The 288358-nt window shown below is 45.8% G+C and overlaps 1 protein-coding gene across 3 annotated transcripts; it reads right to left on the bottom strand.

The window, feature by feature from the left end:
• Positions 1 to 63806: 63806 nt before the first annotated feature.
• LOC144673486 (androgen-dependent TFPI-regulating protein-like) lies at positions 63807 to 202353 on the bottom strand. Of its 3 annotated transcripts, none has more exons than XM_078535305.1 (6): positions 202177 to 202353; positions 158889 to 159005; positions 145164 to 145265; positions 82288 to 82403; positions 81231 to 81382; positions 63807 to 64676 (listed from the first exon to the last, which is right to left on the bottom strand). In XM_078535305.1, the coding sequence occupies exons 1-6, from the start codon at positions 202330 to 202332 to the stop codon at positions 64648 to 64650; spliced, it is 672 nt and encodes a 223-aa protein (XP_078391431.1). In that variant the 5' UTR covers positions 202333 to 202353; the 3' UTR covers positions 63807 to 64647. The 3 variants fall into 3 exon arrangements, with proteins under 3 accessions (XP_078391431.1, XP_078391434.1, XP_078391433.1); XM_078535308.1 differs by having other exon boundaries at positions 81231 to 81293; XM_078535307.1 differs by lacking the exon at positions 145164 to 145265.
• Positions 202354 to 288358: the final 86005 nt, after the last annotated feature.

The following is a 288358-nucleotide window of genomic DNA, read 5'->3' as shown; positions in this document are numbered from 1 at the left end:
CAGCCACAGTCCAGTTCAGTTTCTGGTCAATGGTAACCCCCAGGATGTTGATAGTAGGGGATTCAGTGATGGTAATGCTATTAAATGTCAAGGGGTGATGGTTGGATTCTCTCTCGTTGGAGAAGGTCATTTCCTGACACTTGTGTGGTGCGAATGTCACTTGCCACTTGTCAGCCCAAGCCTGTATTTTGTCCAGGTCTTGCTACATTTGGACATGGACTGCTTCAGTATCTGAGGAGTCATGAACGGTGCTGAACATTGTGCAATCACCAGCGAACATCCCCACTTCTGACCTTATGATGGAAGGAAGGTCATTAATAAAGCAGCTGAAGATGGTTGGGCCTCCTGCAGTGATGTCCTGAAACTGAGATGAATGACCTCCAACAATTGCAATCATCTTCCTTTGTGCTAGGTATGACTCCAACCAGCAGAGCTTTCCCCCTGATTCCCATTGACTCCAGTTTTGCTAGGGCTCCTTGATGCCACACTCGGTCAAATGCTGCCTTGATGTCGAGGGCAGTCACTCTCACCTCACCTTTGGGGTTCAGCTCTTTTGTCGATGTTTGTATGAAGGCCGTGATAAGGTCAGGGGCTGAGTGACCCTGGTAGAATCCAAGTTGAGCATCAGTGAGCCAGCTACTGCTACACAACTGCCGCTTGATAGCCCTTCCATTTCTTTGCTGATGATCAAGAGTAGACTGCTGGGACAGTAATTGGCCAGATTGGATTTGTCCTGCATTTTGTGTACAGGACATACCTGGGCATTTTTCCACATAGCCGGGTAGAGGCCAGTGTTGTAGCTGTACTGGAACAGCTTGGTTAGGGGCACAGATAGTTATGGAGAATCAGTCTTCAGTACTATTGCCAGAATGTTATCAGGGCCCATAGCCTTTGCAGTATCCAGTGCCTCCAGCCATTTCTTGATATCACGTGGAGTGAATTGAATTTGCTGAAGACTGGCATCTGTGATGCTGGGGATGCCACAAACAATGAGGATTTTTGACGTTGGCTGTGGAATAAATATTAAACAAAGCACTGGGATAATTCCTCTGCTCTTCTTCAAAATAATGGGTGTAATTTTCCGAGCCCGCTGGCGGCGGGTGTGATAGGTGGCGTGCGTGGAAAATATGGCGGGACCCACTTCACAACGGCATGAGGGCAGGTCACGATCTTCCACTCAACCCACCAACAGCAACCGCCATCGGTCGGCGGGGAGCTAATTGTAATGCATTAGCATATAATTAAAAGGCTATCCCGCCAGGCTCCTGGAACCCCACTACATCGTCCATCCACACCAGAGGGAAAGCACATCGATGTGTTTCACAACAGCATGCAGACAACTTGCACTTGGTGGCCTTCACTTTGGGGGAACTGAGGTGAGTGAGCGGCGGTGTTCCCCACAGCTCACCCATTGTTTACAGGTTGCAGGGGCGCCAGGGGTGTGGGGGGTGGGAACTGATGTCTGGCCCCGCAGGTGACTGTTGAGGGGTGGGGGCATCTGGGGACAAGTGCTGGCCAGCCTCGGAGGCAACTGCTGGTGGAGGCAGGAGTTGGGGGGTGTTTAAGCGCTGCCCTGGCACTGCATCTTGCGCACAGGCAAAGTGAGGGGAGTGGCCACGCATTAGGAACACCCATATAAACTAACTGTGCCTCTTCAACTGAGACAGATCAGGCGCAGCTACAGGGATATGATTGGGGTCAGGCTCCTAGCCTGCCCACCCATACAAGCATCGTGGAGGCACCAAAGGCTCCATACCTTAACCCCCAGCACAGACTTTGAGTCCTCCACCACTTTATTGGACCGTGGAGCAGTTGGACTGCACACATTGTACAATCTTCTCGCCAACGCTGGCCATGTAGCAGTCACTGCTGGGGGCGCTCACAGCCCCTTGCAATCTCAGCATCCCGGTTTGGACCAGTGTCCCCCACGTCGCAGGCTGTCAGGGCAGCCATGCAGCGTGCTCATCTCTGGCCATCCGAGGGGTGACCAACACTCTCCGGGAAGCATTAAGGGGCAATCACACAGGGCCAGGAAAGGTGCTAAGTACAGCCATGATAGCCTCTTTCATGCTGCAGGAGGACCATGTCAGGATCATGGATCCTGGTGAGCTAGCTCTATGCCTGATGGCCTACAGAGACCGTAGAAGATGGAGGAGAGAGTAACTGAGGCTCTTGGCTGCGCAAAGGCAGGAGCAGCAGCCTCATGAAGAAGGGGCAGCAGGAGCTCCCGCACATGCTGCCCAGGAGTGACAGAGCTGTGGCTGGTCGGTGCCTAGCGACACCCAGGGTCTATAGACACCGCTTGCCATTCCTGCAGATGACTGAGAACCAGTGTCGCTGATGACTGCGCATGTTTAGGGACCTGGTGGCTCACATCTGCCATTTAGTGCAGGACCTGGCACCAAGGGGACATGGAGGGCATCCACTGCCGGTGGCTGTGAAAGTGACCATGGTGCTCAATTTCTATGCCAGTGGCTCCTGTCAGGGCTCCACAGGTGACCTCTGTGGGATTTCACAATCCACCACTCACAAATACATCCGTGAGGTCGCGGATGCCATCTTCTCTATGGCACACAACTTTGTGCATTTTGCCCAGGACCAGGACAGCCAGGATGCAAGAGCCATTGGATTCACCCTGATCTCGGGATCCCCACAGATGCAGGGTGCGATTGACTGCGTTCATGTGGCACTCAGGTCTCTGTCGCTATACTCAATAGACTTCATCAACCGCAAGGGCTTCCATCACTGAATGTGCAGCTGGTATGTGACCACCAGAGACATATCCTGCAGGTGTGTGTGCACGACGCATACATCCTGAGTCCCACCCAGATCCCTGCAGTCTTCCAGGGTCCACAGAAGCTGCAGGGTTGGATCCTTGGGGGCAAGGGCTACCCACAAATGCCGTGGCTGATGCGGCGGCCTCAGACTGTAGCAGAGCGACGCTATAATGAGACTCATGCAGCAGCTCGCAACTTGGTGGAGCAGACCATCGGGATGTTGAAAATGAGGTTCCGGTACCTGGACCGGTCTGGTGGAACCCTGCAATGCAGTCCACAGAGGGCATCATGCATCATCGTCGTCTGCTGTGCCCTTTATAACCTGGTGCTGCAATGGGGAGACGAGCTGGCTGAGGAGGGGATGGAGGAGCTGCATGTCTCCTCCGATAAGGAGGACACCAACAGGGATGAGGGTGAGGGGGTCCTCAGTGATGATGATGGGGATGTGGCTCTCGCACTGGCTAGACGAAGCAGGTGCGCTCGGGAGGCCCTCATAGCTGCTAGATTTGTGGAGGATGATGACGACATGCAGTGAGGTGGCCCCATAAATCCTCACATCGCAGTTGTGAACGTTTGACTCCAGTCTGGCTTATGGCAGCGCCAATACCCTTTGAGAGAATGCTGCTGTCATGGAGATGCAATGGAGGCCCTAATAGTCGCTCAATCGCAGGAGGATGATGGCGACATGCAGTGAGGTCACTCCATAAATCTTCACACAGCCTCTGAGAATGTCTGACTCCTGTCTGGCCGAGGGCAGCTCACTTGCGCTCCATGATCAGGTCCGTCTCAGAGACGCAGCCATGAAACTTTAGACACATCTGATGCTGTGTCTGCCTTCAGCACCTCAGCCCTTCAGGAGCTGGTGCACAGCGTCACTGGCTGCCCACTATACTCTGGCAGCAATGACCAGCACTGCCAAGGTGCAGGCATCAGTAATGTTTCCGGGGAGTGAGAGGCTGGACCATCACTGTGGTCTGAAGGCTGCACAGGGAAGAAGCCCTGGACTGAGACATCTGCCCTTTATCTTGTACAGAAAGGTTTCACATCTGAATGATAAGAACACTGCTCATCAGAACAAGGAGCCATAGGCAGGGAGACATTATTGGGAGTTTATTGACAACAGTGAACATTATGTACAAGTGATTAACACCCATGCCCAGGCTGGGCTTCCTGATTGATCTCAGCTGCAGCTTGTGTGCTGTTGCTGTGGTTGTGTTTGGTTCTGGCTCTGGCTGTTCCTGCTGCTGTGGGGTTTCCTGTGGCTGTTCCTGCTGCTGTGGGATTTCCTGTGGCTGTTCCTGCTGCTGTGGGATTTCCTGTGGCTGTTCCTGCTGCTGTGGGATTTCCTGTGGCTGTTCCTGCTGCTGTGGGATTTCCTGTGGCTGTTCCTGCTGCTGTGGGATTTCCTGTGGCTGTTCCTGCTGCTGTGGGATTTCCTGTGGCTGTTCCTGCTGCTGTGGGATTTCCTGTGGCTGTTCCTGCTGCTGTGGGATTTCCTGTGGCTGTTCCTGCTGCTGTGGGATTTCCTGTGGCTGTTCCTGCTGCTGTGGGATTTCCTGTGGCTGTTCCTGCTGCTGTGGGATTTCCTGTGGCTGTTCCTGCTGCTGTGGGATTTCCTGTGGCTGTTCCTGCTGCTGTGGGATTTCCTGTGGCTGTTCCTGCTGCTGTGGGATTTCCTGTGGCTGTTCCTGCTGCTGTGGGATTTCCTGTGGCTGTTCCTGCTGCTGTGGGATTTCCTGTGGCTGTTCCTGCTGCTGTGGGATTTCCTGTGGCTGTTCCTGCTGCTGTGGGATTTCCTGCGGCTGTTCCTGCTGCTGTGGGATTTCCTGCGGCTGTTCCTGCTGCGACCTGGAGCCTGCAAGGCCTGAGGCCTGAAGAATTGGAAGAGAGAAAGAGAGAGAGAGGAAGTGCTGCAAGGACTTTTTTATTTTCATTACATCTGTGGTGTAAACGTGTGTGAAGGTTTTAGCTGTTGTTGCAGTCTCGCGCATGTACGGGAAGGCGATGTTCTCCCTGAGGTCTGAGCGGGCGGTGCACCCGGGCCTGGCCATGGGGCTCACCATAGATGGGGCCTTTCTGGCGTTGGATCCTCTTGAGGCCACCGCGGAGAGGCTTGTCTTATCCAACGTCCCACCCTTCGTTCCCGGTGAGCTCCTCCTCCCCAACCTTCACCAACTTGGGGCAGGTCAGGTCTGGAGTGGTGCCGATCCCGCTGGGCCTCAGGGAGCCTGGTCTCCGCCACGTGTACTCCTTCCGACACCAGGTCTTTGTTTGCCTGGCCCAGGAGGAGTGCATGGAGGGGCGGTTTGATGTCACCTTTGAGGGGGCTGCCAACCGTGTCTTCTGGTTGGCGGATGGTGTGCGGTGCCAGGCCTGCAAGGAGGTGGGGCACGTCTGAAAGAACGGCCAATGTTACTCAGGTGGCTGTGGCTGGGACCGCCACTCTCCCCCCACCACCACTCCATCTCGCTCCCCTCAAGGGGAGGTGCCGCCGGCAGCCACCACCATCTCGGCTGTCGGTGAGGTGGGGGGAGAGGGTGCAATGGAAGACTCACCATGTGGAGGTGGCCCCCTGAACCCCTCAAACCCACCCTGATCTCCAAACCCTTGAAGGCACTGGATTTGGGGGGGAAAAAAATCATCTGGCCCCAGCGCGTGCCCGTGTGTGCTCCCAGGCCTGTGTGTGCCTCCGCGCCATGTGCTGGGTCCAGCGGCGTCCCCGTGTGGGTTCCTGGGTCCGGTGGCAGTGGGGTGTGGGACCCTGAGCCGGTGGTCCTATTAAAGAGGGTGGACCTGCCCAAACCCCCAGAGGGCTGGAGGGGCTGGACAAGGTGGCGGGGGTCTCACAGAAGGAGGTCTCCACAGCCCCCGGCCTACCCTGGAAGAGATGCCACCCCTCGGAGGGGGAGGACCTTGCAACTCACAAGGTCGGGTGTGTCCCCTCCCCCAATGAAAAGGTGGTGGTGTCTCCGCCCTGTAAGTCCTCGGTCTGCCCTCTGGGGGGAGCACAAATCCCCGACTCCTTGCTGCAGTCCCCTGAGCAGGGTCCCTTGGGGATCGGTGAGGGTACCGCCCTTCTGGTGGTGCCCCACCCCCACCACCCTTGTACCCCCGAGATGCCATCTGGCCCGCCAGGGGACTGCGGCAGTCCCTTTATGGCCCCGACAACTGGGTCATTGGGCTGCGGTGACAAGGAAGGGCCTCCCGGCTCCCTCCCAACCTTCAGTGCCGGGCGTCACTGTTTTAGGTCCAGAGCTTTATCCGGACTCGCCGGACGACCCGGTGCCTGGGAGGGAGCGAGGGAGGGTGCCTGAGCCTTTGCCGCCCTTTGGCCCATATCCCCAAGAGGAGACCAGAGAGGACCCCTGTACCCTTGATCCTGGGGGTGGGATCGAGGTGGAGGTGGAGCCCACTGGCAGTTCCGAACCAGCCCCCGTACTCAATAGGGGGGAGGGGCTGGAAGCTGGAGGCGACGACCTGGAGGAGGATAGAGTTTCGGTGGTGAACACCGGGGACAACTTAGAGTCATTGTCGGGTGAGGTGGTGGATCCCCTTGTGCCCCCCAGTGACTCTCCCCTCATCCCTTTACGAGGGCTCCAGGATTATTTAGCGAATAATCGCGGTCACTGAGACAGGGTCCAGTCGGCCCTGGACCGGTGACATTCTTTTCCTCTTGTGTTCTGGTTCATGCACGAGATCCTCAAGACCCCTGGGCTGGACAGGAACGCCAAGAGGAGGGTCCACACGTTTCTCGCTGGGCCCCTGAAGGAGAGGAAGGATTAAAATCGTCCTCTCCTTCTTACACTAGGCATGGTGATGGTAGCATGTATTTCTGACAATGAAGACTACCATAGCCGGCCTCAACATCCACGACAGCAGGGACGCACAGCGCAGGTTCCAGAACTCCTCGGTCCTCGGGGACGGGAAGTATGCAGTGTGCTTCCTGCAGGAAACCCATACCACCCCGGGAGACAAAGCTACGTGGCTCCTGGAGTGGTGAGGAGGGTCTACATGAGTCACCCAGCCTCCAATTCTGGCGGGGTGGCTATCTTGTTGGCCCCACATTTTCAGCCGGGGATCTCGGGGGTCAAGGAGCCGGTGTCAGGCCGGTTGCTGCACCTTACTGTGCGCCTGGGGGGCACGGTGCTTCACTTTGTGAATGTGTACGCTCCCCTGGGCGCGCAGCAGCAAGCGAGCTTCTTTCAGGAAGTGTCCACTCATCTGGGCTCCATTCTCACGGGCAAGTGCATCGTCCTCAGGGGGGGGGATTTCAACTGTAGCCTCGAGGCCCAGGACCGTCACGGTGCCCAGCACCGCACGCTCGGTGTGTGTAAGTTGCGGGACCTGGTCAGGTCCTTCGACTTGGTGGATGTCTGGCGAAATCTCCATCCTGATTCCAGCGTTTTCACCTTTGTGTTACCTGGAGTCAAAGCGTTCAGACTCAACCAACTTTATGTTTCGAAGGCGTACGTGTCCTGCGTTCCATCAGCTTCTGTGCAGCAGGTGCCGTGCACAGACCACCGTCTGGTGTGGGCGGAGCTCTCTTCGTTCTGCGCTCGGACGGGGTCCGCGTACTGGCCCTTTAACAACCTGTTGCTGGAGGACGATTGGTTCCTGGACTCGTTCCGTCGTCTGAGTCGGCTGGAGAAGGAAGCGGGGAGGCTTCCCCTCCTTGAGGCTATGGTGGGACGTGGTCAAGGTTCATGTCCGAGTTTTCTGTCAGGAGTACACGAGGGAGTTGACAAAGAGGCGGAAATCCAGGGTGGAGGAGTTGGAGAAGGAGGTGTTCGACCTGGAGACACGTCTCCATCAGCCCGATGCAGACCTGGCCCTGCGGCTGGTGTACGAAGAGGAGAAGTGTATGTCCCAGAATGCCCTGAAGAACTCCACGGTCAGTCCGTCCAGCCCCGGGGATTTGCCCCTGGAGAGGCTGTCGAGGGTGCCGGTCAGCTCCCCCAGACTTATCGGGGAGTCGAGCTTTCCGGCACCTTCCAGGCCGACCTGCAGCAGCGAGTATCCTCTCTGGACGGATCCAGAGAGAACAGGGCAGAGTAGTCGGATTTGGCAATGGCCCTGATGCCCTCCGGATCCGAGACGAGGGATCCGTCGTCGGCCAGCAGCGTAAGGAGCTGCTGACGGACCCCGTGCCTTTTTGTCCCAGTGGGACCTGCAACTTGTCGGGTCACATGATTGTCGTTCCTCAAGGACCTGGACCTGGCCCTGCCTTCTACTCGCTGGGAAATAATATTCCTGATGAATATTTATCCGGGACTCTGCAAGCATTCGGGTTCGGGCCGTGTTTTGTCACCTGGATCCGACTTCGGCACGCTGCCACAGAGTGTCTAGTGATGGTTAACGGGTCCCTGACGGCGCCCCTTCGCTTTGGGAGGGGAGTGCGTCAGGGCTGCCCCCCGTCTGGCCAGTTGTATTCTATTTGCGTGGAGCCTTTCCTGCACCTCTTGCGGAGGAGGTTGTCAGGATTGGTTCTGCGCGGGCCGGGCATCGGGGTGGTCCTTTCGGTTTACGTCGATGATGTGCTCCTCATGTTCACCGACCCGGCTGACCTGCGGAGGATGCGCGAGTGCCAGGAGGTCTACTCTGCCGTGTCCTCTGCCAGGATCAACTGGGGTAAATGTTCTGGACTCCTGTTCGGTCAGTGGCAGCTGGATCCCCTACCCGAGGAGCTCAGGCCTTTCACCTGGAGCAGGACCAGCCTCCTCTACCTGGGGGCCCACCTCTGCCCTGCTGAGAAATCCTGGCTGGCGAGATGGCAGGAGCTGGAGGCCAAAGTCACCACTTGCCTGCGGCCCTGGACAGGACTGCTCCAAGTGCCGTCTTACAGGGGTCGAGTTCTGGTCATAAACCAGCTGATTGCCGCCATGTTGTGGTCACTTTGATCCCTCCCCCAGATTTTGTCACAAAAATCCAGGGAATGCTCATTGACTTCTTCTGGGACAAAGGCTGCACTGGGTCACTGCTGAGGTTCTGAGTCTCCCACTTAGGGAGGGTGGTCAGGTGCTGGTGTGCCTGCACACCCAGGTGGCGACTTTCCGCCTTCGGGCCCTGCAGCGATACCTTTACGTTGAGACCCCTCCGAGATGGTTTGCCCTGGCAACGTATTTCTTCCGCCAGGTGCATGGCCTGAATTATGATGTGCAGCTCCTGTTTGTAGACCTGAGGGGCCTTCGTGGCTCCTTGCAGGCGTTGCCCGTCTTTTACCAGGACCTGACCAAAGTCTGGAACATGGTCGCCTCGCGACGCAGCTCTCCCCTGTCAGGAATAGCGGCTATCGTCAGAGAGCCGCTGCTCAGGAATCCGCCCCTCTGTCCTTTTCAGTGGCTGGAGGAGAGGAGGGCTGTGGCTGCCGGGGTGACCAGGATCGGGGACGTGTTGGGTGGTGGAGGAGTGGTCTGGATGCTTCCGCAGGAGTTGGCGTATTGCGCGTCCGTGGGCGTCCGGCTCGTGGTTAATGCCATTCAAGAGCTTAGGACGGTCGTGTTCGGCCCCGATGTCATATTGGGTCTCGAGGTGGCGCAGTGCGCGGTGGTCTTCCGTCTGAGCGTACCCCTGTTTAGCTGGAATTCCACATTGGCCCCAAGCCCTGAACCCTCCCTCGGGAGCTGGTGCCCCGCAACCTGAGTTGCCTCGTGGAAACGCCCTCTGTGTCCTTTAACAAAGTGTGGAGGAGTTTCCTGTACGGGCTGCTGCTGCACACCCTTCACTTCCTTGCCCTTGCCCTCGCCCACCGCCCGGACATGCCCTGGTGTGCCTTGTTGCCGTCCAGTGGCGGAGGTCCCCATTGGGGGGGCCTTTATGGAGGTGTCCTCCTACTTTCCATCAGAGATCTGGGGTGGAGGGCATTGCATGCAGTAGTCCCAAACAGCCGTAGGATGTGTCAGTTCACGGACTCCCAAAATACTTGTCTTTTGCGGCCTTGTGGAGTCCATGGACCATGTCTATATAGGGTGCTGTAGGCTACACTCTCTTTCCAGTTATTTAAAAAATCTTTTATTGTTGCTTTGTTTGCACTTCAGCCCAACGCTCCTGATTTATGGGCACCCTGTGCAGAGGGGGCGCTGGGAGGGAGGAGGACCTCCTTGTGAACCTGCTCTTGGGAGTGGCCAAGTTGGCCATTAACAGGTCCAGGCAGCGGGTGATCGAGGGGTTCGTCCAACCTGACCCTGTGCCCCTCTTCCGCAGCTACGTTCACGGCCGGGTGTCCCTGGAGAGGGAGCATGTGGTGTCTGCCGGCACCGTCGAGGCCTTTTGTACTCGGTGGGCACTGCGGGGACTGGGGCGCTTTATTGAATCTGTTAATCACATTTTGGTTTAATGTTTGCAAGTTTCCTTTAAATTTTGCCTTTGTTTTTGCAGTTTCCCTTTAAGGGGCTACCTTTTACTTTGTCCCTGATTTTGTTAATTTAGTTTACTTGGCTGATTCAAAAAAATTTAATTCTGCTTAACTTTCCTAACCCTGCCACTACATCTTGGTGCTCCCTGGATAACCACAGCGGAGGTGGAGGCAGCCTGCTGACTGTAATACCCTGTCTGTGATGACTTTGGCAGGCGTCCTCTGTAGGGCCGAGATCTGGAGGGCCCTGGCCTGCTTTCAGGGTCCTGCTGTATGGCAATGGCACCCTCCTCGGCCTGTGAAGCTGGATATGCGGAGGTCGCAGGAAGAGGGGAGTCAGATGGGCCGGTCACACCTGGGTGGATGGCCCCTGAGCATACACCTGCTGATCCTCCTCCGTATGGATGCCTGGAGCCTCCTGGCTGACTCCATGAGTGGACGGGGTAGCTAGAGTGAGATCGAGCAGCCCCGCACCCCCCTTGCGTACACACTGTTCGAGGCCAACTATGGCATCAGCGATGGAGCTATGCCTGCTCAGTAGTGCAGGAGCAACATCCTGGCCCAAGGTCTCCATGGCGGGCGCCATCCTGCCAGTGTTGACCTCAGTGCGTTGCAATGCCGGCGCTATCACTTCAGACTGAAGGTCTGCTCCATCGTGCTTTGCAAACTGAGGAGTGCAGTGGACATCTCTTCCTGATGTTACCGAGTTTGCCTTTGCAGCTCCAGTAACTGTGACATGATCGAGTCCAGAGGCTCATCATCTGACTCGGACCCAGCAACATTCAGGCCTCCAGCAGTCCACTGATGCCGGGGCGTTCATACTGACCACCGCTGCCACCGCCTCCCAAGCCGGGTTGGTGACATTGCTGCCCATCCTACGGCCAGAGCGGGGGTAGAGCACACCCTGGCGGGCCTCCACGGCATCCAGCAGTCACTCGTGGGACCCATCCTTGAAGCGGGAGGCTGCAGTCTTTTTTCCTTTGCTGGCCATGTCTCCTGGGCAGCGGTGGTGATCTGATGGTGATGAGCTCTTTGCTGGCAGCTGCCTTTTAAAGATGGTGGCTGGCATGCTGTAACAGCGGGGTGATGGAGAGCGGGCGAATGAGAGCCTGCCTGCCATGGAGTGTATATATATATAACAAGGCGGGGTCAGGAAGATATAGCGTGAAAGCCTGCCATTTTCATTGGCGGGTAGGATTCCATTTTACCCACCCGCTACCTACCGCATTTAGTGCAATTCTGGGAAAATTCCACCCAATGCCATTGGATCTTCTATGTTCTCCCGAGGGGACAAACTGGCCTCAGTTCAACAACTCATCTGAACAAAGACAGCTCTGACAGTGTAGCATTCCCAAGGCTGTGTAAAGAAATGTCAGTCTAGATTTTGTGCTCAAGTTTCTGGAATGAAGATGAATCCTTCAACCTTCTGCCTTAAAGATGAGAATGTCACCCACTGACATACAGTAATAGATCATTTGTGCTGATTTAAGATGGTTCTTTTCAAAATCTTCAGGTCTAGAGTTCAAACAGAACAAACCTGTGAGTAAGAAATATAAGTGCTAATAGGACTGACTTGCGCCAAGGGCCAGATTGCCATAAGGAGCCCATTGCACTATTGGCTCACTGATGGATGAATCCTGAAGCAGAGCATTAAGAGCTTTTGGTATCAACAATGTAAGAAATGTACATATAATGGGGATGTGAAGTAAGCTTTCTGTGTGAACCTGATACTTTTTAATGCACACCTCTACTTTAACAGAGAGCTGCCTCCATGAACCACGATGTACAATTTGGAACCTGCCCCGATTCCCCACCCCCCTGAGAAAATGGTAGGTGCCATATTTGGGGGTGGGACTACAGGTGTCATTTTCATAAAAACACTGAAAATTCAGGCTTTTGATTTGAATTTCACCAAAAGGCCAAATAATTCAAGATTTCATAGTACATTGTGATGTGATCGATCTTTAGGTTGAGAAGCAGTGCAAAATGGCCTGTGATGACTTGCTGGCAGATTTAAAGGCAATACATGCTATTAAAAACCATTATCTTGAGGTGCTTCAGTTGCCAAGTTGTGAGATTAAATTTTTCCCTCCAAGATAAAGTGGCAATATTTTCTTTCAGTTTTACCAGCAACCTTCTAATTCCATCAAATTCCATTTTCTAAAACTCTCCTAGTATCAGCAAGGACCCCTTGAGGCACTGAATTTGTGATCCTGATGGGGATCTGTCCATGCAGAGGAAATTGTGAATAGCACATGTGCGAATTTTCAAGTTGTGCTGCCAGTGAGCAATCTCCCACCTGGAGTGTGAACCTTGAGAATTATATTTGTTACTTTACTCTTGCCAAACAATAAATGTTAAAGAATTAATTTGCATTGTGCTTTTCACAATGGCAATTTTGATAAGGTACTGGTACTAAGAGTTTAAAAACCCACTCAGTTTAACTAATGAAGAACTGAACAGTGACTGTAAGAGAACCAACCCACTGATGGGAACAGGGTAATTAAAAGAAAACACTAAATACATTTGTGGCTTAATTTACTTGAAGTTACACTATTGAAGTGTTTTGATCCATGCACTTTATTTGTTTGTTCATAACAAAGGAGGATGATAAAAGTTCTTCAAGAGTTTGTGATTGAGAGTTGTGAGGGTCTGTGAAGAGTAAAACATCTAAGGCTTTCAAATGCCAATACTTTTTATGTATAGGTTTTAGACAAACGCTGCCATATATTCTTTGTTCGTAATTGCAAAGAAAGCCAGATTCCCATGCCATGGAGATGTCCTTCCTGGAGTGCAACTATTAACCGAAGAATGACAGATGTCCAAATGAAAGCTGCTACCCCAGGCTGCTCTCAGCTACCTCAATAGCAGACTGTGACAATCCAGTGACCTCACTGAGTATAGCATACTTTCACTCACCAGAGAGCTCTGACATCAGTTCACATCAGCTTACTCATTCAACAAATGACACAGTGCTTCACAACTGTGATTGCACTTTCACAAGAATAGAGTAAGCATACATCAGGATTTGAGCATGAAAGGAAGCGCACCACACGACCATTTCTTTCCACTAAAATGAATCGACAGATTCCTGTGGGCCTGCTAACTGCAGCATCCAAATGTGTAACCTGTTGGGCAAAATTCCACATTAGATGTGACAATTTAGAATATTCATCCTAAAATGTTTAGAACATGCAGCACAGAAGGAAGCCCTTCAGCCCATCATACCTGTGCTGACTCTTTAAAAGAGCTGCCATTAAGTCCCCTTTCTTCCCTCATAGCTCTGCAAAATTTTCCTTTTCAGGTTGATATTTAATTCCCTTTTGAAAGTTATTATTGAATCTTCTGCCACCATTTCAAAAATTCATTCCAGATCATAACGACTTGCTGAATAAAAACATTTCTCCTCTTCCCATATGGCTTTTTTGCCAATTATCTTCGCTCTGTCCTCTGTTTGTTGACCCTCCTACCATTCAAAACAGTTTTTCCCTACTTAATAATTTTGAAAACCTCCTTTAAATCCTCACTTAACCTGCTTTGTTCTAAGGAAAACAACCCAGCTTCTCTAATCTCTCCACGTAACTGAAGTGCCTCATCCCTGTAACCGTTCTAGTATATAGCTCTTCCGTACTCTCTCCAAGGTCTTAACATCCTCCCTGAAGTGTAATGCTCAGAATTGGGGACCAGGCTGAGGTCTAATCAGAAGGTTATAAATGTTTAAAATAACTTTTTCTTGTTTTACTTACCATAATTTATTTATTTGTCATAATTTCTTTCACTGTAAATTAAGTGCCAATCAGTATTAAAAGTATTGGCATAATCATACTGAGCTGGACAATGGAGGAAGAGGCACTGGAGGAGGATACTTTAGTCAACTGTGGCTGTGGACAGGTTGAGGAGGATGAAAGCAGTGCACCATATAGGATGTCACTTCTGACTTTAAGAGCTGCTTCAGTGCTGTGGCAGAGGTGGAAATCTGATTGGAGGGGTTCAGTCATGGAGTTGCAGGAAAGATAGGCACCAATTTGGGAATCAACAACACATTCAAGGACTTGGGGGAAAAAGGGAGGTTGGAAATGGACCAAAGGGGTCAAGGGAAGGTTTTTGAGGGGGATGATAATGGCATACAGCTATACCTAATTCGACAGTCCTCATGTGATCCTGAAAACCAACGTGCTAAAGGAAAATGTGCTAACTGAAAATCACTTTCCTATAAAGAAAGCATGCAATAGGGGTGGGTTATGTTCTTCACCCATAATGATTAAAAACCTATTTTTGTATATTAATGTAATGTATTTTATAAAGAGCACTTACACTACAGTACAGCTAATACACAATTTCCAATGATAAATAAGTGAAAATAACACAAGGATGCACAATCTTCCACAAATGATGTTTCTAACTAGTAGTGCCTTCACTGAAAACAGTATTGGCATGCTTCTTCACAATCTTCAACAGAGAAATTTTTTAGTAGCGTCATCGTTGAATATAGTTCTGGTGGTATTGGTGTGCTTCTTGACACATGCACTGTGCTGGTACTTGCTAATGCCATTTCTGGCACATGCGCAGTGAAGACTCAACTGTGCTAAAGTGAAATGGCTAGCAGCGCTATTCAGGAAAGTTCCCTCCTTTCCACTCAATGCTAAAATGAAAATGCATTCTCAGAACATGCTTTAAATGAGGAATATGTGTATTTGAAATGAACAGGGAATTACCAAAGGAGAGGAACTATTTACAATGCCAGTTTGCATGGCGTTGAGGAAGGGAAATTAACTGGTCAGCAGTTTAGTGGAACCAATAGGGTTTACAGGGCTAGAGGTGGACAAGATGAGCACTGAGAGACAGTACCAAAGAAAGTAAAGGAAGATGCAAGTTGAAGGCTAGCACAGGAAAACCTTGGCAGAAACATGGTTTCTTGGAGAAGGGGAAGGTAGAGTTATGGAAGAGGCAGTTGAATGGATTGTTTCAATCTTAGTGAAAGAAGTCAGCGAGCTTTTTACTTCTGTTTTGGAAATAAAGGGGGAAGAATCAAGGGAGAGGGGCTTAAGGAGACTGTTGGTATTGGAGATAACAAACTGGGAGCTATCTTTGTACTCCAGGATGATGCTGGAGTAGTGAACCATTTGGATAGAGGAGATTAGGTCCTGTTAGTGCTTGATATGATTATTATTCTATTATCTTTACATTTACCCAAAGCAGATTAACTGTATTTTTTATCTAATTTGCTTTTTGTGGAAACTTGCTGTGTACAATTTAACTGCCATGTTTGCTTACAAACAGTACACTACCAAAATAGCTATCATTGACTATGCAACCCTATAGGATATCCTGAGGACATAGAATGTACTGTATATGAATGCCTCTTCCTGGCACTCAAAAATATTTTGCCTGAATTCCCCATTTATCTTCTAACCTCCAGTTATAAGTACAACTTCTTGAATTTTGAACAAGGGGATAAAATGTACCAAAGTCCGCATTCCACAAGCCCCTCGTCACCTTAAACACTTCAATCATCAGATTTCTCCTTTTCAGTAGAGAAAAATTGCTGGGTGGCTGACTCTTCCTCAGAGCTCTGCTCCCACAGATCTGGAATAAATACCTTCCCAATATCTGCATTCCTTCCAAGAATTTATATCCTTTTTAAAATAGAGAGACCTAAAACATATTCCAGACATCGGCCAGAATTTTCCAGCCCCATTGGCATCGGGCGTCATTGAGGGTGGTGGGGGGTGGAACAATGTGGCAAGATGGCCAAAAATCAGGAAAGCACAGCAGGATCATCCGATTGTATCCGACATGACAGAGTGCGAATCCCGCTGGAGGCTTGCGTGAACCCACTGGGATGCAAACTAAGTCTCAACCGGAACTGTAACCCAATGCCAGGCTTACCGTTACGCTGACAGGAAAACACGCTGGCCCAGAATGCATCTGGACAAGCGAGACGCAGAAGTCAGGACTCATCTTAAGGGCCTTGCTCATATCACGGACATCCGAGGAGAAGATGATGCTGGAGCCCTACAGCTACCGGACCCTGGAGGAACACATGCATCACATGCTGTGCAGATTCTCATGGACATGGCTCTGCCATGAAGCAGCTCACAGAAGGTGAGAGGTCTCCGTTGATATCTCGGGCCTGCTTTGGAACATCACGGTCTTGGCCATGGGCTGCTACAGGTGATTGGCGAGGCAGGGAGTGAGGAAGGTCCAGCTGTGAGCGGGACAGGAAATGGAGGGGTGTGTGAGGCTGGGAGTGGGGGGATGAAGGTGTCAGGCAGTGTGAGGTTGGGGGTGGAGGAAACGAAGGTGTCGGAGTGGTGAGGTTGGGAGGAGAGAATACGGGGGGAGGAGGGTGTAATGGAGGAGAATGCGGCAAGCAGGGAGGTAGGTGTAAGGGGTAGGGAGGTGTTCGGAGGGGGGAAGGAGTTCAGAGGGGAAAGGATTTTGGAGTGGGGAATGATTTCAAAGAGGGAAGATATTTCAGAGGGGGGACGGGGTTTGCAGGGGGAAAGGTGTCAGGGGGAGGAGAGAGTTCTGAGGGGGAGGGGGATGCAGTGAGAGGGCTTGCGAAGCCTGTCACTGAAGCTGAAAGACAACATTACACATTATTCAGTGTAAGTAAATATATTTTCAGGTTATAAAGTGACAAAATATGTTCACCTGTGCAACCACTTGTGATCAGAATTTCTTAATTTTTCTAGGCTTACCATTCCCTCTAGGTGCTGCCCTGACATCCGCAGCAGTGGAGGAGACAGCCTGTGCAATGGTTGGCCCTGTTGCCTCTTCAGTATGCATTCTCTGGACAACTTGAAGGCCCTGGCTTGAGTGGAGACAACCTTTGGAATGTTGGCCCTATTGCCCCTGATAACTTTGACGTGCATCCTCTGGAAAGCCGAGGCCTTGAAGGCCCCAACTTGCTTTGGCTGACTTCCTGTAGACCAGCTGCTCCCTCTGTGATGACAGAGCACAAGGTTGAGGGGGGGTCACAGGGAAAGGGGACTCGGAGAGAGCGGACAGCCTCTGAGTTTCCTGAGTGGATGACCCATGGGTGTCCAGTTGCTGCTCCTCCTCCCTTCAGGTCCCTGAGGGTCCTGGCCTGACTCCTTGAGGGGAAGGAGCATCTGGAGGGACATTGCCACTGCAGAAACTCACCCATGGCTACCATGATGGAGTGCAGGTCTGCGTGCTGCATTCTACTCCATTGGGGTCTCCATGGCGTCCACTATCCTTATCATGAAGACCTCCATGCGCACATACATGGGCACCACTTCATCAGAGAGCAGGCGGACACACTCCTCTGGCTTGCATGCCACTCTGCTGAGGGTGTCCATCAGCTCTGTGTAATGTTCCCCTGCCTTCTGCTGACTCTTCAGGATGAGTTGGAAGGCCGAATCCAGAGGCTTGTCATCTGACTCGGACCTCAGAGATGCCTCTTCCCCAGCAGTCCTCCGAGTGCTGGGGAGCTTGGCTGAACCTTCCACCTCCTACTGTGGACACTTGTCCGTGCAGTGACCACCAGATTGTAAACCCGAGCCTGCTCTAGCTCTAGGCCCCACCGAGGTGTGTGTCTCTGCGCTGGTGCAGGGTTGGGTAAGCGCTGTGACAGGTCTTCCAGGCTGCTTATTTCCAGCTCTTTATTGGAGGAGGTGTCCTCTTTCCTGGAGGTGAGGACCTGGATGGAGCTGAGGGACTGGCTGGCTGAGGGTGTCGGTCACTTGGCAGAGCTCCCTGTGAACCAAAGTAGAGATCATCAGTGCATGGCAGCAGAGTCAAAAACAGGAGAGAGAGCACTCACAGTTGTGTTGAGAGAGGGATGATGTGGTGCAGGATCCTCACTTGGGTGTTCACTGCCAACCTCACTGTCACCGCACGCACAGTCCACATCCTCACCAATCAGCGCGATGGCACACTCCTCAAAGTGAGTGAGGAGCCTAATTTGGACCACTCCATTCCTGGTCTGGAACCTCTCCCTGCTGATGTGAGCCTGCTTCTCCTGCATGAAAACAGATGTAGAGAGTGTGAGCAGGACACATGACACTGCGTGGAATGTTTGTGTGGTCAGCGGAATCATGGATGGGATGAGGGCACGAGCTCAAGAGGATATGAGCCTGATGGAGATGTGAGGGTGTGTGTGAGAGTTAGTGGTGTTGTCCCTTGAGGTGTAAGATCCCTGTGGATGTGTAATGGGTTTGTGAGTGTGTGAGTTGAGAGTGATGAGAAGAGTGACTTACCCTGGCATCTATGCAGTGACTGGCACCATACAATCATCTTGATTATAATTCCTTCAACCCAGCCTCCTTTAAGGTTTCTCTGAAGGCGATTTCCAAATATCAACAAAAATGAGCATGAAGTTGAAGCTGCCTGTTGGTGGTGGCATAAGGTCAGCGTGATTTAGAGGCAGGGCCTCAGAAACTTGCCACTGACAAGCAGTGGGTGGCTTGCTGCAGCTCACCTGTTCTGCAAGAGCAGGGGATGTGCCAACATGCTGGGTCTGAGGGATGGCAATCCCAGGGTGGATGGGGTGGGGTCGGAGGCATTAATAGGGTCGGCATTAAATTTAAAATTAAAATTAGCACCAGCTCCACTCTTTCTACCTAAAAACTGCAATCATGATACTACTAGCAGTGCACAGCCCTGAGGTGCATCTTTAAGCAGTCCATTTCAGGTTGTTTGCCCATTTACAGATCTGCTGGAAAATTGCTTCAGGCAGGCCTTGGACAGCCAAGGGGTGACAGTGAGGTGACTCCTGGTTTTCAATTTCTTGCTGTCTGTTTTTCAGACCAGAAACAGACAGCCAACAGTTGAAAATTGCCCTCTTCATCTCCACTGCATTTGCTCTCATGATTCTACTTTCTACATCAGAGATTTTGAAATATCGTTTCTCCTAATTCAACATTTCATCTCTGCAGTTGTTAATGGAACCAACAAATTTCCCCCTCACTCACCACCACCATGATCCTCCTCCTTGACAGATCACCACCACCACAATCCTCCTCATTGGACAGATTACCACTACAATCCTCCTCATTGGACAGATCACCACCATCACAATCCTCCTCATTGGACAGATCACCACCATCACGATCTTCCTCCTTGGACAGATCACAACCACAATCCTCCTCCTTGGACAGATCATCACCACCACAATCCTCCTCCTTATATTTTCCCATGCAAGCTCTGGAGGTACAATAATTGTCTTTCTCAAATACCAGTGCACAATGCCCAAACATTCCTTTCAGGTGAGGCAGCAATTTATTGAACTTCCTTTAACTGCATCCACTGCTAGTGACACATCCTCCTCTAAACATAGCAAACATAGATTCAGAAGCTCCTCACTGGATATCTGTTCTGCCCGTGTGTGGCCATGGCCAAGTTGAAGGCAGCCTGTCTTGCTGCTGAGATGCATACGGTGGCCACCCTCATCATGGAGGTGCCCATGGGGAAATCTCAAGAGGCTGCTGCACCAGCATCATTGCAGGGACAGCTTCTGGGGAGCAACTGGCATTCACTTCAAACATCTCTATGCCACTAGCACCAATGACTAGTCCAGGCTTCACAGTGTGCCATGCAATAGACCTCATTGCACATTTTCTGCATGTACTCAGAATGCTACCCTGTTTGGCTCTCCATGCAGTTGGCCATTCTCTTAATGGAGGAGCTCACACACTCATATCCCTGAGCCATTGTGGCATACAAGAGCTGGATGGACTCCTCCATTCTCTGCCCAAGACTGCACACTGTCTCAGTGAACTCTGACATGTGGGAGCACATCGCCAGCAGTTGGTCTAAGTATAGCCTTCTTTCCTGAGGCCATTTATCTGTGCTCAGGTGATTAGGGCTATATTTGCCCTCCCTCCTCCGAGGGGGATTTCCCACAGTTGACTCTACCCCTGGCACCTCCCCTTGCATACTAGTGCTGCCCTCCTTCCCAGTGTCACCCTATCTAAATTTATGCAGGGACTCACTGAGGTGAGAGTATCTACGTTGGTGGATGGTGCACTTGTAAGGTGTGACAGTTCTTCAGTTCTTTGTAGGCATCTGAGGCTGTGCAGGGAGAGGGAAAGGTTTCATGGGGTGGATTTCTGCAGCAGTGGGAGACACAAGAAGAGATCATGAGAGCTAACCTTGGAGAGCTAAAGCCTCCGCAGTGCTGAGGTTTCCCATGCGACACAGTATTTGGAATGCTGTCGGATAGGGTGGAGTCCAATGCACCCCCTTAATGAGCATTGTACGCTCTAAAATCACCATCTTCACCCTTACTACCCATTTACGACGGCAAACTTCCTCCTGGACCACAATCCTGGTTACTTCCATTGAGTGATCTTCCATTGCCATGATCACTTTAAAGTATGTTACCCCTACACCTGTCTGGGCCCTCTTGCAGGCATTATGGGCTGGATTTTCATGGAGTTGGGGAGATCCTGTGGAGGTGAGAAAATGGTGGCCAGGGCCTAATCCCGGGATTCCTGACCCCATTCCCGGGTTTTCTGATTTTCACCAGTGCAGGTTAAGGGCTGCTGAGGGCTGCATGCCTGCGCCCTGCATTCCTGACCTGGCTGGCTCCATTGCAGGAATATGCATGTCCTTATCCTCCACAATTTTCATAGAGTCATGCCAGGCCCCTCAGAGATGTCATATATCATAAACTGGATGAGAGAACCTTTTGAAAGGTAAGTTCAAAAGGTCTTCCCATGCCAACCTATGTCTCCCATCCAACCCCACCCCCCATAGCCCCTTATATCCTCCATACCTTGCTATGGCAATTCCATGCCCAATCACCCACTAAGCATTCTGTATAGAACCAATGAACCTTATAATGAAATTGAATGTGTTAAAAAACCAGTCATTCATTCGTAACTGTCCACTTTCTGAAAACAAAACTCCTTTCACTACAGCCCAATAAAATGTCAATCATCTAGACCCTTTAAAGTATCAATGTCTGAAACTGCATGCACGTGAAAACTCTTTACCTTGTGCAAATAAATATTGTGTAGTTGAGAATTACCAAGAATGCAAAATAAAGTTTGGTTGAGAGCCAAGAGAGATGAGACTGTTGAAATAGCTGCGCCCCAGGGAAAACATTGTTTAATTAATTTTCTGATCTATTCACAATGTTTGTGGGTCAGGAAGTGCTTAGGAGCAAACTGCTCCCATGTTCAGGAGCAGCATGCACCCTGAGCTGGTGTCTCTGCTTGAGGATGAATACCAAGCATCAATCAGGTCATTGAAACTTTTCCTACACTGGATTCAATGTTGTCCAACAACAATTCTGTTGCTCACAGTGACTGCAATTTTGACCCAGTGCTATTTGGTCTTAATGGGTGACCTTCTCCTACCACCCTCCAGGACAGGTATCTCCCTCCTCTCCCTCACGGCCTGCAACATCACTTCTAGGTCATTGTCAGTAAAATGAGGACCTGCCCTGGTTCTGAGAAATCCTGGAATACAAAGATACAGCCCAAAGGGTATCTTTTCTATTCTTTCCCACAGTGAAGCAGCATCCATAGTGTATTTAAATTGGAGCCGCACGTTAGTTATCCCACCACCAAATCCATCTGCATATGAGTTAAGGTTTCACTTCTGTGATAATTATATTCTGTATCCCCCCACCCCCGGGGCTGGCCCAAGGAACAACCTGGATATCCATTTCCCTCCCCAAAACTGAAAATCCAGCCTTCAGGAGTTCACAAATTGCTTCACAATCCCACTGACTTTTAGAGTGGAACTCCTGATGTTATGTGAAAGAGCAGTGTCTTGTCCCAGCCAGCCTGCCTCATTCAACCAACATCACCAAAAACGCATTAGCTGATAATTCAAGTAATTTGCCATGCATGAATTGCTTGCTGACTAGTATGAAGACAAGGAACTAAAGATTGTGCAGTCTCAAGTTCACTCACTGTCAATTCCAAAATTTAATCTGTTTATTTGCGGATTTTCTTCTTTAGTTCAGGAACCGCATATTGGACCATTTCCCAACGTTGTGGCCCTTATTTCTAAAATCAGCGCACTCACCTGGCATTTTGGTCTCTGGGTGCCTGGTGCAGGCTGGAGTCTGTCTTCTGAGGTGGGCCTGAGGCAATAACGGAGGTGGGCGGATGGCAAGGCCAGCTGGTTAGAAGATCTGCCTTTGTTTACTTGAATATTAGCCCAGTCCAATTCTAGCCCTCATCTTCCCCCTCACCACCTCCATCCACCCCCCATGCCCCATCATATATCTCATGCCCCCTCCAAGCCACCCTCATGCATCCTCCATACCTATTCACCCAGTATCCACTAGGTACAGAACCAGTGAATCTGGAAGAGTGTTTCAAAGGCACAGCAGATGTTAGGAGATCAAATCATTGCATTGAAAACATACTCTGTAGCAGCAGTGTGTACGATCTACAAGATGTACCGCAGGAATTCACCAAGGCTCCTTAGAAAGCACTTCCAAACCCATGACCACTAACATCTAGATGGACAAGGGCAGCAGATAGATGGGAATATCACCACCTGGAAGTTTCCCTCCAAGCCACTCACCATCCTGACTTGGAAATATATCACCGTTCCTTCACTGTCGCTGGGTCAAAATCCTGGAACTCCCTTCCTAACAGCACAGTGGGTGTACCTACACCTCATGGTCTGTAGCGTTTCAAGAAGGCAGCTCACCACCACCTTCTCAAGGGCAACTAGGGATGGGCAATAAATGCTGGCCCAGCCAGCGAAGCCCAAATCCCGTGAATGAATAACAAAAAAATCAGCAAACGCCATTACATTATGACAGTTGAAGTTGGCAAGAGCTTTTGAACTTACCTGTCAAAAGGTTTCAAATCTACAGAAGACTTCTTCCAAGTTTCACAAATTGACTTACCTGGCGGGGTTCCGCAGCCTTTAGGAACTCACCCACCTATACACAAAAATACCAAAAGCAGCAAAATTTTATTTTGGGGCAAGCATTTAAATCATGAAACCAATGTCACTTTAAGAGAGTGTCGGGTCGCCACCTGCCACGATTTCTAATCTGTTGAAAAGGGTGGGCAGCGGGAATTGAGGGGAAGTTTGAAAAATATGACCTCCTGGATCATCCTCCAGATGCAAGTTTTCTCAGTGTCTCAAGATAGAAATTCAGCCCTTCCAGTATCACTCCATGAACAAATTAAAAGTTTTGAAGTGGTTTGCAAATAATACACAATAAAATGCAAATTATTTCTTAGTGACATAAGTTCCAGTTGGTGAATTGAACTGTCTTTGACTTTTATTAGGACACTGAAATGAATGATTAGCACTCATCGCCCAGTCTAAATCTGGACTTTCCGTCTGACCAGGGACCAAACACTGTCTGTGCATTCAGTGACTTAAACTCTGACTCAACTTCATTATCAGCACTTCAGAATAGCAAATAATAATCCCAAGTCACTTCCAGTCCAGACGGCCTAGCATTGTTCTTCGAAAATTATGGGCTGGAAAACACAGCAGTGTTATCAGCTGCAAAATGAGTATTGTTTCATTAAACACAGGAGTTATCAGGAAAATGTGAAAGACTTTTACTGGAAAGGTCAAAATCATTTGGATGGATCTTTTCCCTCTGTTCAATAACAATAGAAACTAATACTGCACTGCCTCCATTTATTCAAGTTGGAACTACTTATTCATTGTCTCTGAAATAACTGTGCATATTAGACTAAAGGTTAATTATAATTGTAAGACATATCTCACTTTCTGTGGCAGTACATTTCCAGTTACCGATTATCTGGCTATTTAATTGATAGGAATGTATTCCGCTGGGTTACTTATACAAAAACATTATATTTATCATGGAATTGTGAAACTGTGCCAAAACAATTTCAGCCTATAAACATTGTGAAGCAGGAGCTACTACCCTCAATTAGCTATTCCCAAACAGGCATAAATTAGGCCATTAGTTTGGTTTATTTTATTTTACAAGTTCTTACATTTAACCCAACTTCAGATGCATCAGGCTTGTAAGGCCTGTGTTGTTGGTTGGCAGGGTGGGCAATAAGGGTAGCCTGTGTAGAGAGGTGTTGCATTGTTCTTTGTGCTAATATAAATCTACCAACTGATGGGAAATGGCTGCTGTCCTTGAGGAGAAATGTGGGGCAAACATAAATTAGTATCAAATATTAATTTAAAATTAACCTCCATGTAGCTGCCAATGTTGTGTGCAGGGCTAATTCTGTACGTGTTCACAACTTCGAGTACTCATCAGCTAAACAAAGTTTTCCTGTATAGACCAAATTTGGGAGAAAATTTCCACAGAGTTGAGTATGATAAAATTGGAAAGAGTATATTTACGATGAAACAAAATGCAATGCCGGAGCATATTTGTACACTTGGTGATCACTTCAAACAGGCAGTGTATGAAATAAGCTAAAGAAATGGGGCAAAATTTATAGTGGCTAGTTTTTTTTAATGCATCTTTAAAAACAAGGATTCAACTGAAGGGGAAGGTCTCCCTTGCAGTGCCTGTTTTATAGAGATATTAACCCTTAAGGTACGGCTCACACCTCAATGTTGCATTATGAAGAGAACCCACATTTAAATAAAATTTTGCACTTTAATGAATCCTGTAAACAGTCTGTAAGCAGAATCCTATAGTACAAGATATGTCTCCGTGACATATATGTGTACAGAGTAGGCCTGAGGCTTACTGTCTTCATAAATAATGCACAAATAAAATTATCCTCCATAGAGGTTATTCCTACCCATGCTCCTCAACAGGTATAAAAATTCTCTATACTTCATAAAGTGAATATTTCTGCTACCAACCCTTCTCTTTATAACATTCCTCATTTACCATTGTGAATGTATGGTTTATGTGCGTATTTGTGCTTGTGCAAAAAATAAATTGTGCACTGGAGCTATCTAGCTGGAAAAATGTAGAAAGAATCTCCGTAACTCGACCTGCCTGGATTCACAATCAAATATACAAAAATAACAGCAGGAAAAGCCCAGCTGGTCAATCAACCCAATATCACACGCATGACTAGACTCTTACCCCACTGTACTCCACAGCCATGCAACGTCATGGGAGAAAAAAAAACACAGAAAAAAAATCCAGGGCTAGTGAAGGAAGAAAAGCTCTGAAAAAATCCTCACCGGCCACCCCGTCAGATGTTCAAAAGTAGTCTATGAGATCGCGTTGACCATAGTTAACTGTTAATCCAATTAACTTTTATATGGTATTATCTCAACCACCAGAGCAGCCAGCAACTCTTTGCAGAGGCTCACTACACTCTAGTATTGATCGCACAGCATCTAGCCCATTCCTACTGGCGTTCAGTTTAAGTGCACAAAGAACACATTTTTGGGTTAATAAGTAACCCTTACAGTGAAAGCTGTTCTAAACACAAACATGAAATTCACAATAGCTAACACACAGGCTGACACAGGCCCAAAGAAGCTGATGTGAGGGGAGGTGGTGACATAGTGGTACTTTCACTGGACTAGCATTCCAGAGACCCAGGGTAATCCTCTGGGGACCCAGGTTTGAATCTCACCGTGGGAGATGGTGAAATTTGAATTCAATTAAAAAAATCCGGAATTAAAAGTCTGATGTCATAAAAACCCACGTGGGTCACTAGGAAATCTGCCAACCTTACCTGGTCTGGCCTACATGTGACTCCGGAACCCACAGCAATGTGGTTGACTCTTAACTGCCTTTGTTCAGAGGGCTTTTAGGAATGGGCAATAAATGCTGGCCTAGCCAGTAACACTCAATCCCATGAACAAATTGAAAATCAATGAATTAACTATGACCAAGACCTCTTGAAATTGCTTTAAGGAAAAAGTTACATTATTTTTATTAGCTTGTATTTCAGGATTGTTTGTTATTAATGCTTTAGGATCGCATCCTGCTATTAAGTTTTGCTTCTCTGTGAAAGTTGAAATTAAACAGCCTTACCTAGAACATACAGAAATCAGCAGCCAGAGAATAAGCTTCTGCTTCTACCTCCCCTACCCTCCCCCACCCCCTGCAATTTCAGTGTAAGACCCAACCAGGTGGACAGTCTTGTACCAGTCACCCACATCCCCAATCTGCCCAATCCCTGCTAACATGACAAACCTGCACAGCTCCCCAAAAATCTGCCCCCCCCACCCACCCCGCAATTCCTATCGTCTGATTACAGTGCAGACAGGACTGCAACATATTGGTATGAATCTGAGGCTGCTTCACATCAACAACAAAATTGTAACTGTAAGCACACTTTAAAATTAGTCTTGTTGTACACAGTAAAAAAGCAGTGACATTTGCAAACAAAATGTGCAATAGTAACCAGCATAGGGGCAATAAAACCACAAAAGAATGTTCATATTAGCATAGTGAATGTGAGGGTGTGGTGTTATAAAAAGGAAAACCGTGAAGCCTAGATGGTTTGTGTTTATTATATCAAATAGCATTTAAAATAATGCTTTGTAGGACAGTATTAAAACAGTGAATCAGAGTAATTTTAGTTTTGCTGTTTCTTTGCTAAGAGGCACTGGGTGGAGTAGTATGTCACAGTTATCACAGAGGCCTTAGATCTCTGATATCTCAGTCAACACCCATTGCAGATGAATGAAATGAAGATTGGAACTCGGCACATTCTGAGACAAAGGGAGATATGTCATCAGCACAATTAAAGATTATATTCTCAGTTAACTTCCAAGATTCTGGAGTTCCACGATCAGGTGAGGAGGAGTCGATTGGCTCCCCTCTCTTCCCTCTTCTTGTTTGACCGCAACAGGTTTTTTGAAAAGAATATACTTGCCAATTTAGTGAGTTGTTAACTGTTATGCACTGTGATCATAAGACACAATTGTGCTTAACCCAGCCTAAGTAAAATAATAAAACACTTTTGCATGCACACATGCCGAAGTTCTCACAAATTGATTACAGAGCGGGGCAGGATAAATTAAGCAAGTTGGAGTTCAATAAAATTAAAGAGGTATACAGTTTGTGGAGCTTGGTGACTTGGTTGGCTTCAAGCTGAATTCGGTAGTCCTGCTGCTTTCACTCAGTGGCCCTGATGCTTCAGATGTCAAGGCAATTTAATGATGTAGATGGGTAATTTATCTGTTCTTCTGAAGACAGTAGCGCTGGCTTGACTTTTTTCCAAAAATTCTGTCTGTGACACCTGGATTAATCATAATCAGCAGACAGGGCTCAAAAAACTTACAATTTGGGTGGAGGGAGAGAGGAAGGAACCCACTCAGGTTTTTGTTCCTTCAGTGCCTTGCTTGCTTGTCCCGTTCTGCAGAGAAAGCAAGTGTTGGGTTATTACATGACCTTCCCTCTCCAACTGCCTAGGGATCCACATAAGGCCATCGTCAGTGTATCCCAATTGTAGCTTGATTAGTTCATGTTTGGCATTCCCTCTCTCAGCCAGGGTCCCATTGTCCAAATGCCAATGTCTAATGGCTTGTCTCCACCCAGTTGAATACCCAGATGAGTGTCTAGAAACTATGCTAATGGGATAGAGGATGTGATTCATTCACATTTCCCTGAGGTCATTGCCTTTGATGGGTTTTTGCAAACAAGTAGACCCCATCTCAATGGTGTTAGAATATGGAAGGTAGTGATGAAAATCGTGTAGTCATCTTTGGCTGTGAGCTCAAGTCACTGGAATTCAGCTTTAGTCTCTTTTTAAAAAACATATCAATTTGGGGTTTCATTTTTGCATAGAAGGCAGGATTTCATGGCATGGAGATGACCTCACTTTATAGGAATGCAAGTCAGAGATTTAACATATTTAAAATTAAACTTAGAGGACAGCTTTGCTCTTCCAAGTAATTCTGTTCTATCCACAAATGTGGCACTTCCCTTCCTGCAACTCACCACCTGCGCCTCCCATTCCCACTCTGAAAGCTCTGCCTTTGGCCTCCCCCGTACTCCAAGCAAACTCAACACAAACCAGGGGAACATTTTTCTTGTGGGAGCTCAGCAGCCCTCTGGTCAGACCTTCTATGATATCACCAAATTCCTTTACAGTTGGACATACAGAAGGAATCCTGTGTCCTCATCATTACTTCTTACTATTTGTAATTATTTATTACATTTACTTGGCTATGGGAAAAGAGCAGATGAATGGGGCAAATTGGATGGATCTAACGACATACTTAACGTTTTAACCTGCAGATCCTTCTAGGGCTCTACCATAGACATACCAGGATTTCCCAGGAAATAGCCCGCAAATGCACAAGACAGGTGTCTCTGACTTGTTTGCCAGGGCTGGCAATTGTGAAATTTTTGTGCAATGTTGCTAGTCACCACTTGAATTTCTGGATTAGATTTATCCTGCTTTTCGTTGACAGGGCAACTGGATAATGTTACACAACAGCATACTTATCTGGTTGATGCCAGCAGTTTACAGTCATTCATGCACAAAAGTTAGATTGAGACTTCAATGCTGCATTGTAGCAGAGGGGGGGAGGGCTGTTTTTTTTTAGATGTGATGTAAAAGATCCCATGGCACTATTTGTAAAGAAACAGGGAATTTTTCCAATGCCTGGTCCAACATTCTTCCTGTAACCAATATCACTAAAATCAAACACTTTCATCATTCGTCTCATTGCTATTTCTGGGACTTGGCCCTGTGCAAGTTGACTGCTGGATTTGCCCAATGGCAAAACTGACAACACTTCCAGAAAGTAATGTATTGCCAATGAAACAGGATGTCCTGAGGAAGTGAAAGATTCTATATAAATGCAACTTCTTTCCTTCTGCTTTTTTGAGGACATGGTGTATTTGCTTTAATATTGTGCTGAGTTTTCCACTGCTACATTCACTGAATTACAATTCAAAATTAGTGAAGCATCTAAAAAGAGTATGAAAGATCAGACAAGAAATTTAAAACAAAAAAACCTCAACTACTGTTCCTTTCAACAAGCTTTAGCAGAGGCTTGGTTAGCGCATGGACTGCGCTAGACTACTTAAATAAAGGCACCATTGACTAATTTTAAAAATATGCATGTAAGAAATTTGCATTTGTATTGAAACTACTAACATCCGGCTGATTGATACAGCAAGCATAAAGTTGAGCTAGGATCACATGGCTGATGAAGGTGATGTAAACGATATCTTACATTATGGAATGGATTTTTCTAAAAGCGCATGCCATTCATTGTACCTGCATTAATCCAGACTTTAAACCACTGCATATTCTGTGCAAAATCCCACATAAAGAGCAGCACCATTTACAGGTAATTAGGTCCCTTAACCAGTCAGATTGAAGAATTGTAAATGAGCAGCACAGGGTTTGAATCAGGGAGTGTCAGTGCAACTGTTGAATTCAATGTCAAATCAGGAACAAATAGCAAAATAAAGAGGGAATGGAAGATGGGACTAAGAGAGAAATAAAAGGGACAATGTAAACACATAATTTTATTCACTTTTTATCTAAATAAATTTTAAACAATAATTAAACCCTGAGGGAAAGTTAATTATCAATGCCAGAAGGATCGTTTGGCAGTCATTAAGATTTACTAAAAACTAGAAAGTAGTGATAATGTGAGACAAGTGGAGCATGTTCCTGCAGGAAAGCATTTGTGGAACTGTGATCATAATATTATCAGATTTAGAATACTTATGGAAAAGGACAAGGTACAATCAAGCATAAAAAATACCCAACTAGAAGAGTGCTAACTTCAGTGAATTGAAAAGGGATCTGGCCTAGGTAGATTGGAATCAAAAAGTTGGTAAGCAAAACAATAATTAACAATTAAGAAGGGATGGTTAGAGTACAGAGTGGAAAGGAAGGACATTTAAAACTGAAGTTTCCTGAATGGCAAAAAATATAGTAATTAAATATGAGACAGTAAAAAGGAGGCTTCTGACAAATGTAAGGTACATGGTGGAGAACCAAGCTGAATATAATAAGTTAGAGAGGAACTCTAAAACAAGGAGTAAAAGGGGAAAATTAGAATTGACTAATGGCCAACATAAAATGTAACTCCAAAATCCTTTGTAAACTGATTCCAGTGGTAGAAAGATTAATAATTAAAGGCCACATATTTAAGGTGATTGGCAAAATAACCAGGGGAAACATAGGGAAAAATTGCTATGATCTGGAATGCAATGCCTGAAAGAGTGCTGGAAGCAGATTCAATAGTAACTTTGAGAAGGGAATTAGATAAATACTTGAAGAAAGAAGAAAAGTGCAGGCTATGAGGAAAGAATAGGGGAATGGGACTAATTGGATACATCTACCAAAGAGCCAGCACAGGCATGGTGTGCTGTATGTCCCTTTCTATGTTGTATGATTCTACCACACTATTAAAATTTACTTACACTGGAATAGACGACTGCTAACTTCTTCTTGCAGGTTTAGTGGGAATCTGTCACACAAGTATAGCAACATCATTCTGATCCATGTACTTCAATGCTGAGTCTCTCGGTGAGATGCCAACCTCCTTCTGGAGGAGCAGGACAATTCGGACAGAAACTTCTGGATTTTCATGTTTATCAATGCATGTGCAGTCATTGGAAGCATTGTCCAATCTACACTTTAATAATGGTGAGCGAAACCAACAGCAACATCTGGCCCAATCTATTTAAGCCTTTTGAAATAGGAGTGTCCTGGGGCTGGGATTTTCCATCCCCACTCATGGCAGGCCATGGCAGGTGGGAGTGGAAAATATCGCAAGAGGGTCAAAAATCGGTTTTAAGTTGGCGTGAAACCCGTTTGCAATTGTCCGCTCCACCTGTCAATAGCGGGCCACGTTTCCCACCATGGCATGTTGGGAATGTCATTTTAATACATTTCCATCTCATTATTAGCCCTGCTCGCTGGAATCATTCCCCCATGCTGAATCATTAGACTATGTTTGTCTATTTGCGTGCAATTAGAATGACATGTTTCACAATGGTACATAAGCAACGTGCACCTGGTGACCTGCACTTCACTCTCACTTCGAGGTTAGTTCACCTACCTTGTATCACTCAGCGCTTGCAGGAATCAGTGCCAGGCATCATAGGCAGCACCGTATCGCTTTCAGGGGGTTCTCACAAGCAAGTCTCTACCTACCAGACCAGCAGCAAGGCTTTTCATGGGCTACAGGGCTAGGGCTGCACTGGGGAAGGGGGTCAGCTGGTCTCAGGCAGGAGAAGGGGCTGTAGGGCTAGGCCTGTACTGGGGTTACAAGTGGGGAAGGCTGCATTTAGACACGGCTGAGGGGCAGGGGTGGGTGGGTGTTATATGTTGAACGGTGTAAGTGGCCTCAAGATGGGGATGGGTGAGGTCCACACAGGTTATAGGCACATCCACTTCAAAATGTTCAAGCACTAACAAACACACATGCACTAGAAGCACAACAGGGTTAAGAAATACAGTGGGTAGATGGAGAGGTCTTTGAGGCCAAAGGGTGTTTGGCTGAAGTTGGGTTTATAAATATTTGTTGGGGCAGAAGGGAATGAGAACTCCTTGGTAGTTTCAACACAATCTTGACGTGGGAGTAATTGCCACTTGGTGTGAGAAGTAGGACAGTAATCCAGTCTTCAATACTGACATTCTTCACAGTGATGAGCACATACCAGAAATAGACAATAAGATACAAGTACAGGTAACAGAGAAGAGTTAGTATACAGCACATGTCGGTTGATATGAAAGACATGGTTAGTCATGCAACCAGCTTTGTCATGTCCATTTGAATGGCCTATTACATCATTACATGTAATTTATGTAATTACACATTCACTGCTGCTAATCTGGTGATTTTAGATCTCTGTGCCGTAACCTAGAATATAAGTTAATGGTAGGCCTCTCAAAGTTTTATTTTGGGTCGAACAGAAGTCAGTGATTATAAATCAACTTTTATCTTCCTATGGATCTAACGCTTGATTGAATTTCACCTGCACTCTGGAGTTGAGATGTTGCAGCTGTTATCAATCTTAACTATGGTCTGCTGGAAACTGAGTTAAAACATGTTTCACTTGCACTCAATCACTATGCAAGGAGACAAGATTTGCATTTCGATTAGCCTGGACTGTTTATAAACTACCAGAGGTGAAGGGAACAGTGATAACCACATCCTATTTTGCCAACTCATTATTTCCAACAGATCGTTGAAAATTTTAGGAACATTATCTAAATTTGGATGCTATCGGCAACCAATTCCAGTTCCATTCGCAACTCCTCAGATAATGAAGCCAGCATGCAGCAAGACCTGGACAACATTCAGATTTGGGTTTATTTGGGCAAGTAACATACATTCCACACAAACTACAGGCAATGACCATCTCCAACAAGGGAAAACCTAACCATCTCCCTTTCACAATTACCAGCCTGCCAGCAATCCTGCATGTTTCCCGTGCGTGCATAATTAATGAGGTGGGAAGCAGACGATACGGCACAAAAACTCACTACTGCAGCCAGTGGGAAAAACACCAGTTATCACGCCTGCTCCCGCACTTAGTACAATGCGGGGAATATCCCACCCTGGGTCTTCTTCATTATAACCTATGATTAGGCACTTGATGACTTTCGGTTCTCAGTCAGACTAACATAGGCAGTTTTATATGATAGCGAGCTCTGCATCAATGAATTGAGAAGGTTCATTATCCTGGGCTGCCCTCCTGTTCTCTGGTGCTTTTCCAGCATCTGAATGTAGAGTGATGCTGACAGAGGTTTGTCACTTTCCTCTTGCTTTCTCACTACACTCTTAGCTGAAAAGAGATAAATTGGTAAAGATTAACAATTTAAAAATAAAATTAATGGATTTTGTGAAGATTTCTTTGTTTTTCAATGGTTCATAATGCTGCTGTCTTGGTTTATGGCAGAAGAAAAGGCCAACATCCACCTGCAGTCTGACCCAAAAAAAATCAAACCTTTCCAATTTATCTATTTAATAAAATTCTTCATAAATAATCCTTAATCCCAAAAAATAATCAAACAATGCTCCACATTATTCATCTAACTCCATCCTCACATCTCCATTCTTCAGGCTGCCTCCCAGGTAATGCTTCCCCTTCTCCATCCAAGCTGATACAGAAACCATTGTGCTCCATGGAATATTTGAGTAAGCTCATGGCTGTCTCTATATTCACTCTTTTTATTCATATCCAAACACTTAAACATTATCTATCTGATGGAGTTACTTGTCTCAGGTCAGCTACTGTTGCCCGGGGAACTATTCCATATGTCCCCATCTCTGTGGGAGAGCAGGGGTAGGTGTGGAGAGAAAATTTCGTGTATGCTATACTCTTACTTGAGCCTTAATTTGTTCTATGTAAAAAAAAATTAACATGTTTCTGAGTGACAGAGGGCTCTTAATAAAGGACATAATTGTTCCTTTGTTAATGTGAAATCTATGGGTGGAATTTTCCATTAATGAGACTATGTGCGGTGGCGGGCAGATAGCCCACTCCGCTGTCCATAATGGTGGGAACTTGTGCCCGATTCTGCGCTTGGAGCCTCATTAATTATGCAGAGACACGTATCGGTCTGAATCACCTGGCAGGTCGGGAGTTGATTCAAGAGGCTGCCATCAGCTGGCGGGCACCATTTTTAAAGGCTAATCCAACACACAATCCATTCTCTCCAGCCCACCGGAGACGTCTGGCAGCCAGAAGTGGAAGGCCGAGAGCCTGAAAAACAAGGCAGCATCCTACTACATGCACCAAGCCCTCCAGGCCTTGATCAGAGGGGTGCAGGCACACAGGGATGCACTCTATCCCAGCGATGGCTACAGGAAGCACAGCAGCCTCACCTTTCCAGAGCAATGGAGGAGTCTGTCCGCGTTCTGTCTGACGTCGTGTCTCCGACATGCGAGCACCTCGAGGTCACCATGGGAAGGCTGGCAACCACCATGGAGAGCTTGGTCCAGCAGCTCTTGTCGGATTTGCGCTCGGCCCTGCACTTCATGGCCACACACCCTGGTGGGCACCATCATGGTCTAGGCAACATGGGGATGAGGCACCTTCACCTCCCTCCAGGTGCACCATCGCCTGGAGTCAGAGCGGGGCCCTCAGGCACCCACAGGGAGGATGAGCGTCAGACGGACACCCCAGGGGCCTCCTCTTGGGGTGTGCAGCCGCTCACAGCCCCCTCTGCCTGTGACCCCATCCACATCAGCTGCTCAGGCTGCTGAGGGCACTTCTGTCCCTGAGCAGGTGACCCTTATTAGGCTGGCCTCCAGGCCTCAGGCCACCAGAGGACGTTCACCAAGGTCATCGCAGACATCAGGATGTAGCAGTCAGCAGGCTGCCTCCACCTCTGCTGCCGACATCGGGGCTGCACCCAGCCACAGCCGTAGAGGTAGGAAAGTTAAGAAAAATTGATGTCACTTTTGGGTCATGGATGTGCTAGACGTAAATAAATTGCACTTTTGTGAATACATTTGATGGTTATGTGAATGCCCCTGTAAACTGAAGATTTTGTACTTTGGAACCCTCTTATTTTGAGGTTTAGCCTTCCTTCCACTCAGTAATAGTGTCCCACTGAGAGATTCACATTCCTGTGATGTCAGCCTCAGGTGAACTAGTATCCGCACCCCTTGTGTGATGTCAGAGAGATGTGTTTAAATCTTTATTTGAAATGTGTAATGTTAGTGTTTCTAACCCTTCTTCCTCAAGGAACACCATTAAGTGAGGGCAGCTCATCAGCATCTAACTGCATTTGAGTCTCCTCAGTGGTCGTGGCCGAAGACAGGACATGCACGGGAGGAGGAGATCCCTAGGCATGTCCACATCTCAGTCGCAGCAGTGTTTGCATCATTAGATGGCGGCAAAGGCCTCATGTCTTCTCTTGCATCGCTCTTGTTCCTCAGTGTACTCTCAGTTCCCAGAGTGAGCTCACTCTCAGAGCCCCATGGACCAAAGCAAAGGTCATGGCCTAGCAATTCATGAAGTCAGAATGTGCAAATGTGAATGCGGGACTCCTTTTTACTGCAAGTGGGTAGACATCCCGTGAGTTGAAAGAAAACGGCATTGAGGGCTAAGAGACATGTGGCCATATTCCCTCACTTAACTTTACTCTTCCTGGAACTTAGCAGCAATTTATGTATCACGGGTATGTCTCCCATGTCTTCCTTCCTCCATGGCGAGATCATGCTCATACTGACCCTCAGCAGCCTCATGAGGTTCTGGCCTCCGGATCTTCACCCTCCAATGAGCTCTTATCCTCCTCCAGCTCATCCTCTGGCAGGGGTTCACCTCTTTGCATTGCCAGATTGTGAAGGGCGCATCACACGGCGATGATGCGGGAAATCCTTTCGGGAGTGTATTATAGTGATTTACTCGAGCGGTTCAGGCATCTGAAACACATCTTCAGAAGCTCTATGTTCTACTCTATAAGGGAGCATGTGGGGCTGTGAGTACCTCTCCTCTCCTTGGAACAACTCCGAGGGCGACGCAGCCAGCGCTTCAGTGGGTACCCCTTATCCCAAGCAGCCAGCTGTACAGAGGTAATGGCCCCTCGAAAATCTCAGGCACCTGGGAGTGACTCAGGATGTAGGAGTCATGGCAACTCCCAGGTTACCATGCACAAACATGCAGAATGTGTTTCTGGTGATCATACACCAGCTGTACATTGATGGAATGATCGCCCTTGCAGTTTATAACATCAGAGCCTGCTGCCATGGAGTCCGTATAGCCACATGGGTGCAGTCTATTGCACCCTGCCTCTTGGAAAGTCTGAGATGGCGGTGAAGCCAGTGAATTTTGCAGCCTGGCTATCTCCGTCCAGAGCAAACCAGACATAATGATGGGCCTTTCTGTAAAAGTAATCTGTGACGTAATTTATGCACCGATGTGTTATGGATTGAGAGATGCCACACAGGTCACCTGTTGATCCTTGGAAAGAACCAGAGGCCAAGAAATTGAGTGCAGCAGTCACCTTCAAAGCCACTGGCAGGGAATACCCTCCAACTCCACGTGGCATTAGGTCTTCATGAAGAATGTGGCATATGGGATGTACCAGAGCTCAGGACAAGTATGTCCGTGTGGTGACCACCAGATTGTGAATCTGAGCCTGCTCTAGATCTAGATCCCACCAAGGTTTGTCTCTGCACTGGTGCAGGGTGTGGGTAAGCGCTGTGATGGGTCTTCCAGGCTGCTTATTTCTAGCTCTTCAATGGAGGAGGTGTCCTCTTGGCTGGAGTTGAGGACCTGAATAGGGCTGAGGGATTGGCTGGCTGAGGGTGTCGGTCACTTGGCAGAGCTCCCTGGGAGCCAAAATAGAGATTAGCAGTGCATGTCCAAATGCAGCAAGACCTGGATAATATCCAGGCTGACAAGTGGCAAGTAGCGTTCATGCCACAAAAGTGCCACGCAATGACCATCTTCAACAAGAGAGCATTTAACATTGTTCCTTGACATTCAATGGCATTACCATTGCTGAATCCCCCACTATCAACATCTTGGGGGTTACCATTGAACAGAAACTGAATTGGACTAGCCATATAAATGCTGTGGCTACAAGAGCAGGTCAGAGGCTAGGAATCCTGCGGTGAGTAACTCACCTCCTGACTCCCCAAAGCCCGTTCACCATCTACAAGGCACAAGTCAGGAGTATGATCCAGTACTCTCCCCTTGCCTGTATGAGTGCAACTCCAACAACACTGAAGAAGCTGGTCACCATCCATGAGAAAGCAGCCCGCTTGATTGGCACCACATCCGCAAACATTCACTCCCTCCACCACTGACCACAGTAGCAGCAGTGTGTACCGCCTACAAGATGCACTGCAGGAATTCACCAAGTCTCCTTAGACAGCACCTTCCAAACTCACAACCACCACCATCTAGTAAACAAGGACAGCAGATAGATGGGAACACCACCACCTGGAGGTTCCCCTCCAAGCCACTCGCCATCCTGACTTAGAAATTGTCACTGTTCCTTCTCTGTCGCTGGGTCAAAATACTGGAACTCCCTTCCTAACAGCACTGTGGGTGTACCTACACCACATGTACTGCAGTGGTTCAAGAAGGCAGCTTGCCTCCACCTTCTCAAGGGCAATTAGGGATGGGTAATATATACTGGCCTAGCCAGCGACGCCCACATCTTGTAAAAATAAATTGAAGCATGGCAGCTTAGTCAAAAGCAGGAGAGAGAGCATTAACAGTTGTGTTGAGAGAGGGATGATGTGGTGCAGGATCCTCACATGGGTGTTCACCGCTGACCTCACCCTCACCACAGGCATGGTCCACATTCTCACCAGTCAGCACGTTGGCACAATCCTCAAAGTGAGTGAGGAGCCTTACATGGGCCACTCCACCCGCTGGTCTAGGACCTCTCCCTGCTGTTGTGAGCTAGCTTCTCCTGCATGAAAACAGATGGAGAGAGTGTGAGCAGGACACATGGCACTGCATGGAATGTTTGTTTGGTGAGCGGAGCCATGGATGGGATAAGGATGTGAGCTTGAGAGGATATGGCCCTGATGGAGATATGAGAGTGTGTGTGAGAGTTAGTGGTGTTGTCCCTTGAGGTGTGAGATCCCTGTGGATGTGTGATGGGTTTGTGAGTGTGTGAGTTGAGAATGATGAGAAGAGTGAATTACCCTGGTGGAATGGATGAGAAAATTCATCCTTTCCCTGCACTGGATGGCTGACCTCCTCTGTGCTCCGGTGGCGCTGACGTCGCTGTCACTGCCTCCCAGGCCGGATTGGTGACTCTGTTGGACCTCCTGCAGCCAAAGCGGGGGTAGGTGACATCTCTACCAGGTGGTAGAGGGGGTGGTGGCCTTCCACTGCGTCCAGCAGGTGCCCCAGAGGCGTCACTAAATTTGGAGGCTGCCATCTCCCTGGCTTTTGGGGCCACCTGTCACCTGAAGCAGTCCTGGTCTATAGACGCAAAGTAGACTGTGCTCTGGTGCGCTTTAAATATGGCAACCTAAGTGAGGAAGCACTGAGGTCACGGCGTGGTGGGAAAATCAAAGTCATTTATTAATGATTCATTAATGTGTTGCATCTATCAATCCACAGGGTGAAGGAGGATTGAATAATGAAGCCTGCGCTCAATGCTGCTTTCAGTAACGATCCGAATGAGGAGGAGAAGGGCCCATGCTGCCTAGCACAGCTTTGAGAGGAGGCCCAACCTGAAGTCCATGATCCGGGGAGCCCCAGCAACACCCAGAGAATGAGGTTAGACCCATCCCGCAGAGGTGACTTGCACGGCCAAGGGTCTACTAAAGAAGACTTTCCTATCTGGAGATGAGCAAAAGACAATGCGCCGCATGTCGGCGTTTGACAAGAAATTTGGTGGATCATGTCTGCCACATTCTGCGGGACAATCTAATGCTGCATGGATTGGGAGGGCATCCCCTGCCAGTGCCCCTGAAGGTCACTGCCACACTCAATTTTCTTTGCCTGTGGATCATTCCAGGGAACCACAGGGGTCCTATGCAGCATCTCTCAGTCATCAGCACATAAATGTATCAAGGAGATGACAGATGCCCTCTACAGCAAGGCTCATCATTACATGAAGTTCACACTCGATGAAGCTAGCCAGTCTGCTAGATTTCTGAGGTTTGCTGCTATCTCAGGCTTCCCTAGAGTACAGGGTGCAATCGATTGCACACATGCAGCATTGAGATCTCCAGGGCAGTAGCCCCCGATGTTCATTAACAGGAAAGGGTTCCACTCCCTGCATGTGTGACATGGTCATTTCCAGAGGCTCATCATCTGACTCGGACTCGGCGGATAGCTCATCTCCAGCAGTCCTCCGAGTGCCAGAGACCAGGGCTGTCACTGCCTCCGACTGCTGTGGAGATGTGTCAGTGAAGTGTTCTCCAGAAAGTGACCCGGAGCCTAATCTAGAACTATGACCCATCGGGGTGTGTGTCTCTGTGCTAGTGGAGGGTGCAGGTGAATGCAGTGATAGATGTTCTTCAAATGGATCCTCGTCATGAGATGGGCTAGGGGTTGGGGCTAATGTTGGCTGTGCTGGTCTGTCTGGACCTACTGCTGCCTGTAGGAGAGAGCCAATAGATTTAGTTCATGAACAGGCTGAATACAACATTGCATGTCACTCACTGTGAATGTCAGGATGTGATTAACTCCTGGAGGGCTCATTCATACTGGCTTGCTGGGAGAGGCCGATCTTGCCTTCCCCACAGGAGCAATATCTATTCTCCCCTGCCAACTTGATGGCATCCTCCTCGAATTTGGAGAGCTCCTGTATGTCGGCCGACCCTCTTCCAGTCTGGGATCTGTCCCTCTTGTTGTGGGCAAGCTTGGCATGCATGAAGATAAATGGATGGAACGTGATGAGAGAGATGGAGGAGAGGTTGGGAAGCGCGCATGCCTGCTGTGTGTGCTGAGCTCTCCCCAGTAAGGGCTGAGGATGGATTTTGTGCAGCATGATAGATGAGATGCTGATGATGTTAAAGTGTCCGTGAGACAATCAGTGCTGATGTGTCCACCGCTATTATTGTGTGAGATTCCTGAGCAGTGTAACCCTTTGAGTGCATGATGCCATTAAAAGAGTGTGAGATTGGAGTGAGCTGCATGTTGAATTATCGTGGAGAAAAGATGAGACCACTCATCCCCTGCCTACACTGCATGGCATTTCTCAGATGGGTGCCCTTGCAACCACCTTCTAGGCTGGCAAGGTGAAGCTGGTGGGCCTCTTAGACCCATTCCTCGGGTAGAGGAACTCCCGTTGCTGACGGACTCCATGGATGAGGGCCTCAAGGGAACCATTGTTGAACCTTGCTGCAGCTTTTTTCTTGGATGCAGCCATATCGAGACGTTTCCTCCTGACAGCTAGGCTGGAGAGAGTGAATGTGTGTGTTTGGGTGGTGTTTAAATATGGCGCCTGGACCTTTGACCCCATCAGTGCCCATCCTGTCATGTGATTCGGAGAGCTACTCGCCGAGCGGCACAATTAATTAGCTTCTGAGCATGAAACCTGGCGTGAGTTCCCACCACGCCACCCAGGGGGAAATACGCCACAAACCAGCCCACTTAATCTCCAAAATGGAAAATTCCACCCACTGTTTCTGGGAGTAGCTCTCATTTTGTAAGGGTCATTACAACCCTGTGAACCACAGAATATTGTTAGTATTCAGGGGATTAAGCAGGCAAAAACATCTGAGCTGACAATTCATGATAGTCTTGTCATGATACATTTTCAACAATAGATGGTGCTGCGGTGCAGAAGTCCTTCTTTCATATCTGAAAGCGCTTTGTGGACAAGCTTATGGTTTGTGGACATTTAAACATTTTAAATGTTCATAGATAAATTGACATTTTCAATATAGAGCTCAGCTTTATTTGGGTAAAAACAATCACTGAAGACAATCGCTGACTATTTTAATCTTTGTCTTAAACAAAACCTAGGGCTAGATTTTCCTGAAGTGGGATCAATCCCATGTCATGATCCCGCGTAGAATTTTCCCATAGCAGAGGCTTGAATTAGCCTGGTCTGCCACACTCATCGACAGACCCGTGCCAGGAGTGGGGGGAGGCTGACTTTGGAGCGGGCAAGTAAAAAAGCCAACTTCGATTCACATCCGTTCCCAAATACATCAACCCAGATCTCCAATAGAATTAACGGCAAATGTTGAATCGTATCGAGAAAGTCTGAAACTGTATTTAAATCATTTAAAAGCAATTTGAAAGTATTTCAAAAGTATTTTAAAATTTAAATGTATTTGCCCACCCTTCACCCACCCAACCCCTCACCCACCCTCCAACCCCACCCCCTCCCATCCTATTATAAAAGCTGGAATGCATTCAAGAGCCCATAAACAATTTGATCCCAGAGCTGCTCATCTCAGCAGCTGTCTAAACAGAAAACATACAAACAATCAAAAGTGCTTAAAAAATTAGAAATCATTACTTATTTAACTAAAATGTACTTTACCAGTCATTCCATTTTTTAAAATTAATTTCAAAACTTCTTCACATTTACAATGTTGACCTTTCACTTGACAGTTGGCAGAATTCAGAATAATTAACAGCAAGAATCTGATTTAATGTTCACTTCTTTTATGTGGAAAAATCTTCCATTTTGTAAGTTAGGCTGCTGCTGTTCATATTTCCCTATCAAAGGATGGGTAAACAACTGCCCAGGTATCCCCCAGTAACTGTCCAAAAAAGGAGCACAAGTCAGCAACCAGGTTGTTGTTCATTGTTAACAGTTCATTGCTCACCTCATCACACACAAAGCTAGCTGAAACTTGGGATATGTCCAAGGGTGTCAAGTAAGAATTTGGAAAATATGTTGTTTAATGGGTAGTTACATTTTTCATTCACAGCACTGTTAAGACTTACCTTAATGAATACAATCATGCTATAGGACTCATAATTTTCTGATCAACTGTAAAGAAGGAAAAACATTTTCCTCATCTTTTAAAACTCCCACCACCTCCACCTCATGATTCTCACCGTCGTTGAGCTGCTGTAAAATTCGACAGCTGCTGAACCCTGGCCTTCTCACTGAAACTTTCTGTGGGCAAGCTGTTAATGAGCCTGTCACAATGCAAATGAGCTTATTAATAGGATGGGGACTATTCGGGGTTCATTCCCTCTCCTGCCCTCAGGAATATGGCGCAGTACTGAAATTGATGCGGGGCCTCCAGGTGCTCCACTCAGCGGTCATATTGTTCACAATCCCACCTCCGTCTTGTCCAATCGGAGACAGGAAAACATTTACTTTGTCAATGATAATTAGTGGGGCTTAGTGTCAACCCAACTTCTGGAGCCAAAGTATAAGAATTGGGATAGCTCAAATTAGATCAACCAATGCCTGAGTCGATCGCAGTTTGAACACTTTGGGATAAATTTGTGAGGGTCCACTTGCAGGTTCCCCAGTGAAGCATTATTCCAGCATGCACAAATGGTGTAGTGTGAAGAGCCCCGGATATGAGGCCTCAGGTCTCACCATTCATGAATGGTGAGGAGGTAGGCCCTCGAAGTTTGTGATGATACACAGGGAGGTGCTTAAGCTCAAGACTGGGAGATAGGCAGGTTCAGGGGGCAAATGTGTCAAATTCAGGGGTTTCAATTTGAGATCATAGGTCAAGTTGGAATCAGGGACCAGAGGAGTATCCAGTACCATGGTTTGAACAAAGAATTGGATGCCTTATTGAACAATTGTAGCTGAAGATTGACATTGCTAGGACAGTACAATCTTGTCAGTGCAACATCCTTCCGCCTTGGAAGGAAGGGTAAAAATTGTTGCAAAAGAATGATTCAGTGCTTAGCCAAGCAGCCTGGTTATCTGCTAGAGGTATGATTGGTAGAGACGTTGACCACTCGTTGGGTAATCGTACATGTTTTTTTAAATTCATTCGTGGGATGTGGGCTTCGCTGACTGGGCCAACATTTTTATTGCCCATCCCTATTGCCCTTGAGAAGGTGGCGGTGAGCTGCCTTCTTGAACTGCTGCAGTCCATGTGGTGTAGGTACACCCACAGAGCTGTTAGGAAGGGAGTTCCAGGATTTTGACCCAGCGACAGTGAAGGAACGGCGATATATTTCCAAGTCAGGACGGTGAGTGACTTGGAGGGAACTTCCAGGTGGTGGTGTTCCCATCTATTTGCTGCCCTTGTCCTTCTAGATGGTAGTAGTCGTGGGTTTGGAAGGTGCTGTCTAAGGAGCCTTGGTGAATTCCTGCAGTGCATCTTGTAGATGGTACACACTGCTGCTACTGTGCGTCGTTGGTGTGGGGAGTGAATGTTTGTGGATGTGGTGCCAGTCAAGCTGGCTGCTTTGTCCTGGCCCGTGTCCAGCTTCTTCAGTGTTGTTAGAGCTGCACTCATCCAGGCAAGTGGGGAGTATTCCATCACCCTCTTGACTTGTGCCTTGTACTGGTGGACAGGCTTTGGGGAGTCAGGAAGTGAGTTACTCGTTGCTTCATTTCTAGCCTCTGACCTGTTCTTCTAGCCACAGTATTTATATGGCTAGTCCAGTTCAGTTTCTGGTCAATGGTAACCCTCAGGATGTTAATAGTGGGGGATTCAGTGATGGTAACACCACTGAACATCAAGGGGCGAAGATTGGATTCTCTCTTGTTGGAGATGGTGATTGCCTGATACTTGTGTGGTATAAATGTTACTTTCCACTTGTCAGCCCAAGCCTGGATATTGTCCAGATCTTGCTGCATTTGGACATGGAGTGCTTCAGTATCTGAGGAGTCACGGATGGTGCTGAACGTTGTGCAATCATCCGCGAACATCCCCACTTCTAACCTTATGATGGAAGGAAGGTCATTGATGAAGCAGCTGAAGATGGTTAGACTGAGGACACTACCCTGAGGAACTCCTGCAGTGATGTCCTGGAGCTGAGATGACTGACCTCCAACAATCACAACCATCTTCCTAGGTTTGACTCCAACCAGCGGGGGGTTTTCCCCCTGATTTCCATTGACCCCAGTTTTGCTCGGGTTCCTTGATGCCACATGCTGCCTTGATGTCAAGGGCAGTCACTCTCACCTCACCTGTGGAGTTCAGCTCTTTTGTCCATGTTTGAACCAAGGCTGTAATAAGGTCAGGAGCTGAGTGAAAACAAGAAATGCTGGAAAAGCTCAGCAGGTCTGACAGCATCTGTGGAGAAAAAGACAGAGTTAACATTTTGAGTCCATATGACTCTTCTTCAGAGCTAAAGGGAAGTTGGAATGTGGTGAAAAAAATACTGTTTAAGGGGGAGCGGAACAGGTGAAGCTGGATAGAAGGTCAGAGATAGGTGGAGGCAAAGGAGAGAGTGTAAAAGATGTCAGAAACTAAAGGTCAAAGGGTTGTTAATAGTGGTGATTCTGGCTAAATGAGATGCTAATGGTGACATTAAGAGTGGAAAGCAGAATGTGATAATGGCAGGACCAGGGTAAGCACTCTGGAAAGTGACAGATGGCCCTAATGGGGGTGGGGTGGGGAGAGGGGACAGTGGTGAGAAAAAAGATCAAAAAAGCTAAAAGCTGGGGATAAAACAATGAATAAAATGGAAATAAATTTTTAAAATAATAATGAAAATAAGTGGGGAATAAAATAAATGAAAATTAAAAAATAAAAATGAATAAGGAAAAAGGGGGGGATCAAAAAGGGGGTGAGAATGGAGGGGAGAGTTCATGATCTGAAGTTATTGAACTCAATGTTAAGTCTGGAAGGCTGTAAAGTGCCTAGTCGGAAGATGAGGTGCTGTTCCTCCAGTTTGCGTTGAGCTTCACTGGAACAATGCAGCAGGCCAAGGACGGACATGTGGGCATGAGAGCAGGATGGGGTGTTCAAATGGCAAGCGACAGGGAGGTCTGGGTCATGCTTGCGGATAGACTGAAGGTGTTCCGCAAAGCAGTCACCTCGTCTGCTTCACTTAAAAGGGGTGTTTGGGCCCTTGGACGGTGAGGAGGGGGGTAGTAAAGGGGCAGGTGTTGCACCTTCTGCGGTTGCATGGGAAGGTGTCATGGGAGGGGGTTGAGGTGTTGGGGGTGATGGAGGAGTGGACCAGGGTGTCCTGGAGGGAACGGTTCCTACGGAAAGCCGAAAGTGGGGGTGAAGGGAAGCTGTGTTTGGTGGTGGCATGATGCTGGAGTTGGTGGAAATGGCAGAGGATGATCCTTTGAATGCGGAGGCTGGTGGGGTGATAAGTGAGGACAAGGGGGACCCTATCATGGTTCTGGGAGGGAGAGGAAGATGTGAGGGCAGAGGTGCGGGAGATGGGCCAGACATGGTTGAGGGCCCTCTCAACCACCGTGGGTGGGAAACCTCAGTTAAGGAAGAAAGAAGACATGTCAGAAGCACTGTTTTGGAAAGTGGCATCATCGGAACAGATGAGACGGAGGCAAAGGAACTGAGAGAATGGGATGGAGTCCTTACACGAAGCAGGGTGTGAGGAGCTGTAGTCGAGGTAGCTGCGGGAGTTGGTGGGCTTGTAATGAATATTGGTGGACAGTCTATCACCAGAAATTGAGACAGAGAGGTCAAGGAAGGGAAGGGAAGTGTCAGAGATGGACCATGTGAAAATGATGGAGGGGTGGAAATTGGAAGCAAAATTGATGCATTTTTCCAGGTCCAGACGAGAGCATGAAGTGGCACCAAAGCAGTCATCGATGTACCGGAGAAAGAGTTGTGGGAGGGGGCCTGAGTAGGCCTGGAACAAGGAATGTTCCACATGCCCCATAAAGAGACAGGCATAACTGGGGCCCATGCGGGTACCCATAGCCACACCTTTTATTCGGAGGAAGTGAGACAAATTTAAGGAAAAATTGTTCAGTGAAAGAACAAGTTCAGCCAGACGGAGGAGAGTGGTGCTGGATGGGGATTGTTCAGGCCTCTGTTCAAGGAAGAAGCGGAGAGCCCTCAGACCATCCCGGTGGGGGATGGAGGTGTAGAGGGATTGAACGTCCATGGTGAAGAGGAGGCAGTTAGGGCCAGGGAACTGGAAATTGCTGATATGATGTGGGGCATCAGAGGAATCGCGGATGTAGGTGGGAAGAGAATGGACAAGGGGAGAGAGAACGGAGTTAAGATAGGAAGAAATGAGTTTCGTAGGGCAGGTACAGGCTGACATGATCGGTCTACCGGGACAGTCCTGTTTGTGGATTTTGGGTAGGAGGTAGAAGCGGGCTGTCCGAGATTGGGAGACTATGAGGTTGGAAGCTGTGGAGGGAAGATCTCCAGAGGAGATGAGGTCAGTGACAGTCCTGGAAAGAATGGCTTGATGTTCCATGGTCGGGTACCAGGGGGAGGTAGGAGGAAGTGTCTGCGAGTTGCCACTCAGCCTCTGAGAGGTAGGGGTCAGTATGCCAGACAACAACAGCACCACCCTTGTCAGCAGATTTATAACAAAGTCAGTGTTGGACCCGAGAGAACGGAATGCGGCAAGTTCATAAGGAGACTGGTTAGAGTGGGCGAGAGGAGCAGAGAAATTGAGACGACTGATGTCATGCCGACAGTTCTCAATGAAAAGATCAAGGGCGGTAAGAGGCCAGAGGCAGAGGTCGAGGTAGAGGGAGAATACTGGAGGCGGGTGAAGGAATCCGTTGAATGGGGGGAGGACTCATGCCCAAAGAAGTGAACACGGAGACGAAGGCAGCAGAAGAAGAGTTCAGCATCGTGCCGAGCCCAGAATTCATTGAGGTGAGGTTGTAAGGGTGTGAAACTGAGTCCTTTGCTGAGTACAGAACATTCAGCATCAGAGAGGGGTAGGTCGGGGGTAAGGTGAATACAATACAAGGGCTGGGATTAGATGACGGGATGAGGTCAGAGGGTTGGGAAGGGGTGGAGGGTCCTGGATGGGCGTTGGTGTCGATGAGTTGTTGGAGCTTGCGTTCCTTAGCACCTGAAAGAAAGAGACAAAGTTTCTTGTTAAGGCGTCGGATAAGACGAAGAATAAAATGAAACTGGGGCAAGGACAGCTTAGAGATAGGGTGAGTCAGTGTTGCTGGAGGGAGAGGTCGAGTGTGTTCATATGGCGGCGCATGGCACTGAGTGTGGATCTCAAGATGCGACGAGAACAGCAGTCCGAGGAGCGTTGTATGTCCCGGAGATACCTATAATCCTGGGTGGATTCGAAACATGAGGGATGGAACTTCAGTTGAAATTCATGTGGGGTAAGTCGGAGATGGAGACAGTCACTGAAGAAGGAGATATGGCTGTGAAAGCGAGTTTTAGTAAACACCTTGTCAAACACCAGGAGGGAAATGGAAAGCAATGAAGGTGAACAGGGCAGAAGTATTGCTCTTCTCTCTGTCCTTCTCCCCAGTTTCATTTTATTCTTGGTCTCATCCGATGCCTTAACAAGAAACTTTGTCTCTTTCAGGTGCTAAGGAACACAAGCTCCAACAACTCATCGACACCAATGCCCATCCAGGACCCTCCACCCATTCCCGTCCCTCTGACCCCATCCCATCTTCTAATCCCAGCCCTTGCTGTGTACTCACCATACCCCCTGACCTCTCTGATGCTGAATGTTCTGTGCTCAGCAAAGGACGCCGTTTCATTACGCCCTTATGCCCTCACCTCAATGAATTCCTGGCTTGACACGATGCTGAACTCTTCTTCCGCCACCTTCGTCTCCGTGTTCACTTCTTTGGGCAGGAATCCTCCCCCCATTCAACGGATCCTTTCACCCACCTCCAGAATTCTCCCTCCACCTGGATGACTCCCTCTGGCCTCTAACCGGCCATTGATCATTTCATTGAGAACTGTCGGCGTGACATCAGTCATCTCAATTTCTCTGCTCCTCTCACCCACTCCAATCTGTCTCCTTCTGAACTTGGCACACTCCATTCACTCAGGTCCAACCCTGACTTTGTCATCAAACCTACCGACAAGGGTGGTGCTGTTGTTGTCTGGCGTACTGACCTCTACCTCGCAGAGGCTGAGTGCCAACTCTCAGGCACTTCCTCCTACCTCCCCCTGGACCATGACCCCGCCACTGAACATCTCCTCTGGAGATCCTCCCTCTGCAGCTTCTAACCTCATAGTCTCCCAACCTTGGACAGCCTGCTTCTATCTCCTCCCCAAAATCCACAAACAGGACTGTCCCAGCAGACCGATTATGTCAGCCTGTTCCTGCCCTACGAAACTCATTTCTTCCTATCTTGACTCCGTTCTCTCTCCCCTTGTCCAGTCTCTTCCCACCTATATCCGCGATTCCTCTGATGCCTCACATCATATCGACAATTTGCAATTCCCTGGCCCTAACCGCCTCCTCTTCACCATGGAATTCCAATCCCTCTACACCTCCATCCCCCACTCGGATGGTATGAGAGCTCTCCACTTCTTCCTTAAACAGAGGCCCAAACAATCACCATCCACCACCACTCTCCTCCATCTGGCTGAACTTGTTCTCTCACTGAACAATTTCTCCTTTAACTCCTCTCACTTCCTCCAAATAAAAGGTGTGGCTATGGGTACTCACATGGGCCCCAGTTATGCCTGTCTCTTTATGGGGTTTGTGGAACATTCCTTGTTCCAGGCCTACTCAGGTCCCCTCCCACGACTCTTTCTCCGGTACATCGATGACTGTTTTGGTGCTGCTTCATGCTCCCGTCTGGACCTGGAAAAATTTATCAACTTTGCTTCCAATTTCCACTCCTCCAGCACTTTCACATGGCCCATCACTGACATTTCCCTTCCCTTCCTTGACCTCTCTGACTCAATTTCTGCTGATAGACTGTCTACCAATATTCATTACAAGCCTACCGACTCCCGCAGCTACCTCGACTACAGCTCCTCACACCCTGCTTCCTGTAAGGACTCCATCCCATTCTCTCAGTTCCTTCGCCTCCGTTGCATCTGTTCCGATGATGCCACTTTCCAAAACAGTTCCTCTGACATGTCTTCCTTCTTCCTTAAGCAAGGATTCCCAACCACAGTGGTTGACAGGGCTCCCAACCGTGTCTGACCCATCTCCTGTGCCTCTGCCCTCACACCTTCCTCTCCCTCCCTGAACCATGATAGGATCCCCCTTGTCCTCACTTCTCACCCCACCAACTTCCGCATTCAAAGGATCATCCTGTGCCATTTCCGCCAACTCCAGCATGATGCCACCACCAAACACATCTTCCCCTCAAACCCCCTCTGTCAGCATTCCGTAGGGACCGTTCCCTCTGGGACACCCTGGTCCACTCCTCCATCACCCCGAACACCTCAACCCCCTCCCACGGCACCTTCCCATGCAACCACAGAAGGTGCAACACCTGCCCCTTTACTTCCACCCTCCTCACCACCCAAGGGCCCAAATGCTCCTTTCAAGTGAAGCAGCACCTCACATTTGCACCTGCTTCAATTTGGTCTACTGCATTCGCTGCTCCCAATACAGTCTCCTCTACATTGGAGAGACCAAACGCAGACTGGATGACAACTTTGCAGAACACCTTCGGTCTGTCTGCAAGCATGACCTAGACCTTCCTGTCGCTTGCCATTTCAACACACCACCCTGTTCTCATGCCCACATGTCCGTCCTTGGCCTGCTGCAATGTTCCAGTGAAGCTCAACACAAACTGGAGGAACAGCACCTCATCTTCCGATTAGGCACTTTACAGCCTTCTGGACTTAACATTGAGTTCAACAACTTCAGACCATGAACTGTCTCCTCCATCCTCACCCCTTTTTGATCCCCCCTTTTTTCTTATTCATTTTCATGTTTTAATTTTATTTATTTATTTATTTATTTATTCCACTCTTATTTTCATTATTATTATTTTTAAATTTAGTTCCATTTTATTTATTGTTTTATCCCCAGCTTTTAGCCTTTTCAATGTTTTTTCCCACCACCATCCCCTCCCCCCCACTCCACCCCCACTTGGGCCATCTGTCACTTTCCAGAGTGCTTACCCTGGTCCTGCCATTATCACATTCTGCTTTCCACGCTTTATGTCACCGTTAGCACCTCCTTTAGCCAGAACCATCACTATTAACAACCCTTTGACCTTTTGTTTATGGTATCTTTCGCAATCTCTCCTTTGCCTCCACCTATCGCTGGCCTCCTATCCAGCTTCACCTGTTCTGCCAGCCTTAATCAGTATCTATTTCACCACATTCCTACTTCCCTTCAGCTCTGAAGAAGAGTCATACAGACTCGAAATGTTAACTCTCTCTTTGTCTCCACAGATGCTATCAGACCTGCTGTGTTTTTCCAGCATTTTTTGTTTTTGTTTCAGATTTGCAGCATCCGCAGTATTTTACCTTTATCAGGAGCTGAGTGGCCCTAGCGGAACCCAAACTGGGCATCAGTAAGCAGCTTATTGCTAAGATGTGATGCTTGATAACATTGTTGATGACCCCTTTCATTACTTTACTGATGATCGAGAGTAGACTGATGGGGTGGTAATTGGCCGGGTTGGATTTGTATTTGCGATTGACTGTAACAGGTGCATTGTAACAAGTGTATTATAATGGATGTCTTGTATTATTCAAATCTAGAAAAGACATCAATATTTAATTTTAGCTTTGAGTATTGCCTCATTATGTCTCATAATTCTCATGTCCAAATCCTAGAGTAACCTATCACAGGTAGAAAGTTCTGTCTTATAGTTGGGGACTTCAACTTGGGATTGAGTGCCAAGTTGAAGAGATTGGAGTCTCAGAGCAGGGTATGAGTTGGAGAGTTCGGAATTTGGAATCTGGGTGGAGAGAGTGGATCTCAGGGCCAGGAATGATGGTGACTGGAGTGCTGATTACGGTGACTATTTTCCTTTCTTTTAGTTTAGGGAGTGTTTAGGATTGCTTTTCTGTCAGGCAAACAGTGTTAGAAACCAATTTGGCAGCAGGGGCCTGAAGTAGGTGGTTAAGTCCATTATTTGCATATGCAAAGAGCCTAATATCTGCTTTAAGGCTCGACAAAGTACACTTATTGTTTGCCCTTACCCAAAATGGAAGATGTGCATTTAGGGGCCTTAGGAAGCTGAGTAGAAGTTGAGTTCAGTTGATAAAATTATCATTTTATCATACCAGTCCCTGCTTTCATAGCAGCCAAGAAAACAGCATCTGATTATAAGTTACAGAACCAAACAGAATTGCCACTTTTTAAGTAATACATTTAGAATGCTACCTACTACCAAAATGGACCTGCTGATATGACCCAATATATAAAATCCCATGGTGAACGTGTTTTTCTCTAATGATAGAAGGGGCAAGTCAGTGCATGTTGCCTTATGCTGTGTCTATCTTTACATAGTCCCAGTTGGATCAGTACACATGGCAGTACGTTAAAAGTGGATGCATTAATTTTGTCTCTGGTGCTGTAATTGAGAAGGATGGTTGTGTATAATACAATACCTGGTAAACTGGGGAAATCAGGATGGTGCCCAATCCCTATTTGAGTTGTAGTATTGTAGTCATTCCACTAGTCCAGTTTCACCTGTAATAAGGAATGCAGGGCATCAAAAAGCAAGTCATTAATTGTTCTCATCCACAGTATGGAACTCCATCTGGTCACTTCTTAGGCCATCTCTCTTCCCCGTAGTTTAAGTTTTGAGGACCCAAATTTCAAACTGTTCAGGGTTGAATTTTAACAAAAAATGGACTTGAATGTTCATCCTTAATAAATGCCAACAGTATTGTATTATTCTTAGAAGGTACATTGTACATTATTATATGTAGAACATGGATTCCAGGGATTGGAGTTTGTAAATAAATCACAGAGTGACATTAGACCATGTCATTCACAAAGTGGTGATTTATTTTCAAGCAAATGATTATTATTGATGCTATATATGTTATAAAATTCGCTGTTAGATAATGATATTTAATTTATTCAAACACTATTATATGCCTGTTTCTGCGACTGTGAATTGAGTTAAGACTGATGGTGGGTGAATCAGTCCCACAGTATGTTGTACACTAAATTAAAATACAATTGTGTTCAAGCAGCTGTTTGTACTAGGGCCTGTAGCTTAGGCTAGCAATATGTGGGAGAGATAGAGAGAAAAACAACAAAAGGAAACAATAGATATAGAGAGATTGGTGAAGTTCAGAAGTGACACAAATGGTATTTAAGAAGATACTTGCCACTGACCTCAAAGAAAGCTGCCCTGATTTTCAGATCATGTTTTCTCTGACTATCTGAAGTCATGTAAAATATAATATCTTTGCTTGTGACATATGAATTACTGGGTAATCCAATCTGGTTTAAAAAAAGGGCAGTTATATTTCATTAGCTGCTAGTCTATCATCTCTTGGCTGCTTGAGATGTCATTGATATACTCTCTACCATACTGCTTTCTCCCAGAAACAAATCCTGGGGTGCCATCTGGTAAATAATTTATTAATCCCACTGGTGAAATAATCAGACCAGATTTTCATGGAGGAGGCGGAAGGTCAAGTTGGGAAACTTGCTGACTTTACAGATTGGTCTCCTTTAAAAAAGGCCTGCCCATCATATTTTCATACGAACACGATTTAGGAGCAGGAGTAGGTTACTTGGCCCCTCTAGCCTGCTCCAACATTCAATAAGGTCATGGCTGATCTGATTTTAACCTCACATTCCTGCCTGGCGCCACTAACCTTCCAGTCCCTTGCTTATCAAGAATCTATCTGCTTCTGCCTTAAAGATATTCAAGGACTCTATCTAAACCACCTTTTGATGAAGAGAACTTCAAAGTCTCATAACCCTCTGAGAGAAATATTTTCTCCTCATCTCTGTCTGAAATAGGCAACCCCTTATTTTGAAACAGTGACTCTGTCAAGACCCTTCAGGATCTTATATGTTTCAATCAAGTTGCCTCTTACACTTCTAAACTCCAGCAGATACAAGCCTAACCTGCCCAACCTTTCCTCATAAGACAACCCACCAGGTATTAGTCTGGACAACCTTCTCTGAACTGCTTCTAATGCATTTACATTCTTCCTTAAATAAGAAGACTAATACTGTACACAGTACTCCAGGTGTGGTCTCATCAATGCCCTGTACAACTGAAGCATAACCTCCCTACTCTTGTATTCAATTCCCCTCACAATAAACAATAACGTTCTATTAGCTTTTCTTAATACTTGCTGCACTGCATATTAGCCTTTTGCAATTCATGCACAAGGGCACCCGGATCCCTCTGCATTTCAGAGCTCTGTAATCTCTCACCATTTAAATAATATGCCTCTTTTTTATTCGTCCTGCCAAAATGAACAACCTCACATTTTCCTACATTATACTCCATTTGCCATTTGCCCACTCACCTAACCTATCTATGTCCTTTTGTAGCCTCCTTATATCCTATTACTTTCCTACCTATCTTTGTGCCATCAGCAAATTTAGAACCATACCATTGGTCCCTTCATCCAAATCATTGATATAATTTGTAAAGAGTTGGGGCAACAGCACTGATCCCTGTGGCACACTACTCATCACATCCTGCCAACCAGAAAATGAGCCATTTATGCCTACCCTCTGTTTCCTGTTATCCAGCCAATCTTCTATCCATGCCAATATGTTACCCATGAGCTTTTATTTTACACAATAACCTTTGATGTGGCACCTTATCAAATGTCTGCTGAAAATCTAAGTACAGTACATCCACCGGTTCCCCTTTATTGACAGCACCTGTTACTTCTTCAAAGAACTCCAATAATTTGGTTAAACATGATTTCCCTTTCACAAAGCCAAGTTGACTCTGCCTGATTACCTTGAATTTTTCTAAGTGCGCTGTTATAACATCTTTAATAATAGCTTCTAACATCTTCCCTATGACAGATGTTAGGCTAACTGGTCTGTAGTTTCCTCCTTTCTGTCTCCCTCCCTTTTTGAATAGGGGATTTACACTTGCTATTTTCGAATCTAATGGAATCTTCCCAAATATAGTCATTTTGGAAAATTAAAAGCAACACAATAACTATCTCACTAGCTACTTCTTTTAAGATCCAAGGATGAAATACAACAGGACTTGGCAACTTGTCAACCTACAATTCCAACAATTTGCTAAGTACCACTTCACTGGTGATTGTAATTTTCCTGAGTTTCTCCCTCCCTTCCAATTCCTGATTTACAGCTATTTCTGAGATGTTACTTGTATTCTCTATAATGAAGACTGATGCAAAATACCTGTTTAATTCATCTGCTATCTCCTTATTTTCCATTATTAATTCCCCAGACTCACTTTCGATAGGACCAATGTTAACTTTGTTAACTCTGTTTCAAATATCTATAGAAACTCTTACTGTCTGTCTTTATATTTCGAGCTAGCTTTCTTTTCTACTCTAATTTTTCCCTCCTTTTTAATCATTCTTTGCTGTTTTTTATGTTCAGTCCAATCTTAGGACCTGCCATCCATCTTTGAACAATTATATGCTTTTTCTCGAGGTTTGATACTATCTTTAACTTTTTAGTTAACCACGGATGGTGGATCCGCCCTTTGGATTTTTTTTTCTTGTTGGAATGTATCTATTCTGTGTATTCTGAAATATCTCCTTAAACCTCTGCCACTGGATCTCTATTGACCTATCCTTTAATCTAAATTGCCTGTTTGCTTTTGCTAGCTCTGTTTTTATATCTTCACAATTGTCCTTACTTAAATTTAAAATACTAGTGTTAGACACAATCTTCTCTCCCTCAAATTGAATGTAAATTCAATCATATTCTGATCACTACTACCTAGGGGCACCTTAACTATGAGGTCATCAATTAATCCTATCTCATTGCACAATACCAGGTCCAGTGTAGCCTGTTCCCTGGTTGGCTCCAGAACATCTGATCTAAGAAATTATTCCTAAAACATTCTATGAATTCGTCATGTTTTCTGCTTTTGCCCATCTGGTTGTTCCAGTCTATATGCAGATTAAAACCCCCCATGATAATCAGAGTACCTTTCTGACAAGCTCCTACTATTTCTTCTTTGATAGCCCGTCCTACCATATGATTACTGTTAGTGGGTCTGTACACCCACAACTGGCTCCTTGCCTTTATCATTCCTCATCCCTACCCAAACTGCTTCTATATCCTGGTTTCCTGCACTTAGGCCATCCCTCTCTTTTGTGTTAATGTCATCTTTAATTAACAGAGGCACCCTGCCACTGTTTCCTAGCTTCCTATCCTTCCTAAAAGTCGCATACCCTTCAATGTTCAGGTCCCAATCTATCCCAAGCCTCTGTAATGGCTATTAGATCGTAGTTATTTATCTCTATATCTGCACTATTAGTTCATCTGTTTTGTTTTGAATGCTAAATGCATTCAGATATAGAGCCTTACCTTTGGCCTTTTATTATTTTTGTAACCTCTAGCCTTATCTATTGGTTTCTTCTTAGACTTATGTCCTCTGTCCCTTCCTGTCATGGTCTGTTTATCATTACCCAAATTAAAGCCTTCCTCTCTTACCTTGTCTCTACTCTTTAATTTACCACTTCTTCCCACATTTGATCCCTTGCCCCCACGATTTAGTTTAAAACACTTTCTACTTCCCCAATTATGCTCGTCCCCACATCGTTCAAGTGTGGACCATCCCAACGGTACAGCCCCCACTTCCCCCAGTACTGATCCCAGTGCCCCACGAACCAGAACCCACTTCTCCCACACCAGTCTTTGAGCCACACATTCATCTCTCTAATCTTATTTGTCCTATGCCATTTTGCACGTGGCCGAGGTAATAATCCAGGTAATAATCCTTTGAGATAAAAACAAAAATACCTGGAAAACTCAGCAGGTCTGACAGCATCTGCAGAGAGGAACACAGTTAACGTTTCAAGTCCATATGACTCTTCAACAGAACTAAGGAAAAATAGAAAAGAGGTGAAATATAAGCTGGTTTAAGGTGGGGGGGGGGGGGGGGGGACAAGTAGAGCTGGATAGAGGGCCAGGGATAGGTGGAGATAACCAAAAGATGTCATAGACAAAGGGACAAAGAGGTGTTGAAGGTGGTGATATTATCTAAGGAATGTGCTAATGATGACATTAAGGGTAGAAAGCAGAACGAGCAAGGTACAGATAGCCCTAGTGGGGGTGGAGTGGGGGGAAGGGATCGAAATAGGCTAAAAGGTAGAGATAAAACAATGGATGGAAATACATTTAAAAATAATGGAAATAGGTGGGAAAAGAAAAATCTATATAAATTATTGGAAAAATATTGGAAAGGGGGTGGGGATGGAGGAGAGAGTTCATGATCTAAAATTGTTGAACTCAATATTCAGTCCGGAAGGCTGTAAAGTGCCTAGTCGGAAGATGAGGTGCTGTTCCTCCAGTTTGCACTGAGTTTCACTGGAACAATGCAGCAGGCCAAGGACGGACATGTGGGCATGAGAGCAGGGTGGAGTGTTGAAATGGCAAGCGACAGGGAGGTCTGGGTCATGCTTGCAGACAGACCGAAGGTGTTCCGCAAAGCAGTCACCCAGTCTGCGTTTGATCTCTCCAATGTAGAGGAAACCGCATTGGGAGCAGTGAATGCAATAGACTAAATTGAGGGAAGTGCAAGTGAAATGCTGCTTCACATGAAAGGAGTGTTTGGATCCTTGGACAGTGAGGAGAGGGGAAGTAAAGGGGCAGGTGTTGCACCTTCTGCAGTTGCATGGGAAGGTGCCGTGGGAGGGGGTTGAGGTGTAGGGAGTGATGGAGGAGTGGACCAGGGTGTCCCGGAGGGAACGATCCCTGCGGAATGCCGCCGGGGGGGTGAAGGGAAGATGTGTTTGGTGGTGACATCATGCTGGAGTTGGCGGAAATGGCGGAGGATGATCCTTTGAATGCGGAGGCTGGTGGGGTGATAAATGAGGACAAGGGGGACCCTATCATGGTTCTGGGAGGGAGAGGAAGATGTGAGGGCAGATGCGCGCGAGATAGGCCGGACACGGTTGAGGGCCCTGTCAACCACCATGGGTGGAAAACCTTGGCTAAGGAAGAAGGAAGACATGTCAGAGGAACTGTTTTTGAAAGTAGCATCATCAGAACAGAAGCGACAGAGGCAAAGGAACTGAGAGAATGGGATGGAGTCCTTACAGGAAGTGGGGTGTGAGGAGCTGTAGTCGAGGTAGCTGTGGGAGTCAGTAGGCTTGTAATGAATATTGGTGGACAGTCTATCACCAGAAATTGAGACAGAGAGATCAAGGAAGGGAAGGGAAGTGTCAGAGATGGACCATGTGAAAATAATGGAGGGGTGGAAATTGGAGGCAAAATTAATAAATTTTTCCAGGTCCAGACGAGAGCATGAAGCAGAACCCTTTGAGGTTCTGCTTGTTAATTTTGTACCTAACTCCTCATACTGACTCTGCTTGTCCTACCTATGTCATTGGTACTGACATGGACCATGAGAACTGGATCTACCTCCTTCCACTGTAAGTTCCTCTCTAGTCCTGAGCAGATGCCCCGAACCCTGGCACCGGGTAGGCAACAAATCCGTCTGGACTCTCGCTCTTTGCTGCAGAGAATGGCGTCAATCCCCCTCACTATACTGTCCCCTACTACCATTACATTCCTGCTTGCTCTCCCCTCCCCCACCTACCCCCCCGCAGAGCAGCTTCTTATACCATGGTGCCGTGGCCAGCCTGCTCCATCCACCTTGTAGACTCTGCTGTCGTCCACACAGGTTGTGAGCACTTCAAACCTTTTTGACAATTGCAAAGTCTGAGGCTCCTCTATTACTGTCTACTCAGTCCCTTTACCTACTTAATTCACAGTCACATCCTCCTGTCCCTCGCTGCTTACCAAAACAGATGACCCTATTCTAAGAGGTGTGACCGTCTTCCTCACTTATGTCGTGCAGTGTCTGCAGTTTGGCTTCCAGATCAATAATCCTGATCTGAAATTCCTCTAGTTGCTTACATTTTCTCAGATGTGTTTGCCCTGGATTGCCTTGGCAGCCAAAAGTCCCACATTCCACAGCTGCAACATAGCACCTGTCCTGCCATTGATACTTATGCAATTTAGTTAATTTAATTACTTTCTTAATTGACTAAGAGTAATTCCTATGTATACTGCAAATTAATGTCCTTATTAAATGCTAGTATTTACACAATTACTGTGCCTACACTATTTTAAACGGTAGGAGCAGAATAAAGCTTAACCACTTACTAGATACTCAGCAGATACTTACCTTCATCTCCAACCAAACAAATTGCTTCTTTGCCAGGATGAGATTATTTGTTTTCTTGCACTATTTTCAATTCCCCGTCTGCCTCTCCTCTCGCTCTGTTTTCAATCTCCTGAATGTCTCTCCTCTCGCACTGTTTTCAATCTCCTGACTGCCTCTCCTCTTGCGCTGTTTTCAATCTCCTGAATGTCTCTCCTCTCGCGCTGTTTTTAATCTCCTGACTGCCTCTCCTTTCGCCGTTTTCAATTTATCAACTGCCTCTCCTCTCGCGCTGTTTTCAATCTCCTGACTGCCTCTCCTTTTGCTGTTTTCAATTTATCAACTGCCACTCCTCTCGCTCTGTTTACAATCTGCTGATTGCCTCTCCTCTCGCTTTGATTTCAATCTCCTGACTGCCTCTCCTCTCGCACTGTTCTAAATCTCCTGACTGTCTCTCCTCTCGCGCCGTTTTCAATCTCCTGACTGCCTCTCCTCTCGCTCTGTTTTCAATCTATCAACTTCCTCTCCTCTCGCTTTCATTTCAATCTCCTGACTGCCTCTCCTCTCGCTCTGTTTTTAATCTCCTGACTGTCTCTCCTCTCGCTCTGTTTTCAATCTCCTGACTGCCTCTCCTCTCGCGCTGTTTTCAATCTCCTGACTGCCTCTCCTCTTGCTCTGTTTTCAATCTATCAACTTCCTCTCCTCTCGCTTTCATTTCAATCTCCTGACTGCCTCTGCTCTCGCTCTGTTTTTAATCTCCTGACTGTCTCTCCTCTCGCTCTGTTTTTAATCTCCTGACTGCCTCTCCTCTCGCGCTGTTTTCAATCTCCTGACTGCCTCTCCTCTCGCTCTGTTTTCAATCTCCTGACTTACTCTCCTCTCGCTCTGTTTTCAATCTCCTGACTGTCTCTCCTCTCGCGCTGTTTTCAATCTCCTGACTGTCTCTCCTCTCGCGTTGTTTTCAATTTCCTGACTGCCTCTCCTCTCGCTCTGTTTTCAATCTCCTGACTGTCTCTCCTCTCGTTCTGTTTTCAATCTGCTGACTGTCTCTCCTCTCGCGCTGTTTTCAATCTGCTCACTGTCTCTCCTCTCACTCTGTTTTCAATCTCCCGCCTGCCTCTCCTCTCGCGCTGTTTTCAATCTCCTGACTGCCTCTCCTCTCGCTCTGTTTTCAATCTCCTGACTGTCTCTCCTCTCGTTCTGTTTTCAATCTGCTGACTGTCTCTCCTCTCGCGCTGTTTTCAATCTCCTGACTGCCTCTCCTCTCGCTCTGTTTTCAATCTCCTGACTGCCTCTCCTCTCGCACTGTTTTCAATCTGCTGACTGCCTCAACCCTCGCTCTGTTTTCAATCTCCTGACTGCCTCTCCTCTTGCGCTGTTTTTAATCTCCTGCCTCAACCCTCGCTCTGTTTTCAATCTCCTGACTGTCTCTCCTCTCGCACTGTTTTCAATCTCCTGACTGTCTCTCCTCTCGCTGTTTTCAATCTCCTGACTGCCTCTCCTCTCGCGCTGTTTTCAATCTCCTGACTGCCTCTCCTCTCGCACTGTTTTCAATCTGCTGACTGCCTCTCCTCTCGCTCTGTTTTCAATCTCCTGACTGCCTCTCCTCTCGCGCTGTTTTCAATTTCCTGACTGCCTCTCCTCTCGCGCTGTTTTCAATCTCCTGACTGCCTCTCCTCTCGCTCTGTTTTCAATCTATCAACTTCCTCTCCTCTCGCGCTGTTTTCAATCTATCAACTTCCTCTCCTCTCGCTCTGTTTTCAATCTATCAACTTCCTCTCCTCTCGCGCTGTTTTCAATTGATCAACTGCCTCTCCTCTTGTGCTGTTTTCAATCTCCTGACTGTCTCTCCTCTCGCGCTGTTTTCAATCTCCTGACTGCTTCTCCTCTCGCTCTGTTTTCAATTTCCTGACTGCCTCTCCTCTCGCGCTGTTTTCAATCTCCTGACTGCCTCTCCTCTCGCGCTGTTTTCAATTTCCTGACTGCCTCTCCTCTTGCTCTGTTTTCAATCTATCAACTTCCTCTCCTCTCGTTCTGTTTTCAATCTATCAACTTCCTCTCCTCTCGCTCTGTTTTCAATTTCCTGACTGCCTCTCCTCTTGTGCTGTTTTCAATCTCCTGACTGCCTCTCCTCTCGCGCTGTTTTCAATCTCCTGACTGCCTCTCCTCTCGCGCTGTTTTCAATCTCCTGACTGCCTCTCCTCTCGCTCTGTTTTCAATCTATCAACTTCCTCTCCTCTCGCGCTGTTTTCAATTGATCAACTTCCTCTCCTCTCGCGCTGTTTTCAATTGATCAACTGCCTCTCCTCTCACGCTGTTTTCAATTTCCTGACTGCCTCTCCTCTCGCGCTGTTTTCAATCTGCTGACTGCCTCTCCTCTCGCGCTGTTTTCAATCTCCAGACTGCCTCTCCTCTCGCTCTGTTTTCAATCTCCTGACTGTCTCTCCTCTTGCACTGTTTTCAATTTCCTGACTGTCTCTCCTCTTGCGCTGTTTTCAATCTCCAGACTGCCTCTGCTCTCGTGCTGTTTTCAATCTCCTGACTGCCTCTCCTCTCGCTCTGTTTTCAATCTCCTGACTTTCTCTCCCCTCACACTGTTTTCAATCTCCAGACTGCCTCTCCTCTCGCTCTGTTTTCAATCTACTGACTGCCTCTCCTCTCGCATTGTTTTCAATCTCCTGACTGCCTCTCCTCTCCCACTGTTTTCAGACTCCTGGATAATCTGGTGCTAAATAGTTATGCTGCACCAATCTATAACAAGAGAAGCTGTCTATGGATGTCCTACTGGCCACTGGATGTCCCAAAGCGCTTTTCAGCCAATGAAATACTTTTTGAAGTGTTATCACCTTTGTAATGTAGGAAATCATAAAACCAAAAAAGAAGAATGAAATTGAAGAGAATTGTAAAATTGTGTTAATAGAAATGTATGGTAGTGCTGTCAGTTACAAAACCGTAACAGATTCAGCAACTCAGAAAAACCACAAGTAGCTTAGAAATAGGCTTTTCTTTTTATTTATTCACAGGATGTGGGTTTTGCTGCATGCCCCATTCCTGTCTGGAGTGGAGTGGGGGTAAAATTGACCCTTTAATATTTAACTTTTTTGTTGGAGTTAAAATTCAACATTTGCAGTGGCATAGAACTGGAAGTTAGTGAATGAGCCTCCCATTATGTACACCAATGAATCTCTCCAATCATTTGCTCTTTACACAACAGGAACATTGTACTTACAGGTCAGCTAAGTTGCTAAGTTCCAAACTGAGAGAAACTTTAACCAATTTAGCAGTTGATATAAGAAAAAAACATTGAAACTTACCCTACTGAAAGCCAGCACATTTCTAGCACTTTGAATGTGGCGGTGCAGGAAGCACATTGGTGGTGCAGGTAGAAGATTGTGGATGAGATTTTTCTTTTTGTGGCACCAACCTTTATATTATTGCATATTACCTATGTTTTCCAGGACACTTAGCAATGCTTAGAAACCCTGAATGCCTTTTTCAAGAGGGTATTTTTTACATTTGACATTTTCTCAAAGATGGGGAGAGGAGATAAGATTGTATTCCTTACTCCCTTAGCTTCCTCCCAATGGATGCTCCCCTTCATTGCTTCACCTCTGGATTCTTTGCCCATTGCAGGGCATGGGAGGGGCAGCAATGGAGCAGATTGAGGGAGGGAGGGAGGGAGAGGTGTGTGAACTTGCATTGGCTGCTTCAGCTTTTCTTTTCTCAGCAATACATTCTGAGTGTCAAGACAGAAGAAGGGAACTGGGCGGATGATGAAGGAAACAGGACTTAGAAGGGGAGGAAAGAAAGATTTATTTAGAGAGTGCCTTTCATGACCACTGGATGTCCCAAAGCATTTTTCAGCCAATGAAATACTTTTTGAAGTGTTATCACCTTTGTAATGTAGGAAATCAAAATAACAAAAGAGAAGAACAAGTTGAAGAGAATTGTAAAAATCTGTTAATAGAAATGTATGGTGGTGTTGTCAGTTAAGAATAGCGCTTACAGTACCGAAACAGATTCAACAACTCAGAAAAACCACAAGTAGCTTAGAAATAGGGTTTTCTTTTCATTCAGTCACTGGATGTGGGCATTGCTGGCAAGGCCAATATTAATTGCCCATCCTAATTGACCTTGGAGAAGGTGGTGGTGAGCCATCTTCTTGAACCGCTGCAGTCCATGTGGTGTAGGCATCCAAAGCTAGAGTTATCTGGATGATTAAAGCTGCAGAGATTAAAATGAAACAGAAAAAAGAGGCTTCTGGCAAATGTAAGATACATAATAGAGAATCAAGCTGCATGTGCAAAGTACAGACGAGAACTGAAATAGGGAGAGAGGGCACAAAGAGAGAATAGGAAAAGAGATTAGCGGTTATGTTTTATGTTAGCCATGAATCTCTTTTTACTTTCTCTTTTTGTGCCCTCACTCCCCTTTTTTAGATCTCTTTTGTACTATGGCCAATGAAGGGTCAAGAAGGAGCTCTTCTTGAGGGGGTATAGGGTCTGGCTAAGGTATTAAATGAGTACATTACATCTGTCATTGGTAAAGAAAAGAATACTGTCAAAGTAGCAGTAAAGGATGTGTAGTGTAAATATTGATTAGGCCAAAAATAATGAAGAGAATGTGCTTTAAATATTGGCAGCTCTCAAACTAGAAGGATCATCTGGTCCAGCTGGGATGCATATTGATGCATGAGTACTGAGGGAAGATACTGGTGGAAATAGTGGATCTCTGGCCACAATCCTCCTTGGATTTAGGGATGGATGATTGCAAATTTTATGCCCATGTTCAAAAAAGGGGAGAGGGATAAACCATATTACAGATCAGTCAGCCTAATGTCAGTGATGGAGAAACTTTTAGAGGTAACAATCCAATACAAAATTGGCACTTGGAAAAGTGTGAGCTTATTGATGAAAGTAAGCACAGATTTAAAAAATATTTATAAAACCAACTTGATTGAGTTTTGTTGATAAAGTAATGGAGAAGGTTGATGAGGGTATTGCAGTTGATATTATGTATATGGACTTTCAATTTGATAAAGTACCACATAATAGTCTTGTTAGCAAAGTAAAGCCCATGGGATTAAAGGGATAGTGGCAGTGTGGCAGAACTGGGCTAATGACCTATTTATTCCATATTAAAAATGGCTGAAAAAGTCTGTTGCTTCCAGAAGTATGTTTTTTGTAGCATAATAAGTGACAACATCTCTGATCCCAAAAAATTAATTTTACAAGTGTGGAGCATCAATCCTTTAGAAGAAAATTAATGTTGCAGATTTTTAACAATTGTTTTTTCTATAGTTTTGTTTTTTATTTCTCTCCCTTTGTCCATCTGTATGTCTTAATCTTTATTTCATTTCTTGTATGATGGTTTCAATGAAATTTATATTTCCTTTTATTTACTTCCTGGATTGCAATCTGCACGTCTCAGTGAACATATTTAAATTTGACTGTTTGAAGCACCTTGCTGCTGGTTGCCCTGCTCACAGATGCTACAGATACTCTGCAGAGTGCAGAGGTAGGAAGAACGAGGACAGGCAATATGGACTAAGTTATACAATGTTAAAGGAGATGCAGGAACAAAGAGTATTGGGTGTATATACTCAAATCTTTGAAGTTAGCAGGACACATTGAGAAGACTGTTCAAATAGCAAATGAGATGTATGACTTTATTAATAGAAGTTATGCTAAACCTTTATAAAACACTGGTTAGGCCTCAGCTGCTTTATTGTATTCAATTCTGGGCACCACACTTTAGAAAGGATGTCAATGCCTTTGAGGGATGCAGAAGAGATTCCATAGAAGGTACCTGGACATCAGCTATGTGAAGAGACTGAAGAAGTTAAGATTGTTCTCCTGAGAACAGAGATGGGTAGAGACGTTTTAGAAGAAACTTGATAGATGTTCAAAATCATGGTTTTGATTGAGTGAATAAGGAGAAACTGCTTAAAATGGCAGAAGAGTCAGTAACCTGGGGACACAGATTTGCCAAAAGAACTAGAAGTGACATAGGAAGAAAGAAATATGTAGTGAATTGTTGTAACCTGCCTGAAAGGGTGGTGGAAGCAAATTCAATAATAACTTTCAAAAGGGAATTTTATAAATAGTTGAAGGGAAAGCATTTACAGGCCTATGGGGAAAAAACAGTATTGTTCTACCAAAGAGCCAACACAGAGGCTGGGACTTTCCAGATCCGCCATGGCGGGATCTGCCGTGGGGATGCAGTGGGCCAGCCAGTAGGACCGGAAGATCCCGGCAGCAGGCAGGGCCAGAAAATCTGGACCAGGCATGATTGGCCTCCTGATGTGCTGTATTATTCTATGATAATGTATTCTGTAAATTAATGCACTTTTACATTGACCCACTGCACAGCATTCACTTCTACCCATTTTATTTGATTACAGCATAATTTACAAAGAATGACAAAATATTCTTTTAACAGGTTAGTTAGCGTGTGTGCAATTTCAGTATTTCACTAAAAATAATTGTTCACACTGCTCTGATATTCTCTTGTGCGAATTTCTCTTTAACGACTGTCAATTGTAAATGTTTGATTCAGTGAGCGAATTGAGTAATGTAATACATCATTCAACCTGATGCTTTATACACAATGGAGGACCACGCTTTTCTCTATTCCATGTAAAAATTACCTTACCATACCATTTCCATCATAGCACAGACTGTATTTGCTCATCTACCCTGTTACACACTACACCATATATTACATGACTAAACACATCAGCCTTGAAATTCCAAAGGGGGCTTCTGAGTCTCCCATTTTGACTCTAGCAGGAGACCAGCTGTACCTGCTAAAAAATGGTAACAGACCTAGCTGAATTATTTTCATCAGGTTTTGTCTTAAATTCCAGCTCCCTGATTTCCACCCTTCCCGAACATTGGAATTTTTGACTCAAGTATATTTTTTGGATGGCGACGTTGCCAGTTGACTCTGAGTGCTTGCTTCAAAGCTTATCCATCTCTGGATCTTAGGTTCTGAGAGAGTTTAGAGTATGTTGAGTGAAGAATCAACCTGAATGAATGCAAACAGTGACACAACTGTCAAGATAGAAAAGACTTGTTTTGTATACGAAGGCTGGTATGGGATACAGCTGCAGACAGGGTGTAGCAGGGTACTCCAAGGTGTATAAGGTGACCAAATTCCTCAACAGGTTGACAAGCTTGCATCTCATTTATGTGCTCTTTGCTTTTTCAGTTAAACCTGAAAATAAACAAATATAAATGTGTAGCATTCTTTTGGAACATAAAAACAGGAGTAGGCCATTCAACCATTGAAGTTGTTGCATCATTCAGTTTGATCACAGCTGTACCTTAAATCCATTTATCCAGCTTGGTTCCAGAAACCTCAATACCCTTTATGTAACAAACAAAAATATTTTAATCCCAATTTTTAAATTTTCAATTGACCTAGCCTCACCAGCTGTTTGGAGGGAGAGTGTTTCAGATTTTCACGACTCTAAACATGAAGAAGTGCTTCCTAGTATCACTCTGAATGGTCTAGCCCCAAACTTAAGGTTATAACCTTTGGTTCTGGGCTCCCTGCCAGAGAAATTATTTCTATCTACCCTATCAGATCATTCAGGGCCTGATTTTCACCTCAGAGGTGGGTAGCTCAAGTCAGGGAAAATTCCCACTTCAGCTTTGTGCCCTGAACAGTGTGATTTCCATTCTGGGGGTGGTGCAGGATAGACTCAAGCCCACTGCCTCAGAACACAGTTCTCAGGCGGCCACAGCTGCTGCCTAGTGCAGAGGTAGGCTGGTTAAAAGACATACTTTGGTTCTCTAGGACTTCATCCCAGTTGTGTTGTTAAAAATTAGGCCTCTAGTCCTCACTTCTCACATCCATGCGCCCTCCACCCATTCCCCATGTCCCATCAGTGCCAACTCCTGCCTCCACTCATCCCCATGGCCCTTATAGCACCTATGCCAAATTAGTGCCAGCTCATGAGGCCTCCCATTCATCCCATGGTCCCTTATCCCTCTATGTAAACTCATGCAACCCATGACTCCCACTCATTACCCTTTGCCTTACACGTCAAGAATGTGATGGAATATTCTCCACTTGCCTGGATGAGTACAGCTCCAGCAGCACTCGCGAAACCATTCAGGACAAAGCACCCCGCTCATAAACATTCACTCTTTCCACTAACGACGCACAGTAGCAGCAATGTGTACCATTTATAAGATGCACTGCAGGGACTCACCAAGCCTCCTAAGACAGCACCTTCCAAACCCACGGCCACTAGCACCCAGAAGGACAAGTGCAGCAGACACATCGGAACACCACCGCCTGAAATTTCCCCTCCAAGCCACTCACCACCCTGGCTTGGAAATATATCGCTGTTCCTTCACTGTCACTGGGTCAAAATCCTGGAACTTCCTCCCTAACAGCATTGTGGGTGTACCTACATCACATGGACTGCAGCAGTTCAAGAAGGCAGCTCACCACCACCTTCTCAAGGGCAACTAGGGATGTGCAATAAATGCTGGCTCAGCCAGTGACACCCACATCCCATGAACGAATAAAAAGAAAAACCTGTCAATCAAACTTACAGCCCCCTTGTGACAATGACTGAATGTGCAAGCATTCAAGCAGTAATACTGCTATAATTATAGCCCTGAGAGTTATGTCAATAAGCATCTATTGAAACTGATGGAACAGATTTTTTCCACTTTTGCAGGCATGGACAGGCAGTATTTTTTTTCAAAATTTAAAGGGTAGGGGATTTAAATAACTAGACTGTTCTGCGTACTTTAACTGCCCTTCATGGGCAGTTATGTCTCCACCTCAAAGTCATGGAAAACACATCGGGTTGAGGCCGTTCCTGGAGTGAAAATTGGATCTGCTTGCCCTGTGCACTGAGTTTATATAGCATAGCCGATTTGTTATTCGCGCCTATATGCTTTACACCTCACCAATTTCCCCTACCAGCGAAAATAGGATCTGCCGCAAAGGGGAGCAGGACTTCTGGATTCAGGTCCCATCTGACATTTTTAAAGATCCTCAGAATCTCCATAACTCTGTGAAAACACAGCCCTTAATCTCCTTAAACACCTCAGTTAATTTGCCCTCTAAATCTTTTACACTCAAGGAAATACAAGTCAATGCAACAGATCTTCAAAACTTAACCCTTTTAGGCCGGAAAGTATTCTGGTGAGTCATGCTGCATCCCCTCCAAGGCCGTTATATCCTTTCTGTGCTGTGGTGCCCAGAAAGAAATGCAGAATACCAGAAGATGCTGAACCAGAGTTTAATATAACTTCTTACCCTGTTGTATCTCAGTACTCTAGGGAAAAGGCCAACATTTGATCAGCCTTTTAAATTATTTTTGTAATTGTCCACTAGTATTGGTTGATCTCTGTATATTGACCAGAAAATCTCTCTCTGCTCCTTCGTAGTTCCCAACATTTTACATAAAATTGAGATGATATTCTGGCCATCTTCTTCAAGATCAAAGAACAATGGCAATGAAAATACTTGATCAGGAACAGTAGCAATGTGGTAATCTTACAAACTAGGGGGGATTCAGAGACCCAGACCAATGCTCTGTAAGCATGAGTTCAAATCCCACCACAACATTTGGGTGAATTTAAATTATTAAATTAGTTAACCAATATGAATTAAAAAGCTAATCTCAGTAAAGATGACCGTGAAATTACCAGATAGTCATAAAACCTATCTGATTCACAATGCCCCTCAGGGGAGGGTGAAATCTTCTTTCCTTACCTGGTCTGGCCAACATGTGACAAAAAGACCAACATCAATATGGTTGACTCCTCACTGCCCTCTGAAATGACCTAACAAGACAATCAGTTATATCAAACTGCTAAAGAAAAGTCGAATAAAAATAAAACTAGATGGACCACCCAGCATCAACCTAGACGGGAAACGACCAACCCTGCAAATTCCTCCTCATTGACATCTGGGCAAGCAACAGGCTGACATTGGGCAGAATCATCCCAGATTTGCACAGAGTGCAGTAGCAGGCGGGTAAAATGACATTTTACTAGCCGGCCACGATGGCAGGTTTGCATACTGTATCATCCCAAGCCCGCCGCATTACTTATGCATTCCCGGGAAACATGCCATTTCTCATTCGTTCGCCTGGCATCACCTCACTGCTTCATCATGCCAGGTGCCATGTTTAAAGTCCAGCTGTGTGCACACATCTCAGTACTTCCAGCCCACAGCTGCCGCAAGGAAGATTTCTACGAAAGGCAAAAAGACTTGCAGCCCCCGGATTTAGCGACACGTTTCGCAAATGCCTTTGGGATGCCATGGAGGCCCACCACAATGTTCTCTACCCCCGCACTGGCCACAGGATGGGCAGCGGCATGGCGGTGGCAGCAGTGGTCAGCGCCAACACCCTTCAAAAGAGGGCAGCCACCCAGTGCCGCAAAAGGATTAATGTTCTCCTCTATTCCATCAGGGTGAGTCATCTTCTCACATTCTCACCTCACACACTCACAAGCCCATCGCACATCCACTGGGCGCTCACTCACTGCCAGTTCAAGGGATATCACCATTCACTCTCTCATACTCACCATCATTGTCCTCATCCTGTCCATGGGACCACTCAACACACACACATGCCAGGCATACTTATCATCTGGCTTGGCAGGTGTCCTGCTTAGATGCCCCCCATCTCTATTCATACAGAACAAGCTGACACACAACAACAGGGAGAGGTCGCTTACCGGTGGAGGATTGCCTGAAATCAAGGTCCTCACGGACTTTCGGACTTTGCCATCCAGTTGGCCAGCGGTGATCTAAGCCAGTGAGGTTGGCAGTGCTCTACCGAGTGAGGGTCTAGCAGTGCAACATCCATCAGACAAACATTCTGTGAGTGATGTGTCCTGTTTCACAGGCCACGGTCATGCACTAATTATCTCTCCTTGCTTCCGCAGGCAAACCTGGGAAACAGTCAACGGAGTCCACAACCTGGGCCTGACTAATCAAGCCCTGAAGAAACCTCTGAAGAGGAATCTGAAGGCACCCTCCCTGAAGACCCATCACAGCGCTCACCCACACCCTCCACCAGTGCAGAGACACACACCTCAGTGGGACCTATTTTTAGAGTAGCCTCGGGATCACAATCTGGTGAACACATTGCACTGTTTGATCCACAGTAGACGGTGACAGGGACTTCCCAGGTGTCCGGCACTCAGAAGACTGCTGGAGGCCAGAAATTTGCTGAGTCTGAGTCAGATGACGAGCCTCTGGACTCAGTCATGTCACAGCTGCTGGAACTGCAAAAACAAGCTCAGGAACATCAGGAAAGAGCTATCTGCTGCACTCCTCAGATTGCAAGGCACGATGGAGGAGTCCGTCCATCTTCAGGCTGAGGTGATAGCACTAGCATGCCAACACACTGAGGTCAACACTGGTAGGATGGCGGCTGCCATGGAGACCTTGGTCCAGGACGTCGCTCCTACGCTGCTGCATGGGCTAACCTCCATCACTGATGCCATAGTTGGCCTCCAACAGTGTCTACACGAGATGGGTGCGGGGCTGCTCGATCTCACTCCAGCTTCCCCTTCCCCTCAAGGAGTCAGCCAGGGGCCCGTGGGCACCCATAGGGAGAAGGGTCAGCAGGTGCACACCCCGGGGCCATCCACCCAGATCATCCCATCCGAAACCCCTCTTCCTGTGACCTCAGCGGCTCCAGCTTCACAGGCTGAGGAGAGTGCCACTGCCACACAGCAGGACCCCGAAAGCAGGCCAGGACCCTCCAGATCTCTGCCCTCCAGAGGATGCCCATCAAGTCATCAGGCTGCCTCCACCTCCACTGTGGATGGCTGGGGAGCACCAAGACATAGTGATAGGGTTAGGAAAGTTAAGAAGATGTAGTTGCATAGCCTGGACACAGGTGTTAATCACTTGTGCATACTGTTCACTATTGTCAATAAACTCCCAAGAATGTCTCCCTGCCTATGGCTCCTTGTTCTGATGAGCAGTGTTCATATCACTCAGATGTGAAACCTTTCTGTACAACATAAAGGCAGGTGTCTCAGTCCAGGGCCTCTTCCCTGTGTTTAATGCAGCCTTCAGGGAAAGTGATGGTCCGGCCTCATACTCTTTGGACACATCAGCAATGCCTGCACCTCGGTGGTGCTTGTCATTGCTACCAGAATGTTGTGGGCAGGCGTCACAGAGTTCCATCATTCTCTCTGTTTCATGGCTGTGTCTCTATGACATGACCCTGATCACAGAGCGCAAGCGAGCTGCCCTCGGCCAGATAGGCGTCAAACATTCTCAGGGGCTATGTGAAGGTCGATGAAGTGTCCTCACTGCATGTCATCATCCTCCTGTGATCGAGTGACTATTTGGGCCTCCACTGCGTCTCCATGACAGGAGCCTTATCACCGAAGGTATTAGTGCTGCCATAAGCTAGACTGGAGTCAAATATTCACAGATGCGATGTGAGGATCTATGGGGACACCTCACGGCTTGTTGTCATCATCCTCCACAAATCTAGCTGTTATGAAGGCCTCCTGAGCATGCCTGCCTCATCTGGCCAGTGCGAGGGCCTCATCCCCATCATCTCTGCCTTCGATGACCTCCTCACACTCACCCAGTCGGTGTCATCCTTATCCAAGGAAGCCTCTAGTTCCTCCATCTCCTCCTCAGCCAGCTCATTTCCCCGTTGCAGCTTCAGGTTATAAAGGGCGCAGCAGGCGACAATGTTGTGTGACACCTTCTGCGGACTGTATTGCAGGGCTCCACCAAACTGGTCTAGGCACCAGAACCTCATTTTCAGCATCCCAATGGTCTGCTCCACCAAGTTGCGAGTTGCAGCATGAGCCTCGTTATAGCGTCACTCTGCTGCAGTCTGAGGCTGCCGCACGGGTGTCATCAACCACGGCCTCTGCGGGTAGCCCTTGTGCCCGAAGAGCCAACCCTGCAGCTTCTGTGGACACTGGAATACATCAGGGATCTGTGACCAGCTGAGAATGTAGGCGTCGTGGACACTTCCTGGAAACTGTGTGCAGACTTGCACACCAGTTGCATATTCAGTGAATGTAATCCCTTGCAGTTGATGTAGCTGACTGCGTGTTGTGACGGAGTGCAGTCACTGGCACCCTGCATCTAAGGGAAATCCGAGATCTGGACAAATCCAATCGCTCTTCCATCCTGGCTGTCCTGGCCCCGGGCAAAACGTACAAAGTTGTGTGCCCACGCGAAGATGGCATCCGTGACCTCATGGATGCATTTGTGGGTGGTGGCTTGTGATTTCCCACAAAGGTCACCCGTGAAGCCCTGACAGGAGCCACAGGTGTAGAAATTCAGCACCACTGTCCCTTTCACACCCAAGTCACCTCAGCCACAGGGCTGCCCCTGCGCCCCACACCCCCTCCCTTCAACACGCTTCAAGCTTGAAGTCCAACCAGTGACCCTGGCGAGCGCTGCATAACGTTACTGTGTACCCGCCTCCAAGTTCCCCTCAATGTGCAGCCTGCTGTTGTGAAACATGTTGGTGTGCTTTCCCACTGACGTGGGCGGACTATCCAGCAGGGGGATAATTCCGGTGGGCAGGCCTAATAATAATATGCAGATGTATTACAATGAGGTTCCCGATGTCTGATGGCGGCAATCACAGCTCGCCATCAGTGGGCTGAGCTGAAGATGGCAAACTGGTTTCATGCCGTCATGAAACCAATTACGCCACATTGTCCGCTAATGCAACCAAACATGCCCAACGCCAGCAGGCATGGAAAATCCCAGCCAGTCATACTCACCCAATCGTACTTTACAGCCAATGTCCTATAATCCACCATCACCATTTCTGAGATGGGTAGCACAGTCAGTAGAAATGGTCCTGGGATTCCTCAACATTGACTGTGAACCCATGAAGATGGGTTAAGAAATGTGCTACGGATTACCACCTACTGATGAATCAATGCTCCTTCATGTTGAACACCTCTTGGAAGAAGTACTGAGGGAAGAAAAGGAACAGAACATACTCTGGGTGGGGGACTTCAATGCCCATCACCAAGAGTGGTTCAGTAGCACCACAGCTGGCCGAGTCCTGAAGGACACATATCTGCCAGAATGGATCTATGGCAGTTGGTCAGAGAACCAACAGGAGAGGAAAACTTACTGACCTGGTTCTCAATAATTTACCTGCCATGGATGCATCTGTCCTTGACAGTATTGGCAGGAGTGATCAGCACATAGTCTTTGTGGAGACAAAGCCCTGTCTTCACACTGAGGAAACGCTCCACCATGCTAAATGGAATTGGGTTCAAAACAGATCTAGCAGCTTAAAACTAGGTATACATACTGTCGGCCACCAGCAGCAGTATAATGGTATTCAACCACAATCTGTAACCTCATGGTGAGGCATATCCATCACTCTACCATTATCATCAAGCCAAGGGACCAAGCCTGGTTCAGTGATGAGCGTAGAAGAGCATAACAGAAGCTGCACTAAACCAGGACAAAGCAACCCACTTGATTGGCACCACAACCATCACTGTAAACAATCACTCCCTCCACCACCACCAGCACACAGTGATAGCATAGTGTACCATTTACAATGCGCACTGCTGCATCTAACCAATCCTCCGCTGACAGCACCTTTCAAACTCACATCCTTTACCACCCTGAAGAAAAGGGACAGCAGATGCATGGAAACACAGCCACTTGAAACTAGTATGGCAGGGGGGTGGGAATGGGTCAGCAGGTGAAATAAGTGACTGGGAACCAGTGAATATGGCGAGTAGGACTAAGAGGAAGGGCAGGCAGGGAGAAATTACTGAACACAGAGGGACTGGGGGTCTGAAATGCATTTGTTTCAATGCGAGAAGTATAACAGGCAAGGCAGATGAGTTTAGAGCTTGGATTAGTACTTGAGACTATGATGTTATTGCTATTACAGAGACTTGGTTGAAGGATGGACAGGATTGGCAAATAAACGTTCCAGGATTTAGATGGTTCAGGCAGGATAGAGAGGGATGTAGAAGAGGTGGGGGAGTTGCACTGCTGGTTAAGGGGAATATCACAGCTGTACGACAGGAAGACACTTCGGTGGGCTCATGCAGCGAGGCAATATGGGTAGAGCTCCGGAATAGGAAGGGTGCAGTCACAATGTTGGGGGTTTACTATAGGCCTCCCAATTGCCGGTGGGAGATTGAGGAACAGTTATGTAGGCAGATTTTGGAAAGATCTTGGAAAGAAATTGAAAAGCAATAGGGTTGTTGTGGTGGGTGATTTTAACTTTCCCTATATTGACTGGGAATCACTTAGTGCTAGAGGTTTGGATGGTGCAAAATTTGTAAGGTACATCCAGGAGGGCATCCTGAGACAATATGTAGATAGTCCAACTAGGGAAGAGGCAATAGTGGACCTGGTATTAGGGAATGACCCCGGCCAGGTGGTCGAAGTTTCAGTAGGAGAGCATTTCGGGAAAAGTGACCATAATTCAGTAAGTTTCAAGGTACTGGTGGGTAAGGATAACAGGAGTCCGCAGGTTAAGGTGCTTAATTTGGGGAAGGCTAATGATAACAATATTAGGCAGGAACTGAGGAATCTAGACTGGAGGCGGATGTTTGAGGGCAAATCAACAACTGACACGTGGGGGGCTTTCAAACGTCAGTTGATAAGAATTCAGGACCGGCATGTTCCTGCTAGGATGAAGGATAAGCATGGCAAGTTTCGGGAACCTTGGACAACGAAGGATATTGTGAGATTAGTCAAAAAGAAAAGGGAAGCATTCGTAAGGGCTAGAAGGCTGGGAACAGATGAAGCCCGTGGAGAAAATAAAGAAAGTAGGAAGACACTTAAGCAAGGAGTCAGGAGGGCAAAAAGGGGTCATGAAAAGTCACTGGCAACCAGGATTAAGGAAAATCCCAAGGCCTTTTATACATATGTAAAAAGCAAGAGGGTAGCCAGGGAAAGATAGGCCCACTCAGGGACAGAGGTGGGAATCTGTGTGTGGAGCCAGAAGAAATGGGAGAGATACCAAATGAATACTTCTCATCAGTATTCACCAAAGTGAAGGACTTAGTGGTCGATTTGTCTAGGGAAGAGTGTGTAGATAGCCTGGATCATGCTGAGATCAAAAAAGAGGTGTTAGGCATCTTGAAGAATATTAAGGTGGATAAGTCCCCAGGGCCAGATGGGATCTACCCCAGAGTACTGAGGGAGGCAAGGGAGGAGATTGCTGGGGCCTTGACAGAAATCTTTGTATCCTCACTGGCTACGGGTGAGGTCCCAGAGGACTGGAGAATGGCCAATGTTGTTCCATTGTTTAAGAAGGGTAGCAGGGATAATCCAGGAAATTACAGGCTGGTGAGCCTTACATCAGTGGTAGGGAAATTATTGGAGAAGATTCTTCGTGACAGGATTTACTACCATTTGGAAGCAAATGGGTGTATAGGCAGCATGGTTTTGTGAAGGGGAGGTTGTGTCTCACTAACTTAATCGAGTTTTTCGAGGAAGTGTTCAAAGATGATCGACGATGGAAGGGCAGTGGATGTTATATACATGGATTTCAGTAAGGCCTTTGACAAGATCCCTCATGGCAGACTGGTACAGAAGGTAAAGTCGCACGGGATCAGAGGTGAGCTGGCAAGATGGATACAGAATTAGCTTGGTCATAGAAGACAGAGGGTAGCAGTGGAAGGGTGCTTTTCTGAATGGAGCGCTGTGACTAGTGGAGTTCTGCAGGGATCAGTGCTGGGACCTTTGCTGTTTGTAGTATACATAAATGATTTGGAGGAAAATGTAACTGGGCTAATTAGTAAGTTTGCAGATCACACTAAGGTTGGAGGAGTTGCAGATAGTGTAGAGGATTGTCGAAGGATACAACGGGATATAGATCGGTTGGAGACTTGGGCGGAGAAATGGCAGATGGAGTTTAATCTGGACAAATGCGAGGTAATGCATTTTGGAAGGTCTAATACAGGCAGGAATTATACAGTAAATGGCAGAACCCTTAAGTGCATCGACGGGCAGAGGGATCTGGATGTACAGGTCCACAGGTCATTGAAAGTGGCAACGCAGGTGGATAAGGTAGTCAGGAAGGCATACGGCATGCTTGCCTTCTTTGGCAAGGATATTGAGTATAAAAGCTGGGAAGTCATGCTGCAGCTGTATAGAACCTTGGTTAGGCCACACTTGAAATATTGCGTGCAATTCTGGTCACCACATTACCAGAAGGATATGGAGGCATTGGAGAGGGTGCAGAGGAGGTTTACCAGGATGCTGCCTGGTCTGGAGGTTATTAGCTATGAGGAGAGGTTGGAGAAACTCAGATTGTTCTCACTAGAGTGACGGAGATTGAGGGTCGATTTGATAGAAGTTTACAAAATTATGAGTGGCATGGACAGAGTAGATAGTCAGAAGCTTTTTCCCAGGGTGGAAGAGTTAATTACTAGGGGACATAGATTTAAGGTGAGAGGAGAAAACTATAGAGGAGATGTGTGGGGCAAGTTTTTTACGCAGAGGGCCAGTGAGTGTCTGGAATTCGCTGCCAGAGGAGGTGGTGGAAGCAGGTACGATAGTGGTGTTTAAGAGGCAGCTTGACGAATACATGAATAGAATGGGAATAGAGGGATACGGACCCCGGAAGTGCAAAATGTTTTAGTTGACGGGCAATATGATTGGCGCAGGCTGGAGGGCCGAAGGGCCTGTTCCTGTGCTGTACTTTTCTTTGTTCTTTGTTCTTTGTTCTTTGAAAATTCCCCTAAGCCACACACCATCCTGACTTGGAACTATATCCCACTCCTTCAGTCGTTGGATCAAAATCCTGGAACTCCCTCCCTAACAGCACTGTGGGTGTACCTACATACATAAACTGCAGCGGTTCAGGAAGGTAGCTCACCACCATCTTCTCAAGGACAATTGGGAATGTTGAACTTGCTAGTGATGTTTATATTCTATGAACAAATAAAAAAAATCACAATATATTGGTCAACCAAATAATATATGTTGTTACATTGGATTCATGCTTATTCCAAAGGGTGGAATGAAAATTTTACTATCTGCCATGATGCACTGAACACAATACTCCAATAATTAATTGCTTCATACAATTGGTTAAGTCTGTCAGTTTATTAGATTGTGGGTCCAATAATGTGGTCTGCAGTGCCTGATCTGCTTCAGGCACCAGGGCCGCATATCACTGGATCCTGAGACCTGAGGCCAACTTAATGTTTGAGAGCACAGAGCTGCTGCATGGTACTAAATGTAAGGGTTTTGAGTACAAAAAGCCTGCATCTAATGAAGCCCCCAGTTTTCATTGAAATCGGCCAAAGCCAAATGGCGGAGCATCCAACTGTTTAGCTTCCATTTGAATTGAATACATGATGACAGGCTTAAAAATAAGATGCTTTTCCTCATTTCCATATTGTGTGTACCTTGCTTCCCTATCAGGAAATTTTGGCATCATTCTACGTTTGACAGTGTTCATTTGCACACATTTGTGATGATCTGTGTTCCAAAGTGATCTTTTAGTCATCGTTTAACTCCCATTGGCAAACAAATTGGTGATTAACTGACATGCAATGAAATCACACAATGCCCAAACATCATTTGCGAGCATCTAGCATCATTTAAGTGCTCAGAAGGCATTCAACTGACATCGCAGAGATCAAAGACCTTGTTCATGAGGAAAAACTCTTAAGGTCAGAGTTTTTAGGAAGAGTCAAAGAAGAGACGTCGGGGATGTCTGAGCATTGATTGCCATAGGCAGGACTTCCGCACCTCACATTGGAGCATGTCCCATCTTGGAGAGTTGCTGGCCAATCAGATTGAGGCCAATCGAAGAACAGTGCTGCAGTGGCCAGAAGAGGCACTGCAAGAAGTTTCCTGAACCTAAGTCCAGGCAACTGGAGAAAAAGGTAAGTATCAGGGGTCCAGGCAGGGAGGGGAGGGAACACCTGGGGGGGGTCAGGAGGAGGCTGATCGGGGTCTTCGGGGATAGGCCAGTTGGGGAGGGGGGAGGGAGGTCCGCAGGTCACTGAGCTTTAAGGGGAGGGCTCCCCCCCGTTTGAGGGGGGCTTCTGGTGGAGGCACCCACCGCTTCCTGCCTGAGATCTAACTCCCTTCATTTCCTCCCTTCCCCTCCTTTGCTGTCATCCGCTCACCAGCAAATGGGGATATACAACCAGCCCGACAACTTGTGAATGTGGAACTGAGCCACAGACTATGCAACATCTCCTGCAATGCCTATCACTGGAGGAACCCTGCACTGTTTCAGATCTTGCCAAATTCAACAACAAGGCGCAAAAATGTGTCCAGTTCTGGCTGGGCCATGTATAGACTGTCCGTGGACACGATAAGAAGACCAGCCTAAAAATTGGGGCTGGGTGGGAAACAGCCCTTACATGGCCATCAAGAGGCCCTGCTCACCCCAGCATGAAATCACTCAGAGGTCGGGGCGGGCAGGAACCCAGACGGAATCCAGTTCATGTAATTTCATGCTCCCTCACCCCTGCCTCAGAACCCACCCCTGTTTTAGTGATTATGTCTGAAGTGAGAAGATTTTTCTAAGTCCCAGCTGCTGCAGCAGCAAATGAATGCAATTTTCTCCTGCTAAGTATCTGACCCAGCTGAAGGGGTTAAAAATTTAATTCCACTTAACTCAGCTAAAAACCTTTGCCAAGAGCAGAGAGAGAGAGGGAAAAAATATATACACAGAACACAAAGGCCTTGAGAAGGCTTTCCCAGACTTTTACCAGATAGGGAGAGAAGGGCTTAGACAGTAAGAGCTTCTTTAAAAATATAAAAAGGAAGAGAGAGGCCAAGGTCCATATTGATCCCTTAGAGAATGAGGCTGGGGTAATAATAATGGGAAACCAGGAAATGGCAGCGGAGTTGAATAAATACTCTACATCAGTCTTCACGGTAGAAGAGACTAATAGCGTTCCAAATATGCTAAATAATCAGGGGGGAAAAGGAGGCGGCGGGGGTAGAAAATAAATACAATAACAATCCCCATTAGAGAAAAAGTACTAGGGAAACCAATTGAAGCTAAAGGCCGATAAGTCACCTGGACCTGATGGGTTGCATCCTAGGGTATTAAAGGAAATAGTTGCAGAGATAGTGGATGCTCTGGTAGTAATCTTCCAAGAATCCTTAGATTCTGGAAAAGTCCCAGAGGATTGGAAAACTGCGAATGTAACACCTTAATTCAAAAAGGAAGGGAGACAAAAAATAGAGTCAGCATGGCTTCATGAAGGGGAAATCATGCCTGACAAATGTATTCAAATTCTTTGAGGAGGTAACAAGCAGGTAGGTAAAGGGGAACCAGTAGATGTAATATATTTGGATTTCCAAAAGGCATTCAATAAGGTACCACACATAAGGTTACTTAATGGTGTTGGGGTAGTATATTAGCATGGACAGAGGACTGGCTAACTAATAGAAGACAGAGTTGGGATACAGGGGGCATTTTCAGGATGGCAACCTGTAACTAGTGGAGTGCCACAGGGGTCAGTGCTGGGGCCACAATTATTTACAATATATATTAATGACTTGGATGAGGGAAATGAATGTACTATCGCCAAGTTTGCAGATGACACAAAAGTAGGTGGGAAGGCAAGTGGTGAGGATGACACAAAGAGTCTACAGAGGGATATAGACAGGTTAAGTGAGTGGGCAACAACATGGCAGATGGAATATAATGTGGAATAATGTGAGGTTATGCACTTTGGCAGGAAGAATAGAGGAGCTGAATAATACTTAAATGGAGAAAGACTGAAGAAAGCTGCAACACACAGGGATTTGGGGGTCCTCGTGCATGAATCACAAAAAGCTAGCATACAAGTTCAGCAGGTAATAGGGAAGGCAAATAGAATGTTGACCTTTATTTCAAAGTGAATGGAGTATAAAAATAGGGAAGTCTTGCTAAAACTATAAAAGGCACTAGTTAGACCACATCTAGAATACTGTGAACAGTTTTGGTCCCCTTATCTAAGGAAAGATATACTGGCATTGGAGGCAGTCCAAAGAAGGTTCACTAGGTTGATCCCGGGTATGGAGGGATTTTCTTATGAGGAGAGGTTGAGTAGGTTGGGGCTGTACTCATTGGAGTTAAAAGAATGACAGGCAACCTTATTGAAACATATAAGATTCTTAGGGGGCTTGACAGGGTAGATGCTGAGAGGTTGTTTCCCTTGTGAAAGAGTCTAGGACCAGAGGGCATAATCTCAGAGTAAGGGGTTGCCCACTTAAGACAGAGATGGGGAGGAATTTCTTCTCTCAGAGGGTAATCAACCTGTGGAATTCTTTACCGCAGAGGGCTGTAGAGGTTGGGTCCTTCAGTATATTCAAGGCTGAGATAGACAAATTTTTAATCAGTAAGGGAATCAAGAGGTATGGGGAAAAGGCAGGAAAATGGAGTTGAGGATTATCAGATCAGCCATGATCTCATTGAATGGCGGAGCAGGCTCGATGGACCGAATGGCCTACTTCTGCTCCTATGTCTTATGGCCTTGAAACTATTTACAACCAAAAAGCTGCACCTGCATTTTATAACAATAGATTGTTTAATCCTTCAAGAATTCTCCCAAACAAAGAGCCTCAGAATATATTAGACGATGAAAATGTTATTCTAAAAGCAACGAATTTTTTTCAAATTAGACTGTTAGATTTATAAAGGATTCTGATCTGAAAGGAGGTCAGATCTGCAAGGCTGAAGAAGGGTTGAGGTCTTTATTAGATCTTTAGCTGAGGCAAGGCAGAAACTATGCTTTATACTTTGATTATAAGTGTAAGCCTAGTTTGTTATTTGTTTGAATATCCTACATCTACTTTTTGGTGGATTTGCATTTTGTATTTACTTTTAGGTATACTTATATTTTGCATTTGCACTTTGTAATATTGCAACCATTACTACAATGTAATCTAAGATTTAAGCTTATAATAAAATATTAAGTGATCATTATAAAAAGTTGATGACTCAGTTTGTAAGCCTCAAGACCCTAATTTCTCCAGAATTCTTCATTGAGGGATTCTTTGTTCTGAGAGTGGTTAACTCAGAAGAGTCAATTTCTGCTATGACATACCCAGTAAGTATGTTTCATTCTGAGATACCTTTAATCAAAATACTTCTGGGAGGGAGGACTTTTATTTTAAGACTAAGTGTATAGCTAGCATGGCTGATGAATCTCTTATAATGATTTAGGATCTTTCCTAGTTGAGGATTAAGACTGACAATAATTCAACTGAATAAATTAACCTTGCCAGGGTACTTTGCCATAACCCTAATACTCCCCTCAGAGCGATTTTCTTGCCACCCCCACCCCGAGTGATTTTCTTCCCCCCCGCCCCCCCCTCCACGAGTGATTTTCTTCAAACTGTTCAGGGGCAGGGCCGACCAGAACCAGAAATTACAGTGGAAAGCAAGGTACAGCTTTCCAAATATCCAGGAGCCAGAGTGGAACCAACAATGGTGGCAGAAATAGATAGGTTGGGGTTGGGAAAGTCGAAGGAGTGTGGAAAGAGTACGACTTCGTTGAGGTGGGAGGAACAGTCTGACTCTGTTTCGGCGAAGGCTGGGCCAGTGGCACAACTGGAGCCTGCTCTAAAGCTTGGCGGCAAGTTGGCCCGAGAGGGGGTTTGGGGGGGCGGTGGGTGAGGGGGAGGATGGGGGTGGGGGGTTCGGATGTAGACCTGTCATGTGGGAGGGTGATGGGGGGCGGGAATCAGTTTAGGCCGAAGAGTGATGTATGCATGGGGGATGCAGAGTTTTAGGGCCGAGACTGGGTGGGCTGGGGTGGTCAGTTGTAGGCCTGAGGCTGGGAGTTTGGGTCAGGCACATAAGCCCATGCAGGTAGATTCTGGCAGGCCTGAAGGGGAGATGAGGGGTCTGGGCCAGACTGAGTGTTGTGTGGTCTTGAATCCTAGCACGGGAAGGGGAGTTAGGGGAGATTTGGAAGAGGGGGTAGTGAACTACAGGATTGTGATTTTGAGCCACGCATTGGGCGATAGATTTCTTCCTTAAATTCTTTTTAATCACAGTACGTTTTTGCCTTTTTCAATCTGCATTCACAGAGAGATGTTATTCGTAGGCATCTCACTAGACCCAGGGTGTATAGATGTCGCATGTGTTATCTACAGATGAGTGAGAACCAGTGTCGCTGATGCCTCTACATGTCAAAGGATCTAGTGACTCACATTTGCCACATTCTGCAGGATTTGGCGCCACAGGGACCTGGAGGGCATCCATTGCTATCCATCTGATGAAGAGGACCTGGAAGGGGATGATGGTGATGAGGTCTTGGAAGCTGAGGATGCAGGTGAAGAGGCCATTGCATGGGCCAGACGAGAAAGGTGGGCTTGTGAGTCCCTCATTGCCAACAGATTTCTGGAGGAGGATGACAAGATACACTGAGGATCATCCTGATAAACTCTCCTCCACCATCTATTCAGAGCTGTTTTGAGTTGCTTTTTGAAGCTATTAGTCAGTTTATTTTTCTTATTCTTTCATTGGACTTGAACGTTGCTGACTAGGCCAACATTTGTTGCCCATCCCTATAAATGCATTTGAGAAGGTGGTGACGAGCTGCCTTCTTGAAACGCTTCAGTCCGAGGGGTGTAGGCATATCACAGTGCTGTTAGGAAGGGATGATAGCTTTCTATGTCAGCCTTCATGCATTCACATTAGTTAACTGAAACTCTTGCTTGGAGGCAATAAATCTCAATGATACCACTGACTAAAAAAATCTGAAAAAGATTTTAGTATATTAAAATCTATACCCCTGTAACTTGTCATCATGTGCATGTTAAAAATGAATAATAACTTACCCCAGGCCAACAAGGTGAGCTTCTCCCCTAGAAGGTACAAGGACATCACCAACAGAAGACTCACTGCGAAAAATAACACCAGGCCTAGTCGATTAAATAGGCCCAATAGGGGATAGACCCAGGCTCCAGCTGCATAGTAAATCCAGAGAACCCTATATTAAAAAAAATACATTCCATTTTACTGAATTGAATCATCAGAAATTCGGAATTGTTTGAAAATTCTGTATAATAGAGGGTAATTGAAATAGAACATGCATTGCAGAATTGTGCTTGGGTGGAAATTTGTCTATGTAGATTCTGATACTTTATTTAATGAAAACATGAGTAAATTTACAGAATAACAACCTTAGTTTGAGTTTGATAGAAAGATGTATACATCTAGTTAGAGCTATACGAGATACTAGATGTATCAGAAAAGGTTCATCTGAAAATTATTTCAAGTTAAACATGACTGCAGGGCCAGGCCAACATAGGTATAAACTGATAAAAACAAATTAATGCCATGCTTCATATCTGGTCTCCTAGTTAGGGTAGTGAAGGCAAAAAAAGCCTGGAGTCATTTGAAAGGGAGTTTGATGCTATGATGGATGGGGGTGTTTATGGGCTTGTTTGAAAGATGAATTAGTTAAGTCAAAAAGCCTCCTTCATCTATATTTACAACATATGTGCTTTCTTTTCATACACATATGACACACTTTATATCAATTTTCTGCACTTGTGCTCTCAATGCCATGCCCCAGCCACCGGCAGCATATGTCAGTAAGTTAAACGCATAAAGCTCCTGATTTCTCATTCATTGTAACATAAAAATTAGGACATTCCAAGTATGACTTCCTGATATGCAATTCCAGAGGGAATGGCTTTAAGCAGAAAATTTACCATAATTCGTAACCTTATTAAACTTAGCTGAAAGTCTTACTGAGGACGTTGCTCATGTTAAAGAAAAAAGTCAAATATGCCCAAAGACTTTAGTGATGAGACTTAAAAACACATTTGGAATTGAAAATGGATCATTTCTCCATTCATTCATGTTCATGTATCTGTGTACAATCCTTACCATAGTAGATAGGAAATGGAGACAATTCCTAGGAGGAGAAGCCCGGTTCTTCGTTTTGGGTATTGGTGTGGCGTATTGAACAGCTCCAACAAGATCAATGGCAATACCACAGTGTGCTGCAATAAGGAAGAAAGACTTGCATTTATACATTCCGTTTCATGACCTCAGGATGCCCCAAAATGCTTTACAACCAGTGGAGTTTATTTGAAATGAAGTTGCTGTTGAAATGTAGGAATCATGGCAGCTAATTTGCACTCAGCAAGAATTCACAAACAATGTGATAATGAACAAGATAACCTGTTTTAATGGTGTTCGTTCAGGGATAAATATTAAGCAGACCATCAGGCAGAATTCCCATGCTCTTCTTCAAATAGTGACATGAGATTATTCATATTGTATGTTGTATGTTCAGTAGGTCTCACAAAGGGGTTCCGAGTCTTGTATGGTTGAACATTAACTGTTTGTTGATAACACATTACTATGTACATATATGCAGGGTATAACCCAAGCTATGAACTAACTAACTAGCTTCTACACAGGTCTCTGTCCAGTCCACAACTCTCTCTAGTCTCAGGTGATGTGTCTGTTTACATCACATTGTGGGCAGTACTGCTTCCCAGTCCCACATTAACCCTTGCTATGCCAGATACCTTTATATTACAATTCACATCAACCTGAGACGGCGGATAGCATCTTGGTGTAATATTTCACCAGAAAACAGCACCTTTAGCAGTATAGCACTCCCTCAATACTGCACTGGAGCACCAGCCGAGATTTTGTGCTCAAGTCTGTCATATTACTCAAGTTGTTTTTGAAAATAAGCACAATATATGGTTGAGAACCTGAATTGAATCAAAATGTAGAAACCATGAATGTCTTGCACAATTGTTGCAATTCATCAAAACCCTTGTGAATCTGCACTATTTCAAACTAGTCACTGTTCCAAACCAATCAGATGCCCCATGTATCCAATGGTACAAGGTCTAAGATGGCAGGCCTGCAACAATGCAGAAAAAAAATCTTTCCTCGCATCTTTGGAAAACTTACTTTCCCTATTGTTGGATCTTACACCATTCATAACCAGCAGGGATGAAAAAAATCTGAAATTAAAGCATTGATGCTACAAAACAGGACAGTAAGCATCTGTAGAAAGAAAAGATGGGCAAAAGTTTTGAGTGGAGACCTTGGGCAGAATTTTACCAGCCCCATGAAGTCGGGGGGAGGAGGTGGGGGTGGTGGGGGGGCGGAGGGCTGTAAAATAGCAGGAGCCCATTTTGAGCAGGATCCCCAACTGCTCTCTGCCATCGGCCTATCTTTCCGAAGGCGGATATGGTGGATCGATGACGAGCTAAACAGAGGCAAGAAGGCACTTTATGTTATTAAGGAGCCAATAGAGCCAGATTTTGCTAGATGTTTTCTATTTTATCAGGGAGCACTCAGGAAGACCAGAATCGCCAAGTGAAATGAGGTGAGAAATCAGCCAGCAGTGTCAAGAGGCTAAAAGGTAAATCAGTGAACCTAGCTGCAGCGTGTGGTTCGAGCAAGCCAGGTTATCAGGTTTGGTGGCTTTGCTGAGGGAGGGGCCAAAGATAGTTGTTACGACATACGAACATACAAAATAGGAGCAAGAGTAGGCCATTCGGTCCCTTGAGCCTGCTCCGCCATTCAATAAGATCATGGCTGATCTGTTTGCGTTTTGAGTTCTACATTCCCATCTACCCCTGAGAACTTTTGATCCCCTTGCCTAACAGGAATCTATTTATCTCTGCCTTAAAAATATTCAGTGACCCTACTTCCACTGCCTTCTGAGGCAGAGTTCCAAAGTTGCACAACCCTCTGAGAGAAAAAATGCTCCTTTCTCTGTCTTAAAAGGGTGACCCCTAATTTTAAAGCAATGCCCCCTAGTTCTGGACTCAACCACAAGAGGAACCATCCTTTCCATGTCCACCTTGTCAAGGCCATTCAGGATCTTATAAATTTCAATCAAGACACCCCTCACTCTTCTAAACTCCAGTAGAAACAAACCCAGCCTGTCCAGCCTATCCTCATAAGACAACCCACTCATTCCAGGTAGTAATCTAGTAAACCTCCTCTGAACCACCTCCAACACATTTATATCCATCTTTAAATAAGGCGACAAAACTGCACACACTATTTGAGATGTGTTCCTACCAATGCCCTGTATAACTGAAGCATAACATCCTTACTTTTATGTTCAATCCATTTCGTAATAAAGGATAGCATTCCATTAGCCTTCCTGATTACATGCTGTACCTGCATACTAACTTTTTGTGACTCATGCACTAGAACACCCAGATCCCTCTGCATCTCCGAACTCTGCAGTCATTTCCATCTAAGTGATACTCTGCTTTTTTATTCTTCCTGCCAAAGTGAACAACTTCACATTTTCCCAAATTATACTCCACTTGTTGTTGCTAGAAAGGTGTCTCCAAGGTCCTAAGAATCCATTGGAGGCAGGGCAAAGGTCACTAGGAGTATTAAGGCAGCGGAGGCGTCAATGGGCAATGGCTGGAGTGTTTTCAGACACTGACTCTTCCTCTAGTGAGGAGGTGAGCGGCCTAGACACGCGGGTGAATTTTACACTTTTTGGCAGTAGGTGAGAGTCTCACCTGGAGTTGGGTGGTTTGCCAACTCCCCCTCCACCTTATGAAGAGGCTGAATGAAGCATTATGCAGCCAACTAGCGGCTGTCCAGCGGTAAGCCGGACAACTAGGGAAGGGAAGGGTAAGAAGCTCGCCTAATTGCGACTCCAAGGTCTGGGGAGAGGAGGGCAGGCTGTGAACTGAAAGTTGATCATAGCCAACCATTTAAAGGCACCCTGGCAGCATGGTTTCTGGCAGTTGTACCATAAATAGTGGTTTTCAGGCAGAAGTTTTGACCCAGAAGAGTGTGAAATCCTTGGAACTACTGGAATGGCAGCAAATAAGGGTTTGTTTTTAAATTTAGGTGACTATTGTGCCAGCACTGTCTCATTCAGGACCCTTGCTAGGGAGGAAAGAATGTTTGAGCACATCAGTCCCATTCCCCTTCTGAATAACAAGTATTTAGAAAAAGACTCCCCTACCACAAAATTTTGCCATCATTCTGCGTTTAAAAACATTTATTTGCAATGATCTGCATTCAGAAGCAATATTTTAGCCATCATTTGACATCAAATAGCTATCAAATGACATAATTGATGATTAACTGATGATTGAATGAAATGAAATCACACAAAGCCCAAACAACTTCATTTGTGATCATCTAGCATAATTTAAGCGTTCAGAAAGCATTCAACTGACATCACAGTGATCAAGGAACTTCTTCATGAGAAAATACTCTAAGGGTGAAATTTTTGGTGCCTGTGGATGTCGGGGGCATCATGACGGGCGTGAGCGGACAATATGGCAGGAAGGCCAAAATTCGGTTTCAAGCGTTGTGAGACCTGTTTGCGATTGTCCATTCCACCCGTCACTGCCGCATGTCGAGCACTTCATTTTAATACATCTGCATCTCATTGTAAACCCTGCTCGCCGGAATCATCCCACCACACTGGATCATCTGGGCACATCAGCGTGATTGCATGACGACGCGTTTCACAACAGCATTTAGGAGGTGAGCTGCACTCTGAGGGGAACTCGGAGGTGAGTGCACAGTAGCGTCGTGAGGGTCGCCTGTTAGACCTCTAGGTTGAGGCACTGCGCATTCAGGTGAGGGTATAGGAAAGTCGCATTTTCCTGGCTGGCTGACAGTTCAGTGCCAGGGCAAGGGCTGCACTGCGATTGAGGCGAGTTGGGGAGGTGGGGGGGCCAAGGGCTGCGCTGAAACTGATGGTAGAGCATAAGCACGTGAGGGGGTGTGGGGGGAGTGAAGCGGCCAAGCATTAGGGAAACCTTGGAGAGAATTTTCCCCATGTCGGGTGGGCCATCCGGGTGCGGGAGCGGGCACCGACCCGATTGCCCCCCACAATGGGGTCCATGCCACCATTTTACATGGGCGGGCCAATTAAGGCCCGTCCAGTGTATTTCTCAACTCCCGAGGACAGCGGGAGCGGGTGGCCGGCGGCGGGCATGCACAGACCATCGGGTCCAATGGCGACTCGGCGGCCTGTTTAAATGATGGTTTGGCAACCTTTGCAAAGTTACTCACAATGGCCGGGAGAAGAGCAAAGCAGAGGAACAATGTGCACCACGCAAGTCTGGAGGATACGCCAGCAGGGCCGGCCAGACTGGAGGGTAGGCCAATGGGGCAGTGTGCCCCTCGTTTCTCCGACAAGTGCCTAGCTGCCCTCCTGGAGGAGGTGGCAGTACCACGGGAGGTCCTGATTCTGATGGACAGGAGGCGGAGGCTTCCCCACCTGACCAAACGTGCGTGGGAGGAGGTGGCCAAGAGTGTGAGCACCCATGATGTGATGCGACGCACTTGGGTCCAGTGCCACAAGAGATTCAATGACCTCCTGTGCTCGGGAAGGGTGAGTACCATGTTGCCTGAGGTCGTTTAAAGCAGCCGTCACCCCTTTCCCCCCAACCCACCTCTCCCCTCCTCAGCAATTCTGAGAACAGTAACGGCATTGAATCCCTCACCGGGTGTGCCAGCAGATATTTCCCATGCCCAGTTCACCCTGAGAGGGTTGAGCTAGGATGTGTTCTGCACCCGCAGCATGTGTGACACTGACACCCAGAATATAGAATGGGGGTGAAAGTCAAGGATCTGCACCTAGGCAGAGTCCTGGAAATGGGAAGCATGTCAAAGTCAGGGTGCTAACATGGTGGGAGGGGAGCTTCCAGTTGGCCGGGCACCAATCCATCTGCTGGTGTTTGCGCTCCACATGCTTGTGCTTCCTTGCTTAGCAAAGTGACCCCTTGTGGTGCCACAGGTGAAGGAGGCAGCATTTGAGCAAAGTTGGGGGGGGGTCAGCCCTGGCTTGTTTGGGTGAGTGTGTGGCAGCTGTGGGGTGATGAAGAACTTGGGTCCTGCAATGTCTCACTTTGGCTGGGTTGGCAGGGATGCGATGGGAATCCAGGCTGAACTAATCAATGCTCTTCTCTCCTTTTCAGGAGAAGACTGCGCACATTCCACAGAACGGATGCGGACTGGCAGAGGCCAGGCCCAGTTGGTGATCCTGACATCTTTTGAACAGCAGGCCATGGAGCTGGAGAGGCGCCATGCACCCAGGTCCACCGGTGGTGGTGAGGTTGGGGTGCCACAGGGAGGTATGTTTGGTGAGCACTCAGGTCACCATATGGGTCACAGAAGCCATGACACGGCTGAATGCTCAGTGATTGAAGTTAGCAACATGGGTTGACCATTTATTATGGAAGGATGAGAGCATAATGATCCGGGGGACAGGGATGCAAATTGACATTGTCTGCCCTGTAACTAATCAAATGTCCTTGTTCTTCCTTTCGGCATCACCGGAGCAGGGCCGGGAGGAGGAGGCAGAAGGGCCACCTCTCATCCCGAGGGCCCAGAGGAAATCCACTCACCAGCGTCACACCATCTCTGTCAGGCAGGCACCAGCTCAGACACTAGCATCTCAGTGGGAATTAGATCTGGCTAGTGTCCCGGGGCACAGTGGTGAGGGCAGTTCACGCTCACTTGGGGTGCAGGCAGAAACAGAGAGTTCCCAGGGCGCCAGCAGTCGGAGGACTGCTGGGGACCAGGCACATGCTCGGTTGGTGGCTGATGATGTGCCTCTGGAGTCGTCTGTGAGGCAGCAAATGCTGGAAATAAAGCAGGGTATGCGGGAGGATCTGGCGGAGATACATGAGGCTATGCGTGGCATGATGCCCATGCTGGAGGAGTCCACGCAGAACATCACCGATGCAATGAGCCTCATGGCCGAGCACCATGATTCCTCCATGGAGAGAGTGGTGACTCTAGTGGAGAGGCTCCTGGGGTTGCGATGGGACCTGCAATCCCTCACGTCGGCATTGACCTCAGCTGGTCAGTGCCCACGTGGGAGATGGTTTGGGCACCAAGTTTCCCAGCTCAGTGCCCATCCATCAATGGTGAGCAGAGAAGTCCGAAGCGATCTCACGTCGGTGCAGCAACTGCCTGTCGTCTCTGCAGGCTCCTCTCAGGGCACTCCAGATGAGGGCAGCAGCTCCTCCACCTCTCTGCCAGTGACCGTGGCATCCAATGAGGCTGCGAAGACTGGGGAGATGCCAGCCGTGGCACTGTCCGCTCCCTCCCAGGCAGGGCCAGCACAGGCTCCATGGGCCAGAGGACATCAAGGCCAACAGGACAGCACAGTGAGCAGGCTGTCTCAGATGCCAGTACCAGCGAGGGGGGAGCACCTAGACATAGTACCCGTAAGCATAAATTTAAGGCACTTTAGGAACACCACAGGTTTCTTACTGGTGCTTTTATGTTGACCCATAGTGGTTTATTGAAAACTTGGTTTGATGTCCAACACCATTTTTTTTTGCTTTATGAAGTTACATTTGTTTTCTCAATAAATTTTGATATGTTGCCATGGCTCAGGGTGATTCCTTACTTCTGCAATTGGAAGGGAAGCCGTGATGTTATGAGTGAGTTGTTTGACATTGAGCTTTATTGACAAGGGCCTTAGTTAATGTTAGTATCCAGGCAGATTTAGCACTCAGGTATTGAGTGTGGAGCCTGCAGCCCTGGCGTGTGTTGAAGGTCCATCTGTGGTGGACTAGCTGAAGGTTCTTTGGATTAAAGCCTCCCGGGTGTCTCTGCCCCACTAGAGTATGCCCAGGTCAGCGTCTACCCCCTCAGCATTCCCCTGTGCATGCTCATCCTCGGACTCACTGCTGGACTCATCGTGTGCAGCTGCAGCAACTGCGTCTACATCTTCATCGTCCACTGCATCCCCCCTTTCCAGCACCAGATTGTGGAGAGTGCAGCATGCAACCACTATCAGATCACACGATCTGGGGGGTACTGGAGTGCGCCCCCTGAGCGGTCCAGGCATCGGAAGCGCATCTTGAGAAGACCGATGGCTCTCCCCACCACAGCCCTTGTGGAGGTGTGGCTCCTATTGTACCGCTGCTCAGCTTCTATTCTTGGATGGCGGTGAGATGTCATGAGCCACCTTTTGAGGGGATAGCACTTGTCACCCAGCAGCCTTTCGTCCAGCCATGCTGGAGCACTGAAGAGCCTTGGCACCTGGGAGTGTCTGAGGGTGTAGACGTTGTGGGAGCTGCCTGGGTACCTTACACAGACTTGCAGAATCACCATCCTGTGATCACACACTATCTGCACGTTCATGGAGTGGAAGCCCTTCCTGTTGATGAAGGCACCGGGCTCACCTGCTGGTGCCTTGATGGCCACATGTGTGCAGTCTATAGCACCCTGGATACGGGGGAAGCCACCAATTGCCGCGAAGCCTATGGCTTGCTCTGTCTGACTGGCCTCATCCCAGCAGTAGTGGATGAAGGTCAATGCACACCTGAACAGAGCGACTGTCACCTGCTTGACACAAGTGTGGACAGCTGATTGGGAGACTTTGTAGAGATCACCCACCGAGCCCTGGAAAGAGCAGGAGGCAAAGAAGTTGAGGGCAGCAAGTGGACGGGAACCCATGATGTTATGAGTGAGTTGTTTGACATTACTGACCTTTAGAGCCACTGGCATGGAGTGCCCACCCACACAGTTTGCAGAGATCTCAAGGCCTATCATCTGACAGATGGAGGTGATTGTCTCCTTTGAGAGACAGAGTCTCCTTTGGCACTGCACCTCAGACATATTGAGGTAGCTGCTTCACTGCCTGCATACCCTGGCAGCAGGATAGTGGCATCTTCTGCAGTCCCTTCCGTCTTGGACTACCTCTTGGCCCTGTGCCCCTTGTGCCTGTGCCTCTCCTCCCAAAGGTGGCTCCCCTGGAGGCTGAATGTGGAATCCTGGCCTCCTCCCCCTTCTGACCCTCTCTTCCTCCTCAGAGGAGGTGCCTCCAGTGGAGAGCACAATTCCCATTCCCAGGCAAAGGGAAGGCTTCCTGAAAGCTGTAGGCCCCAAAAATGATCTTTACTGTCGAGTCCTGACCTGAAGGCTTTCACACCTGTCCAAGCAGCTGGTATGAGTTTTGAATTATTCCTGCTCACACAGGCAAGTAGCAGTAGCTTTCACACTTAAATACCTGAAAGGTCACATTCGTGACCCCACTCACCCCTCTTCTCCCACCCGTGGATGAGGTTTATACAAATGTGTCCTACCCGCCTGCCCGTTGTACCCGTGCAACGTCCTGAAGAAAGCTCTGGAGCATTTGGCAACGTCCTGAAGGGCCCACCCTTGCACGCCAATGGGAAAATTCTGGCCCTTGTATAAAGAGACCATTCCTCTGCAGCTGAGACAGTTCAGGCACAGCCACATTGACACGCGTGGAGTCGGGCCCCTAGCTTACCTGCCCACTCAAACAATGCAGAGACCTGGAAGTGCCACCAAATGCTCCAGAGCTTTGAAACCGTCAGGCACAGACTGCAAACTAATAAGCGTTTTAGTGGACTGCAGAAAAATTGGATGACTCAGCAAGCTGTACAATCTCCTTCCTAAAGCAGGCCATGGAGCAGACACTGGTGGAAGCGCTCACAGTCCTTGCAATGTCATCATCCCGGTTTGGACCAGTATCCCCCATGGTTTAGCCCAACAGTGCAGCCTTGCAGTGTGAGTTAGGAGAATGCCTGAGCCTGAGCTGAGAGCACAGCATGCAGTCCAGTGGGTGAAGCTGCCACCAATCTGTAAGGTGGAGAGGGGCGGAGGTGTGTGGGTCTTGGGCAGCTATGCAGCGCACTAAACTCTGGCCATCCAAGCGGCGGCCAGCACTCTCTGGGATGCGCTAAAGGGCCTTCAGAGAGGTTCTTAGTATACCCAAGCTAACCCACACATCTCCCCCTTTCATCCTGCAGGAGGAGTACATTAGGAGCATGGAGCCTGGTGACCTAGCTGTATGCCTCATGGCTTACAGAAAGTGGAGACGAAGGAGAAGAGTATTACTGAGGTGCCTGGCTAAGCAGAGGGAGCAGCAGCACCCTCAGGAAGAAGGGGCAATAGGGCTTCCACACACGTTGGGGAAGAGCCACAGCGAGTCATCACTGATCGGTACATAGCTAGACCCAAGCTTTATAGATGGTGTTTGTCATTCCTGCACTTGACCAACGACCAATGTCACTGAAAGCTGTGCATGTACAGGGAACTGCTCGGTCGTGTCTGCCACCTGCTGCAGGATTTAGCGCCACGGGGACATGGAGGGCACCCACTGCAAGTAGCAAAGAAAGTGACGTCAGCGATGGAGTTGAGCCCGCCCAGCGGCACAGGACTGATGTCGTGGCCCAAGGTCTCCATGGTGGCCGCCATCCCACCAGTGTTGACCTCAGTGCATTAGCATGCCGGCGCTACCACCTCATCCTGAAGGCAGTCAGACTCCTCCATCGTGCCTTGCAATCTGAGGGGTGCAGTGGACATCCCTTCCTGATGTTCCCGAGCTTGTCTTTGGAGCTCCAGCAACTCAGATAGGACCGAGTCCAGTGGCTCGTCCTGTGACTCAGACTCAGGAGATTTCTGGTCTCCAACAGCCCTCCTGAGGTGCGTGTCTCTGCGCTGGTGGAGGGTGTGGATGAGCATTATGACAGGTCTTCAATGAGGGTTTCAGCAGATTCCTCTTTGGGGCTTGAGTCGAGGCCCTGAGTCGTGGATTCCCTTGGCTGTTTCCCAGATGTAGCTGCGAAAGCAAGGAGACATAATTAGTGCATGGCAGTGGCCTGTCAAACAGGACACATCACTCAGCATGGTTGTCTGATGGATGTTGCACTGCTGGGTCCTCACTTGGTTGAGCACTGCCGACCTCACTGTCAGCACAGGAATGATCCAGTTCATTGCTGGCCAGGTGGATGGCTCTATTTTCAAAGTCTCTCAGGACCACGATTTCAGACATTCCTCCACTGGTCTGCAGCCTCTCCCCTTTGTTGTGTGCCAGCTTGTCCTGCATGAATACAGATGGAGAGCTTGTAAGCAGGGCGCCTGCCCGACCAGATAATAAGTATGCCTGGCATGTGTGGGTGGTGAGTGGTCCAATGGATGGGATGAGGGCAGTGAAGGTGTGTGTGAGAGAGTGAATGGTGATGTCCTTTGAACTGGCAGTGAGTAAGGGCCCTGTAGATGTGTGATGGGTTTCTGAGTGTGTGAGTTGAGAGTGATGAGAAGAGTGAATTACCCTGGAAAAACAGAGGAGATCATTCACCCTCTTTCAGCACTGGGTGGCTATCCTCTTTTGCAGGGTGTTGGCACTGACCACCGCTGCCACCACTTCTCAAGCCAGATTGGTGATGTTGCTGCTCCTCCTGCAGCCAGAGCGGGTTAGAGGGCATCACAACAGGCCTCCACTGTGTCCAAAAGGCATTCCAGGGATGTGTCACTGAATTGGAGGGCTACGGTCTTCTTGCCTTTCAGGGCCCTTGTCTTCTGTGCAGCCATCTTGGGCTGGAAGCCCTGAGAGGTGTGCGCGCGGCTGCACTCTAACTATGGTGCCCGGCATGAAGTGGCGAGGTGAGGGCGTGGTGGGTGATTCAGAGACTGCCCACCAGCGAAACGGTGTGTTTCCTAGGAATGCATGATTAATGAGGTGGGATTGGGACGATACAGTGTGAAAAGCTGCCATTGTAGCCGTCAGGTAAAACGTTCTTTTTCCCACCCGATACCGCCCTTAGTGCAAATCTGGGATGATTCCACCCTAAGTTTTAGCGATCACGGCAAAATTGAGAGGATTTTTCTAAGTCACAGCTGATGCAGTATATGTATGCAGTGAGCAGATTGTTTAACATAGGACAGAGCACAAATTACTACAGCGATTAATATGGTGGTGCGAGGACCTCAGTGAGCAGTGCATTGCGCAAATTTGGGCAAATGTTCCAGACACAATTTCAGGTGGTCCCTTAACGTACGCGTAGAGGCATTCATGATCCATTATACATCTGCGCATTATCAGCCGACTTTCATCCCTAGTCTCTACCCTCCATGCTCCTGCATTTATTTTATACTCTCTCTTCTCATTGTCTCATTGAAAAAAAAATTCTTTGTGCAGCAAATTGCAAGAATTACATATGTGCCAATTTCAATGGAGATTCACGTGTTGAAATATGTATCAGATCTTAATTTGCTCTTAAGAATAAACTTGGTATTTATGTAAACTAATACATTTTCAATATACAAAAACAATAAAAAGATTATTTCATGATCTCAATCACAGACTTTGTTTTTTTAATGTCATTATTATCATTCCTTATGATTTTGTTTCCCCTATACTGGGAGTTTTGCAAATTCTTCTGGGCCAACCAGATACTGCTCCTCCCACTGTCCCCCCTCTCCCCACCACCCCGGAACGATTTTCTCCCCTGCACCCTCACTGAAATGATTTTCTTACCTCACCCCCCGGAGTGACTTTCTTACCCCCAAACCCCCAGAGTGATTTTCTTCCCCACCCATCCCCCGCAGTGATTGTCTTCAAGCTGTTCGGGGTGGGGAAGGCCGGCCAGAGCCAGAAGTGCAGTTTTCCAACCATCGAGGAGCCAGCATGGGGCCAGCAATGGTGGCAGAAATAGACAAGTGCTGGGACTGGGGAAGTTGGCGATGTGAGGAAAGAGTCCGACTACTTCAGTGGTGGGGGGGTGCTGGGTCAGCGGTGACAGCTAGGGCATGCTCTAGAATTCAGTGGTGAGGAGGACAGGGGGAGTGGTCAGTTGTAGATGGGAGGCTTCAGGTGGGGTGGGGGGGTGTGGCGGGGTGGTCAGTTGGTTGTAGGCCCCAGACTGATGGGCGGGCTGTTGGCCAGTTGTAGGCCGAAACTGGGTCGGGTGAGGGGGTTGTTGTTTGTAGGCCCGAATCTTGGTGACAGGGGAGGGGTGGTGGTCAGCTGTGGGCCAAGACTCATTCAGGGGAGGGGGGACCTGGTAGTACGTCCGAGACTGGGGGCACTCTGCATGCCACCAGCAGATTCTGGGGTGGAACTGCAACACCTGTTAATTAGCAAGGAGCAGTGAGAAATGTTGACTGCTGACACATATTTGAAAGCATGATTTTAGCACAGCATATTCATTGCAATGTTCCTTTTTATTTTCAGAAGAAGAGGGCACATAAGGACTGGAGGTTGAGAAGCTAACATGGTCATTTGCATCTCTCTAGAGAAGGAAATGCTACAGCTGGCAATGAATCAGTGGAGTCGCACCATTGTGTCAGAGAATTCACAATCCTGGCTGTCATGAAGATATTAGTGTATATAATCTTGGTGGGACAATATTTGTAATTCCTTGATTGATTTGGAATTGGTGAATCTTAAGGTTATATGTACGAGAAGCACTTTGAATTCAGGAGTTGGTGAGGTTTTTTAGAAGTGGTGAGGCTGCAAGATGGCTTTGCCAATTGCTAAGACTTGTCTGGGAGTAGAAGATATAACTCAGATTGGGTAGCACAAAATAACCAAGAGTAAGAGTTGGCAGATAAGTTAAAATTGGGGTTACCTGCAGGGGCTAGGAAATCAGATATAATTAAAAGTTTAGCACAGCACCTACAGTTGGAAGTGATACCTGACACTATTGAGTCACAGCTGGAAGTAGTAAGACTTCAGTTGCAAATGAAGTAGCTTGAATTTGAACCAACAAAGGAACTGGAAACACTTTAATTAGAAGCAAAGGAAAGAGAAATGGAATTTAAAAGGGAGCAAGCAAAAAGGCAGGAGAAAGAAAGGAAGCTGGAACTGGAATTTCAGGCAAGAGAGAAAGAGAATACCTGCTTAAAAGGTTGGAAGTTAAAAAAGAGAGTTCGGATTCTGAGGAGAGTTCTGATGTTGAAAAACCTTTAGCCTAAAACCCAGTGGGGAGATGTTTAAATTTGCACAAGCTCTTCCAAAGTTTGAGGGGAAAGATATTGAAGCATTCTTTATCTCATTTGAGAAAATAGTTAAACGGGTGAAATGGCCACAGGAGTACTGGATGTTATTATTACAAACTAAGTTGCTGGGTAGAGCAAACGAGGTATATGCTTAACTGTCTGAAGAAGTATCGGTGAATTATGATGTGGTGAAAAAGGCTATTTTGAGTGCATATGAGTTGGTTCCTGAAGCATACAGGCAGAAATTTAGGAATACAAGAAAACAGCCTGGGCAAACTTATATTAAGTTTGAGAGAGTAAAACAAAGTAATTTTGACCAGTGGGTATGGGTGTTGAAAACAAAGACAACATATGCAGCTCTTAGGGAAGTATTTGTTTTGGAAGAGATTAAAGACTCAATCCCTTTGGTAGTGAGAACTTATGTGGAGGAACAGAGCATTGATTGTGTAAAACAAGCAGCAAAGATAGTTAGTTCATACAGCTAAACCTTTTTTTGGCACCCTTTCAAATCAGGAAAGGATAGAAAGTGGGAAGGTGAAAGGAAGGTAGGTTGTCAGGGAAAAGAAGAAGGAGTGGCTGGGAATTCCCAGGAAGTTTTTTCTCAGAATAAAAAGGAAGGTGCTAAGGGTGGGAGTGAAATTTGAAAATGGAAGTGTTTTTATTGTAATAAAGTGGGGCACACAAAGTCAGCATGTTGGAAATTACAGGAAAAATCTGTTGGAATTATTGAGGTATAGAAAAGTTCTGGAAGTAAGAGTACTTGGATTCTGAGGTTCAGGTACAGGAAAAACCAGTGGTTTGTGTACAGGTAAAACAGGGAAAATCAATGATAGGTAAAGAAGTGGGAATATGCTCACAATTTACCCAAGAGAATTCTGAGGAGCAGGTCGCAGAAATGTTTAAAGACTTTATGTGTGAAGGGAAAGCCTTTCCATGTGTACAGGGTAGAGTAGGTAAAGATGTTAAAATTTTAAGAGACACGGCTAGTCAATCTTTAATGTTGTGGGATAGTGATATCATGGAGAGGTTAAATCTACTCCATTGTGGAAGGTAAATTTAAAGAGCAAATGGAAGAAGGTGAAGTTATTGTTGGAGTAGTGGAAAAAATGCCCATTACAGGGGTTCAATTTATTCTGGGTAATGAAATAGCTGGATCAAAAATGAGGGTGATGCCTAGAGAAGTTGAGCAGCCTGTAGAAGTGTTTTTAACAGAGGTTTTATAGAAGGAGCATTCTGGATTGTTTCCTGATTGTGTGATAACAAGATCAAAACCTCATCAGGGAGAACAAGATAAACAAGAAGGGAAGGCAGTTCAAAGGCAAGAAAAAGGTGTTGAAATCCAATTAGCTGGCACTGTGTTTGATAACATTGTTCAGGAAGAAAGACTACAGGATAATTTAGCTGAAGTGTTTAAGTCAAGGAGGTTAGTGGAGTTCCAGAAAAATGATTTGCAATTAAAGCAACTGTATCAGAAAGCTGATTCAGAAAGAGAAGCAAAATGTATTCCAGTATGTTATCACCTTAAGTGAAATATTTTAATGAGAAAATGGAGGCCAGATCATGTTTCAGCAAATGAAAGCTGATTGTTATCCCATTAGCATATAGAAATGAGATTCTGAGGGTTGCTCATGAAATTACAATGGGGGGACATTTAGGAAATAGGAAAACACAAGAACAGATACAGAGGATTTTTTTGGCCAGGATGGCATAGGGATTTAGTCAAATTCTGTGGAACCTGTCAGACATGTCAAGTAACAGGGAAACCATAAGCAGCAATTAAGCTGGCACCTTTAAGTCCAACACCAGCATTTGAAGAACCTTTCACTAGGGTCTTGGTTGATTTTATAGGACCACTCCATAAGACTAAAAGTGGAAATCAGTACTCACTAAGAATAACGGCTGTGTCTACCAGGTTTTCCTGAAGTTATACCTTTAAGAAATATTACAACTAAAAACATTGTGGAAGAGTTAATTAAATTTTTTTACAAGATATGGTTTACCTGAGGAAATACAATCAAATCAGGGGTCAGATTTCATGTCACAGCTGTTTAAGGAAGTATTGAACAGTTTGGGGATAAAACAGTTCAAGCCAACAGCTTATCATCTGGAGTCACAAAGAGCTTTGGAAAGATGGCATCAAATGTTAACAACTATGACGAGAACGTACTATCAGGATTATCCACAGGATTGACATAGAGGAATTTCATTCTTGTTATTTGCTATTAGCAACACTCATAATGCATTGGCTAGTTTTAGCCCTTTTGAACTAGATTGTGGTCATGAGGTAAGGGGACCACTGAAATTAATTCATGAGAAATTGGTGGGTCAAAATTCAGAAACCATTCTCTTGGATTATGTATCAAGTTCCAGGGAAAGATTGAACAGAGCATGTGAGTTGGCTAGGAAACATTTAAAGATATCACAGCAAATGATGGAAGTGAAGGCAGATAAGAAAGCTAAAGCTCGCAGTTTTGTTTCTGGAGAGAAAGTATTAGTTTTGTTACCAGTACTAGGTGATTCGTTAAATGCAACATTTAGTGGGTCTAGCAGGATTGAAAAGAAATTGAGTGAAGTAAATTATTTAATAAATACTCCAGATAGAAGAAAGAAGCAGAGTGTCATGTAAATATGCTTAAAAAGTACATTGACAGCAAGAGGAACAAAAAGAGGTATTAGTGATGGTGGATGATGAGAAAGAGGTAGAACTGCAGGACTCTGAAGCTGAGTTTTCCTTAATCAAATTGGATAATGAGGGGGTGCTTGAAAATTTTAATGAAATATTGAGTTACCTTCAAGCAAGTGTCAAAGTGATTTAGAAAAGCTATTGCAGTGACGCAAATCTATTTGTGGTAATAAATTGGGAAAGACACATTTAGCTATACATGGTGTCTCTGTACAGGATTCATCTTCAGTAAGGCAACATCCTTATAGATTAAATCCAGCAAGCTTATCACAAGTACAAAAATAAATTGATTTCATGCTTCAAAATGATATCATTGAGTCTATTTGCAGTAACTGGAGTTCACCGATTGTGCTGGTACTGAAACCAGATGGAACACAAAGACTTGCATATGGACTAATGAAAGGTGAATGCAGTGACAAAAGTAGATTCATATCCTATCAATATGCCATGATTGAAAGGTTGCATTGAGAAAGTGGAACAATCGAAATTTATCACAAAGATTGAATTGCTAAAAGGATATTGGCAGGTACTGTTGTTGGAGAGAGCAAGGAGATATTGGCCTTTGTATCATCAAGTGGGCTATATCAGTTTAAATTCATGCTATTTGGTACAAAGAATGTACCTGCAATATTTGAAAGACTGACAAAGTGATTGCAGGTCTAAGAAATTGTGCTGTTTAAATTGATGATCTAATAGTTTTTGGCCCAAGTGAGAGGAGCATCTGGAAGGATTATTTTCTCAATTACAAGAAGCTAATTTGATGACGAACTTGGCTAAATGTGAATTTGCAAAAACGTAAATTATGTATCTAGGCCATGCCATTGGACATGGTAAGGTGGCTCCAAGAGATGCGAAAGTCAAGACTCTTGAGGATTTTCCAGTGCCTACAACAAAATGAGACGTTTTGAGATTTCTGGGCATGAGTGGGTTTTATTGGAAATTTGTACCAAATTTTAGCCAAGTGGTTGCTCCACTGACTGAACTATTAAAAAAGAACAAGAAGTTTCAATGGACACTGAAGTGTCAGAAGTCATTTGATATTTTGGAAACTGCATTAACTACGACACCAGTTTTGGCAGGGCCCAATTATGTCAAGCAATTCACTGTCACCGATATAGGCATTAGGGCTTATACTGTTGCAAGAAGATGACACTGGAACTGAAAAACCGATGGGTTTTTCATGGAAGCTGAATGTATGGAAGCAGAGAAGATATTCAACGATCAAAAAAGAGACCTTGGGTTTGGTGTTAGCATTGCAGCATTTTTAAATTTATGGTGCCGGAAACAATTGTCTATATAGACCACAATCCTTAGAAGTTTTGGACAAATTTTGAGACAAAAGTACAAGACCTTTTAGGTGGAGTCTATTATTACAACAATTTAAACTACGGATTATACATGTTACTGGTAGAGAGAATCTGTTCGCAGATGCATTATCAAGAGTTTGAAGCTTAAATGAAAATTGGACATTTTTTAAAAACCTATACACTGAACTGGAGTGATATATGTTGATACCAAGGACTTGTGTATATATATTAGTATGTTAATGCATGCATCTGATAGTGTGAGATGAGTTATTAAAAAATGAAGACGTCTTTTAGAATTATGATGGTTCATTTTTTGATAGGGAGGGCATGTCATGAAGATATTAATGTATATAATGTTATTGGAAATTATTTGAATCTGGACTTGTAGTAGGGTCTGCGACTTTGGGTGTGAGTGTGTGTGTGTGTCTTAATTGCATTAAAGTCAGCTGGTCTGGGTGCATTGACGTATAGTAGTTTTGAGATGCTAAACAGCAAGGAAGTTAAGGTAAAGAGTACAATTGCATTTTGTTCAAAAACCATTCAAAAACTGGGGTGAAATCTTGTTCCTAGCTAGGAGACACCAAACAATATGGTTATATTACTAATAAAATTGGTACTATGAAAGAGGATTTATTGTTAGAAGAGGTGGAGTTCAAAGGGCCTGGTGATAGAAACATAGAAACTAGGAGCAGGAGTAGGCCATTCGGCCCTTCAAGCCTGCTCCACCATTCATTATGATCATGGCTGATCATTCAACTCAATAGCCTGCTCCCACTTTCTCTCCATACCCTTTGATCCCTTTTGCCCCAAGAGCTTTTTCTATCTCATTCTTGAAAACATACAATGTTTTGGCCTCAACTACTTTCTGTGGTAGCGAATTCCATAGGCTCACCACTCTCTGGGTGAAGAAATTTCTCCTTATCTCAGTCCTAAATGGTCTACCCCATATCCTCAGACTGTGACCCCTGGTTCTGGACTCCCCCACCATCAGGAACATCCTTCCTGCATCTACCCTGTCTAGTCCTGTTAGAATATTATAGGTTTCTATGAGATCTCCCCTGAACTCCAGCGAATATAATCCTAATCGACTCAATCTCTCCTCAAATGTCAGTCCTGCCATCCCAGGAATCAATTGGGTAAACTTTCGCTGCACTCCCTCGATAGCAAGTACATCCTTCTTCAGATAAGGAGACCAAAAATGCACAAAATATTCCAGGTGTGGTCTCACCAAGGACCTGTACAATTGCAGCAAGACATCCCTGTTCCTGCACTCGAATCCTCTGGCTATGAAGGCCAACATACCATTTGCCTTCTTTACTGCCTGCTGCACCTGCATGCTTACCTTCAGCGACTGGTGTACAAGGACACCAAGGTCTCGTTGCACATTCCCCTCTCTCAATTTATAGCCATTCAGATAATAACCTGCCTTCCTGTTTTTGCTACCAAAATAAATAACCTTACATTTATCCACATTATATTGCATCTGCCATGCACTTGCCCAGTCACTCAGCTTGTCCAAATCACACTGAATCATCTCTGCATCCTCCTCACAGCTCACTCTCCCACTCAGCTTTGTGTCATCTGCAAATTTGGAGATATTACATTTAATTCCCTCATCTAAAACATTAATATATATTGTGAATAACTGGGGTCCCAGCACCGATCCCTGCGGTACCCCACTAATCACTGCCTGCCATTTGGAAAAACACCTGTTTATTCCTACTCTTTGTCTCCTGTCTGCCAACCAATTTTCTATCCATGTCAATACACTACCCCCAATCCCATGCGCTTTAATTTTACACGCTAATCTCTTATGTGGGACTTTGTCGAAAGCCTTCTGAAAGTCCAAATAAACCACATCCACTGGCTCCCCCTCATCAACTCTACTAGTTACATCCTCGAAAAATTCCAATAGATTTCTCAAGCATGATTTCCCTTTCATAAATCCATGCTGACTCTGTCTAAATCTGCCACTGTTTTCAACGTGCTCACCTATTAAATCTTTTATAATGGACTCTAGAATTTTCCCCACTACCGATGTCAGGCTGACTGGTCTATAATTCCCTGATTTCTCTCTGCCTCCCTTTTTAAATAGTGGGGTTACATTAGCTACCCTCCAATCTGTAGGAACTGTTCCAAGGTCTATAGAATCTCGGAAGACGACCACCAATGCATCCACTATTTCGAGGGCCACTTCCTTAAGTACTCGGGATGTAGATTATCAGGCCCTGGGGATTGATCGGCCTTCAATCCCATCAATTTCTTCAACACCATTTCCCTACTAATACTGATTTTTTTCAGTTCCTCCCTCTCATTAAAGCCTGTGTTCCCCAACATTTTTGGAATGTTATTTGTGTCCTCCTTTGTGAAGACAGAACCAAAGTATGTATTTAGTTGATCAGACATTTCTTTGTTCCCCACTATAAATTCCCTTGTTTCTGACTGTGAGGGACCTACATTTGTCTTCACCAATCTTTTTCTCTTCACATACCTATAGAAACTTTTACAGTCAGTTTTTATGTTCCCTGCAAGCTTACTCTTGTACTCTATTTTCCTATTCTCAATCAATCCCTGGGTCCTCCTTTGCTGAATTCTAAAGTGCTCCCAATCCTCAAGTCTGTTGTTTTTTCTGGCCAATTTGTATGGCTCTTCCTTGCATCTAATACTATCTCTAATTTCTCTTGTAAGCCATGGTTTGGCCACCTTTCCTGTTTCACTTCTGTGCCAGACAGGAATAAACAACTGTTGCAGGTCACCCATGCGTTCTTTGAATGTTTGCCATTGCCTGTCCACCCTCATCCCTTTAAGTAATGTTTCCCAATCCATCATAGCCAACTCGCGCCTCATACCATCGTAGTTTCCTTTATTAAGATTCAGGACCCCAGTCCCAGAATCAACTACGTCACTCTCCAGCTTGATGAAGAATTCTATCATATTATGGTCGTTCATACCCAAGGGGTCTCACACAACTAGATTGCCAATTATTCCTTTCCCATTGCACAGTCGAGGATGGCCTGTTCTCTCATTGGTTCCTCAATACATTGGTCCAGAAAATTATCACATAATCACAGAATCACACAGAATCACAGTGCAGAAGAGGCCCTTCGGCCCATCGAGTCTGCACCGACACGTAAGAAATACCTGACCTACCTACCTAATCCCATTTACCAGCATTTGGCCCATAGCCTTGAATGTTATGACCTGCCAAGTGCTCATCCACGTACTTTTTAAAGGATGTGAGGCAAACCCCCTGCGCCACCCTCCCAGGCAGTGAATTCCAGACCGTCACCACCCTCTGGGTAAAAACGTTTTTCCTCATATCCCCCCTAAACCTCCTGCCCCTCACCTTGAACTTATGCCCCCTTGTGACTGACCCTTCTAATAAGGGGAACAGCTGCTCCCTATCCACCCTGTCCATGCCCCTCATAATCTTCTACACCTCGACCAGGTCGCCCCTCAGTCTTCTCTGCTCCAACGAAAACAACCCAAGTCTATCCATAACAAAAACAAAAATAAAAATATCTGGAAAACCTCAGCAGGTCTGACAACATCTGCGGAGAGGAATACAGTCATCGTTTCGAGACCATATGACTCTTCAACAGAACCTCTCTTCATAACTTAAATGTTTCATCCCAGGCAACATCCTGGTGAATCTCCTCTGCACCCCCTCCAGTGCAATCACATCCTTCATATAATGTGGTGACCAGAACTGCACGCAGTACTCCAGCTGTGGCCTCACTAAGGTTCTATACAACTCCAACATGACCTCCTTACTTTTGTAATCTATGCCTCCATTGATAAAGGCAAGTGTCCCATATGCCCTTTTCACCACCCCACTAACATGCCCCTCACCTTCAGAGATATATGGACACACACGTCAAGGTCCCATTGTTCCTCAGAACTTCCTATTCCTTCCAATGCCATTCATTGAATACTTCCTTGTCAAATTACTCCTTCCAAAGTGTATCACCTCACACTTTTCAGGGTTAAATTCCATCTGCCACTTATCTGCCCATTTGACCATCCTGTCTATATCTTCCTATAGCCCAAGACACTCAACCTTACTGTTAACCAGCCGGCCAATCTTTGTGTCATCCGCAAACTTACTAATCCTACCCTCCACGTAGTCATCCATGTTGTTTATATAAATGACAAATAATAGGGGACCCAGCACAGATCCCTGTGTTACACCTCTGGACATGGGCTTTCAGTCACTAAAGCATCCTTCTGTATCACCCTCTGCCTCCTACAACTAAGCCAATTTTGAATACACCTTATCAAATTACTCTGTATCCCATGTGCATTTGCCCTCTTTATAAGTCTCCCACGTGGGACCTTGTCAAATGCTTTGCTGAAATCCATATAAACTACATCAACTGCATTACCCTCATCTAAACACCTGGTCACCTCCTCAAAAAATGCAATCAAATTTGTTAGGCATGACCTCCCTCTGACAAAGCCATACTGACTATCCCTGATCAAACCTTGCCTCTCAAGTGGAGATAGATACTCTCCTTCAGAACTTTCTCCAATAGTTTCCCTACCACTGACGTGAGACTCACTGGCCTGTAGTTCCCTGGCTTATCTGTACAACCCTTCTTAAATAGCAGAACCACATTAGCTGTTCTCCAGTCCTCTGGCACCTCCCCTGTGGTCAGAGAGGAATTACAAATTTGGGTCAGAGTCCCTGCGATCTCCTCCCTTGCCTCCCTCAGCAGTCTGGGACACAAATCATCCGGACCTGGAGATTTGTCCACTTTTAAGCCTGCCAACACCTCCAATACCTTGTCACTCCCGATAACAATTTGCTCAAGAACCTCGCAGTCTCTCTCCCTGAGTTCAATACCTTCATCTTCATTCTCTTGGGTGAAGACGGATGTGAAGTATTCATTCAATACTCTAGCGATGTCCTCTGGCTCCACCCATAGATTGCCCCCTTGGTCCCTTATGGGCCTTACTCTTTCCCTGGTTATCCTCTTCCTTTTGATATACTTATAGAATATCTTGGGATTTTCCCTATTTTTACCTGCCAGAGCTTTCCCATATCCCATCTTTGCTCTCCTAATTGCTTTCTTAAGCTCCGCCCTGCACTTTCTGTACTCCACTAATGCCTCTGCTGATTTGCTTCCCTTGTACCCGCTAAAAGCCTCTCTTTTCCTTCTCATCGTAACCTGAATATCTCTGGTCATCCATGGTTCTCTGGGCTTGTTGCTCCTTCCTATCACCCTAGAGGGAACATGTTGAGCCTGTACCCTCCCCATTTCATTTTTGAACACCCCCTACTGTTCCTCTGTAGATGTCCCTACAGGTAATTGTTCCCATTCTACCTTAGCCAGATCCTGCCTTATTTTACTAAAATCCTCTCTCCCCCAATCCAAAACATTTTTTTGCAACTTGTCGATTTCTTTGTCCATAACAAACTTAAACTGTACCATGTTGTGGTCGCTATCGCTAAAATGCTCGCTTACCACCACCTCAGCCACCTGTCTGGCTTCATTCCCCAGAATTAGGTCCAGCACTGCGCTGTCCTTTGTTGGACCCTCTACATATTGACCTAAAAAGTTCTCCTGTACAGATTTCAAGAAACCCACTCCATCCAAGCCCTTAACACTATGTCTATCCCAATTAATGTTGGGAAAGTTGAAATCACCAAATATAATTACCCTGTTGTTATTGTTTTTACACACCTCCACAAATTGTGTACATATTTGCTCCTCAATTTCCCGGTGACTATCTGGGGGTCTATAATAAACACCTAACAATGTGGCTGCCACTTTTTTATTCCTAAGCTCTACCCACAAAGCTTCATTCGATGACCCCTCCAAGATATCATCTCTCCTCACTGCAGTAACTGACGCCTTAACTAATAATACAATGCCTCCTCCTCTTTTACCCCCTCCTCTGTCTCCCGTATACACTCCAGGAATTCCTCCTCTACGGCATTGTTACTAATTTGATTTGCCCAATCTATACGCATATTTAAGTCACCTATAATTACAGATGTTCCTTTATTACATGCGAATCTAATTTCCTGTTTAATGCCATTCCTAACATCACCACTACAGTTTGGGGGTCTATATACAATCCCCACTAATGTTTTTTGCCCCTTAGTGTTTCTCAGCTCTACCCATATAGATTCCACATCATTGGAGCTAATATCTTTCCTAACTATTGCGTTAATTTCCTCTTTAACCAGCAATGCAACTCCACCACCTTTTTCCTTCTTGTTTGTCCTTCCCAAATACTGAATATCCCTGGATGTTCAGTTCCCATCCCTGGTCACCCTGCAGCCATGTCTCTGTAATCCCGACTATATCATACCTTTTTACATCTATTTGCGCGGTTAATTCATCCACTTTATTACGAATGCTCCTCGCGTTAAGGCACAAAGCCTTAAGAAGGCTTGTCTTTTTAACATTACTTGTCCCGTTCTCACTATTTTTCACTGAGGCCCTGTTTGATTCTTTCCCTTGATTTCTCTATCACTTATCTTATTCCGCTTTCTGTCTTTTGTTCTAGTCTTTGATTCCCCTTCCTCTGACTCCTTGCATAGGTTCCCATCCCCCTGCCATTTTAGTTTAAACCCTCCCCAACCACACTAGCAAATGTTGCCCCTAGGACATCAGTCCCAGTCCTGACCAGTAACCCATACAGTTTGTACTGGTCCCACCTCCCCCAAAACTGGTCCCAATGTCCCAGGAATTCGAAACCCTCCCCTTCACACCATCTCTTCAGCCACGTATTCATCCGATATATCCTGCTATTTCTACTCTGACTGGCATGTGGCACTGGTAGTAATCCTGAGATCACTACCTTTGAGGTCTTACTTTTCAATTTACTTCCTAACTCCCTATATTCTGCTTTTAGGACCTCATCCCTTTTTTTTTACCTATGTCATTTGTACCAATGTGTATCACGACCACTGGCTGTTCACCCTCCCCCCTCAGAATGTCCTGTAGCCGCTCTGAGACATCCTTGACCCTAGCACCAGGGAGACAACATACCATCCTGGAGTCTCGTTTGCGGCCACAGAAACGCCTATCTATTCCCATTACAATTGAATCCCCTATAACTATTGCATTCCCGCACTTTTTACTCCTCCCCTGTGCAGCAGAGCCAACCATGGTGCAATGAATACAATGAAAAATTACATTCAAAGGGAAAGTTAGGTATATACAGAAAAGAGTTTTGTGTGTGAGTCAGAGGCATGCCTACAACTGTGCAAAGGAACCAAATTGAAAGGAAAAAATAAAAGCAAAATACTGTGGATGCTGGAAATCTGAAACAAAAACAAAAATTGCTGGAAAGACTCAGCAGTTCTGACAGCATCTGTGGAGAGGAAGAGAGAGTTAATGTTTCGACTCTGTATGACTCTTTAAGTTCTGATGAAGAGTCGTACGGACTCGAAACATTAACTCTGTCTTCCTCTCCACAGATGCTGTCAGACCTGCCAAATTGAAAGGAACCTCATTTTGAATTTTTAAGATCAAATGTGCTTTGCCTGGTGTCTGTTTAAAGTCTATGGGTTATTGTTGCCTTGGTGAAGATTACCTGGGAGTGATTAATTTGGGGATTTGTTTAAAGTTATTATGGTAGTAATTTGTTGACATGTATACGTGTTTAAATTTGTTCTTCAATTAATAAATGTTTAATTTAATTTACATAAAAAACCTCTAGAGGCTTGGTGGTTTCATTCCTGAATTCAGAGCTGCATCTCAAACATACCAATTGAAAATGTAGGTTATGCTAGTTGTTTAAAGTTTCCTCAGTTTTTACCAACTGCTGTGTCATAACACTGGCTGTGAATAAGACATTGAGACTAGGATGCTTTGGTAGAGACTGTTTATTGCTTTCCACAGAGCTTACTTCTCCACTCTAACATCACCTACCCCAGTGCTTGTGAACTCTTCTTTCTACACACATCTGAGTATAATTAACCAATCAATACCCAACACCTGTTAACCTTATTACCTTAAACTACAGGCCCCCTAACAGTAGCCACAGTGTAGGACAAAGTATTCAAGAGAAAATATTATGTGCTTTGATTAAGGGACGGCAATAATCATGGGTGATTTTAATCTACGCAAACTGGAAAAATCAGATTGGCAGTAATAACCTGGATGAGGAGTTCTTAGAATGCTTTTGAGATAGTTTCTTAGAGCAGCATGTTCTGGAACCAACCAGGGAGCAGGTTATATTAGATTTGGTATTGTGTAACGTGACAGGATTAATTAATGACCTCAGAGTAAAGGCACCCCTAGGTAGCAGTGACCACAATATGATTGAATTTTACATCTAGTTTGAAAGGGAGAAGAGCAGGTCTATGGCTAGTATCTTAAACTTAAATAAGGGCAACCGTGTGGGGATGAAAGCTGAGTTAGCTGAAGTGAACTGGGAAACTAGGCTCAGTAGAATCGCAGTGGCAGACATTTAAGGGGATAGTTCAGAGTATTCAGAATAAGTACATTTCTACTATAAAGAAAAATTCTAAGGTGAGGACCCACCATCCGTGGTTAACTAAAGATGTTTAGGAAAGCATCAAACTTAAGGAAAAAGCATACAACTCCACAAAGATGAGTGGCAGGACAGATGATTGGAAAGAATACAAAGAACAACAGAAAATGACTAAAAAGTTAATCAGGAGAAAGAAATTAGAGTATCAGAGGAAGCTAGGTAGAACTGTAAAAATGGATAGCAAGTGTTTCTACAGGTATTTAAAAAGGAAAAGAATAAATAAAGTGAGTGTTGGTCCTCTAGGGAGTGACAGTTTGGAGTTAATAGATAATAAGGAAATGGCAGAAGAAATGAACAAATATTTTGCTTCTGTGTTCACTGTAGAGAATAAAAAAAATTCCAGTAATTGCTGCAAATCAGGAGGTGAATAAGAGAAAGGACCTTGGTGAAATTGAAATCACTAGGGAAAAGTAATGGAGCTGCAGGCTGGCAAGTCTCCGGGTCCCGATGGACTACATCCTAGGGTCTTAAAAGAGGTGGCTAATGAGGTAGTCGATGCACTGGTGTTAATTTTCCAAAATTCGCTAGATTCTGGAAAGGTTCCATCAGATTGGAAAGTAGCAAATATAACCGCTCTATTCAAGAAGTGAGGGAGGGAGAAAACAGGAAACTATAGGCCAGTTAACTTGATGTCTGTCATGGGGAAGTTATTAGAATCGAACATTAAAGAGGTTATAACTGGGCACTTAGAAGAGCTTAAGGCAATCAGGAAGAGTCAGTGTGGTTTTGTGAAAGGAAAATCATGTTCAACCAATTTATTTTAGTATTTTGAAGGAATAACATGCGCAGTTAATCATGGGGAGCCTGTAGGCGTATTGTACTTGCGCATGGTGTAGTGGGTAACATATTAGCATGGACAAAAGATTGGCTGGCTGGCAGAAAGCAGAGAGTATACATAAATGGGTCTTTCTCTGATTGGCAGGATGTGATGAGTGGAGTCCCACAGGGGTCTGTACTGGTGCCTCACCTTTTTACGATTTGCATCAATGACTTAGATGAGGGGAGTGAAGACATGGTAGCTAAATTTTCAAAGATGGATAGGAAAGTATGTTGTGCAGAGGACATGAGGAGGTTGCAGATGGATATAGATAGGTTGAGTGAGTGGGCAAAGATCTGGCAAATGGAGTTTAATGTGGAAAAACCTGAAGTTCACTTTGGCAGGAAGAACAAAAAAGCAGAGTATTACTTAAATGGAGAACAGCTGCATAATTCTGAGGTGCAGAGGGATTTAGATGTTCTAGTATGAGTCACAAAAAGTTAGTATGCAGGTACAGCAAGTAATTAAGAAGGCTAATGGATTGCTATCCTTTATTACGAGAGGAATTGAACATAAGATTAAGGATATTATGCTTCAGTTACAGAGGGCATTGGTGAGACCACGTCTCACTCCTGAGGGCCCTGAAGTCTCGGACTCACCAGCGTCACACCATCTTTGCCAGCGCAGATACTAGCACCTCAGTGGGAATTAGGACATCAGCTAGTGTCCCGGGGCACAACGGTGAGGGCACTTCACAGTCGCTGGAGGAGCTGGCAGAGACAGAGAGTGCCCATGGCGCCAGCAGTCGGAGGACTGCAGGGGACCAGGCACATGCTCAGTCGGTGCCTGATGATGTGCCTCTGGAGTCGTCAGCGATACAGCAAACACAGGAAATGTGGCAGGGTGTGCGGGAGCATCTGGTGGACATACATAAGGCTATGCTTGGCTTGGTGTCCATGGTGGAGGAGTCTACGTGGACCATCACCAATGCAATGAGCCTCATGGCCGAGCGCCATGCGTCCTCCATGGAGAGAGTGGCGACTCTCATGGAAAGACTCCTCCAGGAGACCAATCAGGGCTTCCTGGGGATGCGCTCAGACCAGCAAGCCCTCATATTGGCATTGACCTCAGCTGGTCAGTGCTAGTGTGGGAGATGGTCTGGGCACCAAGTTTCGAGCCCATCCATCCAAAGTGAGCAGGGAGATCCGAACCGACCTCATGTCAGCGCAGCAGCTGCCTGGCGTCTCTGCGGGCACCTCTCAGGGTACTCCAGATGAGGGCAGCCACTCTTCCGCCCCTCTGCCAGTAACCGTTGCATCTGGTGAGGCTGCGACGACTGGGGAGATGCCAGCTCTGGAACTGGCCGCTCCCTCCCAGGCGGGGCCAGCACAGGCTCCACTGGCCAGAGGACGCCTGCCAAGGTCATCAAGGCCAACAGGACAGCAGTGTGAGCAGGCTGTCTCAGATGCCACTCCCAGCGATGGGGCAGCATCAAGACGTAGCACCCGAAAACATAAATATAAGACACCTCAGGCACACCACGGGGTTTTCACTGGTGCTTTTGTGTTGGCCCACAATGGGGTCTTCATGAGTTGGTGTGATGTTTAACAGCTTTGTCATTTTGTTTTCTTAAGATCCTTTTGTTATAATATTAAATTCAGACATGTCACCATGGCTGAGGGTGTCTCTTTTCTTCTGCAGGTGGATGGTTAGAATTAAAGTTATGAGTGATTTGTGGGACAGTCAGCTTTATTAACAAGGCCCTTAGTTAATGTTCCTATCTGGACAGATTTTGCACTCTGGTATCGACTATTGAGCCTGCAGCCCAGGCTTGTCCTGGTGGTGCATCTGTGGAGTGCTAGCTGAATGTTCATTGGATTAAAGCCTCCTGGGTGTCCCTGCCTCCCTGGAGTATGCCCAGGTCAGCATCTACCCCCTCAGCATTTCCCTGTGCATACTCATCCTTGGACTCACTGCTGGACTCATCGTGTGCAGCACAGCCACTGCGTCTACATCTTCATCGTCCACAGCATTCCCCCTTTCCAGCGCAAGATTGTGTAGAGCGCAGCATGCAACCACTATCAGTGACACACGATCTGGGGGGTACTGGAGTGCGCCGCCTGAGCGGTCCACGCATTGGAAGCGCATTTTAAGAAGACCAATGGCTCTCTCCACTACAGCCCTTGTGGAGGCATTGCTCCGATTGTGTACTGCTGCTCAGTTTCTGTTCTTGGATGGCGGAGAGGCGTCACGAGCCACCTTCTGAGGGGATAGCCCTTGTCACCCAGCAGCCATCCATCAAGCCGGGCTGGAGCACTGAAGAGCCCCGGCACCCGGGAGTGTCTGAGGATGTAGGCATCATGGGAGCTGCCTGGATACCTTGCACAGACTTGCAGAATCACCATCCTGTGATCACACACTATCTGCATGTTCATGGAGTGGAATCCCTTCCTGTTGACCAAGGCACCAGGCTCACCTGCTGGCGCCTTGATGGCCACATGTGTGCAGTCTATAGCACCTTGGACATAGGGGAAGCCAGCAGTCGCCGCGAAGCCTCTGGCTCGCTGTGTCTGGCTTGCCTGGTCCCAACAGTAGTGGATGAAGGTCAATGCACACCTGAATAGAGCATCTGTAACCTGCTTGACTCAAGTGTGGACAGCTGATTGGGAGACACCGCAAAGATCACCCACCGACTCCTGGAAGGAGCCAGGGGCATAGAAGTTGAGGGCAGCTGTGACCTTTAGAGCCACTGGCATGGGGTGTCCACCCATATAGTTAGCAGAGATCTTAGGCCCAATCATCTGACAGACATAGTTGACTGTCTACCTTGAGTGATGGACCTTCCTTCGGCACTGCACCTCAGACATATTGAGGGAGCTGCTTCACCACCAGTATACCCTGGCAGCAAGATAGTGGCATCTTCTGTGGCCCCTTCCGCCTTGGACTACCTCTTCGCCCTGCACCCCTTGTGCCTGCGCCTGTACTCCCAAAGGTGGCTCCCCTGGAGGCTGAATGTGCATTGCTGACCTCCTCCCCCTTCTAGCCCTCCCTTCTTCCTCAGAGGAGGTGCCTCCAGTGGAGAGTTCAACTCCTATTCCCAGGCTAAGGGAAGGCTTCCTGAAACCTGCAGGCCCAAAACAGATTCTTCACTGCAGAGTGCTGACCTGAAGGTTGCGAGTCCAGACCAAGCAGCTGGTATGCGTTTTGAAGTATTGCTGATCACACAGGCAAATATCAGTAACTTCGAAAAATCAATATTTGACAAAGCACACTCACGACTCCACTGAGCCCTCTTCTCCCGACCGTGGATGAGGTTCATACAAATGTGTCCTACCCACCTGCCCAATGCGCCCATGCGACGACCCGAAGATTGCACGAGTGTCGACAAATCACTGTCAGTTGACACCTCAAGGGCCTTAAGTGGCCCGTTAATTAATGGCGGGCGCGCATCAGAAATCATCGCATGCCCGCCCAATGAAATATTGCAATGGCGCATGGTAACGTTGGGACACTCGCCCGATGTCACCGCGCGTCATTTCACGCAAAGAGAAAATTCTCCCCTAGGTATTTAACATGCATCAACAGAACCTATTAGATATGAACACATTGGACAAGGTGAGTTTGGAGTCTGACCCCAGGGTGGTGAGACTCCAAGGGCCTATAGCTCTCTTCTGCGAACTGTGCTGAAGGTGGTGGGTGGGGTGTTGCTGCTGGAAACTGGGGAAGGTGGTGGGGAAGTAGGTTTGATGGCTTTTGACTTTGGGGGCTTGCAGACTTTGGGGAGGAATGTGTCGAAGGCACCTAAGGTTGAAACCCTGCTGACCATCTCCCAGTGTCATGAGTGTGTGTTTTTAGGAAGCATGTCATCTCAAATGATGATGGCCCTTCATTCTCCTTGTTTGTTATCCGTGAGTTGATTCTAACTGATCCACACACTGGGCACATCGCAGCCGCAAGACCAGCTGTCGGAAATGAGAGAGACCAGTCTGCTGGAGGAGTTCTGGAGGTGCCCTAAATGCTGATCTCTAAGGTGATGACAAGCCTCTGGTGTTGTCCGTCAGGTAGCAGATATTGGACATACAGTGCAAGGTACTGGGAGATGTGGCAGAGATTCCAGAGGGGTTGTGTGCACAGGCACAGACAGTGGAGGAATCTATGCAGGCCATGAGTGCTGCAATGATGCACTCTTCAGAACGCAAAACTTTCTCCATTGAGAGACTGGTGACTGTCATAGAGGGCTAAAACCAGCAGCTCACTGATAGGATACTGGCTATGCGTTCTGACCTGTACTCCATCGCCTTGTTTCTCAGCTCCGGTGCCCAGAGCCAGGGAGAGAGAGGGACGAGAAGCCTGGATTCACATGCAGGTCCTGGTTCCTCTCAGGAAAGCAGGGAGGCCCAAATGGGCCTCAAACCAGCAGATGAACAGCTGCTGTCAACATCGGGGGCAGCTCTCAGGGCACTTCTCATGGGGGCAGTCTCTCTTTCGCCCCTCTGCTACTGACACAAATGTCTCTGTATGCTGTGGTAACAGGTAAGTCTTTTGTCACTGTGCCAGGAGACTCCCACCATGCTGGGGCCGTCAGAGCCTCAGGTGAAAAGAGGACAGCCGCCAAAGTCATCGCAGACAAAGAGGGATAAGAGCCTGTCTCCAGCACAGCTGGCGGGGAGGTGGGAGCACCATGCTGTAGCACCCATAAACAATTCTAGAAAACACCACATTAGTCACTTCTGGATTCACAAGGCTGATTGTTCAGCTTTGAGAGTTATGAAGATTGTTGATTCATTTTGTTATTACATAACTGTTATTTCCATTAGATGCGCTGGCTGCATTAGTGTTTCATGTGTGTGACATGGTGGTTTAGATTTGGATTATCTATGTGCTGTTTTTTGTAGGGTGTTTGTGCTCATGTTGATGCCTCAGATTGGCCTCATTTGGTACCTCATGCACAGACAGTCCTGCTTTTGGTGTATGGGAGATTTCTGGAAAAAGTGAGTGCAGCAAAGATATTCTCGTTGATCAAATGACACATTGGTCAGAAAATCTTCACAGTATTAAAGAATCCCACGTCTCTTGGGCAGCCAATGCCTCCTGCACTTAAGGCCAGCTGCCTGGGATGGCTCATCCTCCTCACCATCAGACTCATCATCACAGGATGTGACTCTCTCCATCAGATCCTCCTCTGCCAGTCCTTCCCCTCTCTGGAGGGTCAGGTTGTGCAAGGCACAACAGGCCACGATCACGAGTGAGACTCTAGCAGGAGCATATTGCAGAGCACCAACTGATCAGTCCAAACATCTAAAGTGCATTTTTAAATTCATTTGTTCATGGGATTCAGTGGGCATTGCTGGCAAGGCCAGCATTTATTGCCCAACCCTAATTGCTCTTGAGAAGATGGTGGTGAGTCGTGTTCTTGAACCGCTGTAGTCCATGTGGTGTAGGTACACCCATAGTGCTGTTAGAGCATATGAACATACGAATTAGGAGGAGGCTGCCACTCTGCCCCTCAAGGCGGCACCACCATTCAATAAGATCATTGCTGCTCTGATAGTAACCTCAACTCCACATACCCGATAACCTTTCGCCCTCTTACTAATCAAAAATCTGTCTAGCTCTGCCTTAAAAAATATTCAAAGACTCTGTTTCCACCATCTTTTGAGGAAGACAATTCCAAAGACTCATTGCTCTCTGAGACAAAAATTTCTCCTCAGCTCTGTCTTAAATGAGTGACCCCTTATTTTTAAACAGTGACCCTCTAGTTCCAGATTGTCCCCTTTCCACATCCATCCTACCCCTTCAGGATTTTATGTTTCAATCAAGTCGCCTCTAACTCTTCTAAACTCCAGCAGATACAAGCTAGTCTGTCAATCTTTCCTCATAAGACAACCCACCTATTCCAAGTATTAGTCTGGTAAACCTTCTCTGAACTGCTTCCAACACATTTACATCCCTCCTTAAATAAGGAGACCAATACTATACACAATACTCCAGATGTGGTCTCCAATTCCCTGTATAACTGAAGCATAACCTCCCTACTTTTGTATTCAATTCCCCACGCTATAAACTATAACATTCTATTAGCTTTCCTAATTACTGCTGTACCTGCATACTAACCTTTTGTGATTCATGTACTTTGATACCCAGGTTCCTCTGCATCTCTGGGCTCTGCAATCTCTCACCATTTAGGTATCATGCTTCTTTTCTATTCTTTCTGAAAAAATGGACAATGTCACATTTTACCACATTATATTCCATTTGCCAGATCTTGGCCCACTCACTTAACCTATCTACATCCCTTTGTAGCCTCCTTAGGTCCTCTTCACAACTTACCTACCTACCTTTGTATCATCAGCAAATTTAGCAACACATTTGATCCCTTCATCCAAGTCATTTATATAAATTGTAAAAAGTTGAGGCCCCAGCACTGATCCCTGTGGCACACCATTCATTACATCTTACTGGAGATCCCCTTGCTCTCACCAAGGCACAACATGTGAACGCATGACCATCGGGTGAATTTCATTTTTAGGAATTGGGACTGCTGCCCCTGCCCCCACTGCGACACCGCCACCGCACCCCCCCGCACCCCCCCCCACCCCCCCCGCCCCGTGCATCCATACAATCTGGAATGATGACATTGGGTCACTAACCTAGCATCATCATGCCAGTCTGCAATAGTACAGAGTCAGTTGGGCACCAAAATCTGCAGCCTGCCCAAATTTTTGAAATAAAATGAATTAACAGGATAATAAACAAAAAGCAAAATACTGATGCTGGAAGTCTGAAATAAAAACAAAGTGCTGGAAAAACTCAACTGGTCTGGCAGCATATGTGGAGAGAGAAACAGATTTAACATTTTGGGTCCAGTATGATGGTGTCCAATATTCAGCAGCATTCACTACTCCTCAAATACTGAAGCTGTCCATGCCAATATGCAGCAGGACCTGGACAACTTTAAGGCTTGGGCTGACAAGTGGCAAGTAACATTCGTCCCACATAAGTGCCGGGCAAGGACCATCTCCAACAAAAGAGAATCTAACCATCTCCCCTTGACATTCAATGGCATTACCATCACTGAATCCTTCACTATCAACATCCTGGGGGTTACCACTGAACAGAAACTGAACTGGACCAGCCATATAAATATTGTGATTACATATCAGAGGCTAAGAATTCTGCGGCGAGTATCTCACGGTTTGACTCCCTAAAGCCTGTCCACCATCTCCATGGCACAAGACAGGAGTGTGATGGAATAATCTCCACTTGTCTGGATGAGTACAGCTCCAACAACACTCAAGAAGCTTGACACCATCCAGGACAAAGCAGCCCCCTTGATTGGCACCCCATCCACCAACTTAAACATTCACCTTCATCACCTTCACCACCGACGCACAGTAGCAGCAATCGAAGCAAGGTGGAGCCTTGGTGGAAGCAAGGGGAGCTCCAGGAGCCAGAGGAAGCCATTTGAGGTGAACAAAGATGGTGCATGTGGCAATGAGAGCAGCCTGGTCACAGGAGGCATTACATGGCTCAATGGTGGAGAGGCTCAGCTTCATCAAAATGTCTAAATACTAATGCCTACGCAAACATGGAGGTGGTGGTGGAGCTATGTGGAATAATGGAACATAAGTTGAGCCCACTTGGAAATATCGATCACCCAAAGCCTTACAGGTGACATTGGTACACAATTTCTATGCAAGTGGGTCATTCCAGGGATCTTCCGGAGGTCTATGTGACATTTCTCAGTCAGAAGCCCATCGCTGCATAAAGGAGGTCATGGATGCCATGTACCACCAAGCTGGCCATTACATCAGGTTCACAACAGATCAGGCCTGTCAGGCCGTGAAGGCTGTCAGCTTTAGGGTCGTGGCTGGATTTCCCCAGGTGCAGGGGGTTATTGACTGTACTCATGTGACCATCAAGGCTCCCTCAGAACGCCAGGTGTCTTTGTGAACAGAAAAGAGCTTTCACTGGCTAATGTTCAGGTTGTGTGTGACCACAGTAAGCACTTCATGCAGATGTGTGTGAGGTTTCCAGGGAGCTGACTTCATCCTTAGGCAGTCCTAACTGCCTCAGCTCTTCAAGTCACACAAGCACCTTTGTGGTTGGATCCTGGGGCATAAGGAGCATCCACTTAAGTTATGGCTTCTGACTCCTGTACAAAACTCCAACACAAAGCAGATGACAAATAAAAACGCTGCCATGTGAGTACAAGTGTCCAGTGCTTGTGTGACAGTGGAAGGGGCTGAGGATGTGTCTTCAGTGGTGGAAGGGCCCTGAAAGGAGCCTCCATTGCCCGAAGCTTGCCTTCCCTCTGCCCTTTGAAACCTTACATTACTCCTGTGGTTGCCTGGAGTGGTTGATCTCCTGGCAATGGGGATATACCTGCCTGGCCCATTTGCTCACCCATCACTCCACTGACATGATGGATGAGACCATGGTCTGGATGTCCGCTCACAATCCCTGCATCCAATCAGTGCTATGCCCCATGTGTCTCTCCATGAGGCTGGCCACTGTCTCAATGGAGGATGCCATGCACTCACATGCCAGAGATATGGAGCCACTCATCTCATGGATGGACCCCTCCATCATTTGAGCATGGGACTGCACTGCCTCTGGGAATTCTGACATCTCCTCACACATTTGCTGCATCAGCTGGAGCCTTTGCTGCGTGGCTGGTGACACACGGGGCTCACCATCTGCATGGAGCTGAGCATCTCTGAGTCTCCCCTTGCTCCTCTGAGGGGATGTGGCCACAGCTGTCAGTGCCTTCGGTACCTCCTCATGCATGTCTGTGAAGTAGTCACCAGAGAGTGCCACCAATTGTATACCTGCAATAAAGTCACCGATGTGAGTGTATCTGCATTGGTGGAGGGTGCACAGGAATGCCTTTTGATGACGTAACATCCTATGAGCTATGGGTATCATCTGTCCCTTATCTGATGCTAGACCTTGTGAGCTAAAATATTAAAGTGTAACGGTTGGTTCTACTGTTGATGCCTCCATCTTCCTCTTGGTGAGGAACTTCTTGTGGCATTGAAGGCCTTCACATGACTCTAATGCCATAGAAGGTCTAGACAATGTTGGATGCAACCGGATCTTTAGGAACTCTCCATATCATCTTTACTGGCCTCGACCTAAATGACTGGCTGTCCTGCAATGACCCTTTCCGATTTCCATAGCCTCATCTTCCATTGCTGACAAGTCAGCAATAGTGGCTACTCCACCTTGGGTCCATTGGCACTCACTGGCATTCTGAGTGAGCTCCTCCTGTAAGCATGAACATGGGCAATGTCAGTGCTGTCTCATGGCACCTATATGCTGCTTCATTGGAGACAATGTCCAGTGCCACACTTATGGTATTGCAGGGTGAGGCAGCAATTCAGCCATCTCAATGAGGCTTTCACACGCTTGAACACTGGTCTTTGGTGAATGGTGACAGGACACCTCAATGCCAATATTGGTGATGGATATTGCCTCATGCCTGGGTCCACCACCTGGCCTCCAATTTCATGGGTGCCTTTCACTTCAGGCTGAGCTTCCAGATGCCAACTGTTAATGCTACTCACCTTTCTAGACCAGAGCAGGTCATTAAAGGGCTTCCTGCACTGGACCCAGGTTCTAGGCATGACTACTCAGCTGCTCACCACTTCAGCCACTTCCATCCATGCTTTCCTGGTTATGACTGATGGAGTCCTCCTTCCATCTTGTAGAAAAAAGACCTACCTCTTTTCATGGACTGCTTGTACAAGAGCCTCCAGGGAGATGTCACGGGGGCATGGGGCAACCCTTGCTTTTCTTGGTGCCATCTCAGCACTGCCTTCTAAGCTGTCCACCTCGTTCCTCTGTCTTCTGGGTTGCAGCTGCCTGAATGCTCCACAGATGCATTGTAAAATTGCAGCTGTGTGCAGGCTGCCGGCACCAGGACCCACCGGCCACCATTAATTGGATGACTTCCTCGTTGGCAGTCCATTAATCAGCAGCTCTCAGGAAAATACAGGGGAAAATCCTGCCTGTGCATGTTGCCAATGTGCAATACGTCAGGACCTCAATGGGATCAGTGAAAACCTGCCCCTTCTGTCAGTACTGAGCAGGAGGCCACACCATGCCAGATTCCTGTCAATGTCATGGGCACCTGAACTTTGCTCAACATCTCATGTTTGAATTTGATAAATAAATCTGCTCACTAAGACTGCACCTACACCATTCGATGAGAAAAGAAAAATTCCTTTAGGTATCAGTTGTTAATAAATCAATGGCCATTGATTTCCCCTTCGTTTTATTCTTATCCATTTAACTGTAGTTTGGGTGATGATCTCAAAATTTGCACTGTGCTTAAAAAGGTCATTTTTAACTAAACCACTCAGGAGGTTTCTGTAACTATTTATCTAGAAGTAAATGATCTTATGAATACTTATTCCCCGAAGCAAACCCATCAACGCCTACTCTGTGTTGACACATTAAATATAAAATTCAGCACTTAAGTTTATTCAGGTTATGAGTTGCATCAATTAACTGATATATGGCTGGGCTGTGGATGAGGTGTTGATTCATAACTTTTACCATTAACAGTAGCTTACCACAAAACATATTGCTCATAGCTAGACAGTTTCAGAAACATTTGTTGAAACTTCTGTACTAAATTGTATGCTCTTTTCAGACTGAAGTATTTGTTTGCATTTCCCACACCAGCCATAGCTTTTAGTAAGATGAACTATTAAGAGGTGAATTTGATGTATTTTCACTTCATGCACAGAACTTTACTCACCGGGAGTGCTTACTGCATGCATAATGCATGTTCCCCATATTTTACCATCTATTCAAGCAGCAAATCGAGGACAGGGTAGGTGGGCATGCAGACGGGGGCAATTTCAATTTTGCATGCTCCCAGCGAGATCTTATTTCCGACCTGTAATTTCTTGAAATGCAGTTTCTCCACTGGGCAGGATTGATATACTCTCAGTAGACAGGGCTCCACAACTGGTATGCAAATTTGTAAATGATCACGTTAGTGCTAGGTAGTTTTGGATCATGGAAAGTTCTATGGTGTTGACTCACTTTAAGTAGAAACTGTGATAGGATCTCAGATGCAACTCGCTTCACCCACTTGACACTTACTGTTATGATGGTGGCGACACAAAGATACATAAAATGGCAGTCCTCATATAGGACATTTCTCTTTATTAGCCTCTTATATTGAAGAAGAGGCTATCCTAATGCTGAATCATATGAACATACAAACATACATACAAATATATGAAATAATAGTAAAAGTGGGCCATTCGGCCCCTCAAGCCTGCCCCACCATTCAATAAGATCATGGTTGATCTGTTTGTGTTTTGAGTTTCACATTCCCATCTACCACCAATAACCTTTGACACCCTAGCCTAACAAGAATCTATCTATCTCTGCCTTAAAAATATTCAGTGACCCCACCTTCACCGCCTTCGGAGGCAGAGAGCTCCAAAGTCTCACAACCCTCAGAGAAAATAATTTCTCCTCATCTCTGTCCTTAAAGGGCAACCCCTAATTTTAAAACAGTGCCCCCTAGTTCTGGCTCACCCACCAGTCCACCTTGTCAATATCATTCAGGATGTTACATACTTCAATCAAGTCACCCTCCACTCTTCGAAACTCCAGAGGGAACAAGCCCAGTCTGTCTAACCTTTCCCCATAAGACAGCCCACTCATTCCAGGTATCAATCGAGTAAACCTCCTATGAACCGTCTCTAACGCATTTGCATCCTTCTTTAAAAAAGGAGACCAAAACCGCACACAATATTCGAGATGTGGTCTCACCAATGCCCTCTATAACTGAAGCATAACGTCCTTACTTTTGTCTGCACTGGAGTGCTGCTTTGGGCTGCAGTAGAGTGTTCAAGTTGGAGTTTGGTGACTGAGGGAATTTAAGGGTTAATTTCTACCTAAGTCTAGTCTTTCTTTAATTTAGTAATTAACTAAAAATTGCTGTTTGGGTTGGAAGAAGGTGAGTTTTAGGCCAGCTTTAAAACAGGGTTTATACAGGCTCTGTTTGCAGCCACGACTAGTTAATTAGATAACTGGCTTAAACAGGTTTTCAGAGGCTAGATTTACAGAGTATAAAAACAGGCCATCTTACAATGCTGACTTCATATGCAGTGGAGTGCTGCTTTGGGCTGCAGTAGAGTGCTTAAGTTGGAGTTTTGTGACCGAGCGAGTTCAGTGAGAAGGGAACAAGGTGACCCTTTGAGTACCGTGAGTACGGTCGGGTAAGTATTTACTACTTTTATCGCTTATAGTTTTTAAGGTCTTATTTTGTTGTTCATCATTTGTAAGCGCTATATCCTGTAACAATGAGTAGCAGGGAAGAAGGGCCCCAGAGTAATTGATATTATTTGGTATTAAGTATCTTGCAAAAGGTTTAATTTAATTTAAAGGGGTAAGTCATGGCAGGAGAGCTCAAAGCCATGGTGTGCACCTCCTGCTCTGTGTGGGAAGCCGGGAACATTTCCAGTGTCCAGGGCCAGCATGTATGTGGGAAGTGTCTCCAGCTGCAACTCCTGGAAGCCAAGGTTTTGGAGCTGGAGCGGCGGCTGGGGACACTGTGGAGCATCCGCGAGGCAGAGATTATCGTGGATAGCATGTATAGAGAGGTGGTCACACCGCAGGCTAAGAGTCCACAGGCAGGAAGGGAATGGGTGAGCACCAGGCAGTGCAAGAGGACTAATCAGGCAGTGCAGGAATCTCCTGTGGTTATTTCCCTGCAAAACAGATATGTCACTTTGGATACTGTTAAGGGGAATGGCCTCTCAGGGGAAAGCAGCAACAGTAAAATTCGTTGCACCATGGTTGGCTCTGCTGCACAGGGGAGGAGTAAAAAGTGTGGGAATGCAATAGTTATAGGGGATTCAATTGTAAGGGAAATAGATAGGTGTTTCTGTGGCCGCAAACGAGACTCCAGGTTGGTATGTTGCCTCCCTGGTGCTCGGGTCAAGGATGTCTCAGAGCGGCTACAGGACATTCTGAAGGGGGAGGGTGAACAGCCAGTGGTCGTGGTACATATTGGTACAAACGACATAGGTAAAAAAAAAGGGATGAGGTCCTAAAAGCAGAATATAGGGAGTTGACAAATAAGTTGAAAAGTAGGATCTCAAAGGTAGTGATCTCAGGATTACTACCAGTGCCACATGCTAGTCAGAGTAGAAATAGCAAGATATATTGGATGTATACGTGGCTGAAGAGATGGTGTGAGGGGGAGGGTTTGAGATTCTCGGGACATTGGGACCTGTTCTGGGGGAGGTGGGACCAGTGCAAACTGGATGGGTTACACCTGGGCAGGACCGGGACTGACGTCCTAGGGGGAATATTTGCTAGAGTGGTTGGGGAGGGTTTAAACTAAAATGGCAGGAGGATGGGAACCTATGCAAGGAGTCAGAGGAGGGGGAATCAAGGACAAGAACAAAAGACAGAAAGGGGAATAAGAAAAGTGACAGTCAGAGAAATCAAGGGAAAGAATCAAACAGGGCTTCAGTGAATAATAGTGGGAACGGGACAAGTAATGTTAAAAAGACAAGCCTTAAGGCTTTGTGCCTTAATGCGAGGAGCATTCGCAATAAAGTGGATGAATTAACCGCACAAATAGATGTAAACAGGTATGATATAGTCAGGATTATGGAGACATGGCTGCAGGGTGACCAGGGATGGGAACTGAACATCCAGGGGTATTCAGTATTTGGGAAGGACAGACAAAAAGGAAAAGGTGGTGGCATTGCTGGTTAAAGAGGAAATTAACGCACAGTGAGGAAAGATATTAGCTCCGATGATGTGGAATCTGTATGGGTAGAGCTGAGAAACACTAAGGGGCAAAAAACGTTAGTGGGGATTGTATATAGACCCCCAAATTGGAGTGGTGATGTTGGGAATGACATTAAACAAGAAATTAGAGACACATGTAATAAAGGAACATCTGTAATTATGGGTGACTTTAATCTGCACATAGATTAGGCAAATCAAATTAGTAACGATACCAAAGAGGAGGAATTCCTGGAGTGTATACAGGATAGTTTTCTGGGCCAATACGTTGAGGAACCAACTTGAGAACAGGCCATCCTTGACTGGGTATTGTGCAATGAGAAAGGAATAATTGGCAATCTAGTTGTGCGAGGCCCCTTGGGGATGAGTGACCATAATATGATAGAATTCTTCATCAAGCTGGAGAGTGACGTCGTTGATTCTGAGACAAGGGTCCTGAATCTTAATAAAAGAAACTACGATGGTATGAGGTGCGAGTTGGCTATGATGGATTGGGAAACGTTACTTAAAGGGATGACAGTGGATAGGCAATGGCAAACATTCAGAGTGCGCATGGGTGAACTGCAACAATTGTTTATTCCTGTCTGGCGCAAAAGTAAAACAGGAAAGGTGGCCAAACCATGGCTTACAAGGGAAATTAAAGATAGTATTAGATGCAAGGAAGAGGCATACAAATTAACCAGTAAAAAAAACAGATTTGAGGATTGGGAGCACTTTAGAATTCAGCAAAGGAGGACCATGGGGTTGATTAAGAAGGGGAAAATAGAGTATGAGGTTAAGCTTGCGGGGAACATAAAAACTGATTGTAAAAGCTTCTATAGGTATGTGAAGAGAAAAAGATTGGTGAAGACAAATGTAGGTCCCTTACAGTCAGAAACAGGGGAATTTATAATGGGGAACAAAGAAATGGCTCACCAACTAAATACATATTTTGGTTCTGCCTTCACAATGGAGGACACTAATAACATATCAGAAATGTTGGAGAATACAAGGTTTAGTGAGAGGGAGGAACTGAAAGAAATCTGTATTAGTAGGGAAATGGTGTTGGGGAAATTGATAGGATTGAAGGCCAATAAATCCCCAGGGCCTGATAATCTACATTCCAGGGTACTTACGGAAGTGGCCCTAGAAATAGTGGATGCATTGGTGTGGTCATCTTCCGAGATTCTATAGACTCTGGAACAGTTCCTACAGATTGGAGGGTAGCTAATGTAACCCCACTATTTAAAAAGGTAGGTAGAGAGAAAACAGGGAATTATAGACCAGTCAGCCTGACGTCGGTAGCGGGAAAAATTCTAGAGTCCATTATAAAAGATTTAATAGCTGAGCACTTGGAAAACAGTGGCAGAATCGCACAGTCAGCATGGATTTACGAAAGGGAAATCATGCTTGACAAATCTATTGGAATTTTTTGAGGATGTAACTAGTAGAGTTGGTGAGGGGAAGCCAATGGATGTGGTTTATTTGGACTTTCAGATGACTTTCGACAAAGTCCCACATAAGAGATTAGCGTGTAAAATTAAAGCGCATGGGATTGAGGGTAGTGTACTGAGATGGATAGAAAACTAGTTGGCAGACAGGAAACAAAGAGTAGGAATAAATGGGCCTTTTTCCGAATGGCAGGCAGTGACTAGTGGGGTACCGCAGGGATCGGTGCTGGGAAACCAGCTATTCACAATATATATTAGTGATTTAGATGAGGGAACTAAATGTAATATCTCCAAACTTACAGATGACACAAAGCTGGGTGGGAGGGTGAGTGGTGAGGAGGATGCAGAGATGCTTCAGTGTGATTTGGACAAGCTGAGTGAGTGGGTAAATGCATGGCAGATGCAGTATAATGTGGATAAATATGAGGTTATCCACTTTGGTAGAAAAAACAGGAAGGCAGATTATTATCTGAATGGCTATAAATTGAGAGAGGGGAATGTGCAACAAGACCTGGGTGCCCTCGTACGCCAGTCGCTGAAGGTAAGCATGCAGGTGCAGCAGGTGGTAAAGAAGGCAAATGGTAGGTTGGCCTTCATAGCCAGAGGATTCGAGTACAGGAGCAGAGATGTCTTGCTGCAATTATACAGGGCCTTGGTGAGACCACACCTGGAATAGTGTGTGCAGTTTTGGGCTCCATATCTAAGGAACGATGTTCTTGCTATAGAGGGGGTGCAGCGAAGGTTTTCCCTTTGATTCCTGGGATGGCAGGACTGACATATGAAGAGAGATTGAGTGGGTTAGGATTATATTCGCTGGAGTTCAGAAGAATGAGGTGGGATCTCATAGAAACCTATAAAATTCTAACAGGACTAGACAGGGTAGATGCAGGAAGGATGTTCCCAATGGTGGAGGAGTCCAGAACCAGGGGTCACAGTCTGAGGACATGGGGTAGACCATTTAGGACTGAGATGAGGAGAAATTTCTTCACCCAGAGAGTGGTGAGCCTGTGGAATTTGCTACCACAGAAAGTAGTTGAGGCCAAAACATTGTATGTTTTCAAGAAGGAGTTAGATATAGCTCTTGGGGTGAAAGGGATTAAAGGATATGGGGAGAAAGCGGGTGCAGGCTATTGAGTTGGATGATCAGCCATGATCATAATAAATGACGCAGCAGGCTTGAAGGGCCGAATGGCCTACTCCTGCTCCTAGTTTCTATGTTTCTATGTTTAATTCCTCTTGTAATAAAGGATAACATTCCATTAGCCTTCTGAATTACTTGCTGTACCTGCATACTAACTTCTTTTGACTCATGGACTAGAAGACCTAAATCCTTCTGCACCTCGGAATTCTGCAGCCATTCTCCATTTAAGTAACCCTCTGCTTTTTTATTCTTCTTGCCAAAGTGAACAAGTTCACATTTTCCGACATTATATTCCATCTGCCAGATTTTTGCCTTATCACTCAACCTATCTATATCCGTCTGCAACCTCCTTATGTCCTCTTCACAGCATACTTTCCTACCTATATTTGTGTCATCTGCAAATTTAGCTACCATGCCTTCACTCCCCTCATCTAAGTCATTGATATAAATTGTAAAAAGTTGAGGCCCCCAGCACAGACCCCTGCGGGACTCCACTCATCACATCCTGCCAATCAGAAAAAAGACCCATTTATGCATACTCTCTGCTTTCTGCCAGCCAGCCAATCTTCTACCTATGCTAATTTGTTGCCCCCCCTACACCATGAGCTTCTATTTTCCACAATAACCTTTGATGTGGCACTTTATCAAATGCTTTCTGGAAATCCAAGTCCAGGCTTCCCTTTTTTCACAGCGCATGTTACTCCGTGAAAGAACTCCAATAAATTGGTTAAACATGATTTCCCCTTCACAAAAGCATGCTGACTCCTCCCGATTACCTTGACTTCTCTAAGTGCCCACCAAAACCTCCTTAATGATCCGACTCTAACACCTTCTCCAGAACAGACATCAAGCTAACTGGCCTATAGTTTCCTGTTGTCTGTCTCTCTCCCTTATTGAATAGAGGGGTTATATTCACTACTTTCCAATCTGATGGAACCTTTCCAGAATCTATGGAATTTTGGAAAATTAACATTAACGCATCTAGTACCTCATCAGCCACCTTTTTTAAGACCCTAGGATGAAGTCTATTAGGACCTGGAGACTTGTCAGACCGCAGCTCCTTCAGTTTGCTCAGTACTGCTTCTCCCGTGATTATAATTTCACAAAGTTCCCCCTTCCACTTCCTGATTTGCAGCTATTACTGGAATGTTTTTTGTATCCTCTATAGTGAACACAGAAGCAAAATAATGGTTCATTTCATCTGCCGTTCATTATTATCTAACTCCCCACTGTCACTCTCTGGAGGAGCAACACTCACTTTACTTACTCTTTTCCTTTTTAAATACCTGTAGAAACTCTTGCTGTTTGTTTTTACATTTCTAGCTAGCTTCCTCTCGTACTCTAATGCCTTTCTCCTGATTAGCCTTTTAGGCATTCTCTGCCTTTTTAAAAAATATTCTGACCAATCATCTGACCTGCCACTCATCTTTGCACAGTTATATGCTTTTTCCTTAAGCCTGATGTTTTCCTTAACCTCTTTAGTTAACCACGGATGGTGGGTCCTCCTCTTAGAATTTTTATTTATAGTAGGAATATACTTATTCTGAGTATTCTGAAATGTCTGCCATTGCTTCTCTATTGATCTATCCCCTAGTCTAGTATCCCAGTTCGCTTCAGCTAGCTCAGCTTTCATCCCCACATGATTGCTCTTATTTAAGTTTAAAATACTAGCCTTAGACCCACTCATCCCCCTTTCAAACTGGATGTAAAATTCAATCATATTGTGGTCGCTGTTACCTAGGGATGCCTTTACTCTGAGGTCATTGATTAATTCTGTCACATTACACAATAACCTGCTCTCTGATTGGTTCCAGAACATGCTGCTCTAAAGAACTATCTCGAAAGCATTCTATAAACTCCTCATCCAGTCTACTTTTAAAAAATTTATTCACTCATGGGATGTGGGTGTCGCTAGCTAGGCCAACATTTGTTGCCCATCCCTAATTGCCCTTGAGAAGGTGGTGATGAACTTGGTGGTTCTTGAACCACTGCAGTCCATGTGGTGTAGGTACACCAATGATGCATTAGGAGGGAGTTCCAGGATTTTGACCAAGCAACAGTGAAATAACAGCGATATAGTTCCACGTCAGGATGGTGAGTGGCTTGGAGGGGAATTTCCAGGTGGTGGTGTTCCCATCTGTCTGCTGCCCTTGTCCTCCACGGTAGAGGTCGTGGGTTTGAAAGGTGCTGTCAAAGGAGCCTTGGTGATTTCCTGCAGTGCATCTTGTAGATGGTACACACTGCTGCCACAGTGCATCGGTGATGGAGAGAGTGAATGTTTGTGGATGTGGTACCAATTGAGTGTTGTGGGAGCTGCACTCATCTAGGCAAGTGGGGAGTATTCCATCACACTCCTGACTTGTGTCTTGTAGATGGTGGACAGGCTTTGGCAAGTCAGGAGGTGAGTTACTCACCACAGGATTCCCAGCCTCTGACTTGCTCTTGTAGCCACAGTATTTATATTACTAGCCCAGTTCAGTTTCTGGTCAATGGTAACCCCAGGATGTTGATAGTGGGGGATTCAGCGATGGTAATGCTATTGAATGTTGAAGGGCAATGGTTAGATTCTCTCTTGTTGGAGATGGTCATTGCCTGGCATTTGTGTGCGCGAACATTACTTGCCACTTGTCAGCCCAAGTCTAGATGTTGTTCAGGTCTTGCTGCATTTGGATGTGAACTGCTTCAGTATCTGAGGAGCCGTGAATGGTGCAGAACATTGTGCAATCATCAGCGAATATCCCCACTTCTGATCTTATGATGGAAGGAAGGTCATTGATGAAGCAGCTGAAAATGGTTGGGCCGAGGACACTACCCTGAGGAATCCTGCAGTGATGTCCTGGAGCTGAGATGACAGACCTCCAACAACCACAACCATCTTCCTTTGTGCTAGACATGACTCTAACCAGCAGAGAGTTTTCCCCTTGATTCCCATTGACACCAGTTTTGCTTGGGCTCCTTGATGCCATACTCGGTCAAATGTCTCGGTCAGCTAGAGTATTGCGTGCAGTTCTGGAATCCACATTATAGGAAGGATGTGATTGCACTAGAGAGAATGCAGAAGAGATTTACCAGGATGTTGCCTGGGCTGGAGAGTTTTAGTTATGAGGAGAAATTAGATAGACTGGGGTTATTTTCCCTAGAGCTGAGGAGATTGAGGGGGGACATTATTGAGGTGTATAAAATTATGAGGGGCTTAAATACTGTAGACAGGAAGGAACTTTTCCCCTTGGTGGAGGGACCAATAACCAGGGGGCATAGATTTAAGATAAGGGGCAGGAGGTTTAGAGGGGATGTGAGGAAGAATTTTTTCACCCAGGGGGTGGTGGAAATCTGGAACTCACTGCCTGAAAGGGTGGTAGAGGCAGAAACCCTCATAACATTTTAAGAAGTACTTGGATGTGCACTTGCAATGCCATGGCATACAACACTATGAGCCTATTACTGGAAAATGGGATTAGAATAGTTAGGTACTTGTTTGACCGGCACAGACTCAATGGGCCGAAGGGCCTTTTTCTGTGCTGTAGACCTCTATGACTCTATGATTCAATGACTCTATAATTGTTGCCTTGATGTCATGGGTAGTCACTCTCATCTCACCTCTGGAGTTCAGCTCTTTTGGCCATGTTTGAACCAAGGCTGTAATGAGGTCAGGAGCTGAGTGGCCCTGGCAGAACCCAAACGCTTGATAGCACTGTTGATGACCCCTTCTATCACTTTACTGATGATCGAGAGAAGACTGATGGGGTGGCAATTGGCCGGATTGGATCTGTCCTGCTTTTTGTGTACAGGACATATCTGGGTAATTTTCCACATTGCCAGGTAGATGCCAGTGTTGTAGCTGTACTGGGAGAGCTTGGCTAGGGGCGCGGCAAGTTCTGGAGCACAAGTCTTCAATACTATTGCCGGAATATTGTGAGGGCCCTTAGCCTTTGCAGTGCCTAGTGCCTTCAGCTGTTTCTTGATGTCATGTGGAATGAATTGAATTGGCTGAAGATTGGCATCTGTGATGCTGGAGACCTGGAGACCGGAGAAGGCCGAGGTGGATTATCCACTCAGCACTTCTGGCTGAAGATTGTTGTGAACGCTTCAACCTTATCTTTTGCTATTGCCAGTCTGATTTTTCCAGTTTAAATGTAGATTAGTATCACCCATGATTATTGCTGTCCCTTTATCACAAGCACCCAATATTTCTTCTTGTATACATTGTGGTTACTGTTCGGGGGCCTGTTGACCACTCCCACTAGTGACTTCTTTCCCCTACTATTCCTCATCTCCACCCAAACCGATTCTACATCCTGATCTCCTGAACCAAGGCCATCTTTAACTATTGCACCAATGCCATCCTTGATCAACAGTGCTACCCTATCCACCTTTCCCTAGCTTCCTATTCTTCATGAATATCATGTACCCCTCAATATTCAGGACCCAATTCTTGTCATCTTGCAGCCAGGTCTCTGTAATGGCTATCAGATCATATTTATTTACTTCAATGTATGCCAGCAATTCATTTACTTTGTCATGAATGCAATGCACATTCAGATACCAGAGCCTTTCGTTTTGTCTTTCTGTAATCTTTGTAACACCTAGTCTTGGCCATTGGTGTATTCTTACGTTTTATCTCTCTGGCCCTTCCTCCTATTCTATGACCCTCATTTCCCATATTACTACTATGCTTTCCTGCTTTAAATCTATCCCTTGATTTGCCACATCTACCCAAATGTGTTCCCTCACTCCCCTTGTTTAGTTTAAAGCCGTCTCCATTTCACTACACGTGTGCCAGCAAGGTGCAGGTGTAGACCGACACAACAGTACAGCCCCCACTTTCCCTACTACCAGCGCCAGTGTCCCAATGAACCGGAACCCACTTCTCCCACACCAGTCTTTGAGCCACGCATTCATCTCTCTAATCTTATTTGCCCTATGCCAATTTGCTCAGGTAATAATGCAAACAATTATTACCTTTGAGGTTCTGCTTCTTAATTTTGTACCTAGCTTCTCATACTGACTATGCAGAACCTCTTTCCTTGTCCTGCCTATGACATTTGTACCTACATGGACCACAATGACTGGATCTTCCCCCTCCCACTGTAAGTTCCTCTCCAGTCCTGAGCAAATGTCCTGAACTTTGGCAGTGGGTAGGCAACACAACCTTCTGGACTCTCACTCTTTGCTGCAGAGGACAGTGTCAATCACCCTCACTACCACTACATTCCTGTTTGCTCCCCCCACTTGAACAGCTTCTTGTACCATGGTGCCATGGCCAGCCTGCTCCATCCACCTTGCAGACTTCACTTTTGTCCACACAGGTTGTGAGCACTTCAAACCTGGTTGACAATTGCAAAGTCTGAGGCTCCTCCATCACTGTCTGCTCGGTCCCATTACCTGCCACACTGATGGTCACATCCTCCTGTCCCTCAGTGCTGACCAAAACAGATAATCCCATTCTAAGAGGCATGACCATTTTCTGGAACAAAATGTCCAGGTGTTTTTCCCTCTCCCTTTTGTTGTGCAGTATTTGAAGTTTGGCTTCCAGATCAATAATCCTGATCCAGAATTCCTCTAGCTGCTTACACATTCCACAGCTGCAACATAACACCTGCCCTGCCATTGTTACTTATGTTATGTAGTTAGCTTAATTTAATTACTCACTTAATTAACTTAATTAACACACCTCTTTGCCCCATGCACCAAATTTTGACATGAACCTAATTCACTACTGAGTCAATCTCCGTCTCACTCCAGCGTAATTGTCTATCTCCTTGTGCACCCCTTACGTGGGGTTTGAAAAGCCTGCCTCTTTTATAAACCCTCTAATGAGTCACTAGCCAGTTTAGTTTCCTGCTACAGTAATTAACATCATTTGAACCAACTGCTTTCAGGTGATTGACAGATAACTGCCACTTAGTTCTCTGTTTAACAAGTTAACCTAACTTGCTTGAAGGTTAGTACTATGTCAGATCTTGATTCTTAATCGAGAGTTAAAACCTGAAAAGGACTTACCAGAACTTACCACGTGAACCTAATTCACTACTCAGTGTTCGTCTCAGTCTGGTGTAGTCGCCTGTCTCCTCACATGCCCCTTACTGGCCAATCTAAATTAGCAAGGTTTTGGTATTTGAGAGGAGACCCAAACTTCTATTTTATTTATTTACTCGCTCTCAGGTTGTAGGCAATGCTGATGAGGTTGTATTTTCTGCCCATTCCTCATTACCTTGAATAAGTGACAGACCTTCAATTAAGGAAGACAAAATAGCCATAAAATTAGCCAGGAAATTTCTGGTAAAGAAAATGGGGCTGTAGTTTTCAGAAGGCAGCGTTTCCTATCCCACTACCAGAAGACTCGGTAGGGAATGCATCCACAATGAAGCTTGGTTGAGAGCCCAGATTCACATAAAAGGGTTAACTTTGTTGACACAGGTGCAGAGGAGTGAAAACTTTGCTGGTTGACAGGTTTATGATATTATAATAAGCTATTTTTTTCTGTTATCTCTTTTATCAATGGTTCAATGTTTATTTGCACAAGATCAAGTGCTATTTATTGCTATTTAAAGATCTGGTTGGTTGATGCTTTTATAGGGTTGTAGCAATAGCAGGTTTTTTCTAGAAAATTATGAAGGATTTTTAAACAGTTCTACCCATGCCATTGTTACAATTGGTTCTATAAAGGTGTATACTGGGTAAGTTGACATGTAACTACCATGAGTTGGTATGGAGGGAGGCCATGGGGGATAGGTGGGGGCATGAGTGGCATGAAGGGTATGAGGGGACATTGGGGTGGTTGGGGGACAAGGGTTGGCATGGAGAGTATAAGGGGTTATCAGAATGGGTGGGATGGCATGAGTTGGCATGGAGTTAGTATGGGTAAGCTCTTTTGACCTTACCTTTCAAAAGGTTCCTGAATTTAATTAATAGCCCGCAACTCCTCTGATGGACCATGAACCATGAGTCATGGGGAAGTTAGTCCAACTCCTCGAAACTTGTGGGAAGCTAGGAGATCACTAGGCACAGAATGGAGCCAGCTAGGTCAGGAGTGCAGGTGCGGACTCACTACTCCCACCATTATCCTATGCCAACAAAAATTGCGGGTGTTGGGAATGTGGGAGGGACTCCTGGAATTGGGGCTCACCCAGCATTATTAAATGGCTCTCAAGTCCTCATGGCTCATTGAAAATCCGGCCCTTAGAATTTGAGGATAGCTTGTACTTCCAGTCCCAGACACTGCCGCCACTGGTGCTGCTGGTACTACAGAGCTATCGGCCAGTCAGATTGACAGGCAGTTCTCTGAGGCAGAATTTCTGCCCAAATGAGGTGAAAGTCCCATCTCCAGCCAATAATACTCCTTGGAGTGTGTGATGACTGTGTAACTGCTGTGATTGGTGGGGATGCATTCCCCACTGACTCTTCAGGTGGCAGGGTGGGAAACCTTGCCATCCAGACAATCCTGACCACTGATTCTATCTCAATACTGTACCTTTGATACTGATACCTGACATTTTCCAGCCGTTTTAACATTCAGCTTCATGAAAGTCAGCTGTGGAAGATACAACCGTTAATGAAAGCTATAGAAAAACACAATTGCCATCATAAAGGAGGATTCCATGATCTGGCACTTCCACCAGGAAGCAAACCTTATAGGGGGCACATTTGCACAAATTACGTGCCCCTGATTTCTTAAAATGTACTCCCTCTGAGGGCCATTCCCCACTGGGAGATCCAGATTGTGGGATTGCCTTTAGGTTTGTGGGATTGCCGTTATAGGTTTTAATAAGCTTTTCAATATTTAGCAAGCTACATTAAAGCTTCCATGAAAGTGAAAGCTTTTGTTCCAAGATGCTTCATACAGAAACTGAAGTGCCTATTTCAAAGCCTAGAAATAGTTTCTACCAATATTTGTGGATGAGAGCTCAAAAAGCTGACTTTCCAGCATTGGTATTGCCAGTGGAGAGCCTCCACTACCAATAGCACATATCAGAAACTCAGGTGAAGCTGTATTTAATTCTTCTACCATTGATTCACTCTGCCCTGCACTTAGCTTTGCTGTCCTTTTCAATTTCCATAATAACTTTTATAACACAAATTAATAAAAAAAGTCATCTGTAGTGTTAACCAAGGTCAGTTAACATATATAATAATTTTTAATACAAGGTCAGTTAGAGTTAGAGGAAGAGGCTTCAGAAACTCACTCCACAAGATTATGCACCAACAATATAATGGTTGACATAGAGAAACAGAATGAGAAATGTGGATATAGCAATTTATAATGAAAAATGTTGGCAGAAACTCATGGTCAGAGCTCCAGGCAAAAGGAATAATGAACATGATTTCTAATTTCAATACAATTTGATATACAGCCAGAGCTGCATTTGCCAGAGGTAAAAGTGGTCCTGGCCTTTATAATTTCCTTTCACTGACACCAAGATACAGGTTACTGCACTCTCAGCATTAACCCCAGCCCCACGTCACCTCAGCCACCACTGGTCTGAACCTTACTGATAGCTCATTTGCCCTTTTGAGCAAGAGGCTAATTCAAATTGCTTGTGCTGATCCATCAATCACAACAGCTGTACTAGTAGAGCATGAGGAATCAGAATTGATAAATTTATCCTGCAGCTGGTATCAAGCTATCCCATAAGTCTGTCCTAAATATGGCAGATGATATTTAGCCAGAGTCATTGCAATTCTCATATGTCCTAACATCAAGTAGCTCAGGAGAAGGTGGCAGAAGCTGTGGTGTTGTCGTGGTCAGTTAATAAAACTGGGAAATGGGAGGAACAAATGCAACCAGAGCATCAAGAGTAGGGTGGGGGTGGTTGGTTGTCAAGCAGTGTACTCTAATGTTTCATCCAACTAATGAAGCACAATTTGAAACCCTAATAATGGGAATTAATAGCTGAGGGCAACTGAAAGCATTGCTACCAAAAGGTTAACTCATTTGTTGTGTGATTTTCACACTAATTTGCCTAAAGAAACTGCCAGACATTGGGCAATTCTGATTATTTTAAAAGCTCCTAATTTATACTCCAATAAAATGACAGCTGAGAGCACCATTGGGAAATTAAGAGACTGTACTAATAATTTTCCAACACACATTCTCAGCAGGCGATGCTCTGTGCTGGAGGCTGTGCATTCTAAATATCAGTTTGAGAGTTTTTTAAAGACTAACTCCATTTAAGGTAAATTGCCAAGATTTCTTATGCTCTGAGATAAACATACTAATAAATATTTCAAATAATTGGTACAACATTATTCCGCTTGCCCATCAGGAAATCATATCAGGTTATCACAAACAACTGACCAGTGAAAATGTTTCTGGGCGCTGAATCATCTGAATGCAGTGAACACTGAAAACAATGGTGAGCCGGGACTTCATACATATAAAACAGTTTGCCAGATTTTCTTTCCATTAATCTGAATGAAAGGAAAATGCAGTGGGTTACTTTACAGGTGTGGGCTCTCATCCAATTTTCTGTGTCCAGGCGATTCAGTGCCCCTGCATGCCAACCCAGGAAAATCTCTCCTATTGTTTTCCATCCACATCTGGAGCATGAAAGTGGAAAATTTACCTTAAATATAAATAATTCCAACCGAGTGCTAAACAAAGCAGTTTGTCGAACAACATCAACCCTCAAATTGCTGTACCCTGACACGTGCAGCCAACTGAACTCACTCATCCAATCTCTGTATCTCCTCCACCTTTTAAAAAGACATCTTTTAATCTTATAGACAACCAAATCTCCTAAACCCTCCACTGTTCAGACTATTATTCTCCTCTGCGGGCTTCAGGGCCCCACTATCAGCCTCAATTCAGGGTCAGAAGCCGGCACTGTATTGGGAACAGTCTGTCATGTTCCTTGAATTGATCAATTAATGGCCCGCGGGAGGAGCTGCCATCCTGCTGGGCTCTCGAAGCTGGAGGGTCAACAGGAGGCATTCCAGCTTGGAATCAGCAGCAAGATGTCATTCCAGATAAGTGAGGGACAGACGCCACAAGATGGAAATGCTCTCTCTCCAACTTGTTTCCAGGCCACCACAGTGAGGAGAATCCCAAAAGCTGCTGGTGAAGCAGGCAGGCAGGGAGGATCCTATATAATTTTACTCGGAAAGCTGGCTCTCCATTCTGTCACTGGGAAGCCACCTCCAGGCTGCTAAACTGTTTACACTGCCTGTGGGGACCTGGAGACCAACTGGAAAATCCCAGTCAGCCTCTGACAATGGGACTTAAGTGGCCATTAACTATCTGAATTGGCTACCACCCATCCCGCCTTCAGGAAAATGGTCCAGTCCTGGGATGGAGCTGGGGTACCAGCATGCTGACTGGCAATGCAAAATTCCATGCCTCCCACCTCCCTGCCCTGCCCCATTGTGGCCTATCACTCTCCTGAATTTTCCACTGCTAGGGCTATGGCTGGGACTTTTCAAAAACGGAAAAGGTCCCACCACCAGAGCTTAAAAGTGTCGGTGGCGTGGGGGGAGGGGGGTGGGGGGTGGTGGTCAGGCTTTGGCAGGTTGCAGGACCCAGGGCCACATTGCAGCAGAGGTAGCTAATTAAGTGGCTGCTGTGGGGCTGCAGTTCCTATTAAGGACGGCAGCCAGCCCCCAAGAGCTGTTGGCCCAATCAGAGGGCCAGCACCTAAACAGCCTCAGCAGTGCCACCACTAGCGTGGTCACTTCTGGCATTGTATCAGGTGGAAGAGGACGCTTGAATGGCTGGTGCTCTCAGTCCTAGGTAACTCAAGTCTGGGGGCACCAGAGCCAGTCAGGCAGACCCCATGAGGGGTGAGAGCATCACTGAGAGAATGCAGTGCCAATGCTGCAGGAGCAGCCACTGCCTCCAGGGGGCACATTCATGGACCAAAGAGTGCTCAGAAAGGATCCCCTCCCTGGAGCTCACTCAGAGGTTGCCAGGGTTCACTAGATGGTCTACCCACAGGGCAGAGACCACCACCCCAACCCTCTGCTGCTAGTAAAATGCCAGTGGAGGCGTAGAAGCCCTTTGGTCCAGGTCGAGTGGGTTGCCTGAGGTGGCAGTGCGGCGAAGGGCGGTGCGTCCGCAAGGCATCAAAACAGTCGCTGACTAAACTCACCAAAAAGCCGGCTAAGAAGCGGAGAAAATCTCGCAAGCAAAGCTTACATGTACAGGGTGCTGACTCAGGTCCACCCTTCCACCAGGATCTCACCCAAGGCTATGACTGTTATCAATTCCTTTGTTGTTGACATTTTCGAGCGCATCGCCTCTGAGGCTTCACACTTCATTCACTACAACAAGCACCACACCATTTCAGCCAGGGAGATCCAGAGCGCCATCCGCCTCATGCTGCCAGGGGAACTGGCTAAATACGCTGTCTCCGAAGGCACCAAAGCAGTCACCAAATACACCAACTCTGTTTAGGCCGATCATTCTAAAGATTATAAATATAGCTGGGACACTGGGTGTGTGAGAAGAGTGTTGCGAATGAACAAAGTCAATAAAAACTCTCAGTAAAGAAAAGCTCTGTGCCTTGGTTTTGACATCACCAACTCGCTTGGGTTCCACTAACACATAGATTACATGTTGTCAGGTTGAGTTCATTAAACTCTCAATCATTTACATGCTATTTATGAGTTTTATAAAGTAGGGGACTGGGCTGTCTCATAGCCTATTCGTTTTATGTCTTATTTATCAGGAGGGGTGCGCACATTTCCTGCACATGACAGTCCTGCCGACTGAGCCATCGCTGATATATAGGTAGTCGGGCAAAAAATTAAAAAATTATATTCACATTTATACCTATATATGGCTGGAATATAAAAGGGAGAAAGCTTTTCTACAGGTTATAGAAAGCCCTATTCAGACTACACCTGGAGTACTGCATACAATTCTGGGCACTGCACCTTGGAAAGGATATTTTGGCCTTGGAAAGAGTGCAGCAGAGATTTGCCAGAATGTTACCAGGGCTCCAAAGGTCACATATGAGGAGATATTACATAAACAAGGCTTTTATTCCCTGGAATATAGAAGGCCATGGGTGGTTTAATTGAGTTTTTAGGATTCTCAAAGGAATTGATAGGGTAGATATGGAGTAAATTTGTCCACAGGTGAGGGAGTCATAAGGGGACATAGTCTTAAAATTAGAGCCAGGCCATTCAGGGGAGAAGTTATGGAACATTACCCCACACGGAGGATGAAAGAAGTATGAAGCTTCATCGTGCAAAAAGTAGCAGATTAATAATTTTAGATCCAAGATCAATAGATTTTTGTGAGCCAAACATTTAAAAGGATATGGAGCCAAGGCAGGTGAATGCAAGTAAGATACAGACTGGCCCATAATCTAACTTATTGGCAGAATAGGCTCGACAGGCTGAATGGCCTACCCTGTCCTATTTTCACTTATGCCAGGAGTAGATTTGGCAATGTCCTCTTGCTGAATACTATGTTCCAGCATGAAACAATTAAAATGTTGGCTGGACTGGCTTTCTTCCATATCTAATTTTCACAGGGTGAGGTGTCATCATGCATAATATGAATTTTGGTTTACTGTAACTTATTTCTTTGAGGGATCTTCTTTGTGATCATTCCAGATTATTTGGGTTTGGGAAACAGCACTCACTCCTTTCCTCCAGCTCTTCCATGAGAATTTAATATTAAAAACACATGTAAAATACCTGGAGGAAAGAGTGTATATCTATAGACCATCACTATAACTGTACAGTAAATTTCATGGATTAGAATTACTGTACTCCCATTTTGCCTTAAGTTCTACATCATGAAGATTCTAATAACATCAGATGGCAATAATTACTTACATTGAGACAGCACTTCAATGTTGTAAGACATTCCAAGGTGCTTCACATCCAGGAAAACAGATGGCAAGCACTATTTGGAGAAGAGCTAATGAAGATGACTGACAATGTAGACAAATATGCAGGTTTTGGGGAAGTTTTTGGATATTCGGAAAGAAGTGGCAAGACAAAAGGATTTAAGGATGTAGGTCCAGGGCAGAGGGCCAAGGCAGCAAAGGAAGCTCGAGTCAGAAAAGCGGAGGGCTGTTGGGAGAGTGTATCCATGAGGTGATTTGTTAAAATTTGATGAGGACAAGGTTATTAGGGGAGAGGGAGTCAGCACAGGCCAAAACATGGGCAGCAGAATTTTGAGTGATTTAGTACTTTATATAGAATGGAACTCAGGAAGTGGGTGACCAGGTGACTGGAGAGGTCAAACCTAGATGTGACAATGGCATAATTGTGGGTTTTAGCAAGCTGAAAAGTAGTCAAGGTGGGGATGGGAAATGTTGCAGATCTGGAAATCAGCAGATTAGGTGACAAGATATGGGGCTTGAAAATCAGTTCAACGTCAAAGGATGGAATCTTCTACACATAAAACGTTCAGGCATCAGGACCCTTCTGAGTCCCTGCCCTGCTTGGGTCACCAGTGTTTCCCAAGTGGGAAGATCTGGCAGGAGGCCTGCCTCTACATTAGTCATCCAGTTGAGGATGGTGGGCCTTCAGGTTAAACCTGAGAAGATGTGACATTACTTCTCTCTTTCACTGGAATCTTCCTGGCCCCTTGGAAGCAGTTGTGGGCAAACTGATTATATGCCAACATATCATGCAATAGCCATTATTAAATTACATTGACTAGCCAAACACACTGAATTGGCACCATTTTTTTATTCTTTAATGGGATGTGGGCATCACTGGCAGAATTTGTTACCCATCCCTAATTACCCTTGAACTGAGTGATTTGCTGGACCATTTCAGAAGGCAGTTAAGAGTCAACCACATTGCTGTGGGTCTGGAGTCACATGTAGGCCAGACCGGGTAAGGATGGTAGATTTCCTTTCCTGAAGGGCATTAGTGAACCAGATGTGTTTTTACAACAATAGATGAGGGCTTAGATGGAGTGGATTTCTTGAAATGTGTACAGGAGAACTTCTTAGGTCGATATGTAGAGGGTCCAACAAGGGATGGCGCAGTGCTGGACCTAATTCTGGGGAATGAAGATGGACAGGTGGCTGAGGTGGTGGTGGGCGAGCATTTTAGTGATGGCGACCATAACATGATACAATTTAAGCTTATCATGGACAAAGAAATAGACAAGTTGCAAAAAAATATTTTGGATTGGGGGAAGAGCAGATTTTAGTAAAATAAGGCAGGATCTGGCTAAGATAGACTGGGAACAGCTACTTGTGGGGAAATCTACAGAAGAGCAGTGGGGGACGTTCAAAAAGGAAATGGGGAGGGTACAGGCTCAACATGTTCCCTCTAGGGTGATAGGAAGGAGTAACAAGCCCAGAGAACCATGGGTGACCAGAGATATTCAGGTTACGATGAGAAGGAAAAGAGAGGCTTTTAGCAGGTGCAAGGGAAGCAAATCAGCGGAGGCATTAGTGGAGTACAGAAAGTGCAGGGTGGAGCTTAAGAAAGCAATTATGAAAGCAAAGAGGGGATATGAGAAAGCTCTGGCTGGTAAAAGTAGGGAAAATCCCAAGATATTTTATAAGTATATCAATGGGAAGAGGATAACCAGGGAAAGAATAGGGCTCATTAGGGACCAAGGAGGCAATCTATGGGTGGAGCCAAAGGACATCGGCAGAGTGTTGAATGAATACTTCACATCCGTCTTCACCCACGAGAATGGGGATGAAGGTATGGAACTCGAGGAGAGAGACTGCGAGGTTCTTGAGCAAATTGATATAGGGAGTGACAAGGTATTGGAGGTGTTGGCAGGCTTAAAAGTGGACAAATCTCCAGGTCTGGATGATTTGTGTCCCAATCTGCTGAGGGAGGCAAGGGAGGAGATCGCAGGTGCTCTGACCCAAAATTTAATTTCTTTCTGGCCATGGGGGAGGTGCCAGAGGACTGGAGAACAGCTAATGTGGTTCTGATATTTAAGAAGGGTTGTAGAAATAAGCCGGACAACTAAAGACCAATGAGTCTCACGTCAGTGGTAGGAAAACTATTGGAGAAAATTCTGAAGGAGAGAATCTATCTATACTTGGAGAGGCAAGGTTTGATCAGGGATAGTCAGCATGGCTTTGTCAGAGGGAGGTCATACCTAACAAATTTGATTGAATTTTTTGAGGAGGTGACCAGGTCTGTAGATGAGAGTAGTGCAATTGATGTAGTTTATATGGATTTCAGCAAAGCCTTTGACAAGGTCCCATGTGGGAGACTTATAAAGAAGACAAATGCACATGGGATACAGGGTAATTTGATAAGGTGGATTCAAATTTGGCTTAGTTGTAGGAGGCATAGGGTGATGACAGAAGGCTGCTTTAGTGACTGGAAGCCAGTATCCAGTGGCATACCACAGGGATCTGTGCTGGGTCCCCTATTATTCGTCATTTATATAAACAACATAGATGACTATGTGGGGGGTGGGATTAGTAAGTTTGTGGATGACACAAAGATTGGCCGGGTGGTTAATAGTAAGGTTGAATGTCTTGGACTACAGGAAGATATTGATGGGGTGGTCAAATGGGCAGATAAGTGGCAGATGGAATTTAACCCTGAAAAGTGTGAGGTGATACACTTTGGAAGGAGTAATTTGACAAGGAAGCATTCAATGAACGGCATGACTCTAGGAAGTTCTGAGGAACAAAGGGACCTTGGCGTGTGTGTCCATAGATCTCTGAAGGCCGAGGGGCATGTTAGTGTGGCGATGGAAAAGGCATATGGGACACTTGCCTTTATCAATTGAGGCATCGATTACAAAAGCAGGGAAGTCATGTTGGAGTTGTATAGAACCTTGGTGAGTCCACAGCTAGAGTACTGTGTGCAGTTCTGGTTGCCACATTATAGGAAGGATGTGATTGCACTGGAAGGGGTGCAAAGACGATTCACCAGGAAGTTGCCTGGGATGAAACATTTAAGTTATGAAGAGAGGTTGGATAGACTTGGGTTGTTTTCATTGGAGCAGAGAAGACTGAGGGGCGACCTGATCGAGGTGTACAAGATTATGAGGGGTATCGACAGGGTGGATAGGGAGCAGCTGTTCCCGTTAGTTGAAGGGTCAGTCACGAGGGGACACAATTTCAAGGTGAGGGGCAGGAGGTTTAGGGGGGATATGAGGAAAGTTTTTTTTACCCAGAGGGTGGTGACGGTCTGGAATGTGCTGCCTGGGAGGGTGGTGGAGGTGGGTTGCCTCACATCCTTTAAAAAGTACCTGGATGAGCACTTGGCACGTCATAACATTCAAGGCTATGGGCCAAGTGCTGGTAAATGGGATTAGATAGGTAGGTCAGGTGTTTCTCACATGCCAACATTGCCACATTGAGAGATTATTAAGAAATCCAGTGAAATGGACTCATCTAATTTCCTGACCCCTGCACACCAATTCTGCACCAGCACAACCTGATCCAGTGGCTGGAACATTATATACTTCATAATATATTTCAGTCACCTAGGCTGGTCTTTGAAAATTGTTTACCATTTTTTTCCTGGTCCAACTGCTGCTCTTATTGATCTGATTCTGATTCCTGTCAGTGAAGTAACCAACGTTGTTCTTGCTGGTATGGCAAATGTTGTGGTTTCAACAATTGGCCCGCGATCGGCTCTGCACCGCAATTTCACGCAGGCGGGCCAATTAAGGGCCTGTCCTGCATGGATTGCAAGTGGTCGCGCTGAGCGCTACGTGTGCGGGCGGGGGGAGGAGGGAAAGCCAGGTGCAGCATATGCACGCGAAAGAGCGCTTCAATCTCTCTGAGGCACGGCGCTGCCTCAGGAAGATTGAAGTGCTTTTTTAAAAAATAAAAAAATACATTAAAAATTTAATGAAACATGTCCCTTCAAGTGACTGTGTCACATGAGATGGGATATGCTTTTACTTTTCAAAGAAAGTTTTTATTTAAGTTGTAATAGCTTTAGGAAATCTCTTCCCACTCAGGTTGGACGGGCAGCGTAAAATTCAGCTTTATTACCTCATTAATGGCCTTACTAGGCCTTTCAATTATTGGCGGGCGCGCAGCCGACTCCGGGGCACACCCGCTATGAAATATCGCGCGAGTTTGCGATGACGTCGGGACGCATGCTGAATGTAAAATTCTGCCCCAAAAGAATGTAGGAAATAAGTTAACGGTTAAAGGTTAAATTGAGACAGAAAAAGGAGATACCTGACTTTTCGGGGGTCATTTCATGTGTGCTGTGCTATTGCACTTGTTTTCTCTCCTAGTGCTCCTGTGGTTGGGCAGGTGGCAGTGCTTGGGTGGCTGAAAACAGAAAATCAGAAGAGGAAATTGAGGGAAGGAGGATGGGGTTGGAAGTAGGAGGCTCGTGATCACACCATCAGCAGCTTGCACATCATGCAAGAAAGCAGAATGAGAGAGAACTGGGAGTTAAGAAGGAACATAAAGCAGGAAAGTGCCAATACCCTCAATGTTCTCAGCGATGTTGAATGGTATGAGTTCTGTTGCAGCTGGCGCCAGAAGCATCTCCTCTGTAGGTTTCAGGAGGTGCAGGCCTCTGTCAACTCGGTGCTGGTTCCTTTTATTGTGTATTAGCTAGGTGGCACAATGCCAATAATTGTACAGCACTGTGTTAGTGCTGTGCTGCTAGAGTGTGCTGCTAGGCGAGTGATGGGGGTGTGGTACACAGAGCAGAATGAGGGACTGGTGATGTGGTGGGTAGGAGTTTCATGTGGAAGTGTATTTACCGAAGTTGACCATCTGTTTGAAATCATCAGGCCTCTTGTGATACCACTGCAGATTCTGGGATTTGATGGACTCTCTTCTGAGGATGGTCTTTGAGGGTCTCCTGGCCCCGATGGACCCATTGTGTCTCTCCTCCTGGCCATCTGCACCCTATTCATCAGTCTGGGTCCTTCTGCTTGCCCTGATGTTCAGTTTCCAAGAACTTGCATTGCAGCAACCTTTTTTTGCAATTTCCCTTTAAGTCAGAACCTGCTTTCCAGAAACAGCTGGTACCTGTACCACATGGCCTGCAACAACACTCCAGGGCCTCCTGCTGTGTGCAGAGCTCACAGCACCATTAAGAAGCAGAGAACAACATTGGATACCTACTGGTGCCATAAGTATTCACATGAGGTGGATAGATGAATTATGTGCCGTATACTTGTTGATTTGAATCGGAGCAAGCTGGTCATGAATCATAGTTTCCGCACACAAAGTCAAGGTTACATTTTTCTAGCCTTAAACAGTATAGCACTTCTTCAGTATTTCACATCAGTATAAGTCTAGGTTATATGCTGAAGTCTTTGGAGTAGAGCTTGAACACAATCTTCTGATTCAGAAGCTAGTGTGCTACCACTGAGCCAAAACTGACATTTGAGTTGAAGCCATTAAATGTATTTATAAACAGATTATCTAAAACTAAACACCATCAAACAATTTATCCAATAACAGTACAAACTCAGTTGATAATTCAAAAAAAAAAATTAGAAGTATCATTCCAGAGAATTGGTTCCCCGGCCATGTCTGCTCCCTTTCTCGCATTTGTGCTCTCATCCCTTCCCCTCCCTCTTGACCTGAAATGTTGGCCTGGATTTTCGTGGTGTCAGGCTGAGTCAGGAGGCATTTAAAAATGACAGGCTGGACCCAATTCTGGAATGCCCTCCTCATTCCTGTTTCCAACTAATTTTGCTGGCGTGGGATAAGGATGCGGGTAGCAAGCTTGCACGCAGCACTCCCACTCTTGCCAACTCCAATGTGGGTGTGGGCATTTCAAACACCACCCCTTCCACCGCCTCCTCCCCCCACCCTCCTTAGCCCTGGCAATCTTGATGGAATCAGGCCCCTTCTGTTAGTAGAACATGGTTTACAGCACCTCAAAGGAGTTTTCGATCATGGGCAAGCCCTAAAACTGAGTCAGCAGCCAAAAAAAAACAGCCATTCAACATCCCCTCTCTTTGAAATACATTGCCCTTACCTTCTCACAAAGTTGTCAATCAATCACAGCCATTCATAGTATCAATGACAAAGCTTTAATCCACTTCACATCTCCTAATCTTGGGTAAATAAACCACTATCAGAGCAAGGAGGATGCTTGCCATGGAGTCCTAGAGTAAAGAGAGGGAGAGAGAGAGAAATATAAAGGGGTGGAGAAAGAGGGAGAGGCTGTAAGAGACAGTGGTGAAGCCAGTGCAAGGTAACGGAGGTGGAAAAGCAAAAGTAAAAGGCTAAAGGAGAAACAGCATTAAGAGGGAAAAAAAATTCCAAAATCCACATTCCACATCAGCAGTTAGTCATTAGTCAGTCAGTTGGTCAATCCGTGGTGTAATGAAGGGTAAATGAACACAAGGTAATAAAGATTTCAATCAAATAAAGATTGCACTGCCCTGTAAGATATGTCAACATTACCTGCTGAGCTAAGTGCTCTAGTCTTGGAGCTCAGCCAATCATTCATGATGAGGTCATCAGGCAACTCTGTCCACAGAAGCAGTTAGAACAGATGGCCAAACAGGTGGCCACGTACCTTTTTTTCTCAGGTGACCTTATTATGAATCCTTGGCTCAGATCCAGGAACGGCAAATGCACTTAGCTCAGCAGGCGTTAGTTGACACAGCTTACATGGGAGTGCAAGATTTGTTTGGTTGACATATTTATTAACTTATATTTCTTTGATGTGAGTTTTCAACATCTGATTTGCTTGTTTACACAAGATTAAGTGGTGTAAAGCGGATAAAGGCTTTTTGTCTTTGATACGATGAATTGCTGTGGTTGATTGACACTTATGAAGTTCTAAGCTGAACACTATTTTCATGGTACATTTTCAAAACCTCTTTGCTTGTTGTTTCAAAGACTTGCCAGACCTCCCAATGGCTCATTGATTCTGTACATAGTGGATACTGGGAGAGTAGGTGTGGAGGATGTATGGGGACATGAAGTGGAATGGGTGATATAAGGGAGTATGGAAGAGGCATGGGAGATATGGGGGAATGGGGGTGGGTGGAGGGTAGGGGAGATTGAGGGGAATGAGGGCCTGACAGTCATGATTACAGCTGGGCCAACATCCCAGTGAATGGAGGTAGACTTCTAGGCTGGCCATCCACCTACATCCTACCACCTACCGAGGTTGCTATCCCGGCCCTGCCGGGATCCAGTTCACACCCACCTCCCCGGAACAAAACTAAGGCAGGCTGCGGGCCCTATAACGGAGATGGGTTTGCAGTGTCAGAAACTTTCCCGACTCATGCTTCCCATCTCTTAAACAAAAATTCAGCCCGTTAACTGTTTCTCCACAGATGCTGCCTGATCTGCTGAGTATTTCCAGCATTTTCTGTTTTTATTATGTAAGATTTAAACACATGGATTAATAAAACCCATTGCTTGTTTACAGTAAAAAGGAAATAAATGTTTAATATTCCACTGACAGTCTTCGATAATTCTTAAATACTTATAGATACTTAACTAAAGCTGCCAGTTATTTTAATGTTGCAACTCAGTTTCTCCAGGTGTTAGTTATGCACACTTACCACAGCATGGTTCAGCCATAAAGGAATGAATTCATCAAGGTCTTCGGGGTATACCAATGCTCTGTCATACGTGAACAAAAGCCAAAAGGATGTGACAACGAACTGAAAAAGGTCACATGAAAATTAAGAAATCAGGATGGGAGTTATAATACTTATTAATATAAATTCAAATAAGCCAGAGGCCATTGATTTGAAATGTATTTAAATATTCAATTGGACTTTTAGAAATGAAAATTAAGAAGTAGTAGAAAAGAAATAAGAGGTAAAAATTCTAAGCTGAAAAAATGCGTACATTACATTGAATTGTGTGTTAGCCTGTTGTTTCTGACAGATGTGGGAAATACTAATGGCAAAGCGTTCTTCCACGATCCTGGCCAACATTCCTCTTCCAACAAATACCAACCAAAAGCAAACCACCTGGCTATTCAATGATTTATTGTTTGTCCCATAATAAGCAACAACAGTCACTGCACTTCAAAAATAATTCATTAGCAGAGAAATATTTTGAGATGTTAAGAAATTGTAATAATCTGTCACATAAAGACAATTTCCTTCTGTTGCCTGTGATCCTGTTGTGTGTGTTTCTTAAGTTGAACCCACAATGTTGGATTTTGGTGTCAAGAATTGGATATCAGGATTTGGGAAAAATAATTTCTGGCAGAACCTATAAGTGACTCTGAAAATGCAATTTCTGTCAGGGCTAAAGGTGAGTTGCTACTGGTGAGTGAAAACAATGGTAAATCTGAGTGGCAGAATTTAGGGTACAGAGAAAGCCACGTATGGCCTACTCCTGACCATACTTCTTATGTTTTTCTCATGCCCTTAAACCAGTTCAGCATTAAAATCAATCCCACTATCTCCGTGGGCAAACTGATTTTGTAGGTTTCCAGTTTCTGCAATGTGATGCAGACATAAGCTGACATCAGGAAGAAGGTCTGAAAATCACTGGCCAAGCACTTAGCATGGAATTAACAAAAAGCTGTGAAACACAGCAATTGCAGCACAAACATCAATTGTAAATTTAGTCTCTGGTAGATAATCAACAGTAAATAAAATTAATTCAAGAAACAAATCAAAATCCACCAAACAAAACAAGAACAAAAAAATTAAAAATTGACTGTGCCAAAATTTATCATCAGTAAAATAGGACATTGTTTCTTCTCACTTAGACACCTCACCTAGTATATGACAACATTGTGATAGAAACTAATATAAAAATGCTGATGATTTCTAACAGGGGTCATGTCATGCAGAGTGGAAATTAACAGGGGTCATGTCATGCTGAATGGAAAGTTACAAAGAAGCTTAAAAAATGCAACAATATAAAGAGACACTATAAGGGATACTGATCCTGTTAAAGTTACAGCAATTAATCTTCCACATGTTACACATATAAATCTCTTCACACAATTAGTTGTTGGGAAGGTTGTTCATGCAAGAGCACAGGAGTCTCTAATTAGTTGCCAAATACCTATCAGCTGGCATGAGGCTAAGCCAACCAATAAACCACAATTATCACAGATTAGTACCTTAAGAAATGAATCTCTTAACCCCATAAGATCTCAAGTTATGGTCATGTAGAAATGCTAATCAGAAAATTCATGGGCTTTAACATTTATTAATAAATAAACCTGGAATAAAAAGCTAGTCTCAGTAATGACAGACATGAAACTACTGGAATGTCGTAAAAACCCATCTAGCTCACTAATGTCCTAGAGGGAAGGAAATCTGACAACCCTACCTGGTTTGGCCTACAAGTGCCTCCAGATCCCTAGCAATGAGTTGACCCTTAACTGCCCTTTGAAATGGCATAGGAAACCATTCAGTTCTACCAAACCACTATAAAAAAACAGAAAACTCAGCAGGTCTGGCAGCATCTTGGAGCGAGAAACAGAGTTAACGTTTCGAGTCCATAAGACTCTTCTTCAGAGTTAAAGGAAGTAGAAATATGATGGATTTTATACTGTTTAAGAGGGGGTGGAGCAGGCGGAATGAAATAGAAGGTCAGGGATAGGTGACAGCTAAAGACAATTTGACAAGGATGTCATGGACACCAAGACAAAGCGAGTGTTAATGGTAGTGGTAAAGATGCTGAGAGTGGCATAAATGTAAGATAGCAGAAGGTGTTCATAGCAGAACAAGGGTCAGCACTCATGAAAGCAAAACATAAAACCAAGTGACAGATGACCCTGTGGGGGGAGGGTGGTATTGGGGAAAAGAATAAAAAATTGAACAAATCATGAAATATTATATATTATATATATAAAGCAATAAATATATATTTTTAAAATTGGATTAGGAAAGGAGTAAAAAGGGAGGAGAGAGTTTATGGTCGGAAGTTGTTGAACTCAATGTTAAGTCTGGAAGGCTGTAAAGTGCCTAATCGGAAGATGAGGTGCTGTTCCTCCAGTTTGCGTTGGGCTTCACTGGAACATTGCAGCAGGACAAGGGCAGACACATGGGCATGAGAGCAGGGTGGTGTGTTGAAATGGCAAGTGACAGGGAGGTCTGGGTCATGCTTGCGGACAGACCGAAGGTGTTCCGCAAAGCAGTCACCCAGACTACGTTTGGTCTCTCCAATATGGGAATGACAAGGTATTAGAGGTATTGGCAGGCTTAAAAGTGGACAAATCTCCAGGTCCAGATGATTTGTGTCCCAGACTGCTGAGGGAGACAAGGGAGGAGATCGCAGGTGCTCTGACCCAAATTTTTAATTCCTCTCTGGCCACGGGGGAGGTGCCAGAGGACTGGAGAAAGACTAATGTGGTTCCGCTATTTAAGAAGGGTTGTAGAGATAAGCCAGGGAACTACAGACCAGTGAGTCTCACATCAGTGGTAGGGAAACTATTGGAGAAAATTCTGAAGGAGAGAATCTATCTTCACTTGGAGAGGCAAGGTTTGATTAGGGATAGTCAGCATGGCTTTGTCAGAGGGAGGTCATGCCTAACAAATTTGACTGAATTTTTTGAGGAGGTAACAAAGTGTGTAGATGAGGGTAGTGTAGTTCATGCAGTTTATATGGGTTTCAGCAAAGCCTTTGGTAAGGTCCCACATGGGAGACTTATAAAAAAGGCAAATGCACATGGGATACAGAGTAATTTGATAAGGTGGATTCAAAATTGGCTTAGTTTTAGGAGACAGAAGGTGATGACAGAAGGATGCTTTAGTGACTGGAAGCTCGTGTCCAGTGGCGTACCACAAGGATCTGTGCTGGGCCCCCAATTATTCGTCATTTATGTAAACAACATGGATGACTATGTGGGGGTAGGATTAGTCAGTTTGCGGATGACACAAAGATTGGCCGGGTGGTTAACAGTGAGGTTCAGTGTCTTGGGCTACAGGAAGATATAGATGGGATGGTCAAATGGGTAGATAAGTGGCAGATGGAATTTAACCCTGAAAAGTGTGAGGTGATACACTTTGGAAGGAGTAATTTGACAAGGAAGTATTTAATGAACGGCATGACACTAGGAAGTTCTGAGGAACAAAGGATCTTTGACGTGTGTGTCCATAGATCTCTGAAGGCAGAGGGGCATGTTAGTGGGGTGGTGAAAAAGGGACACTTGCATTTATCAATCGAGGTATAGATTACAAAAGTAGGGAGGTCATGTTGGAGTTGTACAGAACCTTGGTGAGGCCACAGCTAGAGTACTGTGTGCAGTTCTGGTCACCACATTATAGGAAGGATTTGATTGCACTGGAGGGGGTGCAGAGGCGATTCACCAGGATGTTACCTGGGATGAAACATTTAAGTTATGAAGAGAGGTTGGATAGACTTGGGTTGTTTTCGTTGGAGCAGACAAGACTGAGGGGTGACCTGATCGAGGTGTACAAGATTATGAGGGGCATGGACAGGATGGATAGGGAGTAGCTGTTCCTCTTAGTTGAAGGGTCAGTCATAAGGGGACACAAGTTTAAGGTGAGGGGCAGGAGGTTTAGGGGGGATGTGAGGGAAAACCTTTTTACCCAGAGGGTGGTGACAGTCTGGAATGCACTGCCTGGGAGAGTGGTGAAGGTGGGTTGCCTCACATCCTTTAAAAAGTACCTGGATGAGCACTGGGCACGTGATAACATTCAAGGCTATGGGCCAAGTGCTGGTAAATGGGATTAGGTAGGTAGGTCAGGTGTTTCTCACGTGTCAGTGCAGACTCAATGGGCCGAAGGGCCTCTTCTGCACTGTGTGATTCTGTGATTCTGATTCTGTGATTCTGTGCATCCAGGAAAACCTTTTCAGCCAGTACATAGAAAGCCCAGCAAAGGAGGGGGCAATTCTGGACCTAATATTCGGAAATGTGCCCAGTCAGTTGGAAGGCATATCAGTAGGGGAACATTTTGGAGATAGTGACCATAACTCAGTTAGATTTAGGGTTGTTATGGAAAGGGATAAGGTTGGGCCAGGAGTAAAAGTTCTAAATTGGAGAAAGGCTAATTTTTCTAAGATGTGATACGATTTAGCCCAAGTGGACTGGGAGCAGCTACTTGCAGATCAAACTGTCAGAGCAGTGGGAGGCAGTCAAGGAGGAAATAGCAAGAGTACAGGGCAAACATGTTCCCGTAAAGACAAAGGGTGGACCAAGTCCGGAGAACCCTGGATGACAAGGTACATTAGAAAAAAAATAAAGCTTCTGGCAAATACCGAGGGCTCAATACGGCAGAGTCCTTAGAGGAGTATAAATAGTGCAAAGGGGAACTTAAAAAGGAAATTAGGAAAACTAAGGGAGTGCATGAGAAAGCATTAGTGGGTAGACCAAAGGAAAACCCAAAGGGGTTTTTTAAATATATAAAGAGCAAGAGAATAACTAGGCAAAGAGTAGGGCTAGTTAGGGACTATAGAGGTAACCTGTGTGTGGACCTGGAAGACGTGGGTTTAGTCCTCAATGAATACTTTGCATCGGTCTTCACAATGGAAAAGGACGACGCAGGTATAGACATCAGGTTGGGAGACTGTGAAATATTAGAGGGAATTAACATAGAGAGAAAGGAGGCACTAGTGGGCTTAACAGCCTTAAAAGTGGATAAATCCGCAGGCCCAGATGAGATGTATCCCAGGTTGTTGAGGGAGGCAAGGGAAGAGATATCAGGGGCCCTGGCAGTAATTTTCAAATCCTTTCTGGCCACAGGTGAGGTGCCAGAGGACTGGAGGACTGCTAACGTTGTCCCATTATTAAAAAAGGGAGGAAGGGATAGACCAGGAAATTACAGGACAGTCAGTCTAACCTTGGTGGTGTGGTAGTTACTAGAAAGAATTCTGAGGGACAGAATATATCTGCACTTGGAGAGACATGGATTAATCAGGTATAGTCAGCATGAATTTGTTAAGGGAAGGTCATGTTTGACAAATCTGATCGAACCTTTTGAAGAGGTAACCAGGAGTGTTGACGAGGGTAATGCATTTGATGTGGTTTACATGGTCTTTAGCAAGGCTTTTGATAAGGTCCCTCATGGCAGACTGGTCAAGAAAGTAAGAGCCCATGAGATCCAAGACAAAGTGGTATGTTGGATCCAAAATTGGGTGAGAGGCAGGAAGCAGAGGGTGATGGTGGAGCGATGTTTCTGTGGCTGGAATTTTGTTTCCAGTGGGGTTCTGCAGGTCTCGGTGCTGGGGCCCTTGCTGTTTGTGGTGTACATAAATGATTTGGATTTAAAAGTAAGGGGTATGATCAAGAAGTTCGCAGATGGCACGAAAATTCGTAGGGTGGTAAATAGTGAGGAGGATAGCCATAAACTGCAGGAGGATATCAATGGACTGGTCAGATGGGCAGAGCAGTGGCAAATGGAATTCAACCCGAAAAAGTATGAGGTAATGCACCTGGGGAGGGCTAACAAGGCAAGGGATTACACTATGAATGGTAGGACCCTGGAAAGTACTGAAGATCAGAGGGACTTTGGTGTGCATATCCATAGATCCCTGAAGGTAGCAGGGCAGGTAGATAAGGTGTTTTTTTAAGAAGGCATATGGGATACTTGCCTTTATTAGCTGAGGCGTAGAATGCAAGAGCAGGGAGGATATGCTGGAATTGTATAAAATGCTGGTTAGGCCACAACTGGAATACTGCGTGCAGTTCTGGTCACCACATTATAGGAAGGATGTGATTACACTGGAGAGGGTGCAGAGGAGATTTACCAGGATGCTGCCTGGGCTGGAAGGTCTGAGCTATGAGGAAAGATCGGATAGGCTGGGGTTCTTTCCCTTGGAGCAACAAAGGTTGAGAGGGCACCTGATCGTGGTGTATAAGATTATGAGGGGCATAGATAAGGTGGATAGGAAGGCATTTTTTCCATTAGTAGAGGGGTCAATAACCAGGGGGCGCAGATTTAAGGTAAGAGGTAAAAGGCTAAGAGGGGAGTTGAGGAGAAATTTTTTCACCCAGAGGGTGGTAGGAGCCAGGCACTCACTACCTGGAAGGATGGCTGAGTCAGAAACTCTCGTAACATTTAAGAAGTATTTAGATATTCGCTTGCATTGCCATAGCCTACAGGGTTATGGGCCAGGCACTGGAAAATGGGATTAGTGTAGTCAGATCTTTGTTGACCAGCGCAGACACGTTGGGCTAAATGCCTCCTTCTGTGCTGTAGATGTCTATGAGTCTATGAATGGCCTAGTGCTGCTCCTAATTCGTATACTCAGATGTATGTTTGTATGTTCGCATATTTGTATGTAGGAAATTAGCAGGCAGTACCTCAAAGTAGTAATCTCTAGATTACTCCCATTTCAAGTGCAGAAATAGAAGGAAAGCAGATGAATGCTGGAAAGATGGTGCAGGAGGGAGGGCTTTAGATTCTTGGGACATTGGGACCAGCTCTGGATGAAATGGGACCTGTACAGGCCGGATGGTTTGCACCTAAAGAGAGCCGGGACCAATTTCCTAGTGGGGAAAATTGCTCATACTATTGGGGAGGGTTTAAGCTAAGTGGCAGTGGTGTGGGAACCAGGAGATGCTATCAGAGAGGAATACCAAGATGCACAGTATACTGGGAGAGATAGTGCAGGAAATAGTAAGTATTTTTTTATTCATTCATGGGATGTGGGTGTCACTGGCTAGGCCAGCATTTATTGCCCATCTCTGATTGCCCTTGCGAAGATGGTGGTGAGCTGCCTTCTTGAACCACTGCAGTCCCTGTGGTATAGGTACAGCACAGTGCTGTTAGGGAAGGAATTCCAGCATTTGACCCAGTGACAGTGAAGGAATGGCTTATGTTGCTTGGCATGCAAGTAGTCCTGTGTTGTAGCTTCACCAGGTTGACACCTCATTTTTGGGTATGCCTGGTGCTGCTCCTAGTATGCCCTCCTGCACTATTCATTAGGTGGGTTGAAAGTAAGGGAGAAAGTAATGAAGTCTAAATCATGTTTGCTGTGCATATATGTGAATGTGCACAGTGTGGTAAATAGGATTGGTAAGTTACAGGTGCAGGTTGCCATGTGGAAATATGATGTTATGACTATAACAGAGACCTGGTTCAAAGAGGCGCAGGACTGGGTGTTAAATATTCCTGGTGTTCAGGACTGCTATGAAAGGAAGGAAAGGGAGAACGGTGGCCTTATTGATTATGGAGAACATTACAGTGCTGGAGAGAGAAGATGTCCCAAAGAGCTAAAGAACAAAACAGGTGCAATTACATTGCTCAGTGGGAAACTATTGGGAAAGGTGTAGAGGGATGATTTTGCAAGGAAATTACAGACAGGTGCAAGAATTATGGAGTGGTTTTAATGGGGGACATTAAATATTCGAATATAGACTGTGTAGTGGTGTAAAAGACAGAGAAGAGGAAACAGTCCCTAAAGTATGTTCAGGAAAATTTTCTACAGCAGAATGTTTCCAGTCCAACAGTAAGTGAGGCATTATTGGACCTGGTTCTTACAAATGAAGTGGGCCAAGTGGATCAAGATTAGGAGAACGTTAAGGGGACAATGATCATTGTATCATAATTTTAGGCTGACTATGGAAAAGGACAAAGAACAATCCAGAGTAAGAATAATTAACTGGGGGAAGCCAATTTCAATGCAGTAAGAATGGATCTCACCCAGATAAGTTGGAATCAAAAGTTGGCAGGCAAAATGATAACGGAAAAATGGCCTTTAAAGAGAAGGCAATTCAGGCACAGTCAAGGTATATTCCCACCAAGAGGAAATGTAGGGGAAAAAAAACCAGAGCTCCCTCGGTGATAAAAGAGAGAGAGATTAAGGTGAAGAAGAAGAAGTGTACATATGACAGATGTCAAGTAGATAATACAACCAAGAACCAGGCTGAATATATAATGTTCAGAGGGGAAATGACAAAGCAAATAAGAAAAGCAAAGAGAGAGTATGAAAAGAGATTGGAAGCTAACATAAAAGGGAAACCAGTAAGTTTTCTATCGGCCTGTAAATAGTAAAAGGCTGGTAAAAGGAGGAGTGGGGCCAATGAGAGACCAAAAAGGAGATTTACATATGGAGGTAGGGGCCATAGCTGAAGTATTAAATGAATACCTTGTATCTGTGTTTATCAAGGAAGAAGGTGCTGTGCAGGTCATTGTGAAAGAGGAAGTAGTTCAGACACTTGAAGGGTTTAAAATTGATAAGGTGGAGGTATTGGATAGGCTGTATGTATTTAAAGTTGATAAGACACCAGGACCTGATGAGATACATCCAAGGACACAGAGGGAAGTGAGAGTGGAAATTGGAGGAGGCACTGGCCATTATTTTTCAGTATTCCTTAGGCTCAGAGGTGGTGCCAGAGGACTGGAGAATTGTAAATGTCACACCCTTGTTCAAAAAAGGGTGCACAGATGAGCCCAGCAACTATAGGCCAGTCAGTTTAACCACAGTGGTGGGGAAACTTTAGAAGCAATAATTCAGAAGAAAAAAGTCACTAGGACAAATTAGGGAAAGCCAGCATGGACTTGTTAAGGACAAATTGTGTTTTACCAACTCGCTGGAGTTTTTTTGAGAGGGTTGATGAGGGTAATGTTGTTGACATGGTGCTCATGGACTTCCAGAAGGCATTTGATACAGTTCCGCACATCAGACTTGAGAGCAAAGATGTTACTCAAGGAACAAAAGGCACAGTATCAATATGGATTTGAAGTTGGCTGAGTGACAGGAAACAGGGAGTAGTGGTTAATGGATCTGTTTTGGACTGGAGGAAGGTTTGCAATGGAGTTCCCCAGGGATCGCAGTCACCTTTGCTCTTCCTGATATATTAATGACCTAGCCCTTGGCATACAGGGCACAATTTCAAAATTTGCAATGATACAAAACTTGGAAGCACCGTGAACAGTGAAGAGGACAGTGTGGAACTTCAAAATGACACAGATAGGTTGGTAACAAGTGGCAGGTGAAATATAATGCAGAGAAGTGTGAAGTGATTCATTTGCTAGAAAGAACATGGAGAGACAATGTAAAATAAATGGTACAATTCTAAAAAGGGTGCAGCAGCAGAGGGGCCTGGGTATATATTTGCATAAGTCATTGAAGGTGGCAGGACAGGTTGAGAGGCAGGGCAGGTTGAGAAAGTGGTTAATCAAACATACAGCATCCTAAGCTTTATCAATAGGGACATAGAGTACAAAGGCAAGGAGGTTATGTTAAATTTGTATAGAAGACTGGTTCAGTCTCAACTGGAGTATTGCTTCCAGTTCTGGGCACCGCACTTTAGGCATTAGTACAAGTGCAGGAAAGATTCACGAAAATGGTGCCAGGGATGGGGAACTTCAGTTACATATATAGATTGGAGACGATGGGACTGTTTTCTTTGGAGAAGAGAAGGTGAAGAAGAGATTTGATAGACGTATACAAAAGTCATGAGAGGTCTGAACAGAATAGGTAGGGAAAAACTGTTCCCATTGGTGGGGGGATTGCACAGATATAAGGTAATTGGCAAAAGAAGCAATGGAGACATGAGGGGAAACTTTTTCATGCAGCGAATGGTTAAGATCAGGAATGAGAGTGTGATGAAGGCAGGTTCAACCAAGACATTTAAGAGAGAATTGGATTATTATCGGAACAGGAAGAATGTGCAGGGCTGTGGGGAGAAGGCAGGGGATTTTCTATAGGTAAATTGCTCCTTCAGAGAGCCAGTGTAGACAGGAAAGGCCAAATGGCCTCCTTCTGTGATGTAAGCATCCTGTGATTCTGTGAACTAGCAGAGCTTTAGCAGGAGGTCTAAAAAAGGTTAAATGATACAATGGACACAAATAAAGAAAATATACCATTCAACAGACTAGGAGGACTCAGTTTCAGGAATGTAGCAGCTACAAGTCTTCAGAAAGGGCTGTGATTCAGCCACGGGCTGAGGTAATGGCTTTCCCTTTGCAAAGTTGTCTATCAGACTTTTACTAGCATTGAACATAGTCAGAAGTAATTAATCCAAATCAATTTATTACTTAAGGCTGTTTAATGTAGATTCATTATTTGTCTTTCAGTATCTACAAAACTGCAGCATTTTTAATTGTGAAGTGAACCCTTTGTGAGACGTAATGGCCCAGATCTTCCTTTCCTGGAGGGTCGTACCCCAAAGGTGCCCCAGAAGAGGCACTGTGGGACCCCTCAGAAGTCCCCATGCAAGGGCTGCATGAGGATTGTCCGGGAAGTTTCAACACCCATTGGGAAATTACCCCACGTCTGCAGCCCTTCAAACCCCCAATTTAAAGTTGGAGACTTCAGGCAATTCTGACTTACTTAATAGAATAGTTAACCGGGAAAAGTTAGAAGGAATAAAACCAATTCTAATTCCTGGGTAGCTATGGTACAGAACCCTCACTCCGACCCCTCCACTGGACCTCCCATCTCCCTACTACCTCGCTCTGACCCTCTGACTACCTCCAACCCCACCCCAACTATCCCCCCCAACACCCAACTACCACACCCCTTGACTAACCCCCTCTCTCCCTCCGACTACCTCCTCCTCCCAATTACCTCCCCAACCGCCCAACAACCACCCCAATCCACTGATTATACCCAATTCCCCAACTACCCCACTAACTAACCCCCTCTGACCCTCCAACTACCCCCACACGCCGACAACACTCCTGACCATCCAACTACCACCCCCATCCCGACTAACCCCTGATCCACCAGCTACACCTCATCCCCCGAATAATCCCCTAACCCCACCCCAACTAACCACCCACCTCTGACTCCCCAGCCAGTGCTGTAAAAAGGGGGCATGGCTTCACTTCCTCTGGACTGTGTTGAAGAATTCCAGAAGCAGCTACACTGCACATTTCTCACCAGGCCTGGGTCAGATGTCCAGGCAAGAAATGTGCAGCTCCAGACTAATGCAAGTAAAAAGGAGTGGAGTGGCAGTCTGACGGTGATTACCACTCCATGGAAAATGTGGCCCCATCTCCTTCTTCGCTCCTTTATTGCACATTGTCTACAGGTCAGAAGCTGGGAATTCTACAGTGAGTAACTCAATTTCTGACTCCCCGAAGCCTGTCCCACCATCTACAAGGCACAAGTCAGGCGTGTAATAGAATATTCTCCACTTGCCTGGGTAAGTGCAGTTCCAACAACACTCAACAAGCTTGACACCATCCACAGCAAAACAGCCTGCTTCATTGCCCCGCCCCCCACCCCCATCTTAAACAATTAATTTCTTTAACACCAGCACAGCATGGCTGCAGTGTGTACCATCTACAAGCTGCCCTGCAGCAATTTGGCAAGGCTCCTTCAACAGCACTGTCCTAACTCATAACCTCTACCGTTTGGAAGAACAAAAGTGGCAGGTGCAAGGAATATTACCGCCTCTAATTCCATTCTAAATTGCACAACTTGGAACTATATCACTGTTTCTCCACTGTCATTTGGTCAAAATCCTGGGATGCTCTCCCTAACTGCACTATGGGTGTATCTACAGTGCTTCAAGGTCGCATTTACAGCAGGTCAAGAAGGCATCTCACCACTATCTTCTCAAGGGCAATTAGGAGTGGGCAATAAATGCTGACCTTGCCAGCAATACCCACATCCCATGAATAAATAAAACAGAGTTGTTAAATTTCTGCAGTTTCCAAATATGGGAATGGATGGCCTGAAATTATCTCAGTGATCAAAGCGATAAATCAAATGTCAACTGTCAGCTTAGGACAGCGTGGATTACATGCTTGGAACTTTGGAGAAACTAGTATTATTTTAAGGAAGCAGAAAGACACAGTGGGCTGGGTTTCACCAGCCCTTTAGGGGTGGGCTGGGAGGTGGGGGGGGGGGTGGGGGGGAGGGTGGGGTGGGGGGCTCATAAAATAACAAGGGAAAGCTGGGATTGGAGTGCACTGTTGCTCCTGTCATCATGGTATTTTACCAGCAGAAGGTAAGGTGGAGGGCACACAGAGGCCAATTGTACCACTTAAGTGGCCATTTAGAGGTCTCTTCCCACCATTGCTGGGATTTTTCCAGTGGCGGGTGGACCCTCCACCACACGGGGAGAGTGCCCTGGCCGTGCCCTGGAGGGATCCCTCTGTTGCACATGAAGTGGCCCCCAGAGGCAATGGTTGCCTCCGTGTCCATGCCATCCACTGCCCACCTCATCGGGGCCTGCCTGAAAAGCCCCAGCAACCCCCGACCCCACTCACCTTGCTGCAAGGGCAGCGTCCATCGCTGCATCTCTCAGCTGCTGCAGTCCCAACAATGGCCACTGCTCCTGGTGACGCTGCAGGGACTGAAGAGCTATTGACCTTCCGATTAGCCAGCAACTCTTGGAGGCGGGATCTCATCCCTTAATAGGATGGGAGCCCTGATGGCAACTAATTAGCTGCACAATGGGCCTAAAATGCAGCCGAGGAGTCCCTTAAATGCCCCTGACATTCCAGCCTGTCATCAGGGCTCCCACCATCTGACAAAATTCAGTCCAGCGAATTTATTATCTCCCACTACAACTGTGTGAACCTGAAAATACCTTTTACATAAAATGCTTAGCTGAAGCATAAAACAGTGATAAAACATTATAAAGCAGTAACAAAAATTATTTTACTTACCCAAATATTTATTTCCACCATTTCCGATATTACATGTTTTTTGTTTTGTTGCACTTTTCTTAGAAGCCATGGTGAGGGTTTAAAACAAATGAACTATACCTGGGAATGTTTGGGTTTGCTTAAAAGCGCCACTGCAAAAGGAGAGGAGGGAAAGAGGGAGAGAGAGGGAGAAAAAGGGAGACACAGGGAGATAAAGACAGAGAGATAAGGAGAGACCCAGAGTGAGAAATGAAGGGAGAGGGAGAGAGAGAGGAAGAGATGGAGAAATAGACTGATGGAGAGAGAAAAAGAAAGAGAGGGACCAACAGTGACAGAGAAATTGGTGGGGGTGGGGGCGGGGGGTACGGTTGGTGGAAAGAGATGTAGAGAAATAGACTAACTGAGAGACACAGAAAGAGATCAAAAGAGAGAGACTGAGATAAGGTCAGAGAGAGATGGAGAAGTAAACAGCGAGAGAGAGAAATTGAGTGACTTTGTAACCTCATGCCGCATTTTCCCATGCTACACATTCACCACTTCCCCCCATCCCCCATTTTCTATCCACAGTTTGAAGATAAGGTGAGACCATGCCTTTCCAATTTGTTTCAGCGCCTGAGCAATTGAGTGGCGAGTGCATGGGTCTGCTCAAAGGATTTCCAGACAACCAGTGTTTCCGGACCTCAGATTTCTAGGCTGGAGAGATTATCGTGTAACAAGTCTAAAAAGAACTCATCTTTGTTTCCAGTTTCTTGTAAAAACATGGCAATTTCTAGAACAATGATAAGATTTTCTACTTACAGTGCCAACAGGGAAAGCCAGGACTGAGAAGAAGAGATCTCTCAGTGACAGAATCCATATGACAGGTCCCAGTATATCTGCCAGGATACACAGCCCATTGAGAACAGTCTGCAGAAACTAGAAAAATAATTCAAGATATTGTGAGTGCAACACATAAAACAACATTGTTGCAAAGTTACAGTGCAAGCTTCAAGACCAACTGTATCCAATTACTTAATCAATCTCTCTTACATCTCTCTCTCATACAAGATGCTAAGAACAAGTACAATACACTTCATATGAAAAAGTGTAGAAAGCAGAGGAAAGGAGACAGATTGGAAGTGGAAAGGTGGAGGGAGGAAGTAATGGTGATTGAAGAGAGGAGCTAAGGAGTATGAAAGGGGGAGAAGAAGAAGAAATAACATGTGCTTTGGATAAAGGGAACTGGTGGATGTACTGTACTTAGATTTCCAGAAAGCATTTGATAAGGTGCCACATCAAAGGTTACTGTGGAAAATAAAAGTTCAAATTTTGTAGGGGATAACAAATTGGCATGAATAGGAGGTTGGCTAGCTAACAGGAAACAGGGTAAATGTATTGGAAGCGGTTCAGAGAAGGTTTTCCAGACTAATACTAGGAATGGGTGGGTTGCTTGTGAGGAAAGGTTGGACTGGCCAGGCTTGTATCCTCTGGAGTTTAGAAGAGTAAGAGGCGACTTGATTGAAAAATATAAGATCCTGAGGGGCACTTGACAGGGTGGATGTGGAAAGGATGTTTCCTCTGTGGTTCTGTTTAAAAATAAGAAGTCGCCCATTTAAGACAGAGATGAGGAGAAATTTCTTTCTCTCAGAGGGTAGTGAGTCTTTGGAACTCTCTTCCTCAAAAGGCAGTGGAAGCAGAGTCTTTGAATATTTTTATGATACAGCTACATAAATTCTTGATAAGCAAGAGGATGAAAAGTTATCGGGGGTATGTGGGAATGTGGAATTGAGGCTATAATCAAATCAGCCATGATCTTATTGAAAGGCAGAGCAGGCTCGAGGGGCCGAGTGGCCTACTCCTGCTCCTAATTCGTATATTCATATCAGTGGTGGAGATTTTCAATCCAGGGTTGGGAATCTGTCGCCTGAATCATTTCCGGTCATGACCCCACACTGCTTCAGGACTGAAAGGTAAGCCACCTGCTCTAGGTGGAATGAATCCTAAATTGTTGAAATAAGCACAGGTAGAAATAACAGAAGGCATTGGCCACAATCTTTAAATCCTCATTATATACTGGAGTAGTGCCAAAGGACTACAGGCTTCCTCATGCTACACCATTATTCATGAAAGGGGAGGGGAATAAACCAGAAAAGTACAGGTCAATCAATCTATCATCTGTGATGGGGAAACTGTTATCAGGTGCAAAATAAACTTTCATTTGGAAAGGGTTGAGTAAATCAGGCAAATTGGGTCTGACTAACTTAATAGAATTTGATGAAGAAACAGAGGAGGTTGATCAAGGTGGTGCAATAGACATTCTATGCATTCTGACGAAGGGTCATCATTGACCTGAAACATTAACTCTGTTTCTCCAAAGGTGCTGCATGACCTGCTAAATATTTCCAACAGTTTCTGTTTTTTTTTAATTTCAGATTTTCAGCATTGGCTGGAATTTACAGCTCCCCCCACCCCTCCCCAGGATGGCAGGTGGTAGGGAGGCATAAAATTGGGTGCCATGGCAGTGGCACTGTGCCCAATCGCCATCCACCCCGACCCATTATTCTACCAGTGGCGGGGGAAGGATTGGGTAGCCTTCTCATCCGTGGGCCAATTGCAGACCTTAAGTAGCCAATTAAAGGCCATTTGAAGGCCTCCTCTGGCCGCTGTTGGGACCCATCCAAATGAAACCTAGTGGATTGGGAGTCTGGCAAGGGGTGGTAGCTTCTTTTCGGGCCACCTGTGCTCATCAGACACTCCCCGACCCACCACAGGTAATTCTCCCCCCTCCCACCCATGTTTCCCCTCCTACCTTGCTCTGACAATCCTGGCACCCCCATCATGATTGTTGGGGCCTGCCAGACTGGCTCCAGCAAAATCCATGACACCTTTAAGTTTGGGCAACTTTTCTTGAGGGGACTGCAGTCCTAGTAGTGGCCATATTTACAAATATGAGGACCCCATTTTTAAGGATCTGATCAAATTGTTCTGCCATCTTATAAGGATTTGTGTACCTGAACACCAAGATCTCTCTGGCCATCTGCACTTTTCAAAAGCATACCATTTGAAGTAAACTTTCTTCCTATATTAGTCCTCCCAAAGTGCATGACATCCCAATTCTCCATATTGAGCTACATATAGGTTGTTTATAAACATTGAAAGGAGTTGAAAAAATGAAAAAAGGCCTCCTCTGGCCTGGAACAAGGGAGCTGCCGGCCATTTGATTAGCTGGCAGCTCTCAGAGATGGGACTTCCTCTGCAATGAGGGCAGAAGACCGTTAAATGGCTTGTAGGACGAGCTAGCCAAGCGAGGGCATGCTTACCCGCGATGCATAAAATTCAACCCCTGTGGTATTTTGTGTTTGTATTGCTGTACATGAGGCTTGTTAAGAAGCTGGAAGTCCATGGAATTAGTGGGAAAGTAGCTGTATGGATACAAAATTAATGGATACAATAACAGAAATCAAAGGGTGGTGCGTTTGCAGTGCTGTTCCCTAAAGGTCAGTTTTGGGTTCATTTTTTCAACTCCTTTCAATGTTTATAAACAACCTATATGTAGCTCAATATGGAGAATTGGGATGTCATGCACTTTGGGAGGACTAATATAGGAAGAAAGTTTACTTCAAATGGTATGCTTTTGAAAAGTGCAGATGGCCAGAGAGATCTTGGTGTTCAGGTACACAAATCCTTGTAAGATGGCAGAACAATTTGATCAGATCCTTAAAAATGGGGTCCTCATATTTGTAAATTATATTAATAGAACATAAAAAGAAAGAGCTCTTTATAAAAACTTCATGGTTTACAAATTGATCTGCCCCATTTTTTTGGGCATGGGAGGGTCATGATTTGCAACCTTCCTGTGCCTGTTGCTGTGAGGCAGCCAGCATGCAAATTTGGTGTTGTATCCTCATTTACCTGATGTAGCGACCTGCGCTACTGGCTGATTTAGCACTCAGTTGGGGGCAGACAGTATGTTCTGAAAGTGAGTGGCGCAGCCAACCATCTCTTCTGAATGGCAGTCTGTCCCTCTTAAAGAGATGTTGCATTGAATTGCCAAACGCTGATAATTCTGAAGAAGGAAAATGGAACATCAGGGCAAATAGAGAGCTCACAGGTTCACAGAGATGGTGATGGAGGCCTTAGTCATGGAGGTGGACAGGAGAGATGCCATGGTTTCACATTGGGACCAGCAGGTCCCCAGTACCCACCCTCAGAAGAGAGTGTGAGCAGAAGGCCAAAGTGATCAATTACCAGACTCTGGCCCAAGGACTTGACAGCAGTGCCACAAGAGGTCCAAGGTCAGCACCTTCATATGGCAGTCTCCAGCCCAGCACACCGCCAACATCTCCATTCTACAAAGTGCCACACTCCTGTCACTTGACCAGCAGCACTCCCTGGGGAAAGCAGTGGTATAGTGCTAATGAGACTGGACTAGCAATCCAGGGTAATTCCCAGAGACCCAGGGTAATGCTCTGGGATCTGGATTCAAATCCCTAATTTCCTTTAGGGAAGGAAATCTGCTGTCCTTACCTGGTCTGTCCTACATGTGACTCTAGACCAGTGGCAATGTGGTTGACTCTTAAATGCCCTCTGAAATGGCCTAGCAAGCCACTCAATTGTATCAAACCACTAAAAGGTCTAAAAGAAATGAAACCGGATCAATCACACAGCATCGCCCTAGGCACCGGAAACGATAACGGCAAATTCAGCCCTATCGACCGTGCAAAGTCCTCCTTACTAACTAACATCTGGGGACTAACGCCAAAATTTGAAGAGCTGTCTCACAGACTAGTCAAGCAATAGCCTGACATTGGGTGGAATTGCCCCAGATTTGCACTAAGTGCAGAGAGGGAGAGTAAAAAACATTTTACCCGCCGGCCGCGATGGCAGGCTTTCACACTGTATCGACACAAACCTGCCACATTATTTACGCATTCCCTGGAAACAAGCCATTTCCATGGCGGGAAGGCTCCAATTCATCTGCCACGCTGTCAACTCGCGTCTCCATCACGCCAGGCACCACAATTGAAGTACAGCCACACTCACTACCTCCAGCCCAGGACTGCAGCAAAGAAGGCATGGCCCCAAAAGGCAAGAAGACTGCAACCCTTGGGCGCCCATGGAGGCCTGGTGTGATGTCCTCTATCCCCGCTTTGGCAGCAGGAGGGGAAGCAACATTACCACTAAGGCTTGGTAGGCGATGCTGCACAGAAGAAGCTGGCCATCCAATGCAGATAGAGGATGATCTCATCAGTGCAACCAGGGCATGGCAACCATCTCATTACTCCAAACTCACACACTCAAGCCCATCACACATTCACTGGCATCTCACTTACTGCCAGTTCAAGAGACATCACCACCCATTCTCACACACCCTCACATCTCCATCTGGCCTCATCTCCTCTGGAGACTGCGTCCTCAGCCCTCGCTATCTTGAGGTCACTTGCACAGATCAACATGTGCCTCCACACACACCCCGGGATACCCTCCTTCCCCAGTACAGCCCTCGCCCTGCAGCCTCTTCCCTTGCCTGAGGCCACTTCTCCCCCTTCCCCAAGCAAGCCCTAGCCCAGCAGCTGTTGAAAAGCCACCCATGTATGTCTGAACTGGTAGGTAGAGACCTGTGAGCTGTGACCTAAAAGTGATGTGGTGCTGTCTGTGAAGCCTGGAGCTGATGACTGTGAGTGCCGTCTGAAGCAAGGTAGGCAAATAAACCTTGAAGTCCCGAGCGAAGTGCAGCTCGCCAGGTGCATGCCTTTTATATGCAGTTGTGAAACATGTTGCCGTGTTTTCCCGCAGATGTGGATGGACGATCCAGTGGGGTGGGGGAGATGATTCTGGTGGGCAGGCCTAATAATGATATGCTGATGTATTAGAATGAGGTTCCCAATATCTGATGGCAGGAAACGTGGCCCGCCATTGGCTTGCTGAGCGGACGACCGCGAACTGGTTTCACCCCGTCGTGAAACCGATCGCACCATATTATCCGCTCATGCCACCAAACACGCCCGATGCCGGCGGGCACAGAAAATCCCAGTCATCGTCATACTCATGGAATCATATTTTACAGATATTATCCCAGACATCACCATCACCATCCTTGGGTATGTCCTGTCCCACTGGCAGGACAGACCCAGCAGAGGTGGCAACATGGTGATATACAGTTGAGAGGGAATTGCCCTGGAAGAGGATGAACGACTTTATTCGCTCCACCAGGATAGGTCTGATCAGATGATCACATAAACCACAAAGACTCCAATATGTCAGGGTCCAAAGCCCAGTGGCAACGGCATGTCCTGCCTCACAGCCCCACACACTGTGGTGGAGTGCCTACTGTACCTGCCTCACCCTTCAACAGACATGGAACACTGCATGGAACCAGTGGTGGGGGTTGGTTGGGGTGAAGGGGGGAAACCAGCTTAAGAGCAGAGAGAACCAGCAACCTCCACAAATCACATGCCTGTCTGAGCCTTGCCCTTGAAAGTGGATGTGCTCAGTGCTCCGGAGGGAGCTGGTCCACAATCCTTCTGCCCAATTCGCACCAGTGATAACCTGCCACAAAAGTGGGCTAACTTGCAAAGGGGGGGTATGATAAATGAACCAATTTTCACTGCTCCAATCCATGCAACATGCAACTCCTCAAACATGTTCTCTTTGTGCAAGAGAAGCTTCGTCACAATTGCGGAGAAGGTGAGAAGACGGCGGGGATGGTGGGGGGGGGGGGGGGGGGGGGGGGGGGCGCGGGGTGGGGGGGTGACCATTTTTCTGATGATGAGCCTCCGGAATTCGAGGAGAGGGCTTCTGAGCTTACAGGAGTGGAGCAGGACTAAGCCATTGGTAATGGGGAGCACAGCCTTGGGCATCTACCTAGTAAGGATTCATCCATGCAATACAAACCTGAGGATTGAATGTGCCTCCATGTTGGAGGCAGCTGATGCTGTCACTTGCACTCTTCTATCTCACTTACAGGTGCCTCCAGGAAGAGACCAAGGCCCAAGGAGGAAGAGGAGGACTCCCCATCAGGCATCAGCCCCAACCCCAGCCCAGAGATGAGCCAGGAGGGAGCAGAAGAGGAAAGCTCCACATCTGTACAAGCGTCACAGCAGTCACTTGCACCTTCCACCAGCTCAGGAACAGAGACCTTAGTGGGTATTAGTGCTAGTTTAGGAAGGGTCTCACAATCTGGTGGTCATCACATGGACACATGTCTGCAGCAGGAGGAGGCAGCTTCAGCCAAGCTCCCCGGCTCTCAGAGGACTGCTGGGGAAGAGGCATCTGTGAGGTCCGAGTCAGATGATGAGCCTCTGGAATCAGCCTTCCAACTTATGGTGGAGAGTCAGCAAGAGGTGGAGGAACACCACACAGAGCTGTTGGAAACCCTCAACAGAGTGGCACGCGAGTCGAAGGAGTCCGTCCACCTGTTGTCTGATGAAGTGGTGCCCACATGTGCAGGCATGGAGGTCTCTCTGGGGAGGTTGGCGGATGCCATTGAGACCCTCATCCAGCAGAATGCCCAGTTTCTGCTGGGGATGCACGCAGACCAGCACTCCATTGCCATTGTCATGCATGAGTTCATGCAGTGGCAACGTGAGAGAGGAACAGGGCACCATGACGTCCCTCCAGGTGCCCCTTCCCATTAAGAAGTCAGGCCAGGGCCCTCAGGTGCCCAAAGGGAGGAGGAGCAGCAACTGCTCAGCCCTGGGCCATTCACTCAGGACTCTCAGAGGTCATCCACTCCCTCCGAATCCCCTTATCTGTGACCTCCTTCAACCTCATCCTCTGTCACCAAAGTGGGAGCAGCTGGCCCATAGGGCGAGAGCCAAAGTAAGCTGGGGTCCTCCAGGCCTTGGCTTTCCAGAGGATGGCTGCTGAAGTCATCAAAGGCAACAGGGCAAACAACTCCACAGGCTGCCTCCACCCATCCTGCAGATTCCAGAGCAGCACCAAGAACTGGTAGGCAAAGTAAAATCTAGGAAATTTGACCTCAAGTGGTTTCATGGATAAACACTGTCACTGTAATACCTGCAAATATATTCAGTCTCACTGAATAATGTCTGCTATTATCACTCAGTGTCATTATATAAGCTTCGCGAGACCTACCCTCACCCCCCAAACCATCCAACACCAGCAGTTCAGCTGCACGCAGTGATTCTGGCAGGAGAGGTGCCTGTGGCAGGGCCTTTCGCAGTCTTGTGTAAGCACTCTCCCAGGCATGCAGAGCATTCATCCAGCACACTCATCTAATGTCCTGAGCATTTTCAATGCTTCCTGCTGGGGTTCTCTTTCAGTTGTCCATCTGAGCTGACCTGTACCTTCCATACCCACTGATCACACTCCCATGCAGCACCTGTGCCCATCCATCACGAGGCTCCTCTCACTTTCTGTATTGCAAGGATGGCAGTAGTCAGATTTCTGTTCAGCTCCCCCACCATTTCCCTTCCCTCAGTTACCCATGTCCTTTCCCCCATAACAATAGGTCCACCTGGCATAACCTTCGATCTCCCCACCATCACCTTCCCACCCCTGCCAACGTTGAACTCCTCAACTTCCTCCTTCCCACCCCCAGGGTCTGTGTTTGCCTCCGTGTCCCCACCAACCACCCCCACTGCCCCTTCTACTGTTACCGATGAACCCTCACCCTCCTGCCCTATCGGCTCCCTCTGCCCCCTTACTCTAACCATCCCCTCCTACCTCACCCACCCTGAGTTCGCTCCCCAGAAGGCAGCCATTGACTCCACAAACCCCTCCCCCGAACACCTTCCACTTTCAAACTCTTTCCTCCCCCCATACTCCCTCCTCCCTCCGGACACCTTCCCCCCTCCCCCCTCCCATCTTCACCACCCCCCCACCCCCCCGACACCTTCACCCCTCCATCTTCATCCCCACCTGACACTTCACCCCCCCTCCCATGGCGAAGTCTGTGAAGTTTTGAAGCCTCAGCCAAGTCGAAGTTGCTGCGTGGAGAACTTCCACCTTCCGAGAGTTGCTTCACGGGGGAGCCATGTGCATGGGGATCCACCCGGCATGTGATGCCACGTGTTCCTCCAGCTGGTAGCTGTAGGGCTCTCTTTTTCTTCCTCTCTTTGGGTCCACGACCTGTGCAAGGCCCTAAAGCTAAGTCCCAACTTCTGCATGTCGCGCTTGTTCAGATCTGTTCTGGGCCGGTGTGCTTTCCCGCGGGCATGGGGGACAATTCCGATCAGGCCTTCATTTGCATCCAATTAGCAGGATTCAGATTGGCTTCACACTGGCCTCCAGCGGGATTCCCGATCCGTCATGGTGGGCAGCATCGGAAGATCCTGCTGATAATTCATACCGGTGCGAAACCAATTTTTGGGCCTCCCAGCAAATTCTCCACCCCCGCCCCCTCCCGCAACATCCACCATTGATCCTGCTGGTGGGGGCATGGGAGAGCTCTGGCCTACATGTCCATAGTAGTACCAACAGCAACCTATGCCAGCGAGACATGGGCTAGGATATTTTGGATGGTGGGATCCCCCATCCCGCCTTCTGAAGAATCTGCAGGGAACACATCCCCACCGACTGCCTGTCCCACAGCCATTTCACGCCCAAATGAGCATCAATTGTGTGCAGGCGGGACTTCCGCCCCTCAATCAGCAGGAAGTCCCGATTTAGAGAGCTGCCAGCCAAACAGGTGGCCAGCAGCTCTCTAGTCCCTGCAACAACAGAAGTTGCAGTGAACAGAAGAGCATGTGCATGAAGACGACAGAGTTTAAGTCCTGGGACTGGACGGAAAGGTAAGTTTTTAGGGTCTCAGGGCGAGGGGGGGGGGGTGGAGGTGGTGGGGTGGGGGTGGGGGTGGGGGCAGGGTTGGGGGGGGGCGGCTGGGTAGGGAATTTCAGGGTGGGGATGGGTAGTGGGAGATTTGGGTGTTGGGGGAGAGGCGGAGGAGAGGTCGGTCCAGTGGCCACTGGACCATATGGGGGGGCCAAAGTTAGAAGGTGGCTTCTGATGGAGGCTGTCCCACCCCCCAACTTCCCGCCTGAGGCTTAAACCCCATCATTTTCAGGCATCTCCCATGCCAGGTAAATCCTCCCGCCAGCCTAAAAATTGAGGCTGGGTGGGAAACAGTCCTTAAGTGGTCAATAATTGGCCACTTAAGGGCCTCAATAGGGGCAAGGGCAGGCCCCAGCGTAAAATCACTGAGAAGTTGTGATGGGCGGGAAACAAGCAGGAAGACCATTTGTGCTATTTCCCACTCCTCCGCACCCCCCTTCCCCCACCTAAAAACCCACCAGTGAGGGAGTGTGAAATTCATGCCATGGAACAGAACAACAAAGGTGGCCATCTTTCACCAAAGTTGCCATATCAGATCCTGGCCATCATATGGAGACACAGTATCACCAATAAAGAAGTACTACAGAGGACTGGTCAGAGGCACCTCTGGGATATTGCGACAGCGTGATGACTGGTATCTAATCTCTCAGACATACATCCTGCCAGAGAGGCAGTAGAATGGAAACTACCAGATGGAAAATGAATACAGGGGCCTGGCGAAGTACATTAAAGGAGGACCTTCAAGAGCAGGACACCACCTGGGCTGGAATGAAAGTGATTGCGATGGATCAGGGCCGGTGGCAGAATCTTGCTGCCCATTGTCCCCCAAGGGACCGGAGGAACTAAGTCTAAGTAAGTCTGAGTTGATTTCTCTCAAATTGGGGAAGGGGATAATGTAGGCCTGGAATGATTCATTATCCTACTCAGTGCAGAAGGTAAATGGTAAATTGTTGCCCCAAAATGGTGCATGGTGTAAGTGGGGCACCAAATGATTCTCAGTGAAGGGACAAAAAAAATAATGCAAGAAAGGCAACATTGAGCAAAGTAAGGAAGTGAAGGACTGCAGTTTAATATCATCTCCAAAGGGCAGAATTTTATCAATACTGCACCGAAATGCCAGCTGAGTACTGTGGCTGATCCTAAGAGTGAAACTTGAACCTGCAGGATTGGTCAAGTTTAATTGAAGCAGGCAAAATTAGCCTGTGCTTGATAATTGTTCATGACTACAGTGTAAATAAGTATGTGTTAGATTGTACCAAAACAGAAAATGCTGGAAAAACTCAGCAGGTCTAGCAGCATCTGTGGAGAAAGAAACAGAGTTAACGTTTCAAGACCATATGACTCTTCTTCAGAGCCATGTGTTAGATTTTATTAGGTGCCAGACTAAAAGTGGTTATAATTACAGATATGCAGTAGTATGTTTGTAAGTGTAAATGGACAGGATTGCTGGATAAATTGAGTTGCAACATAGTATTGTTAGCCCTGTGAGCTACAGAATATTGATGAAAAATGCTGATGACGTTTGATACAAATTGTTTGCATTGTTGTTGTTATACCCTAGCTTTCTCTTCCACTTGATTTTCAATCTTGCACAGCCTAACTAGGTTGGCTAACTGTCCTGAGGTTTGCTACATGATAAAAGGGACGATTTTACACCAACGTGGAATCAAAACGCTCATTTTCCGAAAAGCTCACAAACACGATTTAACTTTTCCTTTTCCTTCAGTCAAACAAAGACTGCACTGAAATAAGCATTTGTCTTTTTCGTGAAAATCTAGGTCAGTCTTATCCCTGAAGAATTACATCCTGATTTCAAAAAGTCTTAAAAACGTTTCCAACTGTGTGTGCAGTTTCTATTCCAATGTGACCAAGCGCGAGGTTTGCCATTACTTCTGAACAATTTGCAGCAACAAATTCATCTGGATATCAAATGTAACAATATGGATTAACCTCACATGTCTTCAAAGACAAAGGCAAGGCCGAAACTGTGTTAATAAAATTATGAATTCAAAGGGTTAAAAAAAAACTCTCAGGCTCCCACAAATTGTTATTAAGCTCATAAGAATGAAAGGGATAAAGAGATGTTGTATTGTGGCTGAGTTGTGCTGTTAATGATAGAGTTGATCTGCAGACACTTCTTGGGTGGAAACTTTAAGTTTATTTACAATATACTCAGCAGCAACTACACGTGTGCTTTCAACTCCAACTCTATCTCTACACTGATTGCTGAGGTAGCTCGTGCTACTCAACTATTGGTTACTACAGATCATGTGAAATTGCCTAACAAATATTAGTCTTAAAGGTACATCACACACCAAATAAAACCATAATTACTACAAGAGGTAAACATTTTGCAAACAAACGCTGAAGTTCTTACTCAACAAGCCCAAATGGCAAATTAGGAATATGGACCAGGCATAGGCCATTCAGTCCCTTGAGCCTATTCCAACATTCAACTAGATCATGGTTGATCTGTATTTTGACTCCATCTACTGCCTAGGTTGCACTTCCCTATCAATCTCAGCTTAGAAATTTTCAATTGACCTAGCTTCAGCACCTTTTTGTAGGAGACAGTGCAAATTTCCACTACTCTTAGGTGAGGAAATGCTTCTTGACATCATTTCTGAATGACTTAGCTCTAATTTTAAGGTTATGCCCCTTTGTTCTGGATTCCCCCATTAGAGGAAATAATTTCTCTCCATCTACCCTATCTAGTCCTTTAATAGTCTTAAGCACCTGAATTTGATCACCACTAAATCATCTATACAGATATCCCCCATTCAAAGTGCATAGTTTCTCACCATTTAGAAAATACTCTGAACTATCTTTCTTGGGTCCAAAATGAATAACCTCACGTTTCCTCACCTTAAACTATACCTGTTGTGTTTTTGCCCTAACATTGCCTATTTGTAACTTTCTGGTCCTATCTACACTACTTATTGTGTCACCCAGCTTGGTGTTGTTAAAAGACCTTGCATAAGACTCTCTATTCCTTTGTTGGCTTTAAATATAGTGAAAAACCTTGGCAATATTACAGATAGTTCCGAGTATAGCAGCATTATAGTGATTTTAACAACTTGACATGTTACTGAACTAGTAATCCAGAGGCCTGAAATAATGACCTCAAGTCAAGAGTTCAAGACTCACCACAGCAGCTGGGAAATTTAAATTCAGTAAATTCAATGCATTTAAAATAAAGAGCGAGCATCAGTAAAATCCAGTGGCCTTGACAATAAATATTGATACCCAATCCTTGCACTTAAGTCATGACTGCAAATGGTGCCTTGAATGCCATGACCAGTACGCTTGGAAAATGGAGGCTTGTAGAGTCCATCCTACTGTGCAGCAGCTGTGACCCTTCATTGTTTGACCCTACGTCCATTCTCACATGCCTCTGTAAGGATCAGATGTCAATTTAGACCATGAATCAACAAAGTGGGACTTTGCCTAAAATAGACCCAAAACAATGTCCTGCAATACCACAGACAGGAAGATTCTATGGGCAAGGGTGCTCTACAGGAACACCCACCGTTGCAAAGTTTATTGATGAATTATTTGTTTTGGCAGCAGCCACTTTACAACAGCAGAAGGAATATAGAGAAGAGGGATAAAAAGGACAGGGACACAGATAGATAATGTTTCAGTTACAGTATAGACATAACTAAGAAAACCTTTGCAATTTAAGAAAACCTTTGCAGTCAGTGAAAGAATGATTTTACTGCAGAGATTCTGGGAAGTGAGTGTATATTGCATAGCAAAGTGATGGAAAAGATAGCATCTGAATGAGGAACGTATGTGCACATGATGACCTGAAAGTTGAATTTGCAATTATAAGCTTAGCAAGAGGCCATTTTAACTCCCAGGCTTCATACAATACAGTGGCCAGTGCATCACCTACTGGACACAATTCCAGCATAAGTTTCAGCTTGATTTAAAGCAAGGATGCACCTCTTAAAGTGAGGTTGCTTCCTGCTTTCATTTACTGCATTTAAACTGCTCATAAAGTGCTGCAAATGCTTTGATAATGCTTGCTACAGGCTAGGATGAACAGAAATGCTGCATTGTGATTTTCTGATGCCTCCCTTGCAGTTTCAATTCAGGAAATGAAGGGAAGGAGAGAGTAACACTTCCCTCAATCTGAAAAGGCATCTGCAAGGCCAGGATGAAACAGGCATGGACAGAGTGGGGCAGTATGTCTTTAGTGACACCTGAGGACCTGACTTCAGTGGACAAAGAGGTTTCATGGCCTCATGAGAGCTGCAAGGGTGAACGTACCTCTTAATTTCTCCACCTCTGTTAATGGTACTTCACAACACTGTTTTCATACAATCGCCCAGCACTGTCCAATTCCTTACCCTCAGTCACAAAAGTACACAATAACAAGCACTCTTCCTCGCTTCATACAACATACTGTTGCTATTCACATCAAAACATACAGATTCTGAAGGGTCTTGACAGGGTAGACAAAGAGATTGTTTTCCTGGCTGAGGAATCCAGACCATGGGGACACAATCTCAGGATAAGGGGCCAATCATTTAAGACTGAGATAAGAAATTTCTTCACTCAGAGGGTTGTGAACCTTTGCAGTTTGCTACTCCAGAGGGTTGTGGATGCTCCATTGTTTTGGATAGTTAAGGTTGAGAAGCCAGGTCTTTGGTCTGAATGAATCAGGGAATATGGGAAGCGAGTGGGAATGTGGAGCTAAGGCAGAAGATTAGCAGTAATCAGACTGAATAGTGGAGCAAGTTTAAGAGGTCATATGGTCTACTGCTGTCCTACTTCTTATGTTCTTATCTTCTCTTCTCACATACCATCTCTTGTATAACTATCAATTCCTCCAAGCACTCCTTTCTCGCTTTGCATTGCACGCAATTAGTTTTACATTCATCACCTTCCCTCATCATTCCAATTCGTGTCTTCTCCACCTCTGAACGCATCCATTATTGGCATCCATCTGTCTCAGGAGACAATGGACTGTGCCCAGGGTGTATGTCACTTCCCTATTGAACATCATCTGTTGTGAAGGTAGAGGCCAATTTATGAGTGGCAGTCCCTTCTGTAGCTGGTGCAAGCCACCTCTGTGCACATTCATAGCATGTACCAGTTCCACACATCTCCACTTGGAAGGCAACACACAATTCGAATGACAGAGTCAAGAACTAAGGAAAATGACATTTTCTTGCTCTCATTTTGCAACATCACTGCTCTCATCCAGCAGAGCAGGGTGACCTGGAAATCATTAGTCCAAAGACAGCAAGCACCATCAAGGAATGAGGAGCTGGAATCATACCTGAGCAGGATGCCTGCAATCTTGCTTACAACTCTTCCTTCACCTTATTAAAAATGCAGCAAGCTGGACAACTTCAAGCTGTTTTCTCAAAACATGCAAATGTTCAATTTCTATCTCCCATCCTAACACTTTCTTCTAGTTAATTTTCAGCAGCAAGAAACTCCAGCATGAGAAGACACCTTGGATGAGGACAATCTTGAGGAATAGTTTTAAGAACTCTAACAGTAGTGTTGCATGGTGCATAAATCAGGAAATTATCTGAAAAAGATAATACAGTTCTGATGGCTGACTTTAATCTTCATAGGGACTTTAGATTTGTAAACCAAATTTGGAAGTAGTAATGCGGCAGATGAGTTCACGAAGTGCATTCACGATAATTTTCTAGATCAATATGCCAAGGAAACAACTATGGAACAAGCTATTTTAGGTATAGCATTGCACAATGAGACGATTAATAAACAACCTTATGGTAACCTCAGCAGTAGAATTGTGTTCAACCACAATCTATAACCTCATGGCCTAGCATATTCCTCACTTTACCATAACCATCAAGCCAGAGGACCAACCCTGGTTCAATGAAGAGTGCAGGACAGCATGCCAGGTTGACCAGACTGATTCCTAAGAGAGAGAAGAGATTGAGTAGACTTGTCTTATATTCCAGAGATAATCTCATTGAAACATGTAAAATTCTACAGGGACTTGACAGGGTTCATGCTGGGAGGATGTTTACCCTGGCTAGGGAGTCTAGAGTTATGGGTCACAGGCTCAGAATAAAGAGTTGGTCATATAGAACTGAGATCAAGAGAAATTTCTTCACTCAGTGTTGTGAATCTTTGGAATCCTCTGCCCCAAAGAGCTGTGGATGCTCAATTCAGTATATTATAATCAGAGATCGATAGGCATTTGGATACTAAGGGAATCGACGGATATGGGAGATAATGCAGGAAGGTGTAGCTGAAGTAGATCAGCTATAATCTTATTGATTGGCAGAGCAGGCTTGAGGGACCTACTCCTGCGCCTACTTCTTATATTCTTCCGTAATCTTCAAGGCTGCACCATCAAGCCCTCCAACCCACTCAGACACTAGCTCCGACAATGACACTCCACAAGGATTAGTTTGAGGGATCTGTACATGTTGAGTCATGGAACATAGAACCAGTGAATAGCAGTTACTGGTATCAGGAACTTCGCAGGTGGAAGCACACTGAAGAACAAGGCTTCCTCTTAGCTCTGCTCAGGATTAACTGATGACTACATGGATCCCACCATGAAAATAAAACAACAGCTTGTATTTATATAGTGCCTTTAATATAATAAAACATCCCAATGTGCTTCACATGGATGTTATCAACAAAATTCAACATCAAACCACATAAGAACATATTGGGACAGGTGACCAAAAGCTTGAGCAAAGAGATAGGTTTTCAGGAGAGACTTAAAGGGGGATAGAGAGGTAGCCAGGTGGAGAGATTTTGGGTGGCAGTTCCAGACCTTAAGGCCTTGGCAGCTTAAAGCAAAACTGCCAATGATGGGGTGAAGGAAATCAGGACAGAATAAGAAACAAGAATTGGCAAAGCGCAGAGACCTTGGAGGGGTGTAGGAGGTACAGAGATAGGGAGGAGAATTTGAAAACAAGGATGAAAACTTTTAAACTGAGGTGTTTGTGAATGAGGAGCCAATGTCAGTCAGCAAGCACAATAACAATGGATGAACTTTATGCTAGTTAGGACATGGGCATCAGGCTTGTGGATGAGCTCAAGTTTATAGAGGGTGGTAGATAGGGCAGCCAACTGTTGGTATCGCACAAAGATATTGGGAGGCCTGTCAAGGAATTCATTTTGATTGCTAATAATATGGAAGTGTCTGCTTCCAGCCTGTGTGATGTCATCTTATATAGCATCAGCAATCTGCACTTTACTCTGAATGGTGTGGTCACCTCTAGGGAAGCTGCATTCAGGTCTCAAAACAGGAGGCCATGTTCACATACATTGAAGCTTTAGTTGAAGCTCAAACTGTTGACATCCAGACCCTGGGCTCCAACATCAAGAGACAGATGACCCCCTTGGGTGGACTAGTGTCCACCTTGAACTCATTGATATCACGAATAAACAGGGGCCTTAAAAGAGTTGGCCCATCTTCTGTAGTGTGAGTCCCCGCATGTCAGTGGATGTGATGAGTCCCCATGGGAATAATAGTAGCAAGATGGGAGAATCACATTTTCTCCTCTCCCTGTATATCATCCCATCTATTCCTTCCCCATCAAAATCACCATCATGCCAGCACATCAAGTGGACTATTTGGTAAGCAGTTGTATGCTGCCTGGTTTCATAGACCTGAGCAACCAGAAGTAACCAGTCACAAGCAACATAAGAAACAGTAGTCTTCCATCGTATTCACAAAATTTTCCTCCATTTACAACAACAAAATATAGCATCTTATAAAATTAACATTTGGTGATCGTGTAAAATGGGGAATATCCTTGACGTTCAAAGGCATTACCATTTTTAAACCCTCCACTATCAACATCCTGGGAATTACCATTGACCAGAAACTGAACTGGGCTAGCCATATAAATACTGTGGCTACAAGCGCAGGTCAGAGGCTAGAATTCCCGCAGCGAATAACTTACCTCCTGACTCCCCAAAGCCTGTCCATTATCTATAAGGCACAAGTCAGGAGCATGATGGGATATTCTCCACTCGCCTGGATGAGTGCAGCTCCCACAACACTCAAGAAGCTTGACACCATCCAGGACAAAGCAGCCAACTTGATTGACACCAATCCACAAATATTCAGTCCCTCCATCACCGAAGCACAGTAGCAGCAGTGTATACCAGCTACAAGATGCACTGCAGGAATTCACCAAGGCTCCTTAGAGAGCACCTTCCAAACCCACAACCACTACCATCTAGAAGGAAAAGGGCAGCAGAAAAATGGGAACATCACCACCTGGAAGTTCCCCTCCAAGCCACTCACCATCCTGACTTGGAAATATATCGCCATTCCTTCACTGTCACTGGGTCAAAATCCTGGAACTCCCTTCCTAACTGCACTGTGGGTGTACCTACACCACATGGGCAGCAGTTCAAGAAGCAGCTCACCACCAGCTTCTCAAGGGCAATTAAGGATGGGCAATAACTACTGGCCTAGCCAGCAATGCCCACATCCCACAAATAAATAAAAAAAATTCTGATTGTCTGCCGATTACATACCTGTGTGAAACCAATGGAAAGGAAGGTCAGGAGAGATTTGTAATGGACAGCTGATTTCATATCAGCATTTTACACTGTCACTAAATGTTAACATCACCCCCATTAAACTTGCAAGTGCATTATAATTCATTACATTTTCCCATTTTCCTTCCAATTGTATGCATTCACCATCTTGTTAATGGTTAGTAAGGAAACATAAAAAGGAATTAATTTCCTTTTTGTGAGCAAACAGGAAAATAGGGGTGAATTTTACAGGGACAGATTATCCGGCCCCCTGGACCTAAAAATCGGTTAGTGCTTCCCCAGCCAGAAACCTGGCTGCCCCACGGCGATATTACACTGAGGGTGTGTTTAATAGGGTCAGAGTGGAATTTCCATCCCCATCAGGGAGAAAGGCCTGCTCAAGAGGACTGCTTTGTAGTCCCAACAGCCCCGGAAGAGTGTAGTGGTCATTGCTGGGACTACAAGCAGTCCCAAAGAAGAAGGGAAGATGTCTTTTTGAATTTGAGGTAAGTCAGAGATTTTGGAGACCCCAGTGAGAGAGGGAAGGGGGTTGGGTTAGAGAGCCTGGGGGGAGGGATAGGGGTGGTACGATAATGAGCGGTGCCCCTGATGGGCACAGGCGACTTCGCAAAAGGAGGAAACCCCCCACCCCTTTCTGTCTGACAGCAGCCCACGCATTGGAAATTGCCGGGCTGTTCACTTTGCCCCCGCCATATCCATAGGCTGAAAAATTGTAGTTTAGGCAGATTAGGGCCATTAAGTGGCAGTTAATTAGCCACTTAAGTGCCTCAATAGGCCTAAGGACAGATGAGCCTCACAGGCCTGACTCCTCACCTGCCCCTCCATAATATGGGGGACAGGTCAGAGGTGAGCGGGAAAGGGGCAGGTTAGCCACTCATTTTATTTTATGGGATCCCCCCCTGCCGGTGAGAGGGGGCATAAAATTCAGCCCAAAGACTGCCAAGGGGCAACACACAGCAAAGATCTATTAATTGATGCATATAAATGTAAAAATGGCCTAAGATCATGGGATAACATGAGGCTAATACCGTAGGCGTGGCTTTGTTTATATGTGTTGTTGGGTATTATGGTGTCAATAAATTAACTGTCTATGGGCGGAATTTTCTGTGCCCACTGGCATCGGGCATCATGGTGGACGTGAGCAGACAATATGGCGGGAAGGTCAAAAATAAGTTTCACGCTAACATGAAACACGTTTGCAATTATCTGCTCCGCCCATCAACAGCAGGCCGTATTTCCCTCTGCCAGATATATGCATATCATTATAAGCCCAGCTCGCCAGAATCATCCCCCACGCTGGATCATCCGAGCTCGTCAGTGTGATTGCACACTATCATGTTTCACAGCATTTAAAAGGCATGCACTTCGAAGAGAATTCGGAGGTGAGTGCACAGTAACGTTGAGCGGCAGTCACAAGGGTTGCCTGTTGGACCTCAAAGTTGAGGCACCATCATTCAGGCGAGGGCACAGACAAGTCGATTTTTCCCAGCTGACTGACACTGCGGTGCCTGGGTAAGGGCTGCACTGAGTTTGAGGTGAGTTGCAGGGGGGCAAGGGCTGCCCTGTGATTGAGGCGCGTTGCAGGGGGGCTGCCCTGCGGTTGAGGGAAGTTGTGGGGGAACAAGGACTGCACTGTGGTTGATGCTAGTAGATAAGGAGCACACCAGGAGTGGGGGCAAGGAAGCAATTAGGGAATCGGGGACACCCTGGTCCACTCCTCCATCACCCCCTACTCCTCAACCCCCACTTATGGCACCTCCCCATGCCCACGCAGAAGATGCAACACCTGCCCCTTCACTTCCTCTCTCCTCACCGTCCAAGGGCCCAAACACTCCTTTCAAGTGAAGCAGCATTTCACTTGCATTTCCCCTAACTTAGTCTATTGCATTCGTTGCTCCCAATGCGGTCTCCTCTACATTGGAGAGACCAAACGCAAACTGGGCGACCGTTTTGCGGAACACCTGCGGTCTGTCCGCAAGAAAGACCCAAACCTCCCTGTCGCTTGCCATTTTAACACTCCACCCTGTTCTCTTGCCCACATGTCTGTCCTTGGCTTGCTGCATTGTTCCAGTGAAGCCCAACGCAAACTGGAGGAACAGCACCTCATCTTCCGACTAGGCACTTTACAGCCTTCTGGGCTGAATATTGAATTCAACAACTTTAGATCTTAAACTCCCCCTCCCCCCATCCCCACCCCGTTTCTTTCCCCCCCCCCACCCGCCTTTTTTTTCAATAATTTATATAGATTCTTCTTTCCCCACCTATTTCCATTATTTTTAAATCTAAAACTAAAACCTTTAGTCTTTCCACCCCACCCCCACTAGAGCTGTACTTTGAATATCCTGTCTTGCATTCTTAATTAGCACTTTTCTCAGACAAAGACCACCACCTTCAACACCTCTTTGACCTTTTGTCTCTGACATCTTTTGATTATCTGCTCACACCACACCCTCAATGTGTCTCTTCCCCCCCACCCACCTTAAACCAATTTATATTTCTCCCTTGTTGAAACTATGCTTCAGTTCTGCTGAAGGGCCATGAGGGCTCGAAACGTTGACTGATTTCTTCTCCGCCGATGCTGCCAGACTTGCTGAGTTTTTCCAGGTAATTCTGTTTTTATTTTGTTTTGGATTTCCAGCATCCGCAGTAGCTTTTAGCTTTTTGTTTTTATATTAGGGAATAATGGAGACCTTGTATGAAGTGACCATTCCTCCGCAGCTGAGACAGTTTAGAGGCGGCTACATTGACATGCTTGGAGTCGGGCCTGTAGCTTACCTGCCCACTCAAGCAATGCAGGGGCCTGAAATTGCCAGTAAGTGCTCCAGAACGTTTAACCCCTGGGAACAGAGTGCAAACTAATGAGTGTTTTAGTGGATTGCAGAACAATTAGAAAACTGCACACATTGTACAATTTCCTTACTAAAGCTGGCCATGGAGCAGTCACTGGTGGAGGCGCTCACAGCTCCTTGCAATGTCATCATCCCAGTTTGGATGGTTCAAGTTAACAGTGCAGCCTTGCAGTGTAGGTTAGGAGAATGTCTGTGCCTGAGCTGAGAGCACAGCATGCAGCCCAATGGGCAAAGCTGCTGCCAATTGGTCAGGTGGAATGAGGTGGAGGTGGGTGGAGTTTCGAGCAACCATGCAGCACACTAAATTCTTGCCATAAAGTGGTGGCCAGCACTCTCCAGGGTGCATTAATAGACCTTCAGGCTTAACCAAGAGAGGTTCTTAGTACACCCATGTGTCTCTCTCCTTCATCCTGCAGAAGGAGTACATCAGGATTATGGAGCCTAGTGACCTAGCTGTATGCCTCATGGCTTACAGAGAATGGAGATGAAGGAGAAGAGTGTTACTGAAGTGTCTGGCTGAGCAGCAGCACCCTCAGGAAGAAGGGGCAATGAGGCTCCTGCGCATGCCACTGAAGATCCACAGCGAGCCATCGCGGCTCTGTAGGTGGCATTTGTCATTCCTGCAAATGATCGAGAACCAGTATCGTCGATGACTGCACATGTCCAGGGACTAGTCGGTCATACATGACACCTGCTACAGGATTTGGCGTCACAGGGACATGGAGGACATCCATTGCCAGTGGCCATGAAAGTGACAACAGCACTCCATTTTTACGCCAGTGGCTCCTTTCATGGCTCCATGGGTGTCCTCTGTGGAATATCACAAGCCTCCACCCAGAAATGTATCCATGAGATCACGGACACTATCTTCACGGAGGCACACAACTTTGTGCATTTCGCCCGGGATTAGGAAAGCCAGGATGCAAGAGCTCTGGGATTTTTAAAAATTCATTCACAGGATGAGGGCTTCACTGGCTGGGCCAGCATTTATTGCCCATCCTTAGTTGGCCTTGAGAAGGTGGTAGTGAGCTGCCTTCTTGAACTGCTGCAGTCCATGTGGTGTGGGTACATTATTTATATATATTTCCAAGTCAGGATGGTGGGTGACTTGGAGGGGAACTTCTAGGTGGCGGTTTTCCCATCTATCTGCTGCCCTTGTCCTTCTAGATGGTAGTGGTCGTGGATTTGGAAGGTGCTGTCAAAGGAGCGTTGGTGAATTCTTGCAGTGCATCTTGTAGATGGTACACACTGCTGCTATTGTGTGTTGGTGGTGGAGGTAGTGAATGTTTGTGGATGGGGTGCCAATCAAGCAGGCTGCTTTGTCCTGGACAGTGTCAGGCTTCTTGAGTGTTGTGGGAGCTGCACTCATCCAGTCAAGTGGAGAGTATTCCATCACTCTTCTGACTTGTGCCTTGTAGATGGTGGACAGGCTTTGGGGAGTCAGGAGGTGGGTTACTCATCGCAGGATTCCTCATCTCTTACATGCTCTTGTAGCCATAGTATTTATATGGCTAGTCCAGTTCAGTTTCTGGTCAATAGTAACCCCCAGGATGTTGATAGTAGGGGATTTAGTGATGGTAATGCCATTGAACATCAAGGGGCGATGGTTGGATTCTCTCTTGCTGGAGATGGTCATTGCCTGGCACTTCTGTTGCGTGAATGTTACTTGCCACTTCTCAGCCCAAGCCTGGATATTGTCCAGATCTTGTTGCATTAGGACATGGTCTGCTTCAGTATCTGAGGAGTCGCTAATGGTGCTGAACATTGTGCAATCATCAGCAAACATCCCCACTTCTGGCCTTATGTTGGAAGGAATGTCATTGGTGAAACAGCTGAAGATGGTTGGGCTGAGGACACTACCCTGAGGAACTCCTGCAGTGATGTCCAGGAGCTGAGATGACTGACCTCCAACAACCACAACCATCTTCCTTTGTGCTAGGTATGACTCCAACCAGCAGAGAGTTTTCCCCCTGATTCCCATTGACTCCAGTTTTGCTAGGGCTCCTTGATGTCACACTCAGTCAAATGCAGCCTTGATGTCAAAGGCAGTCACTCCCACCTTACCTCTGGAGTTCAGCTCTTGTCCATGTTTGAACCAAGGCTGTAATGAGGTCAGGAGCTGAGTGGCCCTGGCCTAAACTGGGCGGAAGTTAGCAGGTTATTGCTAAGCAAGTGCCGCTTGATAACACGTTTGATGACCCCTTGCATTACTTTACTGATGTTCGAGAGTATGCTGATGGGGCGGTGATTGGCCAGGTTGGATTTGTCCTGCTTTTTACGTACAGGACGTACCTGGATAATTTTCCACATTGCCGGGTAGATGCCAGGGTTGTAGCTGTACTGGAACAGCTTGGCTAGGAACACGACAAGTTCTGTAGCACAAGTCTTCAGTACTATTGGTGCAGATCTCAGATGTCCCACAGGTGCAGGGTGCCATCGACTGTACTCACGTGGTGCTCAGATCTCCATGACATCAACTGCAAGGGCTTCCACTCGCTGAATGTTCAGCTGGTGTGCGACCACCACAAATGCATCCTTGAGGTCTGCGCGTGGTTCCCAGGGAGTGTCCATGACTCCTACATTCTCAGCAGGCCTCAGATCTCTGACGTCTTCCAGGGCCCACAGAGGCTGCAGGGTTGGCTCCTCGGGGACAAGGGCTACCCGCAGAGGACATGGCTGATGACACCCATGCGGTGGCCTCAGACTGCAGCAGAGGGAAGGTACAATGAGGCTGATGTTGCAACTCGCACCTTGGTGGAGTGAAACATTGGAATGCTGAAAATGAGGTTTCAGTGCCTGGACCGGTCTGGTGGAACCCTGCAATATAGTCCATAGTCAGGCATCGTCATCGCATGCTGCGCCCTTTAAAACATGGCACTGCAACAGGGAGAGGAGTTGGCTGAGGAGGAGGTGGAGGAGCTGGACATCTCCTCCACTGATGAGGACATTGGTGGGGATGAAGGTGAGGAGGTCCTCGAAGGCGTGGAGGACAGCGATGAGGCCATCGCACTGGCCAGGTGAGGCAGGTGTGCTCAAGAGGCCCTCATAGCTGCTAGATTCATGGAGGACGATGATGACATGCAGTGAGGAGGCTAGATCCTCACATTGTATCTGTGAATGTTTGATTCCAGTCTGACTGATGGCAGCACACATAACCTCAGTGATCAGGCTCCTGACATGGAAACGCAGTGGACTGTCACTAGATTCTAGGAGGATGATGATGACAGGCAGTAGGGACACTCCATAGATCTTCACATAGCCTCGGTGAAATCTGACTCCTACAAGGGCAGCTCACTTGCGTTCTGTGATCAGGGTCATATCATGAAAACGCAGCCCTGAAACTTTAAATGCACCCGATCCTTTTTTAGCCTTCAGCACCTCACCCCTTCTGGAGTCACTGGTCACAGATGCTGAAGAGATGGGGGCCAGCCCCACCTCAGAGTTGCTGAGAGCACACAGAGAGAATGACAGAACTCTGTGACGCCTGCCTGTGACACTCTGGCAGTAATGACAAGCACCATCGAGGTGCAGGGTTCACAGATGTGTTTGATGACTGGGAAGCCGGATCATCACTTTACTCCGAAGGTTACACACTGGACAGGGAAGAGGCCCTGGACTGAGACACCTGCCTTTATCTTGTGCAGGAACCAAGTTTCACATCTGAGTGACAGGAACACTGCTTATCAGAACAAGGAGCCATAGGCAAGGAGACATTCTTAAGAGTTCATTGACAATAGTGAACATTATGTATAAGTGATTAATACCCGTGCCCAGGCTGTGCTTCCTGGTTGGGCTCAGGTGCAGCTTGTTCCTGCCTGTGTGAGAGCTGTTGCTGTGTGCAGTGTGTAGTGTGCTGGCTGTGGCTGCTGCCACTGGGAGAGGTACACCCTGTTGCTACTATTGCTTTTTCCAACATAATCCTCTGGACTTTTACAGGCTGCTCTGGTTTTGCTGCTGCCCAAGGGACACTAGAAGCCTGCTGCTGGTATTGTTGCCGGGGCTGCAGGGGCCTGGAGCCTGCAAGGCCTGAGGCTTGAAGAATTGGAGGAGAGAGAGAGGAGGTGCTGCAAGCCAGGTGCTGATCCCGCTGGGCCTCAGAGAGCCCAGTCTCCACCATGTGTACTCTTTCTGGTGCCAGGTCTTTGTTTGCCTGGCCTGGGAGGAGTGCATGGAGGGGAGGTCACCTTTGAGGGGGCTGCCTACCGCGTCTTCTGGTCGGCGGATGGCGTGCGGTGCCAGGCCTGCAAGGAGGTGGGGCACGTCCGAAAGAACTGCCCCGCCTCCAAGGCTGCCAATGTCACTCAGATGGTGCAGCTGGCACTGCTGCTCCTCCCCCCCGCCATCACTGCATCTTACTCCCTGCAAGGGGAGGTGCCGCTGGCAGCCACTGCCATCTCAGATGCCAGCAAGGAGAGACCCAACACTGGAAGCAGGCGCGATGGAAGACCCGCCATGTGGAGGTGGCCCCTCAAACCGCCGAAATCCCCAAACAAACCCTGATCCCCAGACACCCAGGGACACTGGCTCGGGGAGAAAATCATCATCTGGCCCTGGTGATGTGTCTGCACATGTTCCCAGGCCCGTGTGTGCCTCAATGCCATGTGCTGGGCCCGGCATCATTCGTGCGCGGGCTCCCGGGTCTGGGGGCGATGGGGCGCATGACCCCAAGCCAGTGGTTATCCTAAAAGGGATAGACCAACCAAAACCCTGGAGGGCAGAGCACCTGGAGGGAATGGACGAGGCAGCAGGGGCCTCACGGATGGAGGTCTCCCCTGCCCCCAGCCTGCCCCGGAAGAGACGCCTCTCTCCTCGTGGCTTGTGAGGTCAGATGTGTCCCCTCCCCCAGTGAAAAGGTGGTGGCATCTCGCTCTGGTGGTGGTAAGTCCTCGCTATGCCCTCTGGGGGGAGCCCAAACCCCCATTCCCTTGCTGCAGTCCCCTGAGCAGGGTCCCTCAGGGGTAGGTGAGGGTATCACCCTTGCGGTGGTGCCCCACCCCCACGCACCCTTTACCCCCGAGATGCCATCTGGCCCAGCAGGAGACTGCGGCAGTTCCTTTTTGGGCCCTGACAACTGGGTGATCGGGCGGCAGTGATGAGGAAGGGCCTCCCGGCTCCCTCGCAACCTTCAGCGCCGGGCGTCACTGTTTTAGGTCCGGAGCTTTATCCGGACTCGCCAGATGACCCCATGCCTGGGAGGGAGCGAGGGAGGGTGCCTGAGCTGTTGCTGCCCTTTGGCCCATATCCCCCAGAAGACCAGAGAGGACCCCTGTGCCCTTGATCCTGGGGGTGGGATCGAGATGGAGGTGGGGCCAACTGGCAGCTCCGAACCAGCCCCCGTACTCAATACGGGGGAGGGACTGGAAGCTGGAGGCAACGACCTAGAGGAGGACGGAGTTTTGGTGGTGAGCACCGGGGATGACTTAGAGGCGTTGTTAGGTGAGGTGGTGGATCCCCTGGTGCCCCCCAGCGACTCTCCCCTCATCCCTTTATCGGAGCTCCAGGATTATTTAGCGAATAATCGCGGTCACTGAGACAGGGTCCAATCGGCCCTGGACCGGTGACATTCTTTTCCTCTTGTGTTCTGCTCCATCCACGAGGCCCTCAAGACCCCTGGGCTGGACAGGAACACCAAGAGGAGGGTCCACACGTTTCTCGCTGGGCTCCTGAAGGAGAGGAAGGATTAAAATCATCCTCTCCTTCTTACAGTAGGCTTGGTGATGGTAGCACGTATTTCTGACAGTGAAGACTACCATAGCCGGCCTCAACATCCACGGCAGCAGGGACGCACAGCGCAGGTTCCAGAACCTCTCGGTCCTCCGGAACGGGAAGTATGTGGTGTGCTTCCTGCAGGAAACCCATACCGTTCCGGGAGACGAAGCTACGTGGCTCCTGGAGTGGTGAGGGGGGGCCTACATGAGTCACCTAGCCTCCAATTCTGACAGGGTGGCTATCTTGTTGGCCCCACATTTTCAGCCGGGGATCTTGGGGGTCAAGGAGCCGGTGCCAGGCCGGTTGCTGCACCTTACTGTGCACCTGTAACAACCTGTTGCTGGAGGACGAGCAGTTCCTGGACTCGTTCTGTTGTTTCTGAGCCAGCTGGAGAAGGAAGCGGGGAGGCTTCCCCTCCTTGAGGCTATGGTGGGACGTGGGCAAGACTCACACCCACGTTTTCTGTCAGGAGTACACAAGGGAGTCGACAAAGAAACGGAAATCCAGGGTGGAGGAGTTGGAGAAGGAGGTGCTCGACCTGGAGACACGTCTCTGTCAGCCCGACGCGGACCCGGCCCTGCGGCTGGTGTATGAAGAGGAGAAGGGCGCGCTGCGGGACCTGCAACTCGTCAGGTCTCACGGGTACGTGAGGTCGCGGACCCGGTTCCTTAAGGACCTGGCTCCCGCTTCTTCTACTCACTGGAAAAAAGGCATGGGGTCTGTCAGCATCTCCTTACGCTGCTGGCTGACGACAGATCCCTTGTCTCGGATCCGGAGGGCATCAGGGCCATTGCCAAATCCGACTACTCTGCCCTGTTGTCTCCGGATCCGTCCAGCGAGGATACTCGCAGAGTTTTGTGGGAGGACCTGCCACAGGTTGGCCTGGAAGGTACCGGAAAGCTTGACTCCCCGATAAGTCTGGGGGAGCTGAGCGGCGCCCTCGACAGCCTCTCCAGGGGCAAATCCCCGGGGCTGGACGGGCTGACCAGGGAGTTCTTCAGGGCATTCTGGGACATCCTGGGGAACGACTACACGGGGGTCCTGGGGGAGAGTATCGCAACCGGGGAGATGCCCCTCTCGTGGTGCAGGGCCATCATTGTCCTACTGCCTAAGAAGGGGGATCTCCGCCAACTTAAAAACTGGCGCCCGGTCTCCCTCCTCATCACAGATTAGAAGATCTTTGCCAGGGCCATGTCTTCTCACCTTGGCACCGTGCTGGACCACATGATCCACCCTGACCAGTCCTACACCATCCCAGGCTGTACCATCTTTGATAATATTTATCTAGTCCGGGATATTATCCACTTTTCCCAGAGGACTGGTCTGTCGAGCACCTTCCTGTCTCTTGAACAGGAGAAGGTGTTTGACAGGGTGGATCATGAATATTTATTCGGGACTCTGCGAGCATTCGGGTTCGGGGCACTTTTCATCGCCTGGATCCCACTTCTGTACGCTGCTGCAGAGTGTCTAGTTAAGGTTAACGGGCCCCTTTCACTTTGGGAGGGGAGTGCATCAGGGTTGCCCCCTGTCTGGCCAATTATATTCTATCTGTGTGGACCCTTTCCTGTGCCTCTTGTGGAGGAGGTTGTCGGGATTGGTTCTGCGCGGGCCGGGCATCGGGGTGGTCCTTTCGGCTTATGCCAATGATGTGCTCCTCATGTTCACCGACCCGGCTGACCTGCGGAGGATGCGCGAGTGCCAGGAGACCCACTCTGCCGCATCCTCTGACAGGATCAACTGAGGCAGCATTCTGGACTCCTGTTCGGTCAATGGCAGATGGATCCCCTACCCGAGGAGCTCAGGCCTTTCATTTGGAGCAGGACCAGCCTCCTCTACCTGGGGGTCTACCTCTGTCCTGCTGAGGAATCCTGGCCAGCGAACTGGCAGGAGCTGGAGGCCAAAGTCACCGCTCGCCTGCGGTGCTGGACAGGACTGCTCCGAGTGCTGTCTTACCGGGGTCGAGTTCTGGTCATAAACCAGCTGATTGCCGCCATGTTGTGGTACCGGCTGGTCACTTTGACCCCTCCCCCGGAATTTGTCACAAAAATCCAGAGAATGCTCGTCGACTTCTTCTGGGACAAAGGCTGCACTGGGTCGCTGCTGAGGTTGAGTCTCCTGCTTAGGGAGGGTGGTCAGGCACTGGTGTGCCTGCGCACCCAGGTGGCAACTTTTTGCCTTCAGGCCCTGCAGCGATATCTTTACGTCGAGACCCCTCCGAGATGGTGTGCCCTGGCGACGTATTTCTTCCGCCAGGTGCACAGCCTGAATTATGACGTGCAGCTCCTGTTTATAGAGCAGAGGGGCCTTCGTGGCTCCTTACAGGCGTTGCCCGTCTTTTACCACGAACTGATCAAAGCCTGGAACATGGTCGCCTCATGATGCAGCTCTCTGCCGTCAGGAGTAGCAGCTATCGTCAGAGAGCCACTGCTTAGGAATCCACCCCTCCATCCGCTTCAATGGCTGGCGGAGAGGAGGGCTGTGTCTGCCGGGGTGACCATTCTGGGTGGTGGAGGAGTTGGCTGGATGACTCCCCAGGAGTTGGTGCAATATGCATCAGTGGACGTCCGGCTAGCGGCCAATGCCATTCAAGACCTTAGGACAGGCGCGTTCAGCCCCAACTGTAATTATGGGTGACTTTAATCTGCATATAGATTGAACAAATCAAATTAGTAACAATACCGTAGAGGAGGAATTCCTGGAGTGTATACGGGATGGTTTTCTGGACCAATGCATTGAGGAACTAACCAGAGAACAGGCCATCCTACACTAGGTATTGTGTAATGAGAAAGGAATAGTTGGCAATCTAGTTGTGCGAGGCCCCTTGGGGATGAGCGACCATAATATGATAGAATTCTTCATCAAGATGGAGAGTGACGTAGTTGATTCTGAGACTAGGGTCCTGAATCTTAATAAAGGAAACTATGGTGAGTTGGCTATGATGGATTGGGAAACATTACTTAAAGGGTGGATAGGCAATGGCAAACATTCAAAGAACGCATGGGTGAACTGCAACAATTGTTTATTCCGTTGAAGGGTCATGAGGACTCGAAACGTCAGCTCTTTTCTTCTCCGCCGATGCTGCCAGACCTGCTGAGTTTTTCCTGGTAATTCTGTTTTTGTTTTGGATTTCCAGCATCCGCAGTAGTTTTTTGTTTTTATCTAATTGTTTATTCCTGTCTGGAGCAAAAATAAAACAGGAAAGGTGGCCAAACTATGGCTTACAAGGGAAATTAGAGATAGTATTAGATCCAAAGAAGAGGCATACAAATTAGCCAGAAAAAACAACACACGTGAGGATTGGGAGCACTTTAGAATTCAGCAAAGGAGGACCAAGCGATTGATTAAGAAAGGGAAAATAAGGTACGAGAGTAAGCTTGCAGGGAACATAAAAACTGACTGTAAAAGTTTCTATAGGTATGTGAAGAGAAAAAGATTGGTGAAGACAAATGTAGGTCCCTTACAGTCAGAAACAGGGGAATTTATAGTGGGGAACAAAGAAATGTCTGACCAACTACATACATACTTTGGTTCTGTTTTCACAAAGGAGGACACAAATAACATACCAGAAATGTTGGGGAACACAGGGTTTAATGAGAGGGAGGAACTGAAAGAAATCAGTATTAGTAGGGAAATGGTGTTGGAGAAATTGATGGGATCGAAGGCCAATATAAATCCCCAGGGCCTGTTAATCTACATCCCAGAGTACTTAAGGAAGTGACCCTAGAATAGTAGATGCATTGGTGGTCATCTTCCAAGATTCTATAGACTCTGGAGCAGTTCCTACAGATTGGAGGTAGAGAGAAAACGGAATTATAGACCAGTCAGCCTGACGTCGGTAGTGGGGAAAATTGTAGAGTCCATCATAAAAGATTTAATAGCTGAGCACTTGGAAAACAGTGGCAGAATCGGACAGAGTCATCATGGATTTACGAAAGGGAAATCATGCTTGACAAATCTACTGGAGTTTTTCGAGGATGTAACTAGTAGAGTTGATAAGGGGGAGCCAGTGGATGTGGTTTATTTGGACTTTCAGAAGGCTTTCGACAAAGTCCCACATAAGAGATTAGCGTGTAAAATTAAAGCTCATGGGATTGGGGGTAGTGTATTGAGATGGATAGAAAACTGGTTGGCAGACAGGAAACAAAGAGTAGGAATAAACAGGTCTTTTTCCGAATGGCAGGCAGTGATTAGTGGGGTATCGCTGGGATCGGTGCTGGGACCCCAGTTATTCACAATATATATTAATGTTTTAGATGAGGGAATTAAATGTAATATCTCCAAATTTGCAGATGATACAAAGCTGGGTGGGAGAATGAGCTGTGAGGAGGATGCAGAGATGATTCAGTGTGATTTGGACAAGCTGAGTGAGTGGGCAAGTGCATGACAGATGCAATATAATGTGGATAAATGTGAGGTTATTTATTTTGGTAGCAAAAACAGGAAGTCAGGTTATTATCTGAATGGCTATAAATTGAGAGAGGGGAATGTGCAACGAGACCTTGGTGTCCTTGTACACCAGTCGCTGAAGGTAAGCATGCAGGTGCAGCAGACGGTAAAGAAGGCAAATGGTACATTGGCCTTCATAGCCAGAGGATTCGAGTACAGGAACAGGGATGTCTTGCTGCAATTGTACAGGGCCTTGGTGAGACCACACCTGGAATATCTTGTGCATTTTTGGTCTCCTTATCTGAGGAAGGATGTACTTACTATCGAGGGAGTGCAGCGAAGATTTACCCAGTTGATTCCTGGGATGACGGGACTGACATATGAGGAGAGATTGAGTCGATTAGGATTATATTCGCTGGAGTTCAGGGGGGGATCTCATAGAAACCTATAATATTCTAACAGGACTAGACAGGGTAGATGCAGGAAGGATGTTCCTGATGGTGGGGGAGTCCAGAACCAGGGGTCATAGTCTGAGGATATGGGGTAGACCATTTAGGACTGAGACGAGGAGAAATTTCTTCACCCAGAGAGTGGTGAGCCTGCGGAATTTGCTACCACAGAAAGTAGTTGAGGCCAAAACATTGTATGTTTTCAAGGAGGAGTTCGATATAGCTCTTGGGGCAAAAGGGATCAAAGGATATGGGGAGAAAGCGGGAGCAGGCTATTGAGTTGGATGATCAGCCATTATCATTATGAATGGCGGACCAGGCTCGAAGGGCCAAATGGCCTACTCCTGCTCCTATTTTCTATGTTTCTATGTCATACTGGGCCTCGAGGTTGATGGGTTCTCAAAATTCCCACATTTTTCATATCATCAACAAGGATATGACTTTTGGACTTTATGGCAGAGGACCCAACTGCTGAGTTAAGTGCAGAGCCCTGCAGACAGGAGGCTAGGATGAGAGGAGACTCTTCCCTTTAAAACAATCAACCCAGAGAAAGACTACACGAAACTAAAGTCCATCAAAATCTTGCATAAATAATCACTACTAACTACTAAGGCAGGAAGGCCACAATCAATACAATTATGCGAACCCTCAATACTCCACAAATACAATGGCTTTCAGTTCAAGACTAGTTACGGGGACAGGAAGACAACGATAAACATCATGCGAGCCCATTAAAAACAACGAGACAACAATCACCTGGGAAAGCCCACCAAAATCAAACAAAGAACTAACCTTGATTTGGATTGAGATAAGAAATTTGAAAAAAACAGTATGACTGGGCCACCAGTTATAAAAGGGAGCAGATCTGAAGTGAGCAGTTTTGGGCAGTGAGCAGTTTGGAGCGGTTGTAGCTGGGCCAAGCGGAGGGAGGAGATCTGGAGGTTTGCAGGCCCGCAGGCAACATCACGGTGAGGGGCACAGGGTGGCAGCGCTCAACCGAAGACAACAAGGCCGCAAATGCAGCCCTCCACGAAGATCGACCACCCACATCCACGCCCTCTACCCAACTGAAGAACCTTCGCAGATTCCACAGACCAGGACCACGTGGGTATGGCAGGCCCCAGAGGACACAAAGCGCATACCCCAAAACTGCAACCGGCTGGATTTCGAACTGTCAAGGAACCCTGGTTGGTGAGCATGATCCCTGACCTCTCCTAGTTCAATTTAGTTAGGTTTTGGGGGTGGGTAAGGGTAAGGGGATTAGTAGCGTGATTTTCCCTCATTATGCCATGTGTTCCCCATTCTTAACTAAGTGTACTTTGTAGGTCTGTATAATCTCAGTGTAATCCTAATGTTATAAATTCATTTGTAACTTCAATAAACCCAGTTTTCTTGCACCAAAACCAGTTGTCTGCTGCACTTTGTCACAACCCCCAAATAAGTCCAAGGTCTAGAACCCAGGGAGTGGGAGCGATTCAGACCGCTCAGAAGTCAGAGGTGAAGCTGACACGCACCAACACCCCCTACATAATGGCAACCATGACAGGACCTTGGCAAAAAGGATGCGATGCAGTGGACACTGATTTGGAAGAGAGAACTGTAATGGAAGAGAGGTTTTCAAATTATGTGTTCAGTAAGGTGAATATGGGTAAAAAATGGGTCACTAATCTGTTAAAGACTGGGTGCCCAGTAGATGCTGCAGCTAAATGGACAGAAGGGAAGGATCATAAAAAATCCATAGAAAAGGCAGTCTGGCCGAGACCAAGAACAATGAGCTGGGGTTGTGGGAGAAGAATGCTTGCCTAGCAAGACAAGTAAGAGAGCAGGAGGAGAAAGTAAAAGGCTTACAGGCAGCCTATAAGATAGTGAGCGTACAGGGGTTTGAGGGTGCAGACCATGGCCCCTGCCAGAAGCAGATTGAGAGTCTGAAACTTGCTCTAAGGACGGCAAAAGGCACAGTGTGCCTCATAAGTCTGAGTGCAGCCCAGGTCGACTTCACGGGGAACCTGGGGAGGACGGTTCAGACACCACAGGTAGTGCCAAGGGACTACCCGGTTGAGGAGCAAGAGGGCCCACGACCACCACCCGTAGCTCCAAGCTTTAGCGAAATCTGGCAGGAGGGGGGGGTGGAATTTGGGGCAGAAGCTGAGGAGGAAAACCCCCAGCAATAGAGGCTGGGACCGGGGCCGATGTGCCCGGCCTGGCAGCAAAGGTTCGGCCCGCCCGCTGATAACGGGGATGAGGGACCCTCCAAAACCAGTTCGTAGTTCCCCACGGCACCCAACAGCTTAAGGCCATGGTAAGCCATTTAACTAAACTTATGGCAAATGAGGATCCCTCGGTCCACTTCAGGGAAGTGGAAGAAGCAGCAAGCATCAACGAGTGCAATGATGCTGAACAGGCCAAAATGCTGCTATTCTCCCTGGAGAGTAAGCTCTTCCAGTCCCTCTCTGACCAATGTAAGATGGGACAGTGTGATTATGGGGAGCTCAAGGAGGAAGTTCTTGAGGCCATGAGGATGAATGAGGGAAGTCCTTTCTCCTGGGTGGAAAAAACAGTGCAGCTCGTAGGAGAACCCCCGCAGGCTTTTGCAGACAGGTTGTGGCCGGTGTATAGGAGCGCATGCAGTGGGACACCTAACTGGGCTAACCTGGACCAGGATCAGCAGGCCCACTGGCTCCATTACCTGGTGGCAAACAGCTTGCCACAGGTCAGGGCCGCAGCAGGAATGTGGTTTGACCCAAAGATTCCCCTGACTACCGAACTCACAGTGATCAGACAATTGACCATAGCTTACCGTAATGGTAAAGGAACCAATGCACACCCACCTAAGGGGAAAGTGCATGAAATGAAACCCGGCCAGGGTAGGAAGGAGTGGCATCAGGAAGGGAATAACCCTTCCAGCACAAAGCTCAACTGTTATGGGTGTGGGAAGAATGGACACTGGAGGAAGGAGTGTAAGAATCCTTGGAAACATAACAAGGGAAAGAATTCCTCAACCCCAGCCCAAAAGGCAGAGACAGGAATCCCTCCCGCCACGGTCCAGTCATTTTTGGATGCCATGAGAACCCTATTGACTGGCCCAGGGAAGGTAGCAGCCACCACCGGTGCGCTGACCCCATCAGCCCCAACTAACCCACAACCCTGACTACAGCCAGTAGCAGTGGGGGAGGAAGGGGAGGTTTTCATCCATAAGGTGAAAGCCCATTCCTCCGCAGAACCCCGGAATGAGGGCAACTGGCAGGCCGACGTGCTAGCTAAGGAGGGTGCCCGCACAGGCATTTTCTGGGACCCATATGGGTCCCGTCCTATAGCAGCAGTCACGGGTAGGAATGGGACACGGGGGAGTGCAGGGGTAGCTTTAACCCTGGACCTTAAGACGGTCCAAACCCAAGACCCCATCCTCAAGGCAGTCCTCAGTGCAGTGGCAGAAGGGAAAAGGGGAGAGGGCCCTTACAGTACAGCAGCCCTCTCTGTAAAGGGAGGCATGCTGTTTAAGGGAGAGCAATGGGTAGTACCGCAGCAGCACAGGAGGGAATTCCATGAGGGTCCAGGAGCGGGGCATCCCAGGCCTGAGACAACCTGGCAGCGGGTGGAACAGGCAGGATGGTGGCCAGGGCTCAGGGAAGATGTCCGTGAGTTCTGTGCCAGCTGTCTGGTGTGTGCTACTAACAACCCTGACCCGCACAAAAGCAAGGTACCTATGGGACACATCAGGAGGGTAGAGGGACCATGGCAGTCAATCCAGATGGACTACATCGGTCCCCTACCCAGGGAGGCTATAAGTACTGCCTAGTCCTGGTGGATGTGTTCACAAAATGGGTAGAAGCCTTCCCCTGCCAAACAGCCATGGCTCTGAGTACAGCCAGGATCCTGGTCAGGGAGGTGTTCTCACGATGGGGGCTACCACAGTACGTGGAGTCCGACCAAGGGAGCCCCTTTACCGGGCAGGTCATGCAGAATACCCTTATGGTACTCGGTATAGAGGGGAAATGGCACGTCGCACACAACCCACAGTCCTCAGGGATTGTAGAGAGGATGAACAGAAGCTTGAAAGAAAGGCTGAGGAAAGAGACGGTAGACTCACCTAGAAAGTGGATAGAAGTCTTACCGTTGGTCCTAGTGGGGATCCGAGCCAGATTGTCAAAAAGCACGGGGTATTCCCCACACCAGCTCATGACTGGTAGGGTTATGCGGACCCCCACCCATCTGCTAGCCCCGGTGCTCACGGAGGGTCAGCTCAGAGAGGTGAACCGGGACAGCTTCGTCAGGAATCTGTTTGAACACCTTAAACAGGTTCACTGGCAGGCTGCTAGCAACATGGGAAAACAGCATCGGAGTAACCGACTGCTGCTAGAACCCCGTACGCACCACGAGTGGGAGATAGGGGATCAGGTTATGGTTAGGAATTTTGCTCGGGTAGGCAGTCTAGAACCATTATACATGGGGCCCTGCAGCATTGTAGATAAGGCAAGCCCGATGGTATACACCATAAAGCTGCCTCGGCGCACCAGATGGTTCCACATTAACCAATGTAAGTTGTTTCAATCCGAGAGAAGGGAACAGCCAGTTGGGGCAAGGTCTGAGGATAAAAATCCTCAGCCTGCTGCAGAAGCAAACTCACAGACTGCACAAGCAAGTGCAGTGGCTTGTTTTAAGGGAAGGGCCATCCTACCCACCGTTTGGGACACTCCCCCGCTCATCTGGGACTCAGACGAGGTGGGACCTGAGGGCAGAGAGTTACCTGCCCCTGACACAGGTTTAGAAGAGGTACATCCTGAGGATAGAAATCCCCAGCCAGTGGCAGTGGAGATTCCACAGACCACACAAGAGGGGACAGTGGCTCGGGTTGAAGACCCACCAGCCAGAAAACCCCCACCAGCCAGAGTCCCTAGAAGGTCCCCACGAACGCCACAGCCAAAGAAACTGTGGTCACCGGCTCCCCAGTTTAAAAGGGCAGCCCCTCATGTCAGGGATCGATCTGAGGGCAGAGGTCCCCAGCCAACAGCCGCAGGCTGCGAGGGACCAAAGGTACAGGACAGGGAGGCCACACCGAAGGGAGTAGTGTGCTGTAGCCAGAACAGGGATTAACCTGGCCGCCCGGGGACGGGCGGTGGATGTACATAGCTTCTGTTATTTAATTTTGAGATTGTTAAGTTTGGGTGTTTTAGTTAAATTTTAAATAAGGTAGTTGGTAGTTTAAGTAGGCCCCATGTATAATGGTTCTAGACTGCCCAACCGAGCAAAATTCCTAACCATAACCTGACCCCCCTATCTCCCACTCGTGGTGCGTATGGGGTTCGAGCAGCAGTCGGTTACTCCGAAGCTGTTTTCCCTTGTTGCTAGCAGCCTGCCAGTGAACTTGTTTAAGAGTGTTTGTATTGAGTCGAGGTCGCAAGACTCGACTATGCTTTACACAAGCCAGCGAATCTGTTCGGGACCTGGCTATATGCTCTTATGTCTCCCTACAGAAAGGATTTCGATAGGATGGGGGGCATACTGCTACTTGCTCTGATAGGAATGGCCGCTGGGAGGCGAGGTGACGTGGAGAACTCCCACATTTTTGGGTGCTCAGGGGAGAGAGCACCGGTTGTGACTACGAGGGGCAGCGAAGTTAACATGGAGGAGATCACTACCTATTCCCATGTGGGAAGATGGCCAGGGTGGCTGGGATCTAACTCCACCCGATACTCCAGTCAGACCGGGTTCACCTACAGGGAGGCCTCCCTCCCCTGCCCCAGCAAACAGGTTGTGGCCACACGGGTCGGGGGTCACTGAGGGGAAACGTGTGTGCCTGACCTGCAGAGGACAGATTCCACTGGGAAGGTGGTGGTGGCTCAGGAAGCTGAGCAGAGACATGGGGGACGGTACAGCTGACCGGGAGCGACTGGGAACGACACCCATCGGACCATTACCAGGAACCATGGAGGGGTGAACGTGTGCTGGGACAAGTGGTAGAAATCGGAACAGGGAATCTATGTCTGCATGTGGGGATCGCGGAAGACCTGGCCCACGGGCGTATCCATTATCTATTCCGCAGCATGGCTGGACAAGGGGAAGGGGGTGGAATGGGATTCCCACCACACACTTGCATAACCCCATCCTCAGTTAAGGCCACTGAACTCGTGGCACGCGCCCAAAAGCCCCTGCCCACGGCCCCGATAATAAGGACACATATGGAGAAGAGCCCTGTCACCACCAAGAGACCAGGGAATGGGCTGGTACTAGTGCCGACCGAAAAGGTGCTATACCAGGGGGTACACTACACGGTAGCTTCCGTGATTCTAAACCTCACAGAGGTACACTTACCTGAGTGGTGCCCCAAGGAGACAGAACAGCTATATCAGGCCCTGTTATGAGAAATGTTCAGGGAATTCTACGAGTTCGATTTTGCCAATATAGACAAAACAGAACTGTACACTACCCACACTGAGTACTTTAGCAATGCGGGGAGACAAAGAAGGGGAACCTGGAACGATGTTTTCACAGTATATAATACAGGTTCCTCTGTGATAAACAGTCTGGATGACATATAATTGCAGACACAAATAAACAGTTTAAAAACACAATTACGAAAAATCTTAACAGAGGAGAACACAGTGATAGGCTTAGAGCTACACGAGGACCAGGCCATGACGGTCCATTTAAAGGAGATTATTGCTGAGTTGGAAAGGCACGCCAAAACAGTGCATGCACTCATTCGAGAGGATAGGAATGCATCAGACCAGGCTGCACAGAATGAGGTGTGCGTGCTGTATGGGGCATGGTTGCTGGGCGAGGGCTGGAGCAACCTGAAGGATTTAAAGCAAGGTTTAGTCCCCTCCTGGATCAGCAAAAAGCACCTTGCAGCCCTCCACCCATTTGAGAATTCACTAAGCCCATGACAGTTCCGCCTAGCCTCTGAAGCCTACCCTGTCCCAGTAGATTGTGGGTGCTCCAACCACACCATCATGGGTATAGTAGTGAGGATGCCGGTCATGGGTGGCACAGCCTGACCTGCACCGGTTTATAGGGTGGAGAACATTGGAGTCATTCAAGGGGGTGCACACGTCCGTTTCGCAGCGGTCCCACCTTACGTCATAAAGTGGGAGCACATGATGACAGGTACAGACCTCTCTGGGTGCCAGAGCCGGGATGCACACGTAGTACTGTGTCCCCAGCACTTGAATGCCTATTCCAGACCACAGTGCGGGTTTAAAACTGCTGGTGCACGGCCTATAAACTGTACCATGGAGATAATGGCACAAGGCCATGTTCCCCCACAGATAGCATATATAGGGGGTGGGACATATTGTGTCACCACAAGTGCGCCCCACTACCAGCTTGGACAGCACATCCGGTGTCCGGTAGTGACAGCAGTTTTTGTTTTAAACCCAAGGCAGAAGTTCAAGTGGCCCAGGAACGGATTGTCCCCATTTCTGAACCCTCCACTGTTCACCTCACTGTTAGGGAAAACATTACCAACCTGCAGAGCTCTGTCACACACTTCAGTTACGAAATTCCCCCTCTACCAGAACATCTTATTAAACTACTAAAAGCTGTAGAGTTATCACAAAAGTATTTCTATACTTTGGAACAGAAAACACACGAGATGGAGGGAGAGATTCAAGGCATCACAGTCCCACCCTGGTGGGACATTTTCGAAAACATAGAGATCCCTTCATGGGTCAGAATGGCTTCCCACATCCTCGTGGTTTGCCAGCTGGGAATAGTGTTGTACCTGTTGTGCTCTCAGTGCAAAGGAAAAGGCAAAATCCTAGAGTTCCAAAACGAAAGGACCTGGAAGAAGCATTATGCTAAGATGGAGAGAGATACACCTGTTTGAACCTTTCATATATATTTTTTTGTGTTCCTGAATAAAGATTGTTGTTTTTTTTTGTGTTCGGTTATTTTTAAGAAAGACTTTTATGTGTTGTTTTCTTTTAATAAAGATGTATGTGCACCAAGTGGGGTGTTGGACCCCCTAAATGTTTGGATGTATGTAAATAACTGTATTTTGCCTATGCATGCTTAGGTACACCACATTTTAAAGAATGGGGAATGTATGTGTCATGAGATCTTAGATAGGTAATTACAGGGGAAGATTGACTATGGAAGGTAGGGAATTTTGTTTTGCTTTTTTTTTCCAGTATGATACTTGAAGCAAGGTTTAAGTATCACAGGGAGGGCTGAAGGGTTCTCAAAATTCCCACATTTTTCATATCATCAACAAGGATATGACTTTTGGACTTTTATGGCAGAGGACCCAACTGCTGGGTTAAGTGTAGAGACCTGCAGACAGGAGGCTAGGATGAGAGGAGACAGAATATGCATTCTTCCCTTTAAAACAATCAACCCAGAGAAAGACTACACGAAACTAAAGTCCATCAAAATCTTGCATAAATAATCACTACTAACTACTAAGGCAGGAAGGCCACAATCAATACAATTATGCGAACCCACCAATACTCCACATATACAATGGCTTTCAGTTCAAAGCTAGTTACGGGGATAGGAAGACAACGATAAACATCATGCGAGCCCATTAAAAACAACGAGACAACAATCACCTGGGAAAGCCCACCAAAATCAAACAAAGAACTAACCTTGATTTGGATTGAGATAAGAAATTTGAAAAAAACAGTATGACTGGGCCACCAGTTATGAAAGGGATCAGATCTGAAGTGAGCAGTTTTGGGCAGTGAGCAGTTTGGAGCGGTTGTAGCTGGGCCAAGCGGAGGGAGGAGATCTGGAGGTTTGCAGGCCCGCAGGCAACATCACAGCGAGGGGCACGGGGTGGCAGCGCTCAACCGAAGACAACAAGGCCACAAATGCAGCCCTCCATGAAGATCGACCACCCACATCCACGCCCTCCACCCAACTGAAGAACCTTCGCAGATTCCACAGACCAGGACCACGTGGGTATGGCAGGCCCCAGAGGACATAAAGAGCATACCCCAAAACTGCAACCGGCTGGATTTCGAACTGTCAAGGAACCCTGGTTGGTGAGCATGATCCCTGACCTCTCCTAGTTCAATTTAGTTAGGTTTTGGGGATGGGACAAGGGTAAGGGGATTAGTAGCGTGATTTTCCCTCATTATGCCGTGTGTTCCCCATTCTTAACTAAATGTACTTTGTAGGTCTGTATAATCTCAGTGTAATCCTAATGTTATAAGTTCATTTGTGACTTCAATAAACCCAGTTTTTTCTTGCACCAAAATCAGTTTTCTGCTGCACTTTGTCACAACCCCCAAATAAGTCCAAGGTCTAGAACCCAGGGAGTGGGAGCGATTCGGACCGCGCAGAAGTCAGAGGTGAAGCTGATACACACCACCACCCCCTACAAGGTGGCGCAGGTGCGCAGTGGTCTTCTGTCTTAGCATACCCCTATTCAGACAGAATTCCACATTGGCCCCAAGCCCCGAACCCTCCCTCAGGAGCCAGTGCCCCGCAACCTGAGTCGCCTCGAGGAAATGCCCTCCGTGCCCTTTAGCACAGTGGGGAGGGTTTCCTGTATGGGCTGCTGCACACCCTTCACTTCCTTGCCCTCGCCCGCCGCCCGGACATGCCCTGGCGTGCCTTGTTGCCGTCCGGCGGTGGAGGTCCCCATTGGGGGGCCCTCTAAGGAGGTGTCCTCCTGCTCTCCATGGGGGACCTGGGATGGAGGGTGTTGCACGCAGCAGTCCCATATAACCACAGGATGTATCAGTTTACGGACTCCCAATAAACCTGCGCCTTTTGCAGCCTGTGGAGTCCATGCACCACGTGTATGTTGATTGTTGTAGGCTGCACCCACTTTTTAGTTTCCTTAAAAACCTTTCACTGATGTTTTGTTTACACTTTAGCCCCACGGTCCTGATGTATGGGCACCCGGTGCAGAGGGGGGCCGGGAGGGAGGGGGACCTCCTCATGAGCCTGCTCCTGGGCCTGGCCAAGTTGGCCATTAACAGGTCCAGGCAGCGGGTGATCGAGGGGGTCGTCCCTGTCTGCCCCTCTTCCACGGTTTTGTTCACGGCTGGGTGTCCCTGGAGAGGGAGCACGCGGTGTTGGCTGGCACCAACGAGGCCTTCCGTGCTTGGTGGGCACACCTTCTTAACCTTCCTAACCCTGCCATTACGTCTTGGTGCTCCACAGCAGAGGTGGAGGCAGCCTGCTGACTGATACACCCTGTCTGTGATTAACTTGATGGGCATCCTCTGGAGGGCTGATACTTGGAGGGCCCTGGCCTGCTTTCAGGGTCGTGCTGTGTGGCAGTGGCACCCTCCTCAGCCTGTGGAGCTGGAGCTGCTGGGATCACAGGAAGAGGGGATTCGGATGGGCCGGACACTCCTGGAGTCAACTGGGTGGATGGCCCCAGGATGTGCAGCTGCTGATTCTCCTCCCTTCGGATGCCCGAGGACCCCTGGCTGACTCTTTGAGGAGCAGGGGAAGCAGGAGTGAAATCGAGCTGCCCTGCACCCTCACACATTGACACTGTTGGACACCAACTATGGCATCAGCTATGAAGTTGAGCCCACGCAGCAGTGCAGGACAAATGTCCTGGACCAAGGTTTCCATGGCGACCGCCATCCTCCCAGTGTTGACCTTGGTGCGTTGCAATGCCAGCGCTATCACCTCAGACTGAAGGCAGACAGACTCCTCCATTGTGCCTTGCATTCTGAGGAGTGCAGTGGACATCCTTTCCTGATGTTCCCGAGCTTGACTTTGCAGCTCCAGCAACTGTGACATGACCGAGTCCAGGGGCTCATCATCTGACTTGGACTTAGCAGATTTCTGGCCCCCAGCATCCTCTAAATGCCGGAAACCTGGGAAGTCCCTGTCACCGCCTGCTGTAGATCAGACATTGTGATGTGCTCATCAGATTGTGACGCCGAGGCTACTCTAAAGCTTGGTCCCGCCGAGGTGTGTGTCTCTGCACTGGTGGAGGATGTGGGTGAGCGTTGTGACAGGACTTCAATGGGGAATTCAGCAGATTCCTCTTCTGAGGTTTCTTCAGGGCTTGAGTCGAGGACCTGGGTTGTGGACTCTGTCGGCTGTTTCCCAGGTGTGCCTGCGAAAGCAAGGAGAGATAATTAGTGCCTGGCAGTGGCCTGTGGAAGAGGACACATCACTCACAGCATGACTGCCTGATGGATGTTGCACTGCTGGATCCTCACTTGATTGAGCACTGCCCACCTCACCGTCAGCACAGGGACAGTCCCGGTCGTCGCTGGCCAGCTGTATGACTATTTTCAAACTCTGTTACCAACTTGATGTCGGGCATTCCTCCACCAGTCTGCAACCTCACCCTCTTGTTGTGTGCCAGCTTGTCCTGCATGAATAGAGATGGAGAGAGTGCAAGCAGGACGTCTGCCAGGCCAGAAGGTAACTATGCCTGATATGTGTGGGTTGAGACTGGTCCCATGGATGGGATGAAGACAATGAACGTGTGTGTGAGGGAGTGAATGGTGTGGTCTCTTGAACTGGCAGTGAGTGAGGGTCCTGTGGATGTGTGATGGGCTTATCAGTGTGTGAGTTGAGAGTGATGAGAAGTGATTTACCCTGGCGGAACGGAGGAGATCATTCATCCTCTTTCAGCACTGGGCGGCTGTCCTCTTTTGCAGGGCATTGGCGCTAACCAGCACAGCCACCGTCTCCCATGCTGGATTGGTGACCTCGCTTGCCGGTCTTCACCCAGAGCAGTGGTGGAGGATATCATGGAAGGCCTTCACTGTATCCAGTAGGCGCTCAAGGGAGGTGTCGCCCATGCCTCAGCATTTTTTCAACAAAGTGCCGCACGAAACAGCAGAAAAAGCCACTAGTGCTGTCGGCAGGTCAAATGCCACTTACCCCACCTGATATTGGTCTTTGCTGATTTCTGGGATGATTTCGCCCAAAATGTTAAAGTCTGCGGCTCAAATCAACAAACCTTCTGATTTGGAGGCAAAAGACATATCACTGACTCAGCTGAAATAATGCAAACCAATGTTAAGTACTTTCTTCAGGCTGGGTGATTCCCATGAGATCTTATTAAATTTTGGAATAATCAGTTTTATATTTCATAAGATGTGCAAATTTTCTCTAATATATAGTACTTGTATCTGCTGTAAATGATCTGTTGAAATGAATGGTTTAAATCACAGTTACTATAACATTTTGAGTTAGTCAAAAAAACAAAATATAGAAAACTTAATCCTTTCTAGAAGCCCTGTTCACTGTGACAATGTTGATGAATGGAAAGTCATGGGACCCTGCGTTTAAATTCTCAACATGACCTTCTGGCAGGCAAATTCTGGCACGGCATTTGTAAATACTACCCCTGTACAGTTCTTTTTCACCCATCTCTCTTAGAACTTAGTAATTTTCATATTTTTCTCTTACCTATTTCACAGACCCTTGCCTAACACAAACATATAAAACCAAAGATCCACTTACTAAATTTAGGAATGTGAGATACTTCCACTGACCAGCGTATAAGAACACTCCTGTAAGCGGGTGGTCGGACTGAGTGCTAAGAAGCAAATAAATGAGAAAAAGATACCACATGAAAGTGGTGATGTGATACACTGCAGACACTGTTTTTGAAACCATGTTTGTTCCTAAGGCTGAAATGGTAGCATGAGCATGACATTAATCTCATAATCTCACTGGATCCTACCATTTACCATCAGGAACGGGTGAGCCAAGCATGACGTTTAAAAAAAGAAATACCTTTTATTATTCTCAAAGGGAGATCATTATCTCCTCTCTGCTTTTCCTGTATCTGCAAACAACCTCTAAATGATTCTCAGGGCAGTTAAATACTGACAGCTCTCAAATATGAACATGATTCACTGTCATTAATAGACCGGTCAAAACCATTTAAATTCAGTGCTTGTGCAATATAAATCAGTAGACAGGATACAAAGGGCTTGTTGTTTGCTAATAGTGCCACTTCTTGTATTGTTTCCAAATACAAAGTAAAGCCTTACTAACATTATAGCCTGCACTGTGGAAGTTGAATAACAATTTACTTAACAGTTGGTATTTAGCACAAAATGAAACTGCACAATGTTTTCATTGTAGAAAACTATTTTGTCCATTTAATTAATCCCCGTAGACCCAATGACTCACTGTTCTGATTGCAGTTTCACACGTGTTAAACATAACACTGAAAGATTGAGGCCGTCTGTCTGCCTATCTATGTGGTAAATTATAAGTTCGTGCTTGCTCGTGGGAGGGGAATGGGACCCCATGCATAAATTCTCAACATAAATTCCTGGCGAGCAAACTTATAGCAGAGGAATACACTTCCCTACACAGTCATTTTTTATCCATCTGGTCAGAACTGGGAAAGTTCCCACATTTTGTATTGCAGTGTGTCCAATTTTCCTGGTCATGAAAGACAATAATCAGCAATTAAAAAGGGCTAGAATCAGGTATGCTGAAAGGTTAAAGCATGGGAAACATCAATGTACATGGAACAGAGGGGCTAAGTATGGATTTGCATCTGATATTGCTGAGTTCGCAGTCTCAGCCATTACGGGAGTAAAATTATGAAGTAAGGGATAAGAAGGGAAATCAGGCAAAACTTTTGAAACAAAAGGTGAAGTTATCAAGGAGTGCCATTTCGTTGAAAGGTTAATTGGCCCCTTGCACCTTCCTTCAGCTGGGAGGAGAAGAGGTTGTGGATTTTGATCCAGTTTTGATTGATGGGCCACTGTAACTGAGCAGTAGAAGGCATGATTCCAGCAAAGCAACTGGGAAACCTCTATTTTTCTCCTTCCATAACCTTCCCCATAACATCTGGAGACGAAACTGCTCACTTTTGTTAAAGCCACCAGCAGTAAAGGTGCTTAAAACAAAGGCAACGCAGTGCTTAACTGAATAGAAGCTTTTGACCATCTGGCCTGAATATTTTTAAAATACGAACTTGTACTTTGAGCAACAAAAAAAAATCCCCTTGCTCGATTATAAAACATGTCCTTCCATTGACCAAATTTCTACTGCAGGAGCATTAACTAATAAAATTTACCCTTATAAATGTGTTTACCTATCCAGCTTGCTATCGGACATCCATCCATCCATCAATTCACCCATTTATTATCTATATCTATACTTAAACCTGTCTGTGTGTTACCTAACTACCTATACATAAATCTATAAAAACAAAAAACTACTGCGGATGCTGGAAATGCAAAACTAAAACAGAATTACCTGGAAAAACTAAGCAGGTCTGGCAGCATCGGTGGAGAAGAAAAGAGTTGACGTTTCGAGTCCACATGACCCTTCAACAGAACTGAGTATAGTTAGGAGTGGGGTGAAATATAAGCTGGTTTAAGGTGGGGGGGGAGAGAGAAGTTGAGGGGGGGGGTTGTACGGACAAGCAAGCAGTGATAGGAGCAGATAATCAAAAGATGCCACAGACAAAAGGATCAAAGAGGTGTTGAAGGTGGTGATTTTATCTAAGAAAATGTGCTAATTAAGAATGGATGGCAGGACACTCAAGGTACAGCTCTAGTGGGGGTGGGGTGGAAAGACTGACAAGGTATTAGTTGTAGATTTTAAAATAATGGAAATAGGTGGGAAAAGAAAAATCTATATAAATTATTGAAAAAAACAAAAGGGAGGGGGAAGAAACGGGGTGGGGATGGCGGGAGGGAGTTTAAGATCTAAAGTTGTTGAATTCAATATTCAGCCCGGAAGGCTGTAAAGTGCCTAGTCGGAAGATGAGGTGCTGTTCCTCCAGTTTGCGTTGGGCTTCACTGGAACAATGCAGCAAGCCAAGGACAGAAATGTGGGCAAGAGAGCAGGGTAGAATGTTAAAATGGCAAGCGACAGGGAGGTTTGGGTCTTTCTTGCGGACAGACCGCAGGTGTTCTGCAAAGCGATCACCCAGTTTGCGTTTGGTCTCTCCAATGTAGAGGAGACCGCATTGGGAGCAACGAATGCAGTAGACTAAGTTAGGGGAAATGCAAGTGAAATGCTGCTTCACTTGAAAGGAGTGTTTGGGCCCTTGGACGGTGAGGAGAGAGGAAGAAATTCAATCAAATTTGTTAGGCATGACCTCCCTCTGACGAAGCCATGCTGATTGGTGCCTTAATCATTAACAGTAGTCTCAGGATAAACTAATAGGTCTGTCTTTCTAGATTTAGGTGAAATTGGGCAGGAAAGGTGACAATGTAAACAAATTTTCGACAATTTTTTTCTGCAGTCCGCTTGCCACAGGATTTTTCAATAAAATAACAGGAAGACCTTCTAGACACTTCAACTGATGACAGGCTCGATTAAAACCTGGTCAAAGCAACTGGCTGATCTTTGGATCCAAATACGAGCAGTTTCCTAAATTTGCTCCAGTTGAAGGCACTTTCTGTACACACGGTCTTCTAAACCACCAGGAGCATCTAGGATTTCCCACATAGCGCAGGGTGTGCAAATCATGGGACTGTGCTCCCCAGACATATCTTAACTAGATAGAATATGGAGCCTTGCTTTTATTTTACCCTTACTCCTACTTGAGTATAGTCTAGCTGTTGGATCCTCTAGATGACGAGATGCTCTAAGTGCTGCTGACTGCCTGTCACAGGATCCTCCTCTCGCTCACTCCTCTAGGTGCTGCTGACTGCCTGTCCCAGGGCCCTCCTTTCACTCTCTCCTCTAGGTGCTGCTGACTGCCTGTCCCAGGGTCCTCCTCTCACACTCTCCTCTAAGTGCTGCTGATTGCCTGTCACAGGATCCTCCTCTCGTTCTCTCCCCTAGTGCTGCTGACTGCCTGTCCCAGGGTCCTCCTCTCACACTCTCCTCTAGGTTCTGCTGACTGCCTGTCCCAGGGTCCTCGTCTCGCACTCTCCTCTAGGGGCTGATGACCGCCTGTCCAAGGGTCCTCCTCTTGCACTCTTTTCTCTGCGGGATCTCACAAGCCTCCACACACAATTGCTTCCAAGAGGTCACAGAGGCCATATTTATGAGGGCACACAACTTTGTGCATTTCACCTGGATCAGGAAAGCCAGGAAGCAAGAACACTGGGACTTACCCAGCTCTCAGGTTTTCCACAGATGCAGTGTGCCAACGACAGCATTCACCTGGCAACAAGCAGTCAACTACCTCAATCGCAAGAATCCACTCACTGAATGCTCAGCTGGTGTACAAGCACCACAAACACATCCTGCAGGTCTATACACGGCTCCCAGTGAATGTCCACGGCTCCTACATTCTTGGTAGGTCTCAGATCCCTGACGTCTTCTAGGGTCCAGAGAGGCTGCAGGACTGGCTCCTTGGGGACAATGGCTACCCATAGAGGATGTGGCTGATGATGCCTTGGAGTGCAGCAGAAAGAAGGTACAATGAGGCTCATGCCGCAAGTCGCACTTTAGTGGAGCAAACCATTGGGATGTTGAAAATGAGGTTCCGGCACCTGGACTGTTCTGGTGGAGCCCTGCAGTATAGTCCACACAGGGTGTCTCATATTGCCATTGCCTGCTGTGCCCTTCATAACCTGAGACTGCAACTGGGAGAGGAACTGGCTGAGGAGGAGATGGAGGAGATGCGTGTCCCCTCTGATGAGGAGGGCATCGATGGGGATGAGGGTGATGACGTTCTCAAAGGCAAGGATAACAGCGATGATACCATCACATTGTCCAGATGAGCCAGGTGCACTCAGGAGGCTTTCATAGCCGCTAGATTCATGGAGGATGATGACAACATGCAGTGAGGAGAAACGATAGTTCCTCCCATTGTATCTGTGAATGTTTGACTTCTGTCTGGCAGATGGAAGTCCATAGTCCCTACATTCTAGGAGAATGAGGACAACCTGCATTGGGGACACTCCAGACACTCCAAAGATCATCACATAGCTTGTGTAATATCTGACTCCTATCTGGCTGATGGCAGATTGCTTATGCTATGTCATATATGCCATATTATGTTATATCATGGAGATGCAGTGGGGAAACTTTCACTTCTCCTGATCCTATGGCATCCTTCGGGAGCTGAACCCTTTCAGGACCACACTGTCACCGGACACAGATGCTGATGAGATAGGGGGGCCAGCCGCACCTCAAAGGTGCTGGGAGCACAAAGAGAGAATGACGATATCTGTGCCGTTGGCCCAGGACATTCTGGCAGCAATGATGAGCCCTATCAAGGTACAGGCATGACTTATGTAACCAGTGACTCTGAAGGCACACCATCAGTGTGCTGGGAAGGTTGCACAAAGCAGAGGAAGGAGGGCCTGGACTGAGACACCTTCCCTTATCTTGTGCAGGAACCAAGCTTTCACTTTAGGCTGATACAAACACAGATACATTCATCAGAACAAGGAGCCATAGACAGGGTGACATTGTTTGAAGTTTATTTGCAACAGTGAACAATACGTACAAGTGATTAACGCCCAGGTGGTGAGACTACATTTTCTTAACCTTCCTAACCCTGCTGCTACGTTTTGGTGCTCCCTCGACATCCACACCAGAGATGGAGGCAACCTATTGACTGCTATGGCCTGTCTGTGATGACCTTGATGGGCATCCTCTGGAGGGCCAAGATATGGAGGGCCTGGCCCTGCTTTTAGTGTCCTGCTGTGTGGCAGTGGCACCCTCCTCGAGCTGTTGGGGTCAAAGGAAGAGGGAATTCGGATGGGTAGATGGCTTCGGAGTGTGCACTGTTATGGCACAGCCGATGGTAAATGCTGAGCTGCTCAAATCCCAAAGGGAAACTTGAAATAACTGCCACAACTTGTTTTGCAATCTGTATAAATTTTGAGCCCTGAATGCAGTAGTAATAAGACCACCAAGTCTTACACATTTCTTAACAAACTAAATTAAACCTTGGAGAAGAAATCAGTCAACGTTTCGAGTCTTCATGGCCATGAAGGTCATGAAGACTCGAAACGTTGACTGATTTCTTCTCCACCGATGCTGCCAGACCTGCTGAGTTTTTCCAGGTAATTCTGTTTTTGTTTTGGATTTCCAGCATCCACAGTAGCTTTTAGCTTTTTGTTTTTATCTCTAAATTAAATCTTTATTAATTGAAGAAATAATTTTAAATACATGCATAGATCTACAAATTACTACTATAATAACTTCTAAATCCTCTAATTAATCTGACTCCCAGTTACACCTCCATTAAGGCAACAGTAAGACACATAGATTTTAAAAAGAACCCAGGCAAAGAAACATGATACCCTGAACCAGTCGAATTCAAAGTGAGTTTTCTTAACTTCAGTTCGGCGTAGACAGCAGTTTGAGGTGTAGATGCTGAAGGCTTTTCACACTTGCTAGATCTTAAAATGCCTACCCTTACACACAGCCTTTGCTCCTTTATCATATTTTCTCCTTTGAGTGCAAATTCCCATTGTTTCACTATGTCTTTGGACTTTATCTTTCTGATAATAAAAATCTCTCATAGTACAAAATTTTACCAGTAATCTTTGCGAAAAATAAACACAATGTTTCTGAACTTCGCCTGTCTAGGTGACACATTTCACCTTTGAAAACAATCTAGTCTGGTTTATTTAAAAATACAAATGTCCTTTTACAACTTACATTCTAACCTTCCCCCATGTTTACCATTTTTACATCAAAGCCTTCAAACCAGCTGCCTTTAATCCAATTAAGTCACACACACACACACACACACACACACACAGAGACATATAGACACCACTATTTTACAATAAATTCCAATAACGTTATGAGATTTATTATATCTTCCTGACATCCCCTCCTCATTGAAAAATGAACCATCATAATTTCAAATGACAGCTTCATTTTTATTAGCCCATCTTATACTATTTCCTATCCTTATCTATATACTTACACTATTACATTACCAGATGCATGCATTAACATAACAATATATATACAAATCATTCATAGCAATAGAAATCATTTCAGTTCAGTGTACAGGTTTTAAATGTCCAATTTTCCCTTTAAGCTTCAACTCTTGATAATCAGATTTTCTCATCCCTCTACATTGTATAATCTGTAAATTAAATGCTTGTAGTAGTAAACTCTAACTGAATAGTCTTGCACTTCTGTCTCAAAATTTGACCAGAAACTTCAAAGGATTGCGATCTGTATGAACAGTTGTTTCTGACAAATTGTTTGCAATATAAATCTCAATATGCTGCAATGCTAATACCAAACCCAAAGTTTCCTTTTCGACCATAGAATATCTTCTTTGTTGTAGGTTCAACATCGATGAAAAATACCCTATCGGTTTCTCAATTCCATTTTCATCTTCTTGTAACAGTATGGCCCCAATGCCTATATCACTTGCATCAATGGCCAACTTAAATTGCTTGGCGTAATTGGCTGCTGCCAAAACTGCTGTCGTAATTAATATCGTTTTCAAACTGTCAAATCCCTGTCACACTCCTGTGTCCATTGAAGCTTCTTGTTTTTTTTTTAATAGTTCAGTCAGTGGAGCAACCACGCTGCTAAACTTAGGTACAAATTTCTGATAAAACCCACTTATGTCCAGAAATCTCAAAACTTCTCGCTTTGTTGTAGGCATGGGGAAATCCATGTTAGCTTTGACTTTCACATCTCCCGGAGCCACCTTACAATGCCCAATGGCATGGCCCAGATATGTAACATGCACTTTTGCAAATTCACTTTTAGCCAAGTTCACTACCAAATTGGCTTCTTGTAATTGAGTAAATAATTCTTCCAGATGTTGTAAATGCTCCTCCCACGTCTGACTGAAAACTATCAAGTCGTCGATATAAATAGCACAATTTCTCAGACCTGAAATTACGTTGTTTGCCAGTCTTTGAAATGTTGGTATTTTTCATACCAAATTACTTTAAACTGACATAGTCCATCTGGCATCACAAAAGCCAATATCTCCTTTGCTCTCCCCGATAATGGTACTTGTCAATATCTTTTAGCAAGTTAATCTTTGTGACAAATTTTGATTGTCCCACTTTCTCAATACAATCTTCCAATCCTGGTATAGGGTATGAATCTACCTTTGTTACCACATTCACCTTTTGATTGTCCACACACAGTCTTTGTGTTCCATCTGGTTTCAGTACCAACACAAAGGTGAACTCTAGTTACTGCAACTATACTCAATGATATCATTTTGAAGCATAAATTTGATTTCTTTCTGTACTTGTGATAACTTTTACGGGTTTAATCTATAAGGGTGTTGCCTTGATGAAGGTGAAGCTTCTACACATATAAATTTGTCCTCTGCAACCTCTTTCCACAAATATCTTTGTGTGACCCCAATAGATTTTCCAAATCTCTTTGACACTTGTCTGGAAATATTACATTTAAATTTTCAAGTACCCCCTCATTATCCAATTTGATTAGAGGGAAATCAATTTCAGAATCCTGCATTTCTACTTCTTTCTCATTATCTACCACCACTAACACATAATTTGTTCCTCTTCCCTGTCAAATTACTTTTTAAGCATACTTACATGACACACCCTCTGCTTCTTTCTTCTATCTGGAGTATTTATTAAATAATTTAATTCACTCAATTTCATTTCAATCCTTGCCTTTAATGAGTCACCCAGCACTGGTAACAGAACTAATACTTTCTCCCCAGCAACAAAACTATAAGCTGTAGCTTTCCTGCCTGCTTTCACTTTCAGCACTTGCTGTGATATATTAAAATGTTCCCTAGCTAACTCACATGCTTGATCCAATCTCTCTCTGAAATTTGATACATAATCCAGGAGAGTAGTTTCTTAGTTTTGACCCACCAATTTCTCATGAATCAATTTCAATGGTCCCCTTACCTCATGACCATAAACTAGTTCAAAAGGACTGAAACTAGTCAATGCATTAGGACCGTCCTTAATAGCAAACAACAAGAATGGAATTCCCCTATCCCAATCCTGTGGATAATTTTGACTGTATGCTCTCATCATAGTTTTTAGAGTTTGATGCCATCTTTCCAAAGCCCCTTGTGATTCAGGATGGTAAGCTCTTGACTTTAATTGTTTTATCCCCGAATTGTTAATTACTTCCTTAAACAGCTATGATATGAAATTTGAAGCCTGATCTGCTTATATTTCATTAGGTAAACCATATCTTGTAAAAAAATTTAATTAACTCTTCCATAATTTTTTTGGTTGTAATGTTTCTCAAAGGTATTGCTTCAGGAAACCTGGTAAACACGTCCATTGTTGTCAGTAAGTAGTGATTTCCACTTTTAGACTTAGGGAGGGGTCCACAATCAATCATAATCTGAGTAAAAGGTTCTTCAAATGCTGGAATTGGAATTAAAGGTGCCGGCTTAATCACTGCTTGTGGTTTCCCTATCATCTGACATGTATGACATGTGCTACAGAACTTGACTACATCCCTATGCAATCCAGGCCAATAAAAATGTTTTTGTATCTTCACCTGTGTCTTTCTGATTCCTAAATGTCTACTCCATTGGAATTTCATGAGCTATCCTCAGAATCTCATTTCTATATCCAAATGGTATTACAATCTGATGCACCTCCCTCCAGCTTTCATTTGCTGAAGCATGATAAGGCCTCAGTTTTCTCATTAAAATATTATCCTTAAGGTAATAACATTCCAGAATACACTTTGCTCCTGTTTCTGAGTAAGCTGTCTGGTGCAAAAGTTTTGTTTGCAAATCTTTTTTCTGTAACTCCACTAACCGTCTTGAGCTGAATTGTCTTCCTCAGTCTTTCTTCCTCAACAGCCTTATCAAACACAATGTCAGCTAATTGGATTTCCACACCTTCTCCCTGTCTTTGAACTTCCCATTCTTCTTGTCTCAACCTATGAGCCTGTGATCTCGTTATCACACAACCTGGAAACAATCCAGGATACTCTCGCTGCAACACTTCTGTTGAAAACACTTCTACAGGCTGCTCAACTATCATAGGCATTTGTGATCCAGCTATATCATTACCTGGAATAAATTAAACCCCTACAATGGGCAATTTTTCCACTACTGCAACAATCACCTCACCTGTTTTCCACTTACTCTTCAAATTTACCTTCCACAATAGAATAGATTTAGCATCTTTATGAACCCCACTTATTATCACCTGTTCCTGCAAACTCCTTCGGAACAACAAATATCACTATCATTAAGGCTTGACTAGCCCCCGTGTCTCTTAAAATTTTAACAGTTTTACCTACTCCACTCTGTACACATGGACTTTCCCTTCACACATAACATCTTTAAACATTTCTGCAATCTGCTCCTCTGAATTATCTTGGGTAAATTGTGAGCACATTCCCACTTCTTTACCTATCACTGATTCTTCCTGTTTTACCTGTACACAAACCACTGGTTTTTCCTGTGTATGAACCTCAGAACTCACAGTACCTTTACTTCCAGAACTTTTCTACACCCCTACAATTCTAATTCTAACAGATTTTCCCTACAATTTCCAGCACAAAGGTTTCATGTGCCTAATTTTATTACAATGAAAACACCTCGATTTTTGAATATCACTTCTGCCCTCAGCACCTTCCTTTTTATTCTGAGGAGAAACTTCCTGTGAGTTTCCACCTACTTCTTTTCCCTGTCTGCCCACCTTCTTTTCACCATCCCACATTCTATCCCTTTCTGATTTAAAAAAGTGATGAAAAAAAAGTTTAGCTCTATGAACTAACTCATAATCATCAGCTATCTCTGCTGCTTGTCTTACCATTTGAACCCTCTGTTCCTGCACACGAGTTCTCACTAGCAAAGGAATTGAATCTTTACATTCTTCCAAAATAATTACTAAATTACCTAAGAGCTGCATATGTTGTCTCTATCTTTAATGCCTGGTATCCACTGGTCAAAATTAGTTTGTTTTACTCTTTCAAACTCAGTATAAGTTTGCCCAGACTGTTTTCTTATATTCCTAAATTTCTGTCTATATGCCTCAGGAACCAACTCATATGCACTCAAAATAACCTTTTTTACCACATTATAATTCACCAACATTTCTTCTGACAGTGAAGCATAAACTTCATATGCTCTACCCATCAACTGGGTTGTAACAACAATGTCCAGTTTTCCTCTAGCCATTCCATCTCAAGTCTAGCTATCTTCTCAAATGAAATAAACAATGATTCCACATCTCTTTCCTCAAACTTTGGAAGAGCTTGTACACATTTAAACATCTCCCCTCTGGGTTTTAGGTTAAAGGTTTTTTCCTCAACAGAACTTTCCTCAGAATCTGAGATTTCCTTTTTAACTTCCACCCTTTTAAGCTGGTGCGTCCTTTCTCTTTCCTTCTCTCTTGCCCTTGCCTCTCTTTCTTTATCCTTCTCTCTTGCCTGGAATTCCAGTTCCTGCTTCCTTTCTTTCTCCTGCCTTTCCACTCCCTTTGAAATGCCATTTCTTTTTCTGCTGCCTCTAGCACCAGTTTTTAAATTTCCTTTGCTTGTTCATATTAAAGCATCTTCATTTCTAACTGAAGTCTCACTACCTCCAGATATGACTCACTAGTGTCAACTTTAAATGCTGTGCTCTCTTATAACTGCTTTCTTAGCCCCTGCAGATAACCCTAATTGTAATTTATCCACCAATTCCATTAACTTATTTTTAGTTACCTTTTGTAAACCAGCCAAAGTTATAACTTCAACTCCTAGACAAGTCTAAGCAACTGCCAAAGCCAAATTGCAGTCTCACCACTTCAAAAAAACCTCACACCAACTCCTGAATTCAAAGTGCTTCTTGTACTCATAACCTTAAGATTCACCAACTCCAATCGAATTGAGCAATTTCAAATATATCCTGCAAAGAGCCATTCAGGTAAATGCTGAGCTGCGCAAATCTCAAAAAGAAACTTGAAACAACTGTCACAACTTGTTTTGCAAATTGTATAAATTTTGAGATGCATGCCCTGAATTCAGTAGTAATAAGACCACCAAGTCTTATAGGTTGCTTACCAAACTAAATTAAACCTTTATTAATAGAAGGAATGATTTTAAATACATGCATAGATCTACAAATTACTACTATAATAACTTCTAAATCCTCTAATTAATCTGATTCCCAGTTACGCCTCCATTGAGGCAAAAGTAAGATTTTAAGAAGTTCCCATGCAAAGCATGATACCCTGAACCAGTCGAATTCAAGGTGAGTTTTCTTAACTTGAGTTTGGTGTAGACAGCAGCTTGATGCGTAGATGCTGAAGGCTTTTCACACTTGTTAGATCTTAAAATGCCTCCCTTACACACAGCCTTCACTCCTTTATACATATTTTCCCCTTTTAATGCAAATTTCCATTTCACTATGTCTTTGGACTTTACCTTTCTGATATTAAAAATCTCTCATAGTACAAAGTTTTACCAGTAATCTTTGGGAAAAATAAGCACACTGTTTCTGAACTTCACCTGGCTGGGTGACACACTTCACCCCTTCTTTGAAAACAATCTAGTCTGGTTTATTTAAAAATGCAAATGTCCTTTTACACCTTACATTCTAAACTTCCCCCATGTTTATCATGTTTAGCCTTCAGACCAGCTGCCTTTAGTCCAATTAAGTCTCTCTCTCAGATACACACACACACATACACACACATGCACAAACACACACCCACATATAGACACAGATACCACTATTTTACAACAAATTCCAATAACATTATGAGAATTATTATATCTTCCTGACAGCACAAGCTGATCCTCCTCTCTATGAGTGCCTGAGGGCCCCTAGCTGACTCCTTGAGAAGAAGGAGATGCTGGAGTGAGATTGAACTGCCCTGCACCCCTCTCGCACAGTTGGAGGCCAACATGGCATCAGCAATTGGGTTAACTTGCGCAGCATTGCAGGGCAGATCCTGGATCAAGGTGGCCATGGCAGCCGCCATCCTACCAGTGTTAACCTCGATGCGTTAGCATGTCAGCATTTTCATCTCAGAATGAAGGCGGGCTGACTCCTCCATTGTGCCTTACAATCTGAGGAGTGCAGCGGACATCCCTTCCTGATGTTCCCGAGCCTGCCTTTGCAGTTCCAGCAACTGAGGTATGACCAATTCCAAAGACTCCTCATCTGATTCAGACTCAGCAGATTTCCTCCGAGTGCTGGAAACCTGGGAAGCCCCTGCTGCCACCTGCTGTGGATCAGGCAGTGTGATGTGCTCACCAGAATGTGACCCCGATGCTACTCTAGAACTAGGTCCCACCGAGGTGTGTGTCTCTGCACTGGTGGAGGGTGTCGGTGAGCGCTGTGACGGGTCTTCAATTAGGGTGTCATCAGATTCGTCTTTTGAGGTGTCTTCCAGGCTTGAGTCAAGGACCTGGCTCGTGGACTCTCTCTGCTGTTTCCCAGATGTGCCTGCAAAAGCAACGAGAGATAATTAGTGAATGACAGTGGCCTCCGGAACAGGGGAACTCACTCGCTGCATGATTGTCTGATGGATGTTATACTACTGGATCCTCACTTGGTTGAGCACTGCCAACCTCACTATCAGCACAGGAACAGTCCAGATTGTTGCTGGCCAGCTGGATGACTCTACTTTCAAAGTCTGTTAGGACCTTGATGTCAGGCATTCCTCTACCAGTCTGTGCTCTCCCTTTTGTTGTATGCCAGCTTGTCCTGCATGAATACAGGAGGAGAGAGTGTAAGCAGGACGCCTGCCAGGCCAGATGAAAAGGATGCCTAGCATCTGTGAGTGGTGAGTGGTGCTACGGATATGATGAGAACATGATCTGCAGGGCAGATGAAGATGTGTGTGAGAGAGTGAATGGTGATTTCTCTTGAACTGGCAGTGATTGAGATGCCTGTGGATGTGTGATGGACTTGTGAGTGTGTGAGTTGAGAGTGATGAGATTAGTGATTTACCCTGGCTGAACTGAAGAGATTTGACTAGGTTCCACATAAGATCCTCTTTCGGCACTGGGTGGCTGTCCTCTTATGCAAGGAGTTGGCGCTGACCACCGCTGCCAACACCTCCCATGCTGGATTTGTCACCTTGCTTACTGGTCTTCGCCCAGACTGGAGTAGAGGATTTCATGGTGACCCTCCACTGCGTCCAGTACAGGGCATATTTCCTCCCTTTGACAGCCATGACTTTCCAGCAGCTTCAAATCCCTTAGAGAGAGCTAGCTCTGTGCAGGGGCGCCCTTTAAATGTGGCACCCAGATTACTGAAGGCCTGAGGTGATGGCGGGGCAGGCAAATCAGAGGCCGTCATCCAGCAACCCGATATGATTCCCAGGAATGTATTATTAATGAGGTGGGACCCATTGGGAATAGGGCAATACGGTCCAAAAACCCGCCATTGCCTTCAATTCCATGAGTTTTAATTTTGAACTAACAGTATCTTATTTGGAACCTTATCAAATGCCATATAAACATAGACATTCCCTTCTCCAGTACTTTAGTTAGCTACTCAAAAAATTCATGAGGTTCATTAAATATGGCCTATCTTTCAGCTTATTTTCTTCAAATGCTTTAGCCTGGCTGAGTCCTATTCCAGTGGCTGGAACATGGCTGGTGCAAGGCTACTAACCTTCAGTGGGAGAGGTTGAAGATAGTCTTCCAGAACATCTTCGTGCAACTCTGGGCCTTGAGGTCCCAGCTTCAAACTGCACTGTCTTGACATGGGCAGCAGCTATCTGGACTGTCTGATTGAAAGGCAACTGCAAGTGTACTGGCACAGTGATATTAGTGGGAGCACAAATACTGTCATCTTGAAAGAGGACAGCAGGTCATGCTGCACGGAGACAATACCACTTCTCCAGGAAGGGAGCCTCAGCAGTCCTAGTAATCTGTTAATGAACAGATTGCTGGACTCTTGTGAGACCCTGGAAACATCTTTGAGCACTGGTATCCACAGTCATGATGTAAACAGTCTGAACTTGCATGATATCAAGCTGAGCTTCCACTGCAGCACTCAGATGTTGGGTGGCTTCCGCTTGTGCTGCAAAGGAAGCCAGAAGATGGCACATGATGATTGGGTCTGGAAGTGTTCTCATGGGATTGACCACGTTGGAAAGCATGGGCTCCAAGCTCTGGCCAAGTTGGAGTCAGAATTCCTCCATGTTCCTTGACAATGACTACAGGCTCCCTGGCAGGCCTGCCAATGCACCATGCATTTCATTGTGCATGCTCAGCAGCCTATTTCTATATGCTACCACATAGAAGTCATCATCTGAATCCTCTGTGGCACCCACACAATCATTTCCCTCTGTCCTGGCTACAGCCCACTCATGTCTTGTGACTCAGAAGGTGTAGATCCCAGCTCTGTGTAATCCTCTGAACTTTGCGCAGTACCAGAGTTGTGGCTGCATGTGTCAGACCAAGTAGCAATGCTTCTTCCTTCTCAGTCGATTCTTCATCTAAGCCTTCAGCCTCCTGCACTACTGACTGACCAGGTGACATTTTCTGTGTATCTGAAAGCATAAAGGCACAAGGGCAGGGTTGCACTGAAGAATGTGGGGAAAAGTAAGACATGTATTGTTACACCATCTGCAGATTGTAGATCATAACAGATTGCAGGATGAAGGTGAAGTGGAATTTCCGAAAGTGCTTTGGGCAGGAACATATCATCATCCTTGATGATTTCAGCCATGCCACTGATCTGTTATGGGCCACCTTGTCCTGCAGGAGAGTGGGAAATATGTCAGTGAATGAGGTGCAATGTGGTTGACTGAGGTGCCTGCTGCAGTTGAAGAGCTGACAGTGTGTGCAAGCTGTGAGGTGTGAGGCGTGTGGCTTGCAGTAGTCCGAATTACATGAGGGTGAGGTGAAGTGATCACTGTAAGATATAAGTCATGGTTGATAGAGATTAAAGGTGAGTGAAGGTGGTGTGGTGAATGGAGCAGTGTATGAGGCCAGTTGGTAGAATATGGCATATGAAGTTACATTCACTGTAACTTCACTGATCTTGGCATTTGTCTGAGATCATTAAGCTTTTTCTCACGCTGCATCCAGGTTCTTGGGGCTAGCCTTCTGACATTGACCGCAACAACTATCTGCTTCCTCTGTCTTTTCTTGTCTTGAGGGCCTTCTGGGCCTCTGAGGGAAAAGGAACTTTCTCTTTGTAATAAACTTGGTGTACCGGACAGGTTTCTTGTTAGAAACAGTAAACTTCATTTACAGAGCTCCTGATGAAGCTACATGCTTGAACCAAGACCAAGGCTAGAAAGCTCTGCCACTAAGATTACCCATGCTTAGGGCTGTACAGTCACATGATCCCCAAAATAGTATGAAAGATTTTACTTACAGTCACTACATTCCTCCCCTTTAATTTTGTTTTACTTCTCTTGTTTATAAGAATATCTTAAACCATAACGTATACAAATATATACAGTCATGCAATTATAGATTAAGTCTTTGAGGTGGTTTTCTGATTTAGGTAGAGCGACGTAACTATACAACTTGAGATTCTTCCATTGGATCGACTTGACCAGGAACTGTGGCATCAGGGACATCCTTAGACAATGGCAATTCAGAATTATTTACTTTGACAGAGACATCAGGTATGTCTATTCTTTGTCAATCTGGCACCTCAGGGATCAACGGTTCAACTTCAATTTCAGGTGGATTAACTGGCTGTTGGAGTGTCTCTCTACTTCTTAGATGATCCACGAGTTTCCTAACAATCCTGTTTTCCACTTCCACTTGGAGTGACAAAGGTCCTGTTTCAGAGACGATTATACCAGGAACCCATCTAGGTCCAGTTCCAAAATTTCCCACAAAATCTGTCTCTCCCACAGTAAATTTTCAACCTTTACTGTGAACATCATGATTCACTTTCTGACTACTCTCATTCTTCTCCATCTTCCCTGCTAAATTAGGGAATACCAGGCTGAATCTCGTACGAAAGTGGCATTTCATTAGTAATTCAGGCAGTATTGAACTTGAACCCATAGTTGCATGAGGAGTCGTGCGATAGTTGAGAAGGAATCTTGAAATTCGTGTTTCTAATGTTTCTTCGGATAATTTCTTCATGCCTCTTTTAAAAGCTGTGCTGCTCTTTCTGCTAACCTATTGGATGAGGGATGACACAGTGCTGTTTTGACGTTTTTAATCCCATTTAAGTTCATGAATCTCTGGAATTCCGTTCTAGTGAATGCAGTGCCATTATCTGAAACAATGACTTCAGGTAGGCCATGTACACTAAAACATTGGCACAGATTTTCAATAGTTGCACACGATGTAGGTTATCTCACTTCATACACATTCATCCACTTAGAATGATCACTAAAAGCATGGTACCTAAAAATGGACCTACATAGTCTATATGTAGTCTAACCAGGCCATTTCCACAGATGCAGTGGAGCTGAAACGGACAACTTCTGTTGTTGCTGACACAGTAGACAGTGTTTAACCATTTTTTCTGTATCAATGTCTATACCTGGCCACCAGATATAACTTTGAACAAGCATCTACATTTTCAAAATGCCTGGATGCACACTGTGAAGCTCTGTCAAGAGTGGTTCTCTTCCTTGCGAAGAATTGACAACTCTTGCTCCCCACAACAAGATACCATCTTGACAAATTAATTCAGATTTATGGGCATAGAATGGTTTTAACTCTTCAGAGACTTGTGCATTTGACCATCCTTGCAACACCTGTTCTCAGACTCTTGATAAAATTGGAGGGGCTAACACTGTAGACAAATTAGGCAAGATATGACCATAATAATTTATCGTGCCCAAAAAAGACTTGAGTTTAGTGTCTCTGGCAGTATGGGGCACTTCCTTGATTGCCCTGACTTTCTCCTCTACTGGATGCAACCCTTAGGCATCCACTCGATGACCCAAATAAGTGACTTAAGTCCCTTTCTTTTTTCAATCGTACACCAGCCTCTGTAAATCTCCTTTAAACCTCTTCTAGGTTGGCCAAATGTTCGGCTTCTGTTGATCCTGTGATCAGGACGTCATCCAGTATACTATAACTCAGGGAAGTCCTTGTAGTAGGCTTTTCATGGTTCTTTGGAGAATTGCATAGGCAGATGATATACCAAAGGTTAGGTGTGTATACTGGTACAGGCCCTTGTGCGTACAGCCTACACATTGATGGCTACATACCCTCTACATGTGCTGTTCAGCTCTAGCTGTGAGTATCCATGGCTCGTGTCCAGTTTGGTGTAGGATCTTCCTCTTGCAAGCTTAGCATGCAAATCTTCGATCCTTGGGATTGGATATTTGTCTAATTTAGCAACCTTGTTCACAGTTAATTTGTAGTCTCCACAAATGCAAATGGTTTGATCTGGTTTCGTCACAGGGGCTATGGACACTGCCCATTCTGAAAATTGGACTGGCTGGATTATTCCTAACTTCCCCAAGTGGCACATTTCTGCATCCACCTTCTCCTTAAGGGCGTAAAGCACAGGTCTGGCCTTAAAGAACTGGGCTGTTGCCTCCGAATCTACGTATATTTTTGCTTGTAGGCCTTTGATCTTTCCTAACTCATCTTGGAATACGCTGTCATACTTTTTTAACAGCTCAGGAATTCCTCCTATTCTAACATGAAAAATTTACAACCAGTTGAGTTTAATTTCTTTCAACCAATCACGACCCAGAAGGCTAAGTTCTTCACCTGTTACAACAATCACTGGCAGCTGGGCTGTCTGTTGCCTGTAGGATATAGATACAAAAGCGATGCCTTTCACCTGTATTGCCTCTCCAGTGTACATTTTTAGCTGAGCTGTGGTTTGCTCCAGATTCAGTGGCTGGGTACCTTTGTTTAGGTATCTAAAGTTGTGTTTTTCCACCACTATGGTTTAGGCTCCTGTGTCAACCTCCATGACTAGAAGCTTCCCATTTACTTGAAGGGTCGCGGTGATTGGTTCAGTTTTCCTTGCCTTGAGATTGTATAGGGAATAGATATCAATATCAGCAGTATCAGATTCATTTATATTGTGCACTTCAATCATCGTGGTCTGCTGTCTGAATAGCTGTCTTGATTTCACCTTGCATTGCTTTATAACATACCCTTTTTTGTGACAGTAGTGGCATTCTGCCTCTTTAAAGCTGCAGGTTTCCAGTACATGATTACCCCCATGTTGGTAACACTTTAATTTCTGAATCGCTGGTGAGATGCTCCCAGTATTTCTTTTTGTTTTTCAAGTGGTAGGGACTGTGACCAGCTTCGTGGCTGTCTCCCTAGTTTTTGCGCCACACCTGGCAATAAGTTCCCACCCCAACTGAAGAGTGGCGCCATGTTGTTCACTCTGCAAAGCCTGTGAGTCCCTCTCAAAACTCTCCATTGCTAACGCTATCTTCATGGCGCACTTCAGGTCAATATTAACTTCTGTAAGTAAACGGTGCTAAATGGCGTCATCGTGTACACCGCAAACCAATCGATCTCGCAACATGTCATTTAGACTATCTCCAAAGTCACAGCACTCCGTTAACTGTTTTAACTTTGCGATATATATTGCAATTGACTCACATGGGGCCCTTACTCTAGTGTTGAACTTGAATCCTTGCATGATCACTGATGGCTTAGGCTGAAAATGTGCCTCCACAAGGTCTACAAATTCAGTATAGGATCTGGAATTTGGCGCATTTGAGGCCGTCAGACTATGGATGAAGTTATATGTCTTGCTCCTGCAGACACTTAGAAGAATCACTTTCTGTTTCTCCTCTGTTATTTCATTTGCCGTAAAGTAGAAACCTAGGTGCTCTACGTACAAACTCCAGTCTTCCATGGATGAGTCATACGGGTTGATTCTGCTGAAGAATGGCATCACTAGTTAGTATATTTTTCTTTCTTCCCTTAAAAATCAAAATACTCACATTCAGGAGGCGAGGTGCAGCATCAGAGCTGTCCCATCCTCGTTGCTAACTGTCATAAACATGGTGTATCAGACAGGTTTCTTGTTAGGAACAGTAAACTTTATTCACAGAACTCCTGATGAAGCTACATGCTTGTACCAAGACCAAGGCTAGAAAAGCTCCACCCCTAAGATTACCCACACTTACGGCTGATTCATCTGTACAGTCACATGATTCTCAAAGCAGTATGAAAGGTTTTACTTACAATCACTACACTCCTCCTGTGCACCTCCTTTACAAGGCTTCCAGCACACCATCCAAGACCCTCAGGGTGTGATCTGTGGCATGTTGCGCCAGTTTTGGAGTTTCTTCCTGATCTTCCATTCTTCTTTAACCAGTTTCAGCTCCTGCTGCAGCCAAAATATAGCTTGCATTTAAGAGGTGCAGTCTAGCTTTAAATAGTGCAAGATAATATTAAATGGTGCTAGCCACACAGAACTTGGAAAACTGAGCTGAGGTGTGCAGCCACTCAACAGCACATTCAGCTCCAGGCTGCATGCTGCAAAATTAGCCTGCAGCTGAACAGGCATGGATTAATTGCACATCACTGGCTATCCAATTTATATGCGTAACCTCCTGCCACCGGTGGGAGTTGTGGGGGCGGACAATTCTGCAGGAACTGTAAAATCAGTTTCCCTACAGCAGGAATTGACTGCAGGAACTTGCAGTCCCAACTGTCATGGTGGGATAATGATGGGTCGCCATTCCCACCAGAGGCTGTCAGGAAGCCCTTTTGCATCCCATTGTCAGGATGCAAATGAACCCCGGACTGGAATTTTCCCCCACTGTCCAATTGCTACCTCCTGCCAGCGCAATTTCACACTGGTCCAAAACATGCCCAGACCAACGTGGCATGCATATATCAGGACTTACGTGGATGGGTGGAAGAGGTGGAGGCTTCCAGCGACCATGGACCCTGGAAGGTAGCGTGCAGCAGTGGGTGGGTGAAGCATCTACCACATGGATCCTCGAGCTGCTGGTGCTTCCTGGACGTGGTGGGGTATTATATGTATAAAATGTATAGGTTGGGGTATTGTATGTATAAAATGTATCAGGTGGGGTATTATATGTATAAAACATACCAGGTGGGGTATTGTATGTATAAAATGTATCAGGTGGGGTATAATGTGTATAAAATGTTTCGGGTAGGGTAATGTATGTATTAAGGGTATCTGGTGCAGTATTCTATGTATAAAATGTTTCAAGTGTGATATTGTATGTGTAAAAAGTGTCAGGTGGGGTTTGCTTGGTTACTGACTTTAATGATACAGAATAACTTTGGGAAAGAAGTAAAGGTGATGAAAATTGCTCAAAGCTCATTGGCTGTAGCACAGAAACTTCAATTCTGAGATTTAGTTAAATCCCAGCTTGATAATGGATCTGTATGTCTGCCAACTTGATATTTATACTGGGAATATTGAGTAGTTATTGGGTAGGAAACTATTTAAAAGCATCTGGTGAACATAAAAGCAATGAATATAAAACAACATAGGAGGCAGGTCATGCCAAGATGATTTAGTGAATTTATAATAATGTGGGATGGGGAGGGGTCATTCCAGGTGTCAGCAACATGACTTCTTATTTAGCAACTGGCACGATATTGGAAGACAGATAGAATTTTGGGTTCTGCAAAAAAAATGAAAATTGTCTTCTATGCATTGTTTAAATCTGTCAGTTTAACCAATTGTTAGGGAATGGACCCAATTTAATCATAAGTTGACTTAATCACACACCATAGGTAAAGCCTCCGCCAAATGTGGAATTGAAAAGTTGAAATGTAACATTAACAAGCGCACCAGTGTTGAATTTCATCTCTGTGGACCCAAGCAGAGCAGATGTAAAAAAGAGAGACAATCCACAAATTTCCATTCATCCAACACCTCCATCAGCTGTTACACTACTCCAGGTAAGAAGTCCATACCTACATACAGCAAGATGTGAACAATATCCAGGTTTGGACTGGTGAGCATCACGTAACTTTCATGTCATACAAGTGTCAGGCAATAACCTTTTCCAATAAGAGAGAGTTTAACCACCTCCCTGGCCAGAAACGTAACTGAACCAGTCACATAATACTGTGGCTACAAGAACAGGTCAAAGGCTGAGTAATCTGCAGCAAGTAATTCACTTCAAGACTCTCCAAAATCTTTCTGCCATCTACAAGGCACAAGTCATGATTGTGATTGAATACTCATCATTTGCCTAGCTCCAACAACACTCAAGAAGCTCGAAATCATCTACGACAAAACAGGCTGCTTGTTTGGCACACCATCCTTAAACATTTATTCTCTCCACCACTGGCATAACATGGTTGCAGTGTGAACCATCTAAAGGATCCACTGAGGCAACTCACCAAAACTTCTTCATCAGCACCTCCAAAACCTGTGATCAGAAGAACAAGCTGGGCAGCAGGAGCATGGAAACAACACAACTTTCAAGTCCCCTTCAAGTCACATACCTGATTAGGAAATATATTGCCATTTATTCATTGTTGCTCAGTCAACATCCTGGAACTCACTCTCTAACAGCCCTGTGGGTGTACTTACACTACACATACCTCAGTGGTTCAATAAGGCAGTTCACTACCACCTTCTCAAGGCGCAATTAGAATTGGGGCAATCAAGGCTGACCTTGCCAGCAACACCCAAGTCCCATGAAACTTGTTTCATGATGAATGCTAAGATCCATTGGGTGGTACAATGGGTGCAATGGGAGAGGAGGGATGGGATTGGAACTGGAGGTGGGAACGAACTGCAGACTTCATTTGTCATGTTTCACACTATGTGCACTGTAACAATATTAGGGCATACCTGGGAGCAATGTAAGTAGCTGGTGTGCTCATGGTGCCCCATCTTCATCTTCTCAGGCTCTTCCTCCTCTATGTTTTCTTCATCAAAGATGTGTGCTGAATCCTTATGTCCCCTTCTGTGATCAGACATTCCTCCTGGGGAGCTTTGCTTCTACACCCATGCTGATGCCACCATGGCACATCATTACTGCTGTGGAAGGAGATTGATTTTATTTTCTGTCACATTAAAGATAGCAGGGTGGTGATGTATTCCAGCTGTACCTTGTGGGAGCTTGTGGATACCCGTGTGATCCATAACTACATCTGCAGTAAGTGTTTGCAGCTCGACGAAATTCGGCTCAGAGTTGATGAACTGGAGACTGAGCTTCAGACATTTTGATGCATCAGAGAACAGAAAGATACCTGGACACTTTGTTCCATGAAGCAGTTAAACCCATTAGGTTAGATACTTAAGATTTGATCTGTGGTCAGGGACAGAAAGGTATGGCTGCTTATGAGACAGGTATGGGAATCCAGAAGGTGGCAATGGAGGAGACTTAGCCCTTGCAAATGTCCAACAGGTTTGAGGTTCTTTCAACTTGTGTGGGTGAGAGCAAGGACTGACTCAATTGATCAACAGAATCCTGGTGACAATAGATCTGGAAGTTCTTTCAGATAGATTTTTGGTGAAATTATCCTTAATGACTCTTTAAAACTTTGTGAACTTTCAAAAGAAAACAGATGAGTTATTCTGATGAGATGTTTCTGATGAAAGTTTAACTTACTCTAGACCACACATAACACAAAATGGGGCAGAGAGAGAGAAAGAGTGGGTCTTCTTCTAACAGCCTACTTCTAAGGTGCACACACACTGTCTCTGACCGAGAGTCAAAGAGTCAAATGGTCAGAAAATACTTCTCAGGCCAGGTGTTATTAACCAATCAGCAAGAATCTTTAGCCGGCAACAGCAGCTCTTTGTTAACTTTTAGTTATACAAAGTAACTGTTCCCTTTCCAGGTTTCCCCACTGGACATCTATCTTGATCTGTGGTTTCTTGAAGAAGGGCATATTCACAGCCCAAATTAATCTTGCAAACTTTTAAAAATAACTCAGGAGGGAGAATGTCCAAAATTCAATGTCCTTCAGATTTTCAAAACATGAGTTTCTCACATGCCTCCACCCATAAGGAACGAAACACCGTTTTCAAATGCATTTCATTACAAAACACATAGGAAAAATATATACAACATATATATATAAATTTTAAACATGCATTCACCCATTCTCACTCCCTCCTTACACAGAATCTCTGGATAGATTCTGATTTTTTGATTTCCACATTATACTAACAAAAATTACGTTCTGGATAATGCATCAGCAATTACATTGTCTTTCCCAGCAATATGGACAACCTTCAAGTTATAAGGCCGTAGTAAGAAACTCCGTCAAAACAATCTGGCAATGAGTCCTAAACGTTTCTATAAAGGCCAGGGGATTATGGTCAGTATATACTAGGGTTTCTTTGCAGCCATGACAGACATAGATCTCAAAATGTTTTAGAGCCAGTATCCTGTCAATAAATCTATCTTAGTGAGGAATATGGCACTGCCAATCCTGTCAATATAATCTTCTAAACAAGCAACTGGGAAAGAGTCTGTTTATGTTGCTGCATTACCTTTTCTGTAATCCATGCAGAATCTGGTTGGCCCATCAGGTTTAGGCATTAACACTACTGGAGAATTCCAACTGCTTTGACTCAGTTCAATTAAGTGATTTTTCAACGTGTTGGATTTCTGCTTCTACCTGAGCCTGTTTCTCCGGGCTTAAATGATAAGGGTGTTATTTTATAGGAGAAGACTTCCCTATATCCACATCCTGCATGCTAAAGTTGTACACCCTGGTTCATCCCTGCAGATTCCTTTGAATTTCGTAAGTAATCTCACTAGATCTTCTTATTGTCCTACCTCTAAGTATGAGAACAGTGTGTCCTAATATTTTAGAATTAGCTAAACGAATTGCAGGAGGTTCAATTGGTGAAGTGTCTAAATCTCCATCTGCCTCACTCTCACTGCCTCCTTCATCCTCCAAACTCCTTACTACCTGACATACCTGCTCTTTCCTATCCTCCTCCCTACAATGGTATGGTTTCAACATGTTGATGTGACATAGCTGATTCTTTTTCTTGTGATCTGGGGTATCTATCAAATAATTCACCTTACTAACCCTCTTAACTACCTTGTATGGGCCATTGAACCGTGCTTTCAGAGGATCCTCCTGTAAAGGCAAAACACTAACACTTCATCCCCTGATTGAAATATTCGGGTCTCAGTTTTTTTATCTGCCCATTCCTTCAGCATTGTTTGAGCCACTTTGCAAGCTCCCATGAGCCGTTCCTGGAACACGGACACATAATATAGCATACAGGATTCGTCCATCTATTCTAAAAACTTTTCTTTGATTTATTTTAGAGGACCTCTTATCTCACGTCCATAGATTAACTTAAAAGGGACTAAAACCAGTAATTCATTTGGTGAATCTCAGGTGGCAAATAAAAGAAAATCCAGTCCTCTATTCCAATCATGGTGATATTCATGACAATATGCCTTAATCACTGTTTTGAGAGTTGGATGGGACCTCTCTAAAGCTCCCCATGTCTGTGGATGGTATGCCATGAACTTTAACAGTTTTATACCCAAACTACTCATTATGTTTTGAAAATGTTGGACATAAAATTGGAACCTTGATCTAACTGGATCTGCCTCAGTAATATATATCTAGTAAAAAACATTGGGTTAACTTCTTTACAGTGACCTTAGCTGTAATCATTCTTAAAGGGATGGCTTCTGGAAATCGAGTTGCCAGATCCATAATAGTAAGGATACACTGCTGTTCCACCTTCGTTTCGAGTAACAGTCCCACACAGTCTACCAACACCCTACTAATGGTTCTCCTAAAACTGGTATGGGAATGAAGGGTGCCAGTTTGGTTGCATATTGTGGTTTTCCCACCATCTGGCACATATGGCATGTTTTACAAAACTGAACAAAAGAATCTCATGAGCGATCCTTAATATTTCCTGATGAAATTTGGGCAGTACCACTACCTGATGAATCACTGTCCACTCTTTGTCTGCAGGTCTGTGAGGTCTCCACTTCCTCATCAGAATCCCACTTTTAATATAGTAGCATTCCAGAACCCCTTCTGCTTCAGCTTCGGTTTGACTGTGCCACTTTCCTTAACTCTGGATCAGCTGGCTGAGCCTCAATCAGAGATGACTTACTGAATGACTTTCCTTCAGATTGTCCAAATCCCCAAAGAAGGTTTCAGATAGCTAAATATCTGTTTGTGATGCCAATTTTACCTCTGACAATGGAACTTGTTTAGCCATTGCTTGGGTCACTTCACAAGAAAGAAAAATTCCTGGAACCTTTTCAGAGCAGTTTCAGAACTGCTCTGTCTCCTTGACTTCACTTGGTCTTTGCGTAACTGCTGCAGAAGCTACTACTTTCACTCCAGCCAAATCATTACCGAGAAGTATGTCAACTCGGTCTACAGGAAATCTACTAACAACTCCTACTATTACCATTCCAGAAATTAGGTCATACTCCAGGCACACCCGATACAAAGGTACGGACATATACTCCCCACCAATACCATTCACTAAAACCTTGGTATTTAGTGAACTCTTTGGTGAAAATGTCAGACCTTTCCCCAGAAAAAGAGTTTGGGTAACCCCTGTATCCCTAAGTAGGTTTACCTGCTTCACTTGAGAAATAAGAAGTTACTTTTTCTTTTGACAAGAATTCCCTGTAGCTATCATGTATCTTGTTCACCTATCCCACACTCACAGCAGTGTTCACACTCGGACTCACAGCTGCAGTTAATGTCACAACTTGATCAGTTGTATTTTCAGTTGGGGCTCTTTTTCCTGAATCATCCTTATGTATCCCAATAAGTCCCATGGATTTTCCACGCAACTTCCAGAAGTTTGCCCGAATGTGCCCCACCTTGTTACAATGGAAACACTTAGGCCTTTGGATGTCACTCCCAACCTCAGAGCTTTCCTTTCTGGTCTGAGGAGGAGATTTCAGCATATTCCCAGTTGCCCCTTCTCTTCCCTGGCTACTTGCCTTCCTTTCTTCTTCCCACTTTCTATCTTTCTCGGGTTTGTTGGGATGATGGAAAAGGGGTTTGGGTTTATGGACAAGCTCATAATCATCATTTCTGCTGCCTGTCTAGCTATTGAAACCTTCTGGTTCTCTATATGAGTTCATATTAATGGAGGGAGTGAATTTTTTAATTCCTCCAGGTGAATTATTTTCCTAAGGGTCTCATACATGGCCTCTACCTTTAGTTCCTGTATCTAACGATCAAAGTTAATTTGCTTTACCCTTTCAAATTCAGTGTAGGTCTGCCCAAGCCATTTCCTTATGTTTCAAAACTTTTGCCTGTATGCCTCAGGGGCCAACTCAAAAGCACTAAGAATAGCTTTCTTTACTGCATCATAATCCATAAACACATTTTCCGAAAGTGATGCATAAACCTCATGAACTCTGCCCACTAACCTACTTTGCAGGAGCAATGTCCAGTTTTCTTTTGGCTACTTCATTTGCTTAGCTACCTTCTCAAATGAAATGAAGAATGCCTCTACATCCCTTTCTTCAAACTTTGTAAGGACATGTACAAATTTAAACATCTCCCCACTGGACTCTGGGTTGGGCTAAGTTCTTCGGTCTGTGAAACGTTCCCCAACATCTGGTGCTTCTGTGTTAAATTCCAGCCTTTTAAGCTGGTATTCCCTTTCTCGTTCCTTCTCTTTTGCCTGAAATTCCAGTTCTAGCTGCTTAAATACTCTTTCTCCTTCTGCTTTTTCCTGCTCAAGTTTAAGTTTCTCCATTTCTTTTTCGTGTTCAGTCATTTGCAACTGAATCTTAACTAACTCAATTCACTCACCGCCTGGATAATGTGGTCTCTCTTGTATCCCTTCCAATTTCAAGTGCTATGCTATTACCTCAACTATGTCAGCTTTCCTCATCTCTTTGGTTAATTCTAACTTCAACTTATCTGCCGAACCCTTACCTTAGCCTTGGTTATTTTTTGTAAAGCAGTCAGGGATAAATTTTTTAAAAGTTACAGCAACTTCCAAAGCCATGTCGGTTACCAATGAATCAGAAGCCTGGTATCTGTTGTTTTATCCTTTAACAATTATTATTAATCTGTGTCCAATCACTCGTTGTCAAATCCCGTAAGAGACCTCAGTCTTATGTTATGGACCAAGATGGGAGGAGTACACAGTTAATTCTAGCCCTTCTCCTCCACAGGTTGCAACAATAGTTTGAATGTTTAATTCATCCACAAAACCGGCCAATTGTTTACCTTTGATACTGTTATTCCCAGCATAAAAATTCTCTAAGCAGGCTTCTTCCAGTAAACACAAAAAATAATTGATTTATTATTTCAAAACTTCTTTTTTTAAACAAGTTATAAAACTGGTTAACATACATGTTGTAGTTTAGAAGTGTAATGATTTCCCTTTTTAAAAAAAACAGATATTTGAACCCCCACACACTCGCACACAAACACAAAACAGAACAAAACAAACACAGTGTCCTGCAGGGGCTGGAGTATGGGAATGTTTCTTTTAAATGGATAAAATTCAAAAAGATTTCAATGCTGTTGATCTAACAGAATTCTGGTCACAATAGATCTGGAATTCTTTAGGATGGATTTTTGGTGGAACTTTTTTGATGACTGCTACTTATCACAACTTTGCGAACTTTCAAAAGAAAACAGGTGAATTATTCTGATGAGACATTTCTGATGAAAGTTTAACTCACTCTAGACTGCATGTAACACAAAGGTGGGACAGAGAAGGAGGAAGAAAGGGCCTTCTTCTAGCAGCCTACTTCTAAGGCATACACACACTCTCTCTGACTGAGATTTTCAAAGAATAAAATGTTCAGAGAATACTTCTCTCAGGCCAGGTGTTTTTAACCAATCAGCAAGTCTTTAGGCTGGCAACAGCTGCTCTCTGTTAACGTAGATATACAAAGAATTTCTTCCCTCTTTAGGTGTTCCCCGCTGGGTATCTATCTTGACCCATGGTTTCTTGAAGAATGGCATATTCACAGCCCTGAATTAATCTTGCAGACTTTTAAAAATAATTCAGGAGAGAGAACATCCAAAATCCAATGTCCTTCAAATTTACAAAAAAACAGGTTCCTCAAACACAAAATTAGCATCCAAGTACAGCAAGTGATTAGGAAAGCAAATGGGATGTTGGCCATTATTGCAAGTGGGATGGATTATAAAAGTTCGGAGGTCTTGCTACAATTGCACCCACAACTCTTGGTGAGAATGCACTAGAGTACTGAGTATGCTTTGGTCTCTTTATTTAAGGAGAGATATACTTGTATTGGAGGCAGTACAGAGAAAGCTCATTAGGTTAATTCCTGAGATGAAGGTTTGTCTTATGAAGATGGCCTATACCCACTGGAGTTCAGAAGAATGACAGGTGTTCTTAAGGAAGGACATAAGATTCTGAGGGGCGTAACAGGGTAGCTGCTGAGAAAATATTCCCCTTATGAGGGTATTTGGATCTAGGGAGCATAGTTTCAGAATAAGGTGATGCCCATTTAAGACAGAGATGAGGAGGTCATGAATCTTTGGAATTCCCTGCTCCAGAAGGCTGTGAGGGCTGAGCCATTGAATATATATTGATGAAATGTTATTTGTTACTAGGCGTCTTTGATATCATATTACACCAAATTATGCCTCGATGTCAAGGGTAGTCACTCTCACCTCACCTCTGGACTTCAGCTCTTTTGCCCTTGTCTGGACCAAGGCTGTAATGAGGTCTGGAGCTGAATAGTCTGGCAGAACCAAAACTGAGCATGTTATTGGTGAGCAAGTGCCACATGATAGCCCTGTTGATGATGCCTTCCATCACTTTACTGATGATTGAAGACAAACTGATGGGTCACTAACCAGCCTAGTTGGATTTGCCTTGCCATTTGTAGCCAGAACATAGCTGGGCAATTTTCCACATTGTCAGGTAGAAGCCAGTGTTTTTGCTGTACTGGAATAGCTTGGCTAGGGACAGAGCTTGTTCTGTAGCACAAGCTTTCAACACCACAACTGGGGTGTTATGGGGGTCCATAGCCTTCACTTTATCCAGTGGATTGAGCCATTTCTTGATATCACGTGGAGTGAATTGAATTGGCTACAGACTGGCTTCTACGATGGTGGGGAACTGACAAGGGGTCAAGATGGATCAGTGCTTCTGGTTGAAGATGGTTACACGCACTTCTGCCTTGTCTTTTGCACTGACATGCTGGGCTTTGCCATCATTAAGCATGGGATGATCATGGAGTTTCCTTCTGCAGCTAGTTGTTTAACTGTCCACTACCCTTCACAACAGAATGTGACACAAGTGCAGAGCTTTGATCTGAACATTGATTGTGAGATTACATAACTCTGTCCAAAGCATGTTGCTTCTGCTGTTTAGCATGCATGTAATCTTGGTAGCTTTAGCAGGTTAGCACATCATTTTTAGGTATACCCAGTGCTGCTCCTGGCAGGCTGTTCTAAACTCCTTGTTGAACCAGAATTAGTCCCCTGGCTTGGTGCCTATGGTAGGGTGCAGGATGTGCCTTATCATGAGGTTACAGATTGTGTTGGAATATAGGGCAGAGTTTTCCGTGCCCACTGGCGTTAAGCATCATGGCGGGAGTGAGCAGACAATATGGCGGGAAGGCCAAAAATCAGTTTCAGGACATGTGCAATTGCCCGTCAATGGCAGGCCATGTTTCCCGGCGCTGCACGTCAGAAACTTCATTGCATTTCATTATAAGCCCAACTTGCTGGAATCACCCCCCTCCCCGTTCCATCACACTGGATCATTCCAGCACATTGGCGTGATTGCACATCAACGTGTTTCACAACTGAACATAAGCGACATGCACTTGGTGAGTTGCACTTCACTCAGGACTTTGAGGTTTGTTTGCCTACCTTGCTTCGGGCAGAACTCACGGTCATCAGCGCTAGGCTTCGCAGGCAGCGCATCACTTTTAAGGGGGCTCATGGGCAGGTCTCTATTTAGGAGACCAGCCATAAGGCGGGGGTGGCTTTTCAATGGCTGCATGGCAATTGCTTGCTTGGGGAAGGGGGAGAAGTGGCTTCAGGCAAAGGAAGAGGCTGCAGGGCTAGGACATTACTGGGGAAGGAGGGTATCCCAGGGTGTCTGTGGGGACACATGTTGATCTGTGCAAGTGGTCTCAAGAGGCTGAGGAGGCAGTCTCCAGAGGAGATGAGGCCAGACAGAGATGTGAGAGTGTGTATGAGAGAGTGAGTGGTGATGTCCCTAGAGGTGGCAATGAGTGAGATGAATATGTGATGGGCTTGTGAGTGTGTGAGTTTAGAGTGATGGGATGGTTGTCTTACCCTGGTGGCACAGATGAGATCATTCATCCTCTTTCTGCACTGGATGGCGAACCTCTTCTGTGTAGCATTGGCTCTGACCACCTCTGCCTCCACCTTCCAAGCTGGAGTGGTGACACTGATGGACCTTCTGCGACCAGAGCGGGAGTAGAGGACATCGCAGCAGGCCTCCACAGTGTCCAGAAGGTGTCCCTGGGATGCGTCACTGAATCGGAGGACTGTAGTCTTCTTGCCTTTCAGGGCCATATCTCCTGTGCAGCAGTCCTGGGCTAGAAGTACTGAGAGGTGTGCATGTGGCTGCACTTTAAATATGGCACCCTGCATGAGGAAGCGACAGGGTGACAGCATGGCAGGCGAATGAGAGCCAGCCTGCCAGCAAAACGGCGTGTTTCCCAGGATTGCATGATTAATGAGGTGAGGATTAGGATGATACGGCGTGAAAAGCTGCCATTGCGGCCAACGGGTAAAATATTCTTTTTCCCACCCACTACCACACTTAGTGCAAATCTGGGACGATTCCACCCATAATGTTTGTTGCTGATGATGGCCCATGGCACCTCATTGATGCGCAGTTCTGAGCTGCTAGATCTGTTCTAAATCAAAATTGAATTCTAAGCGAGAGTGGGTGAGGGTAGGGTGGTTAATGTTTTTATATGAACTTTCAAAAGGTGTTTGATGAAGTTCCACATAACAGGTCTGTTAGCAAAATTGAAGCCCTTGAGATTAAAGGAACAATGGCAGCATGGATTGGAAACTGGCTATGATAGAACAGAGTATCGTGGTGAATGATTGTTTTTCAAAGTGGAGCAGTGCATCTCAGGGGTCAGCATCAGTATCATTGCTCTTTTTATGATCTGGACTTGGATGTACAGGGCATTATTTCAAAGTTTACTTTGAAATGCAGTAGACAGTAAGGAAGATAGTAACAGACTTTTAGAGGACATAGGCAGACCTTTGAAATGACACATGGCAGATGCAATTAACAGAAGAATGAGAAGAAGCGATATTATCTAAGTGGTAGAATTTGAAAGGGAATACAGGAACAGAGAGACCTGGAGGTTATACATGCATAAATCTTTGAAGATAGCGGGACAAGTTGACAAAACTGTTAAAATAGCATTTGGGCTCTTTGGCTTTATAAACAGGGGAATAGGGCGGAATCATCCGTGCTCGCTGGCGTCGGGCGTGTTCAGTGGCGTGAGCAGACAATATGGCAAGAAGGCCAAAAATCGATTTCACGACGTCGTGAAACCAGTTTGCGATCTTCCATTCAGCCCATCGATGGCGGGCCACATTCTCTGCCATCGGAGATCGGGAACCTCATTGTAATACATCAGCATATCCTTATAAGGCCAGCCCGCCGGACTTATCCCTCCCACACCCGCCGCTGGATTGTCCGACCACGTCGGCAGAACACGTCTTGATAAGTGTAATGTGCAGAAGTCAGGACTTACCGTCAGGGCCTTGCTCACATCGCAGATATTCTAGGAGCAGAAGATGCCCGACAGCAATGGCACACTGGAGGAACGTCCATGGCATGCTGGGTGGATTCTCATGGACATGGATCTGCTGCAAAGCAGTCCATGGAAGTTGGAAAGTCACCGTTGATGCTCACAATGGATGATGGTTGAGGGATTGGGAGAGAAGGTCTAGGATTGTTTGGGAGAGGAAGAGGTGATGGGGAGTGAGGTTTGGAGGGGGGAAATGAAGGTGTCGGGAGGGGAGGGGAGGTGCGGTTGGGAGAGGGGAAATGAAGGTGGCGGGGGGGGGGTGAGGTTGGGAGGAGGGGGAGAGAGAGCGGGGGAGGAGTGAGTAACGGCAGAGAAGATGGCAACTGGGTAGGAAGGTGTAAGGGGGGGGTGGAAGATGTAAGGGAAGGAGTTCAGAGGGGGTAAGGACTGTGGAGAGGGGAGGGAGTAAGGGTAGAGGAAGCGGTGCAGAGAGCAGAAGGAGTCTGTGGGGGGGGGGAAGGAGTGCCGAGATGGGAGGGAGTCTGGGGGGAGGAAGGAGTGTAGAGAGGGGAGGGAGTACGAGTGGAGGAAGAAGTAAAAGTGGAGGAAGGAGTCAGGAAGGGGAAAGGAATCACGCTGGAGGAAGCAGCTGGGAGGGGGAAGGGCTACGGGTGGCAGAAGGAGTAAGGGTGTCCAAGGGAATCAGGAAGGGGGAAGGGGAGTCCAGTGGGGTGGGAGGACTAAGTGGAAGGAAGGGGTTCTCGGGGGAAGGGGTCTGGAGAGTTGGGGAGGGGGATGCCCAGGTGTACGTGCAGGGGAGGGGTCTGATGGGTCTTTGACTGCCTCCCGGGAGCGAACTGAGGGTAGGGGATATGAGGAAATGGTGATAATGCCTGAGGGCAGAGTGAGACGGTAGGGTGGGAGGGTGAGGGTTCAACGGTAGCGGTGAAAGGGGCGGCGAGAGCAGTTGGTGGGGACTCGGAGGCAGACATGGACCCTGGGGGTGGGAAGGAGGAGGTCGGGGAGGTGAATGTGGATGGGGGTGGGATTTTTGGGAAGGAAGGGAATGTTCATGTTCACCTGGACATCTTCAAAGGAAAAGGGCTGTAGCTGGTAGGTCACGGAGGTGAGGTGGAAGGTGATGCCAAGAGGGTCAACTGTGATGGGGGAAAGGAAATGGTTAGCTAGGGGAGGAGAAAAGATGGGGGAGCTTACAAAAAGCTGAATCCAGACCATGCTGTCTAAATCGAAAGTGGAACGACAGTTGTGGCAGGTGAGATCTGGCGCTGCATGGGAGTGTGATCTGTGGGTGGGCGGAGATGTAGGTCAGCTCAGGTGGACAACTGAAAGTGAACCCCAGCAGGCAACATTCAAAATGCTCAGGACATTGAGGTGAATGTGATACATGAAGGATGGAATGCGTGGGAGAGTGCCTGCACAAGGCTCCGAAAGGCCCTGTCTCATACACACTTCTACCTCCAGAATCACTCATTGGCCAGCTGCTCCCCCTGCGATGATAGAGGACGAGGTGGAGGGGCTCACAGGCAAAAGGGATTCGGAGGGAGAGGACAACCTCTGAGATTCCTGAGTGGATGACCCTGGGTATCCAGCTGCCACTCCTCCTCCCTTCGGGTGCCCGAGGGCCTCAATCTGACTCTGAGGGTTTGGTGCACCTGGAGGGGCGTGAGGTGCCCTGTTCCCCTCTCACGTTGCCACTGCAGGAACTCACACATGGCTCCTGTGATGGAGTGCAGGTCTGCATACATCACCGTGTTCTGCTGGCCCAGGGTCTCCATGGTGTCCACCATGCTTCCCATGGAGACCTGCATACATGCACATGTGGGCACCACTTCACCAGAGAGCAGGTGGACGCACTTCTCCGACTCACATGCCACTCTGTTGAAGGCTTCCAACAGCTCTGTGTGAAGTTCCCACGCCTTCTGCTGACTCTCCAGGATGAGTTGGAAGGCCAAATCCAGAGGCTCATTATCTGACTGGGACCTCACCGATGCCTGATCCCCAGCTGTCCTCCAAGTGCCAGGAAGCTCAGCTGAACCTGCCTCATCCTGCTTGCAGTGACCACCAGTTTGTGAACCCAAGCTTGCTCTAGGTCTAGGTCCCACCGAGGTGTGTGTCTCTGTGCTGGTAAATGATACCCACAATTACTCTGTGCGGGTAAGTGCTGTGACAGGTCTTCCAGGCTGCTTATTTCCAGCCCTTTAATGGAAGAGGTGTCCTCTTGGCTGGAGGTAAGGACATGGATGGAGCTGAGGGGCTGACTGGCTGAGGGTGTCGGTCGCTTGGCAGAGCTCCCTGTGAACCAAAGTAGAGCATCGCAGCAAAGTCAAAACAGGAGAGAGAGCACTAACAGTTGTGTTGAGAGAGGAATAATGTGGTGCAGGATCCTCATATGGGTGTTCACCACTGACCTCATCGTCACCGCAAGCAGGGTCCACGTCCTCACCAGTCAGCGTGATGGTACGTTCCTCAAAGTGAGTGAGGGGCCTAATGTGGGCCACTCCACTTCCGGTCTGGGGCCACTCCCTGCTGATATGAGCAGGCTTCTCCAGCATGAAAACAGATGGAGAGAGGACACATGGCACTGCATGGAATATTTGTGTGGTGAGCGGATCCATGGACAGGATGAGAATGCAAGCTCGAAAGGCTATGAGCCTGATGGAGATGTGAGGATGTGTGTGAGAGTTAGTGTCATTGTCCTTTGAGGTGTGAGATCCCTCTGGATGTGTGATGAATTTGTGAGTGTGTGAGTGAGAGTGATGAGAAGGGTGACCTATCCTGGCGAAATGGATGAGAAAATTCATCCTGTAGCGACACTGGGTGGCTTCCTCTTTTGCAGGGCATTGGTGCTGACCACCACTGCCACCGCCTCCCATGCTGGATTGGTGATACTGCTGCTTCTCCTGTGGCCAGAGCGGGGGTAGAAGACATCATGGTGGGTCTCCACAGCATCCAAAAGATGCTCAAGGGACATGTCATTAAAGCTGGGGGCTGCAGTCTTTTTGCCTTTCAGGACCATCCTGTCTTCCATGCAGCAGTCGTAGGCTGGAAGCGCTGAGAGATGCATGCGCAGCTGGACTTTAAATATGGCACCCGGCATGATGAAGCAGCGAGGTGACAGCATGGCGGGCGATTGAAAGCCTGCCCACCGTGGAAATGGCATGTTTTCCAGGAATGCATTATTAATGCGGCGGGTTTGGAACGATACAGTGTAAAAAGCCACCATTGCGGCCGGTGGATAAAATGTCAATTTCCCCGTAGGCTACCGCCCTTAGTGCAAATCTGGGACGCTTCCGCCCATAGAGTACAAAAGCAAGGAAGTTATACTTAACCTTTATATATCATAATATTATTATTAACATTACGCCCCCACAAATGAGTTTCCCCCCTTTTCCTTCTTGTACTCCATAGGCTTTCTTTACCTCTTTCACATTTCCCTTTATTTGGTGTCCTGCTCTCTCCATCTCCATTATCCCAGCATGATACAAATAAGGTATACTATGTAAGGCCTCATGGTTAATTTGTGGTGAGATAATTTGTGCAATACCTCCTTCGTTAGAAGATTCTGCAGCATAGGAAATGCAAATCTGGAATACTACCTAAACATAAACCATCAAAGTAGGGCAAGAATGCACAGATTAAATTGACAAAAAGCAAATTTAGGAGTGTGATGAAACGGTTCTTTATATAAAGAATGGAACTTGTTTTTGGATTGAGTAATGAAGGTTAAATCCCCAAAATCATTTAAGAAACAGCTTAATGCCGTGATGGTTTATTGTTGGGTTTTTCTGAATGGATGGACCGTGATTGGCTAAATGAGCTTCTTCATTCATATTGGCTTTTTGTGCTCTAGAAAGTAATAACTAAGAGGAGACTTGTTAGAGATCTTTCAAAGTAAATTGTTTGAATTTTATAAGCCTGGAGGTTTCGACAGTGTTGTTCATGGCACTGTTACCTCATGGCTGGTTAAGTCCTAATTGGATCTGTTGGTATCAGTGGCTTAAGAAATATGCAACATAATGGTACATTTATTTGAACTTTGGCTGTAAATTTACAAATTCACATTAAATGAACAGACAGAAAATGTTACAAGGGCCTTGACCTACAGGCCCAAATTTCTGATATGTTCTCCTGGTTCGGAATTTGAAGTGCAACTTTGTAAAATATATACTTACTTTTACTCCCAAGCCTCTATGGTAGGTCTCCCTGATATATGCACCCAAGCTCTAAGCCATGAACACATTTTTGTTCTGCAATTCCATGGCTGAAAATTATAGGCTGCTGAGAAATAAGGTTAGAAATTATGATTACATTCTGTGCATTTTTCAAAATTTTTGGTAGAACCAAGTTTGCTACTTTTCCAAATTCAGTTGATATAGGTCAGATTTATCCTAAACTGATTATTACTGAGAGATTTACAACTGTTAGGATGTGGTGATATGATATTTTATCAGCTTCATTATTTTACCTCCACTGAAACATCAAGGCCTTCCACCTCATGAACCAGTTAGAAAGGGCCAGCGTAGCATCTGTAGCCCCAAATCAAATAGACAACTCACACAGCTCTGTCATGATTTTCCTGCTCAGTAGGAGCATCCTCAGATGTTGCTCTTCAGGAAAGCCAATGTTATTCGTTCTTGGCAATCAATCTGAAAATAGAATCGGACAATGAACACAAAGAAGGAAAGCATTTGGTCTCTTGTGCCTGCTTTGACTCTTTGAATAAGCTTTCCAATTCCCCTTCTCTTTCCCCATAACTCTGCAATGTTTTCCCCTCAAATATTTATCCAATTCTCTTTTAAAAGTTATTATTGAATCTGCTTCTGTCACCCTTTCAGGCATTCCAGACCATAACAATTGGCTTCATGAATATATCTGTTCAGGGGTTATTGATATTTCTGCTAATGGAAACAATTTCACTGTATTTACTCTATTAAATCTTCCCTTGGCCTTCTCTGCTCTAAAGAGGACTACTCTATCTTTTCTAATCTATCCACATAACTGAACTCTTGCATCCTTGGTACAATGCAAGTAAATCTCTGCACCTTCTTCAGGGCCTTGACATCCTTCCTAAAGAATGGTGTCAAATGTCTTGAGTGTTGTGGGAGCTGCACTCATCCAGGCAAGTAGAGAGTATTCCATCACATCCTGACTTGTGCCTTGTAGATGGTGGACAGGCTTTGAGCAGACTGGAGGTGAGTTATTTGCTGCAGAATATTAAGCCTCTGGCTTGATCTTTCTGCTACAATATATATGTGGCTAACCCAGTTAAGTTTCCGGTCAATGGTGAACCCCCAGTAGGTTGGTAATTCTTTTGAATGTAAAGAGCAGATGGGTAGTATTCTCCATTGCACTAAGACCAGCACATGCTCAGCTGCAGGCTGCCATTATTGAACTAACTTTATTTACACCTTCCCAACAGAGAGGGCAGCAGAGGGCAGAGCAATCTAACAAAATGCTCAGATCTTGCAATATACTACACTCTCTCCCCACATTAAAAAAAACTTATACGTTAAAATGTAAAATGGTAAATGCATATAAGTTCCCAGAATACAATATGACTAAACCCACATCAGGAATACATGAAAATTTAACAGGTTTGGTTGCACAGTTGTTTTTACTGTAATCACAACCAAACATATATGACCAATACTGCCAGAGTAATTTACACGTATAAAGAAATTTGTTTTTCCTTAACGCCGTATGTCTTTAACAAAAATATCACCATTTGACACAAAACAATGAAAAGAACAATTTATTTCTTCTTCCTTCCCACATACTTTCAATTAACTTTTCTGGCTTCTTTCTCTTTCTGTCTAGATATTTCCCCCCCTTTCCATTAGCTTGATTCTACTCTCTCAATATCTCTGAGAATGTCAACCATGAGCTATGACTTTGATTACCAACTCCATTTAATGGTTGAAACATTGATTGGTTAGTCTTAGTCAAAGACCTTAACTTACTTTGCTCTACTGGTAGATTCTGTATTACTGGCAAACTTTCAGTTTCTTTGTGATTTTCATTTTCTTTCTAACTTTCACTTTGGATTGTAGGAGGAATTTTGATTACAGGAGTTTTCTCCTGCTCTCCTTTTGCTGAATTTCCTCTTTTAAGCAAATGATCTACATGACATTGATGGAGTCTTTCTCCAATCTTCACTAGGTACGTGAATGCACGTACTTTACAACAACTCAATTCACATACTTTTCCCTTTTACCTCAGTGGTTATTCACCATGACATTCTGGCCAGCACTGAACTCCTTAAGTTCCATGCCTGGTGTAAAATGACTTTGTCTTGTTTTTCTCTTACTTTCCTATTGATGCCAGGCTTAAGCAAACTAAGATAAAAGCAAAATACTGCGGATGCTGGAAATCTGAAACAAAAACAAAAATTGCTAGAAAAACTCAGCAGGTCTGACAGCATCTGTGGAGAGGAAGACAGAGTCAACGTTTTGAGTCCGTATAACTCTTCATCAGAACTAAAGAGAAATAGAAATGTGGTGAAATATAAGCTCTTTAAGGGGGGTGTGACAGGTGGAGCTGGATAGAGGGCCAGTGATAGGCGGAGGCAAAGGAGAGATTGCCGAAGATGTCAGACCCGGCATTCAAAGGATCATCCTCCGCCATTTCTGCCAACTCCAGCATGATGCCACCACCAAACACATCATCCCTTCACACCCCCGTCGGTATTCCGTAGGGACCGTTCCCTCCGGGACACCCTGGTCCACTCCTCCATCATCCCCTATGCCTCCACCTCCTCCCACGGCACCTTCCCATGCAACTGCAGAAGGTGCAACACCTCACCCTCCTCACAGTCCAAGGGCCCAAACACTCCTTTCAAGTGAAGCAGCATTTCACTTGCACTTCCCCCAATTTAGTCTACTGCATTCACTGCTCCTAATGCGGTCTCCTCTACATTGGAGAGACCAAATGCGGACTGGGTGACCGCTTTGCAAAACGCCTTCGGTCTGTCCGCAAGCATGACCCAGACCTTCCTGTCGCTTGCCATTTCAACACACCACCCTGCTCTCATGCCCACATGTCTGTCTTTGGCCTGCTGCAATGTTCCAGTGAAGCTCAACGCAAACTGGAGGAACAGCACCTCATTTTCCGATTAGGTACTTTACAGCCTTCCGGACTTAACATTGAGTTCAACAACTTCAGATCGTGAACTCTCTCCTCCATCCTCACCCCCTTTTTGATCCCCTTTTTTCTAATAATTATTATTTTTTTTATGTATATATTTTTCTTTTCCCGCCTATTTCTATTATTATTTTTAAAATTTATTTCCATCCATTGTTTTATCTCCGCCTTTTAGCTTATTTCGATCCCTTCCCCCCACCCCACCCCCACTAGGGCCATCTGTCACTTGCTCATCCTGCTTTCTACCCTTAATGTCACCATTAGCACATCCTTTAGCTAATATCACCACCGTCAACACCCCTTTGTCTTTTTGTTTTTGACATCTTCAGCTACCTCTCCTTTGACTCCACCTATCACTTGCCCTCTATCCAGCTCCACCTGTCCCACCTCCCTTAAACAGCTTATATTTCACCACATTTCTATTTTTCTTTAGTTCTGATGAAGAGTCATACGGACTCGAAACGTTAACTCTGTCTTCCTCTCCACAGATGCTGTCAGGCCTGCTAAGTTTTTCCAGCAATTTTTGTTTTTGTTTAAGCAAACTAAACCTTGTCTTAGGATCTTGTTTAAACACTAAGGTTAAAATTTTTAACTCAGTGGACAGGCACGCGCCCGACCCGCTCAAGTGCAAAATGACACGCGTTAACGTTGGGCACGCGTCTTGACATCAATCCGCACTCGCATGATATTTCGTTCAGTGGGCACGCGCCGAAGTCGGCAGCGCATCTGCCGACTATAGAAGGCCTGTTAAGGCCACTAAACGATCAATTAACTTGAATTTTTTTACTGCCCATCCAACCTCACAGTTGGTGGGCAGGCGAAAAGGCCAAGCGGCCTTTGCACTTTTTAGGAAACCTCATCCACGGGCGGGATGATGTTTCCTAAAGCAAATAAAAATGAAATAAAAGTTTTAAAACTTAATAAAATGTCCCTGCTCATATGACAGAGTCACATGATGGGACATGTTTTATTATATTTTTATTATTTTTATTTTTTTTTATAACACTTCAACTCCCTGAGGCAGTTCTGTGATTATGAAGCACTCACACGCACGCTCGAAGGTCGCGCTTGCCCGGCTCGCACTCCCCCCCTACCTGCACAGGCAGCACTGAGCGCTGCCGCTCGCGTTTCATGCTGGGTGGGCCTTAATTGGCCCGCCAGCGTGAAATTGCCTTCCCGCCCCTGTCGCAGACGGCGACCAAGCCTGCCCGACATGGGTGAAATTCTGCCCTAACTTTTAAGGTGAGCAACTTGCTGTCGACTGTTGGATTTTTCTGTAGGAGAACAGAAAATTGTCTAGTCTGTGCCGAAGAGAAACACGGAAATTACTGCCTAGCTTGCTACCAGCAAATATTTTTGCAAACACACTTCTTTCAGCAGCACAATTTCAATGGTGGGTGATATGGTGGTATTAGAGCATGTTCAACTCCATTCTTAACCAGAAATATTTCAAACTCTTCTGACATAAACTGTGGACTATTATCTGACACTGACACCTCTGGCAATGCATAAATTGCAAAACATCTCAAATCCTCAATAATTTTGGAACTTGTGACATTGAGTAGATGCTTAACATTTATCCACTTTCTATAACTATTGACCAAAACAAAGTATTCTTTCCCTTCCAGTTCAGAGAAATTGCATTTACTCATTCCCATGGTTTTAATGTGTTTGACGATGGAATGAAAGGAACCTTGGTTGGATCATTCCTCATCCTGAGACACGCTTCACAACTTTTTGCTAACTCTTCAATATTTCTGTCGGACCTTTGGATACCTCCTTGCTACTGCTTTCATGTGGATTAGCCCTGTATGCTCTTGATGAAGTTCCTCTAATAATTTCTCTCTAAACCTTGGCGGAATAATGATTTTTAAACCCCACAGGAGGCAGCCTTGATCTACACTCTGTTAATATCTATATGTGAAATACTCCTGTAAATTCTCATCATCACACTCTTTAGGCCAGCCAATCATAAGCACTTTATTGAGCACCACATCTTGCATGTTTCTTCACTAATTTCTCTGGTAGACACTGGCATGTCATTTGTGTACCTAAAATAATCTACAGGTAAATCAATGGCTAGAAATGAATCAGTCTTCACAGGAAATCTCAAAAGAACATCTACATTAGCATGATCTGCTGACTATATTTAATATTGTACTGATAGCTAATTTTATCATTTTGTCCCCTTTGCTCAAAGACTACTTTGTGCACTCTTAGCACTTCCTCAATGACAGCCATCCTCTTACTGTAAATAACTCAGCTCAGTTTAACTGTATTTTCTTAAGCCAATTCCTTCCCATCAGGGAGACTTTGTTCCCTCCTACTATTAGCAGCGGCAAGTAATAGAATGCACCATTGTACTTTACTCTAATGTTAATTTCACCTAACACTGGAGTACTGTTATTAGAATAACTGGTCAGTTCCACACCAGTTTTGTGTAAGGGAATGTGACTTAAGGACTTCTTGTACTCTCCTTCCAAGATAACAAACACTGCTGCAGCTGTATCAATGATGAAAGTAAATTGTGAACCTCCAACTTTCATTTCTACTGCAGGCACTGGAATTATATCTTCAGCCCTATTACTCTCATTTCCCATGCGCTGCTTTTCTTTCTCTCTGACTGAGTACAATCTAAATCTTCCTGCGCAATAACATCAACTTCTGTCTCCACATCTATCATATGTACATTTGAGGATTTCCAGACTCCTGAACTAGCTTCAGATCTACCATGACCTCCACCTGATGCATACCTGCGACCTGGAGCTTTACCACAATCTGGAGCATTACAGTTTTGTCTACTCCTGTCCTGTTTTTCAGTCAGGTCTCCATTATAACTGCCACTTCATACTCCCATGTAGCTAGCTGCACCTGCAGCTCACCAACCTTATTTACCACTGCTTGTGTGTTTACATACATTAATTGTAAACCTAATGTAGGCCTTCTTGCAATCCCTCTAACCCTACCTATTTCTACCTTACTCCTTCCCGCTCTAGAGCTTTATGATTTTTCCAATCCTTGTTTCACCTTTCCAATACTACATCCTGGCTCCCTGCCCCGTTAAGCCATTTAAAGGCTCCCTAACAGCACTAGCAAACTGCTGAATCAGGACATATATCCTGCTTCTCTTGTGGTGCAACCCATTCGATCTACATAGTTCCCACCTCCCCTACAGCCAGTTTCAATGTCCCAGAAATGTCCCTTTGCCCATACCTCTCTCCAGCACATAATTGTCAGCTCTACCCTCCTATTCTATACTCACTAGCACATGGCACCAAGAGTAATCCAGAGATTACTACCTTTAAGTATGATTCTATGAGCATGATTACATCAGGCTGTAGCCTGAACAATCTGTGGGACTATGCTTCTAGTTTGGTGTAAGTCCCTAGATGCTTTTGAGGAGAACTTTGTAGGTTTGACTGGGCAGGAAATGCCTTTGTTGTGTCTGATGCCAATTAGGCCGATTCTGGGTAGTCCATCCGGTTACATCTTACTATACTTACGTGTAGCAGTTTTCTACAACTTAGCTAAAGACCATTTCAAGAGGCCAGCTAAGAGTCAGCTACAATGCTGTGGGTCTGGAGTCACATATAAATCAGACCTGTTAATGAAGGCAGGTTTCTTTCCCTAAAAGGCAAACAGGTTTTTACAATAATCCAGTAATTTCACAGTCTCTGACACTGGCTTTTTATTCCAGACTTTATTTAATTAATTGAATTTAAATTCCCCAGCTGACAGGGTGATACTTGAGCTCCTCTCTCTGGGTCATTAGTCCAGGCCTCTGGATTACTCATCCAGTAACATAACCACTATGCTCCCATCCCTTTGACATAGAGTAAAAGTAAGGATGAAATTCAGTTCATTAAAGCAGTATAATAATGCGCACATCACGCTTCCCCCATAGATGGTAATTTCTCTTAACTCATAGCCAACATCATGCTTTCTCTTTTTGTGCCTGTAGAGAAAACTTTCTTTCGCACTTACTGTTTAAAAAAAAACTGCTTTCCTGCCTTGATTATCATCACCCTCTTGTTACAGCCAGAAGGCAATTGTGATTTCCCAACTCAGTGAGTGTGAGGTGTTTACTGATTGGTGGCATCAGCTAATGAATCGCTTATTATTTGCAGTCTGTCAGGAAAAATTATAAAGCTTTAGCTCATTAGCATTTAACCATCAAAACCTCAGGGTCTTTCTGTAAACTTGTGCAAATACACTTGATTTAAGATTTCAACATTTAAAGACAACTTTCTTTCCCAAATCCTTTCCAAAAGTCTGGCCAAAAAAAATTCGACAAACAATGGACTTGTTGTGCTCATTATTGGAAGCCCATTGATTGGGGAGAGTTAGTCCCCCAGAAGGACCAGCTGCATTTCATTGCCTCAAAAGGCTGCGTCTCTCTGCAGAGGCGGTTGAGACATTATTGCCTGTACCAGCGAAAGTCACCACAATTTTGAATTTCTTTGGTACTGGATACTTTGCCACATTATTAAAACAGCAGCTTGCCATTGCCAAATGTTTACTGGTGCTTTCTGCAGGCAGGCTGCGTATGTCCTTCCCAAAGGAATCAAGTAAACGAAGAGAGAGAGTTACCATGTAACTTATACCTCAGAAAGTAACTTATACCTCAGTGTTTTCAATGAATTAAATTACACACCAGACAAAAACACTTCATACCTTTCTTCCCCATGTTAAACAGGCCAGCAGGGATCCCAAACATACAAGAAACAATGTCAGAAGTCTTGCAGTAGTCAAAGCTCCAGACAACAAACCCTTCAATTTCATGATAGTAAAGGCTTTCATTCAATTAATGTGTAGCTAGTGTGTGATGCCAATCACTTTATAAATGGAAAAGCTAAGAAAGTTTTAACAATGCAGCAACCAACCATAGCAGTCCAGATGACTCAAAACTATTTATTACAATGGATAATTTGACAATCAGATCTTTCCCCATCAATTAGGGATTCTGACTCCAGTAAGACTTCTGTAGACAGAGGGAAAGAAGAGATAAAAGGAGGGTCATAGCATCACTAGACATATGGTAGCAGACTAAAGGAATTTTGAAATCTTCTTTCAGGCGTCTGGATAAATCAGATGGTGTCCACAATACAAACCATGAGAGTATCAAGAATCAATGTAGTTTCCCGTGTCTTACATGACATTACAATGAAGAAAAGTCTTCTTCTGAAACTGGAAGAGATGATGATGAAGATGGGGAAGGGGTTCCATATCCACAACATGAGGAAAATGTACAGGAAGAAGAGGACATGGGGGAAAGGTATCAACCAGAGAAAGGCAGATGTAACTTATACCTCAGTGCTTTCAATGAATTAAATTACACACCAAACAAAAACACTTCATACCTTTCTTCCCCAACCACCACAAGCTCCCTCAATTCCTTCATACTATAACTTTGTATTTCCAGTTTCTCTGCCATTATCCAACTGCCAAAAGTTGAAAGCTATACAGAAATTAACTCAGATATCTATATGATCAAACGGTATTCACTTTATAGAACAACATCCATCCAAGATGCCAAACAAGCCATTTACTCAACAAGTCCTTAACATCATGATTATTGTTTGTGCCTGCTAACTTACTTTCTATAGCACCTAGCAGCCTGCTTCTATTAGGTAGTCAAGAGTGAAGGATGGATGGCAGAGATGGCACCCTCAAAGAGTCTTGGAATCTGAGACGATTCTTGTCTCAATGAAGAACAGTCCCAGAGGAACCAGCTGACAGTAGTGAATTCTCTTGCAGTGCGAATGGAATGCCAGATCCATGCATGAAATTCTCTCAAATAGTGGGAAGAAGATACAGGGACAAATTTGTAATAAAATTATGGAAATGTGCAAGAAATAGTCATGATGTAGGACTTCAATTTTCCTATTATAAACTGTGAAAGGAACAGTAGAAAGGAAAAAGAAGAGGAAGAATTCCTGAAATATGTACAGGAGAACTATCTAGATCATTGCATTTCCAGCCCAATGAGGAAGGAAGCATTGCTGGATTGAGTATTGGTAAATGAAGTGGGGCAAGTGGAACATTTTGCTTGGAGAGCATTTGGGGAAAAGTGAGCATAATATTATCAGGTTTAGAATTGTTATGGAAAAGAAGGAACAATCAAGGTCAAAAATACTTAACAGGAGGAAATCTAACTTCAGTGAGTTGAAAAGGGATCTGACCAAGATGGACTGGAATCAAAATTGGTAGACAAAACAGTACATGAACAAAAGGAGGCCTTCAAAGAGGAGTTGGTTCAGATACAGAGTAAACAGATTCCCATGAGGGGAAAGAAAGGATATCCAAAGTTAGAGGCCCCTGGATGATTAAAGATAATGAGACTAAAATGAGACAGAAAAAAGATGCTTATGATAAATGTAATATTCACAATATAGTCGAGAACCAAACCGAATATAGCACATGGATAATATAAAAACTAAAAACGGGAACAAAAGGGGCAAAAAGAGAATATGGGAATAGATTAATGGCTACTATAAAATGGAAACCAAAAGTCTTTTGGAAACACATAAACAGGTAAAGGGTAGTCAAAGGAAGGATGGGGCTAACTATGGATCAAAAGAAATATGCGACAGAATCTTGTGGAGATAAAGGGAGTCTTGGCCATTGGCTGGAGAGCTGGTGGGAGTCCCGCATCACTGCCTTTAGGGAAGCTCCAGTGCAGCTTGTGCCATTCAGGCACTTGACAGGCCAGTGGCAGCCCTTCCCCAACACGGGTTTGTTTGTTGTGCTCCCCACATGGCTGCTAGATTAATACCGGTGGCAGTGAGATGAGGTCCTTAAGGGCTCCAAATGATGGCAAAGTGGAAAGGCTATTCACAGGCATTCCAGCCACAGACTTAATCAGGATGGAGGCGGGGAGGCAGCTGGGTCCTCATCCTCTCTCCTCCCCCCTGATTAAATGCTCCCGCCACCAAACTCACCATGGTGGAGGACACAGAATTCCGCCAATATTCTTGTAATGGCTGAGGTGCTAAATGAGAAATTTTCACCTGTCTTCACTAGACAAGAGGATACTGCCAAGGCAGGTTTGTGCTCTATGGTGCCACTGCCACTCCCCTGGAGTGGTACTTCGACAAGTAATCTGTTGCAGGAGAGATTGCTGGGTTCCTACTAGAGCCTACAAACCTCTTTGAGCAGTGAGATTCACAACAATGATGGCAGCAGTCTGAGCCTGCTGGGTTTGCATGGCAACAAACATGAATCTCAACACAGAATTACAGAATTTTAATGACACAGAAGGAGGCTACTGGGCCATCGTGTCTGCACTGGCTCTCCAAATTAGCATTAAGACCTAGTGCCATTGCTCTGACTTTTCCCCATACCCCTGCACGTTGTTTCAATTCAAATAATCATCTGATGCCCTCTTGAATACCTCAATTGAACCTGCCTCCACCTCACGTCCAGGCAGTGTATTCCAGACCCGAATCACTCGTTGTGTGTTTTTTCTCACATCACATTTGCTTCGTTTGCAAATCACTTTAAATCTGTGCCCTCTTGCTCTTTTTCCTCTTGATCCTTTTACGAGCAGGAATCGCTTCTTCCTATCTACTCTGTGCAGCCCCTTCAAGATTTTGAACATCTCTATCAATCTCCTCTTAGCTCTCTTCTCTCCAAGGAGAACAGTCCCAACATCTCAATCTATCTTTGTAACTGAAGTTTCTCATCCCTGGAACCATTCTTGTAAACCTCTTCTGCACTCTCTCTAATATGTTCACATCCTTCCTATAATGTGATGCCCAGAACTGTACACAATACTCCAGCTGAGGTCTAACGAGTGTCTTGTATAAATTCAGCATAACCTCCTTGCTCTTGTACTCTATGGCCCTATTAATAAAGCCCAGGATACTATATGCTTTATCAACTGCTCTTTCCACCTGTCCTGCTACCTTCAATGGTCTATGCACATATACACCCAGGTCTTTCTGCTCCTGCACCCCCTTCAAAATTTCAACCCTCATTTTATGTTATCTATCCATGTTCCTCCTACTAAAATGCATCACCTCACACTTCTCCACATTGAACTTCATCTGCCACCTATCTGCCCACTCCACCAGCTTGTCTATTTCTTCTTGAAGTTCCACACTGTCGTCCTCATAGTTCACAACACTCCCAAGCTTCATATCATCCACAAACTTTGAAATTGTCCCCTGCACACCAAGATCTAGATCATTAATATATATCAGGAAAAGCAAGGGTCCCAATACTGACCCCTGGGGAACTTCACTACAAACCTTCCTCCGGCCCAAAAAATATCCATGGACTATTACTCTCTGCTTCCTATTTTTCAGACAATTTTGTATCCACATTGCTACTATCCCTTTTATTCCATGAGTAATAACTTTTCTCACAAGTCTGTTATATGGTACTGTAACAAATGCCTTTTGAAAGTCCATGTACACCACATCAACAGCATTACCCTCATCAAACCTTTCTGCTACCTCTTGACAAAACTCCTCCAGAAAGTTAGTTAAACACAATTTCCCCTTTAGAAATCCATGTTGGCTCTTCCTTATCAATCCATATTTTTCCATGTGGCTACTAATTCTATCCTGAATATTTTTTTTCTAGAACCCTGCCCACCACTGAAGTTAAACTGACTGGTCTGTAATCGCTGGGCTTATCCTTACAACCTTTTTGAACAAGGGTGTAATGTTTGCAATTCTTCAGTCCTCTGGCACCTCCCCTGAGTCTAGGGAAGACTGAAAAATTATGGCCAGTGCCCCTGCAATTTCTACTCTCACGTCCTTCAATATCCTTGGATGCATCTCATCCGATCCCAGTGCCTTCTCAAATTTAAGTACCAACAGTTTATCCAATACCTCCTCCTTATCAATTTTGAACCCTTCTAGCGACAGAGTTTCCTCGTCTGTAACCATGGCCTGGGTAGCATCTACCTCCTTGATAAAGATGGATGCAAAGTATTCATTTAATACCTCAGCCATGGCCCCTTCGTCCATGTGTAAATTCCCTTTTAGGTCCCTAAATGGCCCTATTTCTTCTTTTACCATCCTTTTACTATTTATATGCCTATAGAAGACTTTGGGATTCCCCTTTATGTTGGCTGCCAGTCTTTTCTCATAATCCCTCTTCGCTTCTGTAATATGCTTTTTCACTTCCCCTCTGAACCTTCTGTATTCCTCTTCGTTCTCAATTGTATTTTCTACCTGACACCTGTCATAAACAGACTTTTTCTTTTTTATTTAATTTCTATCTGTTTTTTCATCCAGGGAGCTCTGGATTTGTTTGCCCTCCCTTTCCCTTTCGATGGAATATATCTTGGCTGAGCCTGAACCAATTCTTTTTTGAAGATAACCCATTGTTCAGCTACAGTTTTTCCCACCCATCTTTTGTTCCAGTCTATCTGGCCCAGCTCCGTTCTTGCCCCACCAATATCGGCTCTCATCCAGTTAATTATTCTTACTCTGGATTGCCTATTGTCCTTTTCTATCATCACCCTAAAACGTACAATACAGTGATCACTGTCTCCTAAATGTTCCCCACTGACACTTAATCTACTTGGCCCACCTCATTTCCATGAACCAGGTCCAAAAATGCACCTTTTCTTGTTGGATTCGACACATACTGTTGTAGAAAACACAATCTAGATACTTTTGCCCCTCTATGTCCTTTACATTACCACTGTCCCAGTCTACATTCGGGTAATTAAAGTCACCCATTATAACTACTCTACATTGCATGCATCTCCCTGTAATTTCCCTGCAGATTTGTTCTTCTACATCCTTCCCACTAGTTGGCAGTCTATAGACTACACCGAGCAATGTAATTGCACCCTTTTTGTTCCTTAGCTCTAACCAAATTGATTCTGTTCTTGGGATGTCCTCTTTCTCCAGTACTGCAATGTTCTCCTTAGCCAATACCGCCACCCCTCCTCCTTTCCTTCCTTTCCTATCTTTTCTGAATACCTTGTACCCAGGAATAGTTAACACCGAAGAGTCATATGGACTCAAAACGTTAACTCTGTTTCTCTCTCCACAGATGTTGTCAGACCTGCTGAATTTTTCCAGTATTTTCTGCTTTTGTTTCAGATTTCCAGTGTCCATAGTATTTTGCTTTGATGTTTAACACCCAGTTCTGCCCTTCCTTGAGCCAAGTCTCTGTTTTTGCCACAACATCACATTTCCACATGGCGATCTGCACCTGTAACTCCCCAATCTTATTTACTATACTCTGTGCATTCACATACATGCATAGTAACCCTGATTTAGATTTTGTTACTTTCTCCCTCACCCCTACTTCATCTATTAACTTACTATTCTCTATTCTAGTGTTATCTGTCCCTCCCAGTATTTTGTGCACCCTGGTATTCCTCTCTAATATTTTCTCTTGGTTCCCACACCCCTGCTGAGTTAGTTTAAAGCCCTCCCAACAGCACCAGCAAAACACCCCACAAAGAACTCAGTCCCAGCTCTGTTCAGGTGCAACCCATCCGGCTTGTACAGGTGACATCTCCCCCGGAGCCAGTCCCAGTGTCCCAGGAGTCTAAGGCCCTCCCTCCTGCACCATCTTTCCAGCCATGCATTTATTTGCCTTATACTCCTATTTCTGTACCCACTGGCATGTGGTACTGGGAGTAATCCAGAGATGACTACATTTGCTACATTACTACATACTAGCTCCCTAAATTCTGATTGCAGGGCCACATCCCCCTTCCTACCTAAGTCATTGGTACCAATGTGGACTATGTCCTCTGACTGATCACCTTCCCCCAGAAGAATGTCCTGCAGCTGCTCTGTGACATCCTTGACCCTGGCACCAGGGAGGCAACATACCATCCTGGAGTCACCTCTACGGCCATAGAAACACCTGTCTGTTCCTCTAACCAATGAATCCCCTATCACTATTATTCCTTTTTTCTTCTTCCTCCCCACCCGTACAGCCAAGCTGCTCATAGTGCCACAAACTTTGCTCTAACTGCACTCCTCTGAAGGCCCAGCACCCTCACCAGCTTCCAAAACAGAAAATCAATTTGTGAGTGGGACACCAGGGGACTCCTGCACTATCTGCCTATTTCTCTTGGACTGCCTGGTGGTCACCCATTCCCTCTCTGTCTCCAGACCCTTAGGCTTCGGTGTGACCACCTCTCCTCTCTGCTATCCACGTAGCTCTCAGCCTCACGGATGCGCCACAGTGACTCCAGCCGCTGCTTGAGTTCTGAAACCCGGAGCTCAGGTTTCTGCAGCTGGCAGCACTTCCTGAACATGTGGTCGTCTAGGACACCAGTAACATCCATGACTTCGCACATATTACAGGACATGCATTCCACTCAATGGAGCTGCCCTGCCATGTCTTAATTCTAATTCCCTTACATTAACTTTATTCTACGTTGGATTATTTTTATTATTTTATTGTATTGGCCCTAAATTTCTCTATTTCCTGGCACTTCTCAGTTAAATCCAAATACAACTTGTTTAAAAATATTACACTTTTCTAATTTATTCACCAGGTCCTACTTACCACTTACCTACTTCTTTCTGAGGGAAGGTGAAAAAGAAAGGAGCACCTCCATCCCTCTTCACCAACTCCCTCAGTCACCTCTGCTCTCGAACTCTCCCTGCTTCTCGCACTGTTTTTATCACTCTTTCTGCTCTCCTCTGCTAACTGTCTGTCCCAGGGTCCTCTGCTTGCACTAAGCATTTCGGGTGCATGCTCATCAACCTTCTCCTGTAGGTTATCTCATCAAAGTCCTCACCTGAGTTCCTGGCTGCAGAATGCTCCTATGTCCTTGTCCTCAGCGGAGAAGGTACACAAGCTAACCTTTCCCCCGGCTTAGCTGTATTCATACCCAGCGACCCACCATGTGCACAGCCCAACACTATCACCTTCTTGCTGAATAGCTGGAGGTTTGTGGAGGCAGCAAGAGGTGGGGGTGTGAGGCCGACATCATTGGAAGGTGTATGTGGGTGATGTGGAGTAGGGGAATATTGGGCATAAGCCCTGAGTGCTCATGAGTGAGTGATGGGAGTGTGGCACACTGAGAAGACTGAGAGGCTGCTATGATAGGTAATGGAATGATATTGACTGGCTGACATTGACCGTGCATGTGAGGTCACTAAACTTCATCCAACATTGCTGCCAGCTCCACAGGGCCAGGCCTCTGGGCACTGACTTCTCTTGCCACCTGCTCCCACCCACTTTGGGACTTCTCCTCCTCCCCCAACCCATGAAACCATGGGGCTGGATTTAGTCCTACCATTGTGGCAGCTGCTGGCTCACCCGGAAGTCATCAGGGATCTGGTGGGGTCCGTGGCAATTGGGTGAACCTGATTACTTGGCGGCAAGTCAAGAATGAAGGTGATACTGTTGTATTGTATGCCTACACACCATTGTAATGTGAAGGTGCTCGGCGGAACAAGGGTTAATGTGGTAAAAACAAAAAGCTAAAAGCTACTGCGGATGCTGGAAATCCAAAACAAAAACATAATTACCTGGAAAAACTCAGCAGGTCTGGCAGCATCGGTGGAGAAGAAAACAGTTGACGTTTCGAGTCCTCATGACCCTTCGGCAGAACTGAAGTATAGTTAGGAGAGAGGTGAAATATAAGCTGGTCTAAGGTGGGGGGCGGGGGGGAGAGAGAAGTTGAGGGTGGGGTGGTTGTAGGGATAAGCAAGCAGTGATAGGAGCAGATAAGCTTATCTGCTCCTATCACTGCTTGCTTATCCCTACAACCACCCCACCCTCAACTTCTCTCTCCCCCCGCCCCCCACCTTAGACCAGCTTATATTTCACCTCTCTCCTAACTATACTTCAGTTCTGCCGAAGGGTCATGAGGACTCGAAATGTCAACTGTTTTCTTCTCCAAGGGTTAATGTGGGACTGGAGAATAACACCACTCAGGGTATGATGCATAGAGTCACATGGTAAAGGAATGACGGAACAGGCTATAAAGAACATTCTGGAACCAGTCTGAATGGAGGTAATAGCAACATGCATGACAGTAACCTGGGATCCGTAAATAGTTAAAGGTTAACAATAAAGGGTTCATGTTTAAATATATATGTCTCAAGATCTCATCATTGAAACGCCACTGCACACCATAATACAACATGATTGGCAGTGATGGGAGCTTCTACAAGATATCACATCAGAGACAGTAGCATAATTCAACTGCAGTGATATGAAAGGTGACAGCTAAATACATAAACCCAGAAGAGCAACCCAAGGTATGAAAAACTAAAAGCAACTGCAAGCCTAACTAAATAGATGTGCACCAAAGAAGAAAAATTGAAGAAAAAGTTGAAGAAGCTTCACTACAGACTTGAAAGTGAGGAATCCATCAGAGTGAGTGCAAATCCATTACAGAAAATTGTAAGAGCTTGAATGACACAGTTCATGAGATGGTGAGTAAAAATACAAAAAATGTAGCTGTACTTACATTTTAGAATACGTGGCGGTCCCAAGGGCTCAGCATCTAGAGTGCAGCTGAAAGAAAGCTGCAAGTAAAAAACAAAGGTTTTGAAAAAAAACAATCCTGTAAAAATCGCCTGGCCAAGTCAAGGGAGAAACCTGGAGGGCACAGTCAAAAAAAGAAAAAAGCCTTCAGAGTTCAAGTGAAAGGGAACTCTTTTAGTCGGGTCCAGGGCTTCAGTTTTAAATGTTTCTGTAGAGTTTAAAAAAAAGGGAAACTGCAGAGTGGAGATGAGTTTGCAGAGTTTGAGGGCAGAGATCGCTGCAGTGGTTTTTAAAACAAAATGAAAGGACAGGGAAACTATTCGAGAAAGTTCTGAAGGAGAGTATCTATCTCCACTTGGAGAGGCAAGGTTTGATCAGGAATAGTCAGCATGGCTTTGTCACAGGGAGGTCATGCCTAACAAATTTGATTGCATTTTTTGAGGAGGTGACCAGGTGTGTAGATGAGGGTAGTGCAGTTGATGTAGTTTATATGGATTTCAGCAAAGCCTTTGACAAGGTCCCACATGGGAGACTTATAAAGAAGGCAAATGCACATGGGATACAGGGTAATTTGATAAGGTGGATTCAAAATTGGCTTAGTTGTAGGAGACAGAGGGTGATGACAGAAGGATGTTTTAGTGACTGGAAGCCACTGTCCAGTGGCATACCACAGGGATCTGTGCTCAGTCCCCTATTATTTGTCATTTATATAAACGACATAGATGACTATGTGGGGGTAGGATTGGTAAGTTTGCAGATGACACAAAGGTTGGCTGGGTGGTTAACAGTGAGGTTGAGTGTCTTGGGCTACAGGAAGATATAGACGGGATGGTCAAATGGGCAGATAAGTGGCAGATGGAATTTAACCCTGAAAAGTGTGAGGTGATACACTTTGGAAGGAATAATTTGACAAGGAAGCATTCAATGAATGGCATGGCACTAGGAAGTTCTGAGGAACAAAGGGACTTTGGCGTGTGTGTCCATAGATCTCTGAAGGCAGAGGGGCACATTTGTTGGGTGGTGAAAAAGGCATATGAGACACTTGCCTTTATCAATTGAGGCATAGATTACAAAAGTAGGGAGGTCATGTTGGAGTTGTATAAAACCTTGGTGAGGCCACAGCAGGAGTACTGTGTGCAGTTCTGGTCGCCACATTATAGGAAGGATGTGATTGCACTGGAGGGGGGCAGAGGAGATTCACCAGGATGTTGTCTGGGATGAAACATTTAAGTTACGAAGAGAGGTTGGATAGACTTGGGTTGTTTTCGTTGCAGCAGAGAAGACTGAGGGGTGACCTAATCGAGGTGTACAAGATTATGAGGGGCATGGACAGGGTGAATAGGGAACAGCTGTTCCCCTTAGTTGACGGGTCAATCACAAGGGGGCATAAGTTCAAGGTGAGGGGCAGGAGGTTTAGGGGGGATGTGAGAAAAACTTTTTTACCCAGAGGGTGGTGACGGTCTGGAATGCACTGCCTGGGAGGGTGGTGGAGGCGGGTTGCCTCACATCCTTTAAAAAGTATCTGGATGAGCACTTGGCACGTCATAACATTCAAGGCTATGGGCCAAGTGCTGGTAAATGGGATTAGGTAGGTAGGTAGGTGTTTCTCACAGGTCGGTGCAGACTCGATGGGGCGAAGGGCCTATTCTGCACTGTGTGATTCTGTGATTCTGTGACGGCATTCTGATAGTTTAAAAGCTTTAAAAAAACTAAGTGGCTGATCACCGGAGAGCCCACCAAAATCACAATGTGTGTGACATTCATAGAGGGAAAAAAAATGCAAAGTTTAAAAAAAAAATTGTCTTGTAACCAATTTTAAGAGCCCAGAGAAGAAATTGCTGTAATAACTTTAATTTACAAAAAGACAGCTATGATCGCTGGGGAGCCCGCCAAGATCTCAAAAGCGCTGGAAAACCACAGTGACAAAACCAATGGCTGCAGAGAAAGCCTGAAGTGAAAAACATGGTTATTGCATTGACTGTCTTAAAAAGGCAACAAAAGTTAAAGCTGTAACTACAAGACAATAAAACAGCCATAGGCAGAAAATTAGAAGAAACCCCAGAGAGAGGGCAGCTCCCAATAGAGCACTGAGGGAAAGACCACGAGACCCCAGAGAGAGGGCAACTCCAAATCAAGCACCGAGGACAACAAGAGACCCCAGAGGGAAGAAAACTCCCAATAAAGCAATGAGGGAAACAAGAGACCCCGGAGAGAGAGGGCAACAAAAGACCCCAGAGAGAGAGCAACAAAAGACGCCAGAAAGAGGGCATCAGTAAACCCCAGAGAGAGAGGATATAGAGAAGGAGGAACTTAGAACAATCACCATCATTAGAGAAAAAGTACTGAGCAAACTATTGGGATTAAAGGGTAACAAGTCCCCAGGACCTGATGGTCTACATCCCAGGGTCTTGAAGGAAGTGGCAGTGGAGATAGTGGATGCATTGGCTATAATATTACAAAATTCCCTGGATTCTGGAAAGGTTCCAGTGGATTGGAAAAATGCTAATATAATGCCCTTATTCAAAAAGGCGGGGGGGCTGCAGAAAGTAGGAAACTATAGACCAGTTAGTTTAACATCTGTCATTGGGAAATTGTTGGAATCCATTATTAAAGAAGTAGTAATGGGGCATTTGGAAAGTCAAAGTGCAATCCATCAGAGTCAGCATGGTTTTATGAAGAGTAAATCGTGTTTGACTAATTTGCTAGAGTTCTTTGAAGATGTGACAAGCAAAGTGGATAATGGGGATCCTGTAGATGTAGTATATCTGGACTTCCAGAAGGCCGTTCATAAGGTGCCGCACAAAAGCTTAATACACAAGATGTACGGAGTTAGGAGTAATATATTAGCTTGGATAGAGGATTGGCTAACCAACAGATAGCAAAGAGTTGGGATAAATGGGTCTTTTTCTGGATGGCAAGCTGTAGCTAGTGGGGTGCCACAGGGTTCGGTACTTGGGCCCCAACTATTTACAATCCATATTAATGACTTGGATTCAGGGATAGAAGGTACTATAGCTAAATTTTCAGATGACACTAAAATAGCTGGGAAAGTAAGTTGCAATGAAGAAATAAGAAATTTACAAATGGATATGGGCAGGTTAGGTGAATGGGCCAAAATTTGGTAGATGGAGTTTAACGTGGATAAGCATGAGGTTATCCATTTTGGTCGGAAGAATAAAAAGGCAACTTATTATTTAAATGGAGAGAAACTTCAGAATGCTTCAGTGCAGAGGGATCTGGGTGTCCTCGTGCATGAATCGCTGAAAGCTAGTATGCAGGTACAGTAGGTAATAAGGAAGGCAAATGGAATTGTGGCATTTATCCTTTAGGAAGAGAGTATAAAAATAGGGAAGTGTTGTTGCAACTGTACAAGGCATTGGTGTGACTGCACTTGGAGTACTGTGCAGTTTTGGTCCTCTTACTTGAGGAAGGATGTAGTTGCACTGGAGGCGGTTCAGAGGAGGTTCACTAGATTGATTCCAGAGATGCAGGGCTTGTCTTATGAGGAGAGATTGAGCAGTTTAGGCCTATACTCACAAGAGTTTAGAAGGATGAGAAGAGATCTAATTGAGGTATATAAGATGCTAAAGGGGATAGACAAAGTAGATGTGGAGTAGATGTTTCCCCTTGTGGGGCATTCTAGAATGAGAGTCCATAGTTTTAGGCTAAGGGGTGGTAGATTTAAATCAGAGATGAGGAGGAATTACTTTTCTCAAAGGGCCGTGAGTCTGTGGAATTCACTACCTCAGAGTGCAGTGGATGCCGGGATGCTAAATAAATTTAAGGAGGAGATAGACAGATTTTTAATTTGTAATGGGTTGAAAGGTTATGGGGAAAGGGCGGGAAATTGGAGATGAGGGCGAAATGAGATCAGCCATGATCGTAATGAATGGCAGGGCAGGCTCGAGGGGCTGAATTGCCTACTCCTGCTTATAATTCTTATGTTCTTATGTTGAGAGGGAACCCAAAGACCCTAGAGCGAGGGAGACAGTTAGCAGTGTGGGGTGAGCAGATGGCTGTGAATGAAGGAAAGCTATCTGAGTAGCTCAAAAGAAGCAAAACATGAAAAAAGTAAATGAAGCTGCTCTACAGGAAAATGATTACATCAGAGCTGAACTGGAAGATTTGAAGCACAAGGATCAAGCTGAGTATATACCTCTGAAAATGCATGATAGACTGAAGTCTTTAATGAACCAAGCTTTTCAAGAACTGAATGAACAAATTTTAAAGATGACACAAAGGTATCAAGAGGAAATAATGACCCCGAATTCCACAGTTGGCAAATCAAAGCAGGAGTTAGGAAAACTCAACCGGATGTACAGCCAGGCAAAATGGCAGGCAGAAAAGGCACTCAAAGAAGTTGTGACCCTAAAACACTCCTTGAAGAATTAATATGTAGCCATGTAAAAACATGAGGAGTTAAAAAGAATGTTGAATATTACTTCAGAAAAAGCTGCATTGGAAATATCAGCAGCAACGAAGTGATGCACTGAAGCTGAAAGTAAGCTGGCAAGAGGTCAACAAGAAAATAAGCAGTTGATTGTCCTTAAAGGTCAAATGCAAAAGGAATGCGTAACCATTCAGCAACATAAAGAAATGAAGACTGTCTTAAACAGCAGAATGGAAGCATGGCAGAAGAATCTCAAAGAGATTGTATTGAATTACAGGAAAACTAAAAATGAAACAAGTGAGCTTTGTAAAGAAAAGGAAAACCTATTGAAAAACCTTCACATGTTACAAGAATCCCTTAGGATAAAGTTTATTCCTCTGGAAAATTATGAAGAAAAGGAAAACGAATTTAATGTCTCCCTAAACAAACTGAAGAACCAGTTGGCAGAGAAGGCCTCAGCAATATTCTATATTCCAGGAGGAAGCCGAAAGCTACAAGGAACAGACTGAAGAGCTGAAGAAGCAGTTGCATGGAAAAGAGGAGACACTGAAAGGAAAAGCCATTGAGCTTTCCAAACTGTAAGTGCATAATAAAGCCATGAATTGCACAATTACAGAACTGAAATAAGTTAAGACTTTGCCAGAGACTTTTGGCCAGTCTGATCTGGCCAAAAATGAATCCAAAATGAAGGACAAGGACAAAACTTTGTTGCAGACAGAAAAAAAAAAGACAGAAATGAGATCAGAAAATGTAAATCTGACACCAAAGTGCAAGGAACTAGAAGAAGAAGGAGCACCAGGTATCTCAGGCATATTGAGAACCATTGAGCAGAATGAAGCTTGTAAAATGATTTGAAAATAAAACAAATGTTTGGCTGAATTTGTGAAACAAGCGCAAATGAAGATTCCATTTGCGAAATGTATATATCCAGCAAGATCATGGCAGACACCACAGAAAAAGAAAATTTGAGTCCAGAATGAATTGCCCTGGAAGGAACTCGACAAACCCACAGTGTCAGAAAAAAGCAGATGAGTTGTTAACAAAGAAAAATGCAACTCAAAGGAGCACAAAAATGAACCAAATAGAGATAGCCAAGTACCAGAAACACAGAGTACTACTACCATTCTTCCAAGCATGACAGACCAAGATATGGAAGAACTGTTAAGCCTCAAGACTGTCTGAATTTATAAAGCCACAGACTTGAGATGGGGGATAGCAAGCAAAGATTATATTACAAATAGCTATACTCTGTTGGAGAGGAAAGTTTTCTTTGGAGAAGAAAGGGGGATGTTGTATGATTGCCTGAATGTCATTGTAGTGTAAAGTTGTTCGATCAAGCAAGGGTTAAGGTGAGGTTGGAGAATCAGACCACCCATGGTATGATGCATAGAGTCACATGTAATAGACTGAGAGAACACTCTAGAAAGAACATTCTGGAACCAGCCTGCATGGAGTTAACAGCACCATGCATGACAGTAACCTGGGATCTGTAAATAATTAAAAGTTAATAATAAAGGGTTCACATTCAGATATACAAGTGTCAAGATCTCATTATTGAAACATCTAAAGAACTCATATTACAACAGACACAGGCTTACCACTGGGTTGCTTGGCCGAGGGAGACTCTGACATCACCTGATGGCCATGTAGGAGTTGGCGCCATATTTAACATGCAACCCAGTCCTGTGTTAGAGTTGGAAATTGTCTTGCAGGTTTTTAAAGAACGTTTTACCGTTTAAATCGCCAACATCTGAATATCTGTTGCTCCTGCACAAAAATACATTACAGAGTGCAGGGAGAGGATTCCTCCACTGTCACACAAGATCATTCGATGGCATTAATATGTTCAACTGAGGTCTGAGATGTCAGAGTCCAGCCAGTGCACCCTTTCCAGTGCTCAAGGATGAAGGAGGACAGGGTTGATTATTCCCATGCTGCTGCTATCTGCTACCACTCTCTTTTCTTGCAGGCAGCTTCCGAAGTGTCTTCCCCTTAGGGAGTCAGATCTGTGATGTCACTTTAAGGGATGGCCCCTCCGCACCTCAGTTATGCGCTGCTCCTTTAAATTTGGGATCCTGTACTTCTGGGTTCTGAATTTCCTGGTTGAAGGTCCCTCCCAACCCCCACACCCCCATGTCAGCTCAGCAAGTTTTTGCACGGAAAGCATCTTCAAGATCAATCCAGTCCCCTGTGATTCAGTCTCCTGGAAGTCCTGCTGGCCTGGAGGGAGGCGACAAGCGAGGCAGTGAATGGTGTGGTAAGGGGTCATGTGAGTGAGAGGGAGTGAGAATAGTGTTGTGTGTTCTTTTCTGTCATTGTAAATCTGCAACATCTCTGATGCAAGCAGCTGTCAGTGACATCACAGGCACTGCAACTGCATGTGCGGAAAGCAACAAACTAAATTCAAATGGAACAAAACCTCATTTAAGTATCATAATCACTGACCTGTCTCTCCAGGGCAGGTTGCAGAATTACCTCAAACCCAATGTGGTAAGTAGACACGTTTGCGGCAGGTTTCATGGTTTTACGATTTGGCCCCTCCCCCCAACCACACGACTCTGTTCTGTATGTCATAGGCATGGAGGAAGAAATGTTGAAAAAGTTGGTGAGCCACTCATGCAAGTCTTAAGGCTACAGGACATTTGTTGGTCACTGTTTATTGTAATGAAGTAATGAAATGCTTGGGTGGATCTGTAACCATGGTAAAGGAATCATTGGGAGAGATTGATGAACATGAGTGAGTCTTCTTGGTTCCATATTTGAAGTCTGCATTGTATGTATTTTAATGTGCATGGGATGTGGGGATCAGAAAACTAGAATTGCTCGAAGTGTTTAGAGCAAATCATTGTTTGCTGTAGTCAGGCTGGAACAGTAAAACTTGGTATCCAAGTTCTGTCGTGATTTATGAATTCAATAATAAAGAATCATATAAATGGAATTGTGTGGTATAATGTGATTGAGCAGCCATGTTGGATTGTGTAACATGAGACAAGGAATCGATTCTGTGGTTGTTACAACAGATGTCTTTATTTAAGTAGCAAATTAAAATAGAACAAAAAGGCAACATAATGCAAACTGAAAGGTGTTGCATATATCTTCAACAACAGCAAAAGTTATGAGTCATGGCTATTTCAACAACTACAAGCAGTGCTATCCTTACCCTGCTTCTAGGTTGCAGTTCTGGCTGTAGTTGACAAATATTACCACAACCTTCTTGGTAAAACAAAGACATCTCAATAATTGGCCCTGAAGCTAAGGTAAGAGAATTGCTCCCTTAAGACCCTCAGCAGATATGACCTCCTGCTGAGAGTTCTTCCCTCCCTCCTCCTCCTCCCTCTTCTAGCAGCTTGTCCTACTCTGTGTGACCTCTCTTTATTCTCCCAGTCATGGCCAATCCCAAGGGGAAGGCTTAGAAGACCATCTATGCCAAGAAGCAACTTATTTTAGCACAGGCTTTTAAATGATAAAAAAAAGTACTTCAGCACCAGCCAGACCATTCTCTGTAGACTATTCAAACTTTAGTCAAGTGTCAGAAAGCTCCAAAAACATTTACAATTACACCAGAAGCCAGAAGAACCAATCCAGCAACAAACCTGTAAATATTTCATGCCCACTTTAAATATCATCATCATCTGAAGCTTGACATGATCGTTCAAGGGCACATTGTGTCTGCGGAGTCTAATTACTCATGTTGGGCAGCGAAATGGTTGATGAGCATCATGTGATAGGGTTGAAGCACAATGTCTTTGATAACCCATAACCTCCTTACTGCTATATCGCTATTACGGGAGAAGCCTTTTCCACTGAACCTCTGCCAGAAGCTGTGCCGCCACCTCCCTCCAAGGAGATGGAAGAAACTTTGGAGGATGCAGCGTCACATCCTCTCTCAGCACCCAGCACCATCACAGATACTACCACCTCGGCAGGGAATATCACGTCAGACAGGGATAATGCACAGTCTGGTGAGGGCACTTCACAGTCACACGTCTGGCTGCCAGAGGGTGTGGTGGACCAGGCCTCGGACAGTTGGAGGAGTGTCCGGGGTGATCCAGAGACTGATTCTGAGTCAGATGATGAGCCTTTGGAGTCATCTGTGAGGCGGCAGATGCTGGATGTCCAGCGCATGGTCCATGGGGATTAGGCGGATGTGCCAGATGGGCTGTGTGCTCTGGCCCGGAATATGGAGGTGTCTACCTAGGCCATGTGCACTACAATCATCCACTCTTCAAATTGCCAAGCTTCCTCTGGCGACTGTCCTGGAGGGGCAGACCGAGTGCAGTGCAGACGCAATCGTTAGAATGCACTCCGACCTGCATATCATCGTCCTTGGCTCTGAGCCCAGGGGCACAGGGCCAAGGTGACGAGAGAACTGGGAGCTTGGTCACACACCCAGCTGCTGGAACCTCACTTGGCAGGGAGGGCCAGCTGGTCCTAGTGGCGGGGGTGTGAGCAGCAGCTGCCTCCACCTGGAAGTTCCTCTCATGGCACATTTGATGGGGGCAGCATCTCTTCTATCCATCAGCCATTGACAAAGGCCTTGGGCATTGCCATGGCAACTGAAGAGTCACTTATGTGTCAGCAAGAGTCTCCTGAAGTGGCGGGCCACTCAAGGCCACAGCCGCACAGAGGACAGCTGCCGAGGTCATACAGGGCAAGGGAGGTGGCAGATCACTGCGCTAGAGCACTCGTAGTTGCGTAACTAAGGGCATAATTTTTCCCTCGTCGGGCGGGCTCGGTGGGGGTGGGTGGGGATGGTCAGGAAGCCGACTGCCGCCTGTGATCAGGGCCAGGCCGTGATTTCATGCTGGTGGGCCAATTAAGGCCCGCCACCGTGAAAGCGCGTGGCAGCGCTCAGTGCTGCCGGTGTCTGAGGGGGCGGGGGGCGAACGTGAACTTCGCGTATGCGTGCAGATGTGTGCTGGAAAAGCCCCCTGAGGCAGCTCTGTGCCTGAAGTGAACAGTTTTGAAAGTAAAAAAATAAGGAATTTTAAGGTGTTAAAAAAACATGTGCCCTCATGTGACACATCAGCAGGGACATGTTAGAAATTAAGATGAATTTTTTTTTTAATGACGGATCAAAACCTCATCCCGTCCGTGGATGATGTTTCACAAAAAATGTAAAGGCCGCCTGGCCTTTTCACCTGCCCACCAGCCATAAGGTTGGATGGGCAGCGAAAAATTTAAATCACTTAGATTTGGTCTAATAGGCCTTTTTATTGTTGGCGGGTGCTCTGCCAACTCCCGCGCGCACCTGTCGACCAAAATACCGTGTGAGTGCGCAATGATGTTGGGACGCTCGCCCGACGTCATTGCACGTCATTTTACGCTCGAGCGGGTTGGGCGCGCCTCCGCCCACTCAGCGAAAAATCCTGGCCTAAAAACCCACATTAGTCACCAAGAGGGGCACATGGATGAGCTGCCTATTTGTTGATCTTATTATTCCTTTGAAGTTTATTGATAAGCACACATGTCACATACCCTCATGCTGATGTTGTGATTGCTGTGGTGGTGACTAGTGTCTGAAGGTTGAGGGAAGCTAGGAAAGGTTGAGGGAGACCAGGGGGAATCGTGTGCTCTTGTGGGGAGATGGGTAGTGTGTGAATATGAGGGCGACATGACTCTCTCATAACATGTGCGCAAAGGATTGTCCAGATGGCCCCCAACCACTTCTGTCATAGTGGAGGCACAGACTATTCAAACCTCTGGTGTGTTGTGGCATCCTTGGTGTCACGGCCATTCACATGATCACAGCCAGGGCCATCAACAGCAGTATCGCCGTGGTCCCTCAACTCTTCATTGCCCTCCTTCTCACAGGATTGGCCACCATCTGGTGTGCCCTCTTCCTCCAAGGCATCTCCTCTTTGGATCGTGATGTTATGGAATGCACAGCAAACCACGACCATCAGGGACACATATGAGGGGGAGCACTGTAATGCTCCTCCAGATCTGTCCAGGCATCGGAATCTCATCTTCAGGAGATCGATGGTCTGCTCCACTATGGATCTCCACATGGCAACGGTGTTGCCATGGCTCTCATTATACCTCCTTTCTACCTCAGTCTGGGCACCCTCACAGGTGTCATGAGTCATCTTTTCAGTGGATAACTCTTGTCACCTATTAGCCATCCCTCCATGGAATCAGGGTCAGTGAAAAGATCTAGAATCTGTGGGTTCTGAAGTATGTAGGAGTTGTGGCTGTTGCCCAGGTACCTGGTGCACACCTGCATGATCTGACGATGATGGTCGCGCATCAGCAGGACGTTCAGCCTTCGGAAGCCCTTTCTGTTTGTGAGGCTGCCTGTGAGGAGCCTTTACGGTGACAAGAGTGCAATCAATGGCTCCCTGCACCCTTGGGAAACCTGCAAATCCTCATGCTCTATCCCTTTGACTCATGACATCCTGCATGAAGGGGATGTAATTCCCAGCCCTTTGTAACATTGCATCTGTGAAGAACTTTATGCAGTGGTATGCGGCAGGCTGTGTAATGCTACTAAGGTCTCTGCAGGCTGCCTGAAATGAGCCTGTTGTGAAGAAGTTCAGTGTGACAGTGACCTTCAGCATGACAGGCATCAGATGACCTCCTATGCAGTTGGATGAGATATCTCCCAGGAGCATGTCACAGAGTGATGTTACCCTGGCTCTTGAAAGCTTGAGTCTCAGTCAATTGCAGGTAGTTGAATCTCTTCCTGTAAACTCTAGGGGCTGCATAAGACCATCTGCGCCTCTGCTGAGGGTCTCTGAGTTCCTCCTGACCCTTGGGGTCTGGCACTTGTCTGTCCCCTTCATGCAACACCATAGCATCCTAAGCCTCCCTGTGTTCCCTTCTTCCTCTCACCTTTCTCCTCCTCCTACTCCTATTCCTCCTTATCCTTCTCTCCTCCTGACTGGAGGTTGTGTCTCCAATGGAGACCACAATGCCCATTTGTCTCAGCGCCTTTACAGCTCTAGGAGATGGCCAGGAAAAAAATATCAAGCACTCAGAAGATTCCTCCACATCAGAGGAAAGGTCTCCAATTCAAATAACCTGAAAATGGATAGTCTACTCATTTACATGAGCACTCCCTGCAAAAATGTGTTAACTGTAAAGTTGAGATTCTGGTCTCAGCTGAAACTTTTAAACCCACCCTAACAAGCTTGGACATTAAAAAGTGGATTCCCCACATGGTGTGACCCTCACGCTGAAGACATATTATTGCTCTCAATTGGGTGCCTAACGACCTTAATAACCTTTTAAATTGACATTTAAATAATGTGGGTGGATTTCTGACTTTTAGCCCCACCCACATAACGTAACATTGCAAACCAGCAAACTCAGAAACACTGTCCATCATCATCATGCCCAAGGGAGCATATTATTCAGGCCAATAATTGTGGTTTAAATTAAGGTTTGTCACATTGATAAATAATTGATTTACAGAGGTAGTCTGTTAAATAATAACTCTCAACTGATGTATATCCATTCCATATCTAGAATTGCATTCACAGAGGTTGGAGTTTATTGGAAAATGCCAATATGAACCAATTGTATATGGATAACTGAGAAAATAAAGTGAAAACTGCAATTAAACACGTGTCAGCTTAATGTGCACATTTTGGAATGTAAGGTTTAAAACCTTGGTCCAGAATGTGCTGGAGTGGGGGCATGTCGCAAGGAATCCATGAGTTGGATCTTTTTTCTTCAACCTTAAGCTCAAACAAAAAATTATACTGCAAACTGCTGGAAGTGCAAGTTGATAACAGTGAACAGGACACCTAGGACCTTAGTGAATGACAAGCCCAAAAGGCTGTTACCTTAATCAATGAAAGTTAAGGATAGAGAAAGAAACAGAGGAATGACAGGGAAGGAAATGGGGTGAATTAGAACCAAATTAGATACAGAAAGAGAAATAACAAGAGGAATTTACAGGAGCAGACATTGATTGCATTGTTGTGCATATTTATACAGTTCATGATTTTCACAGTACCTAATTAACTATGGTAAGCTTCTTACATCCCTCAATCTATCTCTCCTCCTGCAACCTTCTCAAGCTTTCAAATCCCAAGCTTGGTGTCAACTCGCCATTCCCTCCTAGTTTATCTCAAAATCCTCTTTGTCCTTTCCTATCTTGCTACCTTCCTGTGATTGGCCTTGGTCTTTTATCTTACATTTCCATGTTGTCAATGACCATAATTCAAACCTAAGCATAAATCAAAAACATTTTTCTTAGTATACTCACATCACTGCTCTTATGTAAATCCTTAAGCCCTTGAAATTCTAGGGAGTTTCTCCTGATTTCTCATCAAAACCCCCATGAAAAATGAAAAAAACTGTAAAAACCTGGAATAACTAGATTACTGCAACTTGTCACTTTTTTTTGGATGTTCGATCTGTTTCCCAGGAAGTTAATATGAGGAGATTCAGGAGAACACCTGTGGAATTTCAGGAGTAATATTTTAATTTTTACATTTGCACAGCTCCCTAATATATTTCTCAGAAAAGAATTAACATATAATAAAGTGATGAAGTGCAATTACAATTGCAATTAATGTCTTTTGTTAGGTAGGCAAAACCCAGCAGTCATCTGATGCATAGCAAAGGTTAAAGCAGCTTCAGTGCATTGAAAGACCAGATCATCTTTTTTGTGCTGACACTGATTGAGTTAAGAAAGTTGGTCAGGACACCACCCTCACAAAGTGCCAAATCTGTAACATGACTGAAGTCAGCAGATACGGCTTTGGATTATTGGACAGAATATTCCACTCCCACCATCGGCAGGAATCATGGTGGACAGGGGCACTAAATTTGGCATGATGGAAAAAGTCAGTGTCCAGGCAGGAGGAAATTACTTTGGAATTTTGTTCTCTCGACTTTGATGGTGGGTTGTGTTTCCCACTGATCTATGCTGGGAACCACATTTGCATTTCATGAATGCTCATTAAAAGGCCAATTCTCCGTAATTACGTTCCCCCTCCATATTAAGTGCCCCACCAGCAGAAAATTAAAACGGTGTGCACCTGCCGAGCTTCAGTTCATCCAGAACTTGGAGGTCAGTAGATGCTGCTTTCGCCTTTCTTTAAGACTGTAACAGTGAAATATCGGGTGCCTGTAGCACAAGCTGCACCAAGGCTTGTCACGGAAGGCAAGACCAGCGGGGAGGGTTGAGACGGAGGCAGGAGGAGGGGGATGGCGTGGAACACAAGAGAGGAAGGGGAATACAGACGCAGAACTGGGGGTGGAACGTGAAAGGGGAGAGAGAAGACATAGCCAGGACAATGGGGGGCAAACACAAGAGGGAAGGGTGAGACAGAGACAGGACCAGGGGATGGTCAAGGAGCAGAGTGGAGTAATGAAACACTGTCCTGGGGTAAGAGTTATAAGACTGTCCAGGAAAAGTCAGAGACCATCCTGGGGCTGAGACCATGCTGTTGAGGGTTTATTTTCACTGAAGTTCAGAAGAGTAAGGGGTGACATGATTGAAGTGTATAAAATCCTGAATGGTCTCGGCAAGGTGGATGTGGAAAGGATGTTTCCTCTTGTGAGTGAGTCCAGAACTAGGGGACACTGTTTTAAAATTATGGGTCACCGTTATAGGACAGAGATGAGGAGAATTTTTTTCTCTCAGAGGGTTGTGCGACTTTGGAATTCTCTGCCTCAGAGGGCAGTGGAAGCGGGTCATTGAATATTTTTAAAGTAGAGGCAGAGATTCTTGTTAGGCAAGGGAATCAAAGGTTATCGGGGGTAGATGGGAATGTGGAACTCGAAACAGATCAGCCATGGTCTTATTGAATGGCGGAGCAGGCTCAAAAGTCCAAGTAGCCTACTTCTGTTCCTATTTCTTATGTTTGTATGTTCATAAAAAGAGACTGATCTAAGGCTGAGGCCAAAGTATCGGAGGCAATTAAAGGAACTGGGGGCTGAGGCCACACTGTTGGGGACATAGTGAAGAGACTGTCCTGAGGCTGCAGGACCATGTTAGAGGGCTCTGCATGGCACACATATCTTGGGGCTGGTCTTGGGCGAGGAAGGCCTCTCTGGGCAGTGACAGCTGTGCACAGCATGGTGTGCAGAGCAAGGTCAGTTAGCTAAGGCATTTGGTCCTGGGGCCTGGAGTCATGGTATTGTGAGGCAGAGGGCACATGAACATTCAGGGGAGGTCAATGAAGAGTGCGAGAGGACATGCCAGGACCAGCACCAGGCATAGCTAAAAAAAAATGAGGTGTCAACCTATTGAAGCTACAACTCAGAACTACTTACATGCCAAACAGGGTAAGCAGCATGGCAGGGCTAAGCGATCCCACAACCAACGGATCAGACCTATGCTCTGCAGTCCTGCCACATCCAGTCATGAATGGTGGTGGACAATTAAACAACTCACTGGAGAAGGAGGCTCCATAAATATCCCCATCTTCAATGATGGAGAAACTCATCACAACAGTGCAAAAGACAAGGCTGAAGCATTTGCAAGAATCTTCAGTCAGAAGTCCAGAGTGGATGATCCATCTCGGCCTCCTCCGGAGGTCCCCAGCATCACACATACCAGTCTTCAGCCAATTCGATTCATTCCGCATGATATCTAGAAATGGCTGAAGGCATTGGATACTGCAAGGGCTGTGAGCCCTGACAATAGTCCAGCAATAGCACTGAAGACTTCTGCTCCAGAACGTGATGCACGCCTTGCCAAGCTGTCCCAGTACAGCTACAACACTGGCATCTACCCAACAATGTGGAAAATTGCCCAGATATGTCCCATCCAGAAAAAGCAGAACAAATTCAACCCGACCAATTACCGCCCCATCAGTCTACTCTCGATCATCAGTAAAGAGATGGAAGGGGTCATCAGCAGTGCTAACAAGCAGCACCTGCTTAGCAATAACCTGCTCACTGATGCCTAGTTTGGGTTCTGCCAGGATCACTCAGCTCCTGACCTCATTACAACCTTGGTCCAAACATGGACAAAAGAGCTGAACTACTGAGGTGTGGTGAGAATGACTGCCCTTGACATCATGGCAGCAGTTGACTGAGTGTGGCATCAAGGGGCCCTAGCAAAACGGAAACAGGGGGAAAACTCTCTGCGAGTTAGAGTTTTACCTAGCATAAAGGAAGATGGTTATGGTTGTTGGAGATCAGATGAACATATGAACAAGGAACGGGAGTAGGCCATTCAGCCCCTCGAGCCTGCTCTGCCATTTAATAAGGTAATGGCTGACCTGATAGTAAACTGAAATTTGCATCGCACATATCCCCAATAACCTATCACCCCCTTGCTTACCAAGAATTTCTCTGCCTCTGCCTTGAAAATATACAAAGACTCTGCTTCCATCACCTTTTCAGGAAGAGGGTTTCAAAGACTCACGACCCTCTGAGTGAAAAAATTTCGCCTCATCTCTGTTTTAAATGGACAACCCCTTATTTTGAAACAGTCAATCATCTCAGTTCCAGGACATCACTGCAGGTGTTCCTCAGGGTTGTGTCCTCAGCCCAACCATCTTCAGCTGCTTCATCAATGACCTTCCTTCCATCATAAGGTCAGAAGTGGGAATGTTCGCTGATGATTGCACAGTGACCATAAGACGATAAGACCATAAGACATAGGAGCAGAAATTAGGCCATTCGGCCCATCGAGTCTGCTCTGCCATTCAATCATGGCTGATAAGTTTCTCAACCCCATTCTCCCGCCTTCTCCCCGTAACCTTTGATCCCCATACCAGTCAAGAACCTATCTATCTCGGTCTTAAATACACTCAATGACCTGGCCTCCACAGCCTTCTGTGGCAATGAATTCCATAGATTCACCACTCTCTGGCTAAAGAAGTTTCTCCTCATCTCTGTTCTAAAAGGTCTTCCCTTTACTCTGAGGCTGTACCCTCGGGTCCCAGTCTCTCCTACTAATGGAAACATCTTCCCCACGTCCACACTATCCAGGCCTTTCAGTATTCTGTAAGTTTCAATCAGATCCCACCTCATCCTTCTAAACTCCATCGAGTACAGACCCAGAGTCCTCAAACGTTCCTCATATGTTAAGCCTTTCATTCCTGGGATTGTTCTCATGAACCTCCTCTGGACCCTTTCCAGGGCCAGCACAACCTTCCTGAGATACGGGGCCCAAAATTGCTCACAATATTCTAAACATGGTCTGACCAGAGCCTTATAAAGCCTCAGCAGCACATCCCTGCTTTTATATTCTAGTCCTCTCGAAATAAATGCCAACATTGCATTTGCCTTCCTAACTACCGACTCAACCTGTAAGTTAACCTTAAGAGAATCCTGGACTAGGACTCCCAAGTCCCTTCGCACTCCAGACTTCTGAATTCTCTCCCCATTTAGAAAATAGTCTATGCCTCTATTCTTCCTACCAAAGTGCATGACCTCACACTTCCCCACGTTGTATTCCATCTGCCATTTCTTTGCCCATTCTCCTAACCTGCCCAATCCTTCAGCAGCCACCCCGCCTCCTCAACACTACCTGTCCCTCCAGCTATCTTTGTATCATCTGCAAACTTAGCCAGAATGCCCTCAGTTCCTTCATCTAGATCATTAATGTATAAAGTGAAAAGTTGTGGTCCCAACACTGACCCCTGCGGAACTCCACTAGTCACCGGCCACCATCCAGAGAAGGACCCCCTTATTCCTACTCTCTGCCTCCTGTCAGACAGCCAATCTACTATCCATGCTACTACCTTGCCTCTAACACCATGGGCTCTTATCTTACTGAGCAGCATCCTGTGATGCACCTTGTCAAAGGCCTTCTGGAAGTCCAAGTAGATAACATCCATTGACTCTCCTTTGTCTAACCTACTCGTTACCTCCTCAAAGAATTCTAACAGATTTGTCAGGCATGACCTCCCTTTGATGAAACCATGCTGACTTTGCCCGATTTTACCATGCACTTCCAAGTATTCTGAAATCTCATCCTTAATAATGGACTCTAAAATCTTACCAACGACCGAGGTCAGGCTAATCGGCCTGTAATTTCCTGTCTTTTGCCTCACTCCCTTCTTAAACAGGGGGGTTACATTAGCGATTTTCCAGTCCTCTGGGACCCTCCCTGACTCCAGTGATTCCTGAAAGATCACCACTAACGCCTCCACTATCTCTTCAGCTATCTCCTTCAGAACTCTGGGGTGTAATCCATCTGGTCTAGGTGTTTTATCCACCTTCAGACCTTTCAGTTTTCCTAGCACCTTCTCCTTGGTAATGGCCACCATACTCACCTCTGCCCCCCGACTCTCTTGAACTTTGGGGATGACACTCGTGTCTTCCACTGTGAAGACTGACGCAAAGTACCTATTCAGTTCCTCCGCCATTTCTTTGTTCCCCACTACTACTTCTCCAGTGTCATTTTCCAGCGGCCCAATGTCCACTTTTGCCTCTCTCTTACCCTTTATATATCTAAAAAAACTCTTGCAATCTTCTTTTATATTACTGGCTAGTTTACCATCATATTTAATCATCTCCCTCCTTATTTCTTTTTTAGTTGTCCTCTGTTGGTCTTTGTAGGCTTCGCAATCCCCTGGTTTCCCACTGCTCTTCACCGCATTGTATGCTTTCTCTTTAGCTTTTATGCTGTCCCTGACTTCCCTTGTCAGCCATGGTTGCCTCGTCCTCCCTTTAGTATGCTTCTTCTTCCTAGGGATGAATTTTTGCTGTGTCTCCCAAATTACTCCCAGAAACTCCTGCCATTGCTGTTCCACTGTCTTTCCTGCTAGGCTCATTTCCCAGTTAATTCTGGCCAGCTCCTCCCTCATGCCTCTGTAGTTGCCTTTATTCAACTGTAATACCGTTACATCTGATTCCAGCTTTTTCCTCTCAAATTGCAGGGTAAATTCTATCATATTATGGACACTTCCTCCACCTTGAAGGGTTCCTTCACCTTAAGCTCCTTTATCAAATCTGCCTCATTACACATCACTAAATCTAGAATTGCCTGTTCCCTAGTGGGCTCCACCACAAGCTGCTCCAAAAAGCCATCTCGTCGACATTCCACAAATTCCTTTTCTTGGGATCCACTACCAACCTGATTTTCCCAGTCTACCTGCATATTGAAATCCCCCTTGATCACTGTAACCTTGCCTTTCTTACACGCCTTTTCTATCTCCTGGTGTATCTTGTGCCCCACATCCTGACTACTGTTCGGAGGCCTGTACATAACTCCCATTAAGGTTTTTTTACCTTTGCGGTTCCTAAACTCTACCCACACAGATTCTACATCATCTGACCCTACATCATTTCTTGCTATCGATTTAATTTCATTTCTTACTAACAAAGCAACCCCAGCCCCTCTGCCAACCTGCCTATCTTTTCGATAGGATGTATATCCTTGGATATTTAGCTCCCAGTCCTGATCCCCTTGCAGCCATGTCTCCATAATGCCCACCACATCATACCTGCCAATTTCAATCTGCGCCTCAAGCTCATTTACCTTATTTCGTATACTGCGTGCATTCAGATACAACACCTTCAGTCCTGTATTTCCCATCCCCTTTCTCATTGTCGTCCCTTTATCTGATGTGCTTGAAGTTAGATTCCTAGCCCTTTCCAAACACTCTGTCCTATTTTGTGTTCTGGAGAATTTAATAGCCTCTCCTGGGCTCTCCTTTCTTTTCAGTTTTTTCATAATTTTCCAGGAAGTTGAATCCACCCCCCCACACCCTAACCTGCTGCTTTGTTTCCCATTAGTCATACTTCTTGGAGTTTTACCCTTCCCGCCCCCCCCACTTTCTAGTTTAAATTCCTGTTGACCACCCTATTTACCCTTTTCGCTAGAACATTGGTCCCAGATCGGTTCAGGTGGAGACCATCCCAACAGTACAGATTCCTCCTGTTCCAATACTGATGCCAGTGCCCCACGAAATGGAATCCCTCTTTCCTGCACCACTCCTTAAGCATGTGTTTACTTCCCTTATTCTCACGTCCCTACGCCAATTTGCACGTGGCTCGGGTAGCAATCCGGAGATTATAACCATTGAGGACCTGTTCTTTAATTTAGTTCCTAGTTACTGATAATCCCCAAACAGGTCCTCTTTCTTCGTCTTACCTATGTTATTTCTCCCGACATGGACCACAACAACTGGATCCACCCCCTTCCCTCTCCAATATCCTTTCAAGCCGGTCAGAGGTGTCCCTCACCCTGGCACCGGGCAGGCAACATACCATGCGGGATTCTTGATCCTACTTACAAAGCAAGCTATCAATTCCCCTAATTATAGAATCCCCTACAACTACCACTTGTCTTTTTGCTCCCCCCTCTTGAATGGCTTCCTGTGCCACAATGCCGTGCTCAGCTGGCTCATCCTCCCTACAGCCCTCTTCCTCACCCACACAGGGAGCAAGTACCTCATACCTGTTGGACAAGGTCAAGAGCTGAGGCTCCTCTGTTCCTGAACACAGGATCCCTCTACCTGCATCACTTGCAGTCACACCCTGCTGACCCTGGCCACTGACCGGACTTGAGGTATTTAATCTACCGGGTGTGACCGCCTTCTGATACAAAGCATCCAGGTAACTCTCCCCCTCCCGGATGTGCCGCAGCGTCCGGAGCTCGGACTCCAGCTCATCAATTCTGAGCCGGAGTTCCTCCAGCAACCAACACTTGCTGCAGATGTGGTCACTGCGGCTCGCAATGGGATCTGCCAGCTCCCACATCATACAGCTACAGCACATCACCTGCCCAGCCATCTCTACTTAGATAATTAATTTATTAATTAGCTTTGCAGTGTTTCTTTTTCAAATTTGGTTCAGATTTCCTACCAACCAATCAAATCACAGCTTTCCTGTGACGTCACTTTTTCAGTTTTGGCTTCAGTTACTCTGTGCCCCGAGGTCACCACTCCGGTGCCCCTCCCTCCGAGTCTGCTCCCTAGAGACAAGGCCGTGAATCCACGAGGTAAGCTAGATTTATACTCACCGCTCCGGTGCTCCTCCCTCCGAGTCTGCTCTCTGGAGACAAGGCCGTGAATCCCCGATGTAAGCTAGATTTATACTCACTGCTCCGGTGCTCCTCCCTCTGAGTCTGATCCCTGGGGACCAGGCCATGAATCCCCGAGGTAAGCTAGATTTATACTCTCTGCGCCAGTGTTCAGCACTGTTCAGTCCATGTCCAAATGCAGCAAGGACAATATCCAGGCTTGGACTGACAAGTGGCAAGTAACATTCACGTTACATGAGTGACACGCAATGACCATCTCCAACAAGAGAGGATCTAACCAGTGCCCCTTGACATTCAATGGCATTACCATCGCTGCATTCCCCACAATCAATACCCTGGGGGTTACCATTGACCAGAAACTAAACTGGACTGGCCATATAATACTTTGGCTACAAGAGCAGGTGAGAGGCTAGAAATCCTGCAGCGAGTAATTCGCCTCCTGACTCCCCAAAACCTCCCCACCATCTACAAGGCACAAGACTCCACTTGCCTGGATGAGTGCAGCTCCAACAATACTCAAGAAGCTCGACACCATCCAGGACAAAGCAGCCTGCTTGATTGGCACCCCATCCACAAACATTCACTCCCTCCACCACCAATACACAGCGGCAGCAGTGTGTACCATCTACAAGATGCACTGCAGCAACTCACCAAGGGTCCTTGGACACCACCTTCCAAACCCATGACTGTTACCATCTAGAAGGACAAGGGCAGCAGATGCATGGGAACACCACCACCTGAAAGTTCTGCCCCAAGTAACACACCATCTTGACTTGGAAATATATCGCCGTTCTTTTATTGTCGGGTCAAAATCCTGTAACTCGCTTCCTAACAGCACTGTGGGTGTACCTACACCACATGGACTGCAGCGGTTCAAGAAGGCAGCTCACTGCCACCTTCTCAAGGGCAATTAGGGATGGACAATAAATGCTGGCCTAGTCAGTGATGCCCTCATCGCATAAACAAATTACAACAATGGTATCTGGATCCTGTATGTCGTTGCTGAAAAGTCATGGGAGGTTTTGGATGGTCTCTTGGGGTTTCCCAAAAAATAAGGCTGCACGTATCCTCAAAAAAGGGATGGGTCTGGTGGACAATCGGCATCAGGTCATCAATATTAAAGGACTTGGAGGGAGGAACTGGAATATCCACATGATCAATGATGGGGTCAAGGATAACAGGAGGCGGCTGGATAGTGACAGGAGGAATAGGAATTAGGAGGCGGTTAGTATGGAGGAGGCTGGGAGGAACTTGGCACGAAAGTCAACAGCACCATTTTTGCATTCACCTAAGAGTGGCACATTTGAAAAACAAGCTAGAAAAAAATTGTTCGAGGAGGGGTCTCTGGGTGTGTGGGGAGAGTTCAGCTCTGAAATTTTTGGCATATCGAAGATGCACCCTATAAATTTCCTGCTCAAAACATGGAGAGCATAGCTCAGCTGAGTGCTGGACTCAAGGGTCTAATGCACAATGAGCGAGCTTGGCTCCTTTACTTAATGTTGCACATTTTGGCGAGAAACCATTAAGTTTAGGTGATTGGTGCACATGGTCTAAATCGACATCTGATCCTTACAGAGGCATGTGAGAATGGATGTAGGGTCAAACAATCAGGGTCACAGCTGCTGCGCAGCAGGATGGACTCTACATGCCTCCATGTTACTAGTGTACTGGTCATGGCATTCAAGGCACCATTTGCAGTCATGACATAAGCGCAAGGATTGGGTATCTATATTTATTGTCAAAGCCACTGGAGGACAACCACCTGACTGTGGGTCATAGGGCATGGATCTTTTGACTCTAATTAACACCCTTGCTGTGAATGCGCAGTCACATCTAAGGCGAATGCTCAGCCACCTGTCATCCTCCAGGATGATATCATCCTGCAAGGGATGGCGTTAGTATGCCATGTACAGACTGAGGGCAGCTCAAGGGATAGAGACCGGATTCCTGCCTTGTACATGGAGGGAGACCATTCAAGGGGAACTACCATTGATTGCTCAGTTGTATCTGTTCATAGATACAAGGAGGAGTGGAGAATGCAGGCTTCAGGTAACACTGTCTTGTTGATTGCTGTGATTAGAATGAGGTGAAGAAGGGCCCATCGCCAATTGGCACAGCTCAGAGAAAAATATCGTCCTGAGGATCAAGGGCCAGCAGGGCCTCAGGGAGCCCCAGGCCCTAATGAGGAGGGGTCATATCCACAAAAACGCGATCAAGGGTCTACAGAAGAAGTAGCTCATATATTGAGATGAGCCAAAGACAGTGCTGCAGGTACATTTGCTTGTCCAGGGATGTGGTAGCTCATATTTGCACATTCTCTGTGAGGAACTCACGTCACACGGAGGGCATCCAATGCCGGTTACTCTGAAGGTTACTGCCACACTGAAATTTTGCTAGTGGATCTTTCCAGGGCTTCACTGATGACAGATGCCCTTTTCAGTAAAGCTCACCACTATATGCAGTTCCACATGGATGAAGCAAGCCAGGCTGCCAAAGCTATGGGGTTCGCTGGATTCCCAGGCTTTCCGCAAGTGCAGGGCACCATTGACAGGCATGATGCGTCAGACATGGCTGTGACAACCTCATAGTTATAAGATGTGGTCTTGAGAGCTTCCTGGCAGCAGCCTGTGAGATTCATTAATAGAAAAGGGTTTCACTCACTGAACATCCAGCTCATTTGTGATCACAGAAAGCAAATCCAGGAGATTTGAGCTAGGTACCCAGGGAACTCAAATGACTCTTACCATGTGAGTTACTTGCAGGTGCCAGGGATATTTGAGGAACCTCGATGCTTAGAGAGTTGGCTCCTCAGTGGTAAGGGGTGCCCCCAGAAGACATAGCCAATGACACCCGTTTGTCGGGCACAGAGTGCATCTGAGGAGAGATACAATCCTGCACATTCCACCACAAGGTCCTTAATAAAGCAAACTTTTGGACTGGTCAGACAGGGCTCTCCAATACTCAACACATTACGCTTCATCATTGTTTGCTGCGCCTGCGCAACTTACCGCTGCAAAGTGGGAATGTGCTGCCAGAGGGAAACATTAAACATAGAAACATAGAAACATAGAAAGATAGAAACTAGGAGCAGGAGTAGGCCATTCGGCCCTTCGAGCCTGCTCCGCCATTCATGATGATCATGGCTGATCATCCGACTCAATAGCCTGCTCCCGCTTTCTCCCCATACCCTTTGATCCCTTTCGCCCCAAGAGCTATATCAACTCCTTCTTGAAAACACACAATGTTTTGGTCTCAACTACTTTCTGTGGCAACGAATTCCACAGGCTCACCACTCTCTGGGTGAAGAAATTTCTCCTCATCTCAGTCCTAAATGGTCTACCCCATATCCTCAGACTGTGACCCCTGGTTCTGGACTCCCCTACCACCGGGAACATCCTTCCTGCATCTACTCTGTCTAATCCTGTTAGAATTTTATAGGTTTCTATGAGATCCCACCTCATTCTTCTGAACTCCAGCCAATATAACCCTAATCAACTCAATCTCTCCTCATATGTCAGTCCTGCCATACCAGGAATCAGTTGGGTAAACCTTCGCTGCACTCCCTCTATAGCAAGTACATCCTTCCTTAGATAAGGAGACCAAAACTGCACACAATATTCCAGGTGTGGTCTCACCAAGGTCCTGTATAATTGCAGCAAGACATCCCTGTTCCTGTACTCGAATCCTCTGGCTATGAAGGCCAACATACCATTTGCCTTCTCCACTGCCTGCTGCACCTGCATGCTTATCTTCAGCGACTGGTGTACAAGGACACCCAGGTCTCATTGCACATTCCCCTCTCTCAATTTATAGCCATTCAGATAATAATCTGCCTTCCTGTTTTTGCTACTAAAATGGATAACATCACATTTATCCACATTATACTGCATCTGCCATTCATTTGTCCACTCACTCAGCTTGTCCAAATCACACTGAAGCATCTCTGCATTCTCCTCTCAGCTCACCCTCCCACCAGCTTTGTGTCATCTGCAAATTTGGAGATATTACATTTAATTCCCTCATCCAAATCATTAATGTATATTGTGAATAACTGGGCTCCCAGCACCGATCCCTGCGTTACCCCACTAGTCACTGCCTGCCATTTGGAAAAAGACCCGTTTATTCCTACTCTTTGTTTCCTGTCTGCCAACCAGTTTTCTATCCATCTCAGTACACTACCTCCAATCCCATGCGCTTTAATTTTACATGCCAATCTCTTATGTGGGACTTTGTCGAAAGCCTTCTGAAAGTCCAAATAAACCACATCCACTGGCTCCCCCTCATCAACTCTACTAGTTACATCCTCGAGAAATTCCTGTAGATTTGTCAAGCATGATTTCCCTTTCATAAATCCATGCTAGATACCTCCTCGGACGAGGAGGACTTGGAAGGGGAAGGATCTGAAGGGAGCGAGGATTCAGACAAGCTGCATGAGGATACCATTGCACGGGCACAACGCATCAAACATGGTTGTGACAACCTCATAGCTACAAGATTTCAAGAGTAATAAGGTGAAGAAAAGTTCTCTTCAGGCTTTGATTCAGGGGACACAATAAAACCTTCATTCTCAGCGCCAATATCAGGAAAGGCCATCAATCTCACAATGACCGCGGAAACAGTATGAGTCACCTTCAGCCCTAACGAGGGGTACCCTTTGGAAGACACAGCAGCCTTGATAACATATGGCCGCTGTGGAATGTGATTAGCACTCCACTAGCATACCTCCTTATGCATCTCCGCATAGAGCAGTCCATTCAACTATTCAAGAATGCTAAACACCTTAATATTTCTTCCTTAACTATGTTTATCCCCTCCAATATTTCACATGCCCTGCCCATGCTTCTATTTATTATGCTACCATCTAAACTTTCTAGATTAAACTTAATACTTACTAAGCCTACCAAATTGAAAACTTACCAAAATTAAAAGCTTATTTGACCGGTAACTAAATTTCTTATTGTAGCCCACTGTCGTAACTTAGAGAAAAATTAGACAACAGTAATACTCGCCATCCAATCACCTATTTATTGCCCTGTGACATCAATCCTTGATTTTTTTTGCTGAATATATGCTGGTACTGTAGTAGAAGGGTCTGGTGCATACAGGGTTAATGTGGGACTGAGTACAGTATCGCCCACACAGTGATGTAAGAAGGGACATGACCTAGACCTAAGTAAGTGTGGTGTTGAACAGAGACGTGACAAGACCTAAGACGGAGATAACTCCATACCTGTACTCTTTATTGCATAGTTGTATATGGTTACAAGTAGTTAATAAAGACTTGCTGTTAACATACAGAAGACTCCAAAGACGTCTTTAACAGACATATTCTGTAACCAGCACCATCTCAACATGGTGGCAGCTCTAGGACCAAAAACCCTCATCCTCACAAAAATGCTGAAAGATTAAGCAAAAGGACATCTTCAGCAGATTCTGAACTGAAAGACACTCCCAACTGAAGCTACAGACATTGGGAAAATTATCCAAAGAAAGCTCCAGAGAGAAAAGCCTGGAAGCTAAAAGGCAGAAGTTTATTGCAGCAGAAGACTCCAATCTCGCTTGAAAGTCTGGCTTCAGCATGCAGAGTTCATAGCCTGCAACGATGAACTACATTCTTTTACTTTCCAGGCTGCAGCCAGTTCTGAGAAGCCCTTTTTACTAATACACTCAGAAGCACCATTTGAATGAAACCCATCACTAATTCCAATTTCCAGACTTCGAGCCTCAACACGTGTGTTCCAAGTTGAACAGAAAAAAATCAAATTTATAATTAATTTGCTCAACTCTTATGAACTTCGCGATTATCTGAATCCTTAAGCAGCAAGCTTGCAGATCTTTTAAACGCTTTGTCACTCACAACGCCACATTGCTGATTCAATCAAGTCAGCTGTCAACCCATGTAACCATGGTTGAAAATGCTTCCTCTCGAAGCGTGCCACCACCATTTTGCGAAGCCTGCCAAAACCATTGTTCTGCAGTGAACGGTGATGCCATTTTGAAAGCCTGTAAGCTCTTAAAACTGTTCCCACACTTTTAAAATTTTGAAAATGATTCACATTTCCACACTTCCAACTCCACTGGGGCTCCCCCAAGGCCCAGACCATTCACAAAATTGGAGTCTTGGAGGAAAAGATTTTTAAGGTACAGCATTGCTTCAGGTCTAAATAAAAAATCAGAAGCAGAACAAGTAAACACACTTATTATTTCAGTTGGGCCAATTGCAAATGACATCATTGCACAACAAGATATTGATAAGGAGGTTTTAAAGTTCTTTGACGTTTATTTCAACTTGAGATCCAACAAAATATTGTAAAGAATTAAATTTAATAAGAGAGTCTAAGTGCCGAGAGAATCTGTCAATTCTTTCATAACTGATCTCTACAGGGTGGCAGAGGGGTGTGAATATGGAGATTTAAAGTCTGAGCTCATCCAAGACAGAATAATGGTGGGTGTTGCAAACGATTCACTCTCTGATCTCCTACAAACTAGAGATGATTTTATCCTAGACAAGACAATACAACTAATTAGTGTCTGAGCTACATGAGCAACACAGGGCAATCCTAAGGGAAGATGATACAACATGGGCCAGAAGGCAACCCTCAGTCCAGCTTATCAGATCACAAAGATGCAAGCCAGAGAAAGCAATTTCCAAACTGTGCAGCAGAGCAACCTTGCCAGCACTCCAGGGCAAATCACCCTCACAGGAAAGATCAGTGTCCTGCAAATACAGCCCAATGCTTCCAGTGCAACAGATAGGGGCACTTTGGCAAACTGTGCAAATCAAAACCCCAGCTCCACACAGATATCCCAAAGGTAATCCACGATGCCGAGACCAAAAACCCAGAAAACACACAGCCATGCTTCTTGGGTGAGGTTGAAGATTGTGGTTCTTCATTTTGGAATGCTGTCATTCTAGTAAATGGTCATCTAACAAATTTAAATTAGATTCAGGTGCCAGCATCATGGTCCTGTCAGGTGAGGAGCCATGGGTCAAAGTCCTTTGGCTTCAAACAATGGACACTCCATTTTATGGAGCAGGGGGAGTTTAACTCCTGGTCATCGGCATGATCCTGGAACCAGCTGATGCATGCCATCTGTAACCAGCCTTTCTCTCTCCTGACAGGATGTCTGCATAGCGCGGGATCCCCTCCAGACGGCGGAGGATGTAAAGACTACCACTGTTGTTAGCCAGCTAGAATAGCATGATCCTGAGCGCTCAAACACTAAAGAGTATTCAGACTCGGATTTCACCTTCGATCTCTCTTCTCTCTTTTCAGAGCAAGTTTGTCCATTATTATTCCAGGTCACAGAAAGTCCCCAATGATCAGGTCAACCTACCGCCTATGAGATTACCATAGCACCTCCAGTGGAAGCAGTACCAGCAGTCTGAGAAGCCTGGACCTCTAACCATGATGATGATACAGCTGGTCGACACATAAACCACTGGACACACACTACAACTTGCAGACAGCATGCTACAACCACAAGAGATGCTGGAACCTTGTACTAGTCTCTTGCCGCCGACAATAAAAAGCAGAGGTGAGCGTACTACTAAACCTTCCTCTCACCACAGGTATGCTGTTCCTCAGCTTTAGAGGACTTACAGATGGCCCACATGGAAAAAGAAGAAAACGCAGCACAAAGGAGACAAATACCATCTTTGTCCGCCCCACAAGAACCAACAAGAGTAATAGCCAGGCTAACGAGGTGTGGTTCAACATAAAGCAATGGAAGAATGAAAGCATACCCAAATGCCAGTCCAACCTCCAAGCCAACACCAAGAATCAGAACCACCGGAGTCTACCACTCTCCTAACAGAATGGAAAACAAGATATGGAAGGGTTATAAGGCCTCCAGAACACCTGAACCTCTAACTTCGAGGAGTTGAAGGGCGGAGAAGGGATACTGAGAATGTTGTGAATGGTAATAAAATGTTAATGCTATAGCAATAATTTTGGAATAGCATTAAGGTTGTAACAATAATCTAAATGCACAAGACTTATATAACAATGTAAGACTTGAAGTAAACTAAAGTAGTTCTATATCCATGGGATAAAGACCTAGGGGCAGGTGTATATGAGGGTCTGGTACATACAGGGTTGATGTGCGACTGAGTACAGTACTGTCCACACAGTGATGTAAGAAGGTACATAACTGAGACCTAGGGTCAATGTAGTGTTGGCCAGAGATGTGATAAGACCTAAGATGGAGATAGCTCCATACCTGTACCCTTTACTGTATAGTTGTATATAATTACAAGTAGTTAATAAAGATTTGCTGTTAACATACAGAAACCAACAATGACTTCTTTAACAGACACCTTCTTTAACCAACACCATCCGAACAGCTACTGTTCCTCCTCCTGCTGCGTCACTCTGGTCTATGTTCTGTGTGCCTGGCAGCCTTGTCTCCCACTTTATTTATCGCTAGAGACACCGTTCCTCTTCTTGCCACTGCATGAATTCATGCTCTCTTCAAAATGGCTTCCGAGGCCAAGGTTAGATTTGGTAATAGGGGCAACATTGTCACTGCAGTGCTTTTGGAAAAGTAGATAGTGAAAACTATAGTCTGGTGGGTAAGTTTCAGTTAAGAGCAAGTTTCAATCAAAGCCAGGATGTCAATGCAATCATCGACATTAAGGTAGACAAAAGCCTTCTTTACAAGTGGATGGACATTGTGTCTGGAGGGATATGCAGAGAAGACAGTAGTTATTGATATGCCTACAGTGTCCAAAGCAGTAATGGTTAGTGGGAGAGAAAAGGAGACTGGAAAGATCAGCAGTGAGAGAGGAGGATAGGGTAGTTTAGGTTACTCCTCGTTAAGAGGAGCAATGGAGACATTGATGAGCCCTTCAGAGGTACAGTGGTCAGGAAGTACAAAGGCAGGGAAGTACCTGTTGGAGTTGGAATTGAGGAAGTCAAAGTACCAAACAGAAGAGATAAAATAAAGGTATCATGATTGAACTACAGGGTGGAAGGGGCAGGAAAGAAGGTGCCTAATGAAAGAAGAATGGGAGAAAGAAGTAACAGACACTGGAGAGGCAGCCTAAATGTGTGTGTGAATGGATGGGGGATTATTTTGGTGCAAGCTGGAACCAGTTCTGTTGAAGGGTCATGAGGACTCGAAACATCAACTGTGCTCTTCTCTGCTGATGCTGCCAGACCTGCTGAGTTTTTCCAGGTATTTCTGTTTCTGTTTTTGTTTTGTAAAACAAACGACCTTTCCCCTTTCTTCAGGTGCTTTCTACCAGATAGATCAAAAATTGGTACACTAAGTACACTCGGTAACTGAATGTTACAATAAAATATTACAACATCTAATTAACCAACTGTCAGCCACGGATATAAAATAACATTGGATGAACAACCCATCAAACACTAAAGCATTTCTCCAAACCAAGGTCCTCAAATACTATCACAAATTCTTTTTTAAGTGAGTCTGCAGGTTCAATGAGCAAAGACTTAAAAGTGGATACATTCCTGCATTGTAAAAGCAAATATTGCGGTAACTGAAAAATCTGAAATAAAAGTTAAGATATGCTGTAAATTTCTCCATTGATGCTGCCATGCATCGTGCTGAGTATTTCAAGCATTTTCTGTTCTAATTTTTGTAGTGATGGAAGATATAGCCTTTCCTACTGCCTTTAGGGGTCATGTAATTGTTCTGATGAATGAGCTCTAAACACAGGTAATCCTGGCAGCGGAGCTTTCTAGTCATGGACCTGGTTCAAGCATGTAGCTTCTAAAGAAGCTCTGTAATAAAGTAATCTGTTCCAAGTAATAAACCTGTTTGGTACATCAAGTTCATTCAGTACATTTGGCGATGAGGGTAAATTAGCTCCAACGCTGCACCTCGCCTTGTGAATGTGAGTACATTAGTTCTTAAGGAAAGAAAAGTACACTCACCAGTCATGCCACTCGTCAGCAGAATCAACCCTTATGACATGTCCATGGAAGAATGGAGCCAGTACGTAGAGTGCCTAGGTTTTTATTTCGTGGTGAATGAAATAACCGCGGAGGAGAAGCAGAAAGCAATTCTTTTGAGTGTCTGTGGTAGCAAAACACATAACCTCATCTGCAGTCTGACAGCCTCAAATGCACCCAATTCTAAATCTTTTAACGAATTGGTAGACCTCATGAAGACTCATTTTCAGCCGAAACCATCGGTAATGGTGCAGAGGTTTAAGTTTAACTCCAGAGTAAGGGCCCTGGGAGAGTCCATCGCAATTTATATAACAAAGTTGAAGCAGTTGACTGAGCACTGCGACTTCAGAAACACGCTCAATGACATCTTGTGGGACTACAGTGTGCTTGCGTATGAACAGGAGAGAGAGCACATCCTGAGTGGGGCATAGCCAGAGTGGATATTGGCAATTTGGTGCAAAGCGGGAATTCAGTGCACAGGGAACGAGGTACTCTTTGCATTTTTTCCTTGCTATCCAACTTCTTAAATCCTCAGAGCGTGCTGCAGCAGTAGAGGCTACAAGGGAAAAGAATCACTGGTAAGTAGTGGGTAAGGTATTTACTACTTTAATCCCTTACAGTTTAAGGTCTTTTTGTGGTTTACAGTTTGTATATTCTACAGAAACGAGGATCAGAAAAGAAGGGCCCTAGAGTAATTGACTTAAAAGTTTTAATTTAAAGGGATAAGTCATGGCAGGAGCGATCAAAGCCGTGGTGTGCTCCTCGTGCTCCATGTGGGAAGCCGGGGACATTTCCAGTGCCCGGGACCAGCATGTGTGCAGGAAGTGTGTCCAGCTGCAGCTCCTGGTGGAAGCTCGGGTTTCAGAGCTGGAACAGCGGCTGGGGACACTGTGGAGCATCCGCGAGTCTGAGAGCATTGTGAACAGCACGTTTAGAAGGGTGGTTACACTGAAGATGAAGGGACTTGAGGAAGGAAGGGAATGGGTGACCACCAGGCAGTCCAAGAGAAATAGGCAGGTAGTTCAGGAGTCCCCTGGGGTCCCACTCGCAAATCGGTATTCCATTTTGGAGGCTCCTCCAGGGATTGCGGACAGAGCCAAGCTTCTGGCACCACAAGCAGCCTGTCTGTACAGGAGGGGAGGAAGGGAGGAAGAGCACTAGTAATAGGGGATTCTATAGTCAGGGGAACAGATAGGCGCTACTGTGGCCGTCAACGTGACTCTAGGATGCCTCCCTGGTGCCAGGGTCCGGGATGTCACTGAACGGCTGCAGGACATCCTGAAGGGGGAGGGTAATAAGGCAAAGGTCAAGGTACATGTTGGTACCAATGACATAGGTAGAAAGAGGGATGAGGTCTTGCATCAAGAATTCAGGGAGTTAGGCAGTAGACTAAAAAGCAAGACCTCTCGGGTTGTAATCTCTGGATTACCCCCAGTGCCACATGCTGGCGAGCTCAGAAATAGGAGAATAGCGCAGATGAATACGTGGCTTAAGAGTTGGTGCAGGAGGGAGGGTTTTAGATTCCTGGATCACTGGGACTGTTTCTGGGGAAGGTGGGAACTATACAAGCGGGACGGTCTACATCTGAACCAGACCGGGACTAACATCCTTGCAGGCAGGTTTGCTAGTGCTGTTGGGAGGAGTTTAAACTAATTCAGCAGGGGGAGGGGACACAGAATGTTAGCAGAATAGGGACACATCATAATACAGTGAAACAATCAAGTCAGAGGGAATACAGCTGCATTAAGCTTCAAGGAAGTAAGGCAAGGCTGGATGGCCTCTACTTTAATGCCAGGAGTATTACAGGTAAAACGGATGAGTTAAGGTTGAGGATTGACATGTGGAATTGTGATATAGTAGCCATCACTGAGATGTGGTTGAAGGAAGGGCAGGAATGGCAGCTCAACATTCCGGGATATAGAATCTTCAGGCGAGACAGGGGAGGGGGTAAAAGAGGACGGGGCATTGCATTATTAGTTAAGGAATCAGTTACTGCAGTAAGGAGAGATGATATCTTGGAGGGCGCATCGAATGAAGCTTTGTGGGTAGAGCTTAGGAATGAAAAAGGGGCAGCCACAATGTTAGGTGTTTGTTATAGACCCCCAGATAGTCAGCGAAAAATTGAGGAGCAAATATGTGCACAATTTGTGGAGGTGTGTAAAAATAATAACAATTGGTTAATTATATTAGGTGATTTCAACTTTCCCAACATTAATTGGGATAGACATAGTGTTAAGGGCTTGGATGGAGTGGATTTCTTGAAATGTGTACAGGAGAACTTTTTAGGTCAATATGTAAAGGGTCCAACAAGGGACGGCGCAGTGCTGGACATAATTCTGGGGAATGAAGCTGGACAGGTGGCTGAGGTGGTGGTGGGCGAGCATTTTAGTGGTAGCGACCACAACATCGTACAGTTTACATTTGTTATGGACAAAGAAATCAACAAGTTGCAAAAAAAATGTTTTAGATTGGGGGAGAGTGGATTTTAGTAAAATAAGGCAGGATCTGGCCAAGGTAGACTGCCTCGCCTGAAGATTCTATATCCCTGAATGTTGAGCTGTCAATCCTGCCTTTCCCTCAACCATGTCTCAGTCATGGCTATGATATCACAATTCCACATGTCAATCCTCACCCTTATCTCATCCGTTTTACCTGTAATACTCCTGGCATTAAGGTAGAGGCCATCCAGCCTTGCCTTACTCCCTTGAAGCTTAATGCAGCAGTACTTCCTCTTACTTGTGGGGAAATCTACAGATGAACAGTGGGGGGTGTTCAGAAAGGAAATGGGGAGGGTACAGGCTCAACATGTTCCCTCTAGGGTGATAGGAAGGAGTAACAAACCCAGAGAACCATGGATGACCAGAGGTATTAAGGTAACGATGAGAAGGAAAAGAGAGGCTTTTAGCAGGTACAAGGGAAACGAATCAGCAGAGGCATCAGTAGAGTACAGAATATGCAGGGTGGAGCTTAAGAAAGCAATTAGGAGAGCAAAGAGGGGTTATGAGAAAGCTCTAGCTGGTAAAAGTAGGGAAAATCCCAAGATATTCTATAAGTATATCGATGGGAAGAGGATAACCAGGGAAAGAGTAGGGCCCATAAGGGACCAAGAGGGAAATCTATGGGTGGAGTCAGAGGACATCACTAGAGTGTTGAATGAATACTTCACGTCCGTCTTCACTCAAGAGAATGAGGATGAAGGTATCAAGCTCAGGGAGAGAGACTGCGAGGTTCTTAAGCAAATTGATATGGAAATGACAAGGTATTGGAGGTAAAAACAAAAAGCTAAAAGCTACTGCGGATGCTGGAAATCCAAAACAAAAACAGAATTACCTGGAAAAACTCAGCAAGTCTGGCAGCATCGGCGGAGAAGAAATCAGTTAACGTTTCGAGCCTTCATGGCCCTTCGGCAGAACTGCAGCATAGTTTCAACAAGGGAGAA

Source organism: Cetorhinus maximus, chromosome 3, assembly GCF_964194155.1.
Source record: "Cetorhinus maximus chromosome 3, sCetMax3.hap1.1, whole genome shotgun sequence".
NCBI lineage: Eukaryota > Metazoa > Chordata > Chondrichthyes > Lamniformes > Cetorhinidae > Cetorhinus > Cetorhinus maximus.
The sequence above is the reverse complement of the archived record's forward strand: the minus strand, read 5'-3'. Positions and strand labels throughout refer to the sequence as shown.

Excerpts from the sequence above, each read along its gene's own strand:
- LOC144673486 (XM_078535305.1), bottom strand. The coding sequence starts at position 202,332 with ATGGTTTCAAAAACAGTGTCTGCAGTGTATCACATCACCACTTTCATG. Across the intron at positions 82,404-145,163 it reads TATGGCTGAACCATGCTGTG|CACACTGTGGTATTGCCATT; the intron begins GTAAGTGTGCAT and ends TCCTTATTGCAG. Across the intron at positions 81,383-82,287 it reads TCCATTTCCTATCTACTATG|GGTTCTCTGGATTTACTATG; the intron begins GTAAGGATTGTA and ends TTTTTAATATAG.